General features: G+C 42.3%; 1 protein-coding gene and 1 long non-coding RNA gene across 3 annotated transcripts; both read right to left on the bottom strand.

The window, feature by feature from the left end:
• Positions 1-30,962: 30,962 nt before the first annotated feature.
• LOC139827950 (uncharacterized) lies at positions 30,963-72,131 on the bottom strand. The gene is made up of 5 exons (XR_011739092.1): positions 72,071-72,131; positions 33,064-34,796; positions 32,039-32,218; positions 31,799-31,910; positions 30,963-31,059 (listed from the first exon to the last, which is right to left on the bottom strand). It is a non-coding gene; the product is annotated as an uncharacterized lncRNA (long non-coding RNA).
• Positions 72,132-81,108: 8,977 nt separating this feature from the next.
• On the bottom strand, positions 81,109-243,800 carry PPP3CA (protein phosphatase 3 catalytic subunit alpha). 2 transcript variants are annotated; one of them, XM_065836369.2, is made up of 13 exons: positions 243,171-243,800; positions 177,051-177,251; positions 130,523-130,647; positions 122,947-123,058; positions 122,262-122,407; positions 120,279-120,418; positions 111,756-111,833; positions 110,233-110,327; positions 102,971-103,096; positions 100,221-100,295; positions 92,048-92,132; positions 88,710-88,807; positions 81,109-82,881 (listed from the first exon to the last, which is right to left on the bottom strand). In XM_065836369.2, the coding sequence occupies exons 1-13, from the start codon at positions 243,226-243,228 to the stop codon at positions 82,688-82,690; spliced, it is 1,533 nt and encodes a 510-aa protein (XP_065692441.1). In that variant the 5' UTR covers positions 243,229-243,800; the 3' UTR covers positions 81,109-82,687. The 2 variants fall into 2 exon arrangements, with proteins under 2 accessions (XP_065692441.1, XP_065692442.1); XM_065836370.2 differs by lacking the exon at positions 243,171-243,800 and adding an exon at positions 242,370-242,472.
• Between the last annotated feature and the right edge of the window lie 14,762 nt (positions 243,801-258,562).

Below are 258,562 nucleotides of genomic sequence, written 5' to 3'. Positions count from 1 at the left end.
AGTTGTGCTCTGTGCCTCAACAATTCAAGGCAGCTGATGGCAATTAATCACAAAACTTCAACCACAACAAGAATGCGCTGCAGCGTGTTTGCTCATCTCCCTCGCTGTCAACTCTCGACTTCACAAACTCATTAAATAGTCAACCCTACTTAGTGCAGTAATTAAGATTTTTTTTTTCCTTATAGGTGTTTCTTGCTGTAGGAGGAGGCTTTGGAATGGCTTTGCCTGCAGGAGCTCCCAGGAGCTAAGCCAGAGTGCTTCCAACAACAGTACAGTTTTATTCCTGGGATGAGGAAAATGGCAGCAGCTCCTCAGCACCATGTGTGGAATAAGCTTTGTTCAGTTAAATAAGTTACCCTTCTACATCTTAAGGCTACTACACATCCTCTGCCTATTGCAGGTGACAGAAGCCAGCGCTCAATAACAATCTGATGGTAGACAACGAGTTTCTGGCATTTCATTTGGACAAATGTAGGTATTTGCATCCATGAGAGATGCAAACATGTAAGTTCTCCACTGTCATTGGAAAGAATCACACAATAATACAAACTTGACTCAGGCTAGAGGTGAGCCACACGACGACACATTTGTCAAGTTGATCAGAGCATATGGCAGGGAGTTAGTGCCAGTTTTTATGCTAGTTTTGTGCTGATATAGGACCTAAAGTTAGAATGGGCTAGAAAAGCAGTAACTACTGCAGCAGAAAGCTTTCAAGCAAAGGGATAAATCTGAACACGTAGAGTCAATTTGTCCCAGGTTAGTGCTGTTTCTGATGCAATAAGAGGAACTCTAACCTTTTATTTACTGCATTGCCAAACTACCACCTGAAATGCTAATTCTGAAGAAGGAAGCGGAAAGGAATATTATTTTATTGACCCAAAGGAAACCTCTTGCACAATCTAAGAGGCCTGAGGACAGGATCCTTTCCACAGGTTTTGAGCCCCAGAGAAACTCTCTGAATGGCTAAGAGAGTATTGATTTTGTTCAGTGCTGAGCAGCTGCATCCCAAGGAGCCCTTGGGGCGCTGCTGAGGATGATGATGGTGGCGGTTCCCTGAAACTCACCAAAGGCAGAAAGGGCACAGAGTGTTGCAGCATCTACCTATAGCACAGCTACAAGTGTGGAAAACGCTCCTCATCCTCATGCAAGCAGTTGGGAGAGGAAGAAAGGGCCAAGTGTCTTTGTACCAGGTTGTGCAATTCAAGTCGTGCCTCAGGGAGGCCTTAGGAGATTCTTACAGTGCTCATCAATGGAAATTTCTTTAAAAAGAAGTAATTGAAGGCTTTAAAAACTTCCAGTGATCTTTCTAGCAAAAGATTATTCCTCTGTGTGTCCACTGAAAAGAAAATCTTCTCTTTTTCTCCGTACCAGCAAAAAAGTTTCCTTTATTGAATAGAAGGTTTTTCCTTCTTTTCTATTTTCAAATCAAGAAACTCAGCTTCAGTGCCAACTTGTGCTTTGTTTTATGAAGAGAAATTTGGCCATTGGTACTGCTGCCAGCTGTGGTATTACTGTCAATGCCGGAATAGCTGGAGTTTCACTTTAAGCCTCAGAACAAGTGACTGTGGGACAGTCTCTGTTTCCACATTTTTCAAGTAAAATTTTAGCCCTCCTGGTTGCAAAAGAAAACTTGAGACATGACCAAAGAGCACTCTGGAGAATGAAAGGGCTCTCTGTTTTAAAATACCCTTATTTTGTAGCACAATAATGGTCGGGGTAGCCCAAGTTATATATTTATTTTTGCCAGTGTGGTATTTCATTATTAAAGGGAAACCATTTACTGCCCCAGTGGATTTGCAGTTGCAGAGTTATTGGTCTCAGGCTGTATTTATATATTCTTTCTTAGTTCACATTGCTTGGAGAAAAACATTGCCTTTTTATGCACAGTTCTCCTGTGGGGTTCAAATAATCCCCTTCAGATTTAGAAAATGTAAAAATTTTACATATCGTTCAATATTCTTGAAGCACCAGTGCATAAAACAGGAAATAATATGGACCGTGCTGCCTTGTTGTGGGCTACTGGTGGTTCCCAATGTGGATGTGAAGAATAGATGTGTCTAAGCCTTTTCAAAAGGAAAAATAAAAAGATACACAGATACACAGTCTTTGATGATTTACTAAGTGAAGAAACAAACACAGTGACAAATCCGCCAGCCATTCCCATTGATGCTTGTCATCCCTTCCACTGAGGGTTATTTTAACTCTTACACTAGAATGGTAGAAAAAGAGCGTGATAATCTCAAACTCCAGTTGTTCTGTTACATCTGTATTTCAGCAAATATATCTGAAGTGGTATTTATCAGAAACTACCTATGGCTTACCTGTACATTTGGTTATACTCCCAGAAGCAGGGTAAATTTACATTGAAGAAGGCAGTCGATACAGTGTAGAAATACATTGTTTAGGTATGCTTTCTGTTATTGTAAAAATTGTATTTAAAAGTACTCATTTTAGTTTATTACAAATACCAAAGTTTTAATATAAAGTAGAACTCCAAAGAACTTGGATATAGCAGTATAAAACCAAGATATTTTGGTGGCCATGTATAAAAGTTACTCTGAAAATTCATGCTGAGGGATGTTTTAAAATGTGGATATTTTCTTCTGATTTTTTTATGGAAGCATTGGCAGATCTCAGGGAATTGAAACATCAGTGCCCAAATTCTTCCGCACGCAATAATATTAAAAACATGAAAGATCAAGCTCACAAATATATTTAAGTACTTCAAAAAACAAGATAGCCACCTTTTCTTTGTAGCACAGAAGTGCTTAAATGACATTGATTTGATTCAGAGGCAGCGGCTAATGTGAAAAATTCCACTAAATCTAAGTGCCTAGATGCCTTTATGTAGGCACTAAAGACCAAAACGCATTTAGTCTGTATTCAGTACCTTTTACAAAAGATATTTTCAAGGCCAGATCTAATAGAAATACTGCAACTCTAGCTATTAGGCTTCAATATTGTTTATTTGCAACACCAACAGACTTCGTAAAGATATCTGTCACTGCCGAGCATGTTCTTCCTACTCTTTGGAACTCTATTGATGTACTAGAGGGAGGAAATATGTTTGAAGGAACTGGCTCAATGTTTATTCACTGGCAATCGATACAAGTCAGGACCATATTTATAGAAATGTAGTTTCCACTCTGCTACGCTCCCAGATTTCAAAGGATGTTGCATGTTTGAGACGCTCGGCAGGATACACGTCGCTGTCAAAAGAGTGCAGGGAATTAATGCTCCGGAGCTACATCTGTCCATCTCTCTCTTAGTGGATGCTGCCATTGCTGCCGCCAGCAAAACGTGAGATAGAAAGAGGGCTCTGCACTTTAATGACTCGTGTTCCTCTTCCCAAAACTGTATTTCAGTCATGAGCCACAGTTCATTCCACCATCTCATTAGCCTTGTGTATCAATAAAGACAATCTTATTTTTTGTGCTTGTTCCTTATTTCCTAATCCAGTAGGCAATATACTTCAACGGAAGAACACCAGTTTAGCCTATACCTGATGCCCTGGTTCGTTTGCTTCAGGAGTTACTCAGGTCTGGACTAACTACCTGAAAAGCTGTGTATTTGGTTGGTTTTGTTGTCAAGTCACCCTGTGGTTGTCTCTCGACTTTGTGAGCTCCTTGCTTGGAGTTGCAATGTGATACTTAACAGCCAAGGTCCTTCTAAGGACGCTGTTCTAGGTTCATTCTTCTTCTGTTGGTGAATTACTGACATATAGATATTTTGATCTTGCTGGTCAGAGAGAAGCTTAAGCATAACTACAGTGGCAGGGAGAAGAAAGCTAAGGAAGGAAAGGTGCTCTGCCCCAAGTCACACGTCATGCTTGTGTATGGGGAGTCAGGAGAGCTGGAAGAGAGAGACCATAAACAGTCATTCTAGGGATATTAAAAAACATGGGCTTGCAAACTTAGAGCGAGGAACTTCATGTCATGTAAAGACTCATACAGAACGTGTTTATAGGCTTTGCATCCTGTCCTGAGCTAATGAAATGGGAAACAGTGAGTCAGTCTCAGGTTCTCGTGTTGTTTGAAATGCGGGGAATGATTATATGGTTGGCTGTCTTAGAGGAAACAAAACAGAAGTATGTGTTTGAACCATGCCTTGATTTTCCAAACGGCTGAATAAATCCAGCCGCTATCTATCCAGACATATATCTCATCTTTGTTGTGGTAAACTGCAATGAGCTCATGCTTCTTGAGCCTGGTTAAAAAACAGGCAGCAGTATGAGACTGCAGTGGAACTCAGTACTGAAAAGCGAGATGTACTTTCTGTTCCAACCATACTTGTCAGTTTTCCTGGGCAAGATGTTGTTGGATGTTTAAACTTCTGCCGAGCTGAGTTTCCTCTGCACAAGCAGTGGAAAAATGTATCAGGTTTCTCATCAGTCCCATGAGAGGATACTCTGTGCATTGGTCTGTCTAAGCTATAGTTTTTAACAGTGTCAGCTTTGTTTTCAGACCAGTAGTGCCAGAAAATAACATCTTAGAACATTATAAAATATCTGATTATAAAGAGCCTATTGTACCTAAATACAACACAGTATTACTGCTTTCTCAGCATCCAACACTATGGCTACGCTAGTATTCCAGCATCTATTATAAACCTATGTTTCCACTCATAAAATAGTGTCCAGATTCCAGTTGTGTTTCCGTTTGTCCACATTGTGAGATTTGCGGAGCTCAAGCTGCTTCTTAGAGGAGCCTGGGAGCTTCTGAGCTTCAGGACCTGGGGCTGCAAAAAGGGAGAGTTATGGGAGATTTGGCAGCTGTGCAGGATTTCATGTTGGGCAGATAGACGGTGTGCAGGAGCCGCCGGGCCAGCACACTCATTTCCTGCATCTCCTACTCCGTCAAGAAAGCGAGGTAAAGAGACAATTCATAACGATCAGCTTTTTCTGGAACGCGTAACAAGAAGCCAGAATTCACATATTGTGAATCTGAGACTAAGTTGTGCTCCAAGACAACGTCCAGTAGGCATTTTGCTGCACAGAGCTGATCGTAAGACGGCTCTTCTCTCCTTGGCATTTTTCCTTGTGCTTTTATTTTATTTTCTTTTTTATTTTTCCCCAGCTATCTACTATCTCCTCCAATCCAACTTCCAGCATCGATAGGCTTGAACTCTTTGTGGCTTAACCTCCTTATCCAGAACAGCTATTACTGCCGCTCTTCAGTGCCCGGCTTCCCAAGCCTTCATTCCTTTGGCGTATTTCAGCCTTCCTGTTGTCGCTATCAGCCTAAGTCTTGCTGGCAGGCACTTCTTGACACATGCAAAATACAATGCATGTCCGGTCTGATAAGGAAACAACACTGCCAAGAAAAGGGGGTTAAATCTCTTTGCGAAAATATACCCCCAGCGTTTCGGTTTCCTAGCAGACTGTGTATCTGCCCTTTCGCAGATAGCATAAACATTTTCCTGTTCGCTGCATTTGTACTTTCCAATTTATTCAGCAATACAGAAGGAACAAAAACGCTTTCCACAGCGTGCAATAGTTAGGCAGTAAGTAGCCAACTGAAAATGAAAGCAGGTATTTCAGATCATCCTCAGATAGTTGGAAAATGCACACAAATTTTCACATCTACCTTCTTCTGGTAATTTTTTATATTGCTGGACAGTTAGGAATGCACTGATTCACATTAATCTCTGGTTACACTCATCTAATTTTTTCTTCCAGACAGCTGGGATAAGACTAAAACATTTTGAAAGGAAAAAAAGAACCGAAACAACAGACAAAAATGGACTGTGCTGCCATGTACTGCCCTTAGGACTGTTCGGTAGCAATGGAAATGCTTGTAGTAACAAAAAGATGTTCATAAACTACTACATATTATGCCAATCACGTTTTTAAATTAACTTTATGGTATTAGCTATCATATATTTGGTGTTATAAAACTATGCTCTGGGACATTAGTGCCATGGGTGTTTGCAGCAACAATATGATATCTCAATTTAACATTAAGAAATGCTGACTTACTGACATTAAGAAATGCTGAGTCAGACCTATGCAAATAAGTTTGGGGTACCACAAGAAGATGGTCAGACAGAGATTTAAACAATTGCTTTTGTCCTGCACCGCTCCACCAAGAAAAGGACTACATACAACCTACATATTATGCTCAAACAAGTTAAGGAGACATGTTTTCCTTTACAGTTGGATCAAGTTAGGAGACGGTTAATCCCCATGGCTCAGCTGAACAGCAAAAGCCCAGTGAGCTCTAGATGCTGAAGTTAATACTTGGCTTTCATTTTTGTTCACAGGTGGACATCAATTGCTTCTACAGACTTCTACAGTTATTTTTGCCTCTCGAGGGATAGGAAAAGAAGGGAGTAACAATGACGAGGCTGGGACAATGCAGCCCACGCATCTACCATTTCAGGCTGAGAACCCTAATGGCATTCACGAAGGAAGTACGCACTCAATAAAACTACAGCATATTGTTTTCATCTGACTTTCTACTATATTAATAGTTTGGCTGAAGACGGGAGTATCACCATCACGAGGAACATGTAAAAACAAGTTAGATATCTGACAGATATAATGCACCATAGTTTGTGGCAGAGACCCAACTCCCACTTTTATAGGGCCCTTGCTATTCCTAGAGTCTATGAGGTAGAATTTCAGTTGGGAAAATTTATAATTAATCAATTTGTTAATCCACCGGTTATCTAACTTTTGTCATCACCCACAGATTTGGAGGCCCATTTTCAGCCTGCATGTGCAAACCAGCTGGGGAACCTGGGGGTTCGTCCATTAGAGTAACAAGATGAAATGTCAGGTCCATCAAGGGCTGTCTGAGGTGGGAATCCTCATACACAGACTATCAAATCCATACAAAACATGGCTAGAAATAGCCAAAACCTGTCAAGTGGCATGTTGTATCATCACATTTACTGAAGTAGATGCAACGATAGCACAAAACTCTTTTGCAGGGGTATTACTGTACTGACAGAAAGATCAATTTTGCAGAATAGCTTCATCCACATTAGGAGAAATGTAAAGTGTCGACAATTTTTCAAGTAACTGAAGATTTTTATTTAATTGACATAGCTCTTTTCTATCATCTTCATGGCACAGCAGAGCTTTACAAGAAGAGACCGTTTCAACATAGCTTATAGCTGCTGCAAATCACTATATAACCTGATGCTTGGATCTGCTCTACAACTGAGACCGGATCAGCTCAGTACTTGAAAGAAAAGAGCAGCAGAAAGTGCACCTGTGTTTCAGGAATTAATATCTGGACGTTAGTACTGCTCCAGCAGAATACCGAAGAACAAGGGGCAAGAGGATCAATATCTCACTGACAACCCACAGCCAGCCCCTGCTCTGTGGTCTCCACACTTTGATCATAGAATCATTTCAGTTGGAAGAGACCCTCAGGATCATTGAGTCCAACCATAACCCAACCCAACTCCAGCACTAACCCATGTCCCTAAGAACCTCGTCTAAACACCTTTTAAACCCCTCCAGGGATGGTGACTCCACCACTGCCCTGGGCAGCCTGTTCCAATGCCTGACAACCCTTTTCATGAAGAACTTTTTCCTAATATCTGGAGCAATCACTCCTTGCTTTCAGAAGCAGGGGAAGGAGAGCTCCTGCCCTTCAATCCCTTGGTAGTATTACTGGCATTACAAAGACTTTCATTTCCCTGGGATCCTGTTGTTTGGCTGGGAGGTGCCGGGGTGAGTCACTGAGCCACCCACCGCAAAACAACAGGAAGAGTCACAAAATCCTTCAAGTAAAACAATGACTGGGAGGTGTCTTCATCCAGGCTAGACAGCATTTGAAATGGCTTTGGAAATATGCTTCTTTCAGGCTAAATTATTGGTGTATTCCCTCTTCTACAATGGATTTTTTCCCCACAAAATCTTTCGAAGCGTAGCACTGATGGAATACTATTTATCAAACTACTTGCTGAGTTCTTCAGCATTTTGTTGAAAGATTTATTTGATAAAGAATTTTTTCAACATTTGATAATCTTCAAGTTGGTAATATATATCCTTTCAGTACATGTTTTGGAGAGTAAAGAGCAATATTTGCTGAGGAATTTAACTCAAAATAATGCTTTCTGGTGTTCCGCCAGACCAGATCTGCACTCAAGCCAGACCAGATCTGCTCTCCAGCCAAAGTTACAGGGCAGATTCTTCCAACCCTTCCAGACCAGTCTTACTGTGCTCCCAGGGAAGTCAATTAAAAAACCCAAACCCAACCTTTCACCAATTTCAGCGAGCAGTGTTAGGGCTGATCACTTTAGAAAATCCTGCTCACATCTGTTCTACAATTATTGTATTGACAGGTTAACAAATGAGTGTGTAATGATCATTCCTGTTAAATTCAGCTGGACATCTTAACATACAAAGTTATACATGTGATATATGTGAGTGTTCATAGAATCAGGCCCTGGAGACAGAACTGTGGCATGCGAGTAGAAGTCCTGCATTTCTATTTTCTACAAATCTCCTGCATCCTACTTCACCTTCATATTGCATGCCCATACACATTAGTGCGCTGGCTTCACTCAGAGTGGGAACTACATGGGACAGGTATTGTCTTTATTTCCACTGGGCATTAGCCCAATTTATGGGACAGGATGGAATCTGCAAGTTGGAAACAACACCACCAACAACAGGAATTTTCCATCACATCAGATCTAGGACTGAGTTAGTTGTGCACTCACTGAACCATTGGTCTGTGACATTCACTGTGCATGAAAACCGGTGAGTTTAGGTAGTACACAGTAGCAGGGCACGGAACAAGAAGCACAGGGCAGGTTTACTTTAAAAGGTAGGACAGACGTGATCTCCATGTCAACAAAAGCTCCACATACCGTCCTTCTGCACCTCAGCTGCTCCTTGTACAGGAATCAGCCATCACTCTTAACTACACAACCTTGGTGATGTGACTGACCAATACCTGGATGCCCAACTGTTAGAGGAACAAGAGTACCCCATTGCATATAGACACATCATGGTAACTAAGAGAGAAGACGCTTGGACAAATGTGGCCGGTTCTCCCTGGTTTGTTCACCTCCCGTAGCACCATGGAGCTAAAGACTCAGCTGAATGCTTCTTTTTGTCTTGCATTCAGTACCGTGAGACTTTCGACATTTTGTTTCCCAGTTCTCAACAGTTTTGAGATGCCTTCCATTTCCCTGTAATAAGCGTTACTTCTGTTTGGTTATTTTTTTCACCCTCTGCTGCATCTTCATTCACTCAAATTTCACTTCTCCCCTTTGTACCTGCATTGGTAACATTTTTCGTTATTTATGCAACAGGCAATGTAGTATATACTCAGCTGGAGTGGGTTCTGGCCATATGGCTACCTGGCAAATCTACACAACTAAGGTCTCACTAGCCAAATTATTTTCTTGGAGACCATAAAAACAAGATAAATAATTGTCCAGGAGAGAAAAATGAAGATAGTGCTCAAACTTCTGTAGCTGGTTGATATTCCTTCTTAAGTTACTATGGAAAACTACTTAAGATGTGGAAAAGCTAGGGCTATTTTACTACTAAAATCCTCCTTCAATTTGATGCAGCTATCGCCTTTCGCCAAACGCATTTCCTTGGTCAGGAAAAGCAGGGAAAGCTGCTGGCAGCCTTCAGTCAATACATCTGAACTCCTGTGAAGTTTGATGATGAGCTTTGGGATGGGTGAGGGCAAACATTTCGCAAACACAAGACATCAAGAGAACCTGGGAGTCCCGGACTTGCATTTAAAAAAAAAAAAATTCACAAAAATAACAATATATAAATTGGAAATGTGCTAAAACTCACCGTCAGCATGCTTCAAAAGTGAGTGTCTAATGTTAGGCTCCTAAATCCTTTTTAGCCACCAAGATTAGTAGCTTGATTTTTGCTACTGGTAATCACCCAGCAGGTTCTGGGAAAGTAGCTTATTTAGGCACCTAAATGTGGGGTTTAGGAGCCTAATTTAGTCTCTTAAGTCTGAAATCTTGGCTGCGCATTCTCAGCCAAATAAGAGCACGAGTATTTCCAGTGACTATTCGAGTTTTACTTCCAGGTTAAACACTAAATCAGGAGGGCTCTAATTTTCTATTTCCATTTTAGCTGCAACCCCCAATCTCCCCATTGCCGTAGTTATTCTGTGGGTGGAGCGGAGGAAGGGGAGCAGAGCCTATGGCAGGGCCCCAAGCACCAAAAGCAACCCCAGTCTCGTTTCCTTTCCTCCCTCCAGCTGCTCGTGAAGTTTTCTCAGGTCTCTCCGCATTTCCCCCAGTTGTTTCCTTCCTTCCCTCTCGTTATCTATGTGAAAGCCACTTGTGGCCTGTCTGTCCAGCCTTCAGAGCTCTCACACACATTTCGGTGGCACCATTCCCACCTCCTGCAAGACACAGGACCCCTGAGGCCCCAGGGATCTCAGACACCCCAGCAGCCAAAACCTTTTGCTGCTGAAGAAATGGGTTTGTCTCTGCTATGTAACTGGTAACAGGATGCCCTATGGGGAATTGGGAGGTTAAAAAAAAATAAGCTATTTTAATTGGCTAGTTTTAAAAAGGTTCTGTTTTCCTTGTCAAGACCCTCTGGAACACAGAAAGCAGAACTCCAGGGTAAGGCTACACTTGAAACCAAAACCTAGGCTAAATCTTAAGCAGAAGCCAAAGCCAAACCAGAAGCCCAAATCAAAACCATATGTGTAACTCTATTCCTAGAAAGTCCTCTTTTCAAATAAAAACGTAATTATGCTCCTATTTTCTGAAGCCACGCCTATACATAAAAGCTGTAACCATTTTACTAACCCCTTTTAGAAGCTGATTTTTATTTTAATTAGGACAGCCTTTTAATGTCCTTTTAGGTTATTCTCAGCACACCTTGCACTGATTTGTCTAAAATCATTCATTACAGACCAGGGCAGCTTTTGTCCCTGGAGTCCTTGGAGTGAGCATATTATATATTTTTCTGTCCAGATACTTTTTAGGGACTACATCTGAATAATTTTACAAGGAGAAAGAATCTTCCTGAATTCCTTAATTGAATTTAGTGTAATACTTGTATTTCTAAAGGAATTAATGTAAGTAAGTCACCCTCTGCAGGATTGCAACGTGGCTTGTAGGATAATAGTGTCGACTGGTCATAGAGAGGTAGGGAATTAATCCAAAGGGGCACTAAAAATAGCATGAAGAAGTTTTCCTGAGACTGTAGCCACCCTACTCAATAAAAAGAGCAAGGTGGCAAACGTGTTTGCAGACAGGTCTTAGAAAGATTACAAAACAAAGATTAAAAGGCAACTGGTGTGAGCTTAAACCTTTAAATATCCCTTAGATAAAAGGAGAAGAGGTTTTCACAGGAGACTGGAGCTCCTGCTTTGCAGAATGGCTTTGGGTTTATTTCCTAGAACTGCTGACCCTCTGAAATCCCCTGCAGTAGAACTAGCAGGGTGATGAAGAAAGTAAGATGAGGATGACAGTGTGAGACAACATAGATCGATGAACGCATGCAGTGTGCTGTTGAAGATGTCTTTTCAAGACCTCACCCATACACAGTTGATCCACAGGTTTTAGTGCACTTGTGTGCCCAAATACAAAGCTAAGAAACTATGGAGATCAATTTTCAAGGGCTTCCCCTTGGAGCATTGCCATGCATGCAAGACTCACGTAATAGATTCAGGGATGGCCGTGTCCTGGCTTTAGTTTCACCATCATTGCAAAATTAGTAAAGTGATAAGAACTACTTAGTGGAAGATAACTGCAGTAGCTGAAATGCAAGATGAGCTTGTTCTTCACTTTGATGGAGATTAAAGAGCAGCTTATTACTCCAGCAAAGGAAGCTATACGAGCAAACATTATTACAACTGTCAAAACACCCCACCTAGGGTTTCCCTAAAGCAAAGCCCCATAGTAATGAGTAGAGCTTTATTTGTGTTTTCAGTCCTTTCGTTAGTCAGAGGCTTAACAAAACCTCTCAAAAGAAAGCAGGAAGGGCTGTGCACTGATTCTTGGTGATTCATTGATTTCCTTCCTTCCATTCCCAGCTAGAGCTTGACTGGACGCGTCTGCACAATAGCGTGCGCAGCGCTGCAGTCAAGTAGTGCCCAGCACCAGACAGAGCCACCAGCCTGCCACCTGCCTCCCGTGGGAGAGCAGTGACAACACCAGCGCCGTCCTCCACAGACATCACCAGGGCCTCCTGAAGAACCGTAGGGCTCTCTCAGCAATACCTCTCCTTTTAAGCGGCACTCTGCATTCCCTCCAATGAACCCTGCAGCAGACAAGTGTGACACAACCGGGTGGTCACCACCTTTGCCTTGCTTTCATTGCCTGACAGACCTCCCTGTTCCGTGTCCCTGAGGAGCAATGTGATGGATCGTCAGCTCAGATTGCTTGCTACAAAAGTTGTAAAATAGGAAAAATGTAGGTTTTGAATACATCTGAAGGTGTTCTCTTCTTTGAGCTCTCATACAGGATTTCTCTGAGGCATCTCTTAGCTGTACTAGTTCAGATAAACTCAGTAAAACCCTCCCACCGAGCCCTGGCTTCCAAAGAGCTTTCCCCTATTCCAGTTAGATCAGTTACCTGTCAGGGTGTTACCACATGAAAGTCCATCTTCCCAGCAGCTCCTGAGTCCTGATTTATCCTTTAAAAGAAAAATCAGTCTAGAAGAACTCAAATGTGGATGTGGCTTAAATGAGCTTGTAATGTTTGCAAGGATATAAATGAAACAGCATCCCAAAGTGTCCTTGAGAAGTCCTGCAATAAGTTGATTTCTCTGGCTGTACCCCACTGCCCCAATTTTAAGAAAAAATGGAAAAAAATAAAGCAAAGTTATGTTCACAACACATTTCATGGCCATGAAACACACCAGGATCCTCACATCCCACTTGAAGGGCTGCCTGATAGTCCAGCTATATGGAAGGAATTGAATTGCATTTTGACCTCTACCTTTGGAAGCCCTGGATTATTTATGGGATAATTTTAACAAACAAAATCAAGAACTGTTCAAGCTGGCTGGAATAAATATTTCAAGCTTCTTGTGCGCTAAGCTCTAACTACCAATGTGTTTTTATTAATGGTCAGAGTAGTACGAGTAAATAGATGTATCACTGCAGTCAGACATAGAAAAATCATAGAAATGGTGACCTTCTATAAAATTTTTGTCTGAAGTAGTTGACATTGGGGAAGGACTCCCACTGGACTGGTGACTGTAAGCGGGCTTTGATTTAGATTAGACTCTCTCTATACAACAGTTCCCTGACCTGCCAGTGTGGAAATCCTATTGACTTGAGAAGGAGCAGGGATAAATCCCTGCTGAAAATGCCACCCTTAGTCTTCTTTTGATCTTCAAACAACCCATGTAAGCTCAGTGAGACTATTTCAAAAGAAATTTTAAACATATAAATAATAAAAGCAGCTCCACAGTTTCATTGAATTGCTTTTTCAACTCGTTGTTCCTTTTATATCTTGGCCCTTCTCTTTCAGCAGTTTTTTACACAAAATAAACAGGCTAAACATCATTCCTGTGTTACAAAATGAGTTGCGTAATTCCTCACTGTATAAATCCAACTGGAATTTTCTCAATAGGGTGGTAAGGGGCAAAACCTGGCCCCTAATGGCTGTAACACTTGCTTTGTTAAGAGCCACGGCAAAACAGCTACTGAGTTCAATGGAAGGCAGAGCTGCCCTTCGGATCCTACAGCCTTTATTTGCATTGCTAGAGTGATCCAACTGCTCCATTCCGTTTTCCCTCTTTTGAACAGGATCCCATCATCTGTTCTTGTCCAAACTTTTCCCTGCATCCAAAGTTCCGTATATTCAATTTCAGAGTCTTATCGCCTCGTTTGCAGTGGCACAATGCCACCCAATCTCCTAAAAGGACATGGCTCAGCACTCCGTAAAATCAGTAAAACCATTTCCATTGAGACATCAACAATGTGAACCAAACACAGATCCAAAATTGTGAGCCTTCCTCCATGGCTCCACTGCTCTTTAGCCTTCAATTCCTGCCTCCTCTCAGGAATTCTCTCAGTATTTTCTTCGAAAGCTTTTGAAACAAATCTGATGAAATTATTTTTCTCTCTGCAGCTCTTCAAGGCTCTTTAGACAGAGCGACCAAACGGAATGAAAATAAAAACACTTGGCATAATGTTCTGTAAACAGAGGTTTCAGGAGTGTTGTTGTGAATAAGATAGGAACTGCTAAGCCAGGATAGGCGAGTGGTAGCTCTGCTTCTGTGTAGTTCTGTGGACTGTGGATCACACCTAAGTGTCAAGCACTATTTCCACATATTCTCTTCCAAATCACTAGCGGAGATACTGGAACTAGCTATGCAAAAGTGTTTTTTTTCATGATGTGAAAGCGAAGGGTCGCTATATCCCTGGGCCAAACAGAAGGGCAGGACACGAGGAAGAACCACAAACCCATGGGTTTTACACAACTGTCACAGGAGCCAATGCTGAGCTTCACAGCTGACTTTATAGGTCCAGCAGAGCAGCAAGGATTAAAACACCACCACCAAAGTTCTTGAAGGGAACATACAGACCCAGCTGCATCCTGTAAATCTGTGTGTCTTCGTGTTTTGCAGCTCTTTGCTCCTGGGAAGGAATGCCTTTGCTCCATTCTTGTTTCAGACTGACACAACTTGAATCAAATTACTTAGTAAAATATCTGTCTGCTCCAATTCCATCACTTAGGTATTTTGTAGAGAGGAGAAAATTGGCTACTTGTTCTTCTAAACACAGTGAGGAACTCCTCACTTACTGAAGTTGGCTGCTTGATATCACCCCCTAAAAAATGGTTGAAGGTATCAGTAGCAACACTGTCTATCCCTACAGGTGGAAGTCCTGAATCACACTTCAGTTCTCACTCATTTCCAAATCCCACTGACTGCCCGGACTGCAAGTGGCTCAGGATGTGCCACCACATGTATAAGGGACGTGCATCATTATTGTGTTAATCTATATGTTAACATATTTTTAAGTAAACTAATGTTTCAGAATAAAATACTGTCATTTTTTGGTTTCAAAGGCGATTTTTTAGTTAAAATGGTGGTTAGCTTCATTCTTTCCTTTTTCTTTTCTTGTTGCAACCCTTCCATTCCAAAATCAGAGATGCCAAACTTTGTCCTGAAGGAATTTTCCTAGCAGAATTGCGTCCCACATACTAATAGTATCAGCATCGTCCAAACTGGATAATTGGCAATCTCAAAAGAACTGATGGGATCTGTTGCCTATATATTACTAGCTCAGGGCAATGTAATGGCCAGCACTAATTGATTATCTTTCTTTCCAGTCATAGACGTATAAATCATAGTTAATAATTCTCTCAAGTAATTTCTAAGATAGTGTCTATAGTAAGTATGCTGCCACAAGTAATGCCTTTGATATGCTGTCTTCCTAGGACAGACAGAAAAACATCATTCTTCATCCTGCCATTAAACACAGATTGGAGACTTAAACATGTTAAATCAAAGATCACACTACAGTGCTACATGATGTATGGAAGAAGGGACTGCATACACATGAGTTCCATTAGAAAAAAGCAGACACTATTAAGATGTAATGATCAAAATGCAGCCTCCCTGGCTCCCACTGCACTCAACTATACAACAAAAGTAAAGAGCTACTCTCACAAAGCTCGGTGTAGAAAGTGTGGCGTAACTGAGTTGTGGAGTTGCAGGACTTTTAAAGCTGGTTAACTGGACATTTAAAATGTACTAAATATCTATTGAAATACAGGCCATAATAACCCCTGGAGGAGAAGGTCTTAATAGCTTTACTTATTTATGTATATGTGTATATATATGTATTAAATACATCATAGAAGCATTGCTAGCTGAACATGTTAAATAAGAATAGGAGGAAAACTACTTCTTACAGAAACATAGATGACTACATGAAAGCATGGGTGAGCGCAAGCTGTAAATGTGCAGCAGATTATTTTGCACAAAGATTTAAAAAAATAAGAGGTCAAAGCTTTTTATTTAAAGAATGTTCTGCAACATCCCCAAACAGGATATAGACAACATAGCAGCCACAATGAAATTCTCTATCTCCTCAACTAAACAAATTACGTTAGGTAACAATTGTAAGAGACCGATAGAAACTGAAATAACATTCCAGAACTTTTAGGCTGGTTGATCTGCACTGGGTGCACATCACAGTAGGAAAAGCAAGCAAATCTGGCACCAACCCAGTTTCCTTCTCTCAGAGCTGGCTGGTAGTAGCTGGAATGATTCTGACATTATTCTGCACCAGAGCGGCAGAGAAGAACCATCTGGAGATACAAAAAGCCTCTTCACCAGATGCCAACACGGGACTCCTTGTCTGTTACCACCAGGGCTGGGTCTGTTTGGACCAACAAACCAAACGTATCCCACAGCATCCATGTGGGTGTAATCGTTACTCTGCATACAATCATTATGTTTCTCTATCCTAACCTCCTTCTGTATTTAAATGGAAGTGTTCATGACAAGTGAGGCAGGTGGACCAAAGCCTGAGCAAATCCAGAATACGTAGTCTCAGATTAGACATATGTCCAGCAGAACTGTTATTTGTATAACTACAGAAGTGTGTGACTTTCCACAACCTTTTTATTGTTTTCTTTCTCATTCTTTAATGAGTCAAAGCTGGTGGGAATTTCTCCCAGGGATAGAACTGAGCGGAGTGCTAAGTAAGTTAAACATCTCTTTGTTTCAGGTAGTGATCATTTTAAGAGATAATTTATATCAAATGTATATTAAATTTTTATAAATAATGTACTGCACTGCATATACACACACACACATATGTATGTAAAAATCGCAAGCTGTTCCATCACAGTTCATCAGGAGGAGAGCCAGGGAGACAGCCATTACTACTGCGTAAAGGAATGTGCGGGCTGCAACATCAGTCCCTGAAAATCGGCGCCTTTCATAAAAATTCAGATGATTTATCACCAAAAAAATGACACTGGGGATTTTCAGGTGCTCTGCCCTGGCTTGCCTCAAATTGGTGGAACCAGAGCTAAAATAATGCTGAAAATCATCTCTCATTCGGGTCAATCACACCGAGTTGGTTGCTAAATTGCATCACACTTCCAAACGAGTAATGAAGTCTCTGGAAGGGGTTTCTGCTGCAGAGGGGAAGAGTCTCTGCCGATTGATTTCACAAGGGGTGTGATCAGGCTCTAAGTTCAATGACGAGAAAAGTGGCCTTGTGTACTATTGAAACTCTTTTTTGCTTCCAGACATCAGGGTATGGAGGTTTGGATGAGTGAATAGGTGGACCATAAACAATGATCTCTGCTTCCACATTTACTCAGGAATGCTATACTTGGCAGTGCATGTTTCCAGTAGCGGAAAGCTCCCTTCCTGATGTCAATATAATATTTGGCAGTTAATACATAGTCCCTGAAGGAAACCATGGCACAGCTTGAACACAGTGTGCAAGGGTCTACGATGCTCAGATACACTGGCTAAGCTCTTATTTTTCAACAAAACTTACACCAAAATGTGCAATAGAAAAGAGAGAAGGTTCAGGCACACAAGCCAAGCAGGCTGTGGGCTGCTATTCCAAAAACACTGACAGCAACTATTGGAATATTTTCTTCGCATACGAATGAATTGCAATAATCCCTGAATGAAGGCAGGCTTGTGAAATAAATATTTTCCTTGTATAACATTGCCCCGTGGATTAAAAAGCAAATTAAGTATGAGCCTGTGCCTACATTATCTAAAGCTCCAGGACTGCAGGAGCCACTGTCTTGTACAGCATAACATGCGCACCGCATCATTAATAAGTGTATAGGCCATTATACTCTGCTCCCCTTTCAAGCATTGGAACAGGCTGCCCAGGGAAGCGGTTGAGTCACCAGCCCTGAAGATATTTGAAAGACGTGTAGATATGGCACTTAGGGACATGGTTTAGCAGTGGACTTGGCAGTGTTACGTTATCATTTGGACTTAATGATCTTAAAGATCTTTTTCAACCTAAATGATTTTTTAGGTCTATACACAAAAGAGAAGAAGGATTTAAGCCACAAAAACATCTCCCTGTTATACCAAAAATGCATGCAGTTTCCTTGGGAAAAATCATGACTCCTAATTTGTTTTTGAAGGAAGTAATCTTTTTTCTTGGCAGATCTGATAAAAACTGCAGCCCATGATTGTCTAATCTGAAGGTCATGTCACACTCAAATAACTAACCTATCTACACGGTGGATGGAAAATCTGCTGTCACCACTCATCATGACAACTGTCGGCAAAATAAAAGCAATGCCACCGCCTGCCTTCCTGGTACATCCCAAACTGTCTGGATGGTAAAAATAATTCCTAAGAACAAACAAACAAGAAGCTGCAATATGTGGATATGCCAGTAAACTTTCAGACAGGAGAGAAACAGAGGTCGAGAGGAAAAGGAACTCAAGTAATAATCGTACCTGTGCAACTACAGGAATTTAGCCATGGTCTGTTTAGAGAAGCAAGATGGGAAGGTGGTGTAGCTCTGAGGAGCCAACGTTCCATGCTGTGAGCAGATGTGCTAGCAACACCTGCTCTTCCATGGGTTTGGGTTGCTGCCCTCTCTCCCTTTCCACCTGCCATGCTCTTCCCCAACCCATGCAACGCTTTCCCCTACTCCAAAACCTCCACATGTGCCCCCGCCATGCCTGACCCCTCTTACCAGAACAACCTTCTACCTGGACACCTCTTATCAACTCAGCTCCAAAGTGCGTGTGCGGACCAGGCAATGGAGAAGCCAAAGCGCATGGTCGGCAGTGCCGATTTCCTTCACGAGGGACGTGACTCGGAGCGTCTCTGTCCTCTCTCCAGCACCAGTTTTCATTTAATTCTTCAGGGCTTTATGTCTTGGAGGTCTTTGCTCTCGCTGCCAGGTGTTGGTGAAGTTACCTGATGAACCCGGGAGCTGCTGGGTGCAGAGGGATGAGATACAATCCTCAGGGAGGATGGCAGAAGCTCTCCTGAGTAGAGTTACAGGTTTTGTAGCCCTGGGTGGAAACCCTGCCAGTGCTTCAGACAGTGGCTCCAGGCTCTCCTTGTGAAACAGAACCATGCAATAACTACAGGTTATATATAAAAATACCAGTGATGTTCATAGAATCATTTCAGTTGGAAGAGACCCTCAGGATCATCGAGTCCAACCATAACCTAACCAAACTCCAGCACTAACCCATGTCCCTAAGAAACTCGTCTAAATGCCTTTTAAACCCCTCCAGGGATGGTGACTCCACCACTGCCCTGGGCAGCCTGTTCCAATGCCTGACAACCCTTTCCATTAAGAATTTTTTCCTAATATCCAATCTAAACCTCCCCTGGCACAACTTGAGGCCATTTCCTCTTGTCCCACCACTTGTCACTTGGGAGCAGAGCCCAACCCCTCCATGCTCCAAGCTCCTTCCAGGCAGTTGCAGACAGCGATCAGGTCTCCCCTCAGCTCCTGTTCTCAGGCTGAACAGACCCAGCTCCCTCAGCCGCTCCTCATCACACTTGTGCTCCAGCCCCTCACCAGCTCCATTCCCTCCTCTGCACTCTCTCCAGCACCTCAATGTCCTTCTTGTGATGAGGGGCCCAAATCTGACCCCAGGATTCAAGGTGCAGCCTCACCAGTGCCCAGTACAGAGGTACAATTGCTTCTCCAGTCCTGCTGGCCACACTGTTCCTGATACAAGCCAGGATGCTGGTGGCCTAGTCCAGATCCCTGCTGAAGCATACCTTAACAAATCCCATGTTGAAGCTGTAAATAACCAGGTGTGCCCAGGCCCCGCTTTCCATGGGGTGCTTCAGGCAATGAAACACAATAACTATCAAATTGTACGGTGCTGCTCCAAAAAGAAGAAAAGGCATTTGTTCCCGCACAGCAGCTTGCAGGGGTGAAGTGCTGGCGGGTGGGAGATCCCTGCTACTTCCCCAGCCCACAGCAGATGGCACCAACATTTAGTTAAGATTACAGCCAGTTTCTAACTGCTCACCATGGGCAGGAGGTACTGGCAGCTATAAACTGAATGGTGAATGTACCATAAAAAATATAAAGTACATTCCTTGTCAATTCCTGAAGAAACGCTGTGGTTTTTATGCTCCGTGCTGCCTTTCCCCTTGCAATGTACAGCGAGCCAAAACCAGCAGCTAGTTTGTAGCTACCAAACTGATTTTAGGCTTCATTTTCTGTTAATCTATTGCTTCCTCTTGCTGAATGAGTGGTCCTTACCTTAATTTGCTAGAGAAGGAAGACGACTTGACTCACTCAAATCTTATCAGAGCAAACCCAAGCAGTATAATGGTAAATTAAATCACCTGTGCTAATTAAACTATTTGAAAAAAATTAGGGAAATTGAAAGCAAGTGAGAAAGAGAAAACTACTGTCGAGCTGCTCTGCTGAAGTGAGCACCTGAAGTCATAGATGTGCCTTCCTCCTCTGAGCTTTTGCTGGGTTAAACACAGTATTTCCCCGGGTATTTTGCTGTTGCACAGGCAAACCTGGCAAGGAAATGTCAAACGAGAAAGAAAAACTTCTCGTGGTTACCGTTTATGTGAACAGCGAGTGTTTGCCACACCGCTGCAGCAGCACCATGGGTTTTGTGCAACAGCTCAGTAAGCGCTGTGTCCAGCACTGGGCTTGGAAGCATGCTAGAAAGCCAATTTTCTTTGTATTAACAGCGAAGTCTGTGGTTGAATTAAAAAGAGAAAGAAAGATAGAAAACATAGAAAACACCCTTCTGTCAGGCTGCTCCTGGAGCTGAGGAACCTGAACCAGGACGCACAGGCAGGGACATAGGGAGGGAAGGAGTGGAGATGCTTCCCCCCCAGTGAGGACACAAGTGGCTTTGTCTCAGCTCAAAGCTGCTGGTGTCCCCCAGGCCATTTTGTTTTTCATCAAGCCTTGTGTACATGGTATCAAAGAGCAGTGGTTTACATTTAAGCGGTATCTTTAAACACAAAGAGCTCCACATGTCTTTACAGTCTTTGTATCTAAATTACGCCGCCTCCTGCTGAAATTCAAACAGATATATTTGATATGCAAAACAGCTGTAGTCTAATTAAAAGCACTGCAGCTAGATTGCTCTGCATGCCACCCTGGTATCCAAAGATTATTTCTTCGTGTACATTTTATGAGTTAAACAGTGCTTGTATGGGAGGATAACTGCATCATCAGGACACAAATGTAAGACAGAAAGAGAGATCATAATCTAATAATAATAGTAAATATTACAGTCTTCATGAATTTATAATTGTAGTGTCCCTTCTGGATTGAGACCATAACAGTGCTATCACAGGCATGTCCCATTAAGAATTCAAGACACTCTGGTAAGGAAGACCACATTTTGTCTTTTCTGAAAGGAGTGAGAAGTCATTTTGCACAGAACCATCCAGAACAGGAACAACTGTCAAAGGTTTGCTGTGCTCAGTGCACAAATCTCTCCATTGCTCATGGTAGCAGATCACCAGGTATAAGATAGCATGAAAACACAGAGAACTGAGGAAGTGATTTAAATGTAGTGTTTCAGAATAAAACACTGTTGGAAATACTTTTGGTTCTAGGAAAAGTGGAAAAAAAACCCAACAAACAGAAAACACCAAGACAACTGCTGCAGAACTAATGAAGTTTTCCTAGTCCTATTCATATGTCGCTTGTTTGTAGCAAGTTAAATGGTACTTCCCAAGGACACATCTGTAGCTAAAGAGATACTCCTGGTAGAAGAAGAAAGGTATAACTCATTAATGCATTTGGTCCTCCTTAAAGTAAAGATTTGCTTGCAAAGTTGTGTCACGGGCACTAATACCTGAATTCATAGGAATTTTTTTTTTGTTAGTGTATTACTTCTATTACTGGCAGCTTGATTGCTTCAATGAAAAACAAGTGAAATCACATTTAGAATGCTTGAAATATTTGAAGTATAATGCAACAAAACTCCAATCACTTGCAGTTGACGATGCTAACACTAACTAGCAGCCACCAGTAAGTCTCCAAATGAGTGATAAACAAGAATGAATATTTGAGCCCAGCTAATTCTCAGTTCATAGCTGTTGATATGTTTAGTTGGTCACAGATAAGTAATCTTTTGATCATGGATGTAACAAAATCTTTTAAATATTTTTCCTTACTTCTCAGGCAAATTTTGGAACTACATTTGACATCCCATTCCATCTACTTGGAATACATGTTCCCACGACCTGGTTAACACTGCATCCTTCTCTTGGAAGATCTTCATCATGGTCCTGCTATTATAATTTACTCTTTACATTAAATAAAGATTGTCCAACAACAGTTTCTAAGTAATGCAGAATGCAGAAGAGGGAACAATAAAGAAACATTCTAATGACTGGACACAACCAGTATTTCTTTCAAAATGTGCCTTAAGAATTTTATAGTGTGGCTTTGAAAAACAAAACAGGCTGGTTTCATACATGCATAGAGGTAATTGCAATGAAGAATTAATGACTAATTACTTCTTCATAAATAAAATCTTGCTTTGAAAAAACTCCCACATCATAGTGAAGCAGGAAGACTAGAAAGGATTTTTCTTTCAATGCAATTAACTCTCACTGTCTGATTAAGGAAAACAAAGTTACCTTAATAGAGATAGTTCTCTCCACCCTGAAAAACAATCAGTACACTGTAATACTTTTTAAGAGCTCAGTATCGTTTGTGTGAAGACGAACATAGACTGCGTATGTGCTCATACTTGAATCAGGTAATGGTCTGGTATTCCACAATTTACAGACAACTATAAACTCATTTCTGTTTCTGGACTTTTCCCATTTTATACACTTTAAGCAATCTTTTACTTATGCCAACATACCTGGAAAGATCACAGAAATCTTCTAAACATTGATTCTTTGACAGCAGAGTGGAAAACAGGAGTCAGCTCCAACCATTTCTGTCAAGAGCACTATAAAGTGACTTCAGTGAACAGAGGTATTTGAAATATATTTGAAGTAACAACACTTATGGGTGAGCCAAGGAGGGAGGGAAACAGAAGCCAAGGAGACAAGGCTGTAACCCAAGGCAGACTTCATTAATACATCGAAAGGGCAGTGTCAGGAATGTAGAAGAAACTAAAGCAGCCTGAAGTGACTCTGTATCGAGCTTTGAGAAGCTCAGTGGAGCAGCCCAGTGCTATCATGGGGCAAAGACATAAGAATACTATATTAAAGTACCAAAAAATACCTAATTTGGTGTGGATAGAAAGATAACTGTGGTTACTCCTTGTAAACGCAGGATCACAGAAGAAATAGCGTTTTGCATATAGCCAGGATTTTCCCCTGTTTGCAGCTTCTGTGAAAAAGCTTTTTCCACTTTAACTCGCCAGTGCGTGAGCTAAATAAATATGTGGGCAATGGCAGTCCCTATCCTACAGGGAGCACGCTGGAAAATACGTTTGTTCAAAAAACACTCAGTGGAACAAAAAATACATTTAACTCACAGTTAAGGGGCCGCAGAGTTCAGCCACATTTGACCAACTTACTGCACGCTGATTCAAGCCTGCCAAAGACAATTTGTTGAAGTTCAGTAAACACCTGACACACGACAGCGACGCAGAGCCACTGCTATACGTGAGCATCTTCCAGATTAACTCTTTGATAAGCAGAAATTTTCTATTGTGGATGCACCCCAATCACAAACTCTTCCACAATACTTCTTAGACATCACACCTGGTGCTCTAAGCTCCGTTTAAGCTAATGGAGCTTTGAAAGTCCTTTCTCAGCTTTGGCTGATGCCCAGAAGCCGTGGAGAGCCGGAGTCTGGAGCGCTGCCCTTCACAACACCGGGAACGCCGAAGCTGAGCGATGGTGTGGGTACAGCTCTCAGGAGCAGCTGCAGGCTGCTGGTCTACGGTAGAAAATGGGGACTTTACAACTACCTCCCTTTTCCTAGAAGAAGTGGCCAGCGTCACAAAGATGGCAGAGGCCGGTGAGTCCGGAATTGTTATTCTTGTGCCCAGCTTAGAGCTGGAAAGAGATGAAGAAAACTTCATACTGATTTTTAACCAGTCCTATGAATCACCATTGGAGAGGAACTACGCTGTGCTGGCTAAAGAAAATAAACACTTGGCATAAATGTAAAAGAAGAAGGAAAAAACTTCTCTTTGCTGTTTTTCTTTCCTGTTCTGTTAATTTCTTGATGCCATTACTTCACTGTCTCTGGGTGGTCACTGCTCCTGTGCCACAGTCCTCTTTTAATACTCAACTTGTTACCCCTCTTCAGAGCTCCTGGTTCTCACAACCTGCCTTCAGGTTTTACCCAGTAGATTTCCCCTCCTCCCAAAATCTCCTTTGTCACCTTGGCTATCTTTTCGCCTTCCTTGGCTCTCCTTTTCCCATCAGACAGATTGTTTCCCAAACCTCCCGCTCCAGGTTTCCCGGTGTAATGTACTGGCCGTGTCGCTTTGTTTGCATTATGTCACCCCATCGCAGGCGGCCCCCAGCCCAGTGAGGACTTAGAAAGGACAAGAGTGTTATTTTAGCTCCAGTGGAAGTTGCCTGAGCTGCCAGCTCTGCTTTGTTATCCACTCTGCCTATAACTGAGAGATGCCTCCTACACTGCACTCAAGGCTCGGTGGATGATCTATGGGGAGAACATCTACAACCTGCAAGTGGGGGAAACGCTCCAGGGCACATCTGGCAGGAGTGAATCTTTAAGCTGTGCAGTCATGAGAACCAGAGTCTCTGCTGAATACAAGTGTGCTTATGCTTCAAGGGGTTATTGTTATGATTTTTTATTTTGGCTAAATGTGCTCGTTTTACCATATGCTCAGCAAACAGCACTGTGACCTAACTGCTGCCATCACGCCAAATTTCAAAGCAAAGTGATGGCGGTGATATTTTAATATAGAATAAAACACACACACCCCACACCCCCCCCCAACTTGGCTTTGATCTAGGAAAAAAATACATCATTTTTACTTATATTCTGTGGCAACTGCTCTGTGCTATCTGAGCATGATCAGTCTCATCCTAAGTGGTTAATGTCTGGCTAAACTGTAAGCATCTAAAAACAGGATATTACAGCAGAAAACCGGATAAGCACAGTAACAGTGGGAGCTGCAAGGCCCTTCCCAGTTATCTCCTCTCCCCCGCCCATCAAAACACGTAGAGATAACATCTGAATGCATTCACGTCTAGTTTAAACCCCATGCATGTTCATAGACAAATTAAATGCAGATTTCTGGCTCCTGGCGTGTTTTGTTTGCAATTGTCAGTGCTGCAAAACCTGACGCAGACATCCAGGCCTGTGGTGGAAAGGGTGCTTCCTAAAGGTGTTCACATCCATACCACAACACCAGCATTTCCCATGAAACAGGGAATGGCCATGACAAACGGCAATCGAGCGACTCCAAGCTTGACATGCCACCTCCTTCCCCAATTCCTTCCTTCCCATGCAAGGTAGGAGAATAATCTCATCTTCAGCCTCCACATCTTGCTGGATAGGGAGCTGTTTACTTATGTGTTTTTAGAGCTGGAGACCCTTACAAGGGCATAGGAACTGATGGGACAGCAGTGGATGAGTGAATAGAACCACCACACCAGAGCTAAACTTATTCTCCAGGAAAGAGTCTTGTTTCATGTGACTTAAGCCACGTTGGCTTTTGCTGTTCAAATCTGTTTGTTCATTGTGTCACCACAAGAAAGGGAGAAAACTTGTCATTCTCTAGGAATTTAATCTTTCCATGAGAATTCCTGAAGTTCCTCTCTTTATTAGATTTCCATTCGACTTAGTGGTTTTTAACATAGATGTGCCTAGAGCTGTCAAGCACAAGGGTCATCTGCTTTTCCATTGCATTCAGCTGCTTCCATGCCAAATCTCAACACGTCCAGAGTCATGCACACTTCTTCCCTGCTTTAAAATAAGCAAAGGAATCCATGTTTCCCAGAAGAGCCATGAAAAGAAAGGAAACCGCTATAATAAGGCACATTTCTTTCTAAAGGAGAGAAGTAGCAGAGAAGGGAAGAGGGGAAAACGCTAACGTAGGATGTGCTCATCCTACTAGCCTAGCAACAAAACACACTGGAAAGCAACAGCGCCTTCGGCATTAAACACACTGGAAGTCCTCATGCCAACAAAGCAAAACAAAAACGCATTTGTGATAGGGAAATTTCATGTTAACTTGATGTATGTAATTTTGCCAGTGCCACCACTAGGGAAATAAATCCTGCAATATCCATCTTATGCGAAGATCTGTTTACCATAACAAGATAGATTTGTGCTGGAAATTTTTTTTGTCAATATATCCTTTGTTAGGCAGTACCTTCATCTCCTAGCAACAGTGTGGGGAAACCCATCAGGGACATGGAATTTAACTGCAAAAATAAAGGATGGCTCACTGTAGCTTGTACACTTTCGGAAATCTTCACTGTCATGCAAATACTTCCATGCACTTACAGTGTTTGTGTCCACTGACAGACCGATAAATCAAACTAGAGGATGGAAACTGAAAAACAACAATGAACAAACAACAGAATAACCCCACACCACCACAAGACTCCCTCTGATTAAAAACAAATTGACCAAGGCACATGAAATGCTGAAATAGCTGTTCAGCCTCTTGCGAAAGCTCTTTCACACCCATACACATTGCCCATACATTGTGGGAAACTGGATGCACGCACACCGCATTTAAAATGTTTAAATGTCATCAGAAAACAGTTCTTCCAGTCTCAGAGATTTGCAGAGTCATATTTCAAAAGGTACAACAGCAATAATAAACCCCTAGTGAGCAACATAGAGACCGAGCAGAGGGGTGCAGAAGGTGGCAATGCTCCTCAGGTGCTGGTGTTTTTCAAGGCATGTTCCAATCTCTGCTTTTATTTTATTTTTCTCTCTTCCCAGAGGGAACCTGTGCTCCATTTTAAGGGAGTGAAGGGTGAGCTAAAATGCTTTAAAAAGTCTCTAAGGGATCTCTGTGAGTTGAGCTCTGCAATACCCCTTTGATCTGCATGCCATTCTGCTGGCTGTATTTCAGGGATGAGTTTGTCCCCTAGGCTGGTCCCAGGAGGTGAAGTTGCCATTGCTGCAGCTCAGTCGCAGAAAGTCTGGTATGTGGAAAAAGCCTTTGCAGAAGGGATGTTGCTGGAGACTTTGGGGAATGAGTTTGAGGCTTTCTGACTAACAGTGTCCTCCAGGTACATGTGCTGTGCCCCCTAGCTCCTTATGCACATTACAAGAGCCTCTGTGCAAGCACGGGTGGGTGATTCGCCCCAGTGCTCCTTATCAGGCAACACAGTCTGAACCAGCCCCTCACCCACACCAGCTTCTTAGGGGTATAATTCAAACCCCAGTAAAGACCCCTGAAGTCATCTGTTCCCAAGAGGGGCATTAACAGCATCATCAAATCCAAAAGGGTTCGTGTCTAATTGTGCCTTGTAGGTGTGCAAGGGCTATGGGAGAGGATTGATTTGCAACAGAGCAAATAAATAGCTCCCAATACAAAAAACCCTATTGAGATCTCTGCCAAACTCCAAAAAAAGCACTTGGGGAGACAAGTGGGGGACAAAGTCAGTCTTTGGCAAAAATCTGTGCTTCCAAAACAGAATCAGGACCCAAATGCTGGGTGTTGCTGTTGTGCAGGGGAGATCTGAGCAGGGACCTGAACTCATTTCTGCCCATCCCTGGAACAAAAAGGCTTTTGCTGCAAGAAAATGCCAAAACTTTCTGTTCTCACTGCCTGACCCTCAAGCATCTGTGGAGGGCACAGGAACCACCCCAAGTAAACCTGCTGCTTTAAAAAGGCATTTAAATGGGTGTTTTGCTTGGCTTCTACCCTTCGATGAAATTAGCCTTCTGACTTGGGCATAATGATTTTAGTCAGTGTGAATTTATTTCCACCTAAGTTGTGTTTGCACTTGAACTTTTTGCTATTGACTCGCACACATGTTCGGTATATAGAGCAAACACTTTGGAGTGAAACAGCATCATACACAATGAGTCATCCATGCTCTGGTCCCCAGCCATCCCACAGAGAGCTTGTGCTGTCAGTCACTCTGTCATTTGCAAACATAGCTACAAACACTCAAAAACAGACAGTTATCTTGTATAACACCTTATGGAGAATCTGCCTTAAGCAAACGGGAGCTGTGTTAATGTATTTCTGGAAGAGCTAGAATAGAACTATAGATTTTTTTGTTAAGCAATCAAGTTTCGGACAAGTTCTGTCTAAAATAATGCATGTGAGTGAGATGATTTTTAAAATAATGATAAATTAACCTTTGACTTACAGCTGAACCTGTCCTGGTTTCTATGGCAATGTGCAGCTATCATCCATCATTAGCTTCTAGTGTGCAGGAAAAATATGCATTTACTCATCCTGGGGAATTGCACTAAATATATTAACAGTACTAACTCCAGACATCCTGATGCCACTGTATTATTGACCGATAAACCTTAAATCCCTTCGTCATGTATGTACATTCACACCAGATCTAACACCAGTCAAAAATGCAGCCCAATATTTGAGAACTGAGGCATTTGCAAAATTGGGGTGTTACCGTTTTGTCACTTATTTGGTGAACAGCGATGCCAGACAAGACAAACAACACGCCTTTACAGGAAAGAAATTTTATCTATATATATATATATAGATAAAAAAGGACTATATTCTCCCTTAAACCATCTGGAGATTGGAGTAACACATTGTTTGTGTGCCTTCAGCACCAGGGCAGATGTCAGTCAGTGTCAGCAAATACTTCGCTTGGCACATCACTGCAAAATTTGGCATCTCTTATTCCCTACATAAGCAGCTTGCCACTGGCATGATTCTGCATGAAAAATAAGCACAAGAATTGTTACCACTAACGAGATTATTATACGCATTCTTTGATATTAAAATGTTCGCTAATACCTGGTTGCGGAGTGAAGATAATATGGTAGATAGCTCATTGCCGCAAAGGACAGTCCAAAATCTTTTATACCGGGATCATCCTGCCATGAAAGAGGAATCCAAAATACACAGATATGGAAGTACATGCTGATGGATGCACATTGCAGAAGTGTCAGAGGTTTGTTGGTCAAGATCTAGTATAAAAAAGGACGACCAAAATAATCTCTGATAGGTTTTTCCTACCTGAGCCAGACGTGACCTTTGAGAGCCCCCTGACATTTTACAGTTACTTTTCAGCAGATGCTGTGATTAAACAAGGTTAGAAAGAGCCAAAGCGGTGCATGATCCCCTTTAAAAACGTGATTGCCTTTCAAACAGCTATTTTTCCCCACAGATCCACTATCGGAGGACTTAGGAAGCCAAAGCACCATTCTGCCCTGAATCATGAAGCCCAAAATGCGGTTGTACACTACCCCGGTTATACTAATGGAGGCTGCAGGCTGTCAATTTTAACCCAGCGTCGATTTTTTTCTTATCAGCACATACTCTGGCTCCGGGGATAAAAATCTGAAATATTTCAGAGCGCAGATGGCCCAGCTTCTGCTCAGAAACATGGCTTTTCATTCCTGTGCAGCCAGAAACAAAAGCTTCACATCTCTTCGGAGAACAGGCATTGCTTCACGACATTTACAGCTTTTCGACTCAGTAACCAGCTCCTCCCTGGGGGATCTTTATGTCAGGAAAGACAGAGGGGAAATTGTTTTAAACTTCACACTTAAGTCCATATTGACATACAAAGCCCATCTGCAGAGACTTGTGCTATCTCTGAGGGGAGAGAGCTGCTACCTCCCCTACAAATGAATTCATTTGAGTGTGTGAAGATTGGCCTAGAATGAAAGAGAAATCCAAAATCTATGCCAGCAAGACTCTATTCTCAGACCTCTTTGCAAAGAAGACAGCCTCAACTTCTGCCCGCATGGGTCCCAATAAACAGAGCAAATCAAATTACCCAACACCAGAATCTGAATCAATGCAATTTTTTTGGTGCAATCAATACACCCTGCTGTTCCTCATTTATCTCGTTCAAAATTGCAAAAATTAAACACTCACACACAATAAATTCACTTTCCCCAATAAATTCATTTTCCCCAATATACTGGGAGTGTACTAAGGAAATTCATCCTGTGATTGATCGGAGTTGCCTGAGGATCTGTGATCAGCACAGTGAGGCTCTTTTCCTTGAATAATATATCTATATATGTGTGTGTATATATATATTTATGTATTTTTCAATCTGAATGGGAAACATGGGAGTTTTGCTCTCCTTTTTCCCTACCCCACCCCTTTTTGATCTGGGAACAGAGAATTCAAATTCCACTCAGCCCTGTCACAGCGAACGGTTTCCAAACCATCTGCCATCTAATAAAACAACCCGTCTAGACAAACTCCAAGCCATGCAACAAATCTGATATTACACTTGAAGTCATCATAAGTATTAACAACCTGCCACTGTTAACCTGTCAAGCTTCTTCACTGGGAAAAGGACTCATATTTACAGTCTCTGCCCTCCCTACTCCAGTATGGTGGAAAGCACAGTATATTCAGGATTTGCTGGCAACCTGCTTTCTATTCTCTGCCTCTGAGATAGTGAAAAGGGATCGCAGCTTTACTGAACTCAGACTCACTTGTGAGAAATGGATTTTAAATATTGTCTGTCTCCAATGGCAAGAAAAACGAGCTTTGTCGTGTGTGAACTGAGAGCTTTTCCTTCCCCTTCTTCTTGCTTTTATTTTTTTCTTTCCCTAAGTGAGTTGATTTGAAAAGAAAGCTGCCATCCCACCTTGATGAAAGAGCTCTTAAATACCCAGAAGCAGTGACAAAACAAGGCTCCGTTTTCCAGGCATTTCAGTGTGCAAATCAGAGCCATGGGCAGAGGGCAGCAGCCTTTCCAGGGAAGGGTCACAGGGCCGAGAAATAAGTTTAGTTCCAGCTGTTTCAGGAAAGAGGTTTTGAAGTTCCTTTTTGTCAGGAAATCTGGGAAACCAAGCTATGGAAAAGCCAGTAAAAGGCTGTCCCAAATTTCGCTTTATTCTGTTCAAGAGGAGTCAGCTATAGGATTAAAAAAACCAAGCAAACAATAAGCACAGTTCTAAAACACTTAGACATGGTTACCTGTCTGGAAGCTCTTTTTCCCCAGTCTTTAGTAGTTTGGTCCACTGGAGATATATCCGAAAAGAAAACACCCCTGGCAGGGTCTGACCCAGCACCTCCTTTAAAGCTTCCATCACTCTGGAGCTGAGCAGACACAGAAATGAAGTCAACGTGAGTTAGGCATCTGTTTCCAGTGAGAGCTCTTGCCAAGCCTACAAAACGCCGGTCTATATCAGGATGCCATGTTACACCTGATCAATGGATCAATGTTTGTCTGAAGTTTTGCTCAAGCATGCAATGCTAAATTCCCTCTCCGTGGGGGCAGCGGGGAGGGTGAGAGGGATAGAAGTTGATGAAGTCTCTTTTGGGGCACATTTTTGCTGAGCAGTGGCAGAGTCCCAGGGTATGCCCAGAAAGCACCTGGTTGTTTAGGTAAGGGACCTATCCACAGAAATAGCCTGTTACCCTGTGGTTGGGCTTTCTTACCAGCAGAGGGGACAGGTGGAGGTGTGGGGTAGGGACTGGTGCCCCGACACAGGAGGACGATGTGCCCTGAATGCTTAGAGACACATGGTGACTCCACCACTGCCCTGGGCAGCCTGTTCCAATGCCTGACAACTCGTTCCATGAAGAAATTTTTCCTAATATTCAATCTAAACCTCCCCTGGCACAACTTGGGGCCATTTCCTCTTGTCCCATCACTTGTTACTTGGGAGCAGAGCCCAACCCCTCCATGCTCCAAGCTCCTTTCAGGCAGTTGCAGACAGCGATCAGGTCTCCCCTCAACCCAGCCTGAAATGGAGGATAAATTCCTAAACCATGAACTCTGATCACTTTCGAAGGCTTCTCAGATATGACCGGTGAGGTCAAAGCATCCACTTACCCACTCTGAGAAAACGCTGATCTTTGTTTTCAACGCCGAGCCAAGTGTGAGCAGCAGCCATTCCGGGTGAAATTGTGCTCAATTTTGAGAAAAAAGGATGGTTGAGACAAATCTGAAACAGAGAAGCATATTTGGACAGTGGAGTGAAGCAAGTAGCTTCACTCACCCAAATGGGATGAGAAGATAAAGTTAGCGACACCTTGGGAGCCAGGGGTAAAAGGAGGAGTCACCTGCACCCACCTGCAGCTCCTCTTCTGCAGTAGTCACAGATGTGTTATTTACGATGATGGATTCGGTCATTAGATACTTTGAGATTTGCTTTTGTGATACGTCACCTCTCATCAAAGTGAGTCCAGGTGAAGGAAAGGCAGTGGGAAACAGGAAAAAGAGCCCATAATTAAATCTTGCTGGTCTTGGTAACTGGAAGTAGAATGAAACAATTGGGTGTTTGGAAATGGATTCTTCAGCAGCTTGATGACAAATTACAAGACAGCCATGTCACCTTGGGCAGCACAGGCAAGACCACTTAAAAACCTATTTAAATTCTAAGAATTATAGCTATATTGATTAGGAATTACAGTCAATTTAGTGGTTTCCTTGTAGTAAAGTAGAAGTAAGCTGTTAATCTAACTGCAGTAAGCGTTATAAACACATCCAATTTTGATTGAACTGTTACCAATGTAAACATATCATTACAATGAAATTAAAGTAGTAGCAACAATTGTGGTATGAGGTTCTAGCCAGATCTCAGCGACATTAAGATAATAGGTAGAAGTGAAGAAAGTATCGATCTTATGTGACTAATAGGCTGTTTAATAAAGGAAGAAAGACACATTGAAGAACTGAAGATAAGAAATATTATTAGCAAACCTGAAGTGCTGCTTCACTGCATGCTTGAAATATCACAAGATGCTAGGAAAGCTCATTTACAAATTAATATTCCTTTCATATTTATGAAGTATGAGACTCTAGTGTAGTGTATCTGTTAGTGGCACATAGAACATTGAAATGATATAAAATAGACCTAAGTGTATCAGGGGGGTTTACATTTTTATCTGAACATGAAGGAAGAAAGTCATTCCATTTAGAGAGAGAGCAAAATGTTTTTTCTTTCCTTCTCACTTAACATCGTAAATCATGTGTTTATGTCCCTCCATTTTTCCATTTGTAGGTTCGAGTTAATATTGCTGTGACATTTATAAGGACTGTTCTGAGAAGAAAGTAATAAAGATAAGGGGGAATTCAGCTATTGGAGTGCCGATTACCATCTTAATTATGCACTTCTTCTCATTACATCTGATAGGATGCGAACGCTCGCTGTTTATTTTCTGTCTGTGGAAGCTCTGCCCAGTGCAAACTCAGATTTCTGCCGCGAGGATAATTCTGGGAGAAATGTTTCCAGGCTCCACATCCAGCAAGTGGGAGGTGAGGGGACCCGTAAATACTGGTGAACGCTGCTCCAGGTTGCACGATGACCCAGCTGCAAGTCAGTCAGACACAGCAAGACAATAACTGTGCTCAGAGGAAGCCATCAAAGACTTCCAGAAGAAACCTGCTCTGAGATGAAAGAGAAAATTATTATGGTAATCAACTTTCCTAAGAGAAAAGGAAAGCGATTCCGCTTTGGGAAAATTTCCAGTGTTGAAGAAAGGGGGGAGAAGGCTGGGAGAGAACACGATAAGGTCCCGCACGTTCAAGCTGATTGTTCACATCTAACAAACATAGCCCCAGCCTGTTCCCATTGTCCTGCAGCTGCTGGCTCCATCACGCTCCTTGTGCCTTTCCTCGTGGCGGAGCGGCGCGGTTGCCCAGTTTCCTCGCCTTCATTTCCTAACGAGACCTGCGGTGAACTGTAGGAAAAGCACTTCAAAACAACACCTTTTGCTGGGGACATCCAAAAACCCAGGCTGGTGTCTCACAGCGGAGCAGTTTCAGGTAAGCACCAGTGCAGGTAGCTGGGTCCTGTCCTGATCAGGATCCCATCGCTTGCATATGGATATATTCTTTTTGAAGTCCTGGGGGACAACATTAACATTTACGTGTAGTTCAGGCTTGCTCATTAGGTGACAGGAGAAGCTTCCTGCACTCAAGGCCAAAAAGATCTTAATCTTGAGAAAAGAATGCACACAAATATGTGAACATTGTGTTTAAAAGGTCTCCCTCACCTCCATGTATTTAACAGCAAGTGTTAATTCCCCCAGGAAACATTCTTCTACACGCAAGCAGGCTTTGGATAAAAAGCAAAAAGTGGGGGGGTGTTCCTCCTCCTCCTTTTACTGGTCCTGAAGCCATTTAAGCTGAAATACCAAATTGACCTGATGTGGCAGGATTGGTTGTTCAACAAGCCTGCCCAGGCCTTGTGGAAATAAGCCACAGAAATCAAATTATCATTTGCGAGAGGGATATTTTCTGCATAGAGAAGTTAAACATCATAGCAGAATAACTGAACGCTATAATATGGTTGAAAAAATTCCTATGAATACTTTGGAGTCTATTAAATCATCTTTAGCTGAATTTTTCTCTTTCATTCCGACCCCAGGGAATTACAGAACACTTTCCTATAGAGAACTTATAGGGACCAGTATTTTGCATCGATGCCCTTCTTCCAGCATGGATTCAAGATGCAAGTCCTTCTCACATCCCATGAAACTTCTTTTTCTTTAAGAAACATTTTGTTCTGTGAGAAGTTCCATTTATGCTGAAATAATTTCAGAAGTTTCAAACAGAACCAACAGAGGCAAAGATTTGCTCTTCCATATGGTTTGTTGTTGTTATTCTTTACTGTTTGTCAATACCTTAATTCTTACACTGGACAAAATCCGCTTGAACAAAATTCTGTGTGTGAAACAGAATTAACTTCTGGAGAGAGAGGTGCTGGATAAGAAGTCCAGAGAGCTATGGACCAATCTCAAAGGTATTGCGAACCCCTCTGCCTTGGTATTTCATCCATAAGTGGCCTTTTGAGAGCAAGTTGCTGGCACCCAGATGTAGAGGAGCCCTGCACACAAACAAAAGAAGAAAAGCTGTTTGAGAACAATCAGCAAAGGGAAGAGCACCTGTGAAAGCATCCTCAGTAAAAAGAAACACTTTTCCAGCCCCAATTCTGCCTTGGCAATGAGTTTTCTTCCTGGACATCCAGCCAGAGAGATAAGCTGCACTTGGGTTCACCTTACTCGCTGCCAGATCTTCAGTCTCAAAAACACTTAGTGCTCAACAACTCTTAATGCAAGTGTCAGCCTTCTCCTCTCCGCTCCAATATTTCACATAGCTTGGAGTGAGGAAGATCTTTGCAGGCATTTCCAGAGCTGCTCGCAGCCCTCGGCACAGACCTTTCCTGCTCCCGGTCTTTACTGTGAGCACTTGACTTGAAAAACTTAGAGGTTGGATAAATGCTTTCTGCTTTTTTAAATAACAAAATAGGAGAAACTATAATATAATGACCAGTCCATGAATTATCCATCACTTCAGGCAACGTCCCATCCAAAGTTCATTCAAGTACCTGGAACCCACAAATTAATCAGGGTCTTAAAATTGCTGATAGGCTCTATTTATTCAGAGTCTCTTTTTACTGTAGCTTGACCTAAATTCTCCAGTAGTCACCGAAATACATAATTTGACCAGAGTGAACATAAAATAAGCTTACTTCAAATGCTACTACTAATGCTGACATGTATTTTGTGAATAGCAGCTTTTCTAATATTTCTGTTTAACATCAGAGCAATATAATTGTTCGGTATCAAGCCCTTTGAATTTGTAATCCAGAGTAAAGCTGAAATTAGAAAAAACTGCATTAATTAGATAACAGAGAAAACCAAAGCAATTGTCATATCTACCTCATCAGCTATACGATTGTTTCAAACATGCAATACCTCATTAAGTTGAATGAAGGACAATAGAGATCAATTTATATTGATTAACTGCGAGGAAAAAAGATGACATTAAATAAATGGCAGGTCAGTTCCTACTGCATAAAAAGTGAACTGTGATGAAGGCTTAGGCAAAGCATTTTCTTTCGAGTTTGTCAAAGCCCAGTTAAAGAAGAAAGCAAATTTGTTCAATAGGCAGTCCCTGTTATCTTGGGAGATGAGAAGATAAGAGCAAAGATCAGGTGTGCAGATTAACAGGGCCTGTGGTTAAGTCCTGATGTGTATAGAGAGATGACATCCAGAGAAGTAATCCAGTATGACCTCCTCCTAATCACTTCTTTCTTGGATACTCCTTGGACTAAGTTGTGCATTTGCTGTCCCTAAAAACCTCTAAATCCTTGCAGATATTTTTCATTACTATGGTAACTGTTTTGAGAGGAGCTGGTGATACAATCAGAGACAACCGCCACTAGACAAACTAAATCAGTCACTGTTTTATTAGTTTTATTGGCTCCTTCATACTCACACACAGAGCTAAATAGGAAAACCCAGTCTGCTTGCTCCCCGGCCAGAGGCAGTTTGCACCTCGAGGTGGATAAGCTTTGTGTAATGAGAAGGACTGGGCTTTATATCCCACCAAAACCGGTCACAGCAGCTGTCTAAAAGTATCAAGTCCTCCAGTAGACCATAATTTATTTAGTTTTGTCCTCAGCCACGTCAGGTAAGCCTAAATAGAGCTGTGCTTCAGATTCCCAGCTACTTCTGCCTGAGCTGAGCCGAGAACTGGAAGCAGCTTTAGCGCAGGAAAGGTCCACATCTGGACATGCGCACAGCTGCCCTATTTCAGCACTTTGCTCTTATGCCTCCTTCAGGCTCAGGAAATGAGATCGGGAAGCTCCAGAGTGAGCTTCGAGGAAGACACCCCTTCTTCATGCTCCTATGGCTCAGCAATTACAAAAACTCTCTTCGGAGATCAAAAAGAGGCCTTTAAAATTTCTTAACTGGTTTTCCCAAGGACTACCCTGTGCAGCGTTGCTGTGATATTTTGCATCAGGACTATAACTCAGGCAGGCTGGCATCTGATTGTTCGCTCCTTTTCTTCGCCAGTTTTCCTTCTTTCCTTGTTTGCATGCATGAGCGTTTAAAAACAACTTCCCAATTCTTAGACGGGATACCTCCTGATATCTTAAAAAGTACCATCGCTCCACAGGCAGAAATATGAGAAACATCTCAAATAAGATGCCCAACTATTTGCCCTGAGACACAAAGCACCTATCCTGTCCTAGGCACCTGGGTTTCTCTCCCTGGGACCTCAGAGTCAAGCACTGCAATGCCAAGGCATTTAGGTTGTTTCTTTGCTCCAGTTGTAAGACCATCACAAAAGAGTTTGCAGTCCAAAAAACATACCAGTATTATTTCTGCTTCCCCCAGGAGAGCTTTCTCAGGCACATTTTGGAAGGATTAAGTACACCCATCCTGATAAGAATTTGATGATGTTCTGAAATACTATAAATGCATTGGGGAACCATGCTACTGATACTCTCCTTGCCAGCAGCGTGTCCTATAATAACCAAGAAAACTCCTGCGCTGCCTTTTTGGGACGGAATGGAGAATTTTGGGCAGAGAGCAGCAGTCTCCCATTCTCCTGCAGGCTGCTAAATAAAGCCAAACCAGCCATGCAGACTTCTGCAAAGACTCACACAGCTGTAGTCATGCTTCCTATCAACGCAGATGTTTTACCAACCAGTTTTCCCTTCAGGTCTGCTGCAGATCCCTGTGATTACCAGTGCCACCTCCTGGTGCCAAAGCATATTGAGATCCAACCGCGCAGGAATGGTAGGAGGAAGAAACACAAAATATCCCAATCCGCACTTCCCGCTCAGTTTTTGTTGATCTCTATAGACTTTTATAAACAGCTATTTATTTTACAGGTAAGCAAAAAGTTGAATGTTCTTGTAGTTACAAATGAATGAAAGGGCAGCGGAGCTGTCAAAGGCAAGAAGTTACAATGGGTTTTCCTTTTCAGGGTATCCATTAAAAAGCTGACCCCCAAACAGAAATACACTTATTAATGAAGCCGAACAAGAGAAATCTTGGGAGTTTAAGTTTTATCCAGAAATGTCTGCATTCATTGCAGGATTGAGGAAATCCTTGCAGCATTTATGAATCTTGAATACAAAAACCTGAGATTTTGAGTGAAGATTTGAAACTGAGGTTTTTCCGTGTCCCCACAGCTCAGATATACAATTTACACTGATTTATCCAGGAAAATGACAGGGGGAGGACAGAGCTGCTGACAGGAAGCAGAACAGGACTCTGCACAGGGCCCTGCCAATTTTCCTTCTTGTGGTGACCAAAGATGTGCCGTTTCTTCCCATAGCAAGTCAGGTGGTGTCCTCAGGTACTGTTTACTTCAGTATCTTTATTGCCCTCAAGTAAAAACGCTTCAATCAGCCAAGTAGACAACCTCTTCTCTCCAGGAGAGGGCAATGAAACACGGCTCAACTTGGCAAGGAAAGGGCCAGTGCACCTGGACCTGCTCAGCAACCAACACAGACGTTGGCTTTGGTGGCACAAACCCAAGGCAGGTTCAACGGGAGGAGTCGCGAGTGGGGTTTCACGTCTCAAGTGCTGTAAAGTGATTTGTGTCACCGTTTCCTAGGAAAAAATAAGTTATGCAACTGCTCACTTGCTCTCTGTCCACAGAGAGGAGGAAAAAAATGTCATTAGGAGGCGGTGTTCACTTACACTTAGGTTAATAGGTCTCATTTGTTCTGCCTGCGTAGAGGGAAGCAGAACCAATGCAAGAACTTGTAATTCTCCTTGATAATTAGGATAATGTGATGCACCGGCCCTCAATCATATTTTTGGATGCCACGGTGTCCATGACACGTCTTGGAAAGACCGCAGCTGTGATTAAACATTTTTGATAACCCATAAATATAATATTAGTTGCCTCAGTTAGGTTTCTGATAACATCATTCATTTCAGATCATTCAATTAGTGCAGACAAAGGGGCTCTTTCCAGGAGACATAATGTCATTGTCTCTGGAAAGGAATGTACTTCCCAATGACTGTTTATCACTCTGTAATTACAGTGCTGTAGCAGCCATGCTCTATATTACAAGGAGTCCTTTTTGTGCCCAAGGATCGAGCAGTTCTTTGTTTTAATTTATTTTCCTCTTAAATACCTCCCGCTATTTAAGCAATAATTCCCTGTAAATCAATTGTTAGCAGCAGTTAATGACTGGTTGGTTAATTAATAGCTGAAAGCAAAGCTGAGGGTGTTCGCCGTGCTAACAAACCAGCAGACGTTAACCGTGGGATTATTGCCAACGTACCCTACAATCAATGACTTCTCGCAGCAGCACGGTAGCCCATGTATCATTTAAAGAAAGGACTGGCTGGGTGGCAATAGGTGGTGGCATCAGGAAGAATATTCACCAACTTGTGGGTTGAGCCACATGCCCCTAAGCAGGCAGCGAGGTTGGAGGGTCTGGAGCCTCAAGTCCCCACTGATTTTTGGGGAGATGCTCATGCATTTCAGCTACCAAAACCAGAAGCTGCACCCTTGCGAGCAACATGACAAAATAAGTACCTTGTTTTTTCGCCTGTGTCCGGATCTGACTCTTCAGAGTACTTTGGGGTGTCTGTGTTCTGCTGGAGAGCTGCATTAAGATGTTTTTAATGCAACAGTCTGCTCTGCTGCTCTCTCCAAGGGACAGGTTCTCAGATAATCTCTTTTCACAACATTCTCAATTAATATTTATATAACCCTATTTTGTCTCTTATCTTCCATGAAATTAGGTTTCAAGTGATGCTGCCATGGAGAAAGAAGGAGAGTCTAAAGCAGGCAGTAATTGATGCTCACAAAGAGAGTATGTGTAATGGACCAGCTGGCTTATTATGAACTAAAGTACTGCAGTATCTTCAACACAGAGAATAGCATCAGAGAATAAATGTTGACATTTTCACGGTGAGCAATGCAAGACCATCAAATCAAACAATTTCTGGCATATAGTCAAAGAAGTGTTAAAATGGAAACTCAAGTGATGAGAACATTTTTTGCATTTCTTTTTCCCCTGAGTAGAAATACAGAGTTGTAGGAAAGCTCATGGCATGAGTTCCCTGCACTGACACGGAGCCAGGGGTTCCCAACGAGCACTGTCTGACTTCTCTTAAGGAAAAAGACCCACCAAGGAACATCTTTGCATGACTGCACCAGCTCTTCTCACCCTCACATTAATTGGTAAATCAGGATAATTTCTGCTTGCTATCCTCTCCACAACCAAAGAGAACAATTGCTCAGTCTCATTCACAACCACCACTCCTACCCAGCACATCTGCCACGTTACTCTCTCAGACTTCTCTTTCCTGAAGGGAACAACCCCAATTCCCTCAACATCCTCCCGCTATTTGTGCTTCCTGGTGTCCTACATTCTGACTGCTCCTCAGATTTTCTCTTCATCTGCAGGAAAAGGTGGCACCCACTACTGGAATCAGATCCTCTAATCTTTTACAAACATGCTGCTGTTGTTTGGTTAATTTTTCCTCCCATATAAAGTCTCTGCATCCCTCCTTCCCAGACACAGCACTTTGGACTCTTCCTGATAGAATTTCATTTAAATATTTGGGAGTCGTTTCTCCAAGCTGTGAAAATCATTTCAAATTCAGATCCTGGCCTCCTAGGGCTTGCAGCATCTCCTAATTGTGTCATCCACATATTGCGTTTGTTTGCCTGTTCCGTTGTTAATAAAAAAAATACTTGATAGAACTGGGTATAAGATAAACTGCTGAATGACCTACTTGAAACATCCTCCCTGACAGTGATCCAGTGCTATCGGTTGCTGCAGAGCTGTTTTCAACGGGCTATGCACCTACCCCCTTGTAATTATAGCTATACCGTATTCCTTAGTCTGTCGTATGTGTCAAAAAGTGTCACTAAAATCAAGCACTACTGCATTTGCTGCTTCCTTTTTATTCACTAGACATGCCACTGTGACAAAGGAGGAAATTAGATTGATTTGACATCAACTGTTCTCGACAAACCTGTTTTCCCTTTATTTTTTTTTTCATTCATCACCATATCAGCTGGCTACTTGCAAATCGATTGTTTAATGATTTGTTCCTGAATCTTTTAAGGACTTAAGTTAGATTGACAGGTCTGTAATTCCCTAAGTCCTCCTTTCCCCCCTCTTTAAAATATAATAATACACTGTTTGCCCTTCTCTTGTCTTCAGGGACCTCCCCTCTGTGAGTTATTAAAGATAATCACTAATGGTTCAGCAATTGCTCCAGACAGCGTCTTAAGTACTCTGGAGTGAATTCCATCAAGCCCGGCTGACTGGTGTCCATCTGTCTTATCTAAATATTCTTCAGTCTATTCCCCTCCCCTTCCAGTCTGTACTTCTGCCTCCTTGTAAAACAAGCTTAAACGACTGGTTGCGTCCGCTGGTGACTGATGGACTTGATAATTCAGAGCAATTTTCTTCAATATATCCTTTAATATTTACCAAGGTTTATATTTCCATTCTTCATATTACAATTCTAAAAAAATAAGCTTATCAACTCCTATGCACCGGCCGCTAAACTGAGACCCTGCTGCTGCTCTCAAGGACAGATTCACGGCTGAGGGTGGAGCGGAAAGAGGAAACACAACTAAAAGATTCATTCGGAGCTTCAGCATCCACCGACAGACCTGTACTGATGGCAGCAGAGGTTTCCATTCCTTCCCGAGCTCTTCTTAAATCATAACTAGCGCCTTCGTATCTGAGAGCGCACCTGGGCAGCATCTGTGAGCCGAGCGATGCCCGTAATGAACAACGGTGGTACTACGCATTTGAGAAACTGCTAAGTACATGTTGGGTTTTGTTGTTGTTTCAGTTTTTTGTTTGTTTTTGTGTGGGTTTTGTTTGTTTGTTTGTTTGTTTTTCCAAATAAATCATCAAGACCTGCCCAAAAGTCACGGTGGGTGGACACCCACCTTCTTTGCTCTGTCAGCTGCCTGATGCTGTAGCACCCAGAAGGAAGGTCGCTCAGGTTTCCATCTGTGATAGCCACACAGAACAATCTTTACTGCTGTCCTTACTAAAGTCTTCCTTTGCCCAACATCCCCCTTAATAACTCACAATCATTACAGAGCTGAGTGACAGTGCTCGCACACAAAGGCTTTCACTGAAGCAGGGTGTTTGTACAATCAACACTCTCAGGTTTGTTTTCATTATCAGTTTGAGAGCTTTCCGCCAGAATAAAAGATATTTCATGACAACAATTACTTTTTAGAAGTCTGCAGGTTTAAGCCCCAGCCCATCCCTAACAAGTCAAAATGATTGCAAGAAATCAGCTTTTAAATGAAGAGTGCTTGGCTCAAAATGAGCTTGAGAAGAAGCTGGCAAGGAGCAGGAGAACCTGGTGAACCAGCAAAGATGCTCTCCCAGTCCTCCCTGTCTCCTCCATGTGCCCGAGTCTCGCAACGCACACTTTCTGTCTGACCCCACTAAGCCTGGACCAGGCAGTGCTGTTTGTGCCAGAGTGACGCTGATATTTGTGACCCATCTGCAAGTATCCTCTTCACCTGATGCCAGGAGTATGTTAGCGTATGGGTTTGCTCACTTCCTTGCCTTCTCTGTGTCTGGATGAATATTTGAGATTTATCCTCAAGGAGATCCATCCTTTTACTTTTCAGTTTCATGTGTGTGCCTAAGGCTTTAAACTGAAGGTCCAGCTATGCCAAAGTCCGAAATTCAGTGAACGACTACCAGAAATTGCCACTCATTTCTGAAACAAAGCAGCCCCAAAAAAATCTAAGACAAAATTTGTGATGGCTCAGAATAAGCATTCTCATTTGAAGGGATCTGTCTCTGGAAATGCATATTTGGAAGACATAGGTAAAATAAAAATTTAATCCTCATTCCAAAAAGCTTTTCCTCTACAGAAAGAATGGCACTGACATTTGAAATGAGAGCTGGTTTGAGAATTTTTGAACTACTTTTTTTAATCAAAAAAGTATGGTGAGTCAAAACTGACCCTTTTTGCAGTAACATATTGGTTTTGGTGAAACTCACTGGCAGCATTGCTGAGGTCTAGAATAGAAATTACATGAAATTCAAGAAGGGGAGAGGTGCATCACAGAGCTGGCAATTGCCAATTGGAAGGACATTCACCGAGGACACAATGTACTCCCATTTGCACTTATATCCACATCCTATATGAATACAATAATCATCAGACCTACCTTCTGACATATAGAAGGTTTTTTCAAAACCCCCCCAGATTAATTCCTTGCCACTTAAATCAAAATAGATTGAAAATTCTCATGTCTGCAAACAGTTCTATGGAAAACTCAACTTCTGAGCAAGATTTGAAATAATTAACTACCAGATACAACTTTCCCATAACACCTCACTTTCTGATTGCCTTCCCGGTCTGGAAAAAGAACTGTTGGGTTCCTCAGATGGGACAGCTGGTTGACATCTATTCTCTGCTGCTTGCTTGGAACAATTAGTATGTTCATCTGTGTTTTCTGAATTTGGAAAGATCATATAAAAAGGAGACATTTTCATCTTATGGATCTTCTTTACCTTATCTGATATACAAACATAAGCACTGCTTAAATGGCCCCTTCCTCTGAGCTTTGCTGCCATCCTCCTTTCTTACCCCACCCTTGTTCTTCTCACTGTTTTATCAGAAACTTTACTTCGAAGGTCCCTCAGTTTAAAAACATTCATTTTTTTTAGATTGAAGAATCTGTCCAACCTACATTCAGGTTACCACCACTCACTTTTCCATTTTTATAATATATTTGAGTATGACTGCATTTTCATGCCAAATAACTTTGTCTTGTGTTATAAAACCCCCTTCATAACTCCTTGACTGATAAACAATGTGCTCTGCCATTGCCATCTTCCCCAAGGTTCAGTAACTTAACAGGCCAACTTCAGCAGTAAGTTTCAACTTGTGAATTTTCCAGTTCTTGAAGCACTGGAGGAGCCAAGACTATAAATCAGCTTGAGAATTGCTTGATAACAACCTAGCAAACTGACAAGTTGGCCTTAAACAAACGTTGAGTCAGTTTAGAAGCATTCGTGCTTTTTTCCCCCCTCGTCTAGAACAGCAGTAGAGCTTTGAATTGAGGTTTTCGTGATAAGTATCAGTAATAAAATCATGTAAATCTCACTGGAATTAGGAACTTCTCGTATCTTTAGAGAGAATTGTTATTTCTGGGAAAGTAGAGCTGCCCATGGAGCTTTGCTCCCTACCAAAGACTCTCTAGACAGGCCACTTATCTCCTAGCAAGAGAGGATAAAACTTGACTGTCGCCATTGTCTTGGGTAAAAAGTGCTGCTTTAGTACTTTTTAATGCTACATTTCCAGTCCTTTGGAATAGTAAAATTTCCAGTAGAATAAATTCCCTACCACTGCATGAAGGATTCCAAGTTTCCCACTGAGCTGCCCAATAACTGTCTAAAAAAAGAAGGGGACACTTCACCATTACCCTTCTTGGGAGGAAGAAAGTATTGCCCTTGGATCAAGCAGCTGCCTATGGTATCCAATTATTTGTTTTCATTGTACAAAAGGAAAATAAAAGAGTAAAAGAAAACTAGCTACATGGATTCACACATTGATTGCTGTCTAGGGTTTCATTTTGTGTTGCCCCTGAGACTGAGGCATCAGCAGGAGCGATTGCTTCATCATGAACGTGCTGCACAGCAAGTAACCCCGCACATGAGCCCCTACAGCTTTTATTGTATGGTTCCCCAAAGATCCTATAGATCTTGGCTGCGGGGTCACTCGGAAGGGGACACGTGTCCCTGATGAGAAGGCAGCCTGGTTTTCCAGAACCTTGAAATGGATCTGGTGGTTTGGCCATTTTCAAAGAGGCACAAGCCAAAACATGACACTGTGTTATGTTATGTACTAATGTTATCCCAAAACACACTTTTAGCAAATTACATTAACACTGCTTTTTAACCTTCCTTGAAACTTGGCCATTTTTAACCGTATCTTGGAAAAAGTCTATCTATAATGGGCTCCTGATAACAAAACTCTTACTATATATAAGCTCTTTCTTGTGCCAGAAGCCCTCTAATGGAGGGATAGGGCCCTTTCTCAAGTAGTAGTTACACAAAAACACAATGAAGGAAAGGAACAACTCTGAGTCAAGCCAGAAGAAGATATTAGAGCAGTTAGCTCATATGCTGGTCACTGTTTTCAGCCAGAAAATAGCACCAAACAAGCTCCCCTGATTTAACAGCTATCACTGTGAAAGTGGGTTTGTCACTGTTTGTAAAACACTGTAACTTGCCATACAAAGTTTACATCCTCCATACTCCCAACTATAAATTCCTGTTGTTTGTGAGCAGTTAGAGAAGTCTCTAGCTACATATTGCACTTGGTATATATCCCATGAAGTAATGTTTACGAAGCTGAATAGTTAAAAATATTCCACTGATAGCAACAAATTACTTCAAAGATATTATGTCCTTTAATGTGCTGAGGTATGAGAATTAAGAGTTCGATAGATTTAGAAGGTGTTATGGTTTCTGAATGTGTTTTGGTTTTCTATGAGACATTAACTTTAGAGCTGCTGGGGAAAAAATATAGTATTACAGCATCAAATTTATAATGGAAAAATAGCATGTCCTGAAAAAAATAGAACTGTAATTAGTCACTGATACTGCATTATGACAATCACTGTATCTCAAACTAATCATCAATGGTTACAGTCACACCTGAGCAAAAAGCTGAATTCCTCTGCAGAAGGGAATTTCAGTATGTTTGACTCAAATTACTTTAAAATACAAATTTTAATGCAAAGTCAACGTTTTTTTCAACGTACTAATTTTGACTGAGACAAAACGTTTCCGTTGTGTATGTTGAGGCAAATCAAAACATGTTTCTTTGGCTCCCTTCAAAGTGAAATAGTATTTCTGCATGGCTCAGCTGTGCCCCCGTGAGCTGTGCTTTCCATGCTCTTTGCATCCTCTCCCAAAGTGGAGCTTCCCATGCAAAACGTATTATAATAAACTTATGGTGGGTTAGTTCTTACCAGGAGGCTTCCCAGGCCCCTGAGAAAATCAGGGCACTCGTGGGACTGCAGGATGCAGCTGGACCACCCTGTTACGTGCACCATTTTCCTTCAAGATGGACAGGTACGGCACAGTTTGGGGCCACAACACAACATGCATCACCCAAAAGCATCTTGGGGGTGGTACAGGTCAGTGCTCAACTCACTTAAAATACAATATTTTGTTTCTGTGCTAGAAACATGAATGTTTCAGTCTGTGCCAACCCCGCGGCAAGTGAAAGGTTCCCTTTGCATTTTCATTTCTGGAACAACAGAACTTTTCTTTCGTAAAAAAGTTGATGATGGAAGAACCGCATTTCAATATGAAATTTCTAACTGAGTATTTACAAGCAAATGATGGGACTGCATGAGCCTAGCACCTGGTGCTCAGCTGTTAAAATATCCAGTAACCGATTAGCAATATTTCATAATCGGAAACATAATATTGAGTACAAGAGGGCTAAACTGATGGCAGACAGCAGGGCAAGGTGGTACTGGCTCACAGCCCCTCCTTTGTAACACAGAGGTGTTTTTGCCTCTGGTTGAACGTGTTCCCCTTGAAATATTCACACTCCTTAAGACCGTCCCCGGCTCCCACAGACATCCCCAGTGACATCCCTCTCCCCCAGCATGCTAATGCTAAATAACACCACCGTCTTTTCTAGCCGACAAAAAGCAGCCTCCATCCTGGAGTCTGAAGCGCTATTTTTCCACTTGATGAGCTGCACGCAGCGCGTTGCCCACAGCAGCTCGTGCGAACATCCCGTCCCACGGGATGGGGATGCTCACGGGGTAGGTATCTCCCTGTGCCACCCCATCCATCCTCCTCCTCCTCACTTGGCTGAGCTGAGCCTAGGGACAGCCACGGTGAAGCAGGGAGCTGCAGGGCAGGCATAGCACCACATTATCCTCCCAATTGAAAGGAAAATAACCACGAGTAGCACAACGCATCTTAATCTTCACCGCCAGTAGCGACAGCTTTACTCAATTTTAGTCAGCTATCAAGTAAACAGAATGAATTAAGCAGCAGAAGGAAGGGCTGTGCCGGGATTCAATAAAGCGGTGGGTGCTGGAGTCAGTGCACATCTCCCTCTTTTCATTATCCCCGCGGGTTCCCCACCGCTGCCATCAGACAGCAGCTCTGGGCATCTCTGATCCACCAGGAAACCTGCTCCTGCCGCCACACCGATCACCGTGCTCCAGAAACAGCCATCGGTCCAGCTTGTCTCTGCAAGATGGTTGTGCCTATCTGCTTTGAAGAGTCTAATGAGAGGGTCTGGAATTGCTATTAACTCGCACCTTGCATTAACTTGCACTCGGTCAGCGCTGCCGATCCTCCTGTGCTGCAGCGGCTGCGACAGACACGGCAGGAACGTGCAGTTGCTTTGGAAGGCCTAAGGCAATTTCTCCTTTATACATCCCAGAGAAAAGGGGCAGCTTCAGAAACACTTCATACCATGTTTGCACTTCTCAAAAAAAATCAATTAGCAGCCGTTTTCCAAGAACTCTCGCTTCGAAGGTTGCGTCTCAGTTGCAGCCTTCACATGTGAAAGGATTGGATATTGTTTTTGCAATAAGGGGGTTTCTATTAATGCCTAGGACCTCCCTGTGGACAGAAGTCAACTTTCACCCTCCAATTCTGTGGTCTGCACATTGTGCAAGCCATGAGGATATTCACAAACACAAGCTTCCAAGCATGTCATTAGGGCACAAATTAGGACGGGTCTTGTGAAACCTCTGACTTCAGCTCTAGTTTAGCACTGCCATTAAACTGCTGACCATGAGCTGCAATCTGCAGTAATTCCATCTAACGGCACAGACAAGGCAAATGGTTAATGGCTCCTTCATAAATCCCAGTGGACGAGTGGTAAGCAGGTTACAGACACAGGCTGTGCTAATTAAGTTGAGCACAAGCCTTCTCTTTACACAACTAATAAATAACTATTTCCCTGGGAATGGGAGTGACAGCACACAAGGGGGAAGGTCCTTGGCATGCTAGAAGAGGATATCTAAACGAAGGCAAGCGTTGGCACGAGGCGGTTGTTCCTTGGGGCTGCAGCATCTTCCCCGACACAGGGTGATCCTGGCCCATGTTAACTCTGCTTAGAAAACAGATTGAGTCAGATTACAACCAAATTTATCCTGAAAAGGGCGGACAACACTTCTGAAAACATCCAAAGAACACGCAAACAAACTTTTATTATGGTTCTTTACACAACTACACTGATCCGAGGCCCTAATTATTACTTTTTTCCCTCCAACCATTATTTGCCTCCTCCTACCCAAAACACCTCCAGCCCTCAGCAACTCCCTCTTGCAACCTCTCAAGAAATTTAAATGCCTGCTCTTAGAGGAAAATAATTCCTAATTAAACACTCCATGTGGGTGCGAATGAAGCTGGGCCCACTCCTTGCCTCGCTGATGTCAACAGAGAAATGCTTTTCCTTTACCACGAGCATCAGCAGAGGCAGGGGCGCTGGAGCATTGCTCCTACATGTGAGTTTGAAGGAACAGAGGTTCATTGGTACTGACAATGTGGGTTTTCTTTAGGCCAAAGAGCCTGAAAATTCCTGAATTTCAGACTTGGTAGGGTACGGACCTTTCCAGAGGTCAGAGCATGCTCGATGGGCAACCGCTGGCCAAGAAGCTGTGTTGCTCACCTAAACCTTGGCTGTTTACAGAATGTGAGCTTCAGAGCAGAGAATCTTAAAAACCTTCCTCTGTACCACATCAGAGTGCAATTTTGTGGGTTTCAAATCAAATGTATGTATTTGGGGAATGCTACACATGCATTGACGAGGCAAAATAGGCTATTTTGCAGGCTGCGAATCTTTCTTCCTTTGTTGATTGGAGGACTGAGTTCAAGAGATAATCCTAGATTTCCTAATTTTCATCTTTCTGTTATAATCCTTCCAAAGAAACATCCGAAAAAGAAAAGTGTTATAAGCACAAACAGCAATGCTCGCCAGCATTGCTACATAATACAGAAAAGTGAAGTCAGAGCACGTTTTCCTATTATCTAGGCAGTGAATCCTCTCAGGCCAGAGCAGCTCTAGATGGTGTTCAAGCCTCAGATGATTTGGTCTCCATCTCCCCATGGGGTCCCATCTTCTCTCACCCCACAAACACCTCTGCACTGCTCAAGCGTGGTCGTAGGTTACATTTGGTAGTAACTCCTCAGAAAAAATACCCATTTGGAAAACTGCAGCAGAAAAAAGTAGCGAGCTGAAAGTTTGGCCTGACAGTTCTAGGAACCACAGTTTGAGATAACTCAGCTTCACAGCAGCGCGATGGATCCCAGTGGTGTTAGCAGAGAGGTTCTGCCTCTACTCCAGATAAGCCTCCTGAGCTGCATGTGAGAAAAGCTGAGTGTGCTGACGGATTATAGCACCTCATATTCCATTTAAATTCTCAGTTATGAATGCTCTAGTTATTTTTGCAACAGTAGGTGGTAAAGTTGGGGCCGGGGTGGAATAAGAAAAATGAGAAATTCTTGTATTTCAGCAACACAAAATTACATTTTCCTTGTAGAGCTACACAGAGACTCGAGGATATCTCTAGATATCCATCCAATCCTACCTGCTCAAAGTTCGTATTCTTGCACCTAATGATATATTTTCCTTCAGAGCTTTGCTTGTCTGGAGATAGGAAGAAGTGATCTGGTTCTTCATTTTGATGAGGCTAGCACTTCTCGAAGTTCACCTATGAATAATGTCGGCAGCGGGACATGCATCGAGCTGATTCAGAAGACACATTCGTGTCAAAATCCATCTCTCAGTTTTCACTGAAGCGCTTCGATATGCTATGGTACTTCACAAGATTGAAATAAATGCGTTTCATAGCCCTCATCTCCCACCTTCCCTATAGCTACATTTCCATCTTTTTTTTTTCCCCAGAAATACCTGAGGCTGCTTTTGTTTTTCTCAACACAAGACTTGGGGAATACTTATCTCTTGGAATTGCTTTCCTACAAGCCATGGCTCATCAACACAGCAGCATCTCCCCTGCACAAAAGCAGCTCTGAGGCCTTTCAGGTGCTGAGTTTCCCAGCAGGAGACAGAGGTGCCAAGACAATAAGCATGTTGTGTTGGTTGTTCTGATTTAAAGCCCAGCTGGGATTTTGGGGAAAAAAAAAAGAAATCTATCTTCCCTTGTCTATAATGGACATCACAGCTAAGTTGTTGAATTATCACAGGATACAGTTAGGCACTTTAAAAAATCCTGCAAATGAGATACTAATCACCTTCAGGAACGGCACTGAAATTGTGGCTCCAGCTGTTTTAACTTCCTACTCAAGCCCCTTGGAGGGGAGATTAAAGCCGAAGCCCGAGTGATTTAGATGCAAGTCCTAATGGCGTTCCCGCCCCCAGCTGCCACCCTAACAAACATCATTTTTCTTGCAGGAGAGGCAGCAGATCAAGCTGTATGACCAGGAAAGGCAGCAGATCAAGCTGTATGACCACCATTTAGCCACCCCGGTGCACAGTCCTAACACAATCAGTGGTTTTATATGAGGGTGGCATTGCCTGTAATGTAGATGTGCCAAAGAGAAACCTGCTATAGGTTCTGGTAAAACCTTAGTTGGAAAGCACTAGCCCCGAACTGTGCGTTCTTATCGAGCTAAACGGGGAAACCCTTCTCCTTTCTAGGCTGTGTGTGATACAAGGAGACCTTGGAAGGGGTGAACATGGGGGACAAGGCATCCTTGAACCTTCAGGTCCCCGGGGGCCACCAGGGTGGTTGTCAGTGTGCCGGACCCAATTATCTACACTGACATGGCATTTCATACTGACCGCTTGAACTCCACAGTATGTACTGTCCATGACATTAATGCTTCTTATTAGAGTAAGTTCAAGGACACAAGTGGAATAAAATACATTTTTACAAGAAAAGGGGTTTTTTTAATTGTAAGGGTGAGCCTTATGCACAACGAAGAGATGTTATAATGATACATGAGGAAAGGACAAAAGTATTGATAGGAAAGAAGGTTTCATGCTAACTGAACAGCATTATTCCTCAGACTCATTTAAAACTGAACCAGTTCCATCTCACTTAAAGAATGCTCCAATACTACATTTCTGTATCATGCCAGGAAAGATTTGCTGTGGCCCTGGGACAGGAGCTGGAATCTTACAGATGTCAGGGAGCAAAGCAGAATAATGAATACAATGGGACAAACAAAAGAGAGAAAAAGAACATAGGCATCCTCTAAACTTCGTTGTTTTGGGGTTTTTTTTTAAACTAAATTTGAATTTTACTTACATAAAAGTGTGGAACAGATCTTGTTTGGTCTCAGATTCCTGTGACTCTGTCACAGCAGAATAGCTGGGCTTTGCCTATTTGCTGCATTCAGACATAACGAGTCCTGAAAAGCCCATGCATGAACTTGGGGGTCTAGAGGTTGGAATACCAGATCAATCTTGCCAGTTCAAGCATTTCAAATAATCACTAGAGTTGCCGAGTTCTTATTCAGCTTAAACTTCAAGGGGATGACTACGCCAGATGAAAAATTTGCTCCCAGGACAGATGTTATATTATTTATTTGGTATAAGAGATTATTTTTTAATTTTCTCACCCTCCCACTCTAACAGTTTCATTTCCTAAAAGAAAGTGGAGGCCTGGGGTTGTTTCAGAGCCTGAGTAATACAGATTCCCCATGCAATAGCCTCTGGGTCCTGGGGGAGGTTTTGAAGCCCACAGGCTTAGCCCCAAAACAACCGCTCAACGTGCTGCTGAGGAACACGAGGTTTCTTTGGTTCTGCAGTGAATTTCAAGTGGGAGAAGCGTCTGGGGAAAGGAAAGGACGGACAAAACATGGGCAGCTTGTAGTTGTGAGAGCGGTACCTAAGGATGCTTTAGCCACCCTCAGGTAAGTCTGATTTCCCAAAAGTGAAGGGCACAGAGACAGAGAGGATGGAGGGAACTGGCAGAGGAATGCGGGCTGGTCCCTGTTCCAATATCCCAAGGAAATAGAAGGAAATCTTTCACCGGGACTCAGCACCATGCCTCAATATTTCTCATTCTAGCAAAAGTTTTATCATGTCAGCGAAATGATTTGTGGTATATGACACTCAAAGTTTTGAACTGATAAAATAGCCTAAATATTACAGTGGTGATGTGATCTAAAGTAGCATAAACCAGACACAACCCCCCAATCACTTCATTTTTCTTTACCCAGAGCCTCTTTTCTCAACACCATGATCTTCCCGGAGGACGCAGCACACACACAGACATATGTCATTGTAGCCCTTGTGCCATGTGTCACCCTTGCAAGACAACCTTCACCACCCCATGGAGCTGCCCAGCACAAAACTGAACAATTATGTATGGCTCCCCACTTACATTTTCTGGGATTGAAGCTATTCACGGGTTTTTCACTGAAATGCTGGAGAGGAATGAAATTCAACTCTAGCAGAGTTCCTCTCTTTTGGAATTAGGTTTTCCTAGTTTTTAAGCTTCCCACTCTCTCTTTTTCGCTCTCTATGGGGGAAAAATAGCCCAAACAACTTACACAGCAGTTTAGCCTTTGAGTGAAATTTCACAGCTTGCTACAGGTTTCACAGAATGACTCAAAGAGCCTACTAATTCGCTTTTCAGACTCCATAGGTTTAAAAAAAGAAGCGTCTAGCAAGTCCTGCAATCCCTCTACAGAGCCCTGCTCGTTACGTTCCTCTTAGAGCCGAGTCTTTCTGTTACTCTTCTCAGCTAGAAGCCCACCGCCCCCTCTGCCTTAATTCAGCTTTTACAGAGCGATGTGTGGTGCAGTGCGGCTTCCTCGAGGGGCTGCGCGCTGGTCCCCGTGAACGGCAGCACAGCGTGAAATCTCTGCAGCATCGGAGGGAGACGCGCTCCCTCCCTTGCACAGACCCCCCCTGGGTCTCTTGGTTTCCTTTGTTTGAGCTCAGGACCAGCACAGACTCATTTCAGCTCAGGCTGCCCCGTCAAAACCAAACACAGAAGGCTCATCGAGTTTTGAAGTGAACTCAATTTTACTTTAGGGGGAGAAGGGGTGGGTAGAAACCAGCCTGGAAAATGCTGATTAAATATAACATGCTCCATAACGATTTGTTGCCATCTCTTGACAAAGATTATCCGGTACTTGCAACTACCACTGAATTTCATTCCTATAGCAGCTGAACTTAGGGGAAGGATATTAATATATTTTGGGGATGAGAGGGAACTGTTTCTCAGATGACACAGAAAGAACGAGTATTTTGAACACCTCAAACTCCAGTGAAATCCAATTTTCTGTCACAGGTTTTGCACTGAAGCAAGGATGCACTTGGAAGTCAGATGCTAAGTGGCACCTCTAAGCTTCATAGGGGATTAATGCTTTCTGTGTCTTTGTTGCTCACAAACGCACTCTTTGGCCTGCAACAGCAGCAAGCATTCGCCATCGGTGCGAGGCTTTGTGCTCAGAGAATCCAAATTGCAGCTTATGGCTCCCTGCAAAGGCTGAAGAAAATAGCTGTGAATTCCCATGCTTGAGCAGCTCAGGAATAATGTGTGTTGTGGAACATTTCAAGAAGGTAGGGCACCTCCGCTGAGACAACAGGCTTGGCTGGGATAAGCTCTGGCCAGAAAATCTGTGCATTTAACCCTTGGACAACCCACCGTGCCAGGTCAGCTTGTGAGCTCCAGTTGGCCCCAAGGGCGACCGGCAATGGCCAAGAGGTGGGTGGAAGGAGCCCACATCGATGGGCTACAAACTTGAATTGTTTGGGATGGGAAAGCAGCCCGTAATCTTTTGACCAATTTTGTCCTGGCAAAGAGCATGATAATAATAACAGCCCTCTTAAAAGGATAAAGGCAAATCCCAGCGCTGAGGCTGGTGGGATCTCCGAATTCTTTGCAGTTTAATCACAGCAGAGCAGTCAAGCATGAGGGCAGCTCTTAAAGGATGTGTGATAAACGTGCTGGTCCTGTAATACAGCAAACCTGCAGCTATTTATTGTTTCCTGGCTGTTCTGTGGGTGCGAGTCCATGGTGGGGCAGCAAGACGCCTTGGAGGCATTAGTGGAAGGGCTCCCATTGAGGGCAGATCCTTAGGGCAGAGGTCTCTGCTTCTTAGACCGAAACATTTCATTAACTTCAGCTGAATTAGGTATAGCTAAGCCCTCGGATTGTGTCCAGAAGAAATAATATGCAATTCACCCGTATAAACAAACTTGAGATACACTTTAAGCCTGTCATAAACCACTCCTGGCTTAAATTTATGCAGTCTTAATAGCACTGCATTTAGAATAAACTCCCAAGTGAGATAAACACAGTTAGAAAAGAGGGCTTTTGCTCTCCTGGAAACAAAATACATTATTTTGTCACTACTAAATAATGAGAACATTAGTATAAAACATCAGGAAACATTTCACAAGACATAAGCAGAGGATTTAGTAAAAAGAATATGTAATGGCAACCTTTCTTCTCTCTGGGACAGGAGAGCTTGGGAGAAGCCATGTAAGAGACCAGCGGGTGGCCTGGTTGTCACTTCTGCCACCCCAGCCCAGGAACAGGAATCATGCACGAGCACAAAAGCCAGTTCCTTAAAATAGGGTCAGTGACCTGAATGCAGGAGCTGCTGGAGCTTGAAGCTTTGTTTTATTAATCAGTTTTTATGCATTTAGTTAAGCATTAGCATAGGCTGCCAGCTTTATCAGCATTAATTTAGAGTACTTTGAGGTATTGAGGACAGAGCTGCCTACTGCTCATATAATGTCAGCACATCGCCCCCACCCCCTGCACTCCCTGCCTTGCTAAGGATTAAGAAACCATTAGGCCAAAATGAACACTTCAGACATGCACCACTTGTTACGGCTTTGCATTCACAGCACAGAGGAAAGGGAAATGGGCTGGAAGCAGCACTTGCAGGTCAGCTTGCAGGCAGAGGAACAGCTGGGGCTGCAGCAGCAGAGTCGAGCAGCGAGCCCCAAGCACGTATGCTGCTGTGGTCCTGTCCGCCATCAGCCAGACTGATCCCTTCACAAGAGAGCACAGATGTCCCCAAAGCCCATTACTAGAAGCATCACATCTTTAAACAACCAGACTAAAAAACAATTGAGAAAGATGAGAGATGTGTCCTTCAGGCTGCTGCCGGCCTCGCCACCCCTTGCCAAAGCAAGTCCAGCAAACCCCAAGGAACATTCACGCACCTTCTGTCCAGCTGGTGCTTTCGATGGATTTATTTTTGCCATAGCTAAGGCTTCTTTGCTGTAGCAATCCACACAGGCTCCAGAAACCATCTTGGGAGCAGAAAGTACCATGGGATAGTTAGCCTGAAATAGTCAGCTGCAGCTGTAACAACACAGCAATTAACGCCTCCCCAGCTGAGCAATTAATCGTTCTCTACTTCAGAAGGACACATGGGCATAGATCTGCTAGAAGAGCTGAGTGTCTCCTCTCATCATCTAAATCCAAGGAGCAACCACCGCCTACATTTGCAAACACCTCCTCCTGGATGAATCCAGGCAGCAGGTCAGACATCAGCAAAAAGTCCACAGGAAACCTCTGGCAGTATTTAAGTGGCTTATATATCTAGGTAGTGTAATTGATAGTCTTAATCTAAAGCACCTGTCTCCCCTTGGGCTTGTTCCATGTGCCAGAAATAAGGTCAGGTGTCTTCAAGCAGAAGGGCTTGGAGCTGTGGTCAGAGAAGAGGTACAATTTGGGATCTGGGGGTAACTGAGCACCCACAGAGTCCTGTTTCCACCAGAGTGCACAGCAGACCTGGAAGGGCAACTGTGATCTTGTGTTTGTCTGCAGCACACTCAGAGTTTCCTCTGGGATGCAATTATGAGATGAGAATAAATCAAATTCATAGGAAGGTGCAGCACCTGCACAATAATATTGACAACCTACCATATAATAAAAGACAAAGATCTCTAGAAAGTTGGGATGAGAACATCAGGAAAAACTAGCTATGGTTTGCCAAAACCAAATTTCTCTAAACTTGAGCCCTACTTGATCGAGAGTCGTTTTGCCAGTGCTGAAGCAGAGTATGAAGAGCCACCCTGGGCCCAGTGTATTTCTTGGCTGAAAACCACAGTCTCACAGACACCAGAGTTCACACAGAACCAATGGGTACTCAGCACGTTTATCAGTGTTTTGTACAGGCAGATGGTATGGTAGATATCTGCCTTCATCAGTGCTTGAACAACGGAAGATGTGTTGCAGAAAGACACTGAGGTTCTCCAAGAGCAATTGTTGCCGAGATAAACGGAGCACTAGAGCATAAGGGCCACCTCCAAACCCTCAGACCACATAAGTAAACCAGTCACGGCCTTGAAAAACAACTGGCCAACAAATCAGGTACTTTACAGGGCCAGGACCCAAGTTAGTTCAGCTTCTGAACTGCCGTTGGCTCCACTCAGTCTGGCTCAGGACACGGGCAATGGCCCATGCACCCAACCGTGTCACCACGGCCTGCCAGAGGCACCGTGGACATAGAGCAGTGACAGTGCCTGGTGCTCAGCAGCAAATAAAGCCTTCCCAGGGATAAGCTCCCCGTTAATTGCTTCTGTGAAGCCCTATCTGTGGAGGCTGTCTTGAGATCCAGCAAGAGAATAAGACAATTGCTCTCATGCCACCTTGCGTGACTCACCAGAGAGACAGGAGCACAGCAGTACGGAGAAGATAATTACACTTTTGTGAGTATGTGCCTGGTTTCAGTTTGTTTAAGCGTCTAGTTCTTGGCCATTGTATTCAATCTTTTTTTTATTAGGCTCTTAAAACTTCATGGAGAAGTTTGTACCTCAATGGGAGCTTTCCTAATACAGTAAAATACAACCATACATGGCAGAAGCACAGGTTGCTCCCTGGCATTTATGTATAGAGCTCTTCTCGACTCATTAATTTTCGTAAGGACTTGAGTTTGCTAGAAATCAGTGCAATTTATACTCAATCAGTGAAGCAAGCAAGCTGAAATACAAACACGCAGAAGACACTCTTACTTCCACGTTGCAGTTGCTTGAGGGAGGGAGAACTGGTGAGTAGTGGTGTGCAATGCCTTGTCTCTGGTACATTTTCCTGTCTGCATTTGTTCTACTTGTTCAAGTGGTTCAAAGCTGAGGAAAGAAAAAAGCCAGCCTGTTTGGCTTTGAGGTACATATATTCCATTGGGATGCTGCTCCTTAAAGAGCACAGCTGCATGGCTGAGAGGCAAACACGCCCGCCCACCAGGGTTTGAGTTTGTTCTCGATGGGTGGCCAGATTAAATGCTCTAAAAAACGCCAGCCCCCACCCCTAACCTCACAGATAAATTACCAACAGGCATGTAGCACTTCCACACTCTCCACTTGCTCGTTCTGCACAAATACCAGAGTTTTATTGTTCTCTTTGCCACGTGTATTTTTAACCCGCTACGCATCATTCCCACTTTAGGAAACATCACTTGGGAAAAAAAAAGAGGGTGCAAAGAGATTTGCTTTTTACTGCGGGACAAATGCATTATGAGGTGTGATAGACAGGCCTAGTCCCCTTGGCCCAACAAGAAGGGTGTTTCAAGTCTTCATAGATTTGTTTTCGTATTTCCTTTCATATAGATCACAAAAATCAATACAAATTGATGAAGTTCATCCAGCCCCCTGGGAAGAACAGTAATGACTGCTAGGGAAGGACCTAAAGGAAATAAGAGGAACGAGCGTAGCTACACATAATCCTACCTGTTCAGTTTCCTCACCTGGGGGTTGCCATTCACATCACTGTGTCTGCTTCCAATGGGCAGTCAATGCAATATTGCTTCTGAGTAGGAAAAGTAGATTTTGGGAAAAAAAGTGTTCAGTGTTACTGAACACAGATTCTTCTTTTTTTTTTTTCTGAAAGCAAGTGGGGTAACAATGCCATAACTACCTTGGAAAGGCATCAAAACGCTTAATGAAGTAATGTTTGTCAAGCACTGGAGGGTCCTTGTGTGTTGTGCCTTTGTGGCATTACTCTGCCCAGTGCTGCTCTTTCACCAAATTATACAAAGGGCAAATTTTAAAAGTGACTGTTTCCACAGACCTCAGGTTCCCAACGTAGCAGTCTGTGGCACAAAAACACGCCTCGAGCCTTCTCTAAGGTAGTTAATATTTGCTAGGTGTTGAAATGCTCTGACACATTTCACCCCAAGGTGTATAGAGCCATGACCTGCGGAGGCAAATGAGAGGGACGTACTAGGAAACATATTAGAGTTCTTCCTGTGATCTTGTGATTCTTTCCCGTAACATTTTTGCACAGTTTCAAGCCAATGATTAACTTTCCATTAGCTAAATAAGGGCTATAAACGACCGGGGGAACTTGCTAGGCGTGCTCTTGAAACCATGGTTGAGGCTGAGCTGGCTTCTGCACCGCTCCGGCACTGATGCAGAGTGGGAGCACGGGGGCTATAAAGCGCGCTATTACTGCAGTTAAAAGCTCTGCGAAACTTTAGCTCAAGGGAGCACAAAAACAGAGGGTTTTTTCCTCCACAGTAACCGATCGGCCTGATTAGGCGAGGCTGGAGGCAGCTGCCTGTGTGGCGAGGTGGGTGTCCATGGGGCACAGCATGTCAGTGTCGAGCAAGGAGCTCCGATGGCATCCCACAGCATTGCTCAAACTGAGCAAGAACAAGGAGCCTCAGGTGGGAGAAGAGGGAAGTTTGCTAAACAACCCATTCAAGAAAACCCCCCAGAAAAATTCAATGAAATATCATGAAATATAACAAGGGCAATGGTAGAGTCTTACATCTGGGCAGGAACAACCCCAGGTTCCACTATAGGTTGGGGAATGACCTATTAGAGAGCAGCGTAGGGGAAAGGGACCTGGGGGTCCTGGGGACAGCAGGATGACCATGAGCCAGTACTGTGACCTTGTGGCCAGGAAGGCCAATGGTACCTGGGGTGGATTAGAAGGGGGGTGGTCAGTAGGTCAGAGAGGTTCTCCTGCCCCTCTGCTCTGCCCTGGTGAGACCACACCTGGAATATTGTGTCCAGTTGTGGCCCCTCAGTTCCAGAAGGACAGGGAACTGCTGGAGAGAGTCCAGCGCAGGGCAACAAAGATGCTGAAGGGAGTGGAGCATCTCCTGTGTGAGGAAAGGCTGAGGGAGCTGGGGCTCTGGAGCTTGGAGGAGACTGAGGGGTGACCTCATTAATGTTTACAGATATATAAAGGGTGAGTGTCAGGAGGATGGAGCCAGGCTCTTCTCAGTGACAACCAATGGTAAGACAAGGGGTGATGGGTTCAAACTGGAACAGAAGAGGTTCCACTTAAATTTGAAAAGAAATTTCTTCTCAGTGAGGATAACAGACACTGAACCAGGCTGCCCAGGGAGGTTGTGGAGTCTCCTTCTCTGCAGACATTCAAACCCGCCTGGACACCTTCCTGTGGAACCTCAGCTGGGTGTTCCTGCTCCATGGGGGGATTGCACTGGATGAGCTTTCCAGGGCCCTTCCAACCCCTGACATTCTGTGATTCTGTAAACCAAATAAGAAAAACAATCAGGAAGATAAGAGCTGCTGAGATGGTGGTGGCTCTGGCTGACCACCATGGAAGCTGGGAGAAGCCCCAGGGGCCAGCAGGGCATCCAGCCGATGCTCCGGCATGGCAGGGATGGGGACGGCACAAGTCGGCGGCATACAGAGAGCAACCACATGGTTTGCACCTTCCGTTGGTACTGACCACGGTGGTCTTGGCAGCCTCCGGGATGCTGAGTGACAGGGAGTGATGACACAGGCAGTGTGTCGCCCATGCATCATGGTTTTGGTGACCAACTGATCTCAGCTTTCAGCAGTGGCTAAAAATACGGGGAGCATCAATATGTATGGTAAAGCTCAGTGTTTTTGCACTTGCGTTAAGCCACGCTGGTGCTTAGCTTTTGTGTTAGAGCCCTGGATAAGTGGGTGGCACTTTAATAAAATTGTTCACAGGAGCAAAGGCTAGTAGGTGAGGATGTCAGAATCAGGTTCTTAACAATCTTTATAGAGACTGTAAGAAGCCTAAAGAGAAGCCTAATTCAGATGCCTCAGTGTGCAGCCTTTTTTATTACACCCACAAACCACCCACAACCTCCAAATTGCTGTTCTTTAGAAACACCCTGCAGCATTTTCTGGTTTCCAATATACAGCAGTGCTGTAGGCTTAGCTCCTGGATTTGTGCATGCACATGCAAAAATAACTAATGGAGAGCTTGATCAGACAGCAGGATCTTTTCTCAAATGGCACATTTTAGTATTAAAGGGAATGTATTCTGTTATCCTGCTAGCATGGAATAATGAAACCGTAGCTTTTCCTTCCCAGCTTTTTTTCCCTTCCTCTCCTTTCAGTCTTGCAAAGCAGAAATGATCCCTGGCTTGTAGGCTGCGGCAGCCCACGGGAGCTTTGAGAACAGTGTCAGAAACCCACAAACCCGCGTCGTTAATTGGGGACTGCGTCGCCAGTGACACTTTGGAAAGCCAGGCTGTCATTTCCAAGCAGCGAGGCACTCCGCAGACGCCAAAGCCTGACATTTCACAGCAGAGGGAGGAGGGTCCTGTGCCGCTGAGAAATGTTAGTTTGGCAGCTTTTTCAAGCAGAGCACGGTCTGGGAGATCAAATCCCTCTTCCTCCAGGTGTGTACCCGTAATCTCTGTCCCTCTGTGCCTCCGACAAGACGCGCGGCTGTCATGAGGAGTGACAAACGTGCCACTTCCATGTTTTCTTTGTAAGATGTGCGTGCTCTTATTCAAATTCCCAGCTTGGCACTGCTGCCTTTATTGTCCAGCCGCTCTAACTCTCAAAGGAGAGGACTAAAGGCAAACAAGACAAGGCTGATATTTAGGCTGCCCCATTAATTTGTTTTGTTTTGTTTCTTGGGCAACTGGGCTTTTGTTTTAATTGCAATCTCAATTTAAGGCACAGGAGGGAAGAAATTGAGGCAGGAAAAAACCAAACTAATTTTCTTCTGTTTCACGCTATCAGGTGTGGTTTAAGGGAAAAAAAAAATCTTCCCAGAGAGTCCCTGTAATCATAAATAAATCTAAAAGGAAAAAGAAAATAAAAGCCCTGCTCCTACTAACAGCCCCAGGCTTTTAAACACACTTTAAAAGTATTCCAGTGTTCTTCTTGTTTTCCTATTCATTTCAGACCTCCATATTACCTCTTGTAAGCACTATCCACACACAGACCTGTAATATCTTTTCCTCCAGAAGCTGCAAAGCATTAAAGCCTCCAGAGATATCAGAGGTAGGGAAGGACTGCCAGTTCTTTTTCCAGGCAGAGGAACACGTCCCTCCAGCCTTGCCCCCTCTCTCCTGGCGCTGCCTTCTTCCACAGTCGGCGTTTGCAGGAAATCACGTTCTCTCCTGTGTTTCACATGCAGGGTTGTCATCACAAGCCATTGACACTGGCCCCTCATCCATCATTGTTGCCAGAACAACGTCTCCTAGCTGTGATGGGCACCCATCTCCAACGCATGAACCACCACATTTAGCCTTGCCTGACGCCGCTTTCTGCTGGGTGTTGCACCCCAAGAAAGGCCCATAATTATATCCTCAATAGCAACCGTTCATTTTCTGCAAAGCCTTGGTGCTGTAAAGCACGCCCCAGCTGCCCCACAGCTTGTCTGCTGTCTTTGCTCTGGGTATATGTCGAGGTTTTGATTGCGGGGTGACAATAGAACCATGGCAGATGTATTGTTAACCCCATCTCCCCCCCTGCCCCCTTTAGCCCCTTCCTCTCCCCACTTCCCACCAAGAACAGGCGATTGGGAGGGAAAGAAGGACAGAGAGAAGAGAGTTGGAAAAATTCAAGATGTCTTACTAATGCTACTAATAAAAATAGAGAAAATAATACAAAATATACAAAACCAATCTTGAAAGTCCCGGCAACTGCTGCGGCAGATGTAGGGCCGGCACCTGAAGTCCTGGACTGGACTCTGCAGCCGATCGGAACTGGATTCAGTCTGTTCACTGCACCTCAATTTGCAGGGGTGACTCGCAAGGTCCTCTCCTAATGTCGGCCACAAGGAAAAGGGACGAGATCCTTGTGATCTCCCACTTTTATACGAAGTCTCATGTGAATGGGATGTTATACTCAGTCAGTTTTTGGTCACCTGTTTCTTGTTGCCCCTCTCGTGAGATGTGTATCCATTCTTCTCAATGACCTTGCATACCATTGCTATGTCTACCAAAACTTGTACCTGGCTTTCAGGAAAATGCAGCTAATAAGAAGGCTTTAGCTGACAGGTCAATTCACTAAAAGAGAAACCCATTTTTAACAAAAGCAGGACAGATTATTCTGCGGGCAAAAGGGCGGTCTGATGACTGGGAACTGGATTACGCTGTTGTGTTAGAAATTACTTTATAGCTATAACTCCATGTTTGTTAACCTTTCCAGCAAAAGAATCTGATAGCATGAAACGCAACTTGTACTCTGTAATACAAACTCCTCAAAACAAGAGCAAGACAAGCTGCTCAGCTTAAGCTGCCTCTCAAATAAAGCTCCTCCCAAGGCTGCCCCCAGAGACTGCCGCCTCCTCCCTTCCCAGCTCTCCATCAAAAGCCACCCCTGCCATCCCCACAGCAGGAGAAAATCCCAGCAATCCTCTCACAGACACCTTTTCCCAGTGCAACTCACTCCTACAGGTACAATTTGGTTTCTTGCCTTGCGAATTATTCCATAAGCTATCTGAGAGGCCAGACACAAGGAGCTGACGTCCCTGCAAAGTGAGAATTGTTTGAAGCACGCAAAAAAGGTGCTGCGCTCTCCTAGCAACCGAAGTTGTAAAATAATGTAATCATATCCAAAATAATGCAATAAAAGATTATGTGATGCTTGTATCGGGTTGTTATGGCAACTGAAATAAGCTGAAATAAGTGTAGCCAGCATTTCAAACAAATAAACCAAATCGTATGCTAAGTTACATTTCTAATTAATCCCATTCAGTTTACTGTCATCTCCATCCATTCATGCTTACTACAGGGCTGCTGTTAGGTCTTATTTTCATGGCCTTTGCCCTGTCTCTGCCCTACACAGTTTCTCTTTTGCTTTGAACTTTATTTTTCTTTGACCCTGGTGATGTAAAATTGTTATTTCACCCCTGCATGTTTGAGTCAACAGAGATTTGCATTTCAATGTATCATCCCTAACCTGATCTTATTTCATTTTCCTTTCCAAACAACTTTGTTGCTTGGGGAAATGTTGTCCTACAGTGGCAGGATTTACTTAACTCCTCCTCCCCACGTATCTTGATGAAAATTGAAAACAGCACTCCCAAAAGATGAAAACACCTGACCAAAGCCTGAAAACCCACCCTGGGAGAACAGACCATGGGCAGATGTTGTTTCTTGAGAAACTGGCCAAAACCAGCACCCTCTCACCAATTCCAGCTTACACCTACCAAAAGAGTGGCCAGTTTCTCAAGAATATCCATTGATTTGCTCATAAACTCCCAATCCTTATTACAAGATACACTTTTAAAAAGCATTTTCCACATCTTTTGGTTCCACCCCTTTGAGACTGAATAAAACTCTCATTTCCATAAAGCGCCATCCTGAAATCAGCCCATCTCCTGTAATACTCCCAGTGGGTTTATGTGGGGAACTAACTGTTTTCTGGATCGGGGTTTTATTCTCTGGTTCATTCCCAAGCTGTGATTTTCGAAGCAATTCAAAAAGATGCAAAATATAAATTGATACCTCTGTTAAAATGTAAAGGTTTGCGCATTTTCTAAATGCCCTCTTTGCCTCATTCTTGCATGTGGGGATCGGCAGGAGCTTGGTCTAGCACTGCACCAAAGCTGCGGGCAGAAGGGTACAAACCACCCTCCAAAACACACCCCCAAAAGCAGAGCAGCCCTTTCCCCACCCAAGCCCCAATGCAGAGGAAGGTGGTTGATGGTCTTTTCCCTCTGGTTTACCACCACTGCTTCCATGCTCACAGCACCACCCACATCCCAGGTGCTTCTTCATGCATTTGTGGGGTTTTTTACGTGCTAACCACTCACCTGAAACAGCGCTAACGTGCCTCCATCAACACCCGTTTTCCCCGTCCAGTGAAGTATTTGGGGTGAACAGCATGCACATCACAGGACAACTTCCAGGCTCTTCTCCATGTGATTGTAGGGTCAACCCAAAACAGAGATAATCAAGCCCAGAAAGTGCCGTGTGGGAACCAGCCACAGCAATGGGCTGAGCCTAAAAGCGTCAGAGCCATTTGCCGTGTAAGCCTTACATGCTGCTCAGTTTTAGCCCTTCAGGTATGCTTATTTCTAGGCTGCAGAAGATTCCCCAAAGGGCATATACAAAATGACAGGGAAACCAACCTTATGAAAACGTAATTTATCCAGCTTTCTTTTATTTTTCTTTTCCTTTTTCTTTCCCGTTCCCTTCCCGTTCCCTTTCCTGAAAATAAGACTGGTGATGTCCTTTCTTTGCAGGTACAAGTAGCTCTCTGGTTGCACTAAAAATGCTTTTTGTGAAAAAGTTAGTACCAGAAGGGGTTTTAAAACAGTACACTCTACAACCATGTGCAATGTTCCTAGCATCTACCCATAACCTTCCAGCTTCTAGCACAACTTGGGGACTGGAAAAATTGGCTTAATTTCTCTCTGATACTCTACTACAACCCAGGGAAAAGCCTGAGTGATGTTGTGTATATATGTTTCATACCAACTGCATCATCCTTCTGCACTCGCAGTCTCTGCCAATTAACCCCGAGCAGCGATACCTTTCCTCCATCTGAGTATGATCTGAAGGGCCATCCCACTGGATTCAATGAGGGCAGCCAACTCATGATGGTAACATTTAAAGACATAACGTATATCACAAGATAGGCATTGCAGAGGTATATATTCTTAAACCCAACATCAGGAGCTCTAATTCCCCGGAGTCATGCTGGCATTTGAAGGACAACTACAGTATGTGCCTCGGATGGCGTTTGCTTATTTTATGTCTTGTTCAAGTGCTTCTCAACAGGATGTGCATTAGGCAGAGGATTATGCTATTTTATCTTGCCTCATCATGCTCCCTCAAAACCAATTACTCTTGTGGATTACATAAAACATGATTTCTTTGTAAAATTAAAAGTAGTCACTGGGAGGCCAATGTGTCTTTTCACCATTCCTGTTTCTGTTTTTGCAGACCCACCTTTACCCGATTTCCCTGCCATCCCATTGAAGTTCCTAGCAATTAAAGATATTCTTGTCCTGTTTTTTTAACACTGCTTTTGGTATTATGTTAATTAATACTGTGTAAAATTCAGCCTATTAAAAGAAGGAGCTTCATTCCACAGAAAAATATATTGTTTTCTTCTCACACCTGTGTTTTGATAACCTAAATATTATAGAAATCATAGCTCGGAGAGCAATGCCTGAGTGACTCTGAAAACATCGTGTTTAAAGAAATATCACAAAAAGAAGGAAAACTCTTTCAAGGGTAGCGCTGAGTTGTTTGAGCATCAGATGTGATGTGATTAATGTTTTCTGAAATAACATTACATAATGTACACAACTGTGGACACATACCTTTGGGTTTTATCTTTCATTTTTATCAATGTAAGTCAGTCTTTTCTTTCAAATTTCTGTTTATGACCTACTAGTCATATTCAGTATCACTGGTGTGGTCACTACAGCAGCTTGATTTTAATAAGTTTTAAACAGGCATTGCCAGTCTGAAGGTTCTCTCTAAGGGTTATGATTTAGAATTATCAGTTTTACTCAGTATTATGTCATGAAAGGAAAACAGAACACCGAGCATGCCCAGAAACCTTTTGTCCTCAGTGCCATAGGGTGCAGAGATCCCTGGTGGTCAACCATTGCATTCATCAGCTGAGGATGGGGAAGGTGACTATACGAGGTATTGAAGAGATCCGTTTCACTTCGATGGAGCCACCACGTGAGCTGGTTGGAAGGGCTCAGCTGTGGGTGAAGGAAGGAGATCTGAGATCATGGGAAGCCATGGAAGAAGCCAATGTTCCTATGGGTTGGGTGAGCAGAGAGATGAATGGGGATCCAAGGGTCCCAGCATGAAGAGGTCTGGAGTCGGCTATGGGCCTGTGAAATTCACCTGGGAATTAAGAGTGCTGGAGCCTCCTCGAAATTAGGCCACTTGCTGTCTCTCACCAGACATCCAGAAATGCAGATCTTAAATTTAGGAGAAGCTTTGGAAGTGCAACACAGAGGATGGAAGACAAGTTCTCACATTGGAGAAGGCTGCGGGCTTTGGGGGAGAGAAAAGAGTAAGCGACACAGCGCTCAGGAGTCGGAGATTTGGAAAGGAAGGGTGGTGAGACCAGGTGAGCTGGCAGACCAAGGCAACACGGACTTGTGAACCGTGAAAACAGCAACAGCAGATGAAGAACCCAGAGCAAACGAAGCTTCCCAGAGGAGCGGGGCTGCAGTCCTCACAAGTACTTTTCCACTGATCTCTCGCCCAGCCTCTCTCTCTCACAATTCTACTACAGAAGGACTTGAAGGATTTTACAATAGCATAGAGTAAATTAAAAAGTAATATTTAATGAAACAGAAAGACAAAGACCTTGCATGCATAATTATGCTCTGTTGAGAGAATCAATCTTTGGATTTGCTAGAGAGACCCATTAACATGCGTAAAGCAGTTTCCTAAGAGGAAAGAAAAATTGAATTCCATGTGTTAGGAGAAAGAATTAATGTGTTTTTTTAAAAAAAATTTTTACTTTTACCACTTTCAGACAACATTTCAAGTTCATATTTATTTGGACTTTAACTAAAAGAAGATACCTGGATGTGAATTTAATATTTTGATACGTCTCTTTTGCGGCCAGGAAAATATCAAAATAAGCCTAACACTAAACCTAAAGTGAAAAAGAAAAGGAAAATGATCCATTATCTTTGCCTCCTTAGAGCTCTCAAACTTTGTTTGAAAGTCCAAAATCTCTGAGCACTTGATAGTAATCCTAGTGCTGGTAAGCAAATGGTTGGAGAAGTTCCATACAAAACCATCTTGTGCTGGTTGCTTATCCCTTTTTTAGCAACTTGTGGGGCTTCATCAGAACCGCTTACGTCCATAACACAAGAGTGGATCATTTATAAAGCTTGTATAAATGATGCATTCAGAAGCAGCCCATGTCCTGGTAGATAAAAGGTAGTTGTATGCAAAATGGCGTACAACAACTCATCTTACACCTTCCTTGTAAGGTAGTTATCACCATTCACGTAGCAAAACCATTTATTTCCATGTTTCTACGCTAGTCATACAAGCATTTTAAGCACTTTCTTTAAGAAATTATCAAGGTGCTATATGTCCAATTGTTATGAAAATTAATAAAACACGCAAATCTACTCATCTGCATGAAGAAAATGGGAAGATAGGGAAGCCTGTCTCCAATCCAAATCCCTGCGCAGACTCCTCTGCAGCAGTGGTGAAATCATTTGCTCTGTGCTCGGCCCTCGTTTTCCCCCTCAAGCGCTAATGCTAATTATACCTGCTTCGCTGAGGTTTTGTAACAAACAGCCTGCATGCGAACGCTGCTTTGGTACAAGTAAGCGCCAAGTTTTCGTAATAAACATATGGTGAATGACATTTTGTCTGGATTTTTGCACTGGAAGAGTTTATTTAAATCAGTTTTGGAAAGCGATAGCAAGGCAGAGAAACACTGAGTTTTTCTCAGTCAATAAATAAATACTTATACCCCTTGCTCTAAATACCCCAAGCCTGGCTCTGTTCCAAGTGTTAGGCAGACAGCATGCTCAGATTTTTTTGCCCTATTCTCAGGTTTAAAAGTAGACAGAGGTGGAAATGTGCTTTTTAATCTTTTTTAGTAGTCAGGCTATGCTGGGCAGAAACACCCTGAAATAAAATCATAAATGGTGTCTGTTATCCAGAACTTCAAACTACTGTACAGATGACATTAGGGCACTTAGAGACTCTTTATCTTAAAAGGCAGTCGCTGACTTGGACAATTTACAGGCTTAAATTATTTACAATTGCCTGTTCATCAAAGCAGGAGGAGTAAAGGAGATTGAATCCCGACACAGACCTAACCCTGCACTGACCCTGGGCAAAACCATAAGTACACCGAGGTTTTCAGCAGCGCAAAGGGCTCAACCCCAAAATGCTTTGTTTTAATTGCAAAGCTCTGTAAAATGTTATTCTTGAAGGAGGAAGACCTTTTGATTCAGAAGCGAATCTAAAACTATTTTTGTATTAAGGCTCTCACTTATTTCTTCCCAAACAAGTGTTTCTATATGGACAGTTGTATGAAAAGCAGGATAGATGTTTCTGCTTCCTTCAACTATAGCTGCTGACAATTTTCATAACACAGGATGGATTCCTTCACTTCAGCCCCAAATTAACTTTCCAAGATATGTACATCTTCTTTCCCCTCCCCACTTTCCAATCTTAAATTACCAACACCACAAACCCACCGGAGAAGTCAGAAACCAAGGTTATCAAAATGTTTAATTTTTCCTAATAGTTTTAATTACTACTTATTTTTCAAAACCTGTGATTTCTCATGTCCCCGTGGGATAGCTGTTCTAATTTGAGTGGTGACAATGTACATGGGCATGGAATTAAATTTAAGCCTTTCTTGGTTACTAACAGCTATCCTCAAGCTCTTCTAGCAAAGTAGGGGCGCTGCATGATCTCCACCAGTGGGAGACCCGTTCCTCTGCTTATTTTATCTTTATTTTTTTCTCTGGCATCAGACAAGACAATGATGGCCAGGTTTAAGGCTTAAAGTAGCAAGTCGAGTAACCAGTTTTCTCTTCCATTGGGGACGTCAGTCTCCCGGAGTGGTCAAGGCAGCTCACAGAATCAGAATCACAGAATCGACTGGGTTGGAAAAGACCTCAGAGATCATCCAGTCCAACCCTTGGTCCAACTCCAGTCCATTGACCAGATCATGGCACTAAGTGCCATGGTCAATCTCAGTTTAAAAACCTCCAGGGCCGGTGAGTCCAGCACCTCCCTGGGCAGCCATTCCAATGCTGACCACTCTCTCTGCACAGAATTGCTTTCTAATCTCCAGCCTAAATGTCCCCTGGCAGAGTTGAAGCCCATGCCCCCTTGTCCTATTGCTGACTGCCTGGGAGAAGAGCCCAATCCCCCCTGGCTAGAACTGCCCTTCAGGTGGTTCTAGAGAGTGCTGAGCTCACCTCTAAGCCTCCTCTTCTCCAGACTGAACAAGCCCAGCTCCCTCAGCCTCTCCCCATAGGGCTTGTGTTCAAGTCCCTTCCCCAGCCTTGTTGCTCTTCTCTGGACCCACTCCAGCACTTCAATCTCTTTCCTGAGCTGAGGGGCCCAGAACTGAACACAATACTCCAGGTGTGGCCTCCTCAATGCAGAGCACAGGGCAATGATCACTGCCCTTGTCCTGCTGACCACGCCATTTCTGATACAGGACAGGACACCATTGGCCTGCTTGGCCACACTGTCGCGTGATCCCAGCACCTGACCGACTTCTCTCCTCACACAGAAAAGACAAACCTAATACTACTGTCACTAAACTAATTCTATTTTCTTATTCCCTCCACAAGCCTTTGCAATTCAGTGGGATGCTTTGTTTGCCAGCAGTGACAGCCAAACAGGCCTGTCCTCAGGATCCTCCAATGTCTGGCTTACTCAGTGTGTACAGTTCTGATTCTCCTTCCTTTTTCTAGCAAAACAGTAAAAATGGCAGTAGTACTCTGCATCCCTCCCATCATACAACACTGGGGTTTATCTGTGTGCAGAAGACCACTGGAATTTCTATTTCCATTTCATGTTCCTGGGCAATATGTTGAGCAAACATGCCCATCTTCAGCATCTACTCTTGGAAACCACTTTAGGACCCCAAAGGATTTTGTCACATGTGAATTTTCTGATCAGATCTGAGTTAAACGGTTTCCAACTGTATGTAATTTTTATGACGTTATCTGAGGGGACAGATACCTCAAGATCTTGTAATCTGGTAGCTTTTCCAGGCTCAGCATTGCTCATTGGAAGTCCCAACCATCAAATGGATGTTGATCGACTACCCGATGTCTACCAAGATCCTTCTCTGGGTTTCACGAGACTTGCACAAAAATAGGTGGTTTAGGAGTTTGCCACTACCCAATATATCAAAATCTGAAACCCCCAGGGGTTACGGATGGGACCTGAGACATTTGGGTAGTAGAAGCAGAGAGATCTCCATGAAGAAAAGCAATGCTAACAAAACAGCCTTGCTCCTTGTCCACTGCAGCTTAAAAAGACTTGAAGAAGGAGGACATCGAACAGTTTTCCTTCAGTAAATGCCACAATCACAGTGTCAAGCCTGCTTTTTTTGTTCTAGTCTTAAAACTGATGAATGCACCCCAATCTATGTTAGTAATGGGGATCACCCCACAGCACAGACCTGGGGGTCCCCACCCACGGTGTGTACCAGCACCCCGGCTCTTGGGTACACCCCTGAATAACCTTTGTGTGCTATGCGGACTAACAAGGAGAAATGAACGCCAAACAACAAGAAAAGCAGCAAAATAACAGAATACATTACGATGTAATACATAATACATTAATACAGCTCTAAGGAGGCAAAGATAATGGATCTGTAGGAATTGTGCTACTTAACAGATGTTACTTTTTCTAATTCCCCATCAGAAAACTAAAATGCTGATCCAGATGATACAGCTGTTTAAAACAAGTGTTGTATTTGCAGATTTCCAAGAAAACCATCAGAATGGCTTGGAAAAAAAATGTTTGGCTTCTTATTTACCAGAAACACTGGATTTCCAATGCCAGCTAACTCACTTAAGATGCTATACCAGTATGTTAAATTCAGCTGAACAAGCAATTTCCACTTCAGCGCAATTATGGCTTTGGCAGCTCATATTGCTTGCAGCAGGTTTTCTGTTTGTTTGTTTGGCTGGTTGTTTTGGTGGTTTTTTTTCTTCATGCACATTACCTAAATCCCTGTGTTTCTTCATATGCCCTAGAATATGAAGCTGCAGGTTTCAAGGCAAATTTGTTTTCTTTGAAGAATTAATTCTCCCTTGGACATAAACCCAGGGATATTTAACTTCTTGAAATGCCCAGATCATGCTGCTGAATGTGTGTGTGGTCTGTCCTGCACAGCAAGACCTGTGGGACCAGATGATCAGAGATGGGAGGACCAACCAAATCACTCCCCACACAGCCATGAAAAAAACACCTACCCAAAACAACTCTACATACCCCAAAAGCGGGTGTCCTTTCTGGTGCACGGGAAGGATGGAGAAGGAGCATCCCAGCGATTCACACGTCCACCACCGTTTCCCCACTCCTCACACTCAGTCATCAGGACCTGAATCCCCCATCCAGAGGCAACCCAGGGACCTTGTGTGTGTTTTTAATGATGGGTACGACTACGCAATCCATCAGCATGTGAAAGCAAAGAGAACCTAGAAGCTTAAAATGAACTTTTAAGATATGGTTGTCACAAAAGCAAAGGTGCAGGCACCACGGCAGCAGCCAACCATCCTGCCCCACAGCCAGTGCCACCCCCAAAACCTCCTTTGGCACCCACGGGGCTGGGAAGAACGTGACACCTTGGCCATGCAGAGATACCCCTGAAAGTGCGGCAGCAGCGCAAATGGCAGAGAGCAAGCACTACCCGCCAGACTTCAACAAATTGCTACCCATAACTTGCAATCTCCCTGGAAACACACCGGTGGACTTTGCAAAGTGTGGGATCCAGATTTACAGTGATGACAGGGCTGTTCATTTCTTTCTTTCTTTCTCTTCACCTCCCTCCCCAGTTTTGTGTCCAAACAGCCCTGGGTTGTAATTAGCAGCACGCTGCTTTCCCACCGCTTTCAAAAGCACAGAGAAAACCAGAACACAGTGGGCAGGGAAACACAAGTAGGATTAAATACCAACATAAATCATGCCGAGGGTGTAGGGCTGGGAACAATTTCATTTTTCACGTTTCACTCAGTATTTAAAACGCACAACCACCTCCGAGCTCCAAAAGACACCTCCTCGCCTCCATTGTGAAATGGAAGGCAGGGCGATGTGTGGTTCCCATCCTCCAGCCTCCCTTCCACCAAACTCCTCCCTGCTCCCGTGGATGCCACGGGCTTTATCTCGGCTCTGATCTCCTGTGCACCTCAGATCCACCCGGAGACCCGACCCAGTGCAGAAGCCGCAGGTCCTGCACAGGGACACCTGCTGAGGGAGCACGTCCCCAATGTCCTTATATCATCTGAATAATTCCTGCTGCTGGCCCCCCTCTATATACACGGCTTTTGTTCTGCAAAAGCGTTATGTCTGGCCCTCCTTTCCTCTCCCAGCTTTTCCAGCGAGCAGGGCTGCCTTCCTCCCTCCCTGCCTTTGCTTCTAGGTCTGTTGTGCATTAGCTGCAGCGGCTTCCAGAAGTTTTGCTGCATCATATTTCTCGCTCCTTGCCTTTTTCCCACCCTCCCCATGCCTCATACCTCAAATATGATCTATTGGTCATTTTTCAGGAGATCTGACATTAGGAAGGTTTTGGCTGCTCCAAAAGGCCGGGAAGCTCTGGGAGGCAGGCTGAGCTTCTCCTCCTCCTCCTCCTGCAGCGAGGCCAAGGGGAACCCTCACCTCTCATCCTCTGCGCTCCACCTGCGTCTCATCCCACGTGCATCTCCCACAGCGTGTGGAACAAAAGGTCCCGGTTATTTTCCTAATTCTCGTTGAACAGGAGGGATAAGCATCACAGGGATCGTGGGGCATCTGGCCTGTGAACCTCCCATCTCTTCCCAGAGGGACAGTACCTCACACAGACAGACGGACACACGCACGGCTTCACACATGTCGCTGCATTTCACACCGCAGATCTCACCAAAACGTGTAAGCGAAGGTCTGGCAGGCACAGGTTTCCTTAGCCTGCAATACTCCCATGCCTGACTATTATTAGATTTGTACGCTAAGCTCAGGAGGGTGTCTGGGGCTGTTGCATGTAATTACAAGACTGATAATTGCATCAGGTGTAATCTGACCCTACCTCTGTTCAGGCCCAAACAGATAAGCATTAGAACAGCTACGTCGCTTCAAGCAAGAAGGAACCCAGCCACATCAAGTAGTGAAAATGCTGCAACTCTCTCCCTCCACTTTTAAGATAAGCACCGCTACTTATCAGCTGCAGCAGCCCAGAGCCATCTCACATGTCCTGGGGAGCACCTGGGATGCTGCGGGAGAGAAAAATTGGCGACTTGTAAATAACACCATCAGCAGCTGAGGGGGCTCACCCATCAGCACCAATGCTTTCTCTTCTGGTAAACTCCAACAGCAAGTTCCTCGTGTCGGCACGGGCCGTACATGCACCTCAACGGTTAACGCTCATGCGAGTCTGGACATCACAGGCCATAATTAGGCAGCCCCGGTGTCACCACGGCAACGGGTTTTGCTTACACGTACCCATGCACAGGTGCGTGTTACACGTACCCATGCACAGGCGCGTGTGCTCCAAACCCACGCACGCAGGGAGGCGATGACACCGCCAGCTCTTTGCTGGGGACCGTCCCTGCCTGCCACACAGGGTTAAGCGCTGTGAGTGTAGACAGTCTGGCCTCTCTGAATAGTTTTGCTGGATGTTCAAATGAATCACTTGGCGTGGAAATGGAGGAGAAGAAAAGAATTCATATTCTCCTGCTTCCCAGGAGCTGCAATTTAGTTGAGGGAAGGCATCCAGAGAGACGTCCTTGAAGGATATACCTTGCAAACCTCCATCGTTTGGAGCTGGGCTCTCTGAAATGGCAGCTTTCCAGGGAAGTGGAGAGGGCTGTGGGAGGCAGCTGCACATTGCTCGGGATTGCAGCAGCTTTCCAAGAGGACGAGGTCCTCAGTGATGGCCTGGGAGGCTGGGCCACCAGCAGGAGACTCTGGAAAGGGTGGGAAAGAATTTAAAGCATGATTTGCATCTCTTAAATCACTTATTCCCTGCATTGTCCGCTGCTCCTGACTGCCAGTGCCCTGCCGCCTAACACCAAGGAGTTTTACAGGATGGAAAAAGAGGTCGAGCATGTTTCACGCTGAGGTTTTTTCCCCCCTTCATTTTCTTTGCATTGAGGACTCTCGTACCCTGCTGGGGACCCTGCAGAAAGGAGGGGAGGCAGGATTGCTCCCCGGGGAAGCGGTGAGGCACTTTACCAGCTCTAGGAGAGGGTCACATCCAACAGCAACACGCAGCTTCCCGCTGAGCTTTTCATCTGTAATTTCAAGCCATCGCATCCCGCCGTCCCCAGCAGCCACTACGGGTGTAGCTGCTGCGATGTGCTGATGGAGCCACCCCAAAGGCTTTAGTACACAAGCCAACTGCAAAACCCAAGGGTTTTATTCTAACAACATACAAACGCTCACACGAGCGTAACTGAATAATTTCCAGTGCTCAGCAAAATGTATCTTTCTTTGCACCTCAGCTGTGGTGCAGAGATAAATGATGAGTGTAGTCTTTTGACAATTTTGCTAAAGTTTCATTCCCAGCTGATCCCTTTCAAATGATCCACGTTTTGGGGATTTCTATCCTTAATGAATCTTGGAGATAATAAGAAAAAAATTAAATGAGATTTTTTTTTGCGGAAAAAATAAAATCTGCTATTAAAGTCATACTTTCTCCTATTCCTCTTCCCCTCCCGTTGGCCTTTCAATGCCCTTGCAAACAGGCAATACCCAAGACATCTCCACTACATGTGATACTGCAGGAGCCTGGAAATATTTCTGAGCCAGGAAACAATGACAGTTATTCCATTAGATACAAAGGTTTTCCTCCGCAAGCTTCACTAAAAAAGCATTACACAGTTAATAATATTACCTAAAACTCCCTACCAGCTCTAAATGGCCCAGATATCCTTTTGTCCCGCCGCTCTGGGCTGTATCGCTCTCTTCTCCTAATAAAGCTTCGGCAAAGAGTGCTGAACTGCGTAGGATATTTTCACATTAATCAACGTGCTCTCATCACCCAGTGACTGATGGGGCAGCTCTGCTGGGCTCCTGGGTTTTCTGCAAGTATGTGCAGCACACTCGGAGCAGACAAGCCCTGGCCATTGACTTAGCTCCTCCATAGCACACCCCCTATTGCTGTGTCCCCTCTGTGCTCCAGCTTTCCCAGAGAGGGGGTAGAAAGTCCCTCTGTCTTTCTAGCAATGGGCAGGGAAGAAACCCCTGAGGAAGGGTCATATTAGAGGTGTAGACACAGATAGAGGAGGAAAGGCAGCCGTGGCAGCATCCCACTTCTGTATCTTGTCTCCTAATGCCTTTGGGGCATCACGCAGGTCCAACCTAAAATGCTGAAAAAAGTAATATTCTTTCCCCAAAACACATGTGTTAGTTAACATATATATATATTATATATCCCCTTGCAGGCAGAGCCTCTGCTGATGCTACATTCACACTCCTGATTAAGCTGTGAGGAGCTGGGAGTAATTTTGACATGCTAGATACAAAGGTTAATTTGGGTTAACGGTGTTTAAAAACAACAATAAAAACACAACACCTAGAAGACGAAAAACATAAAGTATTTCCATAGACAGTTTTAGGTAAATCTTCATACTCTAGGACTGACACATGAGCAAAGGCTCCAAAGACAAGCCCAGCAAGAAACCCCAGGTGGTGCAGAGTAACTGTGTGCTCTCTACTGCACGGATGTCTTTATCCTAATGGCTATCTATACCTTAATAGCCAGAATAATTTACTTTAGGTCCCATAGCACATGCTTTCATTCATTACAAAGGACCACCACAGAGGTACTCTTGCACAGGGATGAATCCCCTTGAGTTTCGGACAAGCCACGTGATGGCTTAGGCAGTTTAACAGAAAACACGTTGTTCAGGAGCTGCCAGCACAACCACTGCAGGAACCGTAGCCAAGAAGCCGGGTGAATCAGGACCGCAAGCACACATCTTTCCCCCCTTTCCCCTTGGGGAAGCTGAAGAGATGCATCCCCAGGGAGCCCGACCTGGGGACACCTGCTTTTACACCCCATGGAAAAGTGTGACCAGCAGGTCGAGGGAGGTTCTCCCCCTCCAGTCTGCCTCAGAGATGGAGTACTACATCCAGTTTTGGGCTCCCCAGTTTAAGAAGGGCAAGGAATTACTGGAGGGAGTCCAGCGGCGGGCTACGAAGATGACGAGGGGTCTGGAGCATCTTTCTGATGAGAAGACTGAGAGAGCTGGGGCTGTTCAGCCTGGAGAAGAGAAGCTGAGTGGGGATCTCATAAATATCTATAAATATCTCCAGGGTGTGTGTCAAGAGGACGGACCAGACTCCTTTCAGTGGTGCCCAGCAACAGGATGAGGGACAACGAGCACAGACTGGAACACAGGAGGTTCTGAATATGAGGAGAAACTTCTTTACTCTGAGGTGCCAGAGCCCTGGACCAGGTTGCCCAGAGAGGTTGTGGAGTCTCCTCTGGAGACATCCAAACACACCTGGACACATTCTTGTGTGATCTGCTCTGGTGCCCCTGCTCTAGCAGGTGGGTTGGACTGGATGATCTCCAGAGGTCCCTTCCAACCCCAGCCACTCTGTGATTCTGTTTCTGGCATGGATTTTTGCAGACCGTTCACGACAGGTGAAACAAGCCTCACCCGTGGCGCAGAACTCATGCTCTGTGGGCACAGACACAGCGCTTCCCTCCCACTTTTGGGGAGAAAGGCGGCGTCCAGCACTCAGGGTGGGCAGCCCCACCGAGCCCGTCCTCAGCTCCCTGCTCCGGTCCCTCCTTGCCCGTCTCCTCCAACGCTTGCCCCCCACAGAAGCCATTTGCTCTGACGTGGGGGAGCTGTGACAGCTCAGCTCTGCCCCCCCAGCAGCAGCGGGGCGCTCTGGGGACGGGAATCCCCGCACCCTCCCCACGGCCGGCGTGAGTCATCGGGCTGTGAGAGACGGGAGGTTATTTCTGGATTTAACTTTCTGGACGGAGGGAAACGCTGCCATGTCAGCACCCAGCTGTGCTTTTAAGAGGTGCGTTGTTTGGCAAAGTCTTGCAAATCTCTTTCCATATGAAAGCGCACGCATGAATCACTCCTTATGAGAAAAAGCTGTGGAGGTGAAAGTGCCAAGAGAAACTCTTTGCTGGGAGATAACAAAGGCAAAACTGACCATTATTTTTTCTCCACTGTGACCAAAATAGCCACAGAGGCAGAAAAGATCAGAAACACCCCCCCCGCATCCCCCCATCCAGAGCTGATCCTTCTGCTGCTTTTCCCCACCAGAGCTTCAGGAAGAATCAGTGCTACCCCTTGTTAATACCATCTTACTTCTGGGACAACATCAGTGCTTCTCACTATATATGTAAAAGCTTCTGTTACTGATATTCTATCCTCCCCTCCTAAGAAAAAAAAAAACAACCAAAAAACATTAATATATTCTCCAAGTATATTTTCAAAATACACCACCCATTCAGAGAACCGTTAAAGACCATTGCTATTGAAGCAGTAAGCAAATGTGGTATTTTCTGCTGCAGCTGTAGGAAAGAAGCTATTGCGTTTTCCTGGAATAAGAGCATTAAACTCTGAATTTGCTTCTGTGTTGATTCCTGTAGTTCTTGTTTCCATACCCTAAATCTCATTCTTGGCTTTCCTTCCACACTCCTTTAGCCAACATATCTACTTTAAATCTCTCCCTTATCCTCAGTGCATCATTTCCCACTTATTCGTACCTTGGTCTTCCTATTCAAATGTCTGGAAAAGTTTTCGACCATCATCAGCAAAGACAACTCAGCTGGACTCATGCCGATTTTCACTGTATTCACAGACTTTATCGGCCATCCCCATCTTGCTTGGCTGACAGGTCATTTTTCTATTCCGTGGTATCCATTACCTGGTCAGTTTGCAAGTTTACTTCAGAATTAAGGTCCTCGTAACTCCCACCCTTTTATCCTGTAGACACCCCAGGGTTCAGCTTGTCATCCCCTTATATCAGCTCCAAACCCCTTAGTTTGCATTTAAGCTAAACCGATCCAGCTCCTTAGCATGCAATACAGCATTCAGTCCTGTGATCCGTGCTTTTATGTCCTCACTCCAAACACAAGTACCACCAGGACCACCTCCTTCTGAGTCAATGACTACAAATTGAAGATGTTTATCTGATTAATAGCATCCAAATGTTGCTAACCAATATTCATCCATAACTCTTCTGCAAGAAATTAGGCCTCCAGAGGGACTAAATTTGATGGTGTTTTCTCTCTAACATCATTTCAGGTCATTCCTTTCCTCTGGCTGATGGCTGCAGGGCTTCCATCAGCTGTGCGTGTCAGCCCCATATTCCCTCCAGAGCACACCTCGTTTTAGAAAAATGCAGTCCAAGCGCAAAGCTTATTAAATACGTACTGAAACCAATAAACCACCAAGTGACAGATAAACAAATTACCTTCTCCTCAGGCAGCCTCCTCCTCAGGTTACTTCTCCCTCCTCAGGGAGGCACAAGGTCTCTCATCTATGTGATGTCCCGTAATGACTGTATGCAAATCACGAGCTTCAGGGCTTCAGCCAATTATCTGTTGAATTCAGGGAGCGTCTGTTTCCCTCACTACAATATTTGCCAGGGTTTTTGTTTGATTACTTCACCATCTTCTGAAGCACCAAGGAACAGCATGAGGTGGGACACAGTACAGTGCAGAACTGAGACAGTGGAGAGGGTCCTCCCTCTTGCAATCGATACTTACCTGGATCATTCCATGATCAAATTTATTATCAAATTTGGCAATAAATATTCTTCCAGTCTTCCACTGACCTCTCAGACTGGTGAGACATTAATTTTCTCTTACATTCTTGAATCTGTACCTTGGCATATTTCAGCTCTGTGACTGCAACGTGCCCCTGCTTCTTACATTTTCTGATGTATGTCTCCCATCTCTTCAACTTACAAAGCCTGAAATGTCTTCATCCGTCTTAAATTATTGGCATCAATATATGTTGTAGAAATTTAATGGTATACAGTGGAAATCAGAGCAGGTAATTTAACTTTTCACCACCTCTGCCCAGCACTGGTGAGAGACACCTGTAGTACCATGTTCAGTTCAGTTCATCCTTTTGCATGCCAAAAATGGCCCTGGTTAGCAGAATCAAACATCCTCCCAAAAGCGACTAAGAAAGCGATCTGCAAACTATTTTCCAAGTGGTTGCTTTGGTGCTTGTGGGTTTTTAACATTTGAAATCGCTGATTCTTACATCCCTCTCTCTTCATGAATGAAGCTGGAAGATTAATGGATTTGACTAATCTGAGCAACAGTACCATGAAGAAGAAGGGAAAAGAATTTCTGCGCACTAAAACTGTCAATTCAGTTTGAATCTAGAAAGCATCCCTGTATTTTCAGTGTAAAACACTGTGAATTCTACTGTTTCACCCAAAACTAAAGCTGAAGCGAGAGAGGACACAGATCATGTCTGTGCTAAGGAGCAGCATCCTTCTGTGGTTGTTTTCAGCCCTGCTTTCTGACCTCGGTTCAGCTGGCCAAGTTCTTGTGAGAAAGCCAAACTATACCCAAACTCCTCTATAAAGACCCCAGATGATCCTCCTCTGGCAATAAAAGGGGTGCCAAGGAAAATGCTGGAAGAAATTATATCCACGCCTGACAGTTGGCAATTAAGTGAAGTTAAACCTACTGCAGTTTTGGGGGAAACCCTGAACAAAACGTTAATGTTGTCTCCAGAAAACATATGCCGAGAGCTAAAACACTTCACGTTCAATCGCTGTTGAAAAGGGAAATTATGATAGTGCAGAAAATATAGTACATGCATCCAACATACTACCTCACACAGTGGGAATAAAGTGGTTAAAAATAAACCCTGATGTAGGCACCAATGATATTTTTAGCATTGAAATAGTGTATTTGCTTTGCTAGGAAGGAAGAAACCTGTACTGGGGGACATCACCCCAGTGCGTGGTGCGTCACTGAGTGTGGTCATGGAATCCAAAACTGCCTTCAGTGGCACCAGAGGTTTTCTTCAAATTCATCTACAGCTCCTTCTGCAGCAGGAAGACAGGAAGAGATGGAAGAGATGGGATGCCCTGGAAAGACATAACCTTTGGAAAGTATTTTCTGTCCTTCAAGGAACATTTGAGCATAGCCAAGACGATCCCTCAGAGCCAGTCCAAACCTGATCGTGGTAGGACAGCGGGTCTCGCTCCAACAAAGGGCCAGGCCATCTTACTTGGACACATGAGACACTGCTATTTCACATACTCTATTCTTCTAGAATAGAAAAAGATTTAAAAAATTTCCTTATTGACCACAGAATCCCAGAATGTCAGGGATTGGAAGGGACCTGGAAAGCTCATCCAGTGCAATCCCCCATGGAGCAGGAACACCCAGCTGAGGTTCCACAGGAAGGTGTCCAGGCGGGTTTGAATGTCTGCAGAGAAGGAGACTCCACAACCTCCCTGGGCAGTCTGGGCCAGGCTCTGCCACCCTCACTGAGAAGAAGTTTCTTCTCATATTTAAGTGGAACCTCCCGTGTTCCAGTTTGTACCCATTGCCCCTTGTCCTATCATTGGTTGTCACCAAGAAGAGCCTGGCTCCATCCTCCTGACACTCACCCTTTAGATATCTGTAAACATTAGTGAGGTCACCCCTCAGTCTCCTCTTCTCCAATCGGGTTTTGTCCATTTCCTAAGGCATTACTCAAGCTGACAATTACTCAATCAGAGCAGGCATGTGCAAACCCACTGCTGACCTGTAGCAAGGATCTTTTTTAGTTAAGTCTACCAATTGAGAGGTCTGCGCTAACACTGTCCCTGCTGAGAAGAAAAGCCCATTTCTTGCTGCTGAATTGGTCTGGGCAGCTTCCAGGGCCCAAGTTAAATAAATCCAGACAGCACATGTTGCGCCGACCAACAGGATCGCTCCATGGCGCACAAAGTGCCTGTATATTATATATGTCCTGTGTATTACAAATTCTCTTTGTCACCTGTCCCATTTTGCCAAAACAAGGCACTGATCTTAAGTGGGAAAAAGATGTAAGAAAGCCAGCACCAAGCCAACACTTAATAATACTACCTGAAAGGAGGACTAAAGCAACACACGCACCATTCGGCATCGTCCATCGGGTCTTCGCAGGATGCTGAGCACGATCAGGGAGACAATGAGAACAAAGCAGAGCTTTGACAGTTCACCTCTAAGAGAGAGAAGAGTATCTGAAATCTTTGAATTACTTTTTTTCCATTGTAAATTATACTAATTGACCTTTTCAAACACTCCAGATAAGGGGGGGAAGCACACAGAGGGTACAAGTTTCCTTGTGCACTCTACTTGTGGGCTACATCCTACTCATTTTAGTGAAACCCCAACTTTCTAAGCAGAACACGGGGGAAAGTCTGCAGATGTTCAGTAGCCTAAAACAGCTGGGTAATAAATGATTCTTTTCCTTAGTAGAGAACTGACCTTGAACTGTGAAATGAGCCATTCTTCTCTTACACCAAAGGTCTTCTCCTGTCCAAAGCAAAAGGTGCACGCACACTTGTGCTTCTGCAGCTGAGCCAGCAAGAAAGGGAAGAGCGCTTAAGTTCATGCACATTTTTATTGAGTAGTAATATAAAATGCTTCTTTCATTGTTACAAGTGCATGCTTTGATTGCCAACATTTCGAAGTCAAATTACAAAGGCAAGGCTGTAGGCTGTAGTGAATTACTTGGGCACTTATACAATTGTTAAAAAATATCAATGGACTGTTTTGTTTTGTTTCTTTTTCTTTAGAATGAACCAGTCGAAACCCGTAACTGATATACAAAGGGAAAAAAGTGAAAAAATCACACATTTCGTGGCACGTGACAGAACAGAACGAAATGACTAAACCATTATGACATTAACAGTTCTCATGCATTTAGAATTCCACATGTAACTACAAACTGATTTAAATCTCACGAGGTTCGCTAAACATGCTACCCATCTATATGTGCACTTACAAGCTTATGTTAAAAACTTTAAGAATACTCTCCCCTTAGATTTTTTCAAAGCTTTTTTTTGATTACAAAATTTCAAAGGCATTAAGCATTTTTTTTTCTTTAGAGAATATAAAGTACGCCAGTATACATACATTTCCAGTATAAGTCAGACCACTAAGCGCATTACAGTCCCATACAGGCCTATACAGCCATTTTGTTTCTTAAAAAACATGCATAGGCAGATTTTTACAGAATATAGATGCTTTTCACTGCACTTAATATGGTGTCTTGTTCACTATACTTAAAAATGCACCACTCATAAATAGTTAAATTCAGCAAGCCACAACCAAGACTTGATTTACCAAAAAAAAAACCCAGAAAACCCCCCAAACCAAACCCCCCTAAATATAAACAGCAAAAAAAGATAAATGTTATCATTATTCCAGTTGTTTTTTAAACAAAGAAAAGGATAATTGCTGCCAAATTAGTAAGATAAGTGTTATATTTAAAGAAGGGCATTGAAGCACACTAAAGAAACCTGAGGTAAGCATAATCTGTACAAAATTAAACTGTCGCTCTCGCTCTCTCACTCTCTCTTTCTCTTTTTTTTTTGGCATTTTAAACAAATTTCCAACATTTTTTTGTCTTTTTTTTTTTCTCTATATTTTTAAAGACTGCCAAATTTATTTCATAGCCATTGTCTGACAAGAGTAGCAAAACATTATCAATAAATAGTCCTTATGTAGTTTGTACATTTTGTTAAAAATGTTTCGATGTCGCCCATGTTTAGTGCTGCAACTGTAAACGTACAATAGTTAGTAAGAAATTAAAGTTTTCATGTCCAGTAACATAATAAAAGGCCTTTCAGTAACATATCTAGACGCTCCCAATGCAGTAGGAAAACATGTTCATTCCCCTAACGTCGCAATATATACCAGCACGAGCTTTCATTTATAAGCATTTTAAAGGCATATCCAAAGGAGGTGTCTCTCCCCCAGTCCCCCCCGCCCCCCACCAAATTTAAAGTTGACGATCTCTTCGTAGAGGATTATTTTGATTTTTATTTATCTTTTGTAAACTGAATCCAACACCTGGCCCCCAGAGCAAGTAAGCTATGATCAGAGGCAAGAACATCCCACTGCTGATGGGCAGCAACGCCACGGCGCCCTGCAGCTCAACCCCCCTCCCAGACAGCGGTCACTGGATATTGCTGCTATTACTGCCGTTGCTGTCCGTGCCATTAGTCTCTGTGGAGATTGCCTTGTTGATGGAGTTAAGGTTGGCATCGGATGGCACGTCTCTGCGCGGAGGCATTCGCTCGTTAATTCGATCTAAGCCTTTGGCCTCTTCGAAGCTAGTGATCTTATGCTGGGGTGAAAATCCTTTGATAGCTAAATAAAGGATTATTAAAAAGTACAATTAGCAACGTAGAACTCTCGGCGGCTTTTCCCCCGACTTAGCAATGAGTGCGAAAGTCCTTCTTTGCGAAGGCGGCAATGAGAAGATCTGACAGCACGATCGGCTCCTTACCGTACTGGGGTTTCACCACCACCACCTCTTGCAACACAACTATTGTATTCAACAACATCAACTATCAACATTTTGTCGTCCGCTGGGGTTCAGCTTAAGATGCTAAGAAGCTGACATGGAGCTACAGTTTGCAATGAGGCTTCAGGCACAGCCTCCAGCTGGTGAGTTTGCATTTGTTGTCATCACTTAAGTCTTAAAGATGACGCGGCTCGCCGTATCATCCTTAATCGGGAAAAACTTTCATTTGACTTCTAAAGACCAGGGCAAAAAGTGCTGGCCAGTTACAGGTGGTGATGACATGGTGAGGCCAGCTTGCGGCATATGCATTAAAGCTATGGGAGATCTGGGGTGACCCTACAACAGGTTGCCTTATGTTCTCAACGCCGGCAAGATGCCTGTTGATCCCTCGGGACAGTTACCCTCCCCAACACCCCCCTGAACTGCTAGAAAGCAGCTTGAACAAAACAGTGGTAATGCAGTGCAATACGGACCAGGAATATCATAATTTGTCGGCATATTTGTACAATTTACACTGGGAAACGCACTGACAAAGGACAGAAGTTGCAACTGAACCTGAGGACTTTCAATCTGTCCTTCAGCAGCCATGGTGAAGAGGCCACACCAGCCCCAGAAGGCAGTCACAGACTAGGGAATGTATTCATAGTGTGGATTTTATGTTCTTTTTTTCTCTCTTTAATTGAAGACTTGAAGGTCTTTAGGTTTAAAACAAAAGAGAAAAAAGCACCATAGGTAAACAGCGGGTCACAGCTCTGTAGCTAATCTGCCACAGCCTTCTGTGTGCTCTTCTCTCATCTGCACCAAATCGGTGCAGAACCGACACCTTTTTCATGCCCCTCTCTTAACATGCATAGAGCAGAAATGGTGCTTTAGTACCAGGAAACTGCAGACTCCTGGGGGTAAGGGAGTTTCAAAGATCAAATTCAATGTTCCTTCTCCCCCTTTATTTTCTCTTTACCCCAAAGGAATCCTGCTCTCCTTCCAAAATGTAGTCCTGATTCTGGACAAGCTTCTAACTTCTGTTAAGAAACAAAAAACACACCTAAAAAAAGCAATCAAACCCCAAATCCTGGAACATCCCTGGTACCAATCTACCGCTCCTTGCATTTTGTGGAGGGTGAGAAAAGCCATTTTCATGCTGAATATTTTTGCTGACCATTCCTGTGAAAACAGATCCTGTTTGATTCAGGATTTAGCTCCTTTAAGCCAGTTTCACAAAGGTTATACTGGAACTCCACGAAGCGCAGGGGTTTGAACATGTATTATGTTTCAACTCAGGAAAACAACAACATCATAATGGTGATTAGTCAAGTGAGCGGGAATGGAGCTGTGAAAACAGAACAGGCCCTACAGTGAGGTTTGATTCAAGTGTGGTTTTTCTGCTTTGTTTTTTTTAACTGAATCTTCTACCACATGAATGAAGATGTCTAACAAGCACCTAGACCAACCCATTAAAGCAATAGTTTAATGGACGGCCGCGTTGAAGCCGAAACACTTGTGATGTGCTGGGCCTCGCCAGCAGCACGGCCTAGTTGGTGTCACTAGGCCCTGAATGTGGAAAAGGACAATTGGGAATTATTTCAGCTGTTACACCTATAGTTACGGCGTCTAACTAGCAAGGATGGCAAATCAATAATTAACCTAAAGGGTGCACATTGCTGGAATGGGGGCACATTCAATCAATGGTGTTTTGAGGAGACCGTAATACTGAGGAAGGTGCTCTGCGGTAGTTGCTGGTCAGACAACGAGTATTAGCAGTTTACATTGAGAGTATAAAAAAACACAACACATAGTCACAGAAAATCACAGAAAACAGCCAAACTGTCAACGAGAATGCACACTGCAGATCAGAGATTGCTGATAGGAATAGATAATTCCAACATAAATAGCAGCTTACTCACTGCTATTTAGAAAGCAGTTGTATTTTCTCTTACTTGCTTATTCTGTAGTCGTATTCACTGCTTTACAAAAATTAAAAACAAATTAAAGTGGCCAAAAGGGCATATCTCACAAGCGGACAGCAATCATCAGATTTTTATTTATTTATTTTTTTAATTAACTAAAAAGAAAAATACCCACAGAAAATTTGAGAGGGGCAAGAACAAAATACAACTGAAGAATTTTGTTTTAAAGGGGAATTCTGAAAAATTCTTCTTCCAAAACCGTATAACGCTGAATGAATATTGCGCATCTACATCGCAAAACGTGATTACTCAGGTTTTAACTGTGGTGTTGAAAATTGCTGGAGGGTTAAATGAGAGGTCTGTCAATAAAGCACCATCATTTTGATACTAAGCATTCAGAAACCTTCTGAGGCAGCCAGTCGTGTTTGTAGCTAAAATGGTGCTGGTGTTAATGGTTGTTCTAATGGAAATATCCAGTGTGTAAACTGCCGCTACCAGAAGAAGCAGACATCTTGCGGACAAATGTCTTATGTTATTTTAAAGAGAAACAGAAACATGCCGAACTGTAACAAAAGACCAATAAAAAATTTACTAGTGACCTAAAACAAAAACTGAAGCAAAAAAGAAAAAGAAGAAAAAACACAACAAAAAGAGAGAATATTTGTAAAAGCCGTGTGTTTTCCTTGACCAGAGATTGTTGAAGGTGGTTTGAGGTGGAGATAAGACTCGGCTTTTGGGCTACGTGTCACAGCATTTACGAGCCACGTCCCATGACATCCAAGTGCCCTGAGCTCCTCCTGCGGCGTAAATCAGCGCTCAGCTCAACATACAGCGATTCCAACGCGATTGTCACTTTCAGAAAGAAGAAAACCACAACAGCGATGGGAAAAAACGGAACGAACAACAAAAAAAGGCGTTTTCCCCTTTAAAGCAATTACATTTTGGTTAATACCGAGCCACAATTGTTAGCCCAACACCCACACAATCTGTACAAGCTACAGCAAAATGAATACACCCAGCAGAGCCCTTATCTGTTGCGGCACCAACAGAAAGGGGACTGGCCAATTTACCTTCATCAGCCTCAATAGCCTCAACAGTAGCTGAAGAGAAGAAAGGGGTAGCAAAACGAATGAGAAAAATGAGCAGAGGATTTTAACTCTAAGAACAAGTCAGTGAATAGCAAAGGAGCTACAACACTAATGTTACTGTAAGTGCTGGATTTTGGCAAAACAGACACACAGAGAAATGCTTACACAAAAACAATAACTCGCAGATTGAATTAAGCTATAGTTTGTTTTGAAGCAGGAGTTTCACAAACGAGAAGTTTTTAAAGGCACACTTGAGTACTTTTAACTCAAAATAAAAACATCTTCCATATTGCACATCTGACCTGCAAAATTTATTGTATAATTCTCCCAGCTTTGAATAAGAGCAGTTTGATTTGCCCTGTCAAAAGAGAACGAGAAGTGGCATAAAGCCATCACACAAAATTCATATACATGATGATGTCAGCTTGAAAAGTATTAGTTGCCAGTACAAGGCAAAAAAGCCAGATATATCACTTTCTCAGAATGATTTTTCTCCTCTCTCCTGACTAAAAGAAACCTCCTCACAGCGTGGGACAGTTTGCTCACACAGCTTTGCCTTTGCTTGCAATCTCGCCCATTCTGCTCCATCTGTAAAGCGGCCTCTTTGTCGAGCCAGTCTCTGAAAACAGTATCCTTCTAATATTTTATTTAAAGGACATAGAGAAAAGATTGAAAGCTGCTGGATCTCCAAAATTGCAAAGCCTGGTCAGAGAGAGAAAAGTTTGTAATCGGGAGGTTGCTGCGGTGTTACGAGTACACTCTGTGTTACTGCTGTTCTGAAACCGTTCACTGTTCTTAAAGACGTAATTCCATTTGAATTCCAGCTATCAACTTTGTCATGAACTCGTTTCTATGGTCAGAGATTTAGAAGCTGATGCAAATCAGCAAATGCGATCCAATATAACAATAGTTCAGCTCAAATACTTAAAAAGAAGTGTTTGATTTTCGCGAGCTTCTCTTGTTTAGAGAATAGCTCAAGAAGCCAAGTTTTCAGGAATTCTTCTTTTTTTTGGTCTTATTTTCTCCTTTTTTTTTTTTAATTTTTGGTAGTTAGGATGTTAACTATAGATTGGGATCAATACTAAAAGATGTATACCATTATTTTGCTGCATGGGGAAACTAGAGGAGCCCACCAGCACGCACCAAGGTAAATCTATGCCTCTCAAGCTACAAAGCAAGAGAGATGGCAAAAAAATCAAGGAATAAAACCAATGCAAACTTAAAAAGAAACACGATAACCGGGATGAGAAATTAAAATGAGTGACCAGATCCAAACCAGCACTGACACATTAGAAAAAATAAAATTGACAACTAAAACGTATTCTTCCACAACAGAACGTACTACTCGTATTTTCTGTTAATACATATGGCGATATGAATGTGTGCTTAACAGAAACTATGTAAATGTCAGATCGCTTGGTGAATGGGGTACTACGTGTTAACTAATGCAGAAGCTTGTGTATAGTAATGTTTTACTAAGCCAGAATACTGCAGTATGAGGAGATTTTCCTTTTAGCCACTGTAACAACAACTTCAGGTGGTTTTCTCAGATTCATCTCAATTCCTAATATTTTGCCAGGGCAACAACAGCAGTTTCCTTGGACCAGATTTTCTGATGAATGTAAAGCGACTCTATGGAGGAAAGCCCAGGTGAAAACCACGACCCCATGGAGAAAGGCATCCTGTGGAATCATATTGCAGCATTTTCAAAGCAGAACGTTACTATGTCCGTAACACACAAGTCAGCAAAAAGGGAAGGGGAAAAGAAGGTTTAACACGGTATACCTGAATCTTCTAGGGAAAAGAGACAGTAAAGGGAAAAATACAGTGAAAATGAGCTCCAAGAAGGAAACAGGAAAACAAGAGGCTGAGACTGTGTTAAGGTTATAAAGCATTTCTATTTCTTACATCTACTGCCAAACAGAAGCTCAGTAAGTGAGAGACGTTCTTGTGTGCCTGCAATATACAGCAATACACACAGAGAAAAGGAGAGCTTACTGTAGTAAATTAAATACCTCGCAGCTCCTTATTCCAAAAGGAATATTTCAAAGACAGCCCTACTATAGACTTAGAGATTTCCCTGTAACAAAAAGCACTTGGTATAACACTGAACTGACAATCTGTATTGTGTTTGTGTACAAGGCAAATGCGGTGTCAGTAAGAGCCTCCCTTCGCTTGGGCTTAAATCAGAATGAAATTGTTCTCATGCTGTCACCTAGAATTGCTAGGACAGAAAATCTAATTCTAGAGCTATTTTCCATTGGTGATTCGCTACGAGGAAGAACAAATCAGATAAAATACGAATTTGGGTGTCATTATCTAAGCTGAAGCTTCAGTACTCTCTGTATCAAAGGCTGCTTTTTAAAAAAAAAAAACCAAAAATGCTGTAAACTGTGGAAAGAGCACACTTCACACACAATGCTGCGCTACCATTCTGAACAGTTCATTTTCAGGGACTTTCTGCCCCCCTTTCTTTGAAAATCAGGGGTACATAGTAAGTCTTAAGCAGTGGCCTTACATGAACTGCTCACAAGTGCTCCAGTGCAACACCCCGCCTGTTTTGTTGTGTCCTTTGCTTTATTTTTCCTAAGAAGGCCGCAGTTATTTTTCGTGGGTTCTGCAGTTAGGAACCAGCTGTATTTGCGACACAAAGCGACACGCACAGGCCAAGGCGCTTACCGCTTTGCAGGGTTTGTTTTCCTCCAGAGAGCACGCCGCTGGGCAGCATTCCTGTCGGAGTCAGACCCTTCAGCGTCAGCACGCTTTCACTCTCTTCTCTGCAGAAGGAAAAGAGGAAATAATCGCTTGTTTGGTTTGTTTTTTAAACCACTGTACATCTTTTAGACACCTTAAGCTACACCTACAATGACCTGATGGCCTCCAATCTCCTTACAAACTTGACAGGATGACCAAAGGAGTAGTTATTGCCAAAAAAAGATTTAAGTCGCTTACGCTGTACGGTCCAAAATCAACATAAATTGTTGGTTTGCTGTTGTCTACACCGGCATTCAAGTGCATCATTTATTAATGATCATCGCAGCTAAAAGCTCATTAAAATTAATAAGCACTTCCACCCTTACCAGCACTGTTCTTAATAGTTTTGTATGATAAAATTGATACTGGATTAAAGAAACATGTTTTAGGAAACCTAAAGATGATTTGCCAGTCTTCAAATACATATAGTTTTGGATATATGGCAGCTCTATCCAGACGAGCCATTAAATACAGCTTTCTATGGGCACTGTAATGCTGTCTATGATGACACACTTTCTCACAGCAGCAAAACTGACCCCAATTCTTTGAGAGAAACCTATTTTGAAGCGCTTTACTTTGAAATATATAATGACATTAAGCTGGAGGAAGCAAACACAAAGACAGAATTCAGCTTCACCTTCACTTGAGGATAATGTGGTTTTGCCTATCCAAACTGTGTCTCAGCAATTACGCTACTCACACTTTTCTTTAGATCTATGTGCCCTGAATTACTCACATATTTCAAACCAACTCCTGTTTACCTACTACATATACTCTTCAAGTTCTATTTTCAGTTTGAAAACGATTCTCCTCGTACAGACTTTTCTTCGTGTAATAGTCAACATCAAGTTGTGAGCATCTTCCTTGCAGGTTTCCTAAGCAATCAGAACTAACGCAACAAATTCCTCCAGAATTAACGCCGTATTTTCATCATCAAGAGTTACACACTGAAGTTTCTGCTTTCTCTTGTTTGCCTCTGCAAGCAAAGGTCCTTTACTTTTAAAAAAAGGAAAGTAAACTGATTAAATACTTTATTTACCTTCCTCTTGTCTAAATATATCCAAAGAAAAGTCAGACTTGAGAAACAAAGTCGCAGAGAGGCAATGACAGGTTGAGCTTAAGCCAACCTTTCTATGATGGCTATTCGTGGCAAGGTTCATTTACAAGCTCTGAAACTCAATAGAACACTATTTTGATATCTGATTCTGAGACTGAAGTGGCTGAAATTATCTCAGTTTTACATTCAGGTTACATTGGTGAGGAAAGTGGCTCAGAGAAGAGACATTCGACCGAGTCCTTTGAAGGTGATCAGCTGAGGCGCTGATTGTTTTAGTGAATTAGTGAAATAAACTTCATGCAACAGCAGCGACACAAACAGGAACTTCAAAGGTTTGTGGGGTGGGTTGGTTTAGGGGATGGCTTTGCGAGGTTACACACGAGTTATCGGACACTCGTGTGTTGCACATGAATGGTGCTGGTAAGAGAGGAAAAATAACCCAGGCTTTTTCTACAGGAACAGGATTTGCAAGATGAACCTCATGTCATCTTTGTTGTCTAGAAACTGAGCAGCATCTTCAGTGAGTGAACCACTGGCTTCTCCTCTACCCAACACAGCACATTCTGGTCTTCTGGAGATGTTGGGATGCACACGGTAGGGTTAAAAAATGGTCTCATGAACAACTCAGATTAATTTGACCACTTTTCAGGGAACAATCAAGACTGATTTCCACCAGTGCCTCAAAACGTTGATTTTCATAAATTATTTAAGAGGGCACAGAGTTTCAAACAGTGCTAAAGCCGTCACGCATGTCACTTCAAACAGGGCACACACAACAATTACACTGTACCCTTCTTCCACCCCGAAACCATTAAAAGGTTCCCTTTGAAACAGTCTTTGACATATAGGTGATGCCATCAAAACCTAAACATACCAGCTGAGCATCCCGTTTCAGGCCTTCCTGTATATTTAACTACAGGTTTCCTGCTAAATTAATCCTGTATTTCAACGAAACAACAGAAGCTGCAGTTCCAAGTTATAGGAGAGAGCCAGGTTTCCCAAACTTTGTTTGCTCAACTTATCATCAGAGAAGAATAATCAGGCTGCTTTCTGTAGGTGGTAGCAATGTCAGCTCCAGGCTCTCTGCCAGCCTTGCTACACAGGAGCAGGTGGAAACATTTGATTGCTCCCCTGTCTTGCTTAGGGAAAAGGCACGACGCCAACATTTATTTTTTTAAATGGGTACCACTTTGAAGTAGCTTGTGCATCACTAGTAATTCACATAGAACTCTTTGGGAACCCCAGGTGCAAAGTCCCCAATGTCAGCGCGCTATTTAAAGCTACGCCGCTGCAATCCGCAACGCGTGGGCCAACCGCCGCGTCCACGCGAAGCCGCGCTGACAACCTGCCCACCGCTCATGTGCTGCAGAAACCTCTCAAATCACCCAAGTTTGAGAGCTCCATCTGAAATTCAGAGTGTATTCTTCAAGTTTTTATTTCCTCTTTTTTATATATCAATCACACCAATTCATGTTTTTTAAAAACTGATTTTGCATTAACCATAATGGTCATAAGCTGACTATGGCATATAAGTTCCTTAGGCGGGAAAAAACACCCCTGTGCTGAAAGGGAGGGAGAACTGTATTTTCTATATTTAGACTTCAGCACAGTACAGCATGTTGAGCTTTCTTCTGCTCAGAGCCGTCAAGTGGAGAGTTGTAAACACTGGGTAGCAATTACTCACTCGTGTTCGTGTGTTTAGGGGAGCGCAGCCCAAGGTAACGAGTTGCTGTTGTCTGCACAAAGATTTCCTGGATATTTAGTTAAATGACCCTAATGCTTTTCATCTTTAATCATCTTTACTCGTGGCTGTAGCAAAGTGACTAAGGGGGGCAGTTGGCTTTCTTTTTAATGAGATGTCATATGGAACATGCCCTTTCTCCACATTTAACTCTTGCAGTGGTTAATTAGCACACCTGGGAAGTAAGTCGTCTTTAAAGGAACAAAAAAAGATAATTGCAATTTGCTTTGCTGATGCCTTTTGTTTGTCTGGTTTATGTTCAGCAAAAGCCCCGAGGAAGATTATTCAGAGCCGTAATAAATAGCAGTATTGTATAAACAAAACAATCTTTAAAAGGTTCCAGTAAAACTCAGCTGGGTGGCATACTAAAATATATAATCTGCTGTTTGATTAAAAGGAGAGTGGTCCAAGCAATCAAAGATGTCCTTTGACATTAAAAAGATCTGAAATAACACCAAACCTTACCTTAACACTGAGAAAACTCTTGCCATTTTTCCTATCGCTCTGATCTTGTTCCTTATAACCTCCTTTCGAGCGGCAGCTGTCGCTCCTGTGGAAAACACATTAAAAACAGTTATAGGGATTTGCAAACCATACGCTGCTGTTCTGAACTCTAAATACACGAAACTTCATGTGAACACCACAGTTTGGCAATCTAAGCCACATTTGTAGCCAAAGCTGAAAAATACTATTTTTTGGTATTTACAGCCCAAGACTGAGCACTTTATAACTTTTTTAATATCTGATATATATATAGTATCTGAAATAGTATATATCCGATATAGTACAATATATGATCCTTTTCCTGCTACACATTAAAGCTCTGTGTTTTTTCAGCCGTGTAAGATAATTTTCCATTTCAAATATATATTTTTTGATGACTTTTGAAACCAAGTTTCTTAGAAAACAGTCAAAACACCAAAAAGATATTCAGCATGAACAGTGCCCAAAACACAAGAGCTAAAAGAAACGTTAAACAACAATGGAGTTAAAATCCATTTCATAATCTGTTTTAAGAGAAAACTAATCACGTTTCACTTAATTTTCTATAAAGTGCGATTGGGTTAAGCTTAAGGCAAGGAGGGTCTAGCTAGGGTTTTCCTACCCCTAGTTAAAAAGTATTTAAATGATTACAAAACCTAAAGGCAGAGTCCTGAAAACCAGCATGAAATGGTAGGAACTGCGTCAGAGAGCTCCATAGATGTAAATTCCTTCTTATCACTGCTATGGCCTGCTCAAAATTACAATGACTTCGAAATTTCTGAACTCACAGAAAAGGGACCTGGGGGTCTTGGGGACAGCAGGGTGACCATGAGCCAGCACTGGGCCCTTGTGGCCAGGAAGGCCAATGGTACCTGGGGTGTATTAGAAGGGGGTGGTCAGTAGGTCAGAGAGGTTCTCCTGCCCCTCTGCTCTGCCCTGGGGAGACCACACCTGGAATATTGTGTCCAGTTGTGGACCCTCAGTTCCAGAAGGACAGGGAACTGCTGGAGAGAGTCCAGCGCAGGGCAACAAAGATGCTGAAGGGAGTGGAGCATCTCCCATGTGAGGAAAGGCTGAGGGAGCTGGGGCTCTGGAGCTGGAGAAGAGGAGACTGAGGGGTGACCTCATTAATGGTTATAGATAGGGTGAGTGTCAGGAGAATAGAGCCAGGCTCTTCTCGGTGACAACCAGTGATAGGACAAGGGTAATGGGTTCAAACTGCAACACAAAAGGTTCCATCTAAATTTGAGAAGAAACTTCTTCTCAGTGAGGGTGGCAGAGCCTGGCCCAGGCTGCCCAGGGAGGTTGTGGAGTCTCCTTCTGTGCAGACATTCAAACCCGCCTTGGACACCTTCCTGTGGAACCTCAGCTGGGTGTTCCTGCTCCATGGGGGGATTGCACTGGATGAGCTTTCCAGGTCCCTTCCAACCCCTGACATTCTGGGATTCATGCAATCGTCTGTCTTAAAAGAAAGAAATATGCTGGAACAGAGAGCTGGAGTTCAGCTGCGTTTGCTTGTGTACTTGGTACTTGGATATTGTCACAAAAAAGTAAATTGTACTCAGTTATCAGGATGAGGAATTTCTTCTAGTAAGGACCCCCCACATCCCCAAGAAAATGCTGTATTATAGTAAGTAAACCAATTTCACTTAATTATCGCAATTATACCAAGATCCATCATGAAGACTTCTCCCAAAGGTTTCTGAATGACGGGTGACCCTGCCTGACAACTCCTGCCTTGGCGGTTCAAGAAAACCTGAAAACCACTACACATCTCAATAACGCTTCCTTCTTCACCGCTCCAGAAATCAAGCACAAAAATGAAAATTGCTATTTCCAATTCCTAGCAAACTGACCCACGTTATGAGGGAGACCATCAAATAGCCATCCTTTGCAAAAAAAAGGCTTTCAAACCTGAAAATAAACTCGCATATCCTAGAGCTGTTCAAAGGAAAGCGACATAACTGTAGGAACAAATATCGCAGATAATGACATAAAAACTCAGGATGGATCTCGCTGTAACTTTAAACACCACGGTCAAGATCAAGTTTGACCCCAAACAGTGCACGGGGTGAGTCTGAGAAAATGGGAGGTCAATAGTCATGCAGCAAAGAGATATAAAAAATATAAACATATAAAGATTTAGGCATAAATGGCCAATTCTAGACAATAAAGAGTGGGAGAAAGGGCTGTAATTCTGCTGTAACTGAATTAAATTTTTGTAACCCCTTTATTTAAATTAAACAGCAATGATTCAGCTGCCAGGAAACACGGGGGGGTACATTGTACATTCCTATCTCAGTTACTACAATCTCACTGAATTGTACTCTCAAGATACACAAGACACTGTTTGCAGCCTTTTTTACCCAAAAAGCACTTAAACAGAATTCATTGTCTCTTTTTCTAACATTTCCCAAGTGTCACTATCCCTACTTCTTTACTACAAACCCACGCTGGTTTCGTTGATCTTATATTTGATGTTTTTCAGCTACTGTTTAATTTCCTGAAGAGTTAAAAACTGGAAATATAATCTATGAGCAAACTGAAATATAATGCCCTACCCTTCAACATAAAATAAGAATGGAAAAATATGCATAATTATAAACCACAACAGGCTCAAAGGGAGTGTTTTGTTCTTCATCAATACACATAAAAGGTTCCTAAAGCATACACTTCAAATTTTGGTCTCCACTGCATTTCCTAATTTGTAACAGATATGTCAAAATGACTTAAAATATTCCCTGATCACTAAATATTAGTAATGATTTTATTCATCCTATTCATTTTTTAACATTATTTGCTAAATAATGTACTTGATCTACTCAATGTTTTATTGCCATGTTAGGTTGGACTGAGTGCCACAGATCTGGTAAACTATTTGGACTCCGTAACTATTTATTATTACACTCACATTTCAAGTGTGGATACTCGCTTTAGTATTCTGACATTCACTATAACTGCAAATCCTTACAAATCGCTTCAGCTACACTTAAGTGAAAGCAAATGGGTCATAACCTGAAAACTGGCTATGAGTAAAAGGGTTAATTTTAGTTTTTACAAACATTGCCTGATATCCTCTTAATTTTTTGCTTTTCTTTCAATATATAAACGAATTCCATTTGCATGAAGGAACTTAAAAAATCATTAAGTCAGCCAAGTTTAAAACTGGAGAGTAATAATTATTTGGCAGGTAGAATAAAAGCTTTGAATCTTACTTCAGTAATTGAATAAGTTTTGCTAGGTTTCAGATTTGTAGCATCCAAGCATAGACTTTGCAAGCTGGATATGTAGGACTTACGTGAAATGTAATTTAGACCTTCAGATTAAGAAAGAGAACAATGAAATAAAGACTATAAACTCTGAAAATATTCCGAGATGTAGGATTGAACAGATAGAAAACGATATTGAGTAGAAACGCCAAAACCAAATCTCCCACTGGTGTCCTGACATATTATATGTTATCTAATTAAACATTAGGAAAATTAATGAAACTTAAGCCTTCCAACTTATTGAATACCTTTCTTCTGTGCGTAAGTGGGATCTTCTTATGAATTCCAAAGAGGGGGGAAAGAAAAAGATCAGTGATGTTTGTAGAATGAACAGAAAATAACAACACAGAACATTTGATAACATCAATGGAAACGCAATGTTTAAGTAAAGTCTGGAAAACAGAAAAGAAACAAATTAGGCAGGGAACATCCCAAAGGAAAGAAACAGATTGGGAGTGATGGAAGGGAAAAATACAAAGGAAAGAAATGTTTCAGCGTACAGGTTTGTTAGTAGGTTTTGCAGGAAAGCCCCATGCAGGCAGCTCGGCCTCAGCGCCACCACCCTTTGAAGCCACCATTTCTCCTACAGCATCGCAGCTGCTCCATCACATCTCAACCCCCCCCAATTTATTTGGGGTGAGCCCGCCTGATGACCCCTCTTTTCCTAGAGGAATCGAGCCAATTCTTCTTTATTTCTGAAGGAATAGCTTACTAACACAGACATGGCTGTTGCTTCTTCCAAAACCTGGAAACAGCCATACCCAGCCAAATAAACGAATGAATAAATGAAAAGATGACATTAAAGTGCCACCCTCCCACCAACTCTGAGAGATGAGTTATACATTGCAGCCCAACCTCGCTGGTTTGGAGGAAGAACAAACATAAACCAGTGGGGAAAACTCTCCATTTATCTCTTAGTTAAATATTAACTCATTGAAAAGTCTCATCTGCCCGGGTAGTGTGATGAACACCCTTATTAAGGCATCGTTAAGTAACTGAGACTTAATGAGGAGGCTTTTGCTGGATCAGCCTCTGTTGGCCGGTGTAGAAGAACCAGGTTTTGATGGGCAGGAGATGTTTTATTTGGTAGTTCTCTGTAGGCTTGGACTACAGTGCTTTAGTGGGGAAGCTGTATTCCAACCAAGGAATAAATGCTGCGGCTCGCAGTGCGATGGCAGCTTTTTCACCAGAAGGTTGTGAGTTACAACGTTGAAAGCAATACAAAAATTAATGTAGGTAATTTAGGTGTCTTCATGCCAAATCACGATAGCGATGCACACAGAGCTAGCAGTGCACTTGTGTCAAGTTGCCCATTACAGTATTGCACCCTTTTAATTAGCAGCTTAGTTTTTTTTTCAATCAAATGCATGAGGCCAGAGATGTTGCTAATTAAAACAGAACCCTGACTATATGCTGGCTGGGTAGAAGTATTTGCAGCTCCTGTTGCTAAGCGATATGTTTGATGCACAAACCATACAGCACACGAGCTAACGTTCAACCAAGACTTGTTTTTGCTGGGTCGGATTATATTGCACCCACCATAGCAAACAGGAATGAGAAAGTACAGAGATAAGAAAACCTGACCTACCACATCCTTTCATTTTTAAAGCAAGTGAAACCAAAACGCCAACACAGGCCAGCAGGGAGATATGGGCTAAAGGGCACTGTGATTGCTATTTATACTTTCTCCCACTACGTATATACAGAAACTGCCTATGAGAAATTGATCAGATCGCCATGATGTGTCTCCTCAAGGAAAAATTTTAAAAAAGAGATAAAAAAGGGAATACATGCTGTTGAGCATCCTGCTCATGGCCAGATGCAACATGCATGACTCAGAACCAAAAGTAATAATAATACTAATTAAAAAAAAAGGGTTCACAAGAACACCATGCAGTGAGGTCAGGCAGTATTGATGGGGCTTTGTTGTGAAGGGGAAAGTGAGATGGGAAGACACAGGGCAAGAAAGTGTAAGAGAAGATAATAAATGAATGATCAGTGCAAACCATAGTGATGGATCATTCGCATTACATGTGGGAACCCAGGTCAGGGCATGTTCAAACTGCAAGGAGAGAAAGGAAATCAGCAGCGAGCCCTAAAAACTACTGATGATATAAAAATAAGTGATGGCTTTAAAGAATCACTCCATCAAACAAAATGCATCTGCTGTTGCAGACACTCAGCATTTCCTTCTATGGGAAATCCTGTATAGGAAAATGTCAGCAGGCAAACAGGACTGTACTGCTGCTCCTCCGAGGAAGCTGGACAGAAATTACTGAAAAAGAATAGTGGAAATGTGGAACCATGACAAGACTGTCAATATACAGCCCTTACGGAAACAGTTTTAAGCTGATATTCATTCCAGTCCGTTTCATCAAGAGCACAAATGAAACACATCTTTTAATTTCTCCTCTAAAAGGCAAGGCTCTAAGAACAAAAGAATATAAAAGAGAAATGAGAGGGAGCTCAACTATCTCTGAGAAAAAGGGGATTTTCCTTTGTTGTACAGCGGCTTATACGTAACAAATCAGAACCCACTAGGAAATCATTAAACACAACAGCCTCTAAATTTAAATCAACCCTCAAATTTACTTTTACGCCCGAATTGAGGTGTACGATGCCCACGAGCCCAGGGCTCCCAGCGGGCGGGAGGTCCCGGTGTGTACCCAGGAACTGCGGCATCAGCGCCATGAACACACGCCAGCTTTGCTTTTAAATAAACATGCTAAAGACAACGCTTCTAGGATCTTCCTTAACATAATGTTTTACACAGAGAAAGCACTCATACGGAAAAAATATTAGATTTTAGATTTAGACACCGGTATTAGCATTACGGTAGCAGGAATGGTTTAATTACTCCTCATCTGGAAGTTCTAACGCTGTTAGATATGGTTATGCAGTGCACACACATGCAAACCCAGAGGATTCCAGCCTGCCCGGCTCATTCAGGCATCTGCGATGCTGCAGCCCCCACGTCTGGGGGAGGTAAAGCCCTGGAGAAGCTCCTGGGGAGCTACAGTACGGGCAGAGATCTGATCGCTGTCTGCAACTGCCTGGAAGGAGGTTGGAGCGTGGAGGGGTTGGGGTCTGCCCTCAAATGACAAGTGATGGGACAAGAGGAAATGGCCTCAGGTTGCGCCAGGAGAGGTTTAGATTGGATATTAGGAAAAAATTCTTCATGGGAAGGGCTGTCGGGCACTGGAACAGGCTGTCCAGGGCAGTGGTGGAGTCACCACCCCTGGAGGGGTTTAAAAGGTGTGTAGATGAGGTTCTTAGGGACATGGGTTAGTGCTGGAGTTGGGTTGGGTTATGGTTGGACTCGCTGATCCTGAGGGTCTCTTCCAACCAAAATGATCCTATGATTGTATTCCCGCAGCCACAGAGAACTGTACAGAACTGACACAGTAAAATTCTAGAAAAGGACTACAGGCCTTGGCCTGTCTCTGCTCAGTGGAAGTTTGTAGTATGACTTTAAAAGAAAGTATTAGGCCAATGCTGAATTAATTTAAAAATCCTTCCCATAAAGCATTTGCTTTGGCATTGCACTTGGGATTCCAGCCTGCACTTCCTTGAGCCAAGGATTTTAAGCACATGGGTTTCTTGCTACTGTATTTAATTTGACACAGTTTTTACTCATTGTATGCCTCCGTAGTGTTTCACACGCTGCTTTAATTACACAGTAGCTACTTATTTAAATTTCATGAGAAAAAAATTGGGCACAATATTCAAACAGGTGTTTTCTTCTCTCCACTGATTACCGGTTTCAATAAATTCAGTCTTTGTCGCAAGTCCTGCAAGGTAATTGTTCACATCCACACGCTGTGGACGACACAGAATGGGGAATTCCATCTGGTTTTTCAGAGTAAAAACAAAGCACTATCATCCATACCCCTCTCCTCCATTGCAAAGGAAACACTTGTCAAAACCTGCGATCCACCTTCCTCTTCCAAAGATTAAAAATAAAGACTTGGAGAGATTTTAATAATTCAGTAGAGCCTCATTAAATATTTGTCTTACTTGAAAGTTCTTCCTTCTCTCTTCATTCATTCTACCTACAAACACCTTGAGAATACTTAGTAGTGCCAGATGTTTCCAGTTTCTTTTTAAAACGTTAATATTTATGTTCATTTTCTTTTTTTAACACTGAAAGCATTAGGGACACATGGGTTTTTTTTCAGTTTTGCCCATTGAGAAGGGATATTCTGGAGAGCTGCAGTTTAGTCTTGCCCGGCCTAATAGGAAATAACGTCTAATAAAATAAATTGACTTCTAAGAATTTACAAATTGCAAGATATAAAGTATCCTTTACAGTCCAATGAACAGGTACAAGGCAATATATAATATAAAGTCCAACGCAAGTGAGAATGGAAGTGACCATTCCTCTCTTAGCAGAAATGTCAGGTCAGAACATTCTCTATCTGAGTTTGCAAGATTAGTTTTATTGATCACATTGCTTCTTAAAGCCTTTTAGATACATGAGTGCACCAAAAGAGGAGGCTAATGAAATATTTCAAGTACGAGCCTTCCAAAGTTACAGTGTGGACATTTTGGAAGGAGCTCTGCACAAAACTTATGTTAACGATATAATTAAACTTTCTATGGGAATCTCTGGGATGTTAATGCATAAAATCAACATCTGATCATGGAGGGAAATACTTTTTTTTTAACCAAAAAAGTGAGACCAAGTAAAGGGTTAGAACAGGGCAGAAGTTCCAGTAATTCTTCCTACAGCATGCAGTAAGCAAATCCACTGGAGTTTAGCCCAACAGTTGCTTTCAGTGGCACAGAACTTAAACAGTACCCAGAAAATTAACCCAGGTTTAGTACATTCACTTTTAAAGTAGTTTCAAGGCAAACAAACTCAACCAAGGGCAGGAGGCTCTTACCATCAAAGCCATCTTCCTCTGTCCCCAGTTCATCGTCTGAGCAGATGTTCAGCACGTTTACCAGCATCTCTGTCACTAAAATGGAAAACAAATGCCAAATGTTGATATTTAGCTTCTCTGGTCTGTTAGAGAGCAAACTCCAGCTGTAGCAGTATAGAAATTCAGTATAGAAATGGCATCCACTTTTTAAGCAATACGGACCTTGTTTAATGCACATAATATAAGCTTGAAGTCTCACGTAGTTACAGGTTTCCATAAAAATTGTTTCTAATATAACAAACACCACAAAAAATACACCTTAAAACCAAAGTGTTTACAGTCTTTCTTTCTGAAATTGCCAATGAACTAGCTGATTTTTGTTTCCTCCCCCTCAATACATTCTGCCTTTCACTCAACTAGGACAGAAGAACCGACCCATCTCCTCTTGCTGCTACACTGCAGTGGGATTTGAACTCCCTGCTTAGCAAAGGGAACAACATTTTAATTCGAAAAGTTACAGCAATAGTGATCGCAGAGTATTTACTTGTTTACCCAGGTTTTGGACACTGTACTTGCGGTTCAACAAAACATTAACCCTTGTGAGATGTCTACAAAGGGGCAGCATCTATTGAAATACAGGACAAGTGGAGTAGATGATCACCATAGGTCCCTTCCAGCTATTCCACAACTATTCTATAGTCAATAAAAACATCGCGGATGTTGCATTCAGAATATATTCAGCTTGCTTGCTTTGCAACTTGGGCATGGAAGGGTCAGACTACACCAGTTCTTTCTGGGAAGACAACAGTGAGACACTAACAAGAGAGCAAAAAGAGTCAGAACATCCAAAACCCAACCAACCAAACACAAAAAACCACAACAAAAAAACCCCAAACAATACACACACGCACACACCCCCAAACCAAAACAAATGGTAAATGGGTAAAACGGGAAATTATTAGCAGATTGAGAAAAAACTCCACTACTTCTAGATGTTGTAAGCATCATTCAAAGGGTTACCAGGCATCTGTAACCTTGCACTAGCTACACTGGTTGGAAGTTTCAATTTTTTAATCAAGTGGTTATTAAAATTGTCTTCTGTGACAAGTATGATGGCTTAGCACATTACAAGGGCGGGACTCAGCTGTATTTTTCCTACATTAGTGAACGATTTAACATTTTCCTTTGACAGGATTAGTGGAAAGACTTTCCACATTGACAGCCACCAGCAAAACTAACGGCTTCCTACCTTGGTTTGCCTTTGAGAAAAAAAAAAATCTATTAAAAAAAGGAAATAAATCAAAAGCTGTGCAGCACATCAACTCTTCCATCCAGGAGTTTTGTTTTGCAGAGAAAGGGAAAACACTGATTTCACCTCTCAGGGTTCTAGAAGTTCCAAGCAATGGGTAATTGTGAGCACTGGGGAGACGTGAAGGAGCAAAAAAACCAACCAAACAAAAAAGCAACAACAAAACCCAAATGCAGCACCAAGAAAAAAGATTAAGGAGGAGCATTCACAGTATCAGAACGTCAACAAATGTGGCTGCGCAACCTGCAGCCTCAGCTGAGGATGGGAAGCCTCTGGAAAAATGACCTTCCAGAGCATCTTACAGAACTGTGCGTATGAAGAATGGGCTCATCCTAAAATACGGCCTGGCTGGGTTTATGGCCACAGAAAATGAAAGCGTTTTATCTGCTTCACCAAAGTCTGCAACATGCGTCAGTGTGGATTATGTAATGTCTCCATTAGTGGAAACAGCTGTCTATTCCTTGTTAATCCCTGTTTCATTGTCTATCTGCTTTGTTCACACAGGCCTCAGGCGTCTCACCAGCGGCTTCCCTCATACGAACGAGTGGCTGAAAACAAAGCCCATCATGACCGCAGGTAAGAGCCACAGCTGGCTGTATTTCCAGTTGCCTATTAAGGGAGAACTGTTATTCCAAGCAGCTTTTAAGAGTTTATTGTAGTTTTCTGGCAGTAATTGCTGTTGCAGCAATATACTATAATGGATGGATCAAAGCAAGCTTCATTTCAGTCCCTGAACAAAATGACTTGGGGTTTAAGCAGTTTGCATTATGTATTCATTCAATATGTAAGACCAAAGTGTTTTCATGCCTTTTGTGTGCTTGTCATTCATAGTGTGAAGTTGTCTTCAGGCAACATCAAGGGCACCGTGTTTCAATAAAACATCATTTATGTTCTTTAGATTCTTCTCACCAGCGGTGAGACACCGCACGCCCTGGGCACACAGGGGACTGGGGAGCAGGTCTTCCATCTCCAAAAATCATTAACCAGACTGGGTCTTAGCATCACCAGCCCTGTGTTTGCTGGTGAAAAGCAACCCATCTTCATCTTATCAGAAAGGTCAGCTGGGTAGAGAGGTAACTATGATGTAGTGAAGTCTGCTTACAGCTCCAGGGACACCACAACAATCTCCAAAGGGAATGCCTAAGAGCTTTTCTAGGAACAACTAGTAAGGTTTTTATTCGGTGAATTCACCTCTGGCCTGCAATGCCATAAAGTCTAATTCTAGAGCGGAAACATAATGGTATCATAGCCTGGAAAGAGTGGAAATCATAATGACATATTAAGAAATGTGATTAATCATTGGTAATTGCTTGCCCCTCCCAAGGCCTGTTTCTTCAAATTTGTCCTTCAAAGCAAGTAATCTGTCTTCAAACTTTTCTTGCCATTTCAAATAAACAAGGCCATGTGCCCAGTAACTAAGAAACCATTTTGCAGTTTCTACAAACAGAGCCAACGTACATACCTTTCTCACCCACAAACGGCAAGGACCAGGTAAACACATCCATGAAGTTTGGAAGCCAGTACGGATGCGGGGAGCAGTTAAACTGCCTTATGTTCATAACGTTGTTCTCGTATTTCAATACTGCAGCTGGAAGGGAGAAAGGACAGAAACAGAGACGTCAGCCACGCGCGTGTGACGGGCACCCAGACCAGCGATGCTCGTGGTGCTCAGCCCACTGAGCTGCTCACCGCCTTCCAACCACTTGACCCAGCAGTTGACTGTGAGTAATAACCAAATACAACCTCGAAGAATTTGTGAGCCATCTCCAGTCTGAATGTGGTGTTGCCACCTTTCCCCAGCACTAGGATGGGTTGGTTATTGAACTCGTAAGTCTAACTAGTCACAAATGTAGGCTCTGGGATCTACCACCAGCATGGGACAAGGCAGAGTGTCCACAGATGCCCGTTTCACACAGTTACCCAAGCTCCTCACAACACACTTTGGAGATAGCAAAGAAAAGCATTTATCACTCAGAGTTTGAATGCTGCTCTTCCAATGCAAATTATCAACACGTTTCATTCTTAGTATGGCGCAACAGATGATACTTCTCACATTTTTCAAACTCTAGGCACACAAGACTGTGCTCCCAATAGTATAAATAAATAATAATACAATTTGTCTCACACCATTTAAAATTTGTAACATTCTTGTCAACACACACAAAAAGGTTACATTTGCTAACGGACAGAAATATAGATATTTATGCCATTGCCACTTTTTAAAGCATCACGTTCCATGTTAATGGACATCACGTTCATATCTGAACCAGGATCTGACTAATTTTAACCTGTTTTTGCATTATTAATAGAAAAAAGTAAATCAAAGTATTACAAAGCATATCAGTAAAACAACAGTTTCTAGAAGAGACCGTAGATGTACCCAGGCCCAATGCAGTGAAAAGTTACATGAAGCCACACAACTCAACACACCACCGCACCATAGAAAATCGCAACGTTGGCTAAAGGGGGTGAACAATTTCATCTAATTATTCATTTCCTTCCATTGACTAAAGTGCGCGTCAATCAGGCAAAGTTTTCTTATGCACTATATTGTTGTTTCCTACAAAAACGTAACAGGTTGGTCAATGTCTTCCATTCGGTGGCTGATGACAAGAGTCCAGAGTGACCTGAGAGTTTCTGAAGCCTCCTCACTGATACAGACAGAACATTGCTCACTAACATTTACATCAATTTTTGCCAGCCAGGCACCTTCCATTTAAATAAACAACGTTGCCCATCCTCGTCTGACAACTGACGGCCACTCTGCTGCTCAGTAACATAAAAATGGCTTCATACTGCTATTAGCAACAATGAGAAAACTAGTGTTGATGCTTTTAATATTTCCAGCACTTTTTGGCTGAAATTACACACAGTGGATCGAAATCCATTCTCCTTCTATTAGAGTGACATAATTGCGTAATAAAAATAAATAGTTTGCGGCTCTACAGCAAAAAGGAGTCAAAACCACACAAAAAGGACCACTTAATGGTTCTGAAGATTCATTGAGAAGGACTAAAACTTCATCATCTTGGTGAGCTGGGGTAGTTCCCATTACCACTATTTCTTCAATTTATCCATTAAGTCTACTTCTAAACTCTGTGAAAGTTGAATCAATCATTTTTACAATGAACTTTTAAAACTGGCCTCTGAAAAAGCCTGAACCATCAGCAGAGCAGTTGGAAAATATAAAATTAAATCTAAATGGCTTTAGTGCTTTTTGTTGTTGTTGTGTGGTTTGGTTTTGTTTTAGATGATTTATTGCGAGATTACTGTAAAAAAGTCTTCACGCTACCTTACTAATTTATATAACTGAACATCTTACAAAAGCAAGTTCTGATAACACTATTTTTAAAACTATTTTCCTCTGTAAATGATCTTACAGCTCTCCCCCACAAATGACTTCTATACATTAGAGCAGCGTAATAACAGAGACAGAACTGTCCTACAATAACCCTACTCTTAAAAGAATAGGATAGTTACCAATATCACAAAAACCTTTCTGAATTTTTAATTTAAGATCTTTAATATACAAGCACAATGTACACAAAATATTGTCGTTAGGTAACTAACGAAGATTATATTTAACAGTAAACTGGCTCTTGTTAAAATTGTGGAGTCCTGACTCCTGCTCAGTAGTCAGAAGAGACTTCGCCCAGATCAAACAGCAAATACTCCTCAGATAACAGTAGGAGTTTCCCTGAGCTTTCCTGGCCCTTTGCTTTCTTTCAGCCATAGCTCTTTTATTCCTCTCTATTGGCTCAGAAATGTTTGGGGGTTTCACCTCTGCTCCATGTCTCAGTCCACATTAACTTGAGGCCTAAGCAGCCGTAGGAGGGCCCAGCTGCCCTGAAGGACCAGGAACCTTCTGAAGATTAAAAGACTAAAGGCCAGGTGGCCACTGGTGGAGGACACAGAAGAAAGCACGACAGGTTCCTTTGGCCATGAAACCCACAATCTGACTCTTTCCAACACTTCCAAGTTCACTCGCTCATTATTCCAGGCTGCAAACCCTACATTTTTCTTTCCAAACCTTTCCAGGCCAAGCGTCACCAGTTTGATCACATATAATCACCAACCAGAGCAAGAATCTTATTATTCCTAACAGCCACACATTTTAACCTGATTTTGGTACTTGTTGTTGTAAATGAGTTTTAGAAGCTAATGTTTTGTAAAGTGAAGATGTGCAGATATCCCAAATGACATTATATTTCTTTCCAATGCTAGTAAACCGAGGTATCGGATGCTTAAATCACATTAGGGTGAAATGAAACACTAACACAGCAGGCAAAGGGCACTGGCGCTGTTTAGCTTTAAACATTTAACACGGGTACCTAAGGCTGGAAATGCAGGTGGTGAAAAACATGGTGAAAACCTCCTTCCTTCAGCTTGAAATGGAGCCAACGGCTCTTCTATTTGTCTCAGGGTCAAATATAAGCACCCAGCGCCATCTGAGACCCAATGGGGCATCTCCTTGATCCCTCTCTCTTAAAGATGAGCCTAGAGCACCCCTATTCTCCTGTGTCACATCTAAATGGATGTCCCAGACCCCTCTGGTATCTCAAACAGTGCTTTAAAAGCCTGCATGTTGGGAGTTGCCTTGAGTAATGTGACTGAGCAGAATTACCTTAAGACTTTACATATCCCGCTTCCAAGATCTGCTGAATCATTTTTCAGTATTAATTAATTGATGACATTTCCATCAGAGGAGAAAAATAATGAGCACGGTAGAAACACCAGCCCAGAAATGAGCTACATGTTTTGAGATAAACAACCTCAAAACAATTTTAGCAAACGAGTTAACTTATTTCCCTGTAATTTTTCAGAAAACTCATTAGAAAACACAGAGAAAGGTCTCTCAGATTCTTCATACCTAAGAAAGAATTTCATTTTCTGATTTAATGCCAAATTAACTTCAGCATTAACTGTGCAACTGGGAACGGCGCCTTCTCCTCCAACAGAGTTGCTAAGTAACCATAGCATTTTCTGCCCAAGACAGGTCAGGGATAAGGGTTAGTAGAATGTTTAAGGAGTTTAAACATTATCAAAGGGAAATACGAGTTACTATACGAGGTAGTGATGTAAATACTCCAGTAGAGAAGTGGGGCTAACTGGAGTTGGGAAAAGTTTTCCCTTACAGAATTCTGAATAGTTTTATTTTACACATGCAACTGAATCTCCCAAAGAAACAGTGCAATAGGATTCAAGATTTTGTCAACAGACTGCAAACATCACTTCTGGCAAACTTCTCTGCATGGGCAATGAGACAGCTCCTCTTTCAAAGCCTCTGTTTCCGTGACAAGGCCTCACCACAAAGGCAGAGATAAAGCCTTAAAGAAAGCTGATAGGGCAAACAGAAGGTTACACCGCTTTTCTATCGCTATTATTTCTCCAAGATCATCCTTGTCTTCCAGCTATATCACCTGCCTTTTTCCAATATGAAAATAGTTTCCCTGTTGCATCCATTTGGATCAGGCACATTTAAATCATATCTCTGGTATGCCCCATGCTAATACTTCATACACGCTCCACTGATATATTACTTATCTGATAAGTTGACAAGCACAGTGATTTACAGCTGGGTTTGATTTTTCTAGTATCCCTAACTCCCCTGCGTAATTTCTGTATTTCTTTCCTTCATCATCCGCTTTTCCTTTCGGCATCACCACGTGCACATCACAGTATGTTGGAAGAGACATCGTGTTATTTTGTTCGATAGCCTGGGATTCTCTGCTGGTTATCCCACCACCACAAAACCTAATCTTTTAAAAACGCTCAAAAGATAATAGTCTGCCTTTAGACAGCTAGTTAAAATTGTTCACTCAACCAAAAAGCAAGTGCTTACTGAAGTGACAGCCAGACACTAGAATATGAAATATTGCCAATGATTTACAAATAAATTGCCTGCCTTTGTAAACTTCTGCGATTTCTGCTTTTTGGTGGCACAAAGAGCATTAAAGCAAGTCCTAATTAAGGTATTAAAAATATGAAATGTGGGAATAGCAGTTTAGACATGGTACAAGGCCAGCATGCTATACAACACAGTAATTTTTGGCACCCTCTTACTCTGTTGCTATGGAAAATTTCTCCTGGTGATGGGCACCCTGGAATCCAGGGGTAAACCTGTAGTTACTCACACAACTTTCCTGAAGGTTCTTGATCAGTACAGCCCTCCTCTGAGGCAATGAACTCACAGGTAACTACCGCAGTCCAATTAACATTTATCTTCTTGCTTCAACCCTCTCCAGAAGGAGCCTTAGAAAATCACCAATGCATTCAGTACTTCTGGTGATAAGTTTTATTATTAAAGTATCTCCTTCTTCATGCCTTTTAGTAATAGAAATGAGAGCACAATTGTTTGAAAAAGCTATGAAAACGCTAAACAGAAGCTCAGAAGTTGCCAAAAAACACATGTATAAATTCCTCCCCTTGGCCAATGCTCTCCATCATGATGAATATGGAAGGACAGTCTTGGCAAGGAGGGACACTAGGCTCCCTCTATCTAGGCAGTTTCTGACCCTCCAAATCACCCCCAAAAGCGTTATCTCTGTCTCCATTAACTATTGATACACAGGGAACCCCTGACTGAAACCTCCTAATGTAAGGGAGATGGAACCTCTCAGGAATTTATTTAGGGTGACTTTGTTAGCTGGGTGACAACCCAAAACATACTAAGAATGCATGCTAGAAAAGAAAGGCACTTACTAATAGGAGAGTAACTCCTTTTCCGAGGACTGACAGTAACCAAAACCCCAAATGAACTGTAAAAATCAATCGGGTTCTGCACCAGTGCCCAATGAGTCAGCCAGAGCAACAGCCCTGGAACACCTCTGTATGGAAAAGCCTTCCTTCGCCTCCCGAAATCAGTCCCTCAGAAGCTCCGTGTTCTTAGTTAATTCATTTGATACAAAATCAAGGCAGTCAACAATTAGGCCTGTTTTGGACTGATTGAGGACGACGGTGTTTTTCTTTCTTGAAGGGGAAGCAAGCACCCAAACGCTACCCAGCTGAAGATGCACGAGCAATGCAGCATGAAAAACCACGCATGACGTCCTTCAAACGCCAAGTGCCGGCACAATCTTGAAATAACACATCAAAACTTCTAATGAGAGAGAAGGAGGTAGTTAAACCCAACAGGCGTTCATTACGAATCTGCTAAAGGTCACCTGCTATGTTTACAAGTCGTACATTAAATCTCGCACCACAGCTGGTTCACCTGAGCCCACTTGAGCAGAAATGGAGACGATGGAGAGGCGCTGCTCTTCACCACCCCAATTTCATGGCTTCAAATTCAAGACTTTTAATATTATAAATCATTGCTTTGCATTTAACATTTGCCTTCATGACAAAATCTCCCACTGTTCAGCCATTGCTTTTGTGCACTCAGAACCGGCTCCATGTATCATATTAAGAAATAAGAAGTGGACAGTTTCTGTCACCTTACTCATACAGACCCTTTCTACCCAAAGCCGACAACTCAGAGAATAAACACACTTTTCCACCAACAATGCTGCCAACAAAACACGTTCCTTGTTCCATCCTGCGCTTTCTGGGTTGCTAACAGAGCCCCTATACTATTTACTTTTACAAAAATAGCTCCTGACAGCCCTGTCGGGACATTTTTTGCAGAATGCTTTATTAATTTTTCCACAAGTTAACACACATATCGAGAACACCGAAGGGTACAAACCTCATTATCTACCGGTGAAGTGTCTCCTTCCCTTGCACACAGTTCATGGCGTAACAGCTTTTATATCCTAAGTTCTATAATTTAAAATGATGCCTGAAGAAGCTTTCTTTTGGAAGTTAAAAAACAATACAATTGCCAACTTCCTTTGCAGGCAAGCATCCAAATTAAAAACATCTCTTCTCAGGCAAGATTGATCTCTTTGCAATGGAACTACTTTCAATAATATCATTGAGAAAAAAAATGGTTTTGTTTTTGCTCACGGAGGAAGACAAATAATTTCAGTGGGAACAGGGAAAAGTAAATGTTACTGCTTATTTCAAGATACAGGAAGACAGGTTTATTAGAAAGCTTTTAGAAATGTGACTTTTTTTCCAGTTCATTAGAGGAGATTTTGGGGAATGCAATAAATTAATACACTCAGAGGAGCTTCAAACACGTGTATTCAGTGATGTCTTCAAAAAGTGAACCAGCGATTGCTTATTTGTGCAGTAACAGGTTTTTTGGCTAATGTTATTTCATGTTCTAGGTAATAGGTTTCAAGTGATCAAAAAACCACAAAACAGATAACATCTATCCCATGCTTTACCCACTGATGATCTATCAAAGTCTGTTGGCTGGTCAGCCAAATGCAAACTCCATTTATTACACTGGAAAGGAGCAAAGGGACAAGTACTCAATTATAAGGAACACTGGGCTCCGAATATCTCAACCACGGCATTTCTTAATATACTTTTCTTAGTTAATAGAGTTGTTTTCAGTTTTTCTTCCTGTGTAACAGTTACTTAATAACTTGTAGTCAAAATACAGAGATATCCTAGGGCACATTAGAACCTACAGGTATGTTCAGAGGCGTACATCTGCCTGCAATAAATATAATTAGATTTGTATTATGTAATAAATGGAATGGGCACAAACTAATAAATAAAGAAAATAGGCATGAAGTGATAAATACAGGAGTGGAAAAAGAAAAGCAATGTAGTATATTTGAGTAAAGAGAAGTACAGTCTACTTTCTATTAACAGCAATGAAATTCTTACCTTTGTTATTGTATACATCTAGATAGTTTGGTGCTGAAAAAATTGTGATTAGTGAAGGGAAGCCTGTTGTTTGGCTTTTCCTGTACATACGATACCTACAAGGCAAGAGAAGATACTAATTATTGCCCGCTGTTGTATGTGTATTTGTTGCTGACCAAACGTAGCACAAAATATCCCAGTACTTCACTGCACTGGTTTTTACAAATATCAAGAGAGTAAACCATGCATATATGCTTTTTAAAGCCACGCATCTGATCTCACCCAGTCTATTAGCCAGTTCATTAATGCTCGCATGTTTTCATTACCTAACCTTGCTGCCTTATGAAAAACAAAGGGCTTGTTGGACCAACTTGTGATCAATCAAGCATTAAACCTGCAAAGTAATTGGAAGCAAACCAAGCAAACAGTACTTTTGTCTTACTAAGACACAAGTAACACCAAGTACTGCTTCTTTAGTTTGAAGAATTTGGCAAATATCCACAATAGTTCTACTGCAACCATTGTACAGTTGCAATGCAGTGCCTTCTACAAAATGTTATTTTTCGCCCTTTATTGGAAAGCAATACAATAAAAATGAAATTTCATTACCCTTGGGTATTTCATGCCAGTTATTTTTGGCAGGGTAATAAGTTGCTTTTAATTGCATTGAGGTTTTTAAGTATGTGGTAACTCAAACATTCAGAATAGCTTTTTACATGCATAGTGAATATTGACTTCACTCCTACAATCCTGCTGCTTCATCTTTTATTGCTATTCAGGTTGGGTAAAGTTTCTACCTCCAAATAAACACATTAATAATTTATGAAAGATATGCAAAGCTATTTATTCACATCCCAATCCTTCATTAAAATCTCACAACTATGGTACATTTCAATTAATAGATAAAAAAATTCTATCTTTACACTGGCAACAGTTTCATGAGGGAACCATCGACACCACCCAGTGCTTGAACTGGGTTGTTTTTGCACGCGGTGTCTTAATAAACTCCTTATATTCATTGTTAATACTCCCACATAAAATAATTATTTGCTATTGAGTCCCACAAGTTTGTTTTCTTGGTAAAGCACAAAGCCAGCAGGCCCAGAAGTTTGGGGTAGGTGTGACAGACTTAAGAGATGCCAGTTCTGGCCTCCTGAGCCCGATCCGTTCCAAAGCATCGAGTCAATCAGTGTGTCACAAGTCTCAGGCACATTAGCAAAACATCTTTTGCTGAGCTGAATTGGTTTTCCCTCCCACGTTTGGCATCCAAATCACTTTTGGTCATTTTACACCGCTTAGAATCACTAAACGGGATAAATAAGGATTCACAAAGTCCTCAGTAATACAGGAGTATAACTCAGTAATAATCACACAAACGATGCTCTAATGACATTGAATGTTTTTATAATATTAATAAAAAGCGAGAGTTGTTGCAACTTAAGATTTCCAGGTCATTCTCACTCAGATTTTCTTTCTTCCCCTGCTCTGTTTGACAATGCTGAGCCATTATATATTATTAGTGCCCCCTCTCCACACATACTTACCCAGCATCTTGGGCTTCATGAGCTCGGAGTATAGATAACAAGTTATTGTGCTGTAGGAATTCACACACAGCAGGGTAACTGTTGGAAGAAAACAACAGCACCTGTTACGGCATTGTCAGAAGCGCATTTAGCTCCAGCCATCACAAAATGTTTCACCCCATATGCATCATTCATGAAATCAGCCCCTGCAGGTTTCAGGAGAGACAACACCAGCATCTCTTGCATTCTCCCGCCCCATAACTACGTGGAGAGGAAGGCTGGAAGGCTGCAATTCATTACATAACAATCACCTGTCAGAAATCAATTTCTTGTATTATACTTGAAGGTTCAATATACTTAGAAAAAGAAAAGTGTGATACAATAGTTGCTTGCAATAGAAAATCACAGGCTGCTTTTGAACACCAGGTAAGACAGTGGTGTGGGGAAAGAGATGGAGAAAGACAGGCAGAAGAAACCAAACTGGAGATGTTTGACCTTCTGAACTTCACCTCCTTGATAAAGTAGAATTATCTTTCCCTTGGAAACTTAAAATGTAAATTCTGTGACTTCCAGAATGCCAAAAACGTGCCCATTGAGAATACATCTTTCCAAGACATGTTCTACTATATGAGTGAAACCAAAAATGGTGAGAGAAGAATACAGCAGAGGAATCTCTGTCATATATTTGACTGCACATGGATACTGCTGCTTTCAAGGAGAACAAAGGAGCCCTTCCATACACTGTGAAAACCCTTCTTGCTGTTTGAGACACTGAACACGTATGGAAACCACATAAAAGAAAAACATAGCATAACCTGAATGCAGTTCTGACAGCGCAAGCATGAAATACTGCGTTTGCAGAGAGAAGTTATTTAAAATTATACCTAGATAAATGTTACTTTTGAAAATAAGTGGTTGTGGTTTAGTTGGTCCCCCTGCCTGTCCCCCCCTTGCCCTTAATGATTGTTTTCTTCTTGCATTTAAACCACTGATGACTCTTCTTGTCTGTGTTCAAGGACAACAAGCGCTTTGAAACAGGAAGCAGAACTTCTCTCATCATTAGCAATTTAACACACAGCTCATTAGAGCAAAAACTTCCCGGTTTCCCCAGTCAAAAGCCAACTGCAGCAAGAGCAAAACAGGGCAAAGAACATGCATAGAAGTGCATGGAAAAGTGGTGCTGGAATAAAAAGACTTTGTAGATCTAGTAAAACCTTACCAAGCCCCTTAAAAACATTGAGGGGTGGGATAGTGTCTTTATTCAGATGACACCTATAGCATTTCCATTTCCTCTCTCTTCATGCCAGTCCTATACATTTGTTTTGCCGTAGCCAGATTGATTTCCCGCTCTTGAAACCAAGTGATGGTTCAGCTGACTGCTTTGTATTTCATGACCTTTCAGCGGTGCGGGACCAGGAGACAGATCTTCCTGGATTTGAGGCCCAGAATGTGACACGTAGATGTTATAATTCCCTCTTCTCATTGCTGGGCAAACTGGAGAGCAACATCAAAATTGTTGCTCAAAAAACCCCTCAAAACTGGCGTAAACTTCACATGGTAGCTTTGAAATGTCACCTCGCGGTTGGAGAAAAATCAAAATAGACCCTGCATTAACATCCATCCACCGTGTTTATTTACCACTATCAATTCAACTCTCCCATAGCTCAAACAACAAAACAGCCGCAAAGGTTTGAACGAGGAAATACAAGATGCTGGGGAAGACACTAAAGCACCTCTGTGACCACTTCTGTGCTGGTTCTGCAGCACGATGGGCTCGCAGTGTGCCTGTAAATGACACAAACAAACTTGCAGACCCTCCCCATCTCCATGCATAAGTCACATAGAGGTATTACGTTACAGAACTGTATGTACTACGAAAGACTGTGGCAAGAGCACAGTGTTTTGCAGTACCTTAGGGGCAAGATGTAGTCATACAGCAACACTTTTATGCAAAAATACTTAACTAAAAGCTGGTGCTAATGACACTGAGTTAAAAAAAATAGTCAACTAAACATTATGCAAAGGCCTGTTGTCTCAGTCATTACTCTACTGATCACCCTCAGAGCCCACTTGCAATCAGTTCATAGCCCCATTTTTGTTAACTTCATGCATGAAAACTCTCAGGAAAAAAAAATAACGCAAAATCTAATCACACAAAATCACAGAATGGACTGGGTTGGAAAAGACCTCAGAGATCATCAAGTCCAAGCCTTGGTCCAACTCCAGTCCATTGACCAGATCACGGCACTAAGTGCCATGTCCAATCTCAGTTTAAAAACCTCCAGGGCCGGTGAGTCCAGCACCTCCCTGGGCAGCCATTCCAATGCTGACCACTCTCTCTGCACAGAATTGCTTTCTCATCTCCAGCCTCAGTTTCCCCTGGCAGAGTTGAAGCCCATGCCCCCTTGTCCTATTGCTGACTGCCTGGGAGAAGAGCCCAATCCCCCCCTGGCTAGAACTGCCCTTCAGGTCGTTCAGAGAGTGCTGAGCTCACCTCTAAGCCTCCTCTTCTGCATCACCTTCTTTCAGTTTATCCAACAGAAACACAACTGCTCGCTTCCAACAGCCCTGCATGTTCCGAAGCTGAAATGTCATTTGCAGCCAGAGGCTACAACCCCACTAGAACTGCTGGGTTTCGACTTGACCTATCCAGCAGACTTTCTCAGTTGCAGGTTTGGTATTTGGAATTGTCTACAAAGATTGCCATTTTAAAATCATTTCAATTCCCAGCTTATGTGGGGTATCATTCTGGTAACCGCAGCGATCTCAAATGCTGACAGGCTGCCATTCAAACCACTGGCAAATGAGAACTAATTTGCATGCATTTCTTTTCATAATTAATTGTGACTAAATGTAGACTTATGGTACATTTTGTTTAGAAATTTTTACATTAACTTCTGAAAACTGGGGTCTATACTGAAAAATCTGACAGACAGTTGATTACGTTCGTTATCAGTGCATCTGCTCAAAATGTCTAGCCTATTAGTTTTTTGTTCCCCATAGTATTCTTTCTATCCAGTGTTAAGTACTGCTTTTAAAGAAGACATAATGAAATGGTAAAAAATGCTCCTAAATAGACATGATAGGTTCTGCTTTCCATTTCAAAGTACAAAAGTTTATCTTCTTTCTCCTTAATCATCTTATTCTTCATAAATCCATGGAAAATAGCCTTCGACTAGCAGAATTTGTCTCTCTCTCAGATCCTACAGGGCTCACACCTAGAACAGCAGAGATGGCACATAGTGAGCCATGCAAAAACACCCCAAAACAGAGTATCTGGCTAACACCTTTTCTCCTAAGTGAATAGCATGGTAAATATAATGAGTACGTGCTCGTATTACCTGGGCTACAACACTCCCTGAGCAGCCTATCTGGATGTTTTACTTTGAAAAAGGGAAAGCAAGTCTCAGATATTGTTCTTTAGCTACTTGTTGAGATGGGGGGTGAGGAGAAGCAAAACTGTCACTGTTTCAGTTGCAACAATAAAGATGGGTTCAATTTTCCAGCGCTTCTTAACATCAGTTTGCTCCTGCTCAAATGCAGTTTTGTGTTAAACAATATTCCTTCCAAAATACATGCCCTCCAGGTACACAGCAGGAGCTCTCGCAAAACGCCAACAGAGATTACGGCAAAAGTTCTCAGAAAGGAGCTTTTGCAGAAAAGCCGTCTGCTCGGAATCTTTTTCCTCATCTTCCTAATGAAAATTATCATCTTGTAATCAAATTCCCGACTAGTTCCTCCCAGAAACACCCTCCTCCTTGCCCTGCTTTCTAGAGCCCAGACTGCAATTCGGCTGAGCCAGAAATACAGCAGTTGGCCAAGAGGGAAAACAAACAAACAGAACCCCCCCCACGCAACAAAACCAGGCTTTTCCAGAACGGCCCAGCCTTCTGCCTCTCTTCATGTGTCACGCTGAATCACACCACAGCGGTGACTCATAGGAACAACAAAATACCCCACGGCTAAGCCACAGAGGTGTTATTCTCCAAGGACTATGCGACTGTGATATTCCCTGCTTCGGCATCCTTCTTTCACTAAAATGCCTCGTGCTCAGGTTTATTGGTTCTGTTTCTTTTCTATGCTGTTTTGAAAGAGAAGAAATACTTTGATAACACGAACCAAAACGGCAGATGCTTTCAAACTGCTCTTCCACCAACAACTGGAAAAACTGGATGGATTTAATAGTTTTTTTTTCATATCCTTCCTCACACCATTAAAGAAAAGATGCAAACGTTACTTTAAAACGAGGACATCTAAATTTAGCCCATGAGCTTCTCTAAGGATGCACGCACATATAAAGAAGGGTTTTCAGCACATATAAAAAAGGGTTTTCAGCAAAACCCGTTGACCTCACACTGCAGTCTCCACACGCAAAAGCCTTTGCTGCTCTGCTGTGCCCAGCTCATCTCTTCCCATGTGCTCTTCCTTGCCCTGGGTTGTGTTGCCTGCAGAGTAGGGGCCTGCACGGGATTGCAACAAACCAACACGCATCGCTCCACAGAGTCATTATTGGTAAAACTGGATGAGACCACACCTGGAATATTGTGTCCAGTTGTGGACCCTCAGTTCCAGAAGGACAGGGAACTGCTGGAGAGAGTCCAGCGCAGGGCAACGAAGATGAAGGGAGTGGAGCATCTTCCGTGTGAGGAAAGGCTGAGGGAGCTGGGGCTCTGGAGCTTGGAGGAGACTGAGGGGTGACCTCATTAACGGTTATAAATATATAAAGGGTGAGTGTCAGGAGGATGGAGCCAGGCTCTTCTCGGTGACAACCACTGGTAGGACAAGGGGCAATGGGTACAAACTGGAACACAAGAGGTTCCACTTAAATATGAGAAGAAACTTCTTCATGGTGAGGGTGGCAGAGCCTGGCCCAGGCTGCCCAGGGAGGTTGTGGAGTCTCCTTCTCTGCAGACATTCAAACCCGCCTGGACACCTTCCTGTGGAACCTCAGCTGGGTGTTCCTGCTCCATGGGGGGATTGCACTGGATGAGCTTTCCAGGTCCCTTCCAACCCCTGACATTCTGGGATTCTGTGATCCCATGGAGCACACGAGCAATTCTACCGATACAGCCGGGCACACAACGTGAGGGCAGGAAAAGCTTCTGGCCTGGGAGAAGGAAGAAAGGAAAAGCGGGCAAAGGGATCCGTTTAAAATGCTGCTACTGCAAAAAAACATTCACGTAACTGCGCCTCACACCCCGAGGTGAAACACGCTACAGTCTTCAAAAGCTTTTAGCAGACATCTCTCTAGTCCTTGCGTAATCACAAAGTTAACACGCTGGAAAGTAAACCACTGAAATGGTGTTCTGGCAGGGCCAAAACTGTTATTCTACCCCAGAGAATCGATAAGGCCGAACCCTTTCACTGCTGCCCAAGGTAAATCTAAGAGGCATCTGCAACACTGGTCACTCTTGCCACTGCTAACCATTTTATAAAATATAACAACATAGTCAGCAGTCAACGAGCTTTATAAAGCTCAGTCCTCCTCAAGAACTCATCTTAAACTCACTAACAAAACCCAGTCACTCAGGGACAAATTAATTCCCTCTAGTTTATAACATTCCCTGAATACATTATTTTCTATCAGTAAAGGTGAAAGAAAAGCTCCACTTAGCTCATAATTGAAATATAATTTACACCACTAGCACTCCATTAATTATTTCTACATTTTTCTTCTCATGAAATTGGATCAAACATGACCATGACAGCGAAGGACACACAACCTTACATTTCAGAAAGGGAAAATGAAGTCTCAATATTATTGTTCTTCCTTCACTTTAAGGTACAGAGAACTGCAATAAATTTCCAAAGAATACTTAAATTTCACAGTTACTTTTCACTCTATTGTGCTATTGCTATTTCCAAGGATCCATACATTTTGACAATCGACACTGCGAAATGCTGCTGGATGTAAAAGGCGTGTATTAAGCACTCACTCTCAGCACCCTTGAAAATTCATCTGACTGTTCTTTACATCTCTAAACAACAGGTTAGGTTTGTGGTTTCAAGATCTGGCATTTTACAGTGTTACCCGTAACAGTTCAAAGAACTCTTGCGTAAAAGTACATTTCTTGAAGAACAACTTGATCAATTTGTAACTCAATAGTTTGTACGTGAGTGATGACTTAAGAAAAGCTTGTCGTACTACTGAAAGCTACAGCCTTTATACTTTCTCATATATATTTAGTTCACATAAATGGCCCAGCATTTCACAACAGGGTTTTGGCTGAATGGAGAAGATTTAACTTGAAAGATTTAGTGTAACACGTTGCACGTACAGAATTACAAAGCCACATCACCGTTGCTTTCCTCATAGCGTTTTGCTAGAGGAAATAACTTTAAATCGGGGAAAAGTCACTTGAAATTCATCATTATAACAAACAGGTCTGATAAAAATCAAAATTATTTATTACAGTTTTTTCCTGCAATTGATTAAGAGATCTTAATTATCTAGAAAACATTTCCCTGGCTCACATGTGTATCTGAAACCTTCCTGATTTGTGCCCTTCAAAATGCCCACTGCTATCTTTTTAACTTTCCTTTCTGGAAATGACTGAAAAAACTAATAAGTTTTATTCAGTGAAGAATAAACAAAGTCCACCCTATCAATGGACATTCTTAAAGGAGATCACATAATTCAGCCCTTCCTTTGCAAGCTGAGTTGGCTGTTCAGGGAAATTTGCTCCTTTCTCAAAGTAACTAGAGAAGTCAAGCAAAACTAGATGTTGCACACTGATGGATATGGTCTTTTCATCAGGTAAGAGCAATCAGGTACTTCTTTGAAGAGTAACACTTGCCTTTATATAATCCCAGATAACGTGACTCCAAGCGAGTCATCTACCCTTGTCATTAGGCAGTTCCATGACCCTCCCACATGCCTTGAAAATTAGGTATCTTCCAAATATTTCCTCTTGCCCCCAAAATATGTGCTCTTCTGAATACGGGCCAAGTCATGGACTAGACTGGGTATATTTCCAGGAGAAAACTGATATACACGTTAAGGAAAAACTATGATAATTGTATGAAACAGAGCTCTGGAAACACCTAAAAATCTAGAAGGTGTTCCAGTACCTAATAAGCGCTGTATCTAAGCAGAAGGGGTGTTTGCAAGGGTTTTCACTTTTGTAAGGCATTTTAATGGGGGGGAAATAGCTGTTAACTCACTGTTTGCAGTGAGCAGTGGCTGGGAGTCTCAGGCCTGTGCCAGGGTTTGGAGCTCCTGAATGCAAGGGGAATGATTTTAGATTATGTCAGCCCTCGGTGTCACGAGCCCATTTCTGCACAGATCAGTTGTTTGCAGCAGTTTGACACCTCCTTTCATAACGAGACCAAACACGTTTATTGAGCACCTTCCAGACGTTATCGACCTGAAGGCAGCGGCGTGATTTGCCCACAAAAGGGCAGCAATTACAGCTCAAAGAAAGGACCAGGAAAACTGATTTCTCCAAGTCAAACCTTCTGTTACCTTCCTGCTAACATTACCAACAAGAAGGTTGATTCTAGCGGCTCTGTCTCCTGGTTACTGGTGGAAACCATTGATTTGCTTTCGACATTTTATTAGAGAGTTACGAGCCAACTATGCTCAAGGTGAGATTTTCTAAGACAGCAACAAGAGCTGGATTCCTCACTTCTGATGAGCTTTGTTGGGAAAGCATAGACTTGCATGTTGTCGGCATGGGCTGAAGCAGAACCATTCCCTTCAAAAGATCAACAACCTTTTAACACTTCAATAGCATCCTCACGTATCTCCTGAACAAAGCTATTTTTTTAATTAAGATTTCACTAGCTACATTGCTCCTTTTGCCACTTAACCTCCCCACCTTGCCAGTTTTGTTACTCTGTGAACCTTCCTTTAAATAATCACAAATTAGCCCACAGATTAGTTTTAGATCTCCTCCTATCCCCATCACTTCTTTCAGGAATATTCTCATTTATATTTTACTCACTAACATCAACAGAAAGAAGCAATTTCAAAGATGAATTACAACTTGATGTCTTTGCATCTAAGCCCATACAGGTTTCTGCAAGCATGTTATGGGCACTTATCTGCATTTCAGCTCTCAGCAAGTCCCATTAAACCAACGCTATTTCAAATCCTGAATTCCTTGGAAAGAATTCTCCAAAGTTTGATAAAACTGGGAGGAAACCAAAGTGCCTGTGTGGGGAAATCACAACTCTTACTTATGCTGTAGAGCAATAGTTATCAAGTTGGCATCTTTCGTTCAAAATTAAGTTCTCATTTTCAAACTGGAAATGTAGTTACCGACCCCTTTTAAAAGTAACACAGTCATTCCCTAACTTGCAAGAACAGAAATAAGCAAAATACACAGGGTTTGGTAAACATAATTAAGTCATTTTATGGTTTTCCAGTCGTGGGTGAAAGCAAGATACAAACAAACCAAAAATTTACCTGAAAACAATGCAAGCCTGCAGAAAAAGAAGGTCCAATTATCTAAGTAGCGCCATGAACTTCAAGCAAACATCTATACTGCAAAAACCCACCACGTTCACATCCAGAAACCCACTGGAAGTAGCAATATTCACCTGTAGAAGTATGAGCACCCCCTGACTGTGTTGTGAGTAAAGTGTTCCTGAGTCTTCTCGTTCCCAAAGTCCTCCAGCGGGTCCGACCACAGGATGTCACACATGGGGCCGTACGCAGGTGGTTCCTTGAATCGATCTAACTAAGAAAAATAGGAGACAAAGAAATACTAACTTCTTTCAATTACGTGTCACCGGAACACTGGAGCAAAGTTGCCGTTTCTTCCTTCCACGGGTTCTCAAATGAAGACCCAAAGCAACCTATTTTTCAGCTCTGGGTTGTTCTCAGCAGCAAAGCAACAGGAAAACACTCCCTGCTAACACTGATGAAGAGGAGAAGGAATAGATACACTGGATTCCCATTCTATGCGAATTTTTATGTGCAATATTTTTTATTTTTCTCCTTTTTTTTTTTGCAAGCATTTCAGCGGACAAGATACAAAATGGTATTTCTGTATTTTGTGGTTTTCCGACCATCACGGCACACTTTAAGCACCAAGGCAACATCTCTGCATTACAGCATCTTGCCATGGCACTCTTGTTGCTCTCATAACCCTAATGAGGCAGCTAAAATCTCCTCTTTCTGCCTTGACTATTGGTATTAAAATGTTCCATACTGCAAATAAGACACAGTATAGCAAAACAAGGAAACATTACAAATCAGTACTCCTTGGCAAGAATCACTTAATGCAAACCTGCCCCTTGTTAAAATGGGTTCGTGAATCAGAGTCAGGGTCCAACACACTCTCTATTCTGACCAGTAACATGAAATAAAGATCTAGTAACATAAGTAAATTAGAGAAAAAAAGTAAAATTAGAGAATAAGCAGTGGGTTTATGTATTTTCAAAGTTTTTATAAGAGAGCTCTACAATTTTACCTTTGCACCCTTGTCATGAAATATTCATAGCATACATACCTACACTTCTAACTTATTTCAGCCCTCTACCAATTAATGATTTTGCAACTATAATTCATTTAAATTAAATACTAATTCATAAATATACAAAATTAATTGCTGTTGATTGCCAAAGATGAATAAACCTGCTAGTGGGGAAAAAAAAGAAAAGTGAACGTGTTAATGACCCTAATCTAGAATCTGAGAACTAAACAACTTCACTTTGCCATTACACTGTTGCAAAGGCGGCTAATTTTCAGGCAGACAATATTTTTGCTTAATGAGATAGTGAGGCTTTATCTCAGAAACACAATTTTGCATTCAGTAAAAACACCTGAAGAAGTTAACCCCGGATAACAAGCAACGACACTGGATTATATGGAGAAACTGCTTGACATGCTTCTCCGCACTTTCACGGGGTTTATAAGCAGCTTCTCAGAACACAAAAATACCACATAGGTACCACCTTACTAAGCCTGGCTTAGACAATTTGCTGGTCACCCAAGCGTGGAACTATTAAAGATGTGGTAGGACCTATTGAGAATAGGTAGGACCTATCAAGAAGTTCTTGACTCTCTTGAAAATAATAATGTTGTTTTGACTATATTCACTGCAACCATACCATACTTTTTAATCGGATGTTTTTTAAGTATTGTGAGGTTTTTCTAGAGCTATTTTTCCTCTCTTTTCTGTGAAAGGGCAGAAAACCTCATAAGGCGCCAGGACTCATCAGCTGGTGTTCTTACACTGTGCTGGTGTATATTACTTACAAGAAATTAATGCTATGTGCTCATTGAGTCCTAAATACTTATTTACCTAACACTTTTTTTTTTCAGGAACACAAAGACAACACATTCTGTGTTTTACTTGACGCTGCTGATTTCCTCACCTCAATAAAACACAACTAATTAGAGCGATTCCTCTTACGATCTGTTTAAAAAGACCTTTAAAAGGTGATAACATCAACAGGAATGTCAAAATGCCACGCAAGCATCTTACACGAAAGACAGACAGGGAAAAAGGATTCGAGTTGTAGTTGCTGGTGATTAAGTGTTCGTTTATTAGGCTTATTAGCACTATTCAGACTTACTTTTCTGATGTCATCTAAGGTGTTGATCTCTGGAGACAAACCACCGTGTACACACAGGAATTGCTGGTTCATCAGAGCAGCCAAGGGAAGGCAGTCAAAGGCATCCATGCAGGCATCGTATACTCGTTCTGAATATTTGATTTTACCTTTTAAAGATTAAGAGGGTATCAGAATGCGCCGTCAACATTTAGGAGCCAAAACCAAATCAGGATGCTACTTTATATCTCAGTCTTGCTCTCGCTATGAAGTAATCAGAATTTACCCAGCCCATTATAATTAATTATCTACAGAAATGCCGATATGAAATGGACGAGGTGGTACAACGAAGCTGAAATGTTCATTTACCAATACGCATATTAAACTCAGTAAACCATGAAGCCTTTGAGCCAATTAACATTTCTTTTATCCCCTATGCTGCTAAAAAGGGTACACAGACTTAGGGCAATAATTTCAATGACAGAAAATAAAGCTTCATTGTACACGTGAAGATCTATATCTAATGAGCTTTTATGTGTCACTGTATCCTTTCTTGCAAGACAGAAGGGAAATGTTATAAAAAGAGCACATCAAGAAGTTTAAGCTTATAGGTAAATGTGAAAATGTTATACTTAAAGGAAGGGAAAAAAAAAACAAAAAACCCCAAAAAACAACAGGCCAGAGGAGAAAGGTTATAAGGTAGACTTACATTCTTGCTTAAATGTGAAATACTCTGTTAAATGTCTACATTCATGATTCCCACGAAGTAAAAACAGTGTTTTGGGGTAAAGGATTTTCAAGGCCCACAAGTACAGCACACACTGTGAATCAGAAACAAGAGAGGAAAACAGAATCCGTGATTAATTATGTCATTCAACCACTATGTTCCCCTTCACCACCAAAACCAAGAAAAACAGAAGAATAAGTATTGTGTATTCAGCAGGTAAATTTGGCTCTTCATACATTACATGCCAACATTTCCACAGAAGATCTGCATTTTGCGGCCTACAAAAAAGTTGCCTTAGAGCAATGTAACCCACACTTTAGGAAATACCGCATCTTCCGAATCCCACAGATTTCCCATAAAGCTTTTTCATTTCTCATTTAACATTGTTCTGTACAAACAACCAAGAAAAAAATCCAGAAAAATCTTGCATTAAATGAAATTACTACAAAAGCTTCTATAAAGCCTTTTCTCGATTTCTATGTGAGGCGCCATTTCTTCTAGATATGTTATTAAAGATAGAAAAAGAAAGCTTGGAGAGGGGTAATCTCTGCTCAGGCCTCTCAAAACCATCTACAAAACTGTCTGAAAAACATCTCCTCCAACCCTTCCTTTCTTAAATATTCATAAACTGCACAACTGTCTCACAAGAAATCAAAGGTGTCAAAAATCCCCCGCTTTCTTTGTAATGACCTCCTAATACTTCTCTTTGTTCTGTTGACAAAGTTTCTTTACCTTAATAGTAAATAGCTTGGAAATTCAGAATATACTCCTAACCATGGTTTTTGCTTAGAGCAAAATCCGCGATTTTGTCAATGTAACGCATCTAAATTTGTACACAATGAATTCCCTTCCACAATTCATGATAGAGAAGAAACAGAAGAATTTCGTTCATCGTGTCTGAACATATTATTGATTTCTGCTTTCTTTGCTACACAGAAAACAAAACAACAGGAAAAAGGATGCGACGTTTTTATGTTTGTGCTAAGCCTCACACTATTCATAGATAATTACAGAGCAGCAGGAGTTTTATACTATTACTACTTGTCTTGAATTTGTTGCGTGTAAACATCTGGATGCTCTGCCTGCACTCCTTAATTTCTGTTCTTCTATAGAAGGCCCAGAACAAGGTAAAAAGAGCAGAGAACGTTCCACTTTTTGAACTCGCTGGTAAAATTTGATGTAAATTCTGCAAGACAAGAAGTTTAAAGCGACACCTCCATCTATGCATAGAACGCTCCAGCTTTTAAAGTTGTGTCTAAGCTACCCCAGAGCCTCTAATCCTGCCAAAGCACCTTGTAATTTAGAAAAGCACAATGATAAGTGCTTAGATAAAGCACTTTATTAGAAATAAAAAAGGTGTGGTTTACATTTCCCTTATAACTGAGTTTTTCATTTTCATTGGCAAGACTGCATTGAGCACCAGGTACTTCAAATATCATCCAGATTTGGAAAGCAAAGGAAATAAAGCTGAAGCTGTATCTTTCTGGCATTTGGTACTCGCTTATGGGCAGATCTCTTTACATTTGCTTTTCACAGATTTGTTTGTTTCTCTTTTCAGTGCTTGCTTCAAAGCGCTCATGGGAACCAGAGGGAGCAGGTAACAGAGATTCCATGCAGACCAGAACGTTCTGTGGTTCCCTGATGCTATTCAAGTAACATAAGCCCAGCATTCACATTTTGTGTTGTTTTCAGTGGTACCATATCAAAGACTTATTCTGTTTAGATAATTCCTTTAATTGTATCCATTTTCTGCCCAGAATTCCAGTGCTGTAATCTCATAATAGTAAACAAGATCTATTCAGTAGATTTTTTTCTTCCATGCAAACTGAACGACAAATATAAAGGTGACATTTTTTCGTGGCCTTTCAATTACACAGTCATTTACATACAAAAAACTTATGTCCGAACAACATATCACAAGCAAACATTCTGGTTTCATTTTTTTTTAACTGTGCTTTGTATATCGTGATTCTTACTGAAGTCAAAAGATTGATGATAATTTGCCCTTGTTGAAAATGTGAGTTGACAGTTTTCAACTGATAACTGATATATATATATATATATATATATATATATATATATATATATAAATATATATATAACTGATAACACTGCTTCCCAATAGCAAAATTTTAAAATGCCTTTTTTTTTTCCTCTCCAACCTTTTCCATCAAGAACATAAAGCACATCAGGTCTGCTTTACTATGTACAACATACAGAAGTGACCTGGCAATCTGGACATCTCTAGGGTATTTTTGGCCTGTCCCATTTCATACCATCCAAAAAGAACCCCAAGAGGCTACATTTCTTACATGCCAGCCCTCAAACTGCACCCCTGCTTACTTGTTTAGTGTCTTTCAGCTGTTGGAATAGCAGATAAGTGTATAACAAAGAGGTGATCTGCCCACCTCCCAGCTCCTCTACTCAAGCTGTTTTCCTGATGAGAACCTGGCAGCCTCGCCACCAGGAATAAAAGGTCTGTGCAATTAAGCACCGCGTAAGCCAAAGGCACGTATTTTCAGAACGGGATTTAACTGCGTAGTCACAGACGGAATTGGAGCCTTTGCACAGTCCGACATCCCAGCCCCTGCTGAAAACAAAAAGGCCCAGACGCCTCGCACACATCTCAAGTTCCTCCGCTCTGCAGCTCACACAAGCCTCACCTAAATATAAAAATCACAGTAATTTAACTGCACCGAAATAATTGCACCATCACAGCGCTTAGTCCAGGTACAGCGTTCTAAAATGGAATAACTATCCCAATGGAAACCATCTACCTTGTTACAAACATACCTGCATTCGCGCTACCGGTACGACTATTTATTTCACAATGAAGACGCATTGCATCTGTAACCGAAGTACTCACAAGTTCTTGCCATTTCTGAACTACCTTGAGCACAGGGAAAGGAAACTCTGAACTCTACTGAAAAGAAAGAAGAAACTGTACTGTCTTCATTGCAAACAGGATATTACTCTGTTTTCCCCCCCATCTTTCAGGCATAAAGGTTGATATCTGAATGGTCTGCTATGGAACAAGAAGGTTGCATCAATCACATCTTCAGTGACTACTTACAATCCCTGCCACAACGTGTTCTTATTTTACCTGGTTTTGCGTTTCCAGAACAAGCGCTTGCGTACATACAGGCTGCATATTTAATAACTGAAAAGGCTATTGCTGTGGAAATAGACTTCTCATGGAGTAACAGTGAATCCATTCCTTGTGGTCATGGTCTGGGCTGTTTCTAAAACGCTCAGGAATCTCATTCTGACAATTCAACTTGTGTTTCTTTCTTTCTTTTTAAACATCTGTTGAATATTCCCAGGCTGCTTTGAGATCTTGTTTTGACACCTGCGTGGAACTTTAGCATCTCTAGACTTCAACTATTCCAATATTCTCTTCTAGCTTGTCTCCCAATTAAAAGCAATCACCTGCAAAATGTTGCTACTTGCCTTATAGTCTTTTTCTAGTGTTCAGACCACGTCACTTCCATTTTGGAAGGACCTCAAAATATCCAAAAAGCACAGATCTCTTTTTCAATGAAAAATTTACTAGAAAATCATTTTTTCCTAAATGTTCTTTTAATTCTTACAGTTTGTGCTTCCTAAACAAACATCCCAGGTTCTCCTCCTTGGCCTTTGTGCCAAAAGGGGTTTTTGGCGCGTTGGGGCCTTGCTCTGGTAGAGCTGCCGCAGGACAAGGCAATGAAAACACATGTTCCAATTGGGAATTCAATACACACTAAAACAATCCGAATTTGCCGAATTACTGAATATTCAGAGCTCTGAGGAGCACCGGTCAGCAAAAAATGACATCTTACAAGACGTACATTCTTGCAAGAGAGCAACGTATTTGCTCCCGTTATATAGAAGAAAACAGCAAGGAAATTTAGGATAATTAAGGTATTAAGATGTTCTTTGCTCTGAGAGAAATTAAGAAAAGAAGTGTGAATTTGCTATTCCTGACCAGCCAAAACTATTTTAAACCAAGCTGTTTATTGGGAAACATTAACACAGTAGAGCAAGGAAAGAAAAAGGTGTTTATTCTTCCAATAAAGCCTGAGAAAGTGTATGGAAGGCTTCAGCAGCATTCACTTCACAGTTTACTAACACAAATGTATTGATATGCAACTCTTTTCTTGGAAGAGACCAGTTAATCATTTCTAACAGTTCACTGAGTTCAGAAGCACCTCAACCACCAGCTGCTTTTTCAATCGAGACAAGGTCTGATGGTCAAATTCCAGACTCAGCCCAAACAACTCACTTTGTACTTGCTAGAAATACCACAGAAACAGTTTCTCCTTCTGGAATTCTGGTCTTTACATTGAGAAAATGAATATGTATGAATGTTTTGAACCTTAAAACACAACTCCAGTTTTGTTCATTTTGAGCATTGGTTTAGTTCTCCATATTTTAACTCTCTGCTGTGTCAAAAATCATCAGGATGTACCAGATGATATTCAACTGACATTTACGCCTGTAAGTTTTTATGTGGGATTGAGCAGGAAAACAATTCCAACAGTTCATTTACATAATATTATTAATGCATTATAGTCGGTATTTACTCATTGTAATTTTTCCAGTGCTGGTGAAAAGCCGTCTAGATGTACACATGGCTTGGCATTTATGTCTGAGCTTTCAGATTCAGGTAGAGATTAGTCATTCTTCCTTACAGCCCATTCCTGCAGAACCGCTTACGCTCTAACTATTCTCTGCATTTAAAAATAGCCCTCTGTTTTGATCATTTGGGGTTCTTTTCTCCGTGGTCATAAAACTTGTTTGAAAGCGAGAACGGATGGGTTTTTTTCCTCCGGAGTCGAAACCCTGGAACGGTGCACAAGCACAACAGGGAAACGTTATCAGCTACGGAGACACGGAAACAAGTGTGTGGTATCAGATAGCGCAACTTGCAGAATTTTGTTATTCGAAGTGAAGAAATGCTCAGGCTCTGCCAAAATGTCAAATGGAAAAGAGAGGGCAGCTATGGGATAAAGGTTCGGTCTGTGCCAAGAAATCCCATCTCATCCTCTATCTACAAGTTTTGACATTTTTTTGTTTTACGTGCTGTAATTCCTCTTGTCACACCATGCTTAGAACTGATTTTAAAGACACAAAACTCCCCCCCTTCAAACAGCGGAGCTGTCTCTGGTAAAAATGAAGCCCAGGTGAAGGATTGAGCGCCTAGATCAACAGCTCCTTGGGGCAAGGACTGTAATTTCTGCTGAGTGCCTTATCCAAATACCTTCCTCCTTTTCCCTCCGCATTATCAAATGCCTTCCACCTACCTTATGCAATTTCTTCCTCTGTTCTTAATGATAATAGCTTACATTATATAGTACCTTTCATCCAGAAGAATCCCAAATGCTTTGCAGCCCACAGGCAAGGATTATCTCACCCACGACCAGAACTCAGCTAGGCCTGGGCTCAATGGTGTCACTTTTACACTGGCTATCACAGGGGTTATTTATTTTTAAGCTTATATTACTCATGAATAGCACCTTGGACCAGCTACTTAATTCTTTTGGAAAAACCTCAGAACGGCAACGGTCTGGTGCCTGTGTAACAGAAAGGGGAGCCAACAGATGGAGGGAATAAAGATTGATGCAGTAGAGATAAGCACTGAGATCAGGTTAGGACTGTTTACCACCATGACTTCTCCAACACAATACAGGCAAGAACTGGTGTCTGCTGAACGTGCCCTTTTCCACCCAAAGCATCATCCCTCCCCAACGTGCCAAGTTGAATTCCCCATCACTTTCCTTTCCTTGTCACTACTTATTGTGCTGAGTTCGTGCCTGAACGCATAGCTCTACATCCAAACACTCTTACGAAACAGAAAACCGCCCTTCCTTTCAAAGGCATTCCTTAATGGAGGTGACGGCTGGGGAAAATCAGCTATGTGACCAAAAAAGTAGTGAGTTGAGAACCTTACATACAAAAAGGAATAACAGAAGCAACAGCTTCAATATTCCCTTGGTGCCGGTACTGTTTCCAGTGAATAAGCAGTGGTCCAGAAGCGAAAACACTAAATTCAGAATACAATTTGCTAAATGTGTATGAGCAGGTTGCTAAATGAGGAATTTCAAGGGGCTTATTCCCCACCCATAAGCTATTTTGCTTTGTGTTACAGGGCTTGCTATTGTCTTCAATTGGTAATAGCTCTGGAGTAGATTTTGGCAAACTGTCAGACAAGCACTTGAAAGGTGAAGCAAATCCACTTGTTCTATTAAAAACATGCATAGGAATGAAGACAAAGCTCTCCTCTTCCAGATACAACTTGGTTCGGTCGAAGTCTACAGGAGATATGAGCTAGGTTTATCACAACTGAGAAACGGTAGTTTAATATTAAGCTGTGCAACAGCTTAAAGCTCAGAGTCCTGACCTTCCCCAAGCAATCCAGCATGGTGATCCACTTGGCTCACAGCTCTCCATGGATCAGAGAAGGGAGGTAACGGGCACACGTGGCTCAAAAAAACCATGATCAAAGTGCCGACTAAATCCTGACTATATTGATTTTGGGTAGGCAGGCAAAAGAACCTTGCAATTCTTATGTTTTCAGAGCATTTGCACTTGGAACACCATATTTCTATTTGTAAAATGCACCAGAAGATTTTGTTAGCATTTTAAATTAAGTCTTAAAATGAGCTAATAAAGCAAAAGTAGTTTGAATGTTATTTTTAAGAAACTTCTCTTCATACTATAAATATAACACAGCTGCTTGGCATTACCTATTTTTTGTTGATATATGACAACAGCGTGCTAAGGTGTGATACATAGAATGAAACAGCAGTATATGTGTTCTCGCATGCTGCCACTTTATGTAGTCACAGACACACAGCCATGGATCTATAGGATCTATATTGCTTCTAACTGATTATTCTCCCCCGACTCAGAGGGATTTGAATTCTGAACTTCTCAGAGGAAGGGCTCAAGCTGGAGCTCAAAAGCTGCTGGAAAGGTTTCTGATTGACCACTCAGTGACGATATCAGCTATGACCTGGATGAACAAATCCAGATTAGGTTTCCTTTGATAATTGCCACAAATCGTACAGTTCTGCGTGCTCTATCTAAACAAAACTCATCCGTTCTCTCCAGCATTGCATGTTATCTGCCGGCTTTTTTGTCCCATTCACCCCCTATCCAGTCCTTCCGTTTTCTTTAAATTTCACTTCCAGAAGGCTCAGACCAAATAAACCAAAATGTCAAACTAAACTATGAGGTTTTTATTTAGTTCTTCTGTTATGTGCCTTCTCGTATAGCTCATGTCTATTCATCTGATTTAGTTCGGACAAGCTGCACAGCATCTGTGCCACATTTGGATGGCCGTTAGTTAGCACCAAGGTCCGTTCTGTCAGCTTCCCAGCGCAGATACAGTGAGATTAGACTGGATACCATGCAACCTTTACGAAAAGCCCAATAGCGACATTAACGTGGACTTGTTTTGCTCACAAGTGGCATCTGAAAAGAACTTCAGTATTCCCGAACTGGCTAAATTACAATGCCAAATATACCCAATAGGCTGCAAGCAGTTTTGCAGCCCAACCAGAAATAAGACACTTACTTCAATGCTGAAGTACCCTCTGTCCACGTAGTCCCCCAGGAAGAGATACCGCGTGTTGGCAGGAGAACCTCCCACTTCAAACAGTTTCATCAAGTCAAAGAACTGCCCATGGATGTCTCCACAAACTAGAAAAAGAGAAAAAAAAAGGCAATATTCAGATTCACCATGCCAAGATCATCTCAGGCACATGCATTCTGAAGCCATTCTCTTCCATATTGTGACATGTTATGACAGTGCCGTGCACCATCCTCTAGTTAAATGATCGGTGAGAGCTGGTGGTCGCTCAGCAGAAGCAGTTTTCCTATGATGTGCACCCATAATTGTATGCGGAAGGCTACCAACTAATTAAAGGAGACACACCAGGCACATCTGTCTCCACACAGAACAACAGCTGTAACGCCAAATCCAACAACCTCGCAGTGCAAACAGTGTTCATACATTATCTTCCATCTCAGCCCAGTGTCAAATATATTTCTACTTCCACCACTTTCCCCTGAATGTCCACACTAACAATAGGATCAGCGTAATATTGTCATTCTATCTAAAAAATTAAAACAAAGCAAAAAAATCCCCACCCAAACCAACCCCCCCCCAGCTTGGCTACAGAGAAAAACCACTGATGCCCCAGTCACTACTTTCATGAATATATATGTGAAACTCATGACACAATTCACGCGTGCTGGCTATCTATAGGATAGCAACAGGGTATTTTCCCCATAAAATAGCATATAATATTCTTACCACCACTCCTACATTTTATAATCTCTTTTTCCTAGTTGATTTCCCCCCAGAAGTTTTAGATGACAACCTTCAAGTCAAAAGCCATCAACAAGTTATAATTTCTATTCAAGAACAATATCTGCCATTAATTATGCAAAGTAAATACTATTTAAATCCTCGAGTGATATAACACCACCTCTGTTTCTCTTAAAAAAAATGTTGTACCTCAACGGAAAATTTTTATAGCGTTTTTATGTGAACACATTAATCTACCCAAGCAATCCACCCTGCCTGACTGTACTCCTCTGCACGGACACTGTGGGAAGATTAACAACACGTGTCGCAGATTGATGGCCAAGCAATCTGCTCTCCCAACTCCCAGCAGAAGAGCTTTCAGTTACATAACTGTACAGCTCTACCAATTATCGCCCGCCCCCATTTGCTCCAACTGCACAAGTTGAACGAGACGGAAAGATTTTAAATGGATTTAGCTATTGCCCTTTCGCTAAAGCACAAAACAGACAGATTTTTTCCCTTATTTTCTCAGTTGTCTTTTAGTTGTTATTTTGCGGTGCTGTGGGTTTTGCTGGTTTTCTATGTGTGTGAACAGGTAAATACACTGAGGTCACTACGGAGAAACCAAGAAGGTTTGAAAGCTTTCTCCAAGGAGCTGGATGTCCATGAATTTGTCACAAGTCAGAAAGGCAGAGAGTAAACCAGCGAAGAAGAGAGAAACAAAAAGAGAAGCACCCTGCAAAACCCATGACTTGCTAAAATAAAAGGAAAGCTAAAAATCCCTTAGGCCCACCCTTGCCAAGCAACTAAAGTAGCTGCAAAAGCTTAAAATCAGCAGGTAAAAGCAGCACCAAGAAGTGAATGCACTCAAAATTAAGAGTTAACAATCAGATTGAATTTATTATAGTCAGATCCCAGAATTCCTAGTGAAAGACCAAATTGTTACAAATGGTTAACCCGATTCGTATTTTGCCTGGAATAGCACGAAATAGCTTAAGGATCTTATATTTCCAGTTTCGCATGTATAGACCTGAAATGCCCTTCCAATGGAAAGCCTGTGTACTCACGTTCAGATGGAAATAAACTGAGGGGTATTTTGATATGCACGCAGTACTATAGTCCATTTGCAGTTTGAAAGCAATTGCTTCTAAAGCTATAGCTCTGCCACCTTTCTTTAGCGGCTCTTACAAGTGACAAAAGTGGAAGATCTCGCAGTCAGATGGATCAGTGCTTCACCTTTCCTTAGGTGGGGGCAGAAGAGATCCAGTATTAGATTTTCACTCCCCTTCAGGTTAGAGAGAACAAGTTGACATTTATTCTTGTAGAAGCATCACCACTGCATCTCCAGTTCCTTTTAATTCTTCCAAAAATCTCCCTTTTTATAGTCTTTGGGTACTAGAGGATCTGCTATCACACAACACGCTCAACAAGATATGAACAGCTTTCCAGCAAATAACAACAAAATAAAAACCAGCACAACGAAGCAGGAAACTCAATGAAGTCTCCAGGATCAATGTACACACAGATCTGAAGTATGAACACAGGGGACATAAACCACGGATTGTATGTGTGTGGGATTAACGTTAAAAGCAGAACAAATTAATCAAAAGGAGGAATACTGGGTGGTACATCTTCTATATCACTGGTTTCAAAGAAGTGCTATGTAAAAAAAAATTAAGCTGATTTAAATTGATCTTCTGCTGAATTAATTGGTGCAATCAGCAGGTTTACGAAACACTGGTTGGTCGTGGGCTCCTTAGAAATTCATCTCAGAACGTTCCCAATGTATTTATTATAAAAATAGAAACTGGACACGAGGGCAAGAATAGAGAAAGTTCTTTTCATTTGTTTGTTTTTAGCAATTGTCATCCTACTACAAATTAGATGATGTTTCTGATGGCCTCACAGAGCACATCTCCCTCTGATTTATGTCACAGTAACAAGCAACACTGAACAGGAACCGTTAAGTTCAAGTTGTACTGAAAGTGAAAGAAGTCCAAAGCTTTGCAGCAGTATTGTCAGCTTATTTATAGAAGACAAGGCAGTACAGCAGTGATTTTGACTGAAATTATTACTGGCACAAATAAAATGTCTGAAAATTCTCTCAGATACCTTCCTTCAGATAACTAAATGCTCTTCACTACGTAGGAGCTCAGTCCAGAGATTGTGTGGTTTCCCACTCCAGATGGATATTAAGAATTCATATTCATAGTACATTAAACATCGTCAATTACAAATTCTTCTAGCTCCAGCAGTTCGGATATGCTGCACTTCTTTTCTCATTTATCATGTATACACTTAATTGGCATAACGTTACAGTCCGGTAGTAAAATACTATCACTGTTTCAAGTGAATTTACTTTCCACGTATCACAAGATTATATTCCCATCTCCAAATGCCATCAGGGATTAGCAGCAGATATGCAACACTGCATCATCAGCAATATCTGCAAACTCACACATGCACAACAATTAACAATAACGAAGCAAAGACACATTTTAAAAAAGAAACTAACACTGTCCATAGCTTGACAACTTGTTCTTTACATTCACTGAGCTCAGGGTGTCTTTACATCGAGCTCAAGGGGATTGTGGTTCAGCAACAAGGCCCAACCATTTCTCTAGGGAAGTAGTTTAGAGCAATTAAATGTTACCAAGGGCTTAATGAAGCAGCCAGGTGAGGAAATTCAAATACTTCAAGTAAGAGTGGGTGCACAAAGGCAAAGCAAAACCAACCAGATGAACTTCAGGAGCTGAAGAGTCAAAGACTGGGCTTCATTCACCTACCAATAAATATGAAAGAGAACACCTGCAAGAGCTATGTGCATTAAATTCTCAGGTGCTTCAAGAAAAACCACTGCGTTGCTCCTGAAGGGCTCAACTATCAACCAGAAGGCTCTTGTTTAAGAACAAAGTCACATGTAAGAACCATTATGTCCTTCATTAATCTTTGAGCTCCAACGAGCTTGGTTCCCAAGTGTCCATGTTACCAAGGAACACTGTATATTGCCACAGCACTATGAAATGTTCCAAATGCCACAGTTCCATTACATATCTATATGTAAAAACACATTTATTTACTTACTTTTTAACTGCTAAAAACTGAGTGATTTTCTTCCTTATTTTTTTTGGAGAATAAGGAGGAAGGAGCAGTAAAAAATTAAAGAAACTCCAGAAATTTTTATATACTCACTAAAGACTACTCAAGACACAGTGGTTAAAGTTACATACACTGTTTTACAGTGACGTGGCTCTATTTCTGTTAGTGAGATATTTAAAACAACACTTGCAGACTTCATTACTTACTCAAATTGAAGGCAGAATCATTAAGAGAGCTCACTAGGTAACTTATCATCCTAAGAAAATATTTACTAGACTCAACATATCGGGCTTTCACAAGAATGTTTGCTATACTAAGTGTATTGAACAACACAGCTCTGTATTGCAAACAAATCATGATCTCATTCATATTCATATCTGCTTATCTAACACTATTATAATAGGCGTTCATCTATCTTTTCCCTTCAATCAGGCACAAAAACTGATGAGTTTATACTACCAGACTGAATTGCCATTAACAAAGCACTACAAATCCCTATTTTCATAAAGGGGCCTACTCCACGAAAGATGAAGCCAGAAATCATCACTCAGACAGGTAGAGCGAAGGAAACTGCAAATGGGCCATCAACACCACATCTGAAAACATCCTTTAGTTGCTGCCTTTCCTCCTTCGTCCTGAGGAAAAAGTACCTTGGGAAAAGCTGTTTTCTGTGCAACGCATGAGGACACTAAACCGTGTTCTGCTCTGCCAGCACTTGAAGCACCAGGATCTGTAAAGATCAACCCACGCTCGCTCCTTGTAATAGGAGTTAGATTTCTCCCACCATTTCCTGGAGGCTAGAACAAATTAATGACACTTGATTTGAAGAGGTAGAGTGAAAAAAGAGTGGGGAAGGGAAAACATCACATCAGAAAAGATCTTCATGACAACAGTCATCAATATTCTCCGGTGAAGGAGAAAGTAGAAGAACCCTAAGCCATGCAGCAACAAGCCCTTCAAGATGTTAAGGCTGCAAAAACATTTTCAGGACAAAGTTTTTAAAAATAGCTCCACAAAATTACTTTTTGTATCACAAAATTATTTGCAGTGTCTCAAGACAAAACAAAAAACACGTACACAAGCCTGGCCCGCAGTGCCTTTGTATATATAAGACATAGCAGAAGCAACAGAGTCTCAGGAAACAGCCTCTTCCAAGCACCATAAAACCTGCACTGACAGAAAAATCCCTCCACACTCCCACCCCAGCTGAATGTTTCAGGAGACTGAGCGGGTATTATCACAGTAGTGAGGTGCCAAATAAACACCTTCAATTCCAGGTCAGTGCAACACAGCAGAGTTGTAATAGAAAATGGGATGGTGATCTAGTGCACAGAAAGGTGCTCTCATCACCTCTACAAGGTGATGCTGAAACAAAATGTGATGGGAGTAAACCAGCATTCATTCCCATACGCAAAGAAACCAGCTTTCCCCACCACAGAGCGATGCTTATTCCACAAATAACCCCATCAGAGGGATTACTTCAGGGCAACAAAGATGCTGAAGGGAGTGGAGCATCTCCCATGTGAGGAAAGGCTGAGGGAGCTGGGGCTCTGGAGACTGGAGGAGATTGAGGGGTGACCTTATTAATGTTTACAAATATATAAAGGGTGAGTGTCAGGAGGAGGGAGCCAGGCTCTTCTCGGTGACAACCAATGGTAAGACAAGGGGTCATGGGTTCAAACTGCAACACAAAAGGTTCCATCTAAATTTGAGAAGAAACTTCTTCATGGTGAGGGTGGCAGAGCCTGGCCCAGGCTGCCCAGGGAGGCTGTGGAGTCTCCTTCTGTGCAGACATTCAAACCCGCCTGGACACCTTCCTGTGGAACCTCAGCTGGGTGTTCCTGCTCCATGGGGGGATTGCACTGGATGAGCTTTCCAGGTCCCTTCCAACTCCTGACATTCTGGGATTCTACGACTTGTGAGGAAAGTGCTTCACTGGTGCACGGGCCAGGATTTTCGGTTCATATCCTTAGATCAAGGGTATTTATAGCAACAGGGAAATTCTCTTATCATCAGGTTTTACAGATGTAAAAAAAGAACACAAAACAAAGGTCAGTGGAAGTTTAATAATTTATACGGTCATGAGTTGGGTCGGTGGGAGGGCACAGAATACGTTGAGGGAACAACACATCCTCATGTTGCTCCAACCAGCAGGAGCAAGGAAGGTCCTACACAAGTCTACAATATTGTCCATCAAAAAATAGACAGGTTCATTATTAGAATTAGTCAGTGTTACCTCTTTCTGACTAATCTGATTGAGGATATTTCCATTAGTTTTTGGCTGTACAGTACTTTTGCCAGGGTCAGCGATTTGCCATTGAAAGTAGCTTGTAGCCAGTCTCTCACAACTTAATGCGATTTGTTGTTGATGATGATGATGAATTCACTCAATTCTTAGGATTAGGTTCATTTATAGTTAGTAAGTAGTTAGTAATTAGTTAGTTAGTACAGCAGCACAAATCCCAACCACAGTAAAGCTAAAAGCAAGGCACTGGTATTACATGGACGTAGCAATAGCTCTATAAAGCCCAGAGAAGCCCTTGGTATTTACAAGGGCTCGATGGATAGTATCCTTGTTTGCTTTTCTTACCATAGGTACCCTAACAGACCATAATCCAATTACCTTCCAAGCACTCAACAACTTACAAGATTTTATGGGTAGCACCATTTGCATGTCAAGCTTCAATAAATGAATGCCAAGCATCTAAAAACCTAACCACAAAAACCAGACACTCGTATTGGCTTGTAATATATGTTCTCCATTTCCACCTGAGGATAACAGTTGTTGTCACTGTCCCCTCCTCCTGTGCCATCGCAGACTTGCTTTATGCTCCATCCCATCCCCGCTCGGTGTTTTATTAAGAATCAGAAGCATTACTCTGACAAAACACATCCTTTCCAATTCTAGGTCAAGCCATATTAGATGACTTCTTAAAATTATTGAATCTAAACGGTACAACCAAAGTCTTATACAGCAATTAAATAAAATTAACCTGTTGTTAAAGGTTAGTCTGTAATGCCACCATCCAGGATGTGCTGGTGTTGAACTATGCTGGGAAAATCTAATTCTCAGTGAAAAATGATTAACCTTTGAGCAAAGCACTTTTAAGAGAAAGCTCTCCACGGTAATTTCTGTCCTGGTAAAAGCTCATATGACAATTAATTAGAGGAGCCAGTGCAAGGAGGAATTGACCACATTAATTTCCTCTTGCTGAACACATATACCTAAACATGGTCTGGAGTACATAGTTAAATCTATATGGTAATCCTAAACCAACATGACTATGTTAAAAAGTTGCTCTGTGGCCAAGAGCTGTCACTGTTTAAGAAAAGAGACGTCAGACTTTATGGTGGATCGCATTATTTTGTTAATACCGATACGAAATATATTTGAAAATGGTGAATAAAAATAATAACTGTATAAAACCTGGGTATCACAGTTTTCCTGAAATTATCTTTAAGAGCAAGTTACACAGAGAATGTATTTTTTAAAATATAGCATTGAACAAAATTAGTCCAGAAAAAAAAACTATCACTTAAGGATAGTTATGAAAATGAACATGAAAACGTCACAGTGATGAATGGAAAAGCCTAAAATGTGTTTCTTCATATAACCTTGCTATTAGGTATATAATGAGTATACAATTTAGACAGGAGCCTGGGTGGCATTAGGGGTGGCATCCAGGAGGTCCCTTCCAAACCCTAACATTCTGTGGGCAAGATGTGCACCCCATGCTCCTCAAGCGAATTAACCAGTACCTCCCACTCTACGGAGAACTGGGAGAACTGTTTTCCCAATGGTTGGCTGAGGAGGGAAAACCAAAATCAAGTCAGAGGAGGGAAGGGAGAGGGAGGAAATATCATTTTGGCAACCACGTCCCATGCAGGAAGCTGCTCGGGGAGGTAACAGAGTACTGCTATTCAGAAACAAATGGAAGAAGAACAGGTCACCATCAAAAAATTGCTTTCAAACAGAGTATCAGGTGAATAAAAAGGAAAATTCTAGTATACTGAACTGATATTTACGGCAGTCTTCCACTCTGTGGTTCATCAGTAAACTCAAACATGACATCCTTGCACGCTTCTAATATCAAGTTATCAGATACATTTTTAATCGTTACAGACCAAACTTTCCAAGGGGAGGGAAATAAATGTTTAAATGTCTTACCAATCAGCTAAACGGCATTTGATTAGGTTAAATTTGATATACGAATTAAGTGTGTGCGAATTGAGAATGTCCGTCCAAGCATCTCCAACACCTTCTGTTCTATGGACAAAGACCTCCACTGCTTCCACCAGCCTCAGCTGAACCGATCATACAAATGATGAAATGAGAATATACACAGCCCAAAAAGAACGCCAACTACAGTTCCCACAGGAGAATAATAATCCCACAGGACTGGGGTTTTAATAAAGAGTTTTATGTATGGATATTGAATAAAATCTGGAGTCAGCTTTTTATATTGCAAGGACAAGGCTTTCAGGGAGTTCAGAGGCTCTAGCTACGAGTTCATTAATTCTGATGAGAGCTATGTGGTTGCTTCTTCCATGGCTCTTACCAGGTTATCTAGTTTCAATGAATATGGAACACCTTAATCCCGGACAAAGATAATCTAAATACAAAACCGTGTTTATGTGACCTTATGATTTCCTTTTAATGTAACGTATATCCATTTATACACAGCACACATAATAGAGGAAGTATGTGAAAATACAGTGCATTTCCTCTTAAAGCAACAAAATTAATAAGGATGTGTTTTAACAGAAAATACAAGAGGTGATACCAGAAACTGATTCCCTCAAACACCAGATCTTTTCCGAGAGCAATTTCAACGTTAAATGTAAAAGGAGCAAATCCCATCAGCAGGATGTAACAGTACCATGCACCAGGAGAAAAAATAACCATCCTTTAATGGAAAATCATGCACAATTAAGCTTAAACCCCCTCAAATACAGGCTTTTGCAAAATACAATCCTGCAATTGTAGGTGCATGTTGCTGTACCTGTATGGCTGTACCAACAGACTGCTGTACCCGTAGGAAATAAACCTTTACATATGACCTTTAAGATACGTGCCTGGCTTTGCACGCTACTGCTCTGCTGAAATACTCAAACCAAAATGTGTTCGAGAAATAAGTCGGTATTTCATCCACATTGCAAGTAAAGTTTCTTGGCTATTCTCAAAAGACCGGGAAACACCTATTGAGCTCTTTTTCTCCAGATTTACCTGTCTGTATTAATGCCATAGCTCATACTCTTCCCACAGCACTGAAATCGTATCAACAATCTAGTACCAAGTCCAATTTCGTACATCTGCTAACTTTAATTAGCTTTACTGGGCTAATACCAGCTGTACGTCCACAACGCACTGGGATAAGCAGAGCTGCGATCACTATTTTAAACCACAACGCACATACTCCTCTGAATATTACATGCGACACTATCCTGTGGAGCATAAAGGAAATTAATGCTTTAATGAGGCACTAAGAGATCACTGTTTCTATTCCATGCAAGCTGGGTACTGGTGATATTTTTTAACACAACACTGAAGTTAAGCTCTTCTTTCAGAACTTTATTCTTTAACTCTCTTTCTCTGCAGAATGACTCATTTTTCAGAAAGAACATTGCCTACTTTCAGCTACGATCAACCACATCAGCTTAATTCATTCCAAAAAATGTTCTTTTCAACTACAAATATTACAATACTAACCCCAAATCTAGCCATAGTTTATTTTACTTTCGTCCTGCATGTGCAAAGAAACCCTCCGACAACCACCAAAAAAACCTTGCCATGATATTACAATTGGACTTATTTTTCTCATCTCCATTTCGTTAGCATGTGCTTCCCACAGCTGTAGAAAACAAGGACTACAAAAAGGTTTATGGTGGAAAAATTATCTGGCAAAAGGAAACACTCTGGCCACAACAACCCCCTGCAGCGCTCCAGGCTGGGCACAGAGTGGCTGGAGAGCAGTCAGGCAGAAAGGGACCTGGGGGGACTGATGGACAGGAAGCTCAACATGAGCCAACAGTGTGCCCAGGTGGCCAAGAAGGCCAATGGTGTCCTGTCCTGTATCAGAAATGGCGTGGTCAGCAGGACAAGGGCAGTGATCCTTCCCCTGTGCTCTGCATTGGGGAGGCCACACCTGGAGTATTGTGTTCAGTTCTGGGCCCCTCAGCTCAGGAAAGAGATTGAAGTGCTGGAGCGGGTCCAGAGAAGAGCAACAAGACTGGGGAAGAGACTTGAACACAAGCCCTATGGGGAGAGGCTGAGGGAGCTGGCCTTGTTTAGTTTGGAGAAGAGGAGGCTTAGAGGTGAGCTCAGCACTCTCTAGAACCACCTGAAGGGCAGTTCTAGCCAGGGGGGGATTGGGCTCTTCTCCCAGGCAGTCAGCAATAGGACAAGGGGGCATGGGCTTCAACTCTGCCAGGCGACATTTAGGCTGGAGATTAGAAAGCAATTCTGTGCAGAGAGAGTGGTCAGCATTGGAATGGCTGCCCAGGGAGGTGCTGGACTCACCGACCCTGGAGGTTTTAAAACTGAGATTGGACATGGCACTTAGTGAAATCGCTGCTCAAAGTCAAGTAAAAACCTAAGGAAGTGCTCAAAACCACGGGCCCTTATCAAAGCAACTACAGGAGTCGCTCTGCCCAATAATCCTTCACTAGAGCAATGAAATCATAGACTACAACACTCACTCATCATGGGGAGACGAGTGTTCATTGAAACAAAACAAAAACTACCCAAGGGGAAAAATAAAATAGACAAATATAAAGAGTCAACCTTCTCACACACTCTGGGAATATGCACTAAACTCAGCGTTTTTACAAATTTTCTTGCAATAAAATTGCTGTCACTGGTAAGGAAAACAACCAACACACAAGACTCCGTTGCCTTCTTCGAGCAACGTTTTTGCCTGCATCTACCCTGCATTTAATAAGCTTTTATGGATCAACTGATGCTTCCAGATCCTTAAATTTTACATTGTTTATAGTTTAAAAAAAAAATATGAAGAGAAGTTTTCAAGAGAGCCAAAATTGGTGTTGTCTGAGAGCGCTGAAACTGCCACCATTCATGTGGTGTCGGCCAGAATGCTTGGACCTCAGCACCTGGCAAGAAATCACAACTCAATAGACTTTCACTACAAAAAGTGTGTCTGTCTATCCAGCTTTCCTTCATTTACTATATTATTCTATTTATATCTAATTCCCTTTGTTTTCTATAATATGTTGGTAGCTTAACTAACTGGCTCCTTTACAGGAGAATGGCTGATGTGCTATCCCTACACTGAAGACACACTTTCATTACGGAATTTACGTTATGCATATTTCTGGCTCTTCTATTGCTTGCTTGCAAGTAAGCAAGACGTCTTATTCCCAAAAACACATTGCCTTAATTTTATGAAGCAAAGTATTTTGCTCTCATTATAGATTATAATGTATGATATATCCATATGTTAAAGCTCGCCTGGGCTTAACTGAAACTGTACAAATTGCTGTTTATGAAAAAATAAGACATCATCATGACTAAAAATATGAATCAGTGCAGATAGGATCTTATCTTCAGAAACACACAAGTAAGGTAATCAGGTTTCAGACCATCATCACACACACAGAATGTAATTGTGGGTCTTTCTGGTGTGTAAGGGAAGCAGGAATATCTACACATCACTTGAGTAGAGCTGATGATCTGCTATGAAAAAACGGCCTTTCAACCCTTTTTTCGTCCTTTTTCAGGCAGCCTCAGACAACGCACAATTCTAAAATACAATCTAGACAATATTCATTATCTTAACTCAAAAGAAAGCATGTAGTGCTAGGAAATACATGAGTTTTTCCATCAAAGTAAAAAGCTGTATAACAAAAAGCCAGCTAGGTACAAAAATACTGCTATGGAGGATAAGCATGTTTTCTGGAATAGCATCTTCTTGAGACTACAAAGGATGAAATTCACCTCTACAACTATTGCTAAGAAAAACAGACAGTGTCACCTTCCATAAATGTTAGTACTTGGTTTGAGAATTATTCAAGTCTAAAAGGCTATTTTAAGCAATAAATACATGAAAAAGTCCTCTTGGTTCTTTTAAACACCTGCTCAGCTTTGGATCGAGTCTTATTTAAAAGACTCACTGAAAACGGTCCACGCAAAAAAAAAAAGATCTAAAATACTGGAGCTGTTTTGATGGTTTCTCTTAAAGGATGGAGGATTAGAAACCTGCTGGGTACTTTCTGTCTCAATCTTGGTTTTGGCTGGCTTGTTGAACATCATATAAATAAATATCTTCTATAAAATTATCTCAACCAAAGAGCATAATTTTGCCATTTAAAAAAATCAGGTGGGCAGTTCATACCCACAAAACTTCTCAGTATTCATCAGTCCCTTCGCAAGAAGGCCCTTATCTAATTGCAGATTGACTCACATAGATCTCATTTACAGGCTGTTTTGTCTCTTCAGAAAACACCACCTCCAGAAATATTTGCAAAAGAGGAGGGGAAAGAAAAGCCAAACCCCAAAGCAAACATGCACTGCTTGTTTTCTGGGTGCTTCTGGTACTCAAAGTTAGTAAATATGATCATAGGCATACTTGCCTTTCTTTAATTACTGTGTACTTTCAGGCATAGAAGATGATGTGAAATGTCAGTAGAGATATTACATGATACAGTCATTAAGAACTGGACCAACCCTGTCTTGTAGATCGTTCACATTAATGATTTGCGGAATTATTTCATACCTAACTAGCCAAAATTATTTTCCAAATTGAGGTTCTGTCTCTATCAGAGGTTTTTATTCAACTACAAGAACAGTACTTCTGGGAAGTTGCTTTAAAGAGCTATAATTTAAGGTAACTTTTGAGAAGACTGCAGGACTGCTGTGCTTTTCAAGGCAGCCCTCGACATAGATGCTCTAATGATCCAGGCTCGTCAACTAGAAAGATATAAATCATTATTACAGCAGGAAACAGACTGCAACATTTAAAACTCAATTAGTGACAATGCAAGCATGCGGTAGATTGCAAAACTCAGCTTTTCTGTTGAATCAAAAATTTAGTAGAAGAATAAGCACCAGCATCTTTCGCTGTTTGGTTTGCTGGGAAATCAGGAAATTTTTCTCCATTGTAAATTACAACAGTAAAAGAGTTTATTGGGTAACTTAAAAGGCCATTTCTATTCTCTGGAGCCCCACTTTAGTTTTTCCATCATTCTTATGTACAGTGTTCTAATATTCATTATTGGCTGACGCATGAAATAAAAAAAAAACAAAGCTATTTCACACAAGAGTGCTTCTTGGTGTTTAAAACCACAATTCGATAAACCTCTAGAAACTGAAAATTCACATTTTGGAATTGCTGAAGGATACATTGCTCAAAAATGGTGTAAAAAGGGAGGAGAAGGGAAGAAAGCACAAGGTGCAAAAGGAGGTAACTCCACCTGTCCCTCAAACTTCTGGCACAAACATTCTGAACACATAATGGTCATTTTCTGTATTCAGGAGACAAAGGAGGAAAAAAGACACCACACATTTTTCTTCCAAGTTCATGTGTATCTTGGGTGAAATAGATATAAAGGAAGCAAAAACGTTTCCTTCTGCTACTTAGATAATCATTACAGAAGGAGAAGGACTAGAAGGACTAGCTAAATAGAAATGAAAGGAATACGTATTGATTTAATCGCACGGTTTAGTTGACTGTTGTCAACCTGACTGTTCAGGAATGGAGACGGTTCAGTGCGACATATGCAGACCCTGTGAGAAATCACAGAAAGAGCAGCACTAAGTAAAAGTATCAATACACTTCTGAAATGAAGCACAGCAACACTGCTAAAAGGAATGAGTAAACAAAACCAAGGCTAGAATCAATTTTCACGCTGAGTTCAATGCATTTTTTACAGAATATATGTCCTCTGTAATCATCAGTCTAATGCTACCCGTAAGCATGAGTCATATTCAGATTTTGCATCCCAGATAAAAACTCTCCTTCATCACTTTCTTCGTATTATTAGAGACAAGTTCATTTCAACAGAAAACAAGACAAAAGAGAAGCATGCCATTGCTTCCATTGAAAACCATTAGGAGAACAAAGTGGGAAAATAGCAGCTTCACAACACACACACACAATGCATTTGAGGCTGCAAAACATCATTAAAGTTTAATCATCTCCCCAAGCCTTCGAACTCCACCGGGTTCCTCCAGTTTTCATGCTCTACCTATCAAGAAGTGCTACATCAGCTCGGACTCTGATTCGGCATGAATCCGGCATCCCCTGTGCAGGGCTATGGACTAAGTTGTGCTGAGTAGCCACAGTTACACGAGTCACTAAATTACCCAGTTTTACAGCCTACAATATGATACATTAAACCCTCACCTCAAAAACTCACACCAGTTCTTCCTCTCTCCTTCTCAGCTTGACTTTATTTGATTTTGCTGTTCAAACCTAATTCTGTTTCTCTGCACCTTCGGGGGAAACAGTTCCTGCTGTATTTTGGGTAGGCCTGATGTTAACATTGCAGGCATGGGAACACATCTGAGAGTCAGACACGTTCTCTGGAAAGGATCTATAGCGTTTCCAGTTGAAAAGAAACAACATAAATCAGAAATCACAAGATCTAAACAAAACCTGTTTTCAAGCTGGCTGGGCACAAACAAGAATTAAGGAAGACATCCGGAGTACAACCTCTTTTTACAACCAATTTCCAGCAAGTGTCATTGGATCTTTATCCTTCACCTCGCCTGTTCATCTCAAGGGTTTACCTTGGGCAAGGTGACAGCACAGAGAACAAAATGAAGAGGAAAAAAACTCCACCAAATCCAAGCCTATAGTCAATCAAGTCAACTTGTGTTTAGAGAGGAGTCCACAGCTCAAAATAAAATGCACTGCATCACATAATAGATTAACTTTAGAACAGCAACGTTATTTTACCTGGAATAGTAACAATTACACTGGGGATGACTAAAACACCCAGAAAGACCTGAGATGCTGTAAGAAAAAACATCTAGAAATTTGCAATAAAGGAAATGAAAGATCCATATTTTCATCAAATAAAGCCTTAACATCACCAGTGACATCATCCACATAGGATTAAGTATGTGCATTAAGTACCAACCAAGAATGAGCTGTGGCAAACCCAAGAGGGACCAGGAGACTGTACAACTAAGCAGAGAGTCCATAGGAAGTAACCTAGGGTTACTATGTTTTGGTTTCATTCCTACCCGTACTTTGGCTTTTAAAGAACAAACACAAGCTTAAGCAAACTGACGAGTACCAAACAAGCGATGTCTGGAGAAGAATCATTCCCCTCCTGTCTTATGAAATACCCCACCCCAGTAATACCAGCTTTAAAGATAAATGGGCAGCGTTACTGAATGTTGTGTTGCCCTTTGAAGCACACGTTGCTCTCACACCAAAACGTCTTATTGCACATTCTGTAAGACAGAAGAATCCCATTAGCATCTCTATTAAAAGGGTTTTGAAACCAAATCCTGGAGTTAATGAGCATGAAGCTTCAACCACAAAACATATCCAAAAAGCTTTTGGTTTTCCAGAGGGTTTTGGCTTTTTTTTTCCTGCTATTTTCCTCAACAGCAAATGAAATAACAAATGGTTCTGATAATTAAATGCCTCCACATGTTTCTGGAGGCTTTCATTTCTTTGCACTTACATACAAGTGAAATAACTGTATGGTGTGCTGCAGCAGGGTTTATTCTTCAAGAGTATTCCTTAAGTACTTCCTCAGGAAAGATGATTATTAGAGTCACCAGATGCAACAGGTATTGACATTTCTCCGTCATCAGCATCATGCCAAAACAGAGACATTCACACAACACAAATTATTATACACTAAACTCTCCTACATTAAAGAAAAAACCAGCAAACCAACAGTAAATAAAAAGAGCTTGTCATCCTCTGATGATACTCCCTAATTATAAATTCCCAGAAGCGTAATAAATTTCAGCAATTCCTTGTGCACTTCTAAGACTTAATCCATGTCTTCATACAATAAATCACTTCTGGATGGACTTTGTAAAGAGGTCTGCGTAAGCTGTGGTGCCTTTCCAAAACAAAAATCAGACAAGATGCAACAAAAAGTCATAAAAGGCAGCATGTTGCCTCATGATTCCAAACAGATGACTAGGCGAGCCACCACAGGTGACAAGAAAAGCGTAAGTACCAAAGAAAGCACTGCTTTCCTCATAGGAGAGATGCTCAGCCCCTTAATGACCTGTGTAGGGGAAAGGGACCTGGGGGTCCTGGGGACAGCAGGGTGACCATGAGCCAGCACTGGGCCCTTGTGGCCAGGAAGGCCAATGGTACCTGGGGTGGATTAGAAGGGGGTGGTCAGTAGGTCAGAGAGGTTCTCCTGCCCCTCTGCTCTGCCCTGGGGAGACCACACCTGGAATATTGTGTCCAGTTGTGGTCCCTCAGTTCCAGAAGGACAGGGAACTGCTGGAGAGAGTCCAGCGCAGGGCAACAAAGATGCTGAAGGGAGTGGAGCATCCCCCGTGTAAGGAAAGGCTGAGGGAGCTGGGGCTCTGGAGCTTGGAGGGGTGACCTCATTCATGGTGATCAATATGGAAAGGGTGAGTGTCAGGAGGATGGAGCCAGGCTCTTCTCAGTGACAGCCAATGGTAAGACAAGGGGCAATGGGTTCAAACTGGAACACTGGTTCCACTTAAATATGAGAAGAAACTTCTTCTCAGTGAGGATAACAGACACTGAACCAGGCTGCCCAGGGAGGTTGTGGAGTCTCCTTCTCTGCAGACATTCAAACCCGCCTGGACACCTTCCTGTGGAACCTCAGCTGGGTGTTCCTGCTCCATGGGGGGATTGCACTGGATGAGCTTTCCAGGTCTCTTCCAATTCCTGACATTCTGTGATTAAAATTGAATTTGTCCTCTATTTTCCATCTTACCTAACTCACCAAATTACCTACCAGAACAGTAATTTGCTCTGTACATGCTACCGCATGGGTTGCAGAAAGCCGACTGCCCTTCCAGATACGACAACTCCGCACTTTTCCGGTTCACGAAAAACATGCTGTTAAAATAAAGAGCATAGCGCATTTTTGCAGAAATTTGTCTACATCTCCTTCAAATCAGCTCCCCGTAATTCGGTCCTCCAACACGTAATGTCAAGGTTTATATCCCCAGTGGGAGGTTACATTAGTTGCACTGCCTTTCCCGCATGGGAAAAGTGGCTGTAAGAACAAGTGCATTAGCAGATCCAAACCATGCAATTAGTGGTTTGAATAAGATACCAAAGTGTTAAAAGATCTTAACGGGGAAAGAAATGGAAAACATTTCACAGTGATGCTGAATGATCCACAGGAAATATATATATATTTTTTTAATTTATTTACTCAAGTTTCTCCAGCCAAAAACTCCCAGGTATGTAACGTCATCAGCAGGGAGAACAGATGGACATTCCCAACAAAGTCTCCTGTCCCCCCAGCCCAGCACACTAGATCTTGTTAAGCGGTGTGACAGAGGTTTGGCTGCCGGCACTGCTACCCATGTGCTCAATCTGCAGAGCACCCACTCCAGTCATCTGTTGCAGGTGCCAAATATTCGTGACTTATGATGCTCAGGATGCTCTCCTTTTTTGCTGACAACGCAGAAAAATTCCCTCACTGCATATGTATTGCCAATAGATAAAGAGTAAATAAAAATAATGCAGTTGACCTTGTCTTTTAATGCTACTTTCACCCTTCCACTTGAAGTATGGAACTGCATTAATTTTTCTTTTTACCGCATTAAAATTTAAAAAACACCCAAACTATCCTTGAACACAAACAACTAAACTGTGGGCATGCTAAGAGTTAAAAGAACATTTAAAGGTTGAAAAGTAGGGGCTCTCCCAAGGCATCCAACACCAGGCACAGGGGGGCTCCAAGGGGGACATCCTAACAATCTTTTCACAGGAGCTGGATTCTCGTTAAATACTTATCAAGTCAAGATACAGGAGGCTTCACGCGAACTCAGGAGCTCACATAATGAGCCGAACCTAATGAAGAGCCAGCTGTGACATGTCTGGGTTGCACCGACAAGCGGCCTACGCTGCTGGCTCTGCCAGGACAGGACTGCAGGGCCAGCACAGGAACTGTAAATTCACACCAAGATTGTGTGCCCATGGCCTTTTTTTGGGGCTATCTGACTTTAAATTGCGGTTCGTACATTCACGAGCTCAGGCTCACATGTGTGCCTTGCCTACGTTGTAATTTTAACATCAGCAAGGGTGCCCTAATTCGTAATACGCGAGTGAAACTGGGATAGATAGCGAAGCCTAAAGATGACTCTATGGTTCAAGTTATCCCAGATGCCATAATTTAATGTCCCTGTCCCTTATACCAGTGCTGCACTGCAGAGATTAAGTGTAGTGAAAGATGTCTGGTCTGATCTTTACAGCCTCCATGCTACAAAAATCGGACGAAATTCCTTATGGACTTCTGCTGCAATACCTTCAATGGCTTAAACTACAATTTACAACACAGTAAAGCGTCAAACCTCAAAGTATACCAGCAGTGTATACTATTTAATGAAATAAATAGCTCTTCAACTCTTCTGCTTTCCTTAATTCTGCTCCACATCCAGTGAAGCCCTGTAAATCAGGCAGAAGTACCAACTCCATCTCATGCACCGAGAACAGTTAAGTCGATGATCTATGCCTCTCGTCAGAATTGAGACGCTTTTTCCTACAGTAGTACCAGTTTGAGCCACAGGCATATACACAGATTAAATATTTAAAGATAAAAAAAGCCAGCCCACCTTTAATCAGTCAAGACATCACGTTAAACACACACATAAACACTCAGTTATGATTTTCAGAGGCACTGCAGTTTAGGATTGAAGGGGATCCAAAGCCCACAGTCCTCGCATCCTGATAATTCTGCTTATGAATCCTTAAAGAAAAAAAGCCAACAACAACAATAGAAGTTTAATTCTATGCTAATTCATTCTTTGTCCTTACTAATTATTCTAGTGGAATCCTTCCAGAACATTTTTGCTGTGAAGATTAGGAACTTTTCTTCTAACTCCCAGCTGAATTCTTATCTTTATGAATAGGTGACCATACGTTCTTGTACCAATGCTGCCTTTTAGAGAAAATAGGTCAACTTCTCCCCAGCTTTTTCCCCCTCAGCCTTCTGTTTTCAGTCTGGTCCATTCCACCACTTCTGCACCCTTCATCCTTGGAGCATTTTCTCTATACCTGGTTCTGCTTAACTTCATCTTGAACACAATCAGAAACACACGCGTTATTCCAGCCAAGTTTCACCAGGGCTTTAAACCACACAATGATGAAAATCAGATCAACTCTTCTCTGTGTTTATTAGAAATAACTTTTCATATAGGATGGAACAGAAACTCTCAGCTTCACATACAAAACTAAGGATTTCATCCCATTTCTGCTACCGCAACCTTTAACGCATTCCGGTTCTTCCCTCATTTCCAGTTCTTCTCTTTTTTGACAGCGCCTCCCACAGAGCATCCTCAGCAAAATGTATTAGCGCAGGCCCACTCTCATAGGGCAAAATAATTAATGAAAACATTAAACGCCATTTGTCTCCTTGTGCTTAGAGAAAGTGGAGCTGCCAATTTTGCACCTTTCCTCCCTAACTCCGCAATCTGTGCTCAACGTTGCCCTCACGGTGTCCCGTCCTCGGTTGAGATGCCAACTGTGTCCAAGCAAACGGAAGAAAAATGGGATCACACAGACGTGTTCACTGAAAGCAGACAATACAATCAAGCAATCAGTGCAAAATTGCTGGGTTATCCTCCTCTCAATACGTGCCTTCACAAGGACTGACCACCAGGAAAAAGTCTGTAAGAGGTCGCATCGCATCAGTTCTGAAACTTTAGGTAAGAAACCCGTAATTCACACAGCTACTTACAAGCCACAGAGGTGGTTAACCTCCAGTACCTAATGTCACCATGAAAATACATCTATGCACAGCAAGCTTTAATGATGCTCTAGGGAACAAAAGATGGAATTGCAGGTGTATAAATTCCTTTTACTGGGTATTACAAGACAGTTCTGCCTTCTCCCTCGTTCTTATTAGGTGCCGAGGCTTTCCCAGTCCAACAAAGGGCTGCAAAGGTCACAGAATCACAGAATGTCAGGAACTGGAAGGGACCTCAAAAATCATCCAGTCCAATCCTCCTGCTGGAGAAGGAACACCCAGATGAGGTTACACAGGAAGGTGTCCCTCTGAACAGCAGGGAATGCATTTCCCATGGAACGGTGACCGAGTACTCGCACAGGTTTCCCAGGGAGATCGTGGAGTTTCCAGCCTCGGAGATATTAAAAACCTGCCTGGACGCGGTCATGGGCAACCGGTTCTAAGTGGCCCTGCTTGAGTGAGGGGGTTGGATCACATAACCTTCAGAAGTACCTCCCAACCTCAACCATTCTGTGATACCTTGTCCTTGGTGAGTGTCATTTAAGATGAAGCATTTTTCACAGGATGCTCTGAACATCTTAGAAATCCCTACAGTTTTGCCCCTCAAGACCTTAGAAAATCTCTCCTCCCATTTGCTCTAGAAACATCCTAGATCTGTAATATCTCAGATGCATAACAACTGGCAACCACAAGCCTTCTGATTACTGACCATTACTTTCCTTTGTGTGCTGTGGTTTAACCCAGCAGACAGCTGAACACTACTCCCCTCATGGGGATGGCTGAGAGAACAGAGGGGAGGGAAAGGTAAACCTCGTGGGTTAAGACAGTTTAATTGGACAGAAAGGAATAATAACAATAGAATACATAAAATGAGTGATGCACAATGCAATCGCTCACCACCCGGTGGTGAATGCCAAGCAGTTCCCTCAGCCATTTTCCCCCAGAAATCCATACCAAGCATGACACCTTCCAGTATGAGCATCCTTTTGGCCAGGTGGGGTCACAGCTGGGCTGGCTGTGCCTCCCCCTCCCAGCAGCCTCTTATGCACCTGGCACAGTGTGAAAAGCTGAAAAGTCCTTGACTACTTGGCAACAACTAAACCAGCAGTGTATTACCAACATTATTCTCATTCTGAATCCAAAACACTAGAAAATTAACACTATCCCAGTCAAAACCAGGACACACTGAAAACAGCATGTATTAATTCTGGCGAACCACAGCAGCTACGCTGAAGCACAGTAAAGTTATCCCTCTTTTTTCTTATATGCCTACCACAAGTTGTATGTGAACGTGCTCCCAGAAAATACTATCAGCTTGCGGTACCTTAGTTTTACTGACAGAATCCACATGCAACAATCACTGATTGTACCTGGAAGACTGGCAAGGTCTAGACAGCACCTTCTTAGTAGTAGGGCAAAGCTCCTACCCAAAACTCAATATGCCTGCAGGCAGCTGGTTGCTAATGGTTCATCAGCTAACGGTTCATTAGGATGGCCAAAGTTCAGCTGGCAGAAGTCCAGACGGACAGCAAAAGCCACATACTTCATCCAAACACCCTGCAAGGTTGTCTCCTGTTTGCACGCTGCTGCAACGTCTCAGGGCAGGCTCTTCCAGCATCTGCAGAGAAAAGCCCCTGGTTGTCCCGAATCTTTGTAACCCACACACTCCAGATCATCCCAGGTTTGACGCGCACACTGATGCTGCCAGTCAGCACTTACCACAGGTTTGGCGCAGGGAGATGACTACAACTCTCAACAGCTGGTTGTGTCTGTTTTAACCTTGTTTTCTTTTTGGTGCAACTTAGGACAAGAGATATGGCTGCAGATATTCCTGCCAAAGCTGCAGGTCAGGTTCCCTGGTGGCACATCAGCCATCTGGGCCGACACTGCCACCACGCAGAGACGGGGCAAAGCAGCTGCACAACGCCGAGCGCTGCCCACCATCCGCCTGGCAAGGGAGAGTCCTGCTTGCCGGCAACGAACCGTTACCTATTTGACAACAGCACCAGCGACACAACGTGAGTCACACACCTCCATAGGCAATTTGAGAGGGGGAATTTTGGATTGGTTTGTTCCTCTTGACATCAACACCCAGGCAAGGGATTGCAGAGACTCTCTCTTCACCTCCACTCCGCAGTAGGCGACGAGCAGCACGGACCAGCCACCCACACCGCTGAGCTCACGCTTTAAAAGAAGTTTAACCCTAGAAACAAGCTCGCAATAAAATACAGAACTTACAAAAGGCACCTGCTTCATACCATTTCGGACCAAGACATTGCAAAACCTTTGCCAAATAACTTGAATGCTTTCCGTAGCTAACACAACGCTATTTGAAATCTCACTGTGTGGTTAGACTTGCTGGGGAATGTGCAATTAGGCATAGCAGCCCTTTAGCACAGGTAAAGTCATGGAGAAGGGATTCTTCCGCTGTTTCCAGTAAATATCATGCCTGTCTGTCAAAAAACCCTCACCTACAGCTGTACCAGCAAAAGGGGCATCTTGCCCTAGCAACTAAGTACTGATATTTTCAGGCAATCCCTGCAATCTCAGCTAGTCATCTAGGCTCTCAATTGTACTCCTCAAAGCATGTGTCAGCAACAGCAAATCAACCATTTGTATGCTCCTTAGGTTGTTTTCCAAGAACAGTGCTTTTTAACGTTTCAGTTTCAAGAGACTAATCTTAACTATTTTGTCCTAACACAATAATACACTGTGCACTAGCAATTAGGATGAGAGAACGATGCAAGGCAATACTCTAAGAGCAGCAAGCCTATTCCTCCATCACATTCAGAAATTCATCAAGTCAATTTTCAATACACCGTATTTTGTTGAGAGAGATCATTCAGTTCCACGCACCACCTTTCCTCCTCTTCTTAAAAACCACTTTTAGTTTATATCAAGAATCCCATTTTAGATAATGAAAAGCTGAACTTATACACATCCTCCTCTCTTTTTCTTCACATACACATGGTCAGCAACACAAATTACTACAGCCTTGCAGCTGAACCTGAAAAGATTGCTTAACTACCACCTCTCTTGGTTTTGTATTGTGTTAAATACATTTCTATACACTTAATTGAATCAAACAGCTCTTCAACCCAAAGAGGTGGTAGATGCCCCATCCCTGGAGACATTCAAGGCCCAGTTGGATGAGACTCTGAGCAATCTGATCTACTTGAAATGTACCAGCTCACTACAGTGGTCAGACTAGAAGACCTTTGAGGGTCCCTTCCATCCCAAAATATTCTAAGATTCTCTCTGGGCATCAATATCGCATGTCATGTTGGGATGAAGTTCACAGGACTCTGCTGATACACATGGCTCACTCTTTCAGGAGCAGGGGAGACATGGTCAAGGGGCTTCTCAAGACTGGACTCATGAAGTACTACAAGGACTTAATTTTGTTATAAAAGTGCAACATCACCAACTGTTACTTAATGCAGACGAAAGACATGGGAAACATGTAGCCTTGAACCCCCTTTTCTTGTCCTTTGTGACTTTCAAAGCACAATTTCTGCTGCTTCTCAAGAAATGCTGACAGACTGTGTATCTGGTGCGTGTGCTGCCTCTTTCTGTCTTCCATTTCCTCCTCTCTCCATCTTTTTATACCCTGAGAAAAGATGCCAAGTCATATAAAATAACAAACACTCTTACTCTCATTTGGAACAAGCAAAGCCAGACCTACAACACTGCTTCCCCAAGGCCCACACAATCCTAAGTTCAAAGCAAAGGCCAAAGTCACTTTAAAAACACATTCAAGAGCAAAGACTGTAATCCTTTCTTTAGAAGGATTAAACACTGTTTGGATTTAAAAACATGGGTATCTTCACTCTTGGCTGGTAAAGAAAACCGCAATATATAAACACTGTCATTTCCTTCTATCTAATGCACCTGCACCAAAATTTAACGGGTAGTGTAGCACAAGAAGAGTTTTGCCCCAAATGCTGTTTAGCTCAAATTCTTACACTGATTACTTAGCATCAGTTATTACACATAAGCAGAAAAAAAACCCCAGCACAATCAAAACCCTACAAAAACCGAGAGAAGGGACAAGAAGAGTGGGACAGACGGATTTATGAAGCAGAAACTGCCTTTTATTAGATGACTGCCGAGAGCTTGGCATAATGGTACTGCAATCTGATTAGCATGGCTCACGACTTCTTTTATTAAATAATAATTCACAATAATGAACCCTCAGATGATAGAGATTAAAATAATTCAATATTACAGTAAATTCAGGTAGTACTAAATACATGACCAAATTTGATTCTTAGAAGAGATTCTGGCGTATATGTTAACTGATCATCAGGACTCTCCTCTGAATTAACTGCTCCACATCAGCTGTGTGTATCCATCACATCAGGGACACCAACCCCTATTGCTTCACCTCCATTTCTGCTATCTTGCTGACATGGTGACACATCCAAACACCTAGAAACAACTATAAATGAAGCCCACTCATCACCCCAAGCCCTTCTCTCCACACACAGTCACAGAAGCTGAGCAACGTGGAGTCCCCCCCCAGGCACAAGGTCTTTTCAAAAGGAGAAACTGGTTGTCTCAGGGCATGTACAAAAAGCCCCCAAGGAACAGGCTTGTGTTTTGGGATGGCATTTAGCTCCGCAATCACCTGCCTTGTGCCAGAGCTGTCTGAAGTAAAATAAAGAGGATACCATAAGCAAAGCTTTGGCGAGAGTCCCATGTAACGCTGCCGAATGGCGGAGAGGTCCCCGAGTTCAGTCTTGGAAGAAAATACATTGGTACCTGCACTCAGATGTTTCAGCACAGGAACAAGGGAAACGTCTTATTCTAAACAAGACACTAGAAACTTGGATTTCTTCTTGACAGCCTCACATGTACATGAGCAAAAGGAAACATAAAAGCAAAATATGAAAAAATGCCCCAAGTAGAAGGCAACACGTGCTTAATAAATTAGTTATATTCTTCTAACCATCGGCTGCTTGGAAAGCACAACTTCACAGATCAAAGCACTCTGTTAAACACCAGAAATTTTATTGCTGCAAACGGAATTCAGAAGGAAAACCACCTCACTCATCTGAAATTGTATATGGAACAACAGCCATTAATCATGTGAAGAACCGATGCAATGCATCCCTTCAGCAATCCTCTCCGGCCAGGGATGCTGCAAGACACATTCCTAGTTACGTTTCCATCTGCTGCCAGGCTTTCATCAAACCGAGTTCCTTGCTACAGAGATATTAAATTAACACTTGCCTGCCTTTGCAGCCTGTTCTCTGAGATGCAAACCCATCACTCCTCCCCGACAGGACATCATAAGTCTCCCAAGGGCAAGCAAGATGCAGATGTGCTGAAGGAGATGAAAGCAGCAGCTCAGGCAAGTAAGCTCCAATTTCTCATGTAGAGGCCTTTCAAGTTGTGCTTGTGTGTCTGCTAAAGACATGGGAAATTGCCTCCAAGGCCAAAGAAAAAGATGCTTCCATGTTGAGGAGGGAACCGACCACCAATTGTGATACAAGGTACAGTTACATTATCTGCAGTAAATTCTGCAGTTTAAAGACCACAATGAGAGGAGGAGGAAGAGAGAGGAGGAGGAGGAGGAGGAAGAGAGAGGAGGAGGAGGAGGAGGAAGAGAGAGGAGGAGGAGGAGGAGGAAGAGAGAGGAGGAGGAGGAGGAGGAAGAGAGAGGAGGAGGAGGAGGAGGAAGAGAGAGGAGGAGGAGGAGGAGGAAGAGAGAGGAGGAGGAGGAGGAGGAAGAGAGAGGAGGAGGAGGAGGAGGAAGAGAGAGGAGGAGGAGGAGGAGGAGGAAGAGAGAGGAGGAGGAGGAGGAGGAAGAGAGAGGAGGAGGAGGAGGAGGAGGAGGAGGAGGAAGAGAGAGGAGGAGGAGGAGGAGGAGGAGGAGGAGGAAGAGAGAGGAGGAGGAGGAGGAGGAGGAGGAGGAAGAGAGAGGAGGAGGAGGAGGAGGAGGAGGAAGAGAGAGAGGAGGAGGAGGAGGAGGAGGAGGAAGAGAGAGAGGAGGAGGAGGAGGAAGAGAGAGAGGAGGAGGAGGAAGAGAGAGAGGAGGAGGAGGAAGAGAGAGAGGAGGAGGAGGAAGAGAGAGAGGAGGAGGAGGAAGAGAGAGAGGAGGAGGAGGAAGAGAGAGAGGAGGAGGAGGAAGAGAGAGAGGAGGAGGAGGAGGAGGAGGAAGAGAGAGAGGAGGAGGAGGAGGAGGAAGAGAGAGAGGAGGAGGAGGAGGAAGAGAGAGAGGAGGAGGAGGAGGAGGAGGAGGAAGAGAGAGAGGAGGAGGAGGAGGAGGAGGAGGAAGAGAGAGAGGAGGAGGAGGAGGAGGAGGAGGAGGAGGAAGAGAGAGAGGAGGAGGAGGAGGAGGAAGAGAGAGAGGAGGAGGAGGAGGAGGAAGAGAGAGAGGAGGAGGAGGAGGAGGAGGAGGAAGAGAGAGAGGAGGAGGAGGAGGAGGAGGAGGAAGAGAGAGAGGAGGAGGAGGAGGAGGAGGAGGAAGAGAGAGAGGAGGAGGAGGAGGAGGAGGAAGAGAGAGAGGAGGAGGAGGAAGAGAGGGAGGAGGAGGAGGAGGAGGAAAAAAGGAAAACATTATCCCTTAAATAAATGAATGTGAGTGCAAAAATGACTGGACGCTGCCTTCAGAGAAGGTGAGAAAGTAGAGAACACAGCTTGCTGTAAAGCGAAGAACAGAAATATTCCTTTACATCTATTTACATGCCAGGTGCTCAGCAAACCATGTATTTATGGGTTTAGCATAGGCAAGAGGCTGTGACTTCTAAAAGCAGGCATCTCTCCTCACTGTACTGTTTCACAACTCAGGGTAAAAGCAGGAAATTAACCTCAGGTGCAATTATATATTTAAAACCCACTCTCACCTGCTGCTACTCAAGTGTTTCTTTGCTTTCCCCACGAAATAATCCAGTATATTACATTCTGCCCTGTGACTGTTTTTCATCTGTGAATCCTGGGCTGTTCTTGCTCTGCTTTCAAGGCGAGCTCAGGCAGCAGCTTGTCCTGCACGCTCCGGCACCATTAGATTGCACTCTCCAATTCCCCATTTCACTCTCCTGGAGAGAGCCATCTGCTCTCCAGGTTTTACATGCTGACCACCTGCGTGGAAGCAACTTCATTAAAAGTTTTGAAAAGTAAGTACTTTTGCACAGTGCTTCCACTTACTTAACAAAACAACATAAAAAATACCCTCTGTGTTTTCAACAATACATTACATGTACACCGTGGGTTTACTACAGTAACTAGGAATCAAGGAGTTCTTGGGTTTATTATTTTGTTTCAATTTAGTGAATTTTTCTGCAGTGACTTAAACTTCTGCAGAAATTCGATGGATCCTTTCACATCAGCAACATTGACTTTTCATTGGAGCAGATACCTATAATATGAAGGCCCTGAATTCATTTCAAATTCATAAGGATTAGTCAATAGTGAACTTTGAACAGGTAAACAGAACAGAGAGGAAATTAAAACTATTTTCTTTAGTTTAAAAACATAAACAGCATATAAAAATCATGCTCTGAGCTGGGAAGTGCCTCATTAATCCAGTCAGCATGTATGCCTGGAGAGCTTTGTAAAACCTTTTAACCTCTGCCCGGTTCTGTCCCTCAGAAATCCTTTTCTATTTCACCGGGATGAAACAAAGAACCAGGCTGAGCACTTCCTAAAAGCCTTTGGCTACAGACACACATCATTCTGCACAAATCCTTGGTGGGGAGGAAAGGGTACAAGGAAATTAACTCAGTCTTCAAATCCTACCATTTGCCTGGGTGGTGTTTTCTGGGAGTTCATAATTCATTCCAATTTACCGTTTTAACCCCTCGAATCTTCTGTTTTCTGGATCGCTACCATTATTATTTGTATCGCTTGACTGATACTCTGCTCCTCCGAATAGTAAATAAGCAAACTACAGGTTTCATCTGTGTCCCGTTCCCATTGCACCTTTAGAGTGCTCCATGCTACCTACCGCCAAAACCTTTCTGACAAACATCAAATCAATACACCTGTCCAAAGAATAAGGCATCAAATCTCCAGATACTCTACGGGAATACGAAAGGCCATACCATGCAACTGTCACGGTTTTTAAAAATATGAGGTTTTTAAATCTCTGGCACGAAGATGACAGTAATGCATCTGCTGTCCTCAGAGCTGTGCGCTTCTTTCTAATGCATTTCCAGCGCAGCATCTGAACCGGGTGGTTCTTTAGCTTTTCCTCATCTCTGCTGGTAAGGAACAGCAGCCCAGTGAACAAAACTAATAAAATATGCACATATATAGAGAGAGAGATGCATACATGCTATAACAAACACAATCACAAATAGTAGTTAAATATCTGAGAGCGTTGATCTGTTCTGAAGTGATTATACTGAACGCTGTAAAATAGCATTTGCAATTTCCGACTGTGCTTGAGCCCAGTGCTAAGGAAGGGCAATAGCAACACACCAAAGAGTGATCAATGCAACTAGGCATGTTTAGGGTAAGGGATAAACACACTTACCTGTGTTCTTCCCAGAAAGGGCTGTGTGAAGACGCAGTGTCACTGCTGCAATCTCAGCAGCCACCAGCCACCATACCCCCTGCATCCTCCAGAGCTCACAGCTCAGACCAGCTAAACCCAGCCCAGCAGAAACAACTGTGTTCTTCTCCTTCTGGAGACAACCCAGTGAGAAAGAGATCATCACAGGCAAGATGTACTACAGCACTACAGCCACCCCCAGTTGTGCTAGGGACCAGGACAAGTGGTCACTTCCACACCATCCCTTCTCCATTCCATAATGGAAAGTACACATAAAATAAAGGCACATTAGATTCCAGAAAGAGTTGCTACTAATGTAGGAACCAAACCAGCGTTAACACCTAGTTCTCCGTGATATTTATTGCTATGTACCATAGCTACCTCATAGAAAAAAAAGATTAAACAAAACTCAGTATAACTTCCTCTGACTTCTAGGAACACTAAAGCAGTAAGGCTGTACAGTACCTTGGCACAACAGCCAACCTGAAGAACACCAACTTCAACCTTACTTGCACATATACTATTACAAAATCAGGAGGCACCTAAGAGGTGCTTGGCAGACAAAATATTTGGAGCAGAATGTTAGCAAGCAAATAAAAGCAGAGCTGGAAGCCCCGCAAAGGTGAGCAGTGACACAGAGGAAAGGAGCCGCATGGATACAGAGCCATTAAGCTGTTCCTAAGACCAGAGCCCATCATGCCAAAACTCCCTTCAGCAAACACCCTGCCTGGTTATGAAATATTAACTACAATGAGAATCCTCACTCAGGATTACCAGCAGCCGTCCATTAACCAGAGGGCCGAGCTTTACGTTTCCTTTGAGAACTGCAACAAACAGCACTTGCTGCGTTCATATTTCAAAAGCTGTTCCAGGTAAATGAATGAGAAGTATATTTTTCTTAAGTTGGAAGCAAAGAACACACACGCTCAATTCCGGAGCAAAAGAAGGGGTTTTAATATCTAGTTCCAGAGGAAAAAAGGGATATTTAATATCCCTCAAATGAGATATATTAGGTACTTCAGTAGTGTCACAGGCACTACACACAAGCACTGCAGCTCTCATCATGGTGTTACTACTAGTGTTACCCAATGCAAACTGTATTTCATACTATAGGATACGGGAAGCAAAAAAACCACCTAAAAGCTTCCAGTGCAACCAGGGGCTGAGGTAGTTTAGCTGCACAACTCATAAGAAAAGTGAGATGGGAGCTGTAATAAATTCAAGCTCGTTTGCAAGCAGAAGTATCTTTAATGAACTAAACTTTCAAACCAAACTAACACGGTCCCACCCAACTCAGAGACATCTAAAGCACACTCCACTGTCCTTGATGGAATAAACAGTTTTCTTCTGTATATTAAGATTTTGTTACCTTTTTAAAAAAAAAGTTGCATCTTTCTCCAAAATTTATTAACGTCTTTATTAATGTTTTAACATACCTGAGATTAACTAATGCATCTTCACACTTCCTTACACCCAAGGAGTCTATTTAAGCAGCTTGTTCTCACACTCAAGCTTCTGTGTTTGCTTCATGCAGATGGACATTCAAGAGGTGCTAAGGCAACCCTGTGAGATTCCCTATAAATGAACCTACTGAAGTGATCTGGATTAGAGATTGACCTAAAGTAGCGACGGATGCTAAGGCATCAGAAATTACTTTTTAACTGATATTCCTTGGAGTTTAGCAAAATGAAACCTGCAAGGATAGAATTCAAAACGGAGCACGGGCACCCCTCACCAAGAGATATATCTAGGATATAATCAGCTAGTATTTAATATCAAAGTAATTGAAAACCAAGCCATAATTTGAGCACCAGCACAAGCAATGTTGCTATTTTTGAAGACCACCACCAGCTTATTTATTGTAAACACCTCAGATACCTTAAAATCTATGTCAAATGTATACACTGTTGATGCTTCACCAGGATACACATACACAAACAAGTCCATAAAACGCAACTCAAAGTAAGTCTAAGCTTTGTATCTTGTGTGTCCATACACACACCGATTTCAGATCATTTTAAAGCCTAGAAGTGAGTAGTTGACCTCCCTCACCCTGGTTCCACCGAGAATTAGTTTAATGAAAACAAATCAAATCTTTTCATCTTTTGAGCAAATTTCGCAACTATAACTTAGGCCTATTTAGCAGGCAGAAATCACAGTGAAGAAATTTCTTGATGACAGAAGCATCACAGCTCATCTGACACAGGATGACTCAAATACCAAGTCTAGGATTACTCTGAAATACTCACGAAAATACCAGCAGATTTTCCATATGGTAGCACCACAAGTACCATACCAAATCACTTTTCAAGAGATGTTGCAATTCTCCTATAATTTAAATATCATACCATAAGAAGCATTACATACTTTTGCTATGCATATTAAACATGCCCAGGTAATACACTTGACTTGACTTTACCAGGTACCGGTGTTTCCTCTTCCCTGAGCACTCAGTAAGATGCTTTATTTCCCAGAACTGACAGAGCACCTTCAGCATCCCTAATAATAAATATAATTGCAGCCTGAGGCTCTGGAGCAGTCTCAGCTCATCATGCTGCTGTTCCCTTCACTTTGGCTCTTGGTCTCGGTCACCCTTGAGCAAAATGAACCGCATCAGCATCCTAAAGCGGCAAAAAGCCAAGCGTTTACTTGGCTTTTACATTTCATTATGGCATTTTTGCCAGGTTTAGATGGGGGAACACCTTCCACAGGACTCGTTTCGCTCTCTTCAACTGGCAATATGTATAATGGCGTTGTTATAATAATGTAGTGATTGCATCAAGCCAAGAAGGATACCGGCAGTTACATGGCCAGCAAACCAACACTAGTGACAATACAAGAACATGCTATAAATTCCTTTATGTAATGAGCAGGATTTACTATTACAGGCAATTTTACAAAACTGCCTCAGCATTTTAACTTCAAGTCCAAAAAAGCAACAGCACATAATAAAAAAATAATAAAAAATGAAGAGCAATCTCTTCATATATCTCAAAAAAGGGAAGCAATTAAGACTTGTACTTTTTCCAGTATCATCAAGGACACTTGAAAATTGCAAAAAAAATAAGAAGATTGCCAGGAATTACAGCATTTTTGTAGATGAAAGGATGGGGAAGAAGTGGGAGGAGAACGAGCCATCTTCCATATTGTGTAGTTAATTTTCCAATTGAATTGTCATAGCAAAGCTTTTACTTCAAAGTTTACCGCACAATTGCAGAGACATGAGCTGCTATCGCATCTTCTAAACGCAGCTCAGCTTTTCAGTCCAGAAATACGTTATTTTTCTACTAAACTTCACAAAATAAGTGGTTCTGAAAACTCACAGAAAGGTGAGGTCACTCCAAACCCCAACGTAGCAAGCATGGATCCATCAGTCAGTTTCTCAAACTCTCTGCTTTTTCTATCCAACAATTTGTTGCATTAAATTCCTTCCTTTTCTGTACCTTAAATCATGATATTAAGTCAACCATGACCTTTGAAATCCCGCACTTGTCAGGCTCCAGATCGTGTGGTGTTTTTTGGGGGATTGAGTTCTCTCTCCTGGGCCAAGTATCAAACACTACCGAATTTGAACTCAAAGATATGCTGCAAAAATGGCCTCAAAATCATATTTATACAATCAAATGATAGAACCACAGAATGTCCTACGTTGGAAGGGACCCACAAGGATCCTCGAGTCCAGCTCCTGTCCCCCTGCATAAGACATCCCCACAGTTCACACCATCGATACCTTCAAAAACAAACAACGGGTTTATTTGTGATACTATTTTTGCTGCGACACCATCTGTTTTGTAATTAAAAAAACCCGATTCCTTCCACCTAACTGTATCTTAATGAAGGGTTTTCTTTTCCTCTGTTCGTTTTACAAGTCCCCTTAACACAGCAATGCAGGAAAGAACACATCTGATGGATCAAAACAGGAAGGTGTTGGCCAGAAAGTGCCATGTATTACTTCTTCCTTAAGTAGTCTTAAGAGACAAAGTTTTTTTAAAAAAATAATATATAAAAGTATGATACTTTACCTTTCAGTTGAGGTGTCAAAGCACGTCACACAACTTAACTAAAGAAATCTCTGCAATCCATATTTTTGTGAGGAGTCTTCCTCCTCTGTTACTCAACCTCTAGTAGAAACTTCTCATTAGAGCATAACTAAGAAATCCAAAGAATCAGCTTCTGAATTCCTGTTTGTTAGGATTTCAAAACTATTCTCCTTTCTAATATTTACCTTTACATCAGGCTGTGTCTGTGTCTAAATGACATAGATATCATGTGAGCAATCTCTTCTGCTTGAAAATGTAATTTATTTTAATTGGAACTGAAAACTTGTTTGAGGGGTGGCAGGAGGAAACTGTTCCTATTTCCTCCTATAGTTCTTTCAGCATCTAATTACACCCATAAAGAGGAACAATGGGGAGGCTGTGTGTTATTCAGTTTAATGTGGTTAATTACACGATTCCCTGTATGCATGCAAATACACCAGAGCCTCACAACTGATACAGCACCCGCACAGCACATTTATCAGCTGGAGCAATTGTGCTTTGAGATCACATACAGTATATACCCTCTAAATACTTATTTACTGGAAAAGTTTTCTAGTTCACAATAAAAAGTTAAAAGCACAGCAGAACAGACATCAAATAGAAAATTCTAACCATTAACATCTGTATTCTCGACAATATAAATTAATTTCTTGCAACTAGAAACATATCCTTCTTACTGAAATATCTTTTTCCCATGCTTTTTCTACAGACAGATACTTTGGGACATCCTTTCTTCTACCCCCCCATCCCAAAATACCAACAGGAGTCGAATCAAACACTTCACTTCCAAAAGCCTGAAGAGATCTGGGCCACCTCAGAACAGCAAAAGGGCACCAGTTGAGTTCTTTCCCAAGTCAGCTTCTGTGCCTGGGTACTCCTGAGGACATAAAAACCCCCATATGTTACATATTTGCTGCCAATGGAGCCAAGGTTTCAGTTGGGACAACGACACATCAGGTGATCGTCTCCGTTATGGCTCTCTCTTCAAAGTCTTGCATGAGCAATGCTCTGTGAGCCCAAAAGCACGCAGGGAGGGGAGGTGGTCAAGGAGGGTGCAGATGAAGCAGCTGAAGACACTCAAACCAGATGCTGAGCACCACATTCTCCTCCGTACACCTCACTGAGCAAAACGGGGAATAATCAGCAGTCATAGAATCATTTCAGTTGGAAGAGACCCTCAGGATCATCGAGTCCAACTATAATCCAACCTAACTCTAGAGGTCCTTAAGAATCTCATCTAAACGCCTTTTAAACCCCTCCAGGGATGGTGACTCCACCACTGCCCTGGGCAGCCTGTTCCAATGCCTGACAGCCCTTCCCGTGAAGAATTTTTTCCTAATATCCAATCTAAACCTCCCCTGGCGCAACTTGAGGCCATTTCCTCTTGTCCCATCACTTGCTACTTGGGAGAAGAGCCCAACGCTCACTACAGAGTAATAGTTATTGATGATAGCTGAGATGTCAACACTGGAAACACATGTGAAAGGACTCGGGCTTGAGAAAAGACAGACAATTCAGCACTCAGAAAACTAACACAACCAAGTCTTCTAATGTCAGATTTTTCAAGAATAAAGTCACCAAGGGGCAAAAAAATAAGGGGGAAAAGGAACTGCATATGGTCCTCTTTCTATGAAAAGCCAAAGAAATGTTTCAGAGGCTTAGTGTGAAACAGGCTGAGCTCAGATGAGTCACTGGGGTTCCTGGAGCACAATGTGGATAATTGATAAAATAAGGGCAGATGTTAAGAGGGATAGTCCTGATGCTTGCAGAATAGGATGGCTTTTGTGAGGAGTGAACCTCCCTCCCTGACTGCAGCTGGAACAGTAGGATGTCTGTTCAGAAACACCACGTTAAGAGGGAAGAAGGAATGTGTGCAAGTTGGAAGGAAAACGATGGATTTGTTGATAAAGTAAGTGGCACAATTTAGCCCTGATCTATATCTGAATCTGGCCCTGCTTTGAACAAGGGTCAGGACCATGAGACTTCCAAAGGTACCAGCCAACCTAAATTACTCCGTGATTTTAAGGGAAGGGCTTAATGAAATAAGAACATACAAAAATAACATTATCTTCATCACTGAATGAAATGCTATGCTGGAGAAAAAAAAATATTGAAAAAAAAGCAAGCTTTATTTTGGAGAATAAGTCACTGGTGCCTTGGGGAACTGTGTGATGAAATAAGAGAAAAAAACCCTTACAAATGCAAGAGAAGATAGATGTCTTTTGGCAGACTAACGCTTTGATTTTGTTTAAACTAGCTTAAGTGAGTAATTCGGCTTCAATAGCACAGTGAATAACTGCTGTTGCTACAAAGTTTTAACCTTTACCCAGTCAATTAATGTTAGACCTTAAAAGCTCTTCTCAAAGAAAAAGGCTTTACATAAGAACTAGGGAAGATTATGCTCATATTCCTGATATTCTTATAGATTAAAAAAAAAAAAATACAGCCCTTGAGGTTTTAGAACACACACAGAAGGAGGTTTGATCAACTAATGTAAAATCACAGTATTTTGCTTATGCCAGTGAGAACTTGCACCGCCATAAATATCTGTACCAAGCAAAGGTGGCAGATCATCATTATTTCAATCCAACACAAATCTAGTTTATTTTCCACTGCTCACCCAAGTGAGGTAACCTGAAGTTTTTCCCAAATGCTTATTTAGGAAAAGAAAAATCGGACCTCAAAATAAAAGGCTGACTTGTGTTATTTGCTTATGCTTGTCTTCTTTACCACACTTGCAGGAGTCTTCTGGTCTGTGTCCATAGCTGGAAACCTTTGCGTTCGGGCCTTACCAGAATGGCTATTCTTTATTCTTTATCATTAAAGAATATATGGCCTTGATGGCAGGAAGCAGCCAGACATACCAAATCCATACCAGCAGATGGCATCTTCAACCAGTTACATTTTGAACTGCTCATGCCTTCAGGAGATCTTGCATTTGATGCCGTCTTCGTATTCTGAAGCCTCAGGCTTCTATGCTACAAAAAGCAGAGGCGCTTTTGAACACCTAAATTGGCTCCCAACGATCTGAAATTCATTCCACGTTGCTAAAATCATCAGCTTACTGATGATACGCTTGTTCCCTCAACAAGGATTCATGGAGCCATAGGAGTAGCCTGCACCATGCTTGGCCTCCTTTCCCCACATGTCTCCTTAAGGCTTCTTCTCTAAACTACAATGAAGTTAAGGTGCAATGCCATCGGATTTCCAAAAAGCGACTGTTGAATTGCACAGGATTTAACTACATTCGATGCTAGCACTCTGTATTAAGAGATGGCCATAAATAACCTCTATATGGTTTTGGAAATTATGTTTTTCTCACTACAATGAGCAAGTTATCTCCAATAGAAGATACCTTAATAAAAAGAAATCAAAACCCACAAATCAAAAAACCTCCAAATCCCAAGTAATTCTAGAAACATCAGTAGACTACAAACCTGTTTGTAATCTGCTGCTATCAGTAACTAAAATAACATGTATAACATGCAAACCACCCTCAAATTCTTAACAACGATGGCTTTGCTGTACTTAAGACAGCAACGTAATCTCAACACTGGCTCACCATGCTCATCTCATTTTAACTGAAATTTGGGTGAAATAGCTATCACCTGTCATATCCTCTAATAATTCAGTTTAGTCACATAACTTTCTTATTTGTTCAGAATCTAAAGATGAGTTTCTCCTCAAAGGAGTTTTACCCTTTCAACTGGAGTTTTTGAGATTGTTTGGGGAAAAACCATAACCTAGGTTTGAGTGTGTAGGCTGATCTCACAAACAGCTCTTAGGTCGACTTCTCTTTACTTTTAATTGTGTATCTGCACTGAGGCTTTTTCCCTCTTAAGTCTGAGAAGAGCCCAAGGAAATGAAGCAGAACAGAGCAGCAACATTAGCTTTTGGAATGTACTGTTCTAGACAACTCCGACTACTGCCCGTGACAGAGAGCAAGTCAAGCAGAAAGAGAATGGAGGTGGCTCTTGCGCTGTCACCTCCTCAAAAGCTGAAGTCACAGGACTCATTTCTGTGGCCAACAGGTTAATAAATAATACATCTAATACAGTTCACTCAACTTTATCTCCTTGGTTATTCAGAAAAAATATATATATATTTAGTCTGGCTGGATAAACTCCTGCAGTGACCTCTCATTTTGATTTCTGAGTTCAGCCTATTTTGATTGAAGCAATTCTTTTGCGGTGTTTTTCACTCGTAAAGGCAGAATTTCTTGTAGAGGTAGATTTGGAGGAAGAAGGAGTGACTGTCAAAATTTAACATGGCAACTTTCAGAAGTAACATCCGAAAGCAACGATGCTTATACACCTACGGAGCCAGAAGGATTCTCTGCAAGCCCTCCCATGTGCTGAGCACCAAAACACGGATTTTGATTCCTAGCCACAGGCTCTTAAATTGGAGCTTAATCCATTGCTGTTGTGTCCTTGAGTTGCCTGCTTTAAAGACAATGATGTAGCTGGATCCAGAACAACCTCAGCTTAAACCAAGCCATCCACAAGGTTCAACACAATTATTTATGCAATAAAGGAATGAGAAAATGGCTCAGGACTTAGATTCCTCTCGAGAACTTAATTCTTGTCGAATCTTCATCAGAGGATGAGGAGCAAGGTCCTCCTCACTTAGCAAGAATATTTCCTCAGGAAGTAATGAGCATCCAGGTGGTATCAATACATGAATTTCAACTAGACTTAGATGCTCTAATCCAAGAGAAGAGAGAAGCAGAAGCCAACACAGTCATTCCGGAGACAGCACCAAGGAACCATTTGAAACTCACCGTTTAATGATTTGATCCCCTAAAAAAGGCACATAATGACCCCTGGGTTAGCAGAAAATGTTACGGCTCGACACACCACCAGTACAAATCACAGACCCCACCACCAAAAACACCTGGGACACTTCCCAAGACTTCCCAAAATCAACTGCGGGTTGATAACATCCTCCTGTTCAGCACAAATCATCTTCATAATTAGCGTATTTATTTAGAGAGCATGGATTTTATAAAGGCAATGTAAAAATACGAGATTTTTTTAAAAAACTGATTAAAATGCGTTCAACTATAGCAGATTTTTTTTCATTTTAAAAGGCAAAAATCTTCACAGAGGATATTATATACATTTGGAAATTATTCTATAAATGTTTTATCTAGATAAACTGCAGAAAACCAAGTAGAGAAAGTGTCTGTGTCAGCTCCGGTAGTATTTTTTTAGAATAATTAAAATATTAACCAAAAACGCATCTAAAGGCAGGAAGAAGTAGCAGAATTACACACTCCAGAATAACATCTTTTTATAAGCATCATTTCCAACTAACGCTCGCTGAGTTATGCGCTTCTGAAGTGAGGATAAGTAACGTTTATAATATCACCTAAGAACAAACCCACTGTTATCCTCAGGTTTTGGCGCGAGGTTAAGGCACCCGGCTGTAAATCACAGATGAAGGCAAGAGGTGGATGGTTTGAGGCCCAGAAGCACAACTGGACTTGACACGCATCTGCACAGCGATTCCCGATGAGATGGATGTAGTGGTACCTCCAAGCGGCAATGATAATGTGACACAAAGGCAAACATACGCTGGATTTTCCCTCTGTCTCCTCCATCCCAAAATGGAGAGGAAGGAGCGTGGGTGGCCGCGATTTCACAGCGATCCCACCACCTTCCCACAGCCTTTGCCAACACAAACTACGACCTGAGTTAAATTAACCTGAGGCCGGAATCAAAAGGAGGAATAACTCAAAGCTAAGAGAACACAAAAGGCAAGAACAAAGGATCTCTTTCTTCCTAATGAGGATTACACAGCGCAAACATCACAGTTATTTGCAAAAAGAGAAGCCAAGCGTCAAAGACTCAGGACTACCAAGTTCTAGCTTAAGTTGTGCCACTGACTACATAATTGCAAAGCAAATAAAAAACCAGACATGCAAGTTTCAGAAGAATCTTAGGGAAGCTCCAATAAACACCACTGCTAGGATGTGCTGTGTCTTCTTGGCATAGCCCTGGAAGGAACGCTAACACGCTGTACTGTGCCGGCAGTATTTACATAACGAAGAAGTACTGAAGTGCTAAATAAAAGGTGGTATGAACAAAGTCCTAAAGACACAGGTAGTTTGCAAGCAGTTCTTCTCATATTTTTGTCCTTTTTTTTTTTTTTTTTTCTTAAAGAATGCGATTTCTGTGATGACTTGAAGCCCAATACATACTTGATCCTCCAATTCCACAGCATCAGATGAAGCTCCATAATCCCAGAATGTCAGGGGTTGGAAGGGACCTGGAAAGCTCATCCAGTGCAATCCCCCCATGGAGCAGGAACACCCAGCTGAGGTTCCACAGGAAGGTGTCCAGGCGGGTTTGAATGTCTGCACAGAAGGAGACTCCACAACCTCCCTGGGCAGCCTGGGCCAGTGTCTGTCACCCTGAGAAGAAGTTTCTTCTCAAATTTAAGTGGAACCTCTTGTGCTCCAGTTTGTACCCATTACCCTTTGTCCTATCATTGGTTGTCACCGAGAAGAGCCTGGCTCCATCCTCCTGACACTCACCCTTTACATATCTGTGAACATTAATGAGGTCACCCCTCAGCCTCCTCCAAGCTCAAGACCCCAGCTCCCTGTAGCTTGGAGAAGGGCATCTCAGACTCCACAGTTTCACTTTAGCTTATTTGACTGATTTTTGCACCAAAGTACGTTGACTATAGATGGATTATTTATGAGAACAAGCGAAGCAGTTGTAAAGATTATGGTCTGTAGTATCCACTGTCTTGGCAATAATGACAGATTAAAGCAGCTGCTACTAGAAAACATCAGCTCTGCCAAAATGTCAGATGGTAACGTCTGAAGCAGCTCAATTAAGCATCAACAAGACGTAATCACTTTGTTCTAGTAGGGATGCGGGCAGGCATATTTCAATCCATATCTGGAAGCAACAGAGGCATTTAGGGAAGGAACAGATCAAAACCAAAAACTGAATACATACAGCTTTACCTATTCACCTTCTTTCAGAAGTCCGAGTTTTTAAGCCACAAATAATTTGATGTATTATGAGTTCTCAATAAAGCATGCAAAATAGCTGGAGCAGTGTCAGTTTTAATCAGCAATCCAATTAAAGGATCCAATCAAGTTCACTTTTGCTGTTCAACAGTATGTTTATATCATAAATGGATTTCAACAGGAGTTGAACATGCAGGTTCTGTGTATTTTAATAACATATTCAACAGTGACATGTAAAGGGAAATATTTGTGGCACAGAAAATTGCTTACGTGTACATTAAGACGGTATTTCTAACACTTTTTTTTTTAACATGATGAGAATATTTCCTCAAAGTCTAACTCATTTATCAAGTCAGAGAACACATCTGCCTTACACAGGTATGCAAAAAGAATTGGACTCTCATTTGTTTTCAAGGGGATGCAAGAGCAGATGGTGCTGTTACACCTTCCCTTTCCTCCTCTTCCATTGTTTCAACCTGTTCTATTGCAATGTCATATTATTTAGGCAAATAAGATAACAAATTTATATTTAAGAAAGAAACAACTCAAAGTTTATTTCAAACTACCATTTACCTCACTGCAGCCCAAGTTAATTTTCCTGCTACGAAGGAAAAATAACTGCAGGAAATGTATTCAAAGAGCAAGAACAATTTGCTGCAATGCATCCAGTTCCCAGGTGTTACTGGTCCACATCCCAGTATAACGCAGAAACACAACTGATGTAGGAACATTCGGGACTCTCATGAATTTTAATGCTAGAATGAACAAAATACCAGCGTGTTTTCAGGATGACTAACAATAGAGTTAAAGCAGCTAAAGAAGTCACTCACAAATGACAGATTTCTCTTCTAAGTTTGGCTGAGATAGAGGAAACAAGTGTCATACTGCGACCTTGTTCGGAGGGCACATCCCATCACTTACTGAGTCTTAGTACCACAAACAATATTAAAGATGCTTTTTAAAGATAACTTTAACGAATGCATTAGGGCAAAGAAGGGAAAATAATAATTATTCCATTTTACACCTAGTCTTAGAAGCTGCAGGCATCTAGACTTGAAATCAGCATTAAAGCTTGGAGACTTGGGAGCTGGACGACACCAGCCACTCAGGATCAAGTTTTACAATTTGATCATGTAAGTGCTTTATCCACAACACATAAGTAAATAGTTTAGTTATGAAATTCAATAATTTCCTCAACAGTAGTCATGGTACATTAGGTTTAGAGTATAAATTAAACTACTTAAGTGTGAAATAGAGACGATTTAATCAAAATCGCTTTTACTGAAATGTTAATTTCAGATAAACTTTGATGCTATGCTAATACGGATAGATCTTACAGTACTTGCACGCTCCTAATAAGCAATCTTGTTTATTTTCCATTCTATCTTAAACTGCTTTAAAGGTAATAATCAGAAAGAACTGTTCCAGTTTCACTGTCCAGTTGCATCAGATAATTCACATGTGTGCTACAGGTCAATCCAATTTTAAGCATTATTGCATTCTTACTACAATGTGGCATAAATACTTTTATTAGTTCGCCTTGGCATTGATCACTTTAGCCAGAGATTCTCGATGTTTGCAAAGTTTTAACTTGCACAGCACTAACAACCTACTAAGATTATTTTAAGCTACTAAATGAGAGAAACTGGGCAAAGGAAAAATGTATGTGGAACATGAGGGAACATTCAGGCCTAGAAGACCCTGCCATCCCATGGATTAATGTACCCAGGGAATATATGGAAGCCTCCAAGATCGTAAAGGCATATGCTGGCAGGAAAGGGGGTTCTCTCTATAGTTTTTCTGGACATATAATGCACCAAAAGGTTTCCAAAACTTGTATTTCCATATCGCTGCGACATTCGGCCAAGCCAGGGGGATTTTCTACCCAAATACAACGAAACTGCAAGCGGGTTAGTAGTAGTTAGTAGATGCCCAGGTTAGTAGTTACAAACCTACTGGAAATGTACGTGCACCCTACCTTACATTATGCAATGCAAAGGGAACAGCAAGGAAGGTTTTGCAAGCAACAGTGGTTTCCTTGCATCTATGACATGCTTAAATGTGGGAGATGCCAGAACTAGGACTAGCAGAGGAAAATAATGTGGCCAAGACCTGCAGAGACTGAGACACTGTCCTTTGTTTTATAAAAGATCCTACACTGAAACAATAAGCTTTTATTCTGTCTTCATCTGGTACTCACCTACCTTCATATACCAAGCTGCACACACCTGGTATGTGAATATAGGATAGCACAGAATCGGGGCTTTCACGTGCTCTGTACAGAGAAGGTTTAGAACAAGAGTATATGCTTTTTTTAACTTATTTTCCATTTTTTCTAGATGAGGTGCTGCCCCCTGTGCCTGCACATGGCCTGGGTATTGTCACCAGGCCAGAAACTGTTGTCATTGCCACTGCTGGTGGTGGCACCCATGCAAATAGAACTGAGAGCACCCGTATGCAGGCAGCTGCCTGGGTGTTGTTCATGCACTACATGTAAGTACTATATGCAAAAAAGCAGATTTCTAAAGATGCATATGACTTATATCTTTGTGTTCTCAGTTTAGCAGAGGAAACTTTTGTTAACAAGAGATTAACCAAAAGTAGTGCACACTGCGAACACAAGAGGAGAGCTGTCATATGTTACAAGAAGAAACAGGGCATGTTAATTACTTTTAAACCAGATATCAACAGGGGGGGGGGAAATACCTTAAAAACATCAACACACATCTCTTACCAGCTTATCCACCTGTGCAGTCATATGTGCAAGAGATATCATGCTCTTTTCATTCAGTATCTGTCAATCTAACAATATCCTCAACAAACATAACCCAAAAGGTAAAAGCAAAGACACACAATGATAGATATTAGACAAACACACCACTTAGAGTTCTACACTGTAGTTAACTATGTCATTTAAGGAGGTACAAATTAAAATCACACAAAAGGTGGGAAGGTCATCTAGTGCCACTTGCTCTGCTCAAGACAGGGCTAACTTCAAATCAGATCTAACTGCAAAGCTGGAACTGGCTGTTGTCATCAGCTGCTTTGCTACTGAAATCAAATTCTGCAATATGACCTTTGGGTCCTTGTATTTCAATCCCAGGCCCTCCTGTAGCTGGTAATTTTTGCAGATGTTAGAAAACAAGAGTTGATGGCATTCCAAAAGCGCGGGTTTGGTTGCTTTGAAAAAGACCAGTGAACTGGGGCCCATTCACGTCAATAAATCATACACGTAGTAATCAGAGTGAACACCATAAATGCTGGCAAAAAATAGCTCCATATTTAGGATATGACTGAATTAAAGTTACACATACTACCTCTCTTGCATATGCATTATGCTACAAATTCCTTTATTATACAGTCACTTTCTGGACAGAACGAACCGTACTCATGCAGTCAGCAACTTTCAAGTTGTGTTCACGTCACTTGTGTGAAATACGCTTTAACGACAAAACTTCTACAAACCTTACTCTAAAGACGGTATGTTCAGCTTGCTCACGTACTCCCAGCACCCCTCACTACACCAGTACCTCATCCCTTCAAAAGACGTGTGAGTTACCGTCTTCAAATCACAGGTGAGCTAAAGGGTCCATTTTACAGACAAGGAGCCAAGCAAGTCAACATTGCCATCAAAGGCTTGTTTTATAGGTAATTCTGTCATATACAGCTATATACATGTATACTCACGCACGCAATTAATAGTGTTCAGTACTTAAGAACAGCAGATTTTAGATCTGGAAGTGAGGGCCCATAAAAACAAGCAGGTAATTAGTCATCATGCAAAGAGTAATGTGTGTTGCTTGCCTGGAACCACTCTGTATAGTAATGAACCTATATAATAAGGCCACACAGAGTAACCCAGGCCTTTCGAAACGTGGCGTTCCCAACTGTTCTTTGGAGCATAACTTCAGTAAATATTGCCATCGGGAAGGTTCAGAGATATACTTCCTTAGCCTTCCAGAAAAAAAGAAAAACAACACACAATTAAAAATGAGCCAATTTCTCCATGTGTTTTTATCCTGTTATGAACATAAAACAGGACTGGAAATTCTAAGGCTGCCATAGAGACATCCTTCCTCTAAACACTGAACAGCTGTAGTCTAGTGGTAGATTGACCTCATTAAACCCCTAAGCTTAAACTGAAGATCACATGCCTCCAAAGTGAGAGGGTACGGATTAAGAATCCAGGTACAATCCACACAGGAAGGTGGCAGCATCCTTGTCCCCTCACTCTGCCCCTTCCCTGCTGGGTGAAGGCCGTTGCCTTGTCTCCCAAGCTCTTCACCTCGATCATATATTCTTGCCTTCAAGTCAAGCAGCCAGACACAACGTCCTCCTCATCTGTCACCTCTTTTCATCCCTACTTTCAGCCTTCAGGTTTTTTTGACCCAATTCTCTCCGTCCTTCCCAACTCACACTCATGAGCCAAAGTTGCCTCAACGCTTCCCAGATGGAAGAAGAGTCCTGATAGCAGAGGATTTGGAGTCTCTTCTTAGTTCTGTCTCTGCTCAGATTAATACCCAGTGAACAGCAGCCCTATGCAGGAATAGTTCACCTTGGTTCTAAGCCAGAACTGTAGCAAACTATGCATACACGTACATATGTATGTAGCAAACTACGAGAATTTCAGCGAAGGTTACAAATGAATTCCTCAGCAACACTTCAAAAGGCTTGTAACTTTGCCAAATTTGAAAACAGAATGTATTAACTCACAATGACAATCACATTGGTGCTCCCAACTGACCACAGACACAAAGTTTTTAACATCAGTGAAAAATAATGGATAGTGCATTCCACATTAAGGCTGTTTGCATGCCTCCCTGCATTGTATAAATCATCTTCTCCCACAAATCCAGGTCTTGTATGTACTCACTCTATTTCACGTGACTTTGCTTATACGCAGAGCTCTATTATTTTTTCCTGAGGACAATTATCTCACCCCTTAAAATAGACAAAAGAGAAATTTCAAACTGAGGGATAAGGTTTTAAGAAAAAACACTTTTCACGTTCTTTAACATTTATCAAGTGTGTCACTGCACTAATTCACAGCCCTTTGCAATCCTTACACTTTTCTCTCCCTCTTCTTTTAGATGATCGCCATCTCATTAACCAGCTACAGGGATACGTTTCTAAAAGATGAAGGCATCTCCCACAAAGGATGCCACATTAATGATTTCCGATTGTCACTCTTCAACAAGACTGCTCGCCATTTCTGAAACCTAAAATTGATTTTCTTCTCCACTCTACCTGTAGTTTTGTGGTTTTTTCTTCCATATGTTTGAAAAACAAGCTTTCCTCTACTCCATAGTTATTTCTTGGTTGCCTGTACACTTGGAACTTGTACCACATCACCAATTGATATTCTCTTTATCCACTCACCTGCTGCCACTCTACTCGTACAAAGAAAGCTGGCAGGCCCACAACAGCTTTCCCAACCTCCCCCTCATCGTGTTTTTCCTCCTTTTGATGATCGCTTTCACAACTCCGGCTTTCATGTTTGTTCATACGGAACATTAGCACTTCCCAGCTACCCCGCTAACAAGCATCAGGAGCCCAGCTTTCCTACGCCAGCTTAAAAGAGAGGAGCTCCCGGCCACCCTGAGAACGCTGCGCTATCGCAATCACCGCCTGAGAAACATTTCAAAGGCAGAACAAAGCGAGATGTGGGCTGAGCTGGAAAAAGAATCAAAGACTTAAATTATACCAGTGTTCTACAATGGAGCGACCTTCAGGAAATTAATCTCCAAAATATAATTCAGAACAATTCCAATACCTTCAAAAGCACTTAGGAAATAATTTTTAAAGAGAAAAATCAAAAAGAGGGAGAGAGAGAGAGAGAACATTAAACATGGACTTATGGAAATCAGCTGGGACACAACACACCAGACCTGTCCTCCTACAGTCTACATCTCTTAATGGATTTAAAAGTAAGTCTTAAAAGAAATAAATCCACAAAAAGGTAGAATTTCTGCATGTCTGCCACTCAGTTATGGACAATGCTATTGCATCTCTACGACCTCTTTCATTTATCCAGAAGTCAAAGAAAATGTCCGTAGAACTTCATTCTCAGTCTGCTTGGGGGATCCTTTAATCCATCCTATTTCCTTTAATCATGCATAAGCTACAACATGATTGACATCTTTTCCATCAGGATTGCCCGACAGCATGACAAGATAATTATTACATAAAAGATGACACACATTACCTCTCCAGGTCAAGCTACAAACTCCTATTTGAACGTCGTTTCTCAAATTACAAGCTTTAATAACTTGTGCATCATTCCGGTCCAGAGAAAGTTGTCTGAAAATGAAGGTTTTGCTACTTCTAAGTAGTTTTGATGAACGCTGCCAGTGCTGATAATAGGGACTGGTTAACGCTGCTTCTGCAGCACATGAACCTACTTCTTTTCCTTTTGTCAGGGCTCTCCAGAAACAAAAGTGACAAAATGACCTGGCTTCTTAAATCGCGTTTTATAGCTTGGTTTCATAGTTTAAGCTGGCTGGAATTAGTGATCATCTGCCCCACAGCTAACTTTCTGTGCCACAGATCCATTTCTTGCCAAAAACGCATTCATATCCGATAACAACAACAAAACAGGGGTGGAGGCACATTAGAGCAAGCAAACGCATTCATATGTTCAGAATGCAGTTGGAGGCAGTAGACAATTAGAGAAGGAAATTCAAAGTAAAAGGCATTTCCTGAGGATTAATGAGTGGGTGGTAGTGTTTGATAGTCAAGGGCAGGATGAGTTCTGCAAGCAGCACAATTCATTAATCCCCCAGGCAACACAAACTGGGGTTCTTCTGATTTTCTTTTTCTTCCCTTTTTGCTGCACTCATTATTTTTCTTAGCATTTAATTAAAATTTCCATTCACCCCGACACCATTGTAACTTCAGAGACCAACGCTGCCCGTACATCTGGATGGTGCTACTATGGTAAATGACATCTATAAAATTATGTAATTAATATTTGGTGCAAAAGGCCAGATGACTTATCAAATTTAAGGAAGGTCTTCTAATCTTCTCCTAAAGACGAAAAGCATTCTCTGCCTCAGAAACAGCGCTTAGTGGATGTGATCCTTTTCTCTAATTCACAAGCTGCTTGATGGCCTCCATTATCCCAGTGGTAGCAGAGAGAAAGAGAATCGAGTATTGGACAGAAGAAATTCTTTCCGAGCTGCCTTTCGGCTCCTTAGGAAGCCACATTCACTAATGCATTACATATCATGTGCCAAACCAGCAACCATCCCCTCCCCACCATCGTAACTCCATACTGACCTGTGACTGGTGCATCTATGTCCAGCAAATTCTTTTCCTGGCGGAGAATTGAAGCTCCCTCTGTTATTATTCTCAAAGCAACGCTCTCTTCCAGTCTCCCTTCTTTCATAAGATGCGCCTTTAAGATATCCACACGGGGTTTTCCATCGTTATCGAACACTTCCTTAGCTGTGAGCCGGTGACTTGGAGGAAACGGGACAGCTGAGTGGAAAAAAACACAATAAATATCTGATCAGTTTTACAGTAAAGTCTCTGTTGCTGATAATGACGCATTTCAAAAGACATCTCTGCTGCAAAACAGCGCTAGCATGAGTTTTCTACTGCCTCTTAATTTGTGGTTTCAGTCGTACACAGATTAAAGATACCATTAACGTGCACGTATTCTGCAGGCTACATTATTCATGCATGCAAAACCAACTAATTCGTGCTTATAAAAATAGAGATGATGATTTAGGCCATATGAACAGGTAGATACATTCAAACAAGCATCCCAAAAGGCACGGGAATACCGGAGAAAAAAGGGAACGGAGCTTAAATTGCTTTAGCAGCACTACAGGACATTGATATAATGCCGGAAATAAATGGATAAATAGGAGGTATGAGGAGGGAGAGGATGGGGCCCGCATGGCTGGGGACACTTGTGTCCCCTGCAGGGTGTCCTGCTGGGAGCTCTGCCACATCGGGAGACATGGAACCCTAATGCAGCTGATCAATACATCTGTTAGCTCCAATTCTCCTCACAGAAGGACACAGTCCACAAATCGCATACACCATTGTAAGTCCAAGGCAAGAACTCTTCGCTTGCTCTACCAGAAGTAATAGAGCAGATAGTTATTTTCCACAGATTTGGGGGTTTTTGGCTCAGTGTTTTTTTGGTTTTGTGGTCCACTCGCTGATAGTCTGCTGGGAACTAGTGAATGTGGGTGTTTGCAATACAACGAAGCCCAAGTGCTCTCAGCCTTAAATGCGGGACGAAAAGGGGATGAGGTGACAGTTTACAACATCCCTGGTGCCACCAGGATTCTCCTCAAGCAATGACACCTACAGCCAACAATGAAGTTAAAATAGAGCCCTCAGCTCTGGAAAGCCTTGCTGTAGATCTGTGACAATCTTCTCAACCAACAAGAACTCCGAGACTGCTTTAAATTAGTTGGTTTCAAATGGTACTTCTATGGTAAGAGGCTGTTAAAGACCAAAACCTCATCTTGCTCTTCACAGTTACTGTGGTTAAGTGTATGCTACAATGCTCACAAAAATGAGGAGGATATGTGCTTTGTGAACCTGCCAGATACACCTATAGAAAGTCCTAATTCCTCAAAAGCAAGATGGCTTATACTTGAGCTATGAACGATCCATTATAAAACACAAAATAATCATTGTGAGAAAAAGGGAGGTGAGTGAGAACTCAGTGGTTCTTCAAAGGGAAAAACAACAACAACCACCACAAAAAACAGACAACAAACAAAAAAACCCCACACAAAACAACACAAAAAACCACAAGCCCAAAGGCCAGCTCATCCTAATGATCCTGTATTGAAAAGTAGATCTGTTACTTGTCTCCAATGAGTCTGGCTGGAGAAGCATGTATAATTAGCTACTATTACATTGAGGTAACTACCACATATGCATGTACACTAGAAGGAGTTTTTTACATGTATAAAGATAAAGCAAAACAGACAAGCAAGCAAACAAAAACTATCAAATGATACCCACTGGTTAAAGAGAAGAACATGGCACACACTGCAGCACTGCAAGAGCTCTGCAGGCAGGTTTCTAACATGTACCAGCGGCTAATTAAAGGAAAAAAGACACTGTTCCAATAGCAGATGATTAATTAGCAAAAACATGAGTGACTGAATAAGGCACAAATTGCATCTATCATGATGAGGATGTTAATTTTGTATGTACACACACAGAGCTTCCACAGAGGAACGACATCAGAAATGGTCACGTTCACGTGGAAGGCAGTTAACCATCATTCTTTACAGGTATCACCCACAAACGCCTGCATCAGACAATATCTTTCTATAAAGATAACAAACATTTAATTTACATTGCTTTATATATAGCAACGTTACCATCTCAATACACGGGTATCCATCAGCTTCTCCATATCCACTTTCTTTTTCTGATAATAAAACAGAGACCACGACAAAAAGCAAAGAAACAAAGTTTTTAACCCTTTACCCTCCTGAGATCTGAAAACACAAGAAAACACTTTTCAACCGCTCAATATTGATTATTTTTCTCTTATGCTTTCAGGTCTCTTGAGTGTGTTCCAGCAAATGGAGGAAAAGATCAACTTGCTATTGTACTGTTCTTGCAGGCTCCTGCAAAACCCATCTTACCCATAACGCAGCTACTGAAAAGGTCACACACATCGTTACAGTTCCTCTCAAATATTAAGCAGCCTCTCTACAACAAATAAATAAACCATAAAGAGCTGTGCTTAATTAGAGCGGCCCGTGTGCGCACACATAAATAAAATACAAGCATGTGGCAAAGCAAGCATTATTTTGTTTATATATTATTCATTTCAAAATGAAGCAGTACAGTAAATTAATACTCTCGGAGGAGGCTGCCCATAAGAAACACTGGCTTTCAGCAGTATTCAAGTTATCTTCCTCTGCAATGCTTGTTGTGTTATTTCATTAACTTACACGGTATTCTGCATGTAACTATGTTTATAGCACACCATACTTGTATGACAAATAGATGCTTTCCCCTCCATTTGCAGGGCAAACACACCAGTAACTCTCATCGCCTCAATACCCTATGCATTGTATTTGTCTGACGGCATTGGCAATTCTGCATTTTGAGAACATTCACACTATAGCAGTAGCTAGAGCATAAGTTATTAAATGGGTCAAGTGTTTACACATGCCAAAAAAAGTCAGGCCGCAGATTTATATATTTACATCTACTTATTCATAATATTCAGATTGAGGATACGTATTATTTTTACCACCTCAGAAAGTCCAACAGAACTGAGTTTGCAAAAGGCAGGAACATTTTTAATAGCTAAGCCTTTACAGGCTGGCTTTGAAAATCTATTCCCAAACTACAACATGGTTCAACACATGGTATATTCTTGGGCATTCCTGCTGAACAATAACAACACCCATAATGAAGTATTTACTATATCAGAGTTCCACATTTCCAGAAGGGCGAGTTATTTAGAGGACAAAGTTTATTTTCAATCTAATTATTTGTATCATAGCACTCATAATGCGCAAGTTTCTTTTGTCCACTTGAATTTTAGAGAGGAAAATGTCTCTACCCAGTTAAACAACGATATCCAACCGATTTTATGACAGCACAAGACTCAAATCAGAATTCTTTCTCAGTGGAATTAAAAGTGGAAATCACGTTCTGGTATTTTTTTAACAAAATCTATGAGTTTTCACGTTACATTAGCTGTCATTAGAGCAGGCACGCGAGATGTAAAGCCTGCCTGGAAGCTGCTCCTGACTCTGAAACATCACTGAAATCAGCTACCCCTTATGTAAAGATCAAGCTTTCACCTGCCATTTTAAGACAAGATGTATTTGAGGACTGTTTTTCACTAAATCTGCTCACCAGATGGCGAAAGTGTCAGAAATTAAAATCTGGGAAATAAACCTACAATATAAAATAATAAGAAACTATGAGGATTCCTATAGAAATTTAGCATTATTTTTTCCCCATGGCCAAGAAGCTCTTGCAGTGCCATCACAAATGCTCACAGCTGTACTTGTTTAAAGACATATTTAAATCAATGTCACTCAAGAACAAGGTGTTGCTTCACAGAAAGCTGAGGGTAAGACAGTCAGTACTACATAAAGAACCAACAAAAAGAAGGTGCTGTTGCATGAAGTCACCTTAGAGCAACAGCACCGGTAAACCAAATTGGGAGCAGACAAGGGGGTCATTCCTCAACAAGGCCCACATGTACCGAATTTACAGAGAAAACAAAGAAAATAATTCTTTTGGCAATATCTCAGCTCTTCCGAGTTGGGTGGGACCCACAGGACCATCGAGTCCAACTCTTGTGCCTGTATGGACAACCCCACAGGTCACACCGTGTGCCTGAGGACGTTGTCCAGTCTCTTCTTGAACACTGTCAGGTTGGGGCTGTGACACCTCCCTGGGAGCCTGTTCAGTGTCCAGCACCTCTGGGTGGAGAACCTTTTCCTCATGTCCAACCTAAACCTCCCTGGCACATCTTCCTGCCATGCCCTTGGGTTCTATCATTGGTCACCAGAGGGAAGAGGTCAGCACCTGTCCCTCCTCCTCAGTATTTACCCAAGATCACTGACCCCTCTCCATGTAACATGTTGGGGAGGAGCATCTTTCTTGAAGAACAACCACAATGGAGAAGCTTAATCGCTGTTGAAGCCACAGCCATTTAACAATTCTAGTCCTTGGTACCATCAGCAGAACGTACGACAGGTTGGCAAGGAAACTGCTTCACAGAAGATGGAGATGAGCCTTGTTAGGACAATTTCATGACATACGAAGGTTTGAAATTTAAAGAGAAAATAACAAAAGATGCTCCATCAAACATCCCAGCTCTGATGACTATTTTTAATATCTTCTAACATTTCAGTTATAACTGGAGAACACAATAACAAATACAGAATTGCCTGAGAGAAGCTCACCTAACTTTGGACAGAAGCTACGCTAGGAAGGGATTCCTAAAAGGAACGGCTATGTCAACCGCGCACTGTCCCCAGAATAAACCACATAATGTCCCTGACATATTGCCAAGTTGTTTCCAGATGCTAAGGCACTCAGCGTGGCCTTCTAATCAATAGGTTTCACACCTTCACCCCTCACATTACATGTCCTAGGCCAACCCATTGGAGCACACTGCAAGCAGTCCTCATGTAGCATAACCCTGTGATACCTAAGCAGGGCAAACTCTTTACACAGAACACTTTTGCAGGATTTAAGCCTCAATCTTGCAAAGGAAAGAACAAATCTCCCCAACGTAGCACTTTGTTACTCCACAGGAGAAGGTGCATCCAACTGGTTGCAAATCCAGGACCGCACGTCAGGCCAGGGCCTGTTTTGTTATCTCTCAACAATGTGGACGTATCTTTGACAAAATGCTCCTGTCTCAACTACCTCAACCATTTCAACAAGTATACATGGACCTTTTTGCAAACAGTTGAGTGGCAGAGCAGAGAGGAAGGGCACTGAAAGTCACTTGGAACCACAGAACAGGCCCGAAATCCTGTCATTTCTGTCAAATTACCGGCTGAGGGGTGCAGTGGGTTGGCCCTGGCTGGACATCAGGTGCCCAACAAGCTGCTCTGTCATCCCCATCCTCAGCTGGACCGGAGAGAGAAAATACAACAAAAGGATCAATATAAGGACAGGGAGATCACTCAGGAATTATTGCCACAGACAAAACAGACTCAACATCTTAAGTCACCACACAAACACACAAAAATCCATTTGAAAAACAAAAAAAAGCACCCACCAATACAGGATTTAATATTCGTTATATTAAAGGACAGGGAACCTTAAAAACCCTGAAGAAAAACTTACATAAAGGAGTTCTTCAAAAGGATTAGAGCAGTGACACATGATTCCTAGTCTGGGCTCAAATGAAGAGGAATAAAACACACAGAGGCCTGGGTAAACACACAGAACTCCCTTGGTGGCTTGATTTCCATCTGGTGTGACATGTACCCATTTCAACCCTCCTGAACACTTCTACAATAAATTAAAGCATTGATATCAGTAACACACAAATTCAGATTACTGTAAGCAGCCAAATCTAACCTTCAATCATTATCAAACAAACAGTAATAAAAATGTTTTTCAGTTTCTCAAAAAAACTTGAACAAAATAGTGACAGAAGAACATTTACATGCAACAGACACATCAGAGAGCATACCCTGAGAACCTAGGAAAGGGTTTTAAAGAGTTGTCTGAAAGAAAATCCTCATAATTGCAAGAAACAGGTCTGTTTGAAATGTAAGATTGTAGATTATATGCTTATTTACTAACAGCATTCCCAGAGCATCTCTTGGCCAACTACTGGAACAAGCAAACAAACCCTATCAGTCTTACAGAGCACAAAGCAATATGCACCCCTACAAAATACTACAAAAATATACCCTTTCCCTGTGTTTGAGATCATACACAAGTATCTTTGACATTTATTATCCCCTCCTGCCCACAGTTCACGGATTAAAAAAACTACAAAATAAAAAGGAAAGACTCGGTTTTACAGGAAACTTTCCCAGTTAGGACCAACACACACGGCTAAACTGGAAAATGTGATCGTAGCTTCCTGGCCTCACCAGCAAAGTTTGTTTTTCTACTTTGTGTGTTACACCCAAGTTTTTCCATAGGCCTCCAACTGCATACTGTTGAGTTTTGTTTTTATTAGCTTTTGGAACAGAGAACAATAATTATCCAGAGTCTAAATTCCTTTATAGGAACAACTCATTTGGAGAAAACAAAGTCGGGGGAAAAAAAAACCCTGTAACAATGGAAAATACCAAAGGTCTTCCAAGACTTAGATAAGAAATCAGACACGCTCCTCCATCCCCCAAAATACTTGAGTGATGGATAATAGTGAACTCTTACCATAGAAAAGAAATCTCTCCTAGCTGGAAGCAATTAGGAAGTGATCACATGTGAAATTATTTCAGTCTATCAGGAAAAAATAATTGATTCTAGGACCTGAATAACCTTCAGGTGTCAATACACATTATGGCATCATCATCTTCTTTCTGGCTCAACCTACTTCAGCCAGTTGACACTACCAAATTTCAGCCTCTTATCTGGCAAAGTACAAAAGGTAAATGTACAAAATGCACAAAAAGTGTCTGCAAAGGAACTGCAGACAATTCCTCACCTAGAAACTGAAGTTGTAGCTGAGACCTCTCATGACTTTCAAGCATAATTTGGTACTGGGACCAAGCTTGGTCCTAAGTCAGCTTAGCTTTAAGGTCTAACTCAAAGTCTCCGGCGGGATGTGAAAGGGCAGAAAAGCAAATATCCTTTCCAAAGCTGCTCCATCAGGGAAAGGTTTAAACACACTGAATATTTAGCTTCAGAAAGTTGACCACTGTCTGGCATTAGTCACACGAATTTGTTAAAACCAGTCCTAGAAGGAGAGATGAGGAAATGCAGGTAGAGCAGCCTTCACTTGCGGACATTCTGGTTTTAAAACACTGCTTAAATGCTACATTACAGAAGTTGCCGTGATTAAATGTCAGCCTGCAGAAGGAGCTTCTGGAACCAGAAACACCAGCTCACCTCTGGCTCCTTCAGTAAAGTCAAGAAGCTGCTCAGCAGGCAGAGCACACGGAAATTCCTGCTGGCATTATAAACTAATCCTTTAGAAATAAAATAAAATAACATAAATAAAATAAAATAATCTTGTATTTCAAATTTCGGATGTCTTGGCATCTAGCAATTGATACCTTGCCCAAAGAGCCCTCAGCCTACAGGACAGAGACAAGGGGACAGGGACAGTAACAGAGCTCCGTACTTCACCACTTGCATCCAGGCTCTAAGCTGCTAATGCTGACCAAAGGACTTGCAAGTAGCATCTTTGAATGATATAAGCTTTATTAATTTATTTTTTAAACACAAAGCTTAGGGAAAACAAGCAAACAAAACACCCAAACACCTTGCTGAAGCCAACAAGCATCAGGATGTGACGAACATTTAAAACATTCCTGCCTGAACTATTCCATGCAAACTAAATCAAAAACTCGTGCTGATCTGTAAATGTTAAACCTGGTTTATTATTTTGCTGGTCATGAGACAAGCACAAAGAAGCAGATCCATAGCAGCACTTCATAAATCTGTCAGGCAAGGCCAAAGCTGTATAAATTAAAGAGTAAAGCCTTACAAATAGAAATATGTACACGAACCAAGTGCAGCGGGAGCCAAATTAACCTTAAAAAGTAGCTGAAAACAGTTCATTTTTTGTTTCTGGAGGGGGTGCTGTTGGTTGGGTGGTGGGTTTTTTTATTCCCAAATGGCTTTCCTTGTTCTAGCAGCATTTTTGCATTTGACATAAGTTTTAAAGCAGTATACTTCTGCACGAGAGAACCTATACTGACTCATACTGGTTTACGCTGGTCAAGCTCTACATATATTAATGCAAAAAACATCATTTCAGGATCATATCTAAACTGAATTCTGCTCATTCATCCATAACCAACACAGAAGAAGCACAGGATAGGCATAAAAAAAATGCACCTGATCATATAAGAAAACTAATTTGTGCCAGGTTACACCTATTAATGGATCCAATAGCAGCCCTCTCTTGTTTACAGGTCAGGTCATATATATGGAAAAACAGCAACATAAGAAGTCATTTAAAAACCAAACCAAACATACCACACAAACACCACGGTCTTTACTAAATACCCAAAGACTATTTCAATGACCCCAGTTCAAACAAGAATGTTTAACAGGGAAATTTGGCCCTTGGTTTTCAGAACAGGCCCGAGGAGAAAGCAAAAGGCCCTCCACAAGTGATGGTGCCTTTCCCTCCCAATGAAAGTAATGGAAGTTCTTCCAGTACGTTGTACGAACCGCTTCCCAACGACTTGTTCTTTTTCCAACACACTCAAAGAACTGATTCTCTTGTGATGCTATCACAGTTCACATAGATCAATGCTAAAGATGTTGGACCACATCCACCACCGCGCTGTGCCGCTGCAATGCCATTAAACAAACCTTCCTAATCCAGCACTAACAGATCACACTGTAAGCTTGGAAACGGGGCTCACCGTGCTCTCCATGTCTAAATAAAACTTACCAAGCTAAACCCAGTGACACTGGCATTCATCTGCAATAACATGGCTGTGAATCAGCCCAGGTATTTCTATTCAGTTTTCATGGCTCGTCTCCACCATGGACTGTCCGCATGGAAATTCTGCTCTGGACCCATCTCCAAAGCATATTTATTTCCATCTAGTGATGTGGACTGCCGTAGAATGTTGTTTTTCTTTAAAAATAGCTCACGCAGGATTGCAAAATAAAAAATTAAAAGGAAAGGTTTTGTTGATTGGACCATTATGTACTTTAATAGGCTTTTTTTTAAACTGTTCTGGGCTTTATCTGGGTGTACGTGGCAGTAACAGAGTTCCAAAGCACTCAGCATAAGCTTCTAGTCCTGTATTTAAAAGGACATTTAATCCGAATCCTCCTTTTATTTATTAAAGATGCTTTTATACTTCTTTTGTAAACCGTATCTTCCCTCAGATCTCAAGTGCTGCCTAATAAACATGTTGGATAAAAATAAAACTGTCTAAACTTATCATTTTGCTGATACTCTCTGAAACATCCTGTTCCTAAGCAGAATATTGGCTTTTTTTAAAAAAGGTTCCACTTAAATATGAGAAGAAACTTCTTCTCAGTGAGGGTGGCAGAGCCTGGCCCAGGCTGCCCAGGGGGCTGTGGAGTCTCCTTCTGTGCAGCCATTCAAACCCGCCTGGACCCCTTCCTGTGGAACCTCAGCTGGGTGTTCCTGCTCCATGGGGGGATTGCACTGGATGAGCTTTCCAGGTCCTTTCTGGGATTCTGTGAAGCACCATTAGCCAGAGGAGAAGCCACAGAAGCTATTTCTCACAGAAATACTAAACTAGATCTATTCACCAATGGATTTCAAATGCTAAAACGAGCCCACACATTTCCACTGGTTCTTCATCTCTCAAGACCATTCACTCACTGTATTACCAAGAGATGAGCTTCTCTGTAAGGTCCATAAGATTCTTTTTAATTGAATTATCTTAGCAAGAAACAGGAATTTATCCATCTGAAATACCATTATACTGACATCACTGATGTAACTAATATAGTTGGCCTACTAAATTATTACCATCATGAAGCAAAGCAGCGTAAGGCTAAGCAGGACCTAGAGAAGCAACCTATAACCACAACCCAGCACCAAGAAGCCACCCAGCACATACAATCTGCAAACACACCCGTTGGTTTTTCTGTTCTGTTAGATGCATGACTTTATTGCTGCAAACCACCTTGACTCAAAGCAAACAACTCTGACTTAAGTGGAACGTGGGATCATTAGTGCTTTTATTGAAATATCAAGGGGCTAGTTCCTGCTACTTGTAAATGAAAGCAGCATCTTGCCGAGGCTGCAGTTACTCCTCACACTGAACAATGGGTTTGCATTAAGCATATAATAAAGACGCAGATAAAAGATACCTCACAACTCAAACGAGGGAGGACAAGGTGGGACTAGGCCAGAGAATTCAGTGGTTCTTGGTTCATACAAATGTCCCCACCAGAGCAAGATGGGCAGCAGAAAGGTGAGAGGAGCTCAGGGGGGAGAGAAAACTTCCCAGCCTGGACAAGCAGTGGGAAAACAAGATGGGGGGGAGTAGGAAAGAGAGTTTGGGTGCTCAGCACCTCCTGGAACAGATCTGTGACCACACACAGAGGACTTGCTCCTGTTTGATTCAACTCCTTCACATTTGTACGTACACACGCAGTTTTAATAAAGCCTGGGGAAACAATCAACAAAAGTACCCCTCACGCTTTTTATTTCTCTACACAAAACAATCGCTAAGACCTCTTGGCGTACAGTTGGCCTGTGAGATGGAGTGAAAATACCAATGTAAAACCTGGCAAGGCATCCAAAATTTAGAGATATTTAGGTTTTGGAATTGTTGTAAGCTCGACCTGTGATTTGGTAACACACGTAGAGCAAAATCTCTGGGGCGACGCTGTGCGCTGACTGATGCAACCCCAATGAGGCCTGGTGAAAACATCACAGAAGGAGCAAAATATTTGCTGCATCTCTCAGCTGAACCTCCAGCGGGGATTCTGCAGATGCTTGGTATTTACTCACAAGAAGAGCACTTCAAACCGCCTCTGTCAAGGTGCGCTATGGCTCCCTCCATGGTAAGAGGATTAACGCCTTTGCAAAGTGATTTGTTGTTCAGAGCAAGGGCAAAGCTCGCCTAGTTTCGACCATATGTGAGAATGACATTAAAAATAAAGGGTACATAATATCATTAACTGGAAGATGGAGTCGAAATATCCACCTTACTGACGTGAAGATCTGCACAGCCAGTACCTCAGCTTCACTTCTCTGAATATGCTGTGACCAAGGCAACAGTTACTCCGGGGAACAGCGCAACAAAAGGTTTCACCTTTAAAACCTACAGAGCTCTCTCAAATGAAGAATTTGCCCTCCACATTTTCAAAATCAAGAGGTTTTGTGTTTGTTGCTTTTTTTAAAAAATAACTTCAGCTCTGCACAAATAAAAAGAATTCAAAAAAAATGCATTATTATGCTTCCTGATATGATTTTTAACTTCTGTTACCCTGCACCATCTGCAGCAAATGCACAAGTAAGGTGAACAAAGACTGCACGTGGACCTGAAATATTTATTATACTTATCTGTGCACAATTATTCTAAACAAAACACTCTGGTATATTTTGTATTTAACAGACAATCTATTAAGGAAATAATGTACACCACAGTGTTATCACGGCATACTCGTGATATTCTTGTTAGACACTCCTACATGTTTAATACTAAAGGAGTGAATTATGATTACAGAAATTGTAATGAATTTCTATGCCTCCATGCTCATGTTTGCATGTACGTTCCTACACACAGGTAAAACCTACAGAGGTCAGAGAGCTATTAAAGCTATAGAGAACTAGAAAGAAATACCAAATGCTGTACCAGCTTTCATCTCCTTCACACAAAACACCCCACATCATGCACAGCTGAGAAATTAGCAAACCTAGAGGTGCGTTTTTAACAGGTAACACCTCGTGCAGACGTGAACAACCGGTCACTTCTGAGAGTGCCGCCCTAGGACATTAAACCAATCTTGTAAAAGTTTGAGGAAAGTGTGTGTCTTGAAGTCTCACCGCCACAAATGAGAGATTCCAGCTGAATTCAAAGGGTAATGGACACTAATCCACACGCTCCCAAAAGCCTCAAGGATCGTATCCAGCAAGGCTCCTAAACTATAATAACTCGATCAATACAAATTCAAGTACAAACTCCCAAAAGCACGTTACCACCAGAAATATCGATTCCATTTGAACAAGTTTTTGAGGGAATGGGTAAAAAGAAACACATCTTGGGGCTCTGAGTACCCCAGGCAATTTGGATCCTCCAGATCCTTCTAAAAGGTGTATTATACCCAAAGAGCAGACCAAAAGATACCCCTTAGTACAGGCTACCTTCATTTTGACCCAAAGCACTAGAGCAGGGGTGTCAAACACCTTCACTGGCCACATCAGCCTCGCGGTTGCCTTCAAAGGGTCGAATGTAATTTTAGGATGGTGTAAAGGTAACTACTTCTGCATTTCTTTACTACTTCTACATATGCACTACAGCAACCTCACCTCTGTTCAAAGGTGCCTTCAGCCAAGCCATTATCTTCAGGAGCAATATTGCCCTGAGAGGAGAACACAAATGTTCTATGGGCAGCCACCGGGTAGCTCCAGGTTTGAAGTATTAAAATACCCTTTTTTATCACCACAAAACTCGAGGGAGAAGGCGAACCTCTCGAAAGCCCTCCCTGTTTCACACAAAGTGCCTGTACAAACAAATTAAACCGGGTCAGACATCGCAAAGCACCCAACTGAGGGACAGACGCTTGGCTCCTCCTTACCCTAAGGGGCCCTTTTTGATCAGGTTTTAAACTCTCGCCCCATTACAAAAGTCTCCAAAACGCAACCAGAAAGGTACAGAATACTTTTGTTTCCCATTTAATAAACTATTTTTTTAAACAAGTTTTCCAGCACAGAACAAATTAGGGAGACAACAGCAGTTCCCAGCCCTCCCGTTCTGCTAACTATTCCTCTGGAATGCTGCTAGAGAGCAGAAAAGATATTTAAACTTGCTTCTGCACTTCTTTATAGTCTTTTCATATTAAGCAGAGTGGAACGGCTGCTTTTCCTGACTCAACTACAGCTTTTCCAGAATGGCCTACAGTATTTCCTCATAAATGCAACTGAGTTGCATTATTAATACATTGCATGTGTATGTATATATATATATATATATGTAATACACATCAGCAAAAAGATGAAACACTCCAAATTCTAAATAAATGTATAAATAGAGTCAATAGAGATCAATAACCACCTCTGTATTAGGAATAACCTTTTTCTCCAGAGCATGTTATGACTGGAGACACAAACGCGTTTTTCTATCCTTGTTAAAACAAGCCCCTTGTAGGCTACATTGGAGATGTCAGAACAAAAAAAAAAAGCTCTATTTCAGACCAGAATACTTACACAGCCCATTATTCCGGTTCTAGTTCTGACAGGGAGGAAAGCACTTGTTTTTTACCATTCACGTCACACTTTTCCAGCACCATGTGTCTAAAAAGCCTGCAGAATCTGCCTCCCCATACACTAAGACACACTGTAAGTATTATTAGCCATCTCAATGGTACTTTACCATAAAATAAAGCTGTATTTTTCACTATTGCTTGAGACTTACTTAACAGAACTAATAACTCCTGCCATCCAACATGTGCAGAGTCTCAACGGGAGCAGTGATTTGCATCTAATCCGGTTTTGGAAACATGTCCCTGTGTATCTTCTGAAGTCTAATTCAGGTGTTTTTATTACAATGCAATAAACTACTGCGGTAGCAGGGCAGGGAGATACGACTCTCAAAAATCCCACTGGCACTCCATGTGTAACTTGTTCTGTGCATTCGACCACCCATTCACAGCCACTTCATCTGTTAGTTCGTTGGGGCTAGGTTTTTGTTTGGCTGGTTTTATGGGTGTTTTGTTTGATTTTATGTTTTGGTTTGGGTTTTTGGTTTGTTTTGCCCTATTGAGAAACATTTCCAAGAACCAATCCATCTTTGAATACATAAGTATCACAATTCAGTCCGATGTGTATTCAAAGCTCCACAGAGTTTGGGGTTCTGCTTTTCATTTTGGCAGGGTTGATCTCCTTCTATCACAGCAAGGAGGTTTCTGTGAACGCAAACTCATTTTTGGTTAAATTAACACAGGCCTACCAAGACCTGTGGATGCTGCTGGGCCTAGGCCTCACAAGTTCCTGACCAGAACTCGTAGGCTTCAGCTTCTTGAACCATTTTCCAAATAATTTTACCAAATGATTGAATTAACAGGGGTCTGTGCCACACGGCCACGGTCCCTCTGTCTCTTCTTAAGGTACGAAGACAAACTCCGCAATTATCTACTATATTACTTCTGTTAGGGCCTCCAGAAGTAATGCACAGCAACAGCCATAACACACAGACTGTGGAAAGAGTATTTTTCACCTCATAACTGGAAAGTTGTTCTAGATTTCATAAAAACTACAGTCATTATTTGCTTAAAGTTTCTTCCTTCCCGCATTTCCTTCAAACTTTGTTAATCTCTGACTGCTCAGCTCATAAACCACATCTGATCTTTTTAAACAGATACTTTGTTTTCCTGAATACCTTTAAAGAACAGTTTTCAACAAAATCATCGCGGTTTTGTTGGACAAGGCAAATGCAACTTTATTTTCTAACAAAAAGGACGGTGAAAGATGGGGTAGAATATCTGGTGGTGTCCTCTGGAGAAAAATGCGGAATGTCCTACAATGAATTAGAAAAATTGGTTCAAAAGCACTTAGAACAAGAAGAGGCTGATTTTCCAGCAATAACTTGCTTGGGTAACTAATTCAGTATTCGCACTGTAAGACTGAGAATAATGCAACAACTACATTTTAGATGCACATTTAACTGGCTGCTCCATCAGGTCTGGGCTGAGTCCATGAATCGCTTACTTTCCAGCATAATTCACATTACAAATAAGATCCGCTGACCTTTTAGAGGGAGCAGGGCAAAAATAAGAGCAAACCAAAGTCTGGTTGAACTACAAGGACAACTTTTTAAAGCACAAGTTGAGGCATTTTCAATTATCTTTTATCAAATACTCAGTGAAACAGAGGAGATTACATTAAGTGCACTTCAGCTGAATCATTTTCTGCAGAATGAAGCAGTCGCAAATTGCTCGGCAACTTGATAAAGCATAGAAAATCCTGCCCTTCTGTCATGAAAGTGAGAGGCAAATATAAATGTATTATATATTACATTCATACGGCAAAGGCTTTTCTAAGATTAATATTATCTTAGCATTAAGAACATAAAGATACTAATGTTTACTAAGTAGGATTTAGCACACAAGAAACAAAATCCTTTGTGCTTAATTTCTTGAACGTGTATTAACAAAGTCCAAGACCGCCTCTGGGAATTTCCCAAAGCAGCAGAGAATCCATCCCTTATCCAGACACGGGCAAGTCAACAAGCTCAAACCCACATTTCTCAAGTTTTATCATAGTAGATCACGTTGCTGTCACAGAATAACTTTCACATTTTTCTTAGTTTCAAGATTAGACTAACAATAATCTCAAGGGTTGCTGGACTAATTGCACCGTCCCCCAAAAAGCCATAACGTGCGTCTGAAAGATGTGCCCCAAACTACCTTCTGCTCCCCTATTGTAGTTTCCATCCTTCATCATGCCAGTTCACTATAGCAAGTCAGAATTAAACTTTATAAAACAGATAATCAAATTAGCTTTCAGTGCTGTTTTTGACTCCAGTATTGATGTCGTTTTCTGCCTGAGGCACCTAATATTATAAAAAGCCTCTCAACCTGAAAACCAAATGACACAGCTGCGTGAGGCCACTTATCACACTTTAAGGCCTCTGAGTTCCAACTCAAACCTGTTTTACGGTTGTGCCCTAAGGGATGCACCAAAGAATCACAGTAAGTGGATATCCAGTCCTTTTTCACTATCTGAAGATCTTAAAACCCACGTCACTGTCCTAATCACTTAAAGATATTTAAATATTAAAATGAATACTTAATGGCAAATTCAAAAGGAGAAATTCTACATTTAAAGCTTTACGGTCAAACTTAATAGCTTCTGATTGAACTCCTTCGGGGGAGGAAAAAAATCCTACTTACTAAATTTTCAGTCTTACAAAAACGCTATTTCTAAATGACTTAAGTCCTACGCTTACACTTGGTATGTTGGTGGTATCGCTGTCACAATCTACCCTGCCTATAGTCAGGGGCAGATATGCATGGAGATCTGTTAAATGGAACTGCAAACCTCATCAGTGATCATCGCTTGAATTGGCAACCTCAGCTGACAGGACAAACAAAACAGCGCTGAATTGATGGTTTCGGTATTTCTCTCCTCTGCAGGCAGCCAAAATGATCTGACACATTTATGCGCATCAACTTTAGCAGCAGATGTCAAGCAAGTTAAGTTGTTTGTCTATTTTTCATCCCGCTTCATGCTTAAAATCTTCCAAATGGAATCCCAGAACATTTCCTGGCTAGAAACCATGTATGAAGCCATGATTTCAAAAGGGAAAAAATAATTGTTTGGCCTAATTCAGCAGGCAAGAAGAAATCATTGCTCCTCACAGCAAATGCAAGGAAGGGCATGATGAATGAGCTTTCTGAGGTTCAGAGAGTCCAAGAGAATGGAAAGAAATATGTATATCCCTCTTTTCCACATGAGGGATTGTGCTTTATTTTATAATGTCACACCACAGATAAAACGTATTCTGCAATACTGAGCTGGTTTCCACACCATTCCCTCTTCCCCCAAACTTCACCCTGGAATTTCTGGGATGCACAATGGACTGCATCCAGATCAGCTCTTCCCCATGGGATTCCCCAGTAACCAGATGGACATACTGAAATCAGAACTCCAGCAATGCTCGCATCTACAGCAACTCAAAATAGGTTAGATGGGGTTGATTTGTGTTTGCATTACACACATTTCAGTGCAAAAGGCCTGTTTCCCAGTGCACCGGGCAGGCTCACTCTTCTCCAGAACTGAAAATAACCCTTGAACATCTGGTTGATTGCATTAGCTCAGCACTCCAAGGTTTGCCACATTCCCCTTCAGAGACTCCACCAGGAAAACTCCTAACAACTTTTCCTCCCAATATATATGTATTTCCAATTAGAATCATTGTCTTCCTCTGAGGAAGAAGTATTTGTAACATCGCATGTCAGTCTGCAGAGGTTTTAGCTGTTGTAGCACGGGGATATCTGGGGTTTGGGGTAAAGTTTTGGTTTCCTTCAGGGTTTTTTTGTTGGTTGAGGTTTTGTGGGTTTTGGCGTTTTTTTTGCTTGTTTGGTTGGAGTTTTGATATCTATTAGCACAAAAAACCCCCCATAGATATCTAACATTTACTATGTTTATGTAAACAAGCATCACAATCATAATACAATCAACCTTTTTGTTAGATCAGGATTAACTCCCACTTGTAAAACTAGAGGAATGGAAACACCTGAAGCTGAGGAATTTCCTGAGCCAAATATGGTCTTTGTACTTGCTCTCAATCGACTTCTACCTCTCAGATTTTTAATCCACTTTTTGAATTCCTGCAAACTTCCCCCATAGCTTACCACAGCGTTCAGAACTGCTTGTGAAGACAGTGCTATAGTTTAACTGAACTGAGGGTTTGTCCAGAACTGCTCCAAACATTTCAGATGTAGGCACACCGTTGTACAACCATGTCTTAGGACTTGTTCTTCGCCTTTCCCCTATTAACGCCTCCCATTTCATTTGCCGTGCGTTACTCAGCCCTATGGAGCATCAAGCTCCTGCCTTCCTAGAGTTTTACCCATGGGAAGATGATCCTGGAGCGACAACTAAATGACAAGAGCCAGGTCAGAGCCTCGCATGGTAGAGCTGTAGTCTTCTCATGTTTCCCATGTGCACACTCACATCCCTCTGCGTTGAACTTCATTTACAGTTTTGTGGCTTCATTAGGCAGGGCTGTAAGTCAGCCGTGCAATCCTTTAGAGCTGGCCTTTTACTACCCTGAATAAACGAATACTTCATTACCTCACTGTTCACCTGCTCTTCTAGATCATTCATACAGCCAACACAACAGGGAGCAGAAATCTCATTTTTCCAATGCTTTTGACGAGGTTTCCAGCTTTCCACAGCTGACACTGCCTATTCCAGAGTGTATTTATACTTGGAAGTTACCATTTCATTTGACATTTAGGGCTACAGAACACAGTGCTTTTCTGCAGGGGGGGAGGAGGGGAAACCACACCACACTGTCTTACTCATACTCTTCATTTTTGGCAGTCTCCCTCAGAAACACTTTATCTCATCACAAAGATCATTATCCTGAGATGCTGCAGCCTGCGTGCAAGAATGAGCTATGTGCCATTATGTCCCTCACAGTAACGGACCCCATTCCAGCTCCGCACTGTTACGACACATCGCACTTTGGCCTTATTTTATGGCTCTTGACTCCATTAAGAATGACAGTTTGATCTATTCTCAGGAACTTGGCTCAAAGGGAATGCAAAATAAGGAGCTCCAACTTGAGGATAAGTACTGAGCCATGCTACTTGGAAAACTAGAGCATGATTATTTAAATGTCATTTTTATGCAAGAAAAAGCTTTTTCCGTGCTTAGAACACACATTTTGGCTTTCGCCCGGCGATCTTCCATTCCGTTTCATAAAACTTCAAGTCTACTAGCTACTGCAGTCTCCTTGCAAAATGAACTAACAATTCAGTGGGTCTCCTGCCCCGTTGAACTCTAAAGGATTGGGGATTTATTTTTAAAAGAGTTCAAAAAACACAGATTGGCAAACCTAGTGAGATATCACACATTGGAGCAAGGTAGCACCTAACAGGAAAGAGGAAAAGCCATCAAACAGTTGGGTGTTTAGACTTGAAAGGAAGCCTGACTTAGCAGCTTATGCCTAACAAGGAGACTGTGCAGGGCTTGCAATTAAATTACTGAAGACTAATAAAGGAGAAATGTCTCATAAACTTGGTGTACATGGTTGAAGCTTAGATTAATGTCTAAGACCTAACAGATGAAAGACAAAATTGACAGCCACACAAGTCAGTAATAAAACTCCCGCTCAGTATATCTTGGTTTCATGCAATATATACAGTAAAAGATAATAATGCATTTTTCCTCTGCATCCAAGTTTCAGCAGCAGATACTTTTTTAATGTCATAAAGAACAGGTATAAACAAAAATCCGGATGCAAGTGTTATAAAGCTTATAGGAAAGAAAGAAACCGCCACACTTAAGGTAGTTATTTCTCCTATACAATAAAGAATCCTAACTGTTCCTGCTGCTAGTACACTGCCCTAGTCTCCAACACTTCAACATTAAATGTTATCAAACATTTCAGAAGAAAACATGAGAGGTCAACCCTGGAAGGCGACAACACAGACGGTATTACGGACAGAAATTCAGTTCTGCATCGCAGCCCGTTCCCATCTCCTACATGGGACAAGCAGTGGTGAGGTTCACCCCAGCCCTCTAATTACAGCAAGGGAGAGCTGGTGCCACACCTCGGTGTGCCTCAGTACTCCTTCTGTTCAGACTCCTCCTCATCACCATTTCAGAGGCACGTACAGAACATTTGGCTGCCAAAATATTTATTTTAATGACTTTTCAACCCATTAAAACACGTTTGTTGTGTTATCATTAATAACCTCATCACACTTTTACAGTCTTTCACTGGTAGCGCGCTCTCCTAGGTAGTGCATTATATTTTCCGCACCTCAGTATGAGGAGGGGAGAGGAAATTATCTGAGAAGTGTAAGCACGTGGCACAAAGGACACGAGCAGCGCTGGGTAAATGAAGTTTGGCTTCTCAGAGATGCGATGCCCGCACGGTTCTCCCCATTCCCTCCAACAGTACACAGGTTCTGATGCTCTGTTAGCTTGCACCGTTTCGTTGCTTTAGCCCAGCAGGGAGGGGAATATCAGCAAAGGGAAACTGCAGGGGAGGATGCACGGAGGTCAAACAGGAGGAAGATGAAACCAGAAGAGGCAGCAGCCTGTGCTCCAGAGTTCCCTGTCACTCCAAATAAAGCGGTTGCAGAAAATCCAGCGCCGCAGCATGAACTGATAAATGTGACTGAAACAGTCTTATATTCATTTTTTAATCTTGGTCTGTTCACCGTTTTCATTAATCCTGTACTGTTTGCCATTTGTATCTTTAGACTCTCACAAACAGGAGATGTGTTGAAGCCAAGGGCTGTGTCCAGTCGGGTTTTGAGCATCTCCAAGCATGGGGACTCCACAACCTCTCTGGACAACCTGTGCTTGACAACCCTCACAGTAAAAGGGCTTCTTATGTTTAAACAAAGCTCTCTGTATTCCATTATACACCCACTGCCCCTTCTGCTGCCCATGGGCAGCTCTGAGCAGAGCCGGGCCCTGTTGTTGTTATTGCCGCTCATGGGGTATTTTATTTATACACATAGCAAGAGTCCCCCTGAGCCTTCTCACCTCCAGGCTGAAAACCAGATCACCAACTACGATGACAAATGAACCAAGCTTTCAACTTCAAAGTTCACAGAATTGGCCAAAAGGTAACAAAATGCATGGAAAACTGAGTTACAAACGTCGATTTAATTTTGAGTGATCTGTGCTCTGGCTAACCAAAACTCAGCTATCCCCACTCATATTCTGACACACAGAGATACTGGTATTCTCACACTGAGAACTGCTCGCCAAAGGAAACTGGCACAAGGAACATTTATATTTTTCTTTAATAAAAAGAAGAATAGCTACAAGAAGAAAGTCAAATGTGAAAAACAGTTCCTTCCTTACTCAAGACTTGGAACTCAGTGGCACTGAAACAGGAGCTAAAATTCAGAGGCAAAGGGAAAGCGTAGCACAAAGGGCTTGAAAAACAGGGAGGTCAGGGCAGATGAAAAAGAAGCTCTTCGGAGAGATTGCGGTTGTGATCATACACTGACAGTGGTACTGTAATATATATTTAAACAACAGCTGAGCAGGTATTCACACTTCAGGAACACCTTGTCTGTAAGCTCTAATCTAGTACTGACTTTATGTCATCTGCTTTGTGACAATCCCACTGTCCTTCCTAACAAAGCTGAAACCTATAGGAGAAGGTGCTGGATTCTCTTCTGACTCAGGCATCATTAAAAGAGCTCTTTAATTGCAGAAACTCCACAAAACTCTACTAAAAATACATACTACATGTATATTTTTCATGCTTCAGGCTATGACTGAAAAGTTGGCAATTAAAAGCCGAGACAAAACAAAATTCTTATTTTTACCTGCAGACTAAGCAAGCTTGTTCTGGACAGTCTCTTAAAAGAAAGCATAACGCAATCATGATCAATCACGCTTTCAAAAACATCTGTTGCAAATAAAGTTCCTCGATGTGAGTTAGGAAAAAGAAAATCTCACCTCTAAACATCTAAAATGTTCTTGTGTCACAAAAAATATTACTTAAAATCACCCAGGGCTAAACACATAGACAGAATCAGTCGCCCAGTTGTCACTGTCACACAGTTAAAACATGAAATAACACACACATTTAACAATAAACCTAGAACTGCTTTGTCATTATATATTAGACCACAGCAAATAGTCTTAAAAGAAGCAGGAAAAGCAATACAAGTTGGACAATGCCTCAGTCACACGGTGTGAATTTTGGGGTTGTCAATGCAGGGACAGGACTTGGACTCAATGATTTTTGTGGGTCCCTCACAACTCAGGACATTCTGTGATTACCAAAAACCTCATAAAGAAAACAAACCCAAATATACACACAACAACCACACAAACCACCACACCTCATCTGTTAGAAACAGGAACAAAACATACTGGAAGAGATTATCTGCCCCATCACATCACACAGCTCCACAAAAGCTGTAGCATAGGCCTGATCCTATCGGAAGCCAGTCGGTCATTCTTTTACGGAACAACTTGAAATAAATGTAATGTTTTATCAAGATTTTAACCAACACAAGGCTACCTACTTACCACTTCAGTAAAGCTTACCAAGAAGTAGCACTTGGTTTGTCTTGTGACTGCACTGCGATCACAATAAAAGGAAACATCAACAGATGTTGGTTAGGCCTCACCATGCTCCCATTCCAATAGGACAATAACCCCCATCTTAATATCAACAGCCAAAGTAAACATGGCACACTCAGCAGGTTGATCAGTTGGTTTTCAATACCTATGATATCATTTTATGTCTAACATACAGTGGACAAGGAGAAAACAACTTGTAGGTTTCCCTGGAAACATGATAAACTGCCTTCGCTCTTGTAAAAGAAAAGAGTTCTGATTTAAATATACCTACAGAAGAATGGAGAAGGGGAAGTATTATTCTTAAAACATCTATATTTTTAAATCAAGAAATCCATAAGTATGTTCTTGGAAATTAAAATTAGCTAATGGCAGGTTTCAGGTGTGATGATGCTGACTGCAGAATAAGAAGGCCCATCAGCATTTCTCATTCTCTTGTTTTAACTTATGTTTTGCCATCACTTACAGCACGAACAAAAGGATGTATGAGACCATTTCATTGAGCTGTGTTCCCTACTGCCCTAATTTCCTAACGTTTTGATTTCAGGGCATTATTAAGAGGATAAAACACGGTCCACCAAAACCTTTAACAGTGTATTCACAAAACTGGAACACACAAATGCACACACACAGAAGAGCTTCAGCGCTTGAATAGTTAGCTTTTACATACTCTGATATCCTTGCTCTTTCATAGTTACAATCACTGGCCTTCCCTATGAATATTTAATATTGCTGTCATATGTCATGAACATCTCTGTAAATGGACAAGCCAGTTGAAAGAAGGTATTAGAAACTCCATTCATTCGAACACTGACACTGGAAAATAAGAGCAAGAAGGACGAACAAATTCCAAGTATACTGCTCATTTGCAGTCAATAAAATGAACCCCTGCGTGTGCCCTTGACGTGGGCACTGCTGGAAATCAGTGCAAGCGTGAGGAAGAGCTGCCTGCACACCCCTCTGAAGGCAGCAGGGAAGGGGAGAACCACAGACTCATTCCAGTTGGAAGAGACCCTCAGGATCTTCGAGTCCAACCATAACCTAACCCAACTCCAGCACTAACCCATGTCCCCAAGAACCTCGTCTAAACGCCTTTTAAACCCCTCCAGGGATGGTGACTCCACCACTGCCCTGGGCAGCCTGTTCCAATGCCCGACAGCCCTTCCCATGAAGAATATCCATGCCATGGCAGCGCTTGCTCTGGCAGCAGCTTCACATCTACTTTAAAAGTTTCCTGCAAGCACCAGCCATGAGGATTATACAGCTTTATATCTGCTTTACAGCAAACAAAGCAGCTGCCAAGATAAAGCCATTGTGCGCAACCCCAGCAGGGTGACAAACGCACAAGCGGCGAGCTTAACAGGTAACACGCACAGCAATAAACTACTACCCACCAACAACCCACTTCTATCAGAAACTATTGCTAAATGTTATCGTTCCAAATTAGCTTTAGATCACGTATCAAATCACAAAAGCACAAACAACATGTTTCATCTACATAGCGTTAATTCCAGATGTATTTTTTCCCTTTTCTTTTTCCTTGTAGGATTTTTTTTTGAGAGTAGAATAAAAGGCAAATATTGAGGAAACGAGGTTTTACCCCAAACCCCCACTACACCTGAATTTGCACCCAAAGAAATTTCCTTTCTCTCAAATCTCCTGTTATCCCCCATTACGGACAAGGATTTACAAGGCAGAAACTGAATATCAGATTGAAAAATTGCCGTTGCACGCTGGTCTCAACATGCTTTTGTCACTGTAAATCCATTTAGCTTGTTGCCGTCCCTATGATTTTCTTGCAAAAGCAGGTTTCCAGTTTTGGTTTATGTCTAACAGATGCAAGAGTTGTCTGTTTTCTCTATTGGGAGACAAAATATAGGACATTATGCATCTAATGTACAGATTAGCATAAGAAGCATAACCATCTTTTCACAGCACTCCGAAGCAAGCAGCTGAAACTCAGATGAATACATCAGATATGTTCATTTCCAAGTAAAATACAAAACAGAGGAAGTCATGTTTTGGTCTGAGTTCTTTTACTTAGAAAAGAGGACTAGAGGGATGTGGTCAAGTTTTTTCCCTCAACATGTTGGACCTGCTTTATTTTATCAAAGACCTCTTTACATTCAGTACACTAAAACCAGGATGAAAGAAGAACTCCTCCAGCTCTGCCCGGCCCAGTTATTAAATAACAGCCAGGTCATACTTCCAGAGATGACCTAATATACTGAACATCAAAGCTAGACCAACCTATTTCTTTATGCTTTGTTATATGAGCCTAAAAGTGAGTTTAAGTGCAGAGGACTGGCTCTCACACGCTCTGTCGTGAACCTGCTCGTGTCCTCTTTGCTTGCCTACTCTGCATTTTGTCTGAGAACCCAGGCAAACCAGAACCCAGATCACAAAACCATCCCGGTGACCAGGCCAGACAGAACAACAAATGTCTTTTCAATTCCCCTTGAATTTTCTATTAACATAAATACAGATGCACTGTCCTAAAGTTGAACATGCTCCCAGAGCGGAGATTTTACTGCAAGACCATTCAAAGCTCACCCCTGGAACGTGACTGCCTTCAGATGTGCATGACTAACTTAATCTCTTTAGACTTTACCAGCTTTTTGACAGCATGACTGGAGTATGAACCTTAAATTGGTTGGATTTGTGCCCCACATGCATGTTGCTCTCCATTGCCTAGAACAGGAGATGAAGGCAATTACTTGAGGCAGAGACAAGATGAATCCAGGCCCAAGTCTCCATCCATACCTCACCAAAACGGCCTCCCCTTTTCAGCTGGTGCCATCGCACAATTTCAGCAATGTGGTCACCTAAAATATTTGAGTCAGCAGAGCAAAACGAACCACCCACCACACCCGGCACAGTCCATCCTCTGGTTACACACAACATGATAGGAGTAGATGTTAAGCTCTAAATGGAAAAGCTGGCCTGCCCACCGATTTGAACGACAGGAACCAGAAGTAAGCATCTTTTTCTCCTATCTACAGCTCTTACTATGAGTTTCTTCTGAAGAAGATGGCAACCACACTACCCACATGCATAATACCCACAGTCAACCAAACCCCTGAACACCACTCAGCATAACGTCCTGCATTTTCCCTTTCTCTTCTTGCCCCTCGCTACATGCACGTTAGAACATTGCTCAGAGTGACTGGCTCTCTTGGAAACAGATTTTAAGTGACATGACAGACTGATCTGTGAAGAAGGCAAAATTAATGCCTTCATTTTCAACTCATATACTCAAGATGTAGCTTTCCACATGTCTATTGCTAGACAGCAAAAATAAGTATAAAGCCCTGACAGTATGACAAATACCAGTGAGACGTAATGGGTACACTTTAAATGCAAACTTAATTAGAATAGAATCGAAAAGTTAAGAAGCCATAAAAAAATCCATGAATAAAATATTGCCAAAGAGTACAGATAATGGATATAAAACCCTACTCATTTTCTCCTCACTCCTTCCCTCAAGTCTTTCCCTGAAGTGCGTTGCTCTACAGATGTATTTTGCTCTATTGTGCATTTGTTAAACGCTTTGAGTGCTGTAAGGCTCTGCTCCTGGGACAAAAATCTGGGCTAATTTCTTCTTCTTCTGATACAGAAAAAAGTCTACAACCAAATAAACTCTTAAAGGACAGAAGGGATTTCCTCCCCCACCGTGCAGGTTTTCACACACACATCTCCCAGTTGCAAGACTCTCAATGACTTGTACGTAAGGGGATGGTGAGTCCCCCTTCAGAAGCAATATGGCCAAGCCCACACCATTACACTTCAAATCAGTGTCTTAGAAAGACTTGCTGATCCAACTCCACATCTGCAATCCTACTTGCAAGCGTAATATTAAAGTTGAAGATTGTACCACCTAGAGATTAACGCCTTGAAAACAAAGTAAAACCAGCCTTGCGTATGAAATACTTTTAAACCAGGAGAAGAGGGACTGGTGAAGCAGTAAGTTTTCTCAAAGTTTCGATTTTACTTGTAAATCTGTTTTTATATTTTTCCTTTTAAATTTGTGTTTATATTTTTTTTCTTTTAAAGATCATGACAGATATTCAGTAACCAAGGAGAGCTCTTATAGATACCGCCAAGACACTCTACAATTCCAGCTTTCATCAGAGCCGACAGGAGAAATTCTGTGTATTTCTACCAGGTAAAAATGAGAGTCCCCATGCTCCCCTCAGCCCCCAAAAGGGACTCTTGCATTTAATGAGCACTTCCTCCCCTTTTTGTGTTCAGCTACCACAACCCAGTCAAAGTTCAGAGGCACCACTGCAGCTGACAAAACTCATCATTTATTAGCATCCAAAATAAGCTAAATGCTTCACCTGTAGGTCACTACCCATTCCATTTGCGCATCACACAGTTAAAGATCAATTATTCATTTGCTTTAGTACAACGCAAAGTTTCGGAGTAGCTGCACATCTGCTTGTTCTCAAAAACCGATCGTGAAAGTGTTCTTTTGTGTAAATGCTTTATTTAATCTCTCGCTTACTGTTAAAGGTAATTGCCAAAAGAAAAACCAACACAACTTCCTGCTACCAGGGAATACTGTACTGAGGACTTTTGATATATTTTCTCTATACTTACATTCTTACAAATTATGTATGTGAGAAGCAGATGATGAGCAGCAGTTTGGCAGCACTTCACCATCTGCTGTTTGCAGATCTAGTCAAATTCAGAGAGTTAATTAAAGATTAAAAGACAGGGACCAATACTGTTGAAGCAAAGAGCCATCTTCTTTCCTGTTAGGACTGTAAATAAGTAACTGCAGTAGCTTCTTCCCACTCCAATACAATCATAAATCTGCAACATCATACAGGTGGCACACTTGCATTTGTAATATACCTGTAAATCTTCTATTTTAACTGACAACAAGCAAAGAAATCACATCAGCTTTATTAGAATGCCACGATCACAACAGGCTTCCCAAAGCTCTATTCGGGGAAAAAAGTGTAACGGATCTACCACTGCAAGAACAGAAATTGTCACGGAAAGCTTCTTGTAGAAGGGGTTATAGAAAATCCTAGCTAGAGAAAAAGATTTCAGTCAGCTTGCACCAGCTTCCAAGTTTGCTACATACATATTTAAGCAAGCAGCATTCGATGGCTTCCTTTCAACACTACCTTGATAGCAGGCTACCTACTTGTCTTCCAGTCTACATCTCCCACATGGATTCTGCCAGAACGAGCCCATGTCAGAGTAACACCTGCTGCTCCAGGTTTCCAGGCCTCTCCTCAGCCACCTTTACACCCACCGCCTCCCCCATTTACTGCACCTCTGCTGCCAGGGCTGGGAGGGAGCAACAAAAAGATGCTGGCAGAACATGAGTGTGCCCAGGTGGCCAAGAGGCCACCAGCATCCTGGCTTGTATCAGGAACAGTGTGGCCAGCAGGACTGGAGAAGTGATTGTGCCCCTGTACTCAGCACTGGTGAGGCTGCACCTTGAATCCTGGGGTCAGATTTGGGCCCCTCATCACAAGAAGGACATTGAGGTGCTGGAGAGAGTGCAGAGGAGGGAACGGAGCTGGTGAGGGGCTGGAGCACAAGTGTGATGAGGAGCGGCTGAGGGAGCTGGGGGGTTCAGCCTGAGAACAGGAGCTGAGGGGAGACCTGATCGCTGTCTGCAACTGCCTGAAAGGAGCTTGGAGCATGGAGGGGTTGGGCTCTGCTCCCAAGTGACAAGTGATGGGACAAGAGGAAATGGCCTCAAGTTGTGCCAGGGAAAGTTTAGATTGGATATTAGGAAAAAATTCTTCACAGGAAGGGTTGTCAGGCATTGGAACAGGCTGCCCAGGGCAGTGGTGGAGTCACCATCCCTGGAGGGGTTTTAAAGGCATTTAGATGAGGTTCTCAGAGACATGGTTTAGTGCTGGAGTTAGGCTGGGTTATGGTCGGACTCAGTGATCCTGAGGGTCTCTTCCAACCAAAACAACTATGATTCTAAAACCAGAACAGCTGCAACAAGTCCTCCCAAGATGCTGATCCACATGTACGAAGCAAAGGTTCTGGCTCAAGTCCACAGAGCCGTAAACTCGAGTTTGCTCTTTCACAGGGAGTCTGAAAGCATCGCTCTGCTTCCCCCGCTGCCCGAGCCCACGGCCGTGCCAAGGCCAGGAGCTGCCAGCCCAGCAACACCAGTGGAGCTCAGCTCCCCAGAACGCCCCTGCCACCCATCAATAAAAACATCAGCATCGCAAGGCCGCAGGACACGCGCGGACAGAAGTTTCTCAAGGCCAGGGAGCCAGCCCCGAGGATGCCGTGGGGAGAGCATGAGAGGGCTATGAGCTGGAAAATGGCAAACTCTGTCCTACCCTCATTAAACAGAAGCTGGCAATGGGTTGAAAGATAATTACCGAAGAGTAATTACACTAGAAACAGACTACTTCTGTAGATTGCCAGCAATTTTTTTTTTTAATTAAATTCCATCAAACATCAGTCTTCTTGCTTTCACCTGCTCATTTTCCCAGCAGTAAAGTATTTTCAGAACGGGCTGTGAGAGCATCATGGCAGCAAGCAGGCTCTGGTTCACCGGCATTCATTGAAGGTTACCTCCTATGGGAGTGTTAGACAGGAAACAGGCCAAACCAATAATTTATAGAGCCTGAGTTTGGTTAAATAATATTGTGTTTAGAGTAAGAAAACTTGAACCAATGGAGATTATACATCAAAATATATGATTTCTTTTTAAATGCCAGCATCAAGTTCTCCTCAACTTTCAAAATATCATTTTTCCACAAGAGATAAACCACTGCATCAAATCAAAATGAATCCAGGAGTAATTCGCTGTTTCTAAAATTGCATTTTCTGCCACAGGCACCAACTGGAAATTCTGCCCAGTTTGTATCAAGTGCTGAGCTTCAAGCTTCCAGGACAAAAGAACTTCCTTCCCGCTCCTCTTTGCCACATCTCACAGCAGGTTTAGACCAAAACCAAGATTCTCACTGGCCCCATGGTGCGGAAGAACCACACCGCAAGAATGACTCACTCATGATGAAAACCTGCAAGAAGCTGCAAGAATCTATCAGATGTCTTTAATAATTATTCCCTGAAGGGTATTCAGTTGAAACTAGACAATTATACGGCCAAATTGTGGACTTAGAGGGCCTAACTGCAAAACTGAATTTACATGTGCAATACAACCTTTGGTCCTGCAGATTGTATCTGGCTGCTACAGCAGGAGTTTGCATAAAGTATTAATTGTGGGCACAATATGATGTAAACAAATAATAGAACTTTCAAGCAAACTTTCTACAAGACTAACCATGACTTATTAACCCTCAGAAAAAAAAAGCTAGATTAATTAAAAGGAGATTTGCCACCGGTTTATGAAGTAGAATTCCTGCCACTGTAAATTGCATTGAAATCGCGAGGTCACCGTGTGATAACTTAAATGGGGGTTCAGCACATTCCCATGCTAGGAATCCTTATCTAATTCCTACCTGTATAACTTTGGGGGTTAATTCTGTAAATATTCGCTTTGCTGTAAATTTCTCCCCGTCATCTGTGAAAGTTTAGGCCATGTTATAATGATTTTTTTGTACACAATCCTTATCACCATTGCAGAGATTTCACAGAGTTTTTGAGATGAGGTCAGAATAAAATAAAATAAATCCACACACCACAAACTCTTTGGTGTAAAAGTGCATCACATCCACAGAAACAGCAATTACAGAGAGTCTAGAGGTAACATTTCTGTAGCCTTTGCTGGGCATTCAGCAGGCAACAATTGCTTTGAATTGCATGATTTTTTGTTCCCTCATGACAACAGAGAGTATTAAAAATAGAATGTTTTGTGGCTTTCTAAATATGTTCCCCTCTACCCCAGAAAGGAGGGGGAAACAAAAGCTTGACAAAAGAAGCGAAAACAAGTGTGTATTCCCACAGTACCAAAGGCTCAAGGTCTCCAGTGCTATATTCTGAACATTGCAACACAGCATTTTTTGATGTGCAAAGAACCTGCTGCTGATTGCCCTCAGGCTGGTTACTGCACATAGAGACTTGGTGTAGCACATCCGAGATCATTTTTAGGCTGTGTTTCCACTGCCTTTTCAGGCTTTCTCTGTACATGATTTTTCTGAAGTGGAAATGAATGGTACATCACAGAAGTATCGAGGTTAAAAAAGGAAATGCTGATTGCATCACCCAGAGCATTCTCCTGACAGGGCAGGATTTTGTTCCTATTAGCAAATTCGGGACGGTTTGCACAGTCCAACTTGAAAAATATCAAACAATAGCTGTTTAAAGTATTCTGCTCACTGATATCTATTTACCGGCAGAGGTTCAAGGGTCTTCTGCATTTTTCCTGAAAACGTCACTAAAATTTCATTTATTAGCCCAAGTTTTATACTTCTGTTCTCAAGGTTTGCAATTTCAAAATGTGCCCTGGTTCCAGACCCTCGCCCTCATAGTACTCCTTGCTTAAAGTAGAAACATAAAGACTGAATGTAAGTAGCTTAATACATTTAAGAAAGGGGAAAGAAATGCTGTAAACAGCACAAGTTATTTAATTGGAACAACCCTGGAATGTCTGAGGCAAGTTCAAGATGTAGTAATTGGGAAGGCTCTGGTGAATCATGGTTGGGAGCGCAATATACAGCTCTGGCCACCTGCAATCAAGAAATAAATCCGTACCCTAACAGGTGTAGAGCAGGGCTGCAAAGATCATCCCAGCTTTATGAGAAGCAAGAAGTGTTTGCCTCCTTCCACGAGGCAAAATAAAAGCAGAGAGGAAGGAGATGGTTATTTGCTGTAGGGACATCAGAGCAGTAAAGGGGGAAGATGGGCTGGAGAGAAATCAGTGTTGATAACACAGGGATGCTTTAGACATCATGTTCAGTACATAAAACCGGGGGAAGAAGAAATGGGGGACATTCGCAGTGATGGCGTTTGTCTTCCCCAAGTAATGGAGCCCCGCTTTCCTGGAGATGGTTCAACACCTGCCGGCCCATAGGACAGACCTAATGAACCCCTAGTTTTGCTTGGCTTCACCTATTAAACTGTCCATAACTCAACCTAGGAGTTTTCTCACTTTAACTCTTCTAATTCTCTCCCCATCGCACTGGCAGGAGTGAGTGAGCGGCTGCGTGGTGCCTGATTGCTCGCTGGGGTTAAACCACGGCAATTTTATATAATTTTATTTTATTTGCATTTCACTTATATGATTTTGTTATTTCTGGTGTGCATACACACACCATAGACTTTATTTATGTATTCATATATTCCTATCCAAAAGTTACTTAGCATAAATATTTAGGACAGTAGTATTGTGCAGTAACCTCTCTACTGAATATAAAGCTGAAGACTTTTCACATACACAGTTTCACTGAAAAAAATACAATTTTTCTAGTATTAGGTATAAAAGTATGAATAAAAGAATATTTTTACAATGTGGTTTAAGTAATAGTATGTTATGTGTACCTTTCCACATCACTTACCTTATAGCGCTTCCTGTAAAGGAAACCATTTTGCCAAGTGCGGCTCTTGCTTTTTGAGGTCTCTTCTGGCTCAAAAAGACAGAATAATTTTCCTAAACATTGCATTTTTAAGTTTACATTTATGGAACTTTTCTCTTCTTCCACTGATACACATTTTTGTCACACACATCACCCTGGTTCATCCCTATATGTGGGATGTTCTTCAGGCCTATATGAAATATAACACACATAGACATGTCTCAAATGTCATTAAGACATCAAATGCTCGATGCATAAGACTCTCCAAATTATTATTACCATTAATTAGTTAACTTCTTCAATTAATTTGCCCAACAGTTTAACTAATAAACAGGTCAACACATTCTGAAAAGCAGTTCAGCAAGCAAACTTACCATACCATACCAGCCTAATTTCTCCCAAATAAACTAATAGTAAACGAACTAAGTACCAGTCAGAAGCTTCCACATTTGCTTGGAAATGCACAATTAACTGTGAGCCTTGCTAATTCCCAGCTCAATTACTGAAAGAAATGTGATAATTTAGAACATACTGGAGAACAAAAAAAAAAGCGTCAAACAACTTAGCTATGAAAACAAAGAACATTAACAGATGTGAGCTTGAAAAATCTTCATAAGTGAAAAACAAATCCAATGTTCTACTCTGACTAGAAAGGATAAAAAGCTTTGAATTGGACATATGAATGTACAGCCATGTTTCTGAGAGAGTGGTTGGTTTGGGGGAGGGAGGTTGGGTTTTTTGCCTTTGTTTTGCCTTTTTTTGGTTGGTTTTGTGTGGGTTTTTTTCCCCAATACTACTTATTTGTCACCAAGATCCATTAAAAACCAGACAACTTTGGTTTAGGGAATAGCAGTGTCAAGTATTTAAAGACTATTAATGTCCATGGTCTTGTCCCACGTATAAGCATTTTAAGGTCTCAATCACATACTATTTGAAAATGCAGGCATCTTAAAACTCGTTTATTTTGCTAGACTTTTCTACTTTTTGTTTGTTCGTTTGTTTTCCTTAGCTGTTGTAGTATCAGCATCACAGCAGAATTAATTTCAGGTATAACTAAGTTTCAAATGGTGGTAATACATGTGAACCCACATCACAGACTACAGAATTCACCTTCTAAACTGAAATTTTGATGGCCCTTTCAATGAGACTAAGATCAGCCTCTTAAGATGGCAATACAGAAAAACAGGAATCACTTAAAATTGGTGTTTACACAATTCACATATTCCTTCAGTACCTTTTTTCCCCCTACCCTTCGCAATAGGAAGACTGCACACCAGATTTTAACCCAAGATTTTCCACGTTTTACGTTCAGGGTTGAAAGGTTAGCAGCTCATCGATTTAAGAAAGGAAAACTAACCACACTTTTGCAGAACAAGCTGAACACATTTCCAATGTATTCTCGTATTTTGAACAGCGCTATAGAGTAAAAGGAATGACAGATCAAAACGACGGCCTACACGCAGTAGCCAACAGGAAGCAGATACCATTTTGGAGCCTATACACCGACTAGGCCTCTCCTGTGGGGAAATGCTTTTGCAAAACACACAATAATCATTAAACCTCAAAAAATAGTGGAATCATCCAGGCTTTTTTAAAATGGGTGGAGAGGAGAAGCCTCCCTTGTGAATTCCTCCCAGGAAAGGTCGCGCTGTGCTCCAGCTGACACGGATCGCAAAGGGCCGGCTCCACAGCACCACAAACTAACAGATGGCACCAGACTCTGCTTTTCAAACCCAACAAGAACAAGCAAATGTAAGCTGGGAAAGCAAATACTTAAATAACGCTAACAACTATCTGAGTGAAGAACTAACACAGACCGAAACACCTACACATGTTCATGTCCTGGTACACGCGCGGCACATTGCTGCAAATCTGACATTAACAAACCAAGGGGGGGAAAATTTGTTATCTTTAGTTATGGAACATATTACAACAAATGCCAAAAGAAAGCTAAGCACCAGAATGCAGCAGTGAGACTAAAGTCTGTATGTTTGATCCCATTAAAGACTGTTCTGAAAAAATACATGACTGAGCGATCACTTGTATCTTCTTTTTTCTTTCAGTGGAAGAGCTATTTGTGTGAGCTGAGGAAATGTTTGTAAATTGTAATACATCATGCACATTTCACTAGGAGAAGTAGCAGACAAACAACTGCCATTACTGCAGAAAAGTGCTGATTGTGTTTGCCCTGGTACAGACATTAACAGTGGACTCTGGAAACCATACACAAGCAACAGGCCCAAGTATTGTGACAGGAAAGAGGGGACTGCCACTTTGTTCTATATGGTATATTTTTCAGATTTGGCTAGTGCAAAATTCCACAGAACATCCATACACCAATGATTCAACACAGACTATCATTAGAAACAAATGTTTACATCAAGAGGAACCAGTGATGGTAAACAGGAGAACCCATCATCCCAAAAGAAGGCTCAGCAGTGGGTTTTTTGGAAGTCATCCCTTTGGGTTTCCAAGCTTTAACATTCTTCCTTCTCTTCCACACTAACACAACTGCAGGCAAGAGAAGACGACTACATCAAAACTGTGACGCTGCATTTGTCAATGGACTCGGCTAAGTCTAAGTAGACAGCACAAAAGTCAAACTCAGCTTATATTCGCAGATTTTCAAAGAGTAGGAAAGACAGGCCCCTTTAGGTCTTCACCACCATCCAGAAATTCAAAAGGTGGGAGAGACTAAAAAGGCCTACAAGCAATATAAAACAAAACTGGGGATTTAGTCCCGTTGTACAAAGAAGCGGTTTCTACAGACCAGCTGCCTGTGCTGACGTTTTATCGGATGCAGAAAAGCACCATCTACATAAAGGCTTTTGCCTTCAGACTCCGGTTTCAAAAGGTTTAAAAGAACTTCTATAAACCAAGAAAAAACAACAACACACCCAAACACAAAACACTCACTTTGAGAGTATTTTTATATCTGTTTTAACATTATCAATATACACCCCCCAAAAAAACCCCAAATGCATTCTGAAACAGCACTGCTAGCTTACATACTTACTTACTATTCTCCATAGGTCAGTGGTAAAGTCACCAGTATCTACCTGCCTGTGCAGAGCCAACTCACCTTTCCACCCCTCTGGGTGGCTTTCAAAGCTTAAAAATTAGGAGTTCGGCCTAATTCCAATGCTGGACTCAGCACTTGCAAGTTGAACTCCAGCTTTCTAGAATTTTGCCCTTTTCCAACATTGTATCTGGGAAGACACAGCAGAAGACAGAGAAGGACTGATGCCAGCGTACAGATGAAATTACACAGTCTCTCTTCCTCAGATCACTTCAAAAATCACTTAAAAGAATGAAATGTAAGTGTTCTTGCAAAAGACTGATTTATAGTTTAGATCAATAAGAAATACTCGGCGGTGATTTGATTCAACAGCCCAGTTATGCTCAATTACCGGCACATTTGGCCACTGAGCTCGGTCTCAAAATGACTGTTCCTAGTACGCACGGACTACAACCACATCAAAGGGTCAGACTGAGCTCCTGCCACGCTCACAGCAACAGGACTTCACTGGCAGTTTAGCAGCACCGCACAGGAACAAGGCGTTTAAAACTAAATGCATTTTGTACGCTCTAAAAACCACCTCTCCCTAGACCCGGCTACAAAGCTCAGCCCCACATTTGTGTTTTGAAATAAGGCACCCCCCCCACCTCAAGCTAGAAGCAGATGTACCTTATCGATAGGCAGCTTTATTTCCCTCATTGCAAATATGCAACTCATGGAAGAAAAGAGCTCCAGCAACAAACCTGACAGCGCCTGCGGTTCGGTGCTTGGCGCCCGTAGGGCTCGGTGCCCCCAGGCACCCCGGGCACCCTGCTCTGCCGCGCTGTTATGGCAGAAATCACTGGGTGGCACTGTGAGACAGCGTTCCTGTCCCTGTCAAGGTGAGCCATCTCCTCTCTCTCTTTACCTCTGTCACTGCTCAGCTGCTGGTGGTTCAGCTGTGCGGGTTTCTCAGGGATGCTGTTGCAGGCATCACCTCTGACACCCCCCACCCCACTACAACCCCCCTCAAAAAACTGGTGCTCTGCAAAAATCCCAGAAAGTGCCTCTTCCTTGAATGCTGCGGGTGTCAGTGCAAAACTTTAAATACAAAACAGTCGTGCTAAAACTCCAACATCATTCCCCATAGTTGTTTTTACTGTCAATGAAGCTGCTGTCCGAACGATCCCAAATCCTGATCTCGGAAGGGCCACAAGTGCCACCAGTGCTGTCACAGACACATTCCGAACCTTGCCCTCTCACAAGTCCAGTTTTGTGCAACTACACTGAAAATACTTAAACTGCATTGCTCCGCTCTTTAAGACACTGTCAACTGCTAGTTATTGAATCTGACAGGATACTAAAACCAAAACAAAAGTCATTCAGAATAATAATAAGCTTCTTTTATAGAGCTTAGCTCCAATTGGAATACTATTCTTTATTCTCTTTAATTGTTCTTTATAGAATAATATTCTTTACAGACTAGCATACGCTCAGCAAGATGCTCAAAACTGCAGTAAGATACTTACTGAAAGGTGGGAATGCTACTCCTGATGGCCTAAAACATGTGGGCTAATATCTACCAGAAATTTCATGTAGGTTCTTCACCTTCCAGCACAAATTGCAAGGTTTATGTAATATTACAGGCTGCACTAGTACCAGATGGAGAAAATTAGAAGCCAGTGCTTTGACAATGACTACAGGACTTCAAATATAGCGCTTATTTGACTGAAACCAGGTTTAACTCACACACCCCCTAAAAAATTCCAACCCTACAAAGATGTCTGAGAGTCACGAGTTAGCTACTGTATTTCAATATCACAGACGGTACACTGACACTTAAGGATAATATTTAAAATTATTACATGATTCTAAAAGCTTACTACTATTAACTATTTGTGTCCACATTATACAGTACATAATCAACACTACACATAAAAACATCCCTTGCTTTTGAAAAAAAATGGGAATCAGATTGAAAAATGATGTTGAGATACAACAATTTTATAGCATATGGGTTTTCACAGCTCATGGTTTTTCAGTGCTGTGCTGGGTACAAGGAATAAGGAGTAGTGAAAAACTGCATTCAGATCCATACGAACCTCACGACACCACTGTGATGAGGGATATTAGAAATGCAAGCAATGTGGAAGTGACTGCCTGGGTCACCCAAGGATTCCTCCCCCATCTCCAGTAAATATATATACTGGATATTACACATGGCATTCATCTTCCACAGAATAAAACAGCAGCTGGATAACTGAATGAGACAGAACCGGTGAGGACTTTGTTTTTCACCTCTTAAATTCATCCTCAAGAGTTATCCTGTAGCTGACCACCTTCTGATGCTTCAAGCAAATTCTACGGCAGCTCTGCCTGCACCGTGTTGGATATTAGAGCATCTCAGCATCCAGGAGACCAGATGCGCTCGCCGGAGCCATGGCAACCCGGGGAAGCAGAGGACCGGCAGCCTCAACCTACAGCGGGAACGCTTCTCAGTTCCTTCCTGTGTTGCCAGAGCCTGGCAGCTAAATGGGAAAGTCAACCAAAATAAGGGGAGCAGCACTACCAAAAGAGCATCGTGTCCAAGCTGCTGCCTGTGATGTACTTCTCATCCACTAAATGCAACCCTTATGTCCCGTTACAACACGCAGAAGTTTGCTTTGGAGCAAAAGCAAAATATGGACTTTCTCACCAAAATTGACACAGCAATGAAAAAGCAACCTCAGTTCTCAGGTGAGGTGAGCACCATTTAATCCTCAACATCATGGAAAAAGAAAGCAAACAACCCCCCTCACCACCGTTACTTTAGTAACTGGGACACAAATCCCACTAAGTACTATTCCCAAACTGCGGATCTATCCTTTGAACAGTCAGAAATGAATATGATGTATCAGGACTGAATTCGGAGGAGCCCAGACCAGCAGCTTGTGTCTGGACACCAACATGAGCTGCTTTACACGACACAATGGTCTTCATTTACTCAAGCAACTACAGTGAAGAGCTGCCTTTAATGGGTGTTGAAAATACTTAGCCCTCTTTCTTTTGCTTTTCTAATTGACAAATCTCTTTTCTGTCTTATGTTAATATCGTTTTCAAGCTGGTCGAAGTCGCAAAACTTTGACTCAATAAAATTGCCATCAAGGGCAAAAGTGCCCCTAGGAGAATTTGTCAACAGAGCAAAGAATTCGGATCTATTTGCATATACACATTGGGGTCTATTTTAAAAATAAATAGAGATGCACACAGAGAGACCTTTGTTTTACCTGAAAGCAATATTAAGTGGTTCCCACACATTCGCAAGCGCCAGCTAGGGAACGCTGCCCTTCACACCGGTAAAAGCTGCGCTTTGGGTAGGGGCATTTAGCTCTCCTCTCTTTGCTTCTTTACCTTTTCTCACAGAAATAAGATAAAAGCCTAACCAAAAAAAAAAAAATCTACAGAGCTGCACTGTATGCAGCCGTTATTCCCTTTATTTTAAGGTTCATAAAAACATCAGTTCTTCGCAGAGAAAATGACTGAGCTGCACAGTATGACTAATGGCCCCAGCTGAAGAGAGCACTCCAACATGCACTCAGCCCCGAGCACACACTCAGGGCCCAGCAATATGAAGACGAACTAATTGTTTTCCTTCCTCACGATGGCTGCTCAAGAGAGTGTGAGGCACACAACACATTTCCAGTTTCACTCGACTTAAATGACTGGCATACAAGTGGCAATAAGGAAACTCCCACTGACGTGCGTACTTGGTCCTTCTCCCTCCCTCCCGCTGCAATTCCGAAAACAAGTAAATTAGGATCCCAGAGTGATAGGTCTCTGCTAACATTTGATGGGAATTGGGATGTTCTTTGAAGCAATTAGCAAGGTAAGAGGGGGAGTTAATCACAACTGGTAGCACAAGAGTCTGAACACACACTTCACCTTAAGCAACTAAATCTTATTTTGAGGAGTTTATCAAGGATGAAGCAAAGTGAGTTTATTCTGACATTTAAAAGAAATCTATATATTGAAGGATAGACAAGTCCCTGTGTTACGTAGTATCACCTGCATAGTAAGCTCTCCCTCCCTCTACAGCCTCCTTTTGCACAAGCTTAAGCCACACAAGCCCCTCTTCTCTCTCCTCCCTTGGCTACAGACTTTCACTAAAAGAACCCAACTATTGGCAGCATGCTGGTTTAAACACTGATAACACAGAGGGGACAGAAGATTTCTTGTCGGGCCAGGTCGCCGTGGGGCAGGGGGGGCAGCCACCTGTCCCTGTATCTGTCCCCATCCTCGTCCCTTGTGGCCACCAGGGCCGGTCACTGCTCCCCAGCCAGGCTGGACTAAGTAGGTCAGCTGCCACCTGCGACAGGGTTCAAGCTGCTCACAGAAGAGCACATTATCAGCAATATCTCAGGATCAGTTTTCGACAGCTGAGGCTGAAGTCTCTTTGCCTTTAGAAAACCCCAGGATATTTTTCCAGCCAAGAAATCTGCTTTCTTTCCCCTCCTCTTGGTTTTGTAAGGAAAGGTAGGAGCTGGAAGAACACCTCCATTTGGTAAGCACCTATACTCTTTTGGTCCTGCCAGCAATAGGAAGCGTCATATCAACCATATCAATGAACAGCTTGTTTTTAAAAAGCATTTCTTCTAAGCTACTTTCTTTTCACCTAAATATTCCCGAAATACACAGCTCACTGTAGGTATATTATTTTAAAAAGCACTTGTTTCCCCCCTGCATTTTAGCTATAGCTTTATCCCTAACCTGACTCACTGCAACTGAAATCTCTAGAGCAAGCACCACCTTAAACCTGAGTTTGCTGGACCAGCGGGGGACAAGCAAGGGGAAGGTGGGTTGGAGTTCAATGTTCTGGCGCTCAGGGCAATGAAGGGGAGAAGCAGTTGCTCAAGTTTCAACAGCTCATCAGCTGCTGTCCCGGCCCTGCCTGCTGCAAATCCAAAAACGCATCCGGGGAGCCCCAGTGCTGCTGCTCCGTGGTCACTGTCCCCCTGCTTAGCGCTGCGGTAAAAGCAAATCCCAAACGGGGCTCCAAAAGCTGCATCCCGTGCTATTTGAGGTTTTAGATTTATTACAGGTAAGACAGGGAAGAGAGGGGTTGGAAAAAAAGCCCATGTCCATTCCAAATCCTTTTCTGCAAGGTGAGAGTACCTGAGTACCCTCCAGGTACTCAGATTTTGCAAATAATAAGGCCTATATGTTCCTCGTGTCAAAAAATATCTTATTGCATACCAGGAATAGGAAAAGCTGTTGATTTCCCTTTGTCCCTATAGAAAGTCGTTTTCTTCCTCATATTAAAAATATAGGTGGCAAATAAGCTACATAGGTGCTCTATGCACCTTCACTTCTCCCAATGATTCTATCTAATCGTTGGATATATAAAAAATGGGTTGCTGAGTATCCAAGAGGACAAAAAGGCAATAAAACACATATTGCCCTGAGCCCTACCTGCCGCTGTCAGAACCAAGCTTCACGTTCCATCACTTGGAAGGCAAGGAAATTAAAATCTCTTCTGTTTGCTTCGGAAAGCTTTTAAAGTTCCACTTGAAAAGAAACACAAAGGAGTCTTCAGGACAGAAAAGAGTGGGTGGACAGTTTAAAAATTCAAGACCAAGCCCGCAACGGGAGTTTTGAGATGTTATTTCTCCAGGCCGCAAGAAGCGGGTGCGATGTTACGTCTTTGCACGTATTCTCTATAAAAGGCGTTTTGCAAGCGCTCTTATCTCATCTGTGCGAAGGGTTTTTCCCTCCTGGCCGTGCCAGCAGGAGAAGCCGAGCAGAGGAGATGATGTCAGCTCCAGGAATCCCCCCCAGCCCTGCCAGCTGAGTCCTCCCGGTAACACAGACACCGGCTATAAATAGTGATCTGGGCAAAACAAGCAGAGTTAAGGACTTCTGAGGAAAACAAGAGACGAGGAAGACTTCATAAAAGTGTTTTAAAAGATGGTTTCTACTGGGCATCAACAGCTAAGACTCGTACAAAAAGCAGAGAAGCACCTTTGCCACGCAGTAACTCTGCAAAGCCAAACTGGTCACTGTTCCTCATCCAACAAGTGGAAAAGAACATGAACGTTTACAAGGTTATATTCATATAAATCTGCTTCTGTCATACGATTCTGCTATTCAGAACGATGCCTGGCAAATACAGATACCACAGGCTGCTAGTATCACTCCGTGCTTTGCAACCTCACAATACAGAAAGCTGTACACTGCAAAAACCTGATTTTGGGGAGCACTGTACTGTTTTCCACACGTTTCAAACACCAGCTGTGCGTGCCATAAAGACCATTTTGGAAGTTTTATAGAACTGCAAACATGGGGGAATTTATCTCAGAATATGAAAAGTTAAATCATTCAGAAAGCCTAGAATACATGCTGCAGAGAATTCTACATAGTAGGTTTAAAATAAAAAACAAGAAACCTACTGTGCAATTGCTTTAGTGACTCCAAATTGTCATTAAGTACACGATGTCAAAAGTGGGATTGACAGCAAATGGCACTCACAAAGGAGTTCAAACCTCTACCACAGATTTGCCTGTCTCTAGGATATGCAAAGATGCACCGGCTGAAAACACTAAGTGTCTCTAAAGCAAGTATTAAGTTTAAATCAGTATATTAAAGTATGCGGCGTATTTAAATACTATTTACGTCCTACAAAAGTAGCGGGTACGTGAAATCCAATGGGATGATAAATAACAAACGCCTTTCGCTTGGCATGGAAAGCATTTGGGGGTGGCGGAGAGCGATTTTCAGAAGTGCTGATGTGCAGAAACCCACACCGAGCTCTGCCTGGGCTGGTAAGGCAACACTAGTCCCGCTTAAGTGCAACAAGCCTATTTCAGACCCACATAAAATATTTATGAAGCCTGAAGGCTCCAGGTTCCAGTATAAGTTGGGGAATGATCTATTAGAGAGCAGCGTAAGGAAAAGGGATCTGGGGGTCCTGGGGACAGCAGGGTGACCATGAGCCAGCACTGGGCCCTTGTGGCCAGAAAGGCCAATGGTACCTAGGGTGGATTAGGAGAGGGGTCAGTAGGTCAGAGAGGTTCTCCTGCCCCTCTACTCTGCCCTGAGGAGACCACACCTGGAATATTGTGTCCAGTTGTGGCCCCTCAGTTCCAGAAGGACAGGGAACTGCTGCAGAGAGTCCAGCGCAGCCACCAAGATGCTGAAGGGAGTGGAGCATCTCCCGTGTGAGGAAAGGCTGAGGGAGCTGGGGCTCTGGAGCTTGGAAAAGAGGAGACTGAGCGGTGATCTCATTAATGTTTACAGATATATAAAGGGTGAGTATCAGGAGGATGAAGCCAGGCTCTTCTCGGTGACAACCAATGGTAGGACAAGAGATAAGTTCAAACTGGAATACAAGAGATTCCACCTAAATTTGAGAAGAAACTTCTTCTCAGTGAGGGTGGCAGAGCCTGGCCCAGGCTGCCCAGGGGGTTGTGGAGTCTCCTTCTCTGCAGACATTCAAACCCGCCTGGACACCTTCCTGTGGAACCTCAGCTGGGTGTTCCTGCTCTGGCAGGGGGATTGCACTGGATGAGCTTTCCAGGTCCCTTTCACTCCCTGACATTCTGGGATTCTGTGTGAATTTACAACACTGAAAATTATTGCTTTAGGTTTTCAGGGAAGTCGCGTCCCATCCCTGACACCGCTTGATGTCACACGTGCCACGTCCCTTGACAAAATACCTGCTGTGCCTCATACAGCGAGAGCAAAAGCGCCACGGAGAAATAAGAGAACAGACTATCATAAACCAATTGTTTTAGCACAGAGAAGGCAAAACAAGCAGCCAAATAACCTAAGGAGTTAGCGTAAGAGCAGTGTCAGGGTAGTAAAAATATCCTCTTCAGTGCTGTACTGAATAAAGGAAACGGCTGTCTAAATATTTGAGTTTTTCTGAAAAAACATTTCTATGCTAGCAAAGCTAATATTTCCACACACTGAAGAAAAAAAAGAGCTGACCAGAAGCGAAGGGAACCCTAATATCAGCCAGTTAACGGTGTTATTCACTTGAGGAAAACCGCGTGAGAAACTTGTGTAGGTATTTTGTCAAGGAAGGAAATGAAATTAAACCAGACTACAGTAGCTGTTCCTGCATTAAGACAGCAGAAGGGTTCGGGAGTACAGAGGTGCCCACCCCTGCACCACCCGCAGCAGCCTGCAAATTATGCTAAATTACAATAATTTCTTGTGAATCATCTGGAACGCGTGTCCCTTCTGTACATGATGCTTTAAGCCACCTTCCCCGAGACTGATAGAAATGGTCAATGGCCTCAACGTTGAAAGCCAACGTTTTGGTTTTGCAGCTTTTGCTTGGCCAAAATAAAAGACAGAAAGGCAGGTATTTCATGTTTGTAGCCGCACTTTGAAAATCAGACCCTTATAAAGCAGCACACTTGCATGAACAGTAGTGTTTCAAAATTCTAGCCTCTGCAAATTACATAATCAGAGGGAAAAGCCAATTTGTTGTCTGAATGAGTATAAACATCATTTCACTTTTATGCACTTTCCTCCACCCTCGAGAATAAAATCACTTCACAGAAGGCTCAGATTAATCTTCCCCCCTTAACTTAGAAACATTTTCTTCTCATTTGCAATAGCACCTGAGCTAAAAGTCACTTCACTGAGTTCAAAAGCCAATGCCCAGTAAAACCTCAAACTAGAGCTCCACGACTTGTATAGAAACTGTTCATTTCCTTTCCCCCAAAACTGTCTCATCCCCCCTCTTGCATGTAAGAGTTGACATTCATTTCAAAAATACCAACCCTATTTAAAAAGCAAAAAGGATACAAAAAGGATTCCTCCTCATGACATTCAAACACAATTAATTCTTTAATTTAACCCTCCGTTTTTGAAGGCCAAAGTAAGAAAATAAGCTCTTATTCATCAGTGGAAGCGGTTTCTACTACACATCGCAGCAAAAGACAAGTAAACAATTTATGTGAGTCCAGTGCTGGATGGATCCGGACAGGAAAAGAACAACATTTGACTCCAGCTACCAGCTCATAATTCTGCACACACACCAGTTAACACAGTCCGGCTGGCTTGAAACCAGAGGTCCCGCCAAACGGAGCAAAGAACGGCTGTGTTACGGCTATCCGAGTCTGCTCGAGGCTTCTGATGGATCCAAGACTTGTTTTAAAACCTCAAGCTCATCCTCGCACATTCATTTTCTTAACTTTGAAATGCACCTTTAGATAAAACTGAAAAACATCCAAGAAATGCCACTCGCTATAGAACTTCAATTCATTGCAGATTTGCATGCAGCTTTAGCAAGGCTAAAAGGATGATGACAAGCACCTGAAATCCCCAAGACTGAAGAATCTGGATAATTAGAAAGAAATACAGAAACATATTTGTTCCTGGGTAACTTCAACACAAGATTGACCTCAATGACTACAGAGCTCAGTATGCAACACATGAGCTCATCACACACAGTTTGGAGGGTACTAGAGAGAAAAGTGAACATAACCTTGGTGTACAAGGGCAGAAGTAAATGTTAACAACATCTTAAAAGCGATATTATTAGTGTTAATACTAGGTAGATAACAAGGAGCTGGTGTACAACGAAAAGAATGAGACAGACAACTGCAAATGGCCTCAAACTACACAAAGAGCTGATCATTTTAACAGTGAACGACAGAACACCACAACTCAAACAACAGCCTTTCCCTCCTAACCTGCAAGGTATATCCCACTGCCAAAACACCAACGAAACAAGTGAGGCACGAAGACCCTTCCCCACTCCAAGAACCACACGCTACCATGAGACAAGAATTTTTAACAGGCAAAATTGGATCTGGATTAGAAAAGCCCTAATACCAGTCTTTGCCTCCAGCATCTTCAGGACACCACAGCTACGGGGGTTACCTGCTCCTGTCAGCTTTTATTTGTGCATCTTTGCAATGGTGTCAATGCTTCATCTATCTCTTGTAAGTCTCTGGAGAATTTCTTGCAGTCCTTAAAACATGTTCAGTGCTGGAAAATCTCCACCCTGTGTAATCTAAAGCTCCTCTACTGCCAATTAAAATTATTTAATTTAGTCCCAGCCTCGGCAGAAATGAAGAATAGTTGGTCTCGATCGCCCTTGCACCATCTTTTCACATCAGTGAAGATTCGGGCATTCCCCAATCTTTCTGTTTTCTAGGCTAAAGAAACTCAACAGCTGATTTTTGCAAACCTTGTGTCCTGGCCTTGTTGGTGCCATTGAAACCTCTTGGTCTATCACATCCTTCTTGAACAAGAAGCCTAAAACAGAGGCTAAACACAGAAGAATAATGACCTCCTCCAATATTTATCTGACATGTTTCATCACCTATAGAGCCCTAATGAAATCTCGGTGTCACGCACACCGCCCCTGACAAATGCAGTTGATGATCCACTGCGATTCCTGGGCCCTTCCTGGCCAACATGCCGCCTGTCCCATTTATATTTGTGCATTTGATTCGTCCTAAGTGTAACACTTTACAGCTGTCTTTATTAAATTCCATCTCATCGATTTCAGACCATTTTTCCAATTCATCACCGGAAATTCTAAATCCTATCTGTTTATAATCCCTTCCCACTTCGTCTTCCAAAAAAAAAAGCTCAAATTATCGTCTTTGACAGTAACAAACAGAGGATGAATAATGAGAATATCGACTAGTAAACAACTTGAGCCACCCTCCTCCAGGAATTAACTTAATAGTCTGACAGCAAACAACTGAGCCTAGCTCAACGTTTCAGCCTAATTTCTCAGCGGACCGCAGTGTTGTCTGTCATCATCCAGGCAATAGAAAGAAATAGTTTCTCCAGCATCTGCTTTAAGCAAACTGATCTCATCACTGTGAACACTTCTCACCAAGTGTGTTGATAGACTTTTGTCTGCTAACGTTTAGGTCAGTGGGCAGAGTTTGAACAGGGCCTGTTTTCATGTGCATAAACTTATTCACTGGCCTAAAAATATTGACGTTGCCAAAAGTATGTAATTAAGCAGATCACCTGCAAAAGAAGTCACTATTTAGGAATGAAACTACCTATATGAGTTGACAAGTTTTCAGATGTAGAACAACTCCCCCAAATCCATGTGCTCCCCTGAACAGGGTAAAAAACCAATCAAAATAAAAACCACCTTCCCCAGCACACAAAGGACACGAGTAATAAAACTATGCTAAGTTATCCACGTACTTCAAATAAAGCAGGAACACGTCTATGTAGATTAGAAGGCTGTTAATTTGATCATGGAGCTACTTCATGTTTGCAAAGTTATACCAAAAACAAAACACAAAACCCACAACTTACTGTTTAAATCCCAAAAGAGCAACTGCTCTGCAGCAAGAACACCACGCAACAGAGATGAACATCATTTTATTTAATTAAAGACCTACGCCTTCAATTAGAATTAGTGACCCCTAGTGAGAAATCTTATATATACAAATGGTGGTTTAATCTGTTGCAATCCTGTAGGGTCAGGAGCCTCCTGTAACGTTACACGGACCACTCCATTGGGACCTGTATGCAGATCCTCCCGTCACTCTGTCCTGTGCACCAACACTCGGCTCTTGGTTCCAATGCCCGCTATGGGTGCCATCACTTAAACCTGCAACCCCTAGAGCTGTTCCTAGGTTTAAAAACTCGATGATGATGAATAACACCCCTTCCCTTAGCTCAACACATGACCCAGAAACCCCCTCACGTCTTTGATTTCCTACAAGGGATGCATTTGGGCACCTTTTCTCTACAGTTTTGGAGGCTGCTCAGCGCAAACATTCTCAACAGAAAACATGAACTTACAAGCCACACTGGTGCTGTTGACAGGTTTGATACAGGGGAGTTGTTCTGTAGTTCCAAGGAAAGCTTTGCATCGTTTTTCCTGTTTCATGCAAGAGTGACCAAGGGAGAACAGTAATGCATCTGTTACAGTCTAAAAGGAGGGATACATTAAAAACTAAATCCTAATCCTCCGGGTAGCAATTAAAAAACCTTGTTGTTTATTCACGCAAAAAGAAAAATGCACACTTGCTGCACTCTTTCCATACATATTTTTTTTTCTATAACTTAAATATCAAAAAGCACAAGGACCACCTACTGCTAACTAAATAAAAGTCATCCATACTTCATTTCCCATAAGCGAAGTAAAATAAAGCAGTATGAGATAATTCACAATACAGTGTATCATAATGAAAGCGAGCTACGTGAATACACTCAGGATTCCTTGAAAATGCAGAACTAATAAGCACAGCCACACCAGCTGGCAAATTTGCTTCCAAAGGATGTTTTCGGTCACGTGAATCTTGCCACGACCAAATTAAGTTAAACGCAAAATAACGATAAAGCAGGAAACACATGAATACCATTTTCCTTTTCAATGGTTTCTCTTGCTTATCGCTACACTTCAGTTTAACAAGGTTTGCAAGTCGCAAAGAAGAAAACTATCTAACAATAGCATGCTTCCAGTCGAAATATTTTTTTCTAGTCTCAGTTTTTAGGAACTTCATTTTAATTCTTAATAAGTAGCCAGCTCAGCAATCACAAAAATCGCAAAAGCACTGCTGCTGCTTCTCCTGTCAACCGCCAGTCAGAGCCGCATGAATTATTCAGGTTTTATTGAGCTCCGTAAAGCTTAGATCTGATATTTTATGCAGACTGAACAACAAAGGAGCCATCCCAAAAGAAACGCGAACCCCACCTTTTAGATCCAGTCAAGTTTTTCATTCATTACGAGCATCACAGTGTAAAAAACTTATCGAGCAGAAGAGTTTCACAAATCTGAAACTAATAAACACCAGGATGCCGAGGAAGCAGGTTTGAATGTCTGCAGAGAAGGAGACTCCACAACCCCCTGGGCAGCCTGGGCCAGGCTCTGCCACCCTCAGTGAGAAAAAGTTTCTTCTCATATTTAGGTGGAACCTCCTGTGTTCCAGTTTATATCCATTGCCACTTGTCCTACCATTGGTTGTCACCGAGAAGAGCCTGGCTCCATCCTTCTGACACTCACCCTTTATATATCTGTAAACATTCGTGAGGTCACCCCTCAGTCTCCTCTTCTCCAAGCTCCAGAGCCCCAGCTCCCTCAGCCTTTCCTCACACGGGAGATGCTCCACTCCCTTCAGCATCTTTGTTGCCCTGCGCTGGACTCTCTCCAGCAGTTCCCTGTCCTTCTGGAACTGAGGGTAACCTCATCTGGGTGTTCCTGCTCCTGCAGGGGGATTGGACTGGATGATTTTTTGAGGTCCCTTCCAAACCCTGACATTCTGTGATTCTGGACACCATCCTGTGCTTGTCATGCATCCTCCAGCCTTCCAGGAGCTTCGCATGCTGCTCTGCAACACTGCAATATATTGCATATTTAGCTGATGCTACATTAGCCTGGGATAAATATATTATACTTGTTTCTGCTTTGCTGCTAGCACACCCCAATGGATCTTTAAACAATTCGATACAGAAATAAGTACAGCAGTAAGACAGATTTTATCCATCAGATTCACATCTTCAAAACTTCACTGATTATAAAACCAACACAAACAACTACCTGACACATTACCACACAAAATCTAGCAGAGTTTAAAATATTATACAGAATGTATTCATACTGAACCCATAGACATACAAGTACTGTCATTACTTTTTCTGGACTTCATAGGAAACAGTGACTATAGTTTTTGCCAGCATTATAATTCCAGTAGAAAACAGTGCCTTGGTCATTTTTGGTTCTTCCATTTGAGAGTTCTATAATTTCCCTTGCTATAATGCCAACAGAGTAATTATATATAGACTCTAAATTAAAAAGTGATCATTCTAATGAGGCACAACTTCCTAGGGATAATGCAAACTTCTGTTCAGCCTGCAGCATTTGGGTTCCAAAGAGAGGTGGGTGCAAAAAAGCTCAACCTGGAAGCCCAGGTCTGTATCCTTGAAAAGCAGAACTTTAATTATGGCCTTGCACATGCTGGTCCTTCACAGGCAGATAAGGGCTCTGTTGGCTGAGAAGTTTTGTTCAGATTGTGCTGGTTTGGGTGAACAGGTAGGGGGAGAGGCTGACCCTTCGTTTTTATCTCTATCCATTTTGTAACCTCTACCAGCTCCACATTCTTACATATTGATGAATTTTCCACCTGCAACTTGCACAAAGATAACTTCAGAAATAAAATACGCAACAAACATCGAAATCACTATCAGACTCCCATGGTAATTTATTTTTTCATGTCCAACTTTCTTTTTCTTCTAGCAAACAGTGGCTAAGAAAAGGTAAATTGAGGCAGGAAGGAAATTTCCACCCTTCAATCTTTAAGTCAGGATGTCAGAGATTACAGAAAATTCCTACAAACAAAAGAATCGAATCGTTCAGCCCTCAAGGAGCAGGAAAAGCTTCCCTGGGGAAGGTGGAAATCACTGCGGAAGGGCAACAGGCAACAGGTTGGGTGGAATCCAGCCGACCATGGATGGCGGCTGGGCTGCCATTGCTTTCTAAACATCAGTAAAAGTAGCACATATGGTTAATTCCATTTTGCAGCAATGCTAGAGGCACTGCGGCTGCTCATCTCAAGACATCAGATTAAAAAGAAATTAACAAAACACCATAAAGCCTCACACACTCCCACCCACAAATATGGATTTGGATCTATCTCCAGAGGCCTCATCCTCACTGGTGCGTTCATAAGAAGTTAGGATTATTTCTCTCAAGTTGCAAGAGCTTTTGCTCCACACAGTGCTGAGAAACATTCTGCTAGAACACCCCTGGAAAGAGATTTGCAGGGAAACTTCCCTACCCAGGGACAATGTTCCTGTGCAAGTGCAGCTCTGCATCACTTCAGCACTTCCCAGCATATGTGAGAGATTTCTGCACGAACACATGAAATACAGCATGTTCGGTCTGAACAGCAAATCTAGGGTATAGCAAGGCTACTTCTTTACTGATTTTAGAAAATGCCTGTGACTTCTATCTTACACTTAATCTCTGGAAAATATCATAGTTCACATACTGCGTTTGGTTATTGAAAAAGCCAAAATGTTCAACCCAAATAAACCTTTTAAAGAAGCCACTGGAGTTTTGCAAGTACACCATAGCCACTAGAAAGGGACAAGCACATCCATGGCTGTACTTGATGATCCCAGATGTGGTCTCAGATATTCTACAAAATGGTCTTATGATTCATTTCAGAATAGATCTTTAACTAGATATTTAGTTAGGTATTTAGTTAGTTATTTCGACTCCCGCCTTACAACACAGATGAAACTCCTGTAAGTTTTAGCAACATGAAGTTACTGAATGAGCGCTCCGTACTTGGCTTTAGGCAAGAACCTGAGAAAACAGCTCATTTTCTGGCCTTTGCAAGAAAATGTCAAGGGTTGTATCCCCTCGCAGCCAAACACTGTGTCTCCCCGTTATCTTTTCACCATGGAGCAGCAAATGAGATGCCAGCAGGAAAAAGATCTTTGATCCACCCCTGCTCCTGCAAAATGACAAACTCACAAACTCCAGCCTCTTGCAGATGTTTGCAGGAGCACTGCATTTAAACTGCTCTTCCAATCATCCTGAGAGGATGTTGAACCTTCTACAGTTTCTCCTAACAACTTCTATAAGATACCAGATCACACAATTGCAGAAAAATGTAACTAACCTTTCCAGAAAAAAAAGGTATTTCAATTTAACATTCTTAATATATTTAATAAGCCTGTCTCAAGACCACCCGTACATGATCTTGCAATTTATTTGAGAACTTACCATTGTAGACAAGTACACCCTGGCTGGCCTCTCAAACCAATTCAAAATTAAACGCTTTATTTTCATAAAACTTGGTCAAGATCATTTACCACCAGCCATTTAGAGAAACTGTTTAGGTTAACAGAGATAAGGCAAACAGTATTTACCAGTCCTTAAGTTAATTTCCTCAGCCTTCTGTAAACTGTTATGCTTATCTGATACATTAAGACAGGGCTGACTGCTGATAGAGGGAGCACCATGACTTGCATACTACGCATTATAATCAACTGGCTCTTCAGCCAGTGCTGCTGAATAACCAAAAAGAAGTCAGCACACAGCTAAAGCAAATACTTTAACTTTATTCGATAAGGCCAAAGAGAACGGCTCGTTTCCACTTATAGCCAGCCCAGTACACAGAGGCTTAGGAATATAGCTCTGGTATGAAATACTGAAAAACTTCTATATGATTAGGAGCCATTTAGATAAATATCCCCTTCAGCTTGCTTTCAGATGGGAAGTTATTTTATGCAAAATAACTTAAAAGCGATGTATACATGGAGAATCTCATCCTAGAACTACCAAACCTGCCTTTTTTAATCTGTATACAGACGTCCCCAGAAGGACAATACTCCTGACAGCCCACCTGAGCTACAACACTTTGATAAGAATATCATTTGCTCCCATTTTGTAATGACCAAAATGAAGGCAGTCAGTCTCCCATACACTATTCAATCTGACTTTCCATATGTGCTAGAATTAGGTGTTTTTCCAAAAGCCGTCTGGCAGCAGATCTCAAACAAAACCAACCTGTCAACGCACTTTGTTTCCATCGTCCTTCAGATCGGGTCACAAATCGACACAGTTCAGTTAAAAAAGTAAATAAGAGGGGGAAACAGGATGAATCTTCATGGTCCTTCTCACTGAATGCGCAAGTCATGAACCACTGTGAATAGCAATGACAATTTGTGCTTGAATTACAAAAATTGGTTTTAATTGTCGCTCAAGATAGAAACATCAAAAATTATTTCTTAGTTGCCCTCCTTAGTGCTGTAAATTTATTAATGCTTTCAATTTGTAACAAGAATTCCGCCCTCTGAGAAGCTGAGGACGATATGTTCTCTATACACAGCTCTTCTATGCATTTCACACGCATTTTCTTGGGGGAGAAAAATCACCACAGGACATTCAGATTTTATGGAATAATCACTTTGCCTTAGGAAAGCATGGATTGGAGAAAATGAGACCTTATATTTCTAAAGTTTTAAGAGGCTTTTCAGAGACTATTTGTCTTAATTAGTCATTGCTATATAACAAACTACTGCGAACATATACTCCGGGATCACTTTTCACAGGTCATGATAATCTGTAACTGGCTGAGTGCCCAAGAACCTCCTCAAGTGAAGTTAAATGACTGCACACCCCTCTCGTTGTTCAAATGAGACATTTTGCCTTCCCAGTGCCAGAGAAACTCAATTTTGATGCAGTTAAATCAGACAATCAAGACCAGAATGTGCTGTGAAAGAAGACGACCCTCAATATGTGCTAAAAAACCTTTAAATATTGTGCTGCGAGCAGTTCGACTGCTTTCCATCCGTAACAATTAAAGTAAATTTATTAAAAGGTAGCAAATATTCCAGTTAAAAAATGAGAGGGAAAGGAGAAGCTGTGACCTCTCTGGAGAAGATAAAGAGATTTACTACTGAAAACACAAGGCCAACTGACTGTATTTGAAGTCCAGGCTGCACAGTAATGATTCATATTCCCATTTAAAGGTTAACCCTTGCCAGGCAGCATTCTTTTGAGAGCAAGAACAACAAAGCAAACCCAAAAAAACTCAGAACACACACAACATTCCCCTTTCTTGGCCTGGGCTCAAGTGATAAATCATTAGGAGAGAAAATAAGTTGGTAGAGAACAAAATATTGTATTGCCCCTACTTTCCACACTTGCCCCTTTCTGCAGGTTGTCCCTCCTCTCCCAATAAAATCCTCCAGCACCTGAAAACCTGAATAATAGCCCACAGACCAACGTGAAGATGTTTATAACAGTCATTTAAAGTTATAAATATAACACGAGGTTTTGTTTTTTTAAACACAAGTCACAATAACCAAAGGCTGTCCAGGCAAGGTGAACCTTCGTTACGTATTCCATTACCCTCCATTAACTACACAAGGATCAAACAAATGAGAAAAATAAAAGTCCATATTGGATTATATTTTGCACAAGAGGAAATTAAAAGTGATTCCTGACAAATCTTCCTGGCTGTTTTACAAGGAATGGGAGTGAACAAAACCAAAAGGGAAGCAAGAGGAATATGAGTGACCTCACTGCGCTTTCCTCCTGGGAGAACTAATGGGCTTGCTTCCACTATTCTTTAAGAAAGCCTTGAGGTAGTTTATGTACATCAATATACAAGAAACAACCTTTGGGGGAAGGGATTGAACTCCTAAAAAAAGAAAGAAGCCTGCAAAATTAAAAGTTATCAGACAGAGGTGAAAAAAAAAAGCCATTAAAGCTTGTTAGGAGACAGAGTGCAGGGCCTGGCAGTGTAGGCCATGCGAGCCAGGCAGACGTGACCAGAGGAGCCCTCAGCTCTGAGGGAAGACAAAAGCTACACGGTCATGTACACAAGCATGATTGCTTTCCATCAATATTTGTTTTCTCTTCATTTCTTTATCCTGCAGCTTCCACAATTTCCGCCCAGCAATAATGCGAAACCCTTATGTTCTTGCTGTGGGTATTTCGCTTGTGCAGGGGAGCAAAACCGCTCCCAAAAGCATCATTTTGGAGCTGTAGGCTCCGGCATAAAAGATCCTACGAGATCCCCAGCAAGGAGCAATCCAAGAGGGAAGGTTTTTTGCCTGTCACTGGGTGGGCACATCCTTTCAACCCAGTTAGAGGACAGCATCATCTACTAGTGCCACCAAACCCTCTCCAGCGCCATGTCCTCGACTCAACCCAAGATATGCCCAGTTTAAAATATGAGATTCAATTAAACAAGCCTGTAGTCAGGGTTTAGAAGGTTTTTCTGTGAACTTTGTCTGCCAGGCAGAAAGTATTATGGCTGTAATAGTTTCGGGCTACCTTGTTATTTCCCATTGGACTGATCACCAAGGTCTGAAACAAGAAGTTGCTTCTACAAAGCAGTGGCTTTTTCAAACAAGGATGGCACCAACTGTTCACAGCCCTTCCACAAAACAAAAGAGACATATCAGACTGCCAACTCTTGTACCAAAACTCCTCTGTGTCTTGTACCTACTGAAAGTAACGGGGTGGGCAGTTATTTGTAGGTTGGTCCTGGCCATTTGAGGTGGCCTTCCAAACACAGAGGCTTTTACAGCTAAGCTTTTCCAGGATTTGTCCCCTTGCTTGCTCAATTCCGTTCACTGGATCCATGAAAATGTTGGAGTCTCTAGACAGACAACCCCCTGAAACAGAATTTAGGAGCTTCAATAGATGCTTGAGGGCTTCTTTTTGGCCCGTGAAAAGCTTCAAGTTTTGCACAATTGCTTCTTCCTCCTGCTTATTTCACTGGGATGTAAGTGTCTACATGGCAAACCTCAGACAGGAGATACAGCAGCTTATATCTTACTCATTTTTGCCTAACACCTTAGGTTAAAACCCAAAAACAACTGGAGACAAAACAAGACGTAAACTTGAAAGGCAAAAACATGCAAGGCAGTTACAGTGTGTGTGTGTGTATAAGAAGTTTGACAGTAATCACAGTATTGTAAATATTTCAAGTACCCTGATTACAGAAGCTGACAACATGCATTCCAGTCATCACTGCCTCCTTGGTGTAGAGGAAGGGTATGACACTGGACAGGCCATATCAACACAGGTTGTATAGCAGCTATGTCAGCAAGGCAAGAAAACATCCTGTTTTACATGAAAGACCCAAGATTGCATATCAAGACTTTAAAGAAAGAGGTCATGTACAGATGCATACATTTTATAAGGTTTGGGGTTTTTTTCTTGTTTTTTAAAGAATCAAAAGAGACTCCTTTGAGATAACTCAGGAACACACTCATTCGTTTTAAGTAAGATTTAGCAATGTGGAACCTAAGACTTCTCTGAGGTGAAAAAAAAAGGCACAAAGCTTTCTAAAGCATCAAAATCTAGCCAGGACACGGCACAAAACATTAACACTATTGCCTCTGCGAGACCTACCTGCCACAACCACCCACAGTTACTTCCCCATCTAAATGGGAAGCTACACGCTCAAAATGGAATTGGTGTGGTTTAAAGCAGAAAGCCTTTTAACACTTACCTCTCCCTTATACACTGGTTCTGGTTCAAATACCACCTCTTCTGCAGAAACAAACTAGTAGCACACCCAGTATTTACCATTCAATAGCCAACATCCAAACCTTTTCTACTTCCAGTTCTGGAGGAAAGGTTGGAAGCACCTGCTGATAGCAATAAGAGGCTTATAGGATATTATAGTCCTGTCCATGTATCAACACATCACCTATGTGGATCTCTCAGAGGCTTCTACAGTGCAGCAGATACACAAACATGTAAATAAATAACATTTATAACAACATCTCTGGTCCATTTATCATACTCTGCACTCCTTGCTAGTGAAGGTTAACACCGAATGAGAACATTTCTCCTTAAATTACTTAACTGTGAAGTTTACACTAAATAGCACAACTCCCATGTCACTGGGGAAAAGAAATCAGATGAACCAAGGACTAGTAAAATACAACCACTTGCTTTCAATAATTAGAAAATGGACCTTACTGATGGTCATGTCAGAAGTGTTGGTAATAACTATGAAAGATTCATAGAATGCTTTTTTCCCATTTTCCTTACATTTGCCCAAATCAAAGTACAGTGGGCATAAGGCCTGACCCTGCTTTCCAGTTAAACCATGCTCAGGCGATTCTGAAGATTGTTGAGAGTGATACGCACAAATGTTTTATCAGCAACACTACCAGCTACATAAGAGTCAATTAAAAAAATCCCAATGCATCATATCTTGCTACTATTTCAAAATAAGGTGGTGTTTTTTGGTGGATCCTCATAACCACGCAAAGTGTTCTTCCTGTAGAATATTTCATTAGCATGCACAACCTTTCATTTTAAAGGTAGATTTCTCTATTTCATGTTTGGCCAAAAGGCCTGTGAATTGATAAACAATGTTTTAATTATCCATTTAAAAAATGGATAAACCTTCTGGCAATACCTTAATGCAGCCCAGGAGGCTGTTTCCAAGTTCTCCAAGATGGGCTACAAAAATCTGCCTCCTTCAACTCCCATAAATCCAGGTGGGAGAGTCTAACACATATTCAGAAGCCATAGCAACTGGATTAGAACCAAGACGACGTCTGCAGAGTAACTCTCTGACTGGTAGTACTCCTAAGATTAGCCTAGGTTATACAAACAATATCCTACAGTGAAGTATTGTTTGTTACAATAAGGTACAAAATGTGAGGTTAAATCACGTGCATTCAAGACTTTGGTTAATGACAGCGATATCCTTCATCTTCCAAGACAGTATTCACACATTAGGGAGGTGTCACCCAAAATTCAGGGCTCCAAGGAAGGAGCGGTACCTTGTTAAATATGGGTGTGCTGCTCCCTAACGTGCAAGTTCTTCACGTGTATAAATTAACTTCTGTTTAGATTTAGATTTCACACAGGAGCTGTGAGATGTGGAGCAACTGCAGAGAGCAGCAAAGGGCCACTACAACGGTTTAAGAGACTGATGCGTCTCTCCTATGAGGGAAGATGGAGAGAACTGGGGCTGGATCAGAGGTCCCTTCCAGCTGTGACCATCCCACGCTTCTGCAAAGTTGTCAGAGCTCACACTTGTTAATTGTGATTGAGAAAGGAGACATGATTCATAAAACTTACAGATACACCATTTCTCCAGTGGAGCAGCAAGCAGAAGGTTAAATGGTAAAGAAAATGCCCCATACCTGCCAAGGGAGTCAACAGCCCACAAGCTAAAATTAATCTCTCAACTGAAATGAATGCAGGTTCATTCCTTTTGTAGTACAAATATGGGGTTTTTCTGAGTTCACCCTTCCTTTGCTCCCTCTACCAAAAGTAACCTCAACTCAGCGTGCTCAAGATAGCATCTTAAAAGTCATTTTCCCCTCCTTATTGCTGATAAAGTAAGGACAAACAGCTTAAAAGTTGCTACAGTTAACAGAAAGTATTGATGCTTTATCTCAGGAAACTTGTCTTTAAAAAAGACACAGAAAAACCACTCATCAATAATCTAAATCAAATTTAGGGTTACACACGTAGAGCATACGAGTACCTAAAAATGTCACTAACTGCCTTTGCCAGTTCTCTGCTTGTCAAGGGTAAAAAACAACCATACGTATATACATAGGAAACATCTTAGACCACACTTCTGAAGACACACCAAGAGAACAGCAAATTACTTCTTAGGAAACCAGCCACCTACAGACAATCCCTTCTTACTTGCTAAATGAGAACATTGCAAACTGCAAGCGCACTTTGCACAGCGTTAAAATGAGAGATAACGCCGTCCTGCCCTGAGCTGCGTCAGATCAGATATCAAAAAGCAGTTTAAAGCGATGCGAAATCACGCATTGAAAAGGAAGGCCGAAATTATAAGTCCTAGGATGACGACTTGATTCACAGTTTACTCAAGCTAATGAAAAGCCTCCAACTCCCACAGATTTCAGCGGGTTATGAAACGGGTCCCGCAGAGGGAAACGGTCCAAGGCACAAACAGCGACGCCGTATTTTGATACCTAATTGCCACCACTGCCTGCGAAGAAATCCCTGGTGTCAAATAGGGAACACATACAATAATCTCGCTTTCTCATTTCAGAAAATGGCATGAAAGGAACAATAAAAGAAAGTTACTGAAGAGAACTAGATTGTTCCCAGCTGTTAGCATAAAATACTACAGCTGTTCGTGTCATTGCAGCTAATGACCAGTTGCACTTTTGCAAAGATTGTAACACAGTATGACCATTGTAATCTATATCAAACCGAAACTTGGCAAGCGCCACGGAAAAAAGACTAAAAAATTATTTAAATTCTTATTTATTCCTTTTTTAATTTCTGTTCATGGGTTGGTTTTGTGGGTTTGAGGGAATAGCGAAGCATTTTGCATGAGTGGTGCTGCATTCAAGTTGTCAGTTATGTTAAACGGTTTAAAAACCTATGGTACATCAGAGGTATTAAAACACTAAAATAGCCTATCCAGTAATAAAAGCACAATTCAGTCAAGAAATCCCAACTTTGCTGCTGAAAAAGAGGAGTGCTGAGTAAAACTATCCCAAGTCCAAAGTGGATGATGAAACATCTTTTTGCTGGAGCTATCAACAGGATAGGCTTCCCATCTAGAAGCTTTTAATTGTTTCATTAACTGTATGGTATGTGATCCAAATCACATTTTTCATAAGGATTCAAATACAAAGAAAAGGTTAAAGTAGAAAAAAACCCTCCACGTATATAGATACAGAAAGACTTTTTCAATACCACTCTCTATACTGCAGCATTGTTCTTTGACAGATGGAGGAAAAGCCAGCAAGTATTCCCATGGAAAATCTCCACAGAACCTGCAATATACTACTTCAAATTTAATGTCATTTCTAGAGAAAATACAAGAGTATTTGTTCCTTTCTAGACAGGTGCTTTCTCCTCCAAAATCACCCCTACAGAACCAGACCACAAAGAAGTCACAAGCTCCTGCACCTTGGGTTGGTTTGGTTTTGGTTGGGGTTTTTTGGTTTGGTTGTTTTTCTCCTAGTTACCAAAGAAATCATTAATTGATTAAGGAAACTGCCATTCCTTTTATCACCTCTATCTAAAGACACAACTGTTAAGCACGTACTTCAAACTTCTTTCAAATGATGGCCACTTCAACACATGAACAACTCCGGATCTTTGCTTTATCCGGCCACACCGTTACCGAGCTGCCACTACCAGAAAAGAACAGTTGTACAACCCACCTTCAGAGACACTCACAAAAGCCTAAATTAAAAATTAAAATCTAATCACATACTAAATTAGGCCAAAAACCTGTAGTTTGGATTTTATTAATTAAGCCTATTGAACGAAGCCCAGAGTGAGCGTTAAAGACTGTGTCTGCAGCACCACATCTGCATAACCCATTATTAACACATTATTTTCACCATTCCAATCGGGAGTTCAAAGTGCATTTCCTTTCTTGTGGCAACACTGTGTGGGCTTGATATTTTCATATAATTAGCAAGTATCAGAGCCAACATTATAACAGAATCCACTCCATAGCAGATTGGTTATACTTTTGTGCTCCACTACATCCGTTGTACATTGTGCAACAGTCAGGACGACTTAAGGAAATTATTTTGGCCAACATGGATCTGACACAATAAAATGCCTACATGGGATGGAGAAAGAGCCTGGTGTAGAACACCAGCACCGTTATATTGATACCTGCCTCGGTCAGTACACATTTAATCCCATTACAACACTTTGCCATTTTGAGAGCCGTGCAATGCATCAGAATTCAATTATTTTACTAAGCCAGAAAGATGGGAAATAACTATTACTATTGCTAAGATTTAAGACAACCATATTTTAGCATAGTTTTTCCTTTTTCCTTCACTGCAGAGATTCTGTATAATACTCCGAGAGATTCTGCATAATACTATGTTCTGCACCTTTTACGCTTAAGAGTATAAGGTGGAGTTTTAAGTTCACTCATCTATGGTGAACTCTGGGTTTTTTTTTCAAGCAACCATTACCAGCATCACCAAATCTTCCCTTCCATTGGCAATTAACTGTGTGCTACGGTCACCCTCAGAGCTTTCTGCAAACTATGAGTTAAAACCAAGAGCCGTGCTGCGCGTTTCCAACGTTACTGCTAAGCAACCTGCGAGCAGCAGAGGCGCAAAATAGAGACATCCTTGTGCAGTTTGAGCTGTTTGCTGAAAAGAAAGCGGCAGAGTCAGCAGCTGGATGCGGAATTACGACAGAAGGCTGAGGAAAAAGCAGAATCTACTTCTCCTCTCCTTATGTGCATCCTCAGGCACTTAGAGGCACCAAAAGAACAACACCCAATTTGGTGAACCTCAGGTACAGGCGCCCAAATCACAGCCGCCGAGCGGCAACTCAGGCTGCTCGATGTCCTCTGCAATAAGTACAAGAGCAATAAGGAGGAAAAGTTCGAAGAAATACAGGAAAGAAGTAGACAGGAAAAGAAAGGGCACATTGAAACACAAAAGGGAGAAAGTGTTAAAAAGAGCTGAAAACAAAAGGAAGCCGCAACAGAAGTTCACTACAGCACAGATTTAAGTAGAAAGAGGTTCAAGTAGTAGACAATCCTCAAACTAAGTTTTCTTCTAAAACTTTGTGAAATATACCCTGAAAGGAAAAGAAGGCCACCAATGCCTTAAGCACATGCAAGCCCCAGGCAACGAGGAATTAACTCCTAAGTAAAACCACTATTTTTGACCTCTGGTGCCTTTCCACTCTGCTCCTTCCCCTCTCCAGCTCTGAGCGTAAATCATATTAGCTGGAAATTAGTTGGAGATTGTGTTGGCATCATAATTCAACCTAAGATATGACAGTCATGTCCTCCTCATACAGCAGTGTTACCATACCAACATTAACGTGCCCAACCTCGCTTATAAAAATAGATACCGTAGTCAGCTTCAAATGCACGTAAATGACAGTCAAGGAGTTACTACTCCGGAGGAGCTGCTTCAACAGGAACAGCTTTCTGATGGAGGAGTCGGTAGAGTAGGAATAAGTAGTTCAGATTTGTATCTTTATAAGAAATATTTACCATCATAGCACTCCTGTGTCCCTGTTTCTCCACATACAACCGTCTCTCCCTTCCTTCAATTCAGTAATTAAAGGAAAACAAGAAGAATGTACAACCTACAGCAATAATACATCTGAATGCACCCCCTGAGTGGCAGATCACTCAATGACGTGTTATGATATTTTTTAGAACCGAGCTGATACTCTCCACCATTATCGATTGAGTAGCCATAAAATGATCTTTTATGGGGGAAGTCAAGGTAAATGCCTGATTATCAGAACAGGAAATGATTTAAGTGTTCAACTGAAGAAACATTATGTGAACGTAACTTGCATTTGACTTGTGAAACCACATAGAAAGGAATATAAGGAGACACCTTTGCATGAAGATGATTTGAAGTGGCTTTTACTTCAGAAACTTGTGGCTTCTTTTATGGCACGCTTGAGAAAAGTGTTAAGCGGTATCTTTGTATCCTAAAATACTCATAAGGAAGTACTTTCCTCCATATTCTTTAAAGCTATAGAGGGAATTATCCCCCACAATACGCTGCTTCAACATCACTGGGAAGCCTTGGATGAATTAATATTCATATTTAAAAGGAGTACCCAATCTAAATTATAGTCCTGCTTTCGTATGTTAGGAGCCCCTCAGCAAAACAGAAGAAACTAATAACAATTTAAAAAATATTACTTTGGAGTATCCAAGCTACAGGTACTTGGATATAATCAAAATTATATAATCTAAGGTAAATGTATTTTGCTTTTGAGTTTCCCACCACGACCTCCACAAAAAAGCAGCACAACCATGACACATCGATCACCTCTAAGCGGGGTGCACGCAATGGAAGCAGATACTATTCAATTGGGGAATGGATGAATAACAGGGAGGAAACAACTGTTCTCTACAACATCCCCCTATGGAAAATGACCTCAACCAGCTCATATTTTCCAACTGAGTTAAATACTGATAACATCCAACGCGATGTCCGCTTTCAAGGTGCTCACCACCACCAGTGGTATCAAAAGCATCAGCTCTCATGGGCCCAGACAAGCAGGTAACAGCACAGAGGTTTAGCCAGCGTGGAATTCAGAAGCATACAAGTTTTTTAAACACACAAATAAGGCGATTTTGTCCCTCACCCTCTATCAGTGCTGAGACTCAGCATGCTCAGCAAGCCCCTCTCATAACAAAGAGCATGAGAAAAGCTCCCACCTGTGCAGGGCAGCGATAACCGCACCACAGAGGCGCCCTCAGCATCACCCCAGTTGTTTCTCTATGCCTATACACCAAAATGCTTGCTTTGCTAAAAGCCTTATTTACAAAATTATCTTAATGACCACGAGGCTCGGTGAGCTCACAAAGCAAAATAAATCACCAGCTTTATTACACGAGAGTAACTGTCAAGCACTGTACTTTGATTTTGTTTCAGTTTCTCATTACTACATTCGCAATCCTTTACAAGCGTTACACACCCATCACAGATGGGTGCAGTGTAAAAAAGCAAAGACTGCAACACCTAAGGAGCATCCAGCTGACAGAACCCACTGCTCTTACAGGTATTATTTTAGTTTTAACCCCAGGATAAGAAAAAAATTGGTTACATATGAGACAATAACAAGCCAACCTCATTTTCTTTACTAAGTAACCATAAAGCCTATGCAAGCATATTCGGTTGTTTTCTGCTCTCAGCTGCATCTCGTAGGGATGAAGGTAACAGGGGATGTGTGATTACAGAGTCACCCATGGCTTCCAATGAAGGTGCAGGTGGACGGAGGAGAGCAGACAACCCCCAGCTGTACCTTCTGACAGTTATCTAGTTAATAAAACTCCTTAAACCCAGATGCAGGCTCCCCCCAGAACAAGTGAGTACATTACTAAGTAAAGATCAATTAATTGAAAGAAAAAGAGAGTCAGCTTTCCCATGCCAATAGTAACAGCTACAAAGCAACTCTCTCCTTTCCTTCATGAGGATCAGGCAGATGCTGGATCTTCAGCACCCTCATCTTTAATCTACTGTCATTAGACAGCTACAGCTACCCAAGTAACGCTGGTCATCGTCATACATTTCCTAACGCTTTTGGTTACACCAAAATATACACCACGTTCACCAGCGCTACTGACATTCGGGTCATCACACGATTGCTCAGAAACCGCAGAAGGGCAGCCCAGCACTTGCAGGACACAGCTATGCCGGGAAAATCGCATTTGATTCACGGAGAGCCAGACGCAGGCTTCTGCAATCCACCGCTGCTGGATCCCGGCCTGGAGAACGAGCCTTTGGCAAGTACACACGAGTCTCCCTGGACTCATGGAAACCCTAAACTTCATTGCTAATTCCCATTATTGACAGCAATTTTACCTTTCGAGAATTTGAAATTAACACTGATGGCTAATATATCGACCATGAGCTGGCATTCGTATTACAAACAAACAACAGCCTGAACCTTAGAACACCACTAACAACGCCACAGTTTGAAATTCAGAGACAGCAGAGACCAGCGTTGAGTTGTTATGGGCGTTGGAAATTGCTGATGTAACTGTGTACACCTCCACATGCATCACACAAGAGAATTGCCAACATCAGGGTTCACAAGCCGTGGCAGCAGTCTGTCTGAACAGCTGAGATGAAAGGATTTAATCTAAAGTCCACTTTTGTTCAAAGGAAAAAACCCCACAAACTACTCAAAAGCACAGAACCATCTGACCTGCCCAGAAGAATCAAAACAATCACTGTACCGAACTAATGGCAAGGTTTCCAAGAAATACTGCCTTTACTCCTTTGTATGACTGCTCCAGTTCACTTTCGAAGGTTTTATTTAGGATTACTCCGCTTTAGAGCAGTATTTCTAGAAGGCAGTAATGCAACACTGAATATTTTGAGGAGGTCAAGTAACACGATACACGGCTCTTCCCTCCAGGTTGGTGGGGTTCAAATCTTGCTAATGTCAGTAGTGACCACAAGCTGTTGACATCAGGCAGCTGTTATGTGACCCACGAGGAATGCGCTCGTATCCTCGGGGCAGTTTTTCCTGGACAGGTATTCCTACCTTCACAAGAACACCACAGTGGCTGGGCAGTCTCAGGAGATAAAGCAGTGTGGATAAGCAGAACAAGAATAATCCAGGTGAAGGCTGCACCGTACCTCTAACAGAAGAAAAAAGGCAAGGGATTTGAGCTTGTTAAGTATCAGTGTGTTGTCCCGAGCCTTGATCCCAAGAACCTCTGAATGTACCTGAACACACAGGTTATTTGCAGTCAGACCATTCAAAGCATTGCAACTCTACAGGATCACAAAATCCAGGGAGTAAAGGTGAATGACCAATTTGCACCATAACATACATACACTGTCTTAAGGGAGGTACAAGAGGAAAACAAAAATGTACTTCTCAAACTGTAATTGCATCGTCTGCATCCCCACAGCGGATCTTCTTCCCCTTTAATTCCACAGAGCACTATTTTGTCAGCTTTACCACGAGCTAATTCGCATCTGAAAATTACACATAGACCTGAATTTCTTCTTTACACTGATCCTTGCACGACAGCGTCAGATCCAAAAACTCCACTCTGCCCAATGTAATTGTGCACAATAACTGAGGTGAAACAAGACTAAGACCTTACAAGCACTTGGTGCCTCCTGAGCTTTTCCCCCCCTCTTCCACAAGCATATTTTACTTTTTATAAAAATAAAGTTCAGACAATTCAATAAGCAAAGCAAAATGGAGTATGAAATGAAGTCCTCACCTACAGAAATACCCCACTTCCCAGTATATTTTCATTATTTTAAGCATAAGACAAACAAGAGGCAGCTGCCAGCCATCAGAGATTTGCATGAAGCTGCTGGAGCCGTCACCTTCCCTAACCAAACCCACCCTTACGTAACAGCACTGGGCCGGGATTTTCACCACCAGCCCAGAAATGTTGTTAGAAAGAGACATCTCCTGTCGGGCACCAGCAAATTGAAAGGCCCTAAAAAAAAAAAGGCCAACCAAACACAAGAAAAAACAGCAAAAATAACCAAAACAACACAACAAACCCAGGAGTTTCATCTAGAGCCTACATCTGCAAGATAAAAACAATTCCTTTCCAAGTAAGGTTTTATATGATAGAAAACATGAGGTGGTTTTCACAGGTTATATCTCGCCAACATCAGAATATCTAAAATACCAACTACTTGCATAGGTGCTTTCAAGGTGCCTTTTTTATTATTATTTCTTATTCATTTAACATTTTGAGTTGCTCATATCCACAAGGTACAAATCATGACCTATAGGAAAGAAAGCAAGTAATCATTTCCTACCTCTATTATTATTATCACCACCAATTGTCTTCTTACTCTTATTTCCTTACAGTCTATACGAAGGCGGGGTGAAGTGTCTACAATTCAGCAAAGAAAAACCCTATTAAGAAACAGTTTACTGTGTACTACTCTGTTCAGATACTATTTTAAGGCCTTTCAATATTTAATAAAGGACTGAACCAGTTAAATCTTCACATCTCCAGTGAAACACTGATGAGACAACAGTTACCAGGTGAGACGGACACCTGAGCAGAATGGATGTCTTCTTCTCATCCAATACTTCAACTCAGTTTAACAAAGTTGATTTCTGGTTTAGTTGCATCAGAAAAATCCATAACTATAGATACTGCTAAGTTTGCTCAAACATCTGAAAGCACCATTCCTAAGACATTACACCTGTGAAAAATGCAAAGGGTGATTACTGACAAAACACATTAAGAAGCACTGAAACCATTGAGGGGATTTGTAAACACAGATAATGTTGCTCATGATGAACATTGACTTAAGATGAAGGAAGTTCTGCTACAGCAAAGATCAGGACATTTGTTACGGCCAAAGCAGATTAAAAATAAATAAAATTTTAAAAGTTAGACACAACATAATCACAAAGAAACCTTCTCAGTTCCTTCATTTGTTGTTTCTACAGAAGCATTAATTAAACATAACTGTTTCAGGCTTCCAAAGCCCACTCCTGGTGTGATACAACAGACCGACTACCTAAACAAGCAGTAAATAGTGCAGATACTAGAAAATAAAGGTGAATTCCCAAGTCGTTTATTAGAAATTCTTATCATGCTTGAAATTATGTTTCTTACGATATCTGAAGATACAAAATTTAATTTGGAGAGAATAGAAAAATAAGTCAGAGGGGAAAATGGATAAGAAGCGTAAACATAAGAATATAATATGCCATTCTGAATATTTACATTGGGTGTTCAGTTTTAGTGTACACTCATGTAAATACAGAAGTGTATATATTCCAAGGCCATTTCCACTTCCAGCCTCCTGGGTTCTGGAAGGATGCAGAATGCATCTAGGGTTTGTGCTTTCCATTGTTACCACTCCGCATTGGTATAGGGGTCACAACCTAACCGGATGAAATCCTCTATATCCAAGCGTATACGTGGCCAGTGTAGAAGAAAAAAACATAAAAAACCCAAATACCCACGCACCGAGAAATGCACATGTGCAATTTAAATCAGGCACCACCTCGGTAAATAAGACCTTGGTCTGTACTGCAGGGCACAATGTGGTGTTAATCCCAACTCTAATTTGTTTATACGGCACACGCATACCTCCGAAACCGAGGAAAAAAAATCATGGAGCCGAGACGCGTTGGTGGCGAGCACCCCCCGCACATCTGCACGCACACGGCCGCGGTTCCCCGCTGGATAACTCCACATCCACGCAGGCTGGGCCGTCAGCAAGAGACGGCGATGGAGAACGAGAAGGAGGAGGAGGCCGCCTCCCGCCGTCCCCATGCGCCCACGGCCACGTCCCTCCCCGCCCGCCCGGCATCCCCGCCGCGGGGGCGGCCCTGCGGGGACCGGGGTGTGGGGGGAGCCGGGCAGCGCAGCCCGGCGTGGGGGGAGCGGGGAGGTTTCCAGGCATCCTGCTGCATGCGGGGAGCGAACGGCAGTGACAAGCGGCGCAGCCTGCGGGGGGGTCTAGGAGCGCAGTCCGGAGGAGGAGGAGGAGGAGGAAGGGGGGATGCCCGAAGGAACAGGCGGGCTGGGGGAGGGGGCCGAGCCCTGCCTCCCTCTCCCCCGGGCACCGGGGCGGTGAGGAAGCTGGGGCTCCCCCTCTCTCTCACGCCAGCCCTGTGCAGCGCCTTCAAGGCGGAGAGGGGGAGGCGGCGGTGGGGGGGAGGAAGGGGGGGAAATACTGCAATGTAGCGCCGGGCGGGCGGGCGAGGGAAGCCGCAAACCCTCCACCGGGGCCCGGCGCAAGCCCCCGAGCCGAGCCCACCGCCTCCAGCGGCCGCGCCGCCCGCAGCCCCGTGGTACCTGGTGGGGAAGGGGGGGACGGACGCGGCCCCGGCCAGGGGCACGGCGGGACGACCCGGCCGAAAGGGCAGCGGGGGAGCGAGCACCCACCTTTCACCACCCTGTCCGTCGTCGATAACTTGGGATCGACGGCCTTATGCTCCGACATGTCCGGGGAGGCGGCGGGGCTCTCCCCCTCGGGCAGGGCAGGCGCGGGCTGAGGCGGCGGCCGCCGCTGCGGTCAGGGCTCCGGCTCCTCCGCTGCGGCCGAAGTTGCCGCGTCCCAGCGCCGCTCGCTGGCTCGGCTCAGCTGGGCTCTGCCGCGCGGTGCCTTCCTCCTTCGTCTTCCTCCACCCCCGTCCTCCTCCTCCTCTTCCTCCTCCAGTTAATTATTGCTCGCTTTCAATCACGCCTCCGGGTTGTTTAGGACGGCTCACTCTTCACCCCCCCGCCAAAGACCCCGGCGACAAGACCCGCGGCGGGCGGCTGTCAGGCAGCGCCGGCAGGAAAAGCCGCGAGTGGACCGCGGGCAGCAGGAACAGCCAGGTTGCACACGCAGCGGCCAGCCCTGCGCTTCCTTCCTCCGCGGCGCGCCTCCAGCTGCCCCGGCTCCTCCCGCCGCCGGCCGCCGCTCTGGATGGCGATCGGGGTCCGGATCCGTGCCTTCCCCCCCGCAGGGTCCGTCCCCACGCTCGCACCCACACCGGCCGCGGCCCCGCGGCGCTGCACACGCTCCACGGCGCAGCCCCGGCCGCGCCGCCCGGCCCCGCCCTCCCGCTCCCGCTCCCCCGCGCCGCCATTGGCTGCGCCCGAGCTGCCAGTCGCTGTCAGGTAGCGCCGTCCCCCCCGCCCCGCTCCGCTCCGCGCCGCCCAGGTGCGCCGCCCGCGCCCACCCGCGCCGTGGGGACCGGCGGGGCCGCGGAGGTGCCGCGGGGGGCCCGTGGGCGGAGCGGGGGAGCCCGCGTGTGGCTGCGGGGGCGGCCGCCACTTGTCACTCAGGGCGGCTGCGGCGGCCGCACGCTGGGAACCGCGCCCGGTGGCTGCGGCTGCGTGTGGGGCCGGGCCGGGCCGCGCTGGGGCAGCCGCCCAGCCCCGGGGCTCCAGCTGCAGGGCCGGCCTGCGCGACAAGGAAGCTGCCTAATGACACCCCTTAGACACAGAAACACGGAATGTCAGGGGTTGGAAGGGACCTGGAAACCTCATCCAGTGCAATCCCCCCATGGAGCAGGATCACCCAGATGAGGTTCCACAGGAAGGTGTCCAGGCGGGTTTGAACGTCTGCAGAGAAGGAGACTCCACAACCCCCTGGGCAGCCTGGGCCAGTGTTCTGATGCCCTCACTGAGAAGAAGTTTCTTCTCATATTTAAGTGGAACCTCTTGTGTTTTCAGTTTGAACCCATTACCCCTTGTCCTGTCACTGGTTGTCACTGAGAAGAGCCTGGCTCCATCCTCCTGACACTCACCCGTTACATATTTATAAACATTAATGAGGTCACCCCTCGGTCTCCTCCAAGCTCCAGAGCCTCAGCTCCCTCAGCCTTTCCTCATAAGGGAGATGCTCCACTCCATCATCTTCATTGCTCTGCCCTGGGGTTGCTCACGCACCCCCCAGGGAGGAGACTCTCCATTAGGGATAAAATAAAAATTGCATCCGTCTCCCCTAACCGCGCTATCTTGCCCGGCACAGGTGAAGTTGCCAGCAGGTTGGCACAGGCTGCAGCTCTCGGCCTTGCTGCTGGGGCCCGTCCAGCCCCAGCATCTGCTCAGACTGCCCAGCAAGGCCAAACGCAATGGTCAGATGTGGGGTGTGAAGTGTTAGTTATCCCCCGTTGGAAGATGACAACTTTTACGTCATGTTTCTTTGAGGACTGGAAAGTAATTTACCTCTGTGACGGTGTCCACCATGGCTCCAGACAACATAAATATTGTTTAGGGCTTGTTTATACATGTCCTTGTTCAGGAGGAGCTATTCCTGACTAATGTCATGACTAATTTCCAGAGTAAGACTGAGCTGTTCCGGTTTAGTTTGACACCATGAGTTTTAATTAAAGGGGAAAACAGGGCACACCTTTTCTGGGAGAGCGATGTTTACAGAGTTGTTGTTGAATAACTTCTGTGTAGATGATCCAAGAATCAAGAGACACCTAACCCGGCTTCCCATTTCCCTCCAGGGTGATGTACAAGTAGCTTGCTTAGTAGATACTCTTGCTTTAGAAAGACACAAAGAAAATAAGACGGCAGTTATGACACATTCTCTGCTTTGATTTGCCTGACATTTTTAGGGGACATTTTGTTGGCTGTCCTTGCGGTGTTTTCACTGAACACGGGAAGACGTTGTATGCGACTGACATTCAGTACAACAGCATGAGTTCTCAGCTTGTTCCAACAACCCTGGGGAGCTCCGTGTGGTGCGACCAGTCTTTTGTCCCATGAGCACAAACTAGCTGGGTAACCAAGTTCCCATCTGAGATTGCTATAGCAATGGTGACACAAGAACGCGAAACAAAGCTAGTACTTAAGCAAGGGTATTTTATATATGGCCCAAACAAACTCTGAAGTTGACAAGTGTGCAGAAGGCTCCCCGTATGTTAGGAGTACTTCATGAAGCATCAGGTGCGCAGAAGAATCTGGACAGAGAAAACCCTCCATCTTCATCCCCGCTGCTGGGAAGCGCTGCTTAGCGGCACTTCGTGCTTGGACACGGAAGGAGAAGCAGCATGTTAGGAATGCAGCATGGCCAGTAAATGCAGGTATTGCCCACACCTTGTGGGCTACCACTTCATGAGACGCGGAGGACCAGTTTGGATCCGTTCTTCTGTGGCTGCAGGCTGTTTGCATGAGTCATCTGGATTCTTCCTGACAGGCTGCAGGAACAGAGCCTCTGGGTCTCTCCAGCTTACGCTTGCTCCCCCTTGAGTCACAGGACAAGGCTTCAGCTCTGTTTTTTAACATGAAAGTATGACTTTTGTTGCTGATATACAGGGACATTCAGTGTCACAAATCCAGAAAGTTTATATTGATTCTGAAAACTATCTAGGACTTTGTTTTTAACATTTTTCTTTTGCTTCTAAGTTTTCAATTATAATATGCCACCCAGGCTAGGTAAAGTTCTTTCATTTGATTTGGTGTGGGGTCTTGGTGATGCATCTGTTGAATGCATTTAGTCTTCCTTCCCAAGATAAAATTCCCATTTCAGTCAATTTCTTCTTTAGGAGTTTTTAGATAAGTTTTCATAAGACAAAGACAAGTGCCACTGCCAAATACCATGTATCATGCCCCTTGTGCAAGGTATGACACAGCCAAGATTCAGATCACAGCTAGGAGACCTCATGACTACTCTGTCATGGTGTGGTGCAATCTTAACCCCATGACTTGTTTCAGAAGCTTTTGCAAAATCCTAATCCTTGCTGTGAGGGAGGGAAAGGAAGAGAAAGAAACCACTGAACACCTTCTTTTTTTTCTCTTTTAATGGTAAAAGACTAGAAAAAACATGTATTTCAGACCTATGTTAGTAGTAAAGGTGTATAACTATTCTTTATTACTTAAATCAGTCCTTTCCCCCCATCTGTACAGGTGGTCCTTCAGCTTTTCTCACAAAGACCTCTTTTATCACTGAGGGATTTCTTTTTTGTGGGATCCGAGTTCTATTAGATTCCTTTTTCTCATTTAACAGGAGGAGGAGAACATGAAGATCACATCTTCAAATGGAAAGAACACCGTCTGTGGATTCTGGGAAGATTCTAACACGCTTGACCTCTTGCATCACCAATCCCTAGTAGCATCATTAGTCATTTCATCCCCTAGTAGAACAGAAGCCCAGCATGATACATTGGAAGCTCCGGTCTTCTGAAGAGCAGTCACTTCTGATCACATACTTTGGAGACGAGGTCTGTAAGAGCTGGGAGAAAGAGAATTTTTTCAAGTCCAAAATAAGTCAGTCCCCACTTCTTCCCTGCAGATGAACGATTCTTTGCCATTTTAGTTGAGCCATGACCATTCTTCTAAGCACCTAGCAGCTCCGGAAAGCAGCAGCATCCGGCCGAAGTGGAAGGAGAAGTAAATGCCCATACAATGAGAAAGCAATAATTTTAAGCCAGAGTTTCACAAAGATGTACAGACTAATGAATTCTAAACTTTTCCATAGGTACTATGAAAAATTAGCAATTGAGTTGCCTGGATTTTATTTCAGCAGCAAGATGAAGATTATCTTCTAGAAATGTAACCATATGTTTGCACACTGACTCAACCAATTAAGATAGTGTTTTACAGTATTGATTGTAAGAGATAGCATTTAAAATTTTAATCACTATTATTAGAGAAAAAGTGTTCTAACTACAGAGAGTCTGTCCTTCACGCATAAGCTTTTAGCCCCTGGAAGTTCTGGCTTCCCGCATCATAAATGCAAGTTGGACAATGTCTTGGAAGTAGAGTTAGAGAGTGCTCTTGAGTATTATGATGGCTGCATGGAAAATAAGTGCAACGAGGGTTGTCTGGATGTTGGTGCTGCCTTAGCTAATTTTTTCCTGATTTTTCTTTTAAGAGAGATTTGTAATTGTTTCTGTTTACTTCCCTTCATTATAAAAATTAATGGGGGTTCTTAACATCCATGTATTTAAACCTGTTGCCTAGGCCATAATCTCTATCACATAGGTGTCTACAAGATTTAAAACCCCTACATACTCATCTATGTTGACAGTGCATCTTCAGGAGATGCTCCATAGTGGAATCATTGTTCTCTTCCAGCCCACGCTTGCACTGCTGACTATAAGCACCTAAAACTTGCGAAAGACCTACATTCATCTACATCGGACCAAACCAGATTTGATAGCAAGTGCTGTATACTAGCCTTGGAAAGCCAACATAATTTATCAGTACTCCATGTGCCGTTTGGTTCCATCATATCCAAGAGGGGACATTCACCCCAGCGTAGAGAGCTCATACAAAGGACACATGCCAGCTGAGATCACCATCAAGGGGCACCGCCTGGCGATCTTCTTGACAAATGGTCTCCCACACCTGCTCTAGCTCAGTACACAAGAGGGAGCCAGATAAAGGGCCAGTGGCAGGTACCAGTTCTTCGTATCATCCAAATGCTTTCTGGCTATGTTCACAAAGGGATGGAAACTTCAGATGGCAAAACACAGCCACATAATCCATCACCAAATGAATTCTCTCCTTCCCCACATGTTGTCTTCATGCAGCCACTGCAGGCACTTAACCTGGTGCATCGTCAACCTCTCTGGAGCTTTGCATGTTTTCCCTTTGCATACATCTGTTAGGCTTTTGGCTCAGATACTTCTTTAGGTTCTAGATTAGGTCCTGAAGCCTTTAGCAGAATTTGTACACACTGTTAATGATACTATGCCTGGTTTAGAAAGCAAAGCAAAATAGATAATTCTATAGAGAGTCATGGAATGGATGATACCAAAATAGATTGTGTTGGAATAAAATCCAAGCAATGGCATCCAGAATGCTGGAGAGGGAAATCAGGTTAGGTCCAGATTCCAAGATGCTAAATCAACATGGAAAACAGTAACAAGGGGTGCCGTGAGCAGTTACACAAAGCTTGACTGACATTTGAAAAGTCAACAGATAATACAAGAACACAAGTGAAAGAAAATAACCTTGAACCCCTGTAAATGGTTATACCCCCTGCCAACACTGGCTTGTTTACAACAGGTTTCAATATAAAAGAAGCATAACTATGCTCTTCTAAGGCTGTGAATGAATATTTGCATTCAGATCAAGCCTCTCATGCACAACTGATCCACGAGTCGTGCCTGTAATCCCTAGCAGCATGCAATCTCAAGAGAAATCATGCAAGGGACTTCCACATCTGTCTTCTTTCCAGTGCTGCTGAGAAGTGAGCCAACGCAAGCTTCCTCCGCTGCAGTTTCAGATTTCTTAAGAGACACATACTTTCACCAGAATACCTTAATACGTCCAAAGGTGAAGACCAGGTTAGAATTAAGTTTGGAGACAAGTACTGAAGCCAGCATAAGAATAAATCAAGACACCAGCCACGCAGAGAGTCATACCAAACCAAAGGGCATAGTTAGAAAGTCATGGAGCCAGAAGTCTGAAAACCAAGGAGTCCCTATGGTAAGTCAGGGCTGGAACAAGGTGAGTTATAAGAGCGTATCACAAAGGAGACAGGAACCAGGGGTCAAGACGAAGCAAACAAGAATGAAAAGCAGGAGAGTCAGAAGCAAAACTACAGCCAAATGGCACCGCAGGCTGCCAAGAGCAACTGGTGGAGTTGCCTGACACATCTGTTATTAGAGGCAATTAGCCAAGCCTTAGCTCCTGCACAGCTGGGCCACAGTCCCAGTCACCCTATTGCATCCAGCTGCAGGGCCAGTAGCCCAGGCAGAGCCCAACAGTGTGGATAAATGTGCCTTGGTTTAAAACTCGACCTGCAGGAGTAGCTTGTCCCTATAAATCTACTGGTACAAGCAGCACAATTAACTCAACTTATGCATCCGGTAGAGCGCCGCACTGATTTGCCTGAATGTCTTTAAAATTATAGCTGTAATTAAGCACTGCAAGTTTGTGCAGTGGCAATGCCTTAGCGTAGAAGAAATAGCTGTATCTGAAGGCAGGCAGCAGTGCCAAGGTTCCCACAAGTGGAAAGACATCCCCTCATCCCCCCCTGCTGGTGTGTGTGTCCCCCAGAGCGCCGGGGAGCATCCACCTCCTCTGCTTCGCCTGCGCCAGAACTCAGTGAAACTGCAAGAAAGGGCCCTTGGGAGCAGCTTCCAGCATCGAACTGTTCTCAAGATGCCGGCAACAGCTTAAAACCACAGTCCTGCTATCGGGAATTAGTCATCTGCTCCCTGAGAGTTCATCCTGCAGGCTTTGATTCTTAATTAGACATCGGTTTTAATGGGAGACTACAGAACACAGATTTTGCAGTGGGCCTTAAGATGCTATCCCAGTGCACAGCAAAATCTTCCTGAAAATATCTATTAAGAAAGAAATGGAAGGAAAACTCACCCTTTCTTTTAAGATGTTCTGGCAGTAGCAAACATCATGGCAAACAGATGCCTGTTTAGAGAGGAAGGAACAATATTTGAAGGAAATGCGAACAGCAAAATAACAAAATGCATGTTCATTTTTTATTATAAGTATCTAATATATAGGTAATTTAGCTCCAGTGTGATATTAGAACTCCTAGTGGCAGAGCAGTTGAAGAGATCCTGAAGTAAGATGTGATACTCAGTATTTTTAATAGTCTGCCACCTTTTTCAGAAGCAATGCCGTTGTCAGAGACAAAAGAACAAAGAGGAATGTGTGTAATTGTTTTTGCAAGAGTAGAGTCTTATTTGTTTCCAGAAAGATGCCGCAAATTATTATTTATTTTTGCTGCCCTTATGGCCAGAAAACAGTATAGATTAAATCCCTTTAAAGGTAACGTGCACAGAACATATAATGGAGTAAATTATTTATTCGGGTGTCATCAATGTCAACTGAGGGCTCAGTGGTAACAAACAGACCATAACTAGTGGTAGGGGTGAGATAATTAATCACAATATATTAATACCCAAAGAACAAACACTGAAAACTTTAATTTAATTGCCCCGAACTCTCAGAATATAAAGTGTCTTGCGATGTATTATTTAAAGGAGCACAGCGAATATGAAAAGGAACGACAGAATGTGTTTTCCATACTGACCTCCTGTGCTATGCCTTTTCCTAGGAAATTTGGAATGGAAAAAAAGGACAGAACAACCTGATCTCTGAATGTGTGCATGTGAAATTCCCCAACGTTTACAGAGTAAAACACTGCAACCTGGATATTACCGCACAGTTTAAGGAGCGGTAATGAATACAATTGCTATATTGAATTAAATGTAACTACCTTCTTCAAGTTGGCTAAGTGGTAGCAATACAAAATATAAAAATCTTCAATTAATTTTCAGTCAGGCTGGCCATAATTTATACATTTGGAATCCAGATTCTCGCTTACCCTAAGGCTTTAAACTGCTGTAAGATGCAAAGCTGCTTTATAAGGCTTATAAGTTACACTTACACTCACTTAAAGTCCATTTTATATTCCCGGGGTGATGAAGAGCAGCCCTAATGTAAGACAGAACCAGGTTTCTAATTGACTGCAAACATTCTCAACCAAGGATGCAAATTCAGGGCTGGTGTCTCAACCAGCTGCTGCAATGCCCTCCTAGTCCCACAGGGCTTCCTGCAGGCCAGCTTGCACCATTAGGTGTGTTAATAACCTTAAACAACAGAAACACAACCAACCAATCTCCCTCCTTCCCCCTCAGCCTCGGGCACGCCACAGAACATCCTTTCAATCATGTTTTAATCAAATTGCTTTTCAGCTTCTCAAGTTTTTATGTAAGAAGCACATGAGCTGCTTTAATTTTTCCTCCTCCTCCCTCACTCCTCAAAAGAAAGTTTCAGTGCTCTGTGCGGGCTCAAATGGCACTCAGCACAGCAACAGACACATCAATCTTCTGAATCGCTGAAAAAGTGCTACCCAGAGGCTGGGATGGCTCTAGATGATGACAATCAAGTGCACAGGACTGGAGAACGCAGTTGAAAAGCACTCAGATAATACATTTTCCTTTTAAAAGATCCTTACTGGTACAGGCCACAGCCAGTCTATAAATAGATGTGCTCTACAGGATGGGACAGTTTCATCATCTTGACTTTAATGGTTTGTGAAAATAATTTAAGCCATAAGCAAGGAGCAGACATTAACATTATTCAAAACTATGAAGATGTTGCTTATTGAGCATAAGTAAATATTTTTCAGTTACTCTTGCTATCTTAGCATTGCCAATAAGCCCAGCACTAGTGTTAGCTGCTTTTCACGCTGCTTTCTGCCTAAGAAGGAAATACTTCTCTAACTCTCCTGGAGTTCAGAGCTATCCCAAGAGTAATGACTTCTTGCTGGTTGTCTTCCAAAGGATGTTGTCAGCCCCTCAGTAGTTCATTTCGGGTGAAAATAACCCTCGTGTCAAGGCCAGGCCAAGATCATACACCAAATAAGTCGCATTAAAATCTTCAGATAAGGCTTAAGTGATCTTTAAGCACTACAGTGCTGGCCGATAAGGAGATAAGACAGAAGAAAGTGATTGCTGCTATGCAGATATATAATTAAACACTGTCCACTGATATACCAAGATCCTACCAGATGGATGACCTGACCCCATCATGTCACTAAAATGCTTTCTTTTTGCCTCTGTCCCATCCAGACTAAGCTTGAGCTGACACCCTTTTTCTTGCTCCAATTTCTTTTGGGCATTGGGTCAGCTGGAAAAAAAGGTCTTGTTCATTGCTGGAAAGAAACAAGAAAAATGGATGTGTTTGGCATCATATAATTAGAGTGCAAAGCATGGCCACAGATAAAATATACATGCATGTAAAATATGGGAACCAGACCTCCTGACTTACTAATGCAATTATTCACATGCATGGCGACACAAATGTGCTGTGGAAGGGAATCTGTGTCAGTGATAATGTTTGCTCAGATATTCACTTGCATATTCATGGGCTCAGATGGAGACTATGCAGTGAGGAATGCCTGGTCTACCTCCATCCATTTCCGTGACCTCAACATTTTCCTGCTTTGTTTTCCTCTTCCTCTCCTCTCCTCTCCTCTCCTCTCCTCTCCTCTCCTCTCCTCTCCTCTCCTCTCCTCTCCTCTCCTCTCCTCTCCTCTCCTCTCCTCTCCTCTCCTCTCCTCTCCTCTCCTCTCCTCTCCTCTCCTCTCCTCTCCTCTCCTCTCCTCTCCTCTCCTCTCCTCTCCTCTCCTCTCCTCTCCTGTCTCTCTTCTCTTTTAATTCTGGATTTTTTTATTCCCCTTCTCCTCTAATTTCAGAAGTACCTGGAACGGAAAAGTTTTATAACTCCATGTTTCGTTTCCTCTTAATGATGTACATTACACCTTGCAGTACCATATACCTTCTCTTTCTCCTCAAAGAACCTTTTGTAATACCCAGTTAGAGCTACTGGCCCTTCTCTTTGTCTCTTTCTCTCTCCTTCCCTCCCTTTTTCCCATTCTCCTCATCTTAGCTGTGTTGTAGCCCATGGCGGGCAGTGACGGGGAGGGATGGAGAAGTCCCTGCTGTGACATTTTCCAGTGATTCCTTCCCAGGAAAAAGCCATTTCACAGCATTCCCTGAATATACCCGCAGAGTGTCCAGAAACACTTTCCAAAGTATTCTGGAGATACCTAAACTCTGTTATTGCAAGCGGTCTCAAATTTTTCCCCATCAGAGCTTGTACTTATGACTTCAAGCTTTCTCTGCCCCACTGTCTTCAAATAATCTACCTAAATACATGAGGGTAAAGTCTGACTATTTCACTCAAAACAGAGGTGAGCTTAGTAAATCTATTGTTTTCCCATTAAAAAAAAGAAATGAAATTGCTAATACTGCTCTAAATATATAGTCACTGCCAACAGTAACACACATAGCAGCCAGCTCCTCTCTGCATTGAGATTTCCCAGACAAGCTGTACAATTTCGCTCCAGAAACTGCTAAGCCTTGGCAATAATCAAAAGATTGGTTGGGAGACACTGCAGAGATGTTGGATAAAGTTAATCAGGCAGGCCAATGAAATAAATATTAGCATAAAGCTGAGAAAGAAGAAGCTGCTGACCCACATGTGACAGACAACAGGCTTTTAGTCTGAAGTTCTGCATCTTTTGCATATCATGCGTGTACAAGGTTCCCATTATGTGAAGATCATATAGGAAAACTCATAGGAATTAATGCTAAAAAATACATTGACTTTCTCCTAAGAGTATGCTGACTTGACAAATAAGGGAGGAAGAAGAGAGAAGATTTATAATTTCTTGGCATTTAGCAGTAAGCAGATGCTTTCTAGCCTTTCACTTACTTTATGTTAGACTAAAAGTATGTATTTATTTTAATTCAGATCCACTTGCATTGCTCCTGCCACTTCCTGCTAGGGTTTATCCTATTAGAGCTTTAAAATCCACTGCTTGGCATCTTTCATAATTGCTTGTGCAGAAGGGTAGAAACGCCAGCATCCCTCTGTCCACCCTGCTCACCAAGTGCGGAGACTCATTTTGGATAAGTTATGGAAGTGATCAACAACAAGAGAGCTTCACATTTCACATTCAAAGATGCAGAGCCTGGAAGCTGACCTCAGCAAAATTCAAACTGGAGACAAGACGCACATTTTTAACAGTGCGGGTAATTAACCATTGGAACCGCTTGCCCTGGAATATGCTGGGATGCTTGGAGCTTTTAAATCAAGGCTGGATGTCTATAAAAAGATGCTGTCTGCTTCAGTTGAAAGACACTGAACTTGATGTAGAAACACCATTGGCCTGGTTACTCAGAAAGAAAGACGAGACAGGCCTAAGGGCTTTAGTGGCTTGGAAGAAGAGAAACACAGTCACGTGTAAAACACAATTTGCACAAATACTGGTAATGCACACTGTTTATGAATTCACTTTTGCTGAGAACATCAAGCACTTTAACTTAAAATTAGCTTTCTGTGGGTGCACTAGTCATACTGGAATATACGACAAATGCAACAGAATGTGTGTTTGCACATTTTTGTCCAGGTTTTTGTGTTTGTTTGTTTCTAATTGGTTCTTTTTAATAGTGTGAAAATGAAGAACTGTATTCCAGTAAAAACAACATAGTGACCAGCTACAGCTAGAGAACAAAAGGGCAGCAGCTCGCCAATGTCCCACCGGTTAACCCTGCATTGCCCACAACCGAGCTGCTGAGACGCCCAAGGCACTGTAGGCTGGATTTCTTCTGATACACCTCCATGTCTTCATCATTTAACTTGTGTAAGCCACAGCGAACCTGAGCCTAAGTACAGTTGGGTCAGTCTTAGTCCCCACTGCTGGAGTTTACCCTTGGAGCACTGGTCTCCCAGACCAGGCAGCAAGAAAGCAGGAAAGCAGTTTCCACAGCCTTGTTGGTTTGCATAAAAATCTGGCTTCTCTCCAAAGAGCTACAATCCATGGCAGCTCCTCATTCCTAGGAATCACATATTTGAATGCTGGATGCCCCGTGTCATCCTGCCATCTCCAATTAATTCAGGAAGTTCTTTATGGCATTGTATGCTAGCAGATGTATCAACCCAGCCTGCTGTGTGTGCAAGTCTTTTTCCTAAATACTCCACACTGAGTATCCACAGGCAAGTAAAATACGCCATGCATGAAAACACAGAACTGTTTTTCTTAGAAGCTCAGTGACAACGTTTCTTACCTGGGTGCTTCATGGCACTGACACAATGGGACATCTTTCTAGCGATATAACTGCAAGTTGTTGCTCATAGTCCATCATTACTTTCCTCAACTTTATCCAGTTATCCATTGGATTTTCAGAGGATTAGCTAGATGGAACATTTTAGCCAGAACTGTGCCCTGTAATGCACCTTGTTTACAATTTCATCAAAACAAAACAAAACAAGGAAGACAACACTCAGTCCATTCAGCCTGTGCATGAAAACCGCTAAAGCCAGTGGTTTTACCTTACTCCTCAATTAGTCCATTTATTTCAGTGAAGCTCCACAAGCTTCCACAAGAGCTAAATATGTCTCCTAGGATATTTTTACTGCTCAGAATAGTCCTTGTGCAATTCAGAGCTCCCTGAGCCAGCACTGCAGTAAGGTGACACGGTGGTCTCAGCAAAACCAGCCTCTTGGGTGAGATGTCACACTGAGGTCCCCAGGACTGCGTTTCCAGACGGTGAGACTAAACTGAACCAGCTGGAGACATCACAGCCCTGCCTGCATACACCTCCTGTAGCCAAAAATGAGCTAGCGGCTCATCGTTTCGCAACATAAACTCTCCTCTTGTGTTTCTGCATTTTCTATTACAAGAACGGAGAAGGAAAGCCTGGAGCTTAGTGTCCACCGCACGGTTATATAAGAGCGGACCAATGGGTGTCTCTGCGTCTCCTTTACCATGGCACAGCAGATATCATTTGAATCCCAGTCTGTGGGGTTTGCTGTGTGCTGATGGCTTTTTGAGTGAAAGGTTTGAGATGCCATGGGCCGCAGGAACAAGGGGAGGCAGCCAGCTAGCACTACTGCAAGTTGGTTACCCAGTCTATGGCTGGATCTTAAACGCTATAACAAACAAGAGACCCCAAGCAGCCTTAAAGCTGAACTCCTCGGGCCTGAAAATTGCATGATAAGAGCTGGTCAGAACTGATGCTCCGCCAAAAAATGCAACAGAAGTTACAGAAGAATAAGAAACATACATGCTTGGATTTTACTGATTTCTTCTCTTTTTCCTCTTTTCTCCCTCTTGAGTTTTTAAACCCAGATGATCAAAGCAGTACCTATTGCAGCAGTAGAAGGAAAAGAAAGCCCTTCGCTTGAGGCGGTTCGGGCCCACACACTTACGCTGAGGAACCGTTTCAATGTCCTGTTCTGGCAACTGTGTAATTATATCTCAAGCGACACAATTAGATTCACAGCGCACATTCACTGAAAGAGGGATGAACAACTGCAATGGCTTTCAAGATAAGATTTTTATACTGATGCTCTTTCTGCCGCTGTACCAAAATTGTTGTGGTGAAGTCAGTGAATCACAGTAATATGTAAGTGTTGGCAGCTGTTTATGTTAGGTCCTTTTTGAATTTGTAAACAGAATATGACAGAACTAAAGTAAATGCCAAGAGGTTATTTTACACTCTGCTGAACTACATGAAGTGATATAAAGACATTTCAGAAAAGTTTTACAGAGCTGGGGAAAATTCTTGTAGGACAAGAATACAGATTGTGTTGGAGAAAAACCCTATCAAGGTTCCCACAGTGAAAGTTGATCCTTGTACCATGGCTCTAGTTTGCGTTAGCTTCCTATCTGTATAAAGCTGATTGATAACTAACAAACCAAGCGTGTGCAGCATGTGCGGATCGGCGGTGAGGACGCCAGGGCAGGGTCTCTCTTTTTGTATTAGACACGTATGCTGTTGTGGGAAGCGTCGTCTAAGGGCCTAGAGCACACACAAAAAGACAAACAAAAAGGGTGTGCAAGCTGTGGTCCAGCCACAGGCAGGATGCAGCCCACGGAGCGTTTCAGCAGCCAGCCACATCCTCCTCCACTGCTGCTATTTTAGCTTTTATGGGAGTCCCCAGGACCCGCATGCAAGCGACACTCATTCATCCTGCTCTTTCCCTCAACCTCCCACTCTCATCCCGCTAGAAATCACCTAAGAGAGAAAAAGAAACGGGGAACTTGGTGTAAGAATGTGAAGAGCTTGCTTGGTGAAGCTATAGACAAAATAGGGTTGGAGTTAAAATTCACGAGAAATCCCTGCTGTGTGTCCCAGTTCTAGTTTTCAAACAGCTGACTTTTTTTTTTTTGCCTTGCCACATCATTTCTATTTCTGTACACGTTTCAAGGCAAAGGAAGAGAGTACTTTCGTGCCATCAAGTGTAATTCCCATTTGATAATGCGATGACTTCTAGCGAGGCTCGGGCTGACCCACGACATGCTCAGACTCATCTCATGGTACCATAATGTGGTGCAGATGACAGACATAAACAGATTAACATGAGAACTAACCAGTCTGGCAGCGTGGATGTCTTTGCTGCCTCAGTTCTCTATTTAACTGCACAGCATGTCATCCAATCTCCAAGAGCTTTTGTTTACTTGATTCTTAAAGAGAAATAATATGGAGCCAGTAGGGAAGGGCAGTGATCATGCAAGTTCTAATGGATGAAAAAATACATAATTTTGGTTGCACGCAGTCATTTTATAAGTTATTTATGCAGCATTCTCATTTACTTATGCTGGTATAAATCAAGAGTAACTCAGCCAGCACAAAGGAGTTGTCAATAGTGAGCTATCTGACGTTTTCTCAGCTCAGAGGGGATCATGATGTTGTGTGTGAATATCTGCTCTCACTTCTGCCCTCCCCACAAGAAATCACATTTCCTGCTCGCTACAGGAAAATGCTTGAAAGTGCAGGCACTCAGGGTTAAGAACTTCTCAATGTATTATTGCGTAAAGCATTATGGCTTTCAAGCCAATTTCATGATTTTTGAACACTTGGGCTTGGCAACAGTGAGCAAGTTGGAACAAATGAGGTGTAAAAGCTAAGTAAAGGCCAACAAAATATACACTGCACAAAGAGCATCATATATGAGTCTGTCATCCACAGATCTGTTGGCTGACCTCTAGGTAGTATCTGGAATGCAACTTACTGGATGTTGTTGCTTCAGTAACCTCTGTCCCACTGCCAAAATCAATACTCCTGTTTGTGGTAACATGGCCCATTATGATACGTGTTATTTGGAGATGAACCATCATAAAGAACCTGATGAGAACTGGAAAGACTGAGGGAACAGATAATGTTTTCAGGAAAAAAATATATTATAAGACATGGAAAATGTTACTTATTTGGGCAGCTGAGCACAGCAGATGGCAAGATCTTTAGGGAAATAAACACAAAGTTTGGGAAAGCAAGAGTGTGTTCTAGCAGTTGCCAGTGATCTCATGCAGCAGGAAAATCAGTCAAAAATTAAATAGACACTCA

This window comes from Patagioenas fasciata, chromosome 4, assembly GCF_037038585.1.
Source record: "Patagioenas fasciata isolate bPatFas1 chromosome 4, bPatFas1.hap1, whole genome shotgun sequence".
NCBI classification, from domain to species: domain Eukaryota; kingdom Metazoa; phylum Chordata; class Aves; order Columbiformes; family Columbidae; genus Patagioenas; species Patagioenas fasciata.
This window is presented reverse-complemented; position numbering and strand designations above follow the sequence as displayed.

What these genes read in the sequence shown, in the direction of transcription:
- PPP3CA (XM_065836369.2), bottom strand. Translation starts at nt 243,228, where the DNA reads ATGTCGGAGCATAAGGCCGTCGATCCCAAGTTATCGACGACGGACAGG. An exon ending in GGGTGCTCATACTTCTACAG is followed by an intron (nt 111,834 to 120,278) that starts GTGAATATTGCT and finishes TTCTTCCAACAG; the next exon opens with TTACCCTGCTGTGTGTGAAT. An exon ending in CATGAAGCCCAAGATGCTGG is followed by an intron (nt 110,328 to 111,755) that starts GTAAGTATGTGT and finishes CTTGCCTTGTAG; the next exon opens with GTATCGTATGTACAGGAAAA.